General features: G+C 36.0%; 1 long non-coding RNA gene across 1 annotated transcript; it reads left to right on the forward strand.

The window, feature by feature from the left end:
* Positions 1-28,890: 28,890 nt before the first annotated feature.
* Positions 28,891-215,154, forward strand: LOC144581595 (uncharacterized). The gene is made up of 3 exons (XR_013532630.1): positions 28,891-29,018; positions 210,521-210,574; positions 214,482-215,154. It is a non-coding gene; the product is annotated as an uncharacterized LOC144581595 (long non-coding RNA).
* Positions 215,155-216,696: the final 1,542 nt, after the last annotated feature.

Consider the following 216,696-nt stretch of genomic DNA (forward strand, 5'->3'; position numbering starts at 1 on the left):
CCCTGCCCTATTCCCCCCAATAGACCCCAGTGTGTAGTGCTCCCTTCCCTGTGTCTGTGTGTTCTCATTGTTCATCACCCACCTATGAGTGAGAATATGTGGTATTTCATTTTCTGTTCTTGTTTCAGTTTGCTGAGAATGATGTTGTCCAGATTCATCCATGTCCCTACAAAGGACACAAACACATCATTTTTTATTGCTGCATAATATTCTATGGTGTATAGGGGCCACATTTTCCCAGTCCAGTCTATCATCTACTGATGTTTCATACCATGGTTAGTTATGTAATTGTTATTTTCTCATATCTTTGTTCAGAAGAAAGCCATTACCACAAGAACAACCTATTTTTCAAAATGCAAAAAGTAATTGTACCACATAATAAAGACTAGGTCTGGGGATGTTAATTTCTCGGTATGATATTTAGTTATTTATTCCATCTAACCTGGTCACATCTGCAATTTTGGCAGCCTTGTGATCTCAGGTGACCCTATTTTCTCTCCAAATACACTAAATCTCTCCCTGATGCTAAGAAGCGTATGTCCCTTTCATGTTCATAGTTGTGTCTAAATACATGAGATGGCAAACATGTAAAATTATGCTTAGTGCACAGGTAAATATCCAATGGATAGTTCCAAACAAAGTATTACTAATAGGTATGTAAAATATGAAGTGGCAGGATTGTTTTCTGGTTGCTTAATAAAAGCTATTATGCATGTTTTAGCTTTAAGAAAAATACAAATGAGCAATTAAAATGTATTATCTAGACTTACAAGGTACTTATGTATTATATGGTTAAACAAAAATAAGAATTTAAGGAGCCATGTAGAATTTTTACCAGGAACACAATTATAAAATGATATATGTGGATACATTAAGGAAGAGAATCATGATGTAAACATGTGATTGGAGTAGAAACTTTTTATGACTGCATGTTCCCCTTTTCTTTGTTACATGTAAGTACATATAAATGCATACATCCATATTTTAATCCAGTCTTCTAACATGTTTACATTGAAGGAGTGTGTTACTCAAATTTGATCTTTACTAATATTCTTTCTAGATATACTTCCATAAAACTGACATTTACACAACTAGGTATGCAATACAGAAATGGAAAGGGTAGAAGCCTATTCACTCCCTGCTGTGGTAGAAAGTGGGAGGCAGAATGTCTGCAGATGCAGGGAGAGTCCCTCAGGAGAGATGAACAGGTACGTTGGAGGTGGAGTTCCATAGATGGCTGTGATTCCCTGGGGCAGAACTGTCTATCTCTGGCACTTGTCACAGGACAGCAAGTATCTCCATTTATAACCCAAATACAGAGTTGTTTCACTTTCTCTGTGTCTATATCTAATCAGCACTCTGCATTTAACTTTTTTTAAAAAAATTGCAAGCATCCATTAAAATATACTCTGAACTACAAGTTCACTTCAACAAAATCAGCCTGGGCCTAGTAAACACCAGAGAGAAGATTTGAGACATTTATTGCACTCAGCAACAAATATCTTATGGGGGAAAACACTGAAGTTTCAGCAAACCTCATTCTGAATGTGTGGCTGTCTACAAGTCACAACATTTCTAGCCAACACCACCACAATCATTTGTTGATCATTTTTTACTAGAAAAAGTGCTAACCATTGACATGCTCATTTCATGCCAGCCACAACCCTATTAGGGTAGGTAATATTTCCACTTCCAGTTTTACATAAGACAAAAATAATCTCTTGAAAGGTTAAAAGCAATCTTCCCAGGACCACATAGTTATTAAGTAGCAATATTTGAATTCAAACCTGCTTAATGCCTGTCCGATAGGGAAGTCAGTGTCCTCAGCCACCATGCTGGCTGAGATACAATATTAAGCATACCAAAGTCAGCGGTCTGGGTTATTGATGCAAGTGGAAAGCCACATAAAGATGATTGGAAAATATTGATTGCTCAATGAATGGCCATTTGCTTATTATTTATTCTCTCTCATATTCCTGATATTCTTGGTAATGTTTTGCATCCCAATTATTTGGTGAAGGTTTGCATATACGCTCTTATCCTAATGACACAGTGGTCAGTAGAAAAACGTGGGGCCAATGAACTATAAGCAAGGTCAAAGCATTCTGCAGACTTGTCAGAATTTTTGGCAGACGACTCATTTTTGAAACCTCTCTGTAAAAACTGCCCCGAAGCTTGGACTAGTCTAATGACTGTTTTTCTGAAATCTACATATGAGGTCACATAACAGAGCAATTTAGACTCAAATTTAAATGAATTATTTCAGCCACAAATGTGACATTCAGTTTAAACATTGATCAGAAGCAGAACAAAACAAATTAAGAAGTGGGGGATAAACATTGTGAAATTATTATTTTTACTCTCAGGATTCAATCATCTTTATTTTTCTAATAGAAAATTTCCTACGTAGCCTTCAATGGTAAAATCAGTTTAAACACTATCTCTAAAATATACATTTTTGTTATAACACTGCAGTTACATGATAATGTAGTTTGAAGCACTTAAAGGCACCTTTAAAAAATACCCATGAAAGTCTGAAGAATCAATGCATATTTGTATTTGTAATCATTTTTGTATAAATCACAGAGCTTTGAGTGTTTTGTCCCTTGCTTGACATATATAGAAGTGTTTCTTATAGAAATACTTTTTCTTTTGTGTGAGAATTGAGAACTGATTTCAGTCTCTGTGACAGACACCACTCCACCCAAAAAATTGAAGCGTGCAGAATCAAAACACAAAGATTTAGGCATTGTGGATGGTGATTTGTACCTTGAAGCACTCTGTAGCTTTTAGTAGCAATACTGCAATGAAATGTACCTTTCTTTTATAATATATTTAAAGTGTATCTGTATTGCACTTCTGTAATATTCTTGAGAACAAATTACGTTTTATAAATTTTTGTATTGCCAATTTAAGGTTTACTGCTTTCAGTATCACTGTCCTTCGTATATGCTATTCTATGACATCTGTCTGCTTTCCCCACTTTCACAAAGGACTCAGGTTACTGGCTCTCAGTAATCAAGGGCAGTGACTGGCTTGCATCATGAGATTAACAGTAGAGTGTGACTTCTCGGTGGCTCACACCTGTAATCCCAGCACTTTGGGAGGCCGAGGTGGGTGGATCACGAAGTCAAGAGATCGAGACCATCCTGGTCAACATGGTGAAACCCCGTCTCTACTAAATTAGGGCTGGGCGCGGTGGCTCAAGCCTGTAATCCCAGCACTTTGGGAGGCCGAGGCGGGTCAAAAAATTAGCTGGGCATGGTGGCGCGTGCCTGTAATCCCAGCTACTCAGGAGGCTGAAGCAGGAGAACTGCCTGAACCCAGGAGGCGGAGGTTGCGGTGAGCCGAGATTGCGCCATTGCACTCCAGCCTGGGTAACAAGAGCAAAACTCCAGCTCAAAAAAAAAAAACAAAAAACAAAAAACAAAAAAGAGTGTGACTTCTGCAGTCTATCTTGGTTGTTTCCAGGCTTACTGCTGTGGGCTGGATTGCGTCCTACTCAGATTTATATGTTGAAGCTTATTGCCCTCAATGTGACTATATTTGGAGACAGGAATTTAGGAGATAATTAAGGTGAAATGAGGTAACAAGGGTGGGTCTGAAACCAAAAGGGTTGGTGACCTTATAAGAAGGGAAAGAAAGAAAGATACCTCTTTCCCTCCATGCACTCCGGAAAGACCGTGTGAGCACAGTAAGAAGGTGCCCATCTGTAAGCCAAGAAAAGAGCCCTCGCCAGAGTCTGACAGTGGTGGCACCCCAATCTCAGACTTGCAGTCTCCAGAACTGGGGGAAAATAACTTTTTGTTGTTTAAGTCACCCAGTCTATGGCATTTTGTTACAACAGCCTGAACAGACTCACCCACCATGTTATTCTTAGGAAAAATATTCAACATCTTTGTGCCATAGTTTTTCACTTAATAATAAGATAGTTCCTTCCACATAAGATAGTGTGAAGAGGAAATTGAGTAATACATGTTAAACACTTAGAGCAATTTTTGTTTCTCAGTCAACACGCAACTCATGTTACAGTGGTTTTTGGATCTGTATCTCTTCTCTGAGCTCTAATTTCTTATATTTAACCCCTCAAAGTTATCCTCCTCCAAAAAATTGTAAGTATGTTCACCTTAACTTTACCGAACCAATCTTTTTTTGTCTTAAGCTCTACAAAAAAATCCCTCATTCTTCCTTTACTTACCTTTCTCTTTTCAATTAATGGTATCAGCTGTCATCATAGCTGCTAATGGCAAACAGATTAGAGACAGTCTTCAACTCTTCATTTTTTCCACTTACTTGAAAAGACTGTTCGAGCTATACAGTCTTACACCCATACTTTCCTATCCTTTGGATATTGTTCTAGATCACGCCCTCACCATTTTCTCCTGTCCTGTTACAGAAAGCCTCTTAATTGCTTCTCCCTCTATAGCCCCATCACTCCTCTTTCATATTCCCACTTTTAGTTTTTTCCTGAAACTTTGATTTGGAATTTAAAATATCAAATAGCTAGTCATCAGTGATACCAGTGATTTTTCAGCTTCCCAAATCTAAGAATACATACGCAACAAAGTTACACCACCTTTAACACGCTGAAATTTAAGATTGCCAAAAAGCCTGCTCCCAGAATCCGAGGGAAATATTACTAAGTATAAGGTTAAATAAGCTGAAATAGCTTCCAGCCCCTGTGAAAAAATGATAGGAAGACACATTCTTCTTCCTCTGTCATCTGCCCCTAAATCAGAGTCCTTGGCTCTGTGCTAAACAGAAAACTATTCTTAGAATGGTACTCAGAAGCGCCAGTAACAAAGTTTCATCCTATCTTGGAGAGACTTCACCTAACATAGGAATTAAAAGATCAAATTGGATTGACCCCCATGGCTCTTATCTTCCAGTAAGTCCTGGATTCAGGTCAGTAACTTTGGCAAGAATTGAAAGAGTGCTTATCCATTCATTTCTTGTTCAATGGCCAAAGCACACTAATGTACACAGCTAAACTGTTCCATTTTATGTGCTACTTAGAACTTATTTTCCCAAGTGAGAGAAAAGATCTACTTTTCTGTTTCCTTGAAGAGATGTAATTTACACCTTATGTCCACGTTAAATTACCTAAACAGACATTATTCTTGGTGGGAATACTTTCATTTTCATTTGTGATATGCAAATGTTGGGGTTACAAATAGCTCAAGTAAAAAAATCCAAATTTGAGAGACATTCTTTTCAGATATATGTTCTACATGAGCAAAATGTGTGCAAAACAGGTTAAGTTTTGCTTTTCTTCCATTATCCAAAGAAATAACTATCCAGTGGGGGCTGAAATATGCAAAATTTTGGAAGAGACAGAATTGGTGACATAACACAAGTACTGGATTTATGTTTATTTTAGTTGCAAACATGCAATGAGGAAAGCAGAAAGAACTAGACTTCGAATTACAGGGACAGAGATTGAAAAAAGCTAGTGATGTGGACAAGTGTTTATTCATTAATTTATCCATGCATTCATGTATGCATTCATTTAATATTGTCTGCTAAGTGTTAGAAACAGAAATTAAAGGATGAAAGCCAGACCTCAGGAATTTAAAGGGTAATCAGATACATACATGAGGAAATCATCTAGGATGGAAAATTATGAATGCTCTACTAAAAACAGATCGTGTTTGTTAGGAATTCAGATGAAGAATAATTATGACTCTCTATCAGCACAAATCTAGTGATTTCAAGGTATCTTGATCATTTTAATTTAATAAAGTTTTCTGAAGGTCACATAAACATTTTATAATATTCTAGGAATAGAAATTAAACCTATATTAAGTCTCGTCAACTGGTCCCTTGAATATTATTTTCTCCTGCAATATGGGAATATCACATGTAGTGCTCTGTTACCAACATGGATGACTACTGTAATTGCAATGCTTCATAACCCCTGAAAGAGTGTGTTGGTCCAATGTTACACTGCTTATCTTATTTACATCCTCATTCAATTCATTCACTCCCTGTACCTTTAACATCCTCTATAGGAAAAGATTGCAAAGATTTAGATATTGATAGGCAGTCCATTAGTTTTATGGTTCTTAGGAGAGCTGTTGGTTTTAATGTTGTTCCTCTCCTGGCTTGAAAATTGCATTGTTACCAATACCCTCATTCACATCAAATAGGCCAATTAATTGAAGAGAAAGGGAGATTCTCTTCAGAATTAAGTGACACACACTGGGTGTTATTGTTATTTGTTGCATTGTCTTGTCTCAATTTTTAATGCCAGTTTTCTATTGTCTTATGTTCCAACAATGTACAAAACGGAGTTAAAACTCTTCCATATACATTGGCCTTCTTTTTTTTTTTTTTCAAGTAAAATTGAAAGATTGTGTAACATTGATCTTACTTGATTGTATATATCTTGTAATTTAAAATTTGTAAGCCAATGGCATTTTCTAGAATCCAGCAAGCCGAAGAGTAGCAGCTATAGTCCAGGACAAAGTATGTGTGAGAAGAAGAGAAAAGAACTACCTGTGGGTGGGGTGATAGAAAGAATCTGACAATACATCCAAAAGAAGCCAACTTTAATTGACCAAATAATTCCCAGTTAATGAATAAATGGTCAGTCTCTGATTTACTGGATCTCTCATGATTAAGCAGGACATATTCATGCATACCCAGAGAAACAAAACAAACACACAGAAAAGGTACTGAGGAAAATGTAGATGAAATGGCTTTACATATATAGACTCTTCATTTCAGAAGTCTAGTCTCAATTTTTGTTGCCTGATAATTCGTAATATACTACTCAACATAATACACTGAAATTCTCACCTCTATTGATGCCTTACTTTAATATACCCACAAACCTGATCTTAACCAAAATGTTAAAATTAAATTCTTACAGCAACACAAACAGTTGAAGAGAAAACAGGCAGGAATTCAAGTGCCTTGACAAAAATCATAGAAGATTAATATTGCATCTTTCTGATGCTAAAGCTTAAGCTTTTTATTAGGTCATGTTACCTGTTAGCATTTAAACAGTTAATTAACATTGCTTCAAAACAAACAATTCATTATACCAAATGATTCTAATTTAATAAGCTTATACTGGTACTCTATTAAGACTGTATTATAGATACAACCTATAAATTAAACAGTCACTGCACTTCAAGAACCCACAACTCAGTATGTGAACAAAAAAGAAAACTAAATTTTATTTAATCTGTCAAATAAATAAGATATATTGCTAGATGGGTAGAAGGATGGATAGATGGATAGATAATGTGATAAAGCAAGTTTAGTAAAACTTTTTATAGCTAGGTGGCAGGTATTGAGGAATTTTCTGTAAAAATCTTTCTGAATTACATAGTTTCTAAGATAGAAAGCCATTATTAATAAGACAAAGGAATAAGAGAATTTGCCTACTATTTGCATTCAGGGACTAGGATTGCATAAATAGAAATAAATCTTGATGGTGTGGTACTGGGTAAGCAGTAAATATGATGGTAAATGGGGAGAACTTAGTGACATGGTTTTTGTTTGTTTGTTTGTTTGTTTTTATTGTTGATATGGGATTTAATGCTCTAGAAAGGATACCTGGAGCCAGTTCTAACAGTTTTCTAAAATCACTTGTTAATGCTTGCACATCATAATTCATAGTAAATTAGGTGGAAATGTTAAAATTGATGTAGAATATTATTAAGGAAATGTCACAAGGCTCATGGAGAATAAATGTTAGAATAGATTGACTATGTAAGATCTGAGAAGCCACTACTTGACAGTGATTCTCAGAAAGTCTCAGAGGTTATTCTTTACGCCAAGAAAAAATAGTAGAAGGACAGATGTTGGCAAATTTAAGATTGGAGGTGGCTTTGTTTTGTAGGCAGAATTTGATAAGGAAGATGCTGCCATGGGATTGGATTTCCCACTATCAATGGCAATGGGAGTATCCTCTAATGGAGGAAATTAGGAATAAGAAATTAGGAGTAGCTAGGTAAACAAAACTAGCATGATAATCAAGGACTGGGATGGTCATCTGGCAACATTGCCTTGCAGGAATCAGGTGATGAATAATAAATCATGATGTTCCTAGAGGCACGAATGAAGAGCCACTTAGAATCTTGCTTGACTGGTATAACTTAAAAAAAAAATAACCAAGATCTCTCAGGCAAAAATTCATATTAGCCACAACAATGAATTGTCATGTTCCCTTACCCAGGTTCCATGTCAGAGTATGTTCACAGACCCAGAGCCCACTAAATGAAAGAGAAACCAGACTAGGGCCCCTTGAGGAAGGTCCTTGCCAATGCATCACTTTTATGTAGAGTATATATTCCCAGTTCTTTCCAAAATGAACCTGTATAACTGTGCTGGAGAAAGTGGCATAAGCAGACTTTTTAAGGAATAATAGATGAATTGAGTTGACTAGTACTGATATTAGCAGACCTGATATGTTATATCCCTATAATAAAATAAGAGATAGGTTCAGATTACATCTTAATGGAACATTTGATGCATCCATAGGAACTCCTTATCATTTTCATGTTCCCAGGTATATAACTGGGTAGATATATTTACTAGCTGGCAGAATGCTCCTGTTGGTTCCGGAGATATGGCAAAAGGACCTCTCTGACTTAGAAAACTGCCAATTTCGAGTGAGGCTTAGAGTAAGAGAAATCTATGGATCAAGCTTCCTAAAGTTTAAGACCTAAGATTTGGTAGTGCCAGAGAGGACAATGATATATGAAATTTCTAGCAGGCCCCAGTAATAGAATCACAGTTTAGACCAGTAAGGTCCTAGAAAAATTCATACCGTCTGCAGCAGAAAACTACCTTGCTTGGAAAAAAAAAAAAACCCTTTAGGTATGCTAGTGAATGTGTTAGAGACAGAGCACCTGACTGCAAGGACCAAGTGATAATGTTACCAGAGATGCCCATCTTCAATTAGATATTAGCAAATATGCTTTTATTTCAAGGTCTGTTTTCTAGAAATCTGAGCTAAAGGAAACAGGAGTGAACTGAAAGTGTCACAAAGACTAAAATTTTAAAGCACTGAATTACAGCCACTATACCAAAGCTACTTGCTAGTCTTTGAGGTGGCTTTGGTGCAGCTGCTTATACAAAAGTTACCATGGATGATATGGTTTGTCCCTGGGTCCCCTCCCAGATCACATGTTCATCTGTGGTCCCCAGTGCTGGAGGAGGAGTCGAGTGGGAGGTGATTGAATCATGGGGGAAGATGTCCCCCTTGCTATTCTCATGATGGTCAGTGAGTTCCCACAAGATCTGGTTGTTTAAAATTGTGTAGCTCTTCCCCCTTTTTTCCATCTTCCTCCTGCTCCAGATATATGGGATGTGCCTGCTTTCCCTTTGCCTTCTGTCATGATTGTAAATTTCCTAAGGCCTCCACAGCTGTGCTTCCTATACAGCCCATGGAACCATGAGACAATTAAAGCTCTTTTCTTTATAAATTACCCATTCTCAGGTAGTATTGTATAGCAATGTGAGAACAGACTAATATAATGGCCATTGCCTGGCCTCTTCAACCCAAACATCACACTCCTTGCCAGTGGTACTAAAAGTTGGCCTCCCCAGTCAGCAGCATCAATTTGGCTTGGGAACCTGCTAAAAATAAAAAATTTCAGGCCTCACTTCAGATCTACTAAATCAGGCATTTAAAAAGAGACAAAGAGATTTTTGACATCCCCAGCAGGTATTTCCAATGTGTACCACCAAGGTTTGAGAAATACTGTTTTAAGCTTTGGGTTAACTGCTCTTGCTCCTCAATGCAAGTGAGAGTGGTAGGAACAGGTCATAAATTTAGCTGCTTCCATGCTGCACATCTGCAATTGGCTCCCAGGCCCCAGATCCCATTAATTATGAGCACTCAGCTCCTGTTATCAGAAACTGCAACCTCCTGGAAGCAAACAGTGATTTTTATTTTCAAACACAAAAAGGGAATATTTTATCATAATAAGAGTCCCTTTAAATATTAGTTTTAATTTTTTAAAGTTTAATAAATGATATTGAATTTAGTCAAAGGCTTATTCTTTTATTAATATTATTCTAAATTTCTCCTTTAGAAATTTAATATGGTGAATCACAATAATTGATAGTCTAATGTGAAACGAACATATAAACTTTGCTTTCCTATAATAAGGCCAAATTGGCTACAATCAATGACAGTGACATTACAGAGACAGGGAGGATGGCATAAAAGGGAAGACTTCAAGAGACCATATTGAGATGTCGAGGTGAGATTTAAAACATGAAAGACCAAGAGAACTGAAAAGCCCAGAGGTTGTAGTCAGGAAGAAGCATTTTAAGGTGTTAGGTTTCAGTTGAGCTGTTCTGAGTGTTGACAAAATCTGGGTGTGGTCATACCACTGATGAATGGAAGACATTTGTGATGAGAAGATTGTGGAGGTAAAGGGGAAATCCCTTAGTCCAGTGTTAGTAGCTGATAAAGAACATAGCCAGTAACTCTAGATTGATTGGAGAAAAGGGAAGTGATATCGTACTTGGGGTGTTAGACAAGAAAGATATGAAGTTAGAAATTTAGTTGGGAGAGAAAATACAGCAGAAATGAGACAAAAGGTGGTAACCAGATTTGCTGTGGAGATTTATAGAGTGAAACACTTTAGAGGTTTCCCACTCCCTGTTCACAAAATCTCATTCTGCCTTTATTTTTGATGCTTAATTTATTCTCCGTTGCTTAATTTATTCCCCTATATGTTATACGGGAACAGTGAAGTAAATTGATTTAAAGCCTCAGATCTTCAGTTCTCTTTGCTCTGCATCTATTTTCATGTGACTTGGTGATCTGAGCATTCAGTTTAGCGTTTAAGTAGCTTTAGTGTTTTCTTGTCATATGAGTCACTGTCATCACAGAGACGGGTATACTCAGAATAGACCAGTGTTGCCAAAGGAAAGCAAGAGACACGTGGATCAGAGTGGCCACAGCTAAAAGTCACCAGCCACATTCAATCTAGAGCAGACCCCAGCCTGCCTGCAAATGCATGACTGAGCCAAGTTGAGATCAGCAGAGTTCAGTTTAGATTACAGATCCCCAGCCAGTGCATAGATATGTTAGTTATAATAACACATGGTTGTCATTTTAAGCTACAGAGTTTTAGGTTTCTCTGTGATGTAGCAATAACTAACTAATACAGATAGCATGTGAATAAGTCAATACATGGTGGAACATACATTCCCCAAAATAAACGATTTTGTCTAACTCAGGTTTTGATATGACCAGCAGTGGTGGTGGGAGCTGAGGCTGTACAGATATGTTATTATCCATTGATTGAATGCATTAATATGCATCTATGGACCTTATCATCAAAATGATTTTTGATCTAATTTCCAAGCTAGATCATGCAGAAGAAAACTCTGAGAGAAAGTATTTGCTGCTTAGACTGCCTTTATCTCCAATCACTTCTCTTAAATCTAGTTTCTGTAAGAGTTTATTTTTCTTCCAGATTTAGCAATTAATGTATGCCAGCATGCTCCTTCCATCCCATGGTGATTGTCACTAGTCAATGAGGCACTCATCTCTGCTGAGTCAAGAAGTCTTCCCAACAGAAGTCTCTTAATTGTCTCTCCTTGAAATCATCTTTCCCCTATCTCAGAGTTCCAAATTCTACCCATCAATGATCATCTCAGATGTTACCTCCTCTATTCAGCCTTCTGTGTTTGTTTTACAAGATATATTGTTTCTTTCTTTTAAGATATATTGTTTCTTTCTTTTAATCGGGTGTCCCGTTTCATTTATGTTTTTGAAATATCTCATGGCATTTACTTTACCTTTCTTATTTCCCATACTAACCGTAGGCCTCTTGAAGTTAAAGGTCCTGTCTTATATTTGTTTTTTGAAACTCCTGCAGCACCTAGATTAGTATTTTGAATATATTAGATAACCCATAAATGTCTGTTGAAAGCATGAATTACAAACTTGCAAATACCCCCACTGTTTCTTAACTCTTGCTTTTGGCAAGAAAAATTTAAGACACTTTCTGAATAGTATGCAAATATATGATTCTGCCTACATTTAAATGTTTTCTAACTGGTGACTAATTATTTTCTCTTCTAAAATATACCTGACAATAATATAAAAGGAAGAAAAAGCATGAGAAAATTTTCTGCTTACAGCAAGTGAAAGTGGATACTAAAATTTCTAGAGGGAAAGTTGTCTTCCACATTGGTCCAAGAAACTGAAAGAGATGATTTCCCCTCCAAATTTTGGGATCCATCCTCTTTTTATTTAGGGCTGTAGAGATGCATTAACCCTAGAATCCTGAATGTGACTCTTCTATGAATTATTCTTATTTTTCAGCTCATAATAAAGAAACTAGTAAACTCTCCTATTTCTCACTAACTCAGACTATTTTTGTGAGTTGTTACAAAAAAAGAAAATTCAACACTTATAATTCTAATACCCAGGAAATATTGCTCCAATAAATTAGATAGGAAGCCTAAACAACTGAGTAATAATTTTATTATTTGAACACCTTATATATGGAAAAAAAATGAATCTTACATTGAAGGAAGGAAGAAAGGAAGGAAGGAAGGGAGGAATGGAGGGAGGAAGAGAGGAAAGAAGAATGGAAGGAAGGAAAGAAGGAAAAAAGAGGGAGGGAGGGAGGGAGAGACAGAAGGAAGGTGGTAGGGAAGAAAGGAAGAAGGAAGACAGGGAGAGAGGGAGGGAATGGTTCCTGCTGGTGAGTGCTTTATGTATTTGAATGAGCTCTTGAAACCTTAAAACAATTGCATTTGATTTTGAAATTCTTTCAGATATTTCTAAAAATTCATTAAGTATCTGTGTTCCTTATAGCCAAGTCAACCCTAATAATAAATGTGGGTCTAAGTGAAAATGTCTGTGCTGAGAATAGTGTTCTACCTTCTAAATACCACAGGTCTTCACTGCCCATAAACATACACCCACTTGATATAGCTTTCTCCTGTGACTTTTCAGGAATGTAATTTATATTATGTAAGTTTATAATTTCTAATATATAATAAATTCATATTAATAAGGTATTTTATAGAGTAGGTTAGGGATGTTAACTGGATATTAAATTCATATGAACGGTTTCATTGTTGTTGTTATTTTTTGAGACAGTGTCTTAACTCTGTCACCCAGGCTCAAGTGCAGTGGAGCTACCAGACTCCCAGGCTCAAGTAATTCTTCCCAGGTTCAAGTAATTCTTCCACCTAAACCTCCTGAGTAGCTGTGACTTTAGGTGCACACCATCATGCCTGGATAATTTTTCTGTTTTTTTGTTTTGTTTTGTTGTTGTTGGTAGAACTAAATTCTCACTATGTTGCCCAGGCTGATCTTGAACTCCTGAACTCAAGCAATCCTCCTGGCTCAACTTCTCACAGTTCTGGGATTACAGTCATGAGCCACTGCACGCAGTCCTTGTTATTGTTGTTTTAACAATTTTTAAGTATATAAACAGAGCATTGAAATTTCCCTTGGAAATACCTCATAAGCTCTAAATGTACTTCATCACATATTTGAATTTCTCTTTGTATCACTGTTTTCCTAAACTGCCTAGATTACCACATTGTTAAGCAAAATATCAAAACATTAGCCAAATTTTCCTAGTATTTAAATTACACAATTCTCTAAGATGTCCCACAGAAATGAAGATTTGAAGACTGGCTTAGGCTGAAAATTCACCTTGGACATTTTCTCTTATTTAAATTTCAACATGACATCTTAGTTGTCTAGTGGATTTTCAATTTCAAATACTAAAAATTTTGTATAAAGAATGAGGTATAATTTATATATACTGAAGACTCTAATACTCCAAATTATTTCCATATGCAGGAGAACAGCTGGTACATCATAAAAAAAAACAGAAATATTTTTGAAGTAGTGCTGAAACAGTTGGAGAGTTCACATAAGAAAGTGAATACAGGCCGGGCACCGTGGCTCACGCCTGTAATCCCAGCACTTTGGGAGGCCGAGGCGGGTGGATCACAAGGTCAAGAGATCAAGACCATCCTGGTCAACAAGGTGAAACACCGTATCTACTAAAAATACAAAAATTAGCTGGGCATGGTGGCATGTGCCTGTGGTCCCAGCTGCTTGGGAGGCTGAGGCAGGAGAATTGCTTGAACCCAGGAGGCGGAGGTTGTGGTGAGCTGAGATCACGCCATTGCACTCCAGGCTGGGTAACAAGAGCGAAACTCCATCTCAAAAAAAAAAAAAAAAAAAAAAAAAAGGAAAGTGAATTCAAAGTGTAGCTTTTGAAATATCCACCTGAGAGTCCTGTCCTGGAAAGGAATGCTAGGGTAACTCTTACAAGCTGAACATTACCTACTAAGATCTTTGAATCCAAAGAAATCCTTATTTTTCATTCCCCCAAAAATCTTTGTAGTACTGTGTTTACATTTTGGGATATTAGTCAAAGCTCTTGCCCACCTCTCTAATAAAAAGAGCCAGGTTGTGAAAAAATGATTCAGTATATTGCGTATGGTAACAAGAATGCCTTTAGCACTGATATAACGAAGACCAGAGTTCTCAATGGTAACATGACATACTGCAAATAGTTTGACCAATGCTAACACAGTTTGCCTGAGGCCAGTGGGCCAGGATGTTTGCCTGAGGCTGCTGAAACATCTGGAGATGGAGGGCATGATCCTTTGCCAAAAGATACAAGCTCTTTAGACAGATATTCTTGAAGCAGTCTGTTTCTATCAGACTGAACCAGTGGAAGAAAGAGGGTTACCACCAACCTAAAGTCAGATGTTTTTCTTCACTCCCGTCTCCCTGTCTTCAGCAACTCCCTTTTCTGATTTGACTTTTTGTCTGTTGCTTCTCTCCATTGCCTCACTGCAGGATGATTTCTTTCATATTATTTCTGTTTATTTTCTAAGGTATTTCTTTCCTTAATTCCTTCCTGTTTTCTACCCATATTGATTCAAATTTCTGATGTTTTTCTAGCATGACTTTTAATATTTTCCTTTTTTTAGTGGTATCACTTATTGGTTTGTAACTTCTTTCTCTTGCAACATCACCTTTTTTCCTCCCAGTAAAACAAGTAAACTATCTACACATGCAATCTGTGGCTCTGGTGGTGATGAGGTGTGACTACAACTCGTATGCATGAAAAGTTTTGCAATTTACTTTTTTCAATAAAATGAAAGAACATCTGCAAGTGACACCAAACTCTGCATAGTGTATTAATTAGCAATATTATGGCAATATGAATGATTTTTTCCTAAGAATGCAAAAATTCTAAATTATGCTCAAAAAAACGAGGGTTCACTTTGTTATTATTTTTTACCATGTCTGTTATTTTTTTTTTTTACTTTTTAATTTAACTTTATTAAGGCAAAGATTACATACAATATAATTCACCAAACTTATTTGAACTCAGTCTTTTTAACAGCACAACTGAGGTATAATTCAGATACAATTAGCTGTACATATTTAGCATGTATATCTGAATAAGTATATACCTCTGAACCCATTACCACAATCAAGATAGTAAATATATAAATTACCACCAAAAGTTTGTTCATCTCTTTTGTAATCACAAGTCCAGCCCTTTACCACCACTTCCACCCTTTCCCATTTAACTACCAATATGATTTCTGTCACTATAGATAGGTTTGTATTTCTAGAATTTGAAATAGATGAAATTATATAATATTTAGTCTTATTTTATCTGGATTCATTCACAATGTAATTGCCTTGAGATTTATTCACATAGTATCATGGATCAATAGTTCATTTCTTTAATTGCCAGTAGTATCTCATTGTATAAATATGTCATAATCTGTTCATACATTCACCTGGATGTACTTGTGGGTTCTTTTAAGGTTTTGACTATTACAGATAAAGCTGGTATAACATTTTTAAAAATGGAAAATTTGTGGGTCTGAGGAAATGATTTTTGTTTATTTGTTTTCTTTTGAGATGGAGTTTCACCCAGTCTGGAGTGCAATGGCACCATCTTAGCTCACTGTAACGTTTGCCTCCCTGGTTCAAGCGATTCTCCTGCCTCAGCCACCCAAGTATCTGGGATTACAGGCATGTGCCACCACACCCAGTTCATTTTTGTATTTTTAGTAGAGGCAGGGTTTCACCATGTTGGCCAGGCTAGTCTCAAACTCCTGACCTCAGGTGATCCTCCCACCTTGGCCTCCCAAAGTGTTAGGATTACAGGCATGAGCCACTGTGCCTAGCCTGTTTTTGTTTTGAGGGTCCCTGTATAAAAGCAAGTGATTCATTGGAGGTCAAAACAAAGTGGCTGGTACAGTACCTTATGGAAAGGAGAATCAATCTTTGTTGGCTGTAGAAGAGGAAGATCAGAGAAGGAAATAAAATTTGAAAGCTAGCACTTGCCTCTTTAGAAAAAAAAAAAAAGAAATGCTTATTGTTGGCGGGAATGTAAATGAGTACAACCTTTATGGAAACCAAAATGCAGATTTCTCAAAAAACCAAAAACTACCTTTTAATCCATCAATCCCCCTAGTAGGTTTCTACTCAAAGGAAAAGAATGCCTATTGCAAAAATATACCTGCACTAGTGTGTTATCACAGCACTATTTGCAATAGCAAAGATAGGGAATCAACATATTTATATCACATTTTCTTTATCCAATTATTCATTGGTATATATACATACCATATTTTCATACATGTATAAAATATACACAAATACATATACACTTAAATACTATTCAGACATAATAAAGAATGAAATCATGTATTTTGCTGTAGCAAAGATAGGACTGGAAGCCATTATACAAAGTAAAATAACTCAGAAACAGAAAATAAAATACCACATGTTCTCACTCACAAGTGGGAGCTAAATAATGTGAACACATGAAAATAAAGTATGGAAAACTAGACATTGGAGACCTGGAAGAGTGGGAGGCTGGGAGGGGTGAGGGATAAGAAATTACTTAATGGGTACAGTGTATATTGTTTGGGTGATGGTTGCACTGGAACCCTAGACTTCACCACTATGTAATATATCTATATAACAAAACTGCACTTGTACCTCTTAAATTTATACAAAAGTTATCTTCATACCAATTGAACAACACCTCATTTTCTCTTTAATTTGTATAAAAATAACACCAAAATCAAGGTAATACACATATACATCACCTCCAAAAGTCCCCCCCTCCGTGTGTGTGTGTGTGTCTGTGTGTGTCTCTGTCTCTGTCTCTCTCTCTCTTTGGTGGTGGTAAGAACACCTAACATCTATCATCTTACATTTTTTAAGTGCACAATAAGATATTGTTATCTATAGGTACTGTATTTTAGAGCAGACTTCTAGAACATATTTATGTTGTATAACTAAAATGTAGGACTCTAGAGGTTTTCATAAAAAGAAATGGCATTAGATATTTTACAGAGTGTCCAGTGAGGTTTGAAGCAAACCTTACCTTGATCGTAGATAAAAGAAGAAACCCCAGGAAACATTTGGATTTATACCAAATGGTGCCCATCACATTGTTACCTCTTTTTATATGATAAAAGGTTCTTATTGAGCAATTTTGTATGAGGCATTTAAGTGAGGATCAGGGTCCACAAAGATAGCTCCTAGTGTCTGTAAGGTCCGGATACATAATAGGACTTTAACACAAATTTCTGAACAATGAATAGATCAATGGAAGCATCCTAAAAATTTACACCTTTTCAGTAATCGGATTTAAAAATCTCAAATACACATACATATATGTAAACTTTGGCTTATAAGGGTGGCTTAGGCCTCTTTTTGGCTTCTAATATTTCATGTTGGTGAAAATATGTTAGAAAATAATCATTTTGAGCAACCTCTGACAAAAAATGTAAGGCTTTGATTTTCCACTTCAGTAGGATCAGAAGTGAGTACATGAGATGAACGACCGTAGCCTCTCAGTAAGCAAAGATGCTTTGTAAGTCATTGCTCTTCACAGCAGAAGTGGAGGAGAAAGTCTTCATAAATTCACCATTTTTAGAAATGCTTTCTGAGGTGAAATTTGTCTTAGAATTATGGAAGGATTTGTAGAACTTTTAGGTAATATCCTTATATATGCTTTAATTTTTTTCACCGGGCAAAAGAATTTCAAGTAAGCAAGGTTTCACTAACTGTCATCATCATTTATTAACCCATGAAAATCAGTGGTTTTTATTTTCTGAGATTCTCAGCTTACATGTCTTCAGGCTGGTCCAGGAATAATTAAAATTTTGTTAAAGACATTTAACACCCTTCAGAAGTATCATTACTATTAATTAACACTAATAATGCTAGTACTAATCAAAAACTTATTTCATTATTATTAACCCTTCTACTATTCTTTTTCTTTATTTCTTTTTTTTTTTTTTTTTTTTTTGATTATACATTAAGTTCTGGGTACATGTGCAGATCCTGCAGGTTTGTTACATAGGCATTCACTTGCATTGGTGGTGCATTTTGCTACATCCATCGCCCTGTCATCTTCTTAGGTATTTCTCCTAATGCTATCCCTCCCCAATCCACCTACCTGCTGCTATCCCTCCTGTAACCCCCAGCCCCTAGGCCCTGGTATATGATGTTCCCCTCCCTGTGTCTATGTGTTCTCAGTGTTCAACACGCACTTATGAGTGAGAATATGCAGTGTTTGGTTTTCTGTTCTTGTGTTAGTTTGCTAAGAATGAAGGTTTCCACCTCCATCCATAACCCTGCAAAGGACATGAACTCATCCTTTTTATGGCTGCATAGTATTCCATGATGTATATGTGCCACATTTTCTTTATCCAGTCTATCTTTGATGGGCATTTGGGTTGGTTCCAAGTTTTTGCTATTGTAAACAGTGCTGCAGTAAACATACATGTGCATGTGTCTTTATAATGGAATGATTTATAATCCTTTGGCTATATTCCCAGTAATGAGATTGCTGGGTCAAATGGAATTTCTATTTCTAGATCCTTAAGGAATTGCCACACTGTCTTCTACAATGGATGAACTAATTTACACTCCCACCAACAGTGTAAAAGTGTTCCTATTTCTCCACATCATCTCCAGCATCTGTTGTCTCCAGATTAATGATTACCACTCTAACTGGTGTGAGATGGTATCTCAGTTTGGTTTTGATTTGCATTTCTCTAATGACCAGGGTTGATGAGCTTTTTTTCATATGTTTGTTATCTGCATAAATGACTTCTTTTGAAAAATGTCTGTTCATATCCTTTGCCCACTTTTTGATGGGGTTGTTTATTTTTTCTTGTAAATTTGTTTAAGTTCTCCATAGATTCTGGATAGTAACCCTTTGTCAGATGTGTAGATTGCAAAAATATTTTCCCATTCTCTTGATAATTAAATTTAATTTTAAGTTCTAAGATACATTTGCAGAACATGCAGGTTTGTTCCATAGGTTAATGTGTTACATGGTGGTTTGCTGTACTTATCAACCTATCACCTAGGTCTTAAGCCCCACATGCATTAGCTGTTTATCTTGATGCCCTCCCTTCCTCCACCCTGCCTTGGACAAGTTCCAGTGTGTGTTGTCCGCCTTCCTGTGGCCATGTGTTCTATTGTTAAGGTCCCATTTATAAATGGGAACATGTGGTGTTTGATTATCTGTTCCTGTGTTAGTTTGCTGAGGATAATGGCTTCTCAAACTTTTTAAAATCAACCTTTGCCTCTTCAGTATCTATTCATTCAGTCTGCAGATTAACTACCTCCTTTGCTGTCTTCTTTTTCTGCCCCAGTCCACCTTCCAGGATTTTTGTATTCCTAGTATTTGAAGGTTGAGGAAAGGAAATTCACACATCAAATAGCATTAATAAAACTGTGGTATAGGATTGCAACTATATATAAAAGTCATAACAATAAGTCAACTTTGTATAACTCTGCAGCAAAAAGAATTCAAAGCCCTAAGATAGAATATGCCATTGTATGCATATACAATTTACTTTTTAATTAGAAATGAAACAGTATTACCAAAGCTTTTTTTCAATATATTTGTAATAACATTTGTACCTCTTCTGGCTAAGTTTCTCAGGTTCATCTGCAGATTTATTTTATTAACAGTCTTTGGTTTGCATTGGTATAATCAATTAGGATACATGATTACATATGTTACAGCCAAACACATACAGAGAACCATACATGCTGTATCTTTTATTTAATTTCTAATATAGGTTTTGTTAGAGTGACACCTTTTAATGTGAAGAACCACCTTTTTTTGGTGATAGTTGTTCATTGATATAATTATCGAGGTATTTGGTGTTTTAATCAATACTGAGTTAAAGAATACGATAAAAATAAAACACACCACCCCTCACACACACATTGAAGTTTGAACCATATGAATTGTCAATATTCAACTGTTTTTGACCTAAAAATGGTCAAATCATATGAAAGACCATAATATCTACTAAATGAACCTGTTTAATTGGGTAGGCATAGCTTAAGAGGTGTACTCTGAAGAAAGCCAAGCATTTCTCAAATGGGAGTGTGTAATTAAAATCTTCCAAAAGTAATCTTAGAAAAGAGCCTTCTAATAATTTATTGAAATACCACAATTATACAATGTGCTTAACAAAAATAGAGGAAATTATAAGAATTTTTTTAAATGATATTGGAACAAAATATGCAGTTGACTTTAAAATCCATGTGAGTATTCCTAGAGGATTGCTTTTAAAATCCTGCTCCATGGAAGCAATTGCTTATTAGTTGGCTCCATCTTAGTTCAATGCTGAACTGAAAGGCACCATCTCATTACTGTGCTCACTGGTACCTTTTCAAAACTTCCTTCTGAAGCCTTTTCCAAAAAGCATCATTAAAAATTCAATACACAAGTAAGTCATCTCATTTGTCTCCAAGTGTGGTATGTGCATCTGCAGTTCTGAATAAAGTACAGTATGATAGTACTTCAAAGAGCAAATAGGATAAACATAGGTCCAATTGGCCAATCTAAAATATTCAGCTTCAGTTTAAAGAGATAAGTAAAAAAAACAAATAACTTTCTTTCCTTTAAGTAATTCACGTTTAGATTGTGGTAATATGTGCAGAGTAGTTGCAAATAGAGTGAGGCATTAAAACATCCATCATAAATTCTCTTTTTTCTTTCTTTTCAAAGGCAATCTCTCACCCTTTATCTGGCTTTTCAAGTAGGTTGATTATAGCAATTCCTATGTGTCCTTCTGGACTGCAGTGGTGAGCCTATGAATGTTTTCTCATAAAATTATGAAAAATATAGGGAACTGGAAAGTAAATATGAAATAGGGGGAAAAATAACCCACAGATACAGGGAAATGAGGATAAAGAGGAAAGGCTAAACACACACAAAAAAACCAGATCCCTCTCAGCTGGTGTGTTAAAAAACCATTCTTATAATTTGAAAATCAGTACAATATATGTTGATGAAAGAAAGAGCTTTGGTTTGTGCAAAATGACTACTGTGAATGTCAGAAAGAATTTTGCTTACCACATGAAATGAAACACTTTTGAGCTCTTCTGTGAATCATGTAGCCTAATATGTCTCAGAGACTTCTACAGGATAGTCCCGTTGAGTCTGAACTCTAGGGAAGGAGCATAGCAATATTAGGAAAAAAGTAGCCAGGAATTAAAAATAAAAACCAATGTTGGAGAGTAATAGGTTAATAATAAGCATCATAATGAATAAAAGAGAACAAATTTTTAAATTAAGTTTTATGGTTTTTCTAAATTTGAAAGTCTACTCTATAAACTTCTACCAGAAAGTAGAATTCAGTAAATATTTATGTGGTCATGTTCTGTGATAGGCATACGTTTAGTTGATAGTTTCTACCCTAAGGACCTTCATATCTAACAAGGAGAAAGAGAAGTAAGCCAATCATTTTAATATGCTCTAATAAATATAAAGATATAAATATGAAAGTACTGGAGAATATAAAATAGAGAAAATCAAAGCTGTTGAAAGAGCGAATCGAGGCAGGCTCTTGGAGGTTGTTACATTTGAAAAAATTCAAAATGAATTTGGAAATGCACCCTGGAATTAACTAGGAGCAAAACGTGATGAGAAAAGGCAAAAGAAAAAGTATGTTGAAAGCCATAATGTAGAAAAGCATGGAGTGTTTGGTAAATTACATGTGGTTTGTAAAGCTGGATTGTGGAGTATGGATGGGACAGTAAAATTGAACCTCTTCTAGCTAATAATCGCTGTACAATCATGCTGCATAGGCACCAAGCTAAAATGTCAATCTAGAACCATGTCTTTCCCTCCTCCAAGGAGGCCTAAAGAGATTCATTTCCTCACAAGCCCCCTATCGAGCTAAGGATACTTGCTAATGAGAAGACACATTGACTGCATTCAGAATGTGCCTCGCTGGCAAGTAGACTTTTATATTTTTTCCCTCATCTCAAGGTTCTTCCTGCCTTTCTAAGAGGAGGAACTGGAAATTTTTTTTCTATGATGGTCTCATTACAATGCTTTGTCCTGTTACATATGTGAATGCTTCTATAAGTAGAGAATATTTTCAGAAAGACATACCAGGGGATATCTGGCTAAGGGTTTTTAAGTGAAAACAGCTTCTCAGGCCACCAAGGGTTTCTCCAGGTAGGCATACTTTGGTAATGTCAGTGGCAGTCCATCTGGATCTAGTGAGCCCTCCCAGACTGGTAAAGCCATGGTTGCTTACTAAACCTCTTAATCGCAAAAGATCTCATCTTAAAATCTCAGAGAAACTGCTTTATATAGTCACTAAATTTGTCTTTTTCAAACTTGACTCCTGGCTTTAATATTTGTATTTCAAGTAACAATTTTGTTTTATGTTTCCAATATTATTTTTGCATTATGTACTTTACTTCATTGACTGTAAAATAGTATTTGTCGTAAAATATTTTATGTTAGCAGTAGTGCTAACATAGAAGAAATGTTGCCAACTAAATTAATATACTGCTCTTATTACTTAGAATCTTTATATTATACTGAAAGAAAAAACTTATTTAAAAGAAATCTAATCATATACTGCTCTTGTGAATACATAAAAAAGAAAATATAGTACTTTAAGATAATTTTAAAACTTTTTCACATTTCAAATTTGCAATCTTTATACTGTAAGAATAAAACTTACTTAAATGTAATCATATACTGCTCTCATGAATACATAAAAAGAAAACACAGTACTCTAAGATAATTTCAAAACTTTTTCACATTTCAAATTTGCAATCTTTGAGTACCTGTTCAGCTCAGTCAATGACATGTTTTTCCAGACAGAATCATCCTCTGTGCTACCAAGAACATTTAAAACAGCATTTTTAAAAAGGTGTTCCATTTGACTGCTGTCTGGTTGTTTAAAAGCAGCAAATTTTAGACACATTCTGTATTAATAGATATTAAAATGTGAGGTAAAATAATATTCTTTGAATTGATGAAATACTGCATATGCTATTGACTGAGCATAGCACATGGACAGTCTCATAACTTTGTAAAATGACCAGTTTATGGGAATGTCCAATCAGCCATCTATGAGGCTAGAAAAAAATGGAGCAGAACAGCAAGACCAGAGTCTACCTATAGCAAGCACATTGCATGGAACAGAGTAGGTCCTGAATAAATCCATTTTGAATGAATGAGTCCCAATTCTACAGCAGAATTTAGCATTGCCTCATACTAATTTATTTGTATCAGTAATTACTTCAACAACCCATGTATTAACTAGAGAAAACTTTGACTTGCCCTGAATATATATTCAATATTCTCTTCATTTTAAATAACCAATATCTTTGGTTATTCACAAATACTATAAATAAAGAGTTTGAATACACAAAAGCAATGGTGATGACCAAGTGAGCTTTTGCAATGTGTGAAAGTCATGCAATGATACAGCATTCATACATGTATATGCTTGGAATAAAATGTTACACTTAGATTCTCATGCTGTACCAGCTTAGCTAGCCTATGAATCAGTAGAAAACAAACTAACTAAATAACTAATAATCTGACCTAAGTGGGGTAAGGACTTGAATAGTCATTTCTCCAAGGAGACATATAAATAACATCAGGTATATAAAAAGATGCTCAACCTCACCAGTCAGGGAAATGCAAATTCAAACCACAATGAGATATCATTTCACACCTGTTAGGATGGCTGTTTTAAAAAAATATTTAAAATATAGTGTTGGTAAGTATGTGGAGAAATTGGAACCCTTGTACATTGTTGGTGATAATGCAAAACGATGTGGTATATATTCATAATGGAATATTATTCAACTTTAAAGATGGGACATTTTGCCATATGATACAACATGGGTGAACTTGAAGGGACACAATACTCAATGAAATAAGTCAGGCAAAGAGAGACAAATACTTTGTGAATCCACTTACATGAGGAATCTAAAACAGTCAAACTTAGACTAAAACAGTGGTTGCCGGGGGCTGGGAGAAGGAGGAGGAAATGGTGAGTTGGCAATCAGTAGGTAACAATGTGCAGTTATGCAAGATGAATTGGTTCTGGAGATCTGCTGTACAACATTTTATCTATAATTAATAATACTGTATTTCTACATCTGCTAAGAGGGTAGATCTCATGTTGTGTTCTCACCATAAAAAAATGTTGATTAAACAAAAAAGGAAATAAGAGCCTGCTTTAAGCTTATAACACTAAAATACTTGACATATGTCTGTATATGAAGAATTTACTTGATTACATATTTTTTTGAGATTGGCTTATCTGTTTCATCAAATACTATAACAATTCTTTCATAATTAAGAACAGAAACATCTTTGTGACTCTTTATCTTCCTTTGAGCTTTATTGATTGTTATAGCTTCTGAGATTTTATACTGGTGTGCAACAATAATTCTTGAGCTATATGCTAACATTTGTTATAGCAATGTGATTTGATTTCGAGTACAATCAGAGCCCATATGTTGATTGGCTAATGTAATGCAAGTTACCCTGGTATTGCTGTATTGGTTCATTTTCACACTGCTGATAAAGACATATCCAAGACTGGGTAATTTATAAAGAAAAATAGGTTTAATGGACTCACAGTTCCATAACACTGGGGAGGCCTCACAATCGTGGGGGAAGGTGAAAGGCACATATTACATGGCAGCAGGCAAGAGAGACTGAGAACCAAATGAAAGGAGTTTCCCATTCTAAAACCATCAGATCTTGTGAGACTTACTCACTATCATGATAACAGTATGGGGGAACCATCCCCATAATTTAATTATCTCCTACCAGGTCCATCCTACAACATGTGGGAATTATGAGAGCTACAATTCAAGATAAGATTTGGGTGGGGACACAGCCAAACCATATCAACTGCCAAGACTAGATGTCAGTCACAGTAGACCTGCCTTTTTTATTTAAACAGATGTATTTAGAGAAGAATTACTTGGAATACAGAGGATTAAAAATTATGTCACATGAAGAATATCAGGGACACAGTCCAGAGATGTTTAGTCTTTAAAAGAAAGACAGAGTGGAGAGGGAATACCAAGATCTCATAGTTTACAATGTACAGTGAAGCCTACATGTACTTTTGAATGGCTTCAATAAGCAGAATCAAGTATGGAGAAAGGTTTAGGTTTAGACTACGGGCACATGGCTACCCAAAGATGGAGTGAACTGCTTCATGCAGCTACTGTCCTAGGATGGACAATTGTTAAGAATGCTATGGAGGTGACTCAAGCATTACTAGGTGAATTAACTAAGAGACTTGTAAAATTCCTGAAAATCCAGAGCATTTATGACACTCAGAAGATGAGAATCATGGTGGTCTCTATATAATGAAGATAATAGACACATTCCTCATTTTACTGCACGTGACTTTATTGTGCTTCACAGATATTGCACTTTTGACGAACTGAATGTTAGTGGCTATCCTGCATAGGGCTAATCTACTTGTGCCGTTTTTCCAACATCATGGGCTCACTTTGTGTCTCTGTGTTACATTTTGCTAATTTTCTTATTGAAAACATTTTCATTATGTTTATGTTCATTAGGTAATCTGTGATTGGTAGTCTTCAATGTTACTGGTGTAATTGTTTTGGGGCACCATGAACTCTATCCACATAAGACAGGGAACTTAACCAATATGTTGTGTGTGTTCTGACTGCTCCACTGACTGGCCGTCTCTCCATTTCTCTTCCTCTCCTCGGGCCTCCCTATTCCCTAAAACATAATGATACTGAAATTAGGTCAATTAAAAACCTTATAGTCGCCTCTAAGTTTTCAGGTGAAAGGAATACTCATGCATATCTCACCTTAAATCAAACTATCAATGATTAAGATAGTGAGGAAGGCATGTCAAAAGCCCAGGCAGTTTGAAAGCTAGGCCTCTTGTGCCAAATATACAAGTTGTGAATGCAAAGAAAAAAAGCTCAAGAAGCAATCCCATTACTGGGTATATATACAAAAGACTATAAATCATTCTACTATAAGGACACATGCACACGAATGTTCATTGCAGCACTGTTTACAATAGCAAAGACCTGGAATCAACCGAAATGCCCATCGATGATAGCCTGGACAGGGAAAATGTGGCACATATACACCATGGAATATTATGCAGCAATCAAAAACGATGAGTTTGTGTCCCTTGTAGGGATATGGATGAACCTGAAAACCATCATTCTCAGCAAACTGACACAAGAACAGAAAATGAAATACTGCATGTTCTCACTTGTAGGCGGATGGTGAACAATGAGAACACATGGACACAGGGAAGGGAGCACTACACATTGGGGTCTGTTGGAGGGAATAGGGGAGGGACAGCAGAGGAGGGGGGGTTGGGGAGAGATAGCATGGGGAGAAATGCCAGATGTAGGTGAAGGGGAGGAAGGCAGCAAATCACACTGCCACGTGTGAACCTATGCAACTATCTTGCATGTTCTTTACATGTACCCCAAAACCTAAAATGCAATAAAAAAAAAAGAAAACCAAAAGGGCTATTCCAGTATCATAAATGTACCCGGTGAAATATCAAGTGCTGATGTAGAAGCAGCAGCAAATTTTTCAGAAGATCTAGTTAAGAGAATTAATGAAGGTGCTAAATAAACAACAGATTTTTCAGTGTAAACAAAACAGCCTTCTACTGGAAGAAGATGCCCGCTAGAATTTTCCCAGATAGAGAGAAAAAGTCAATGCCTGGCTTCAAATCTTCAAAAGGCAAAAGGCAGATTAAATCTCTTTGTAGGAGCAAATGTGGCTGAGGACTTTAAGTTTCATTTACCAGTACTCATTTACCATTCCAAAAATCTTTGAGCCCCTAAGAATCATGCTCAGTCTCTGCCTGTGCTCTAATAAATGGAATAACAAAGCTTGGTGATAGCACATATGCTTAGAACATGGTTTATTGAATATTTTAAACCTACTGACACCTACTTCTCAGAAAAATATTCTTTTTAAAATATTACTGCTCATTGACAAGGAGATTTATGTTGTTTTCATGATTGCTAACACAACATCCATTTTGTAGACCATTAATCAAGGAGTAAAATTTGACTTTCAAGTCTTATTATTTAAGAAAATACATTTATAAAGCTATTGCTGCCAAGACGATGATTCCTCTGATGACAATGGACAAAGTAAATTCTGAAAAGAATTCATCATTCTAGATGCCATTAAGAATATTCATGACTTATGGGAAGAGATCGAAATATCAACAACTCTCATAAATGACTTCGAGGGGTTTAAGGCTTCTGTAGAGGGAGTAAACTGCCGATGTGGTGAAAATAACAAGAGAACTATAACTGGAAATGAAACCTGAAGATGTGACTAATGAGGAGTTACTTCTTATGGATGAGCAAAGAAAGTGTTTTCTTGGGAAAGAATCTACTGGAGAAGATGTTGTTAACATTGTTGAAATCACCAAAAAGGGTTTGGAGTATTACCTAAACATAGTTGATCAAGCAGCAGTAGCGTTTGCAAGGACTGACTCCAATTTTGAAAGTTCTCTGGATAAATTGCTATCAAACAGCATTATATGCTACCAAAAAATCTTTTGTGAAAGGAAGATTCAACTGATGTACAAACTTAAGTGTTACTTAATTTTTAAAAATTGCCATAGCCACCCCAAACAGCAACCACTATCCTGATCAGACAGCGGCCATCAACACTGAGGCAAGACCCTACACCAGCAAACAGATTACAACTCTCTGAAGGCTGAGATGATCATTAGCATTTTTAGCAATAAAATATTTTAAAATCAAGGTATATTTTTTATACATAATGCTATTGCACACTTAACAGACCACAGTATAGTGTAAATCTAACTTTTATGTGCCCTGAGAAATGCAAAAGTTTGTGTGATTCATTTTATTGTGATATTTGCTTTATTGATGTGGTCTGGAACAGAATGTGCAATATCTCCAACGTTTGCATATACATCTAGGCTTATGGGCTAAAAATAAATAATGATATCTGCAATGTGCAAATGCCTTGTGATATATAACAATAAAGTTTCTAAAAACTATTGCTTTTAATTATACTCCCTCTCCCCTGACTTTTCATCCTCTGCATTCTTTCCCATATTTCTGCTTGAATATCTAATCACTTTTTACAGGCCAGTCTAAATAAGTGGCTCTTTCTTTAACAGTGTCTGTATTTAGACTGTCCTCAGTAGATTTAATTACTTCCTCATCTACATTCTTACAGTGTTCTGCATAATTTGAGTAGAACAGTTTTATGATTTTTATGTACATATGTTCTAATTTCCTCTGAAATGTGACTTCCTTAATAGAGTGTTCATTCACTGAAAGATTAATTTAATTTGTGATATGCCACATAACTCATGGACCATGATTGTTGTGGGAAATTTCCTCATCATTTTCTTGTACTCCTCCTATACAGTCCAGGCCTTTTGACTCAAAGAAGTTTTCAATAGCAAATAGCCTTAGAGTCTAGAGATAGTGTATTCTACTAAAGAGATGTACAATCATCTTCCTCCTCGTGGAGACGCTTCATAATTTCTTTTCTTTTCATTTTTTTTCTGAGACAAGATCTTGCTCTATTACCCTGGCTGGAATGCAGTGGTGCAACCATGGCTGACTGCAGTCTCGACCTCCCATGCTGAAGCAATCCTCCCACCTCAAGCACCTCCATCTTCAATAGTTGGGAGTACAGGTACGTGCCACCATGCCTGGCTAATTTTTGTAATTTTGTAGAGATATGGTTTCAGCATGTTGCCCAGTCTCCCTTCATAATTTCTGGCTTAACACTGTTTTGCATGTATGTACACATGAATATGTGCATGAATGTAAGGGAGCAAAAGGAGAAAGGAAGAGATGAATATTAAATAGATAATTATATTCCAAAATGTGCTAATTTCTGAAGTACAGGAAAGTGCTATAAGAATATAGAAGAGGAAAAGAAACCTCAAGGCTAATGAGTACCGAATATTTTAATGTGATTGTTAAAATACTGCTCAATCAGTTTTAAGATAAGGTGTGTGAAGAGTTCTCGGTAATTAAATCTGTTCAATCATCTAGGGAGTTTCTCTTTCCATAATGTGAAATCATAGACTTCCTCACTGCCCCTCACCCTCTTTGCAGTGAAAGATTTCTTCCTATGCTTAATTTCCAGGCATTATCTGATTCATTCAGCTTATATCCTTGTGAACAGAAAACACTCTCTTCTTGTTTTTCCCTATTTTTCTCATCACCTCCTGGATGACATGGGACCCTGAGACCTCCTCTATAATTTGTATAAGAAAATAATAGCATAATAATGTACTTTTCTGTAAGAACTATTTCCTTAAACAAAATATTGTCAAAATTAGGAAAACAAACAGAAAAAGCAAATAAACGCTGAATCAACCATACTCTTGATTGGAATTGCCTATCATCATTTTACCTGATCAGTGCCACAGGTACCAGCAGTTAGTGCTTTCAGGGCAGTGAGATGGAAAACTATTTTAGCCTCCCCTTAGCAGATCTGGCTATGAGATAAGTAGTGTGTTTTACATTTTCCTTTCCTCTGTCTTTTTTTAGGCCCTGAGCACATTAGTGAAAAATCAATTTCCCAAACCATGTATGAGACATACTTCTCCCCAGACCCACCCAGGGTCCCTAGAGCGAGCTCCCCTCCTGACTCCTTCCTATGGGAATAACGGGATGGAGCTGAGGTTGAGGTGGAGCAAAACTGATTTCCTTAGGAGACAAGCATGAAGCTGAAGATAGTTACTAAAGTCTGGGAGGCTCAGTCCTAGCAAAGCCAAGCCAGCCTGATGCCCACACTCTCTGCCATGGTCACCCTTGATCAACAGGCATTCCTCCTGTTCTGTAAAATGTTGCAGGAGGAATATAAGAGTGTGAAGAACACCCTGAGAGGCTGGCCTCTTCCTTCAGTGCATGGTCCCAGCAAGACTAACTAGTTTAGACTGAGAGACCAGGTAAGCCACACAGATCAGTTCTCACCTGAGTTTGGAGCTGAGATATAACAGATTAGTAACAACTCAACAGCAAGGAAAATCTCAGAAAGCCTGAACACCCTGGACACACTGACCAGTCTATTCACAGCCATGAATATCATTACTATAGGCCTGTGGTCAGGCATAACAGCTGATTATCTCAATACCCCATAACTGTTCTACTAGACACATAGATGGACTTGAATAGAACATCCCAAAGAGACAATAGATTGCTGACCACCAATTAGTTCCTGACCACAGATTGCTTCCTCATCTGCACCCTGGGAACCCCTGCAAACCCACCCCAGCTTCCTGTTGGGCTTTGAATACATAGGGAAGTAGAATTGAGGGGCAAGTTGTGATGACCCTCTGTGGCCTACCCTCTCTGTAGGCCTACCCTCTCCACTATGAAATATGTAATACATTTCCCAAAATACAACTAAGCTTGGTTTTCAAAGCTTACCCTCTATACTATGGCCTACCCCCTACACTATAAAATATGTGATACATTTTCCCAAAATACAACTAAGCTTTGTTTTCAAAATGGTTATTACAACCTATGAACACACAAGCACCTAGTGATAATTCTAATAATAGCTGTCATTGTTGAATACTTACTTTTAACAAATGCTGTTCTAAGTGCTTTCTCTCTCTTTCTCTCTATGTGTATGTATACTTCTTTTATATATATACTTATTTCATATTTAAAACAATCCCATGAGATAGGTCCTGTTGTTTCCTCTCTTTAATAGGTGAGAAAACAGAGGCATGAGATGTTAGCATCTTGCTGAGGGTTACAAAGCCAGTAACTTACAAAGCCAGAAAGTGACCCTGTGCAGTTGGACTCCAGAGATTACTTCTTAGCTACTATCTCCTATTCCATGTTTGATTTGTAAATGTTGACATTGACAGGTGGGGCGAGGAGTGATGTTCCCATAAAAATATTCTGTTTCTAAATTATCAATTACTCTTTTTAAAAAAGTAATATTGTAGCTTCTGTGTAACATTTAATATGTATTATATTGAACCAAAAATAATGCTTACAAGGGCATAATATTATGTACATCTCAGCCTGTTATAGAATAGGCTTTTGAAAGAATTTGATTTCTTTCTGAAATCTAGAAAATCCATACCACTTTTCTTTTTCCTAAAAACCAGAACACCTAGTTGATGATAAAAACTTCCCAAAGAATTAGTTGAAGCTGATATTTTCAAAGATGAAATCTCACAGACAGAGGGCTGAAATCGATGTGTTAATATGTAGGTATAATCTAGCAATAGTGGGGTTAAAGAATTAAGTGACAGCAGAAGAATCCCTTGACTGTTCTGGAGGCCTTTGTCATCATAACATTTCTTCCTTCTTAACTTATTTTGAAAATATCAAGAGTATCAAGAAGAGTAAAAAGCAGGAAGTTACCTCTATTTGTCACAAGTTTCTGACACAACTCCCTGAGTAAAGCTGACATGTGACATTAAAGAACTTCTGACTCAATCTTTGGCTTTCAAAGTACTGAGCTAAATCAAGCCTACTAAAGAAGGGAAATTCATAAGAAAAAAGATATTTAAAAAAACTGGAGGAATTATTGAGACAGGTAGAAGAACTTTCTAAAATGTCCTTGGTGTACAACACTGGGATCTGACAGTATCTTCTTTAGTCGGAATGTTTGCAGATGACTTTCCCTGTACTCCCTCTATTATCCGCATCACTTTAGAAAAAGTGGCTTTCAGTCTCGACTGCACATTAAGGTTGCTTGGGGAGCTTTAAAACATATACTTACCTGGGCCAGAGCTTCTGGTTTAATTGGTTTGGGATGTAGCCTGAGCATAGGGATTTGGAAAAGCTCCCAAGTGAATCTATACACAGCAAAAGTTTAAAACAAGTGCTAGAATTCTGTTATTCTAACTAACCTCTATTCCCAATACACACTCTCCCTCTTCCCCTCCCACTCCTATACACATGACTTTCTCTCTCTTGCCCCAGTCCAGAACTGTTGAGAGACATGCATGCTGGGAGGAGGTTGCTCTAACCTAAGAGATATTATATTAATTCACAGAACTTAATTGAATACTGTTTAACTTTTGTTATTGCTAGAAACATTGTATATACCATTGAAGCACATAGTTATTAACATCCATGAAGTACAGATTATGATTGTTTGATAAGCAAATTTGAATATTTTTTGGTAAAATTTGTGGAGAAAATTCAAGGAAGAATGAAAATTCCTTTAGGAAATAGGGGAGGGACAGTGGTGGGGTGGGTCGGGAGTTGGGAAGAGATAGCATGGGGAGAAATGCCAGATATAGGTGAAGGGGAGGAAGGCAGCAAATCACACTGCCACATGTGTACCTATGCAACAATCTTGCATGTTCTTCACATGTACCCCAAACCTAAAATGCAATAAAAAAAAAAAATAGCTCCCCATTCTTGCCTTCCCTCAGTCCCCAGCAGCACTGTTCTGTTTTCTCTCTCTATGATTTTGACTACTCTGAGTACCTCATATAGGTAGAATCATACAGTATAAAAAGAAAATTCCTTTTAGTGACATATCCTAGAGAGACAAATTTTTATTTTCTGGTGTGATAACAAATGTCTATGAAAATAGAATTTCCTGTTCATATAAATTTTGGCAAATAATTTGCAAAAATAAAGTTAGACAGTTTTTCCCTATAGAACTTGTTCAACACTTAATATTCTAACATGTATAATACTCTTCAAAAGTATCATGTTATTTTGTGTTCACAAACTTCAGCTCTTTTTATATTAATTAGGGAAATAATTTTAGAACACAATTCATTTTCATATTCTTCTTCTTTACCTTCTCTTCATTCTAATTAAAGCTAGTAAACTTTCAAAAATCAAAATATAAGAAATTCCTATATTGAGGAACTATAAGGATGATTGAGGACTAGATGTGCAAGTAGAAAAAGAGGATTTAAACGGTATGCCAAATATCATGAGGACAAATTTAGTGCCAGACACTAATTTAATACATTCAGTGTCTTGTACTTAGACAAACTGGATTATACACATGTGGATATAGCATACAAATGAATTGCTTTATGTATTTTTAGAGTTATTTGATAAAACTCTACAGATGTCCTTATTAGGTTTAGAACCTTCAGACAGCTGGAGAAGTTTTTTATAAAAACCACTAATATAGTTGGAAAACATTTTAAATATTTTTCTTCTTTATTTAAATCTGAGATTTTTAATGGCATCCTCAAGGTCTTCTTAATAACAATGTTGATAAATAAGGTACTTCTTTGACTTATTGCTGTAGAGCAAACTACTCTAACTTAATGGCCTTATGGGAATGAAAAATCATGTGCCTGCTATGGAAAAGTGTTTGGCAGTTCCCCAAGAAGTTAAACACAGGATTTCCATATGACTCAGCAGTTCCACTTCGGGGTATATACCCCAAAGAATGAATAACAGTGATTCAAACAGATATTTGTACATCATGATTCACTGCAACATTATTCACAGTTGCCAAAAGATGGAAACAGCTCAGGTATCCATCAACGGGTTGATGGATAAACAAAATGTTCTGTATATGCATATGATGGAATATTATTCAGCCACAAAAAAGAATAAAATTTTGATACATGCTACAACATGGAGGAAGCTTGAAAACATTATGCTAAATATACCAGACACACAAAAAAACAAATGTTCTATGATTTCACTTATAAGAAATATCTAGAATAGGCAAATTTATAGAGCTAGAAACTAATTTAAAGGTTACTGGTAGGCTGGGGAGAGATATAGAATTATTGCTTAATGGGTACAGAGTTCTTGTTTTGAATGATGAAAAATGTTTTGAAATGAATACTCTCAATGGTTGAACAACATTGCAAATATAATTAATGCCACTGAATTGTATATTTGAAAACAGTTACAATGGTGAACTTTGTTATATTATATATATATAAGCATGATAACATTTTTAAAATAAAATATACTAGTGGCTTAAAATAGTAATCATTTTATACCCTCATGATTCTAAGGCTTAGGAATTTAGCCTGCCCTTAGTTGAGTAGCTATGCCTTGTGCAGTATCAGCTAGTTTCTCAAGAGTCGGTGGTGGTTGTGACTACAAAATCCAAAATGGTTTTGCTTACATATCTGGAAAATGCCAGCAGGGGCTCACCTGGGGTCTCAGTTAGGAACTTCTTTTCTATACAGATCTCTTGACATGGATGCTTCAGGTTCCTCAACAAATGGATGAATTCCAAAAGGCAGGTTTCAAGATTTAAAGGCAGGGTTTGCCATTCCCTGAAGGCTCAGGTCAGAATTTAATAGTTTGGATTCTATTGGTTAAAAACAAGTCATAGAGCCAGCCTAAATTCATGGGGAGGGAAAATATTTCCCTCTCTTAATAGTTGAATGGAAAGATTACATTAATATGATCATGTAGGTTAGATGCTATTGTTACAACCATTTTTGGAAACATAACATGCCAAAGTGTTAAATACATTTTAAAGAATACTATCTGACCCTTGTTGACTTTTGCTCATGGAAAATGACCTCAGCGTCAGAACATGTGATAACAAATTTAAGCCTATTTTACTATCTGAGGGAGAAAAAGATACAAATGTAAAAGTGGTCCTTACATGAAAGAGAATCAGTGATGAGACTAGACATCTGTGCTTCTACTTCCTAGCATTGCCTTAGTGTTCATCTGTCTTCTGAAGGTTTCATCTAACCTCTGTATCCGAACCATGTTTCCACTGACCTATACAAACAAATGCCACTTTGGGTATTCTAGAGCAGTAACATATGAAATAAGATGTTTATCATAGTCTAAATGCGACAAGCATAATGCAGCAAGAAAAGAATTTAGAACCATAGACTCTTCATAAAACTATCCTACTCAACAAACACAAGTACACATCACGTAAGTCAGGAACACAGCTGTTTATATATTCCTCATAATTAAACATTTTAGATTCTAGATAGCCAGTTGTCTCAATTACTTGAGAAAACTTTAGAATGACTTTTTAACATCACAATTCCTTGTCAAAATATTTATACTCACATATACACATGCACACACAAAGCTCTGTGCTCCGCAGCTCTTCAGTATTTACAAGTTAGAGATTGCTCTTAACCCCTATTAATTTTTATTTAAGCTGATAACATTTCTTAGCCTAAGAATTATTGATCTCTAAAAGTTCCTGTCACCCCACACACCAAATTTTATCTCACAATCATCATGCTTGTGCTTGATCATGCTTTTATTCATTTGCATTATATGATAATTTCTTTGGGTGATAGATTATTTACTGCACAATTCTGTGTAATATTTGAGGTAAGAGACTTGCCATTTTCATGATTCTGCCCTAGTTCTTGGCTCTTTAGATTAAAAAAAAAAAAATTAGAAGTCCCTTCCTTTGTTTAGATACTTGAAAGTAATTTCAGCTCTGGCATCGGGCTTTCATTTGTAATAATAAAATATATATATATATATATATATATATATATATATATATATATATCCTTAATACAAAAAATTATAGTAAACTTTTATTGAACACTTCATAGATGCCAGGCCCTCAAACACCCAATAAGCATTTTGTTATGTAATCTTCAAAATAGCTCTATAAATTAGGCACAATTTTAATTCTAATTTTACAAATAAGGATGTAGAGGTTTGTTACCTATATGATGTCATCTAGATAGTAAGAGCCATGAATCCAAACTGGGTCTCATGGCTCTGGAGCCTAGGTTCTTCATTGCCACTCAAAGTCCTCACCATGAAAGTTTTCAGTGTGGGATCTGGCTTTATTCTCCTGCTCTTACTCTGTTAAGAAGGGTTACAGAGACTTCTATTTTAGAGCTAATGTTTATGAACATGTGCATCAGCTAATCATTTGTAGCTGAAAACAAAAACATCTCCATCAACTTTTTCTGACTAAATGGAGTTTGTTATATTAAGCAATAAGTACATAAAGGAGCAACAATAAAATATACATGGCAGGAGGCAAGTTAAGGCTCTCTTTCATTATTTTTTGGCTCTCTTCAAATCTTTCCCAAGTCTTATGAGAAGTAATCCTATAACAAGTCATGGCCGATCTTTTCGAACATACTCTGTGAAATTAGCTAAGTCTCCTATTATTGAGCCACAAATACAGGTCTTGAAATGGCTCTGACACCATTCTAATGATCCATTAAAATACAATAGTATGTCTAATCCATTCACCAACTCAAGTAGGTGTTAAGTGTATTCCTTCAGATATCAACATGAATTCATTGATTGTGTCTGCATACTTGGTCAACCTTAAAACTGGGCAAGACTGCACGTGGTTGCTCATGCCTGTAATCCCAGCACTTTGGGAGGCTGAGGTGGGTAGATCACGAGGTCAGAAGATCAAGACTATCCTGGCCAATGTGGTGAAACCCTGTCTCTACTAACAAGACAAAAATTAGCTGGGTGTGGTGGCACGTGCCTGTAATCCCAGCTACTTGGGAGGCTGAGGTAGGAGAATCACTTCAACCAGGGAGTTGGAGTTTGCAGTGAGCCAAGATCACACTACTGCACTCCAGCCTGGTGGCAGAGACTCCATCTCAAAAAAACAGAAAAGAGAATCTGGGCACACCTCATTTTTTTCCCCCTCAGGATTTAGAGAAAATATGTGAAGAAATTAGGACGTGTACAATGATTGCAGTGAAGCGATAAAAACAAGGAAACTAAATCTCAGAGGCTTAACCTAACAAGCCTAATTTTTCACTCACACTACATTTATTGTGAGTTTCTGAGAGGTACATTCTAGACCGTCCTCACTTCAGGACCTCAGCTTACAGAGCAGGCACTCTCTGGTACATTGCACATCATCATTGCTGTGGAAGAAAAAGAGAAAATAGTGAGCATGTACTGACTCTTAAAGCTTTTGTCTAGAGTAACACAAGTTCACTTCATTTTTGTTTCATTGGCAAAAGAAAATCAAATGGCCATAGCTGATTTCAGAGAGGTGGTTAATTATGTTAAAAAGGTAAACTAAGGTGCCATCAAATTTTAAATAATTTATATGAGCAAACAGCAATTCATGAATCCAGCAGCTCCAAGCCAGAAATGTTCTGAGGGCTCCATTGAGGAAGCATTATGGACAAGCTTTTAGAGTGAATGCAGACATAATAAAGAAGAAATTATTTGGTTGGTTACAGTTACAAAGTTGCCTTACTTGGTATATCCTATGGAAAGTTGCTAGTTATACAATGAAAAGTTTGTTGGGTGCTTGTGATTGGTTGAGCTTGAGTTCTGTTTTTAATATAGAGATTTATAAGAAATAGCTCAAGTTAAGTTTGGTTTGTGTTTGCAAATCCAGCAAGGTTAAGGTCACTGACAAAATCTAACTGGCTTTGTCTTCTCAAGAATTCCTTAGGTTTTAATCTCTATTTTAATTTAGTTGTACAATTATAATACTATCACCTGGCTGAAAGATGAGAGAGAACCAACTGTTTGTCAATTGTCTTAATGATCACCCAACATATTTAATGTGAAGTTTCTCTTTTACCTAACCTGACTTCACTCTTTGTAGTATACTATGCAAAACAGGTCTTATAATCTCAAAAATTAAAGAAAAAAGAAAGCCACTATGCAATGACATGTCATTATTACTTATCCAATCTACCACGATATTGTATGGTATCCAATCTACCATCATTTTGTACACTTCCGCTTTTCCTCCTAATTCAAGAGTAAGAAAAGAAGTGTCATTGTTATTCATTCCTGCTGAAAAGGTCCTTATAACAAATCATGCTGGGTGGCCTCCAATGGAAGCTTGAATGGACCAGATGCTTCCTCATCAGCACACAGAGCAATGTGCTGCAGGACTCAACTGAGATACTGTACGCAGCAAAGATGCTGAGAAGTAATTCTTTAGTGCTTTCAAGTAATCAAGGGCTGTCCATGAGAAAACAGTATAACAAATTATAAATAATCCTAACATTCCACTAAAGAAGAAAGTGATGTGTATTTAGCAGTGGGTATATGGAGAAGAGTAACGAGGATAAAAGCCCAATGAGAAGTCTGCAGAAGCATTTACTACTGTCTGCAATCAGGTACATCACCTGTATCCCACCAATTAGGAGATCCCTCTTATGTAGAGCAATCATCACTGCACAACCTTGGGATTTAAAAAGAAAGAAAAAAAGGTACATAACATTTTACATTTCCCTGACTTGCATATCAATGTTCCCCCTTACCAAAGCAAATGGAATAATTGGTATCCAAGTCAGGGAAATGTAAAATGTTAATAATTCATAACCATATGGGTTACATCTGGATTCAGCAGGGTAAAAACTCAATGAAAAATGGGAATATGGGAATGACATTTCAGAGAGAAAAGAGAAATTCCCAGCTTTCTAGGGTTAACTCTGAAATCAACACTGACAAAATAGAGCATGTTATATATTCTGCACAAGTATAGGTACAAAAATGGCTTGCAGAATATGCAGGTTCCTTCTCCTAAACATTCTTGAGCCAAGTCATGCTGTGAGCAAGGCTCTGGGTGTGTTTGTGTGGAAGAGTGTGGTTAGGAGTGAGTGGGGAAGTAAGACACAGCTAAATAATAAATTTTTGTTCAGGAGTTGAAGGCAGTGAATGGGCATTTATACTCAACTCCTTATGTAATTTACAGCAAATCAGTTCCAGTGCAGCCAATCTAGATTTGGTGCTGCTTTCCATTGTGATGTTTTGAATCCATATTTGTCTATTAACTCCAACCAGAATTCTTAGGGAGCATCATCAACACAATGGCCTCAACATGAGAAGACTCAGAGGGTGTCATTCAGAGGCTGCTGTTTTTTAATGAGTTTAAAATGTGTCCAATCAGTCATTATGTTGAAGCATATATAGTTTTTCTAAAGAACACTCCCCAGGAGCTAAAACTCAAAGCAGTGAATGAAGAAATAGGTTGGGTAATTCACAAATGCTTTAGGATGCCCCTTGGTTTTCATAAAACCAAACAAAGACAAAAACATCTTAACTCTTAAAACCCTTTAAACATCATAACCGGATTTTCAATATCAAACCACTTAGCCAAGTAGTTGTGACCTGACCTACAAGATAACTTTGGAAAAGCATGTTAAAAATGATAATTGAATTCAAATGTAAAGTTTTTCTTGTATTAATTAAGAGAGATTTCTATTGATCCTTACCACATGTCTGTGAGACAGTGGCTTTTGAAGTTGACCAGCTAAGGACTAAACAAGCCCATTGATTTGAGGTCAGAGAGCCAGGCCATCGTACCATCTTGTCGAGAACTCATGGCCCAACCTGGGGCCAAAAATTCTTTTCACTAAGTGAAACTTCCATTCTCTCTGAGACCTAATACCTGGTATTTAAGTTACTCCCTTTTGAATCCCCTCTTCATGCAGTTCATGCAGTGAGTAAAGTCAATCACATAGACCAAGGGGACACTTCTCACTGTGCTCTGACCTGGTCTATTTTATTGAACATAGTTCTTATTTAAAAGTCTTAATGGATTAATATATCATTGTCAAGCCAATACATGTCATGAGCACAAAACTCCGATTTCATCATCTCAAGATATGGAAACCTAAAAAGAAGAATGGTAAAAAGTACTTTGAGTTTGCTAATGATTTATTGATTTGACAAATAGTGACTACTCTCAGACACACTCTATTCTAGGGAACAGAGAAATAGAAATACAACTTCTGGACACAGACAAGACCAAGATTCCCTGGCATGCTAGTAACTTGTACTTGTTTATTCACTCTGCAAATATGCATTGAGTACCATGTGAAGGACAATCAGATAAACATGCTTTGGGATGCAATATACTGTGGTGTAAAGCAATAGATTAGAAGACACTGCCTCTGACCAGCCTTATCACCTAATTTAGTTCTCAGAAATACATAGCAAATTTTGTATGGGAATATCCAAGTTGTAGCATACTTTGGTTAAACAGCTTCATGAACATTATTTTGATGCAAAATGGTCACAAAAGACAACTCTATTCATATGAAGTTTAAGACCAGGAAAAACTATTCTACAAAGATAGAAGTCAGAAAAAAGAGTATCCCTTAAGCCCAGGAAATCATGAGGGATCTTTCTGGAGTGATGGAAAAGTTCTCTATTTTGGTCTGAACGATGGGTACATGGGTGTATATGAAAAAGAGATCAAGCTATTCAATTAAGATGTGTGCATTTTTCTGTATGAAAAATATATCTCAATAAAAAGCACAATGACAAAACCAAACCAAACCATGTCAAAACAAAATCAGGAAAAAGAGAGTCTTGATTCTCATAGTCAGTATTCCTTAAGGTTAGCTGTTCAACAATTGTTTAAAAAGATTTCTTATATTGAGACTTTCTTATGATTGTATAGATATTTTTTAAGAATCAAGAAATTTACCTTAATAAGTAAGAAGTGTAATTACCTTAACAATAGATCTATTTATCAAACTACAAAGTTATGACAACCCATTCTTTCTCTTTGAGCCTTTTCAGCCTACACACTTTTGAAAAGTAGAATCTCTTTCATTTTGGTGAAGACAAAATTATTTTTGTCTGTCAGAATCACTTACTTATTGAAGTTCAGGCCAAAAACAAACTCAGTGGGCAGAAACATGAATACTATGACATTTTCCATGCAAAAGAAATTATTAAAAATTCTACCTGACTTTAGGGTTAACTACTTTTCTGTGTGCTTAGTGTAATTTATAAGCTGGAATTAGTTGGCAAGATTTAAAATGGTACTCTTACAAATAAAATTTTAATACATGATTCCTCTTACAGAAATTTACATACCTTAAATTACATTGCTCTTTTGAAAATATTTTCATTTTATTTTTTTTCCTTAATTTTCACACTAACTGTAAACTACAAAGGTCCAAATAACTTTCTTTAGCGAGTGACATTCTGGCTGAATATTTTGAAGGAATTATCAACCTTGGCTATTTCTTTCCTTAGTGCAGTGATCTAAGCTGAAATTGTTAGTTAAAAAAAATGGGGTGAGACCTGTATAAACCTTTTATATTCTACATAATGATAAAAACCAATACTAGTGGTTTATGTAATTTCAAAATCCCAAAATCCAATAATCAGAAGTAAAATGTATTATAAATTTTATGCAGTTAAGTTAATGATAATTTCATTGAGAAATCCAGTTTCTCTCCACAACATCCAGTCATCTATGAATAATGCTTTGCAAGTCAAAACTCGACAAAATAAAACTTCACTCTCACATGGCTGAAGTTGTTTTGATCCTTCAAAGTTGTAAAAAGGATTTAAAAATTTGTAAAATAATGGAAGTTAAAAGTGAAATTTAAATGTTCTGGATAAAATGTCCTTGAATTTTCTGGGTATTTGCAGATCTCTGAGATTAACATGTAAGTTTTAAACAAGGTTTCAGAAAACTGAGGATCTGTGGTAGTGTGAAAACTTTAAGCATAGAAAATATGCTCAAATATCTGTTATCACACAAAAATAAAACCAGAAATTATTTTGTAAAGAAAAGAAAAATGCTGATGGGGGAGGAGGATTCAAGATGGCCTGGTAAAAACAAGTCAGGACTGCAGCTCTCAGTGAACGCTCAGAGGGTGAGTCAAAGCCGCATTTCCAGATGGATCTTTGTTGCCCACAGAACGGGGAAATTCCCAGGTGTAGGACAGACACGGGACATAAGCGCAGCCGTTTTGGCTGTTGCGGCCACTTCGGCCGGTGCCGCAGTGCAGCAGCACTCCGCAACAATCCGCACAAAACACACTGGCCCGGGTGCCCTGCTAAACTGGCAATCTGAGATTTGGGAGGGCAGATTAGCATATCCATCTGATTAAACGGGACTTGGACAGTGAGCCAGACCAGGAGATTCCTGGGAAGTGGCATTTGAGCCAGCGCAATGGCTTGCTGCATGGGAAATCACACAGATCCCAGTGCCCTAACAGTGGGTGACCGAAACACCTGGGAGAGAACCATCTGTTCAACTTAAAAAAAAAAAGAAAAGAAAGGCGCTCTGAGGCACGGAGCCAGGCGAGCAGGCTCGATGGGTTTCACCCCCACAGGGACAAACAAAATGGCAATTTGAAATGCTCCGGGTGGAGAGTTTCACTGTGGGCATAGCTGAACCCAGGACAGTGCAGCTCAGTGGGGGAGGGGCGTCCGCCATTAACGAGGCAATCCGCCCCTACTGAAGTACATTCCCATTGCTGATGCAGCCTGCCATTGCCGAGGCAACCTGCCATAACAGAGAGACTCTGCGGCAGGGTGGAGCCCATGGCAGAGCCCGCAGCAACAGGTTGGACCCCCACATCAGCAGGGTGGAGCCTTGGCAGGCAAATAGTGACTAGACTGCCTCCTAGCTGGGCAGAATAGTGCAACAGACACTCATAAAGAAAGCCCCAACTACCCGAGACAGAGCATCTAGGAAAAATAGGGGTTTTAAGAGTTCTGCGGCAGCACACATAAACGCAGCAGCCTAACAGCCCTGAATGAACAATGGAGCTCACAGCTCAGCACTTGAGCTCCTATAAAGTACAGACCGTCTCCTCAAGCAGCTCCCTGACCCCTGTATATCCAGAGTCACCTCAAAAAGGACTGATCAGACTGACATTAGGCAGGCACCATTCTGGGACAAAGATAGCAGAAGAAGAAACTGGTAGCATCCCTCATTGTTCTGCAGCTGCTACAGGTGTACCCCAGAAAAGCAGGGCCTGGAGTGGACCTCAGCAGTCATACAGCGGAGGGGCTAGACTGGTAGAAGGAAAACCAAGTAGCAGAAATACCTTAACATCAACAATCTGGGCATCCACTCAGAGACCCAATCGAAAAGTCAGCAACTACTCAGATGACAGGTGGATAAATCCACAAAGATGGGAAGAAACCAGCGCAAAAAGGAGGAAAACACCCAAAACCAGAACACCTCACCTCCTACAATGGACCAAAACTCCTCACCAGCAAGGGAACAAAGCTGGACGGAGAATGACTGTGATGAAATGACAGAATCAGACCTCAGAAGGTGGGTAATGAGAAACTTCTGTGAGCTAAAAGAACATGTTCTAAATCAATGCAAAGAAACTAAGAACCTTGAAAAAAGATTTGAAAAAAGATTCAAATGATAACAAGAATGGATAACTTAGAGAGGAATATGAATGAATTGAAGGAGCTGAAAAACACAACCTGAGAACTTCGCGAAGCATGCACAAGTTTCAACAGCCAAATTGACCAAGCAGAAGAAAGAATATCAGAAGTCGAAGATCAACTCAATGAAATAAAATGAGAAACCAAGATTAGAGAAAAAATGCAAAAAGGAATGAACAAAGTCTCCAAGAAATGTGGGACTATGTGAAGAGACCTAACCTATGTTAGGTGTGCCAGAAGGGGATGAAGAGAATGAATTCAAGCTGGAAAATACTCTTCAGGATATTATCCAGGAAAATTTCCCCAACCTAGCAAGGCAGGCCAATAGTCAAGTCCAGGAAATACAGAGAACACCTCAAAGATACTTGGCAAGAAGAGCAACCCCAAGGCACATAATCATCAGATTCACCAGTGTTGAAATGAAGGAGAATATACTAAGGGCAGCCAGAGAGAAAAGTCAGGTCACCCACAAAGGGAAGCCCATCAGACTTACAGCAGATCTCTCAGCAGAAACTCTACAAGCAAGAAGAGAGTGGGGGCCAATATTCAACATCCTTAAAGAAAAAAACTTTCAACCCAGAATTACATATCCAGCCAAACTGAGCTTCAAAAGTGAAGAAAAAATAAAATCCTTTGTGAACAAGCAAGTACTCAGAGATTTTGTCGCCACCAGGCCTGCTTTACAAGAGCTCCTGAAAGAGGCACTACACATAGAAAGGAACAACCAGTACCAGCCATTCCAAAAACACACTAAATGCTAAAGAGCATCAACAAAATGAAGAATCTACATCAACTAACGGTCAAAACAGCCAGCTAGCATCAAAATGGCAGTAACAAATTCACACATAACAATATTAACCCTAAATGTAAATGGACTAAATGCACCAATCAAAAGACACAGACTGGAAATTGGATAAAAATCCAAAACCCATCAGTGTGCTGTATCCAGGAAACCCATCTCACATGCAAGGATACACAAAGGCTCAAAATAAAGAGATGGAGGAAGATTTACCAAGCAAATGGAGAGCAAACAAAAGCAGGAGTTGCTATTCTCATCTCTGATAAAATAGACTTTAAAGCAACAAAGATCAAAAGAGACAAAGAAGGTCATTACATAATGGTAAAAGGATCGATACCACAAGAAGAGCTAACAATCCTAAATATATATGGACCCAATACAGGGGCACCCAGATATATAAGGCAAGTTCTTAATGACTTACAAAGAGACTTAGACTCCCACACAATAGTGGGAGACTTTAACACTCCACTGTCAATATTAGACAGATCAACCAGACAGAAAATTAACAAGGATATCCAGGACTTGAACTCAGACCTGGAACAAGCAAACCTGATAGACATTTACAGAACTCTCCACCCCAAATCCACAGAATATACATTCTTCTCAGCACCACATCACACCTACTCTAAAATTGACCACATAATTGGAAGTAAAGCACTCTTCAGCAAATGCAAAACAACAGAAATCATAACAAACAGTCTCTCAGACCATAGTGCAATCAAGTTAGAACTCAGAATTCAGAAACTAACCCAGAATCACACAGCTTCATGGAAACTGAACAACTGGCTCTTTAATGTTGACTGGATAAACAATGAAATGAAGGCAGAAATAAAGAAGTTCTTCACAACCAACGAGAACAAAGACACAACATGCCAGAATCTCTGGGACACATTTAAAGCAGTCTCTAGAGAAAAATATATAGCAATAAGTGCCCTTTTGAGAAGAGTGGAAAAATCCAAAATTGACACTACTATTTGACAATTCTATCGTCAAAATTGAAAGAGCTAGAGGAGCAAGATAAAAAAAAACTCAAAACCTAGCAGAAGACAAGAAATAACTAAGATCAGAGCAGAACTGAAGGAGATAGAGACATGAAAAACCCTTCAAAAAATCAATAAATCCAAGAGCTAGTTTTGTGAAAAGATCAACAAAACAGACCACTAGCCAGACTGATAAAAAAGAAAAGAGAGAACAACCAAATAGATGCAATAAAAAACAATGAAGGGGAAATCACCACAGATTCCACAGAAATTCAAACCATTATCAGAGAATATTAGAAAAACTCTATGCACATAAACTAGTAAACCTGGAAGAAATGGATAAATTCCTGGACACCTGTGTCCTCCCAAGCCTAAACCAGGAGGAAGCCGAAACTATGAATAGACAAATAACAAGATCTGAATCGAGGCAGCAATTAAGAGCCTACCACACAAAAAAGTCCAGGTCCAGATGGGTTCACAGCTGAATTCTACCAGACACACAAAGAGGAGCTGTTACCATTCCTTCTGAAACTATTCCAAATAATCCCAAAAGAGGGAATCCTTCCCAAATCATTTTATGAGACCAACATCATCCAAAACCCAGCAGAGACCCAGCAGAGTCCCAACAAGAAAAGAAATCTTCAGGCCAATATCCATGATGAACATAGATGCAAAAATCTTCAATAAATTATGTGCAAGCTGATTGCAACAGCACATCAAAAAACTTATCCATCATGATCAAGTAGGATTCATCCCAGGGATGCAAGGCTGGTTCAACATACACAAGTCTATAAACGTAATTCACCACATAACCAGAACCAAAAACAAAAACCACATGATTATCTCAATTGACACAGAGAAGGCATTTGACAAAATTCAACAGCCCTTTATGCTAGAAACCCTCAATAAACTTGGTATTGGTGGAACATATCTCAAAGTAATAAAAGCTATTTACGACAAACCAAGAGCCAATATCATACTGAATGGGCAAAAACTGGAAGCATTCCCTTTCAAATCTGGCACTAGACAATGATGCCCTCTGTCACTACTCCTATTCAATATAGTACTGGAAGCTCTAGCCAGAGCAATCAGGCAAGAAAAAGAAATAAAGTGTATTCTAATAGGAAAGGTGGAAGCCAAATTGTCTCTATTTGCAGACAACATGATAGTGTACCTAGAAGACCCCATCGCCTCAGCCCAAAAACTCCTGAAACTGATAAGCAACTTCAGCAAAGTCTCAGGATATAAAATCAATGTGCAAAAATCACAAGCATTCCTCTACACCAGTAACAGACTTAAAGAAAGCCATATCAAGAATGAACTGCCATTCACAATTGCTACAAAAACAATAAAATACCTAGGAATACAACTCACAAGGAACGTAAGGGACCTCTTCAAGGAGAACTACAAACTGCTGCTCAACGAAATCAGAGAGAACACAAACAGATGGAGAAACATTCCATGTTCATGGTTAGGAAGAATCAACAGAACCTGCTAGCATTTCGGTCATACACATTTGATTGATGACAAAACTTTAACACTGAGAAACATTTTACACGTTTTACATGTTGGCCATGGTTATTTTCTTAAAGACCAACAGCCTAATGTGCATTTTGATAGAGAGTGACTTGACAGTGAAAAACAAATCTTTTCAACGTTATCCATTCAAATGAAGATTTATTCATTTGATACAAGTAATGCAATGGATATTGCTTTTAGGGCAAATGTTTAGGAAAAGCAAACATCAGAGTTCACCTTAACGTCATTAGTAAGCACACATCATTTTTTAAATCTAGAAATATATGGAGACATTCACTGAAATTACTTCTACCATTCTCATTTTTTATTTTTTATTATGTTTTATTTTTCACAGCACTTACTATTTGAATATTTTTTGTTTTTTAATTATCAGTTTCTACCACAATATGATCTCCTAGAGAAGAGACTTTGAATTTTTATTGCTAAGTTTCCACTGCATAGATATTAACTGACTTATATTGAGTGATCAACAAATATTTGCAGAAATGATGGGTTAAATAAATGTAATGATGTAAAAAATGAGAATAAAACCTTGATTCTTTGTATAACTATGACAAATAAGTCAAAATTAATAATATTGTCAATATTTCTACAGAGTTCTAAATATTTTTACAAATATTAAACATATCCAAGATAACATTTTGAAATACTGGTGTTTTACAACATTAGTGGTTTAAGGTTCTATTGAATATTGAGCTCATGAGAGACAACAGGATTTTCCACATGCATTACTTCATTTCCAGAAAGGATACAGAACAGACAGCAAGTGACCATGTTTGTATATACCAGAGCAACCATTCTGATTACTCAGTCACTTGGGAGATGTGGTCACAAGAGATGAAGCTGAGTTTAGGGCACATCTCTCAGCTCAGATAAGTCTTCAACTCTAGGATTCCTTAACGTTTACACCTAGAATATCATATAGCCCTCTTAGGTGGACATGATGATCAGCTGGTTGCACAGCCCTTGAGATCTGTAACTAGCTCCTATCTCTGGTACTGGTATATCCCATCAATACCAGTTATTCGTTACTAAATAAATAAGCTCAACAGAGATAGATCCATTTTATAGTCCTTATTCAAATGCTCACTTATCTTAGTTCTGGCATAAATATTTTCATCACAAAACATTAAAGGTGAGGGAATTCAACAGTAGAATGAAAGAGGGGAATTCAGCTAAGATTCAAATCTGTAGCAACCCTTGGATTTGGATAAAAGTCATAGAACTAGCTGCCAATCCTGTCCTTTTATACTTTTATGTAGGTGAAAAATTAGAAAATTTTTTTAGGTATTTAAAAAACATTTACATTCAAAAAATTTTTAAGACTTCATATGGAAAACCGTATTTTCAAAATGAGCTTTTAAATCAAGAATATTATTTAATGTTTAAAAATTAAATATTTAGAAGAGCTATAAAATGGTTTCAAAATTGCTAAAGTACCAGTCTAGTGCCCAAGAGTTTTTATAAGCAAAAATTAGAAGGAAATGCAAATGTATATGAAAACAAACAGAAACATTTTTTACAAAAACTTTAAACAAATATCAATAGAAATGAAAATGAATAATAAAGAAACAAGATTAGAGTACATTGTTATTAGAAACAGAAAGTAGCAGGCCGGGCGCGGTGGCTCACGCCTGTAATCCCAGCACTTTGGGAGGCCGAGGTGGGTGGATCACGAGGTCAAGAGATTGAGACCATCCTGGTCAACATGGTGAAACCCTGTCTCTACTAAAAATAAATTAGCTGGGCACGGTGGCGTATGCCTGTAATCCCAGCTACTCGGGAGGCTGAGGCAGGAGAATTGCCTGAACCCAGGAGGCAGAGGTTGCGGTGAGCTGAGATGGAGCCATTGCACTCCAGCCTGGGTAACAAGAGCGAAACTCCATCTCAAAAAAAATAAAAAAAGAAAAAAGAAACAAAGTAGCAAAACATAAGACAAACCTAAAACAGTAGGAAGAATATTGTGTTCCAGACTACTAAAGAGCTGAAAGAAACTATACTTGATTGCTATGGCAAGATTATTAATCACAAGGGCATCATTATGTTCAGTTATGTCTAAAAGAGAAACTCATATATAATGATTACAATAAATTATGCTAGATAAACTGAATGTCAATTAATACACCTTTGATAACAAAAGGGAAATTGGAAGTGAAACAATCATTGTAAAGAAAAAGAATCTGTGACAGGCTTTATAAAATGAGGTAAACATTTTAATTGGAATTTTAAAACTCTATAGTTTTCAGAGGAAGAATAAAAATTCAAGGAACATAACTAGATTTAATCTACAACCTTTCTCTAATGTGCTATTTTCAACCATTTACATTAAGAGTTAGCAGGTTTTGAAATATGTGATATACTTAAATTGAAATTCATTTTTATTACTTTTTTGAAGTTCTGACTTCTCTGAAGGCTTTTATTTAATCACTGTTTATTAATATCACGAATATAATCTATAACCTCTAAAAAGCCCAACACTTTTCCTTGTTTCTTAAAGTCATATCCATATATTTTCTGTGTGGTCTATTGAGGTGAAGAAAATATTAAATACAAAAAGTCAGAATGACTGCTGTTCTCCATAGTACATGCAGGTGTTTCCCAAACCTGCCCTTTACTCTCCTGAATTTGTGATTAGAAACATTAACTTTCACAAGACTTGCTCCTGATTTGATCTGACCTTCATAGACAATAGATATGCAAAGAAGGAAAAATCTTTCAGTTATCTACAATCTCACCACAGGTCTCAGTCAAGTTTTGTTCACCATTAAAGATAACCCCACAGGACATAAAGAAAACCTTCAGTAATGTAAATAATCTTATAAATTTACCATGGTTTTGTCAACCATGTGGATGATTAAGCCTCCACAATTATTTGGAAAATATTTAAGCTGAAAAAATGATACCCCCTAGAAAGTAAATAGACACTTTTGTTGCTGAAGCAAAGAGAAGGCAAATGCCAGAAATAAAGAATTTCTAGGCATAATTTTTGCCTTAAAGAAAGCTAAGGGAACAGCTTATTAGACAACACTTAAGAAATGTTCACATGCATGATAAAGTTAAGTATAAGAATAGAATGGAATTAATTGAATCAAGGATGTATAGTGAATCTCAGCTTTGGGAAGAAAAGATGGTAATGTATATTGACTTCCATTCATTAAGGATAAAGTGATAATAATCACAAGAGCTATTATATTTTACTGAATAGATGCTCTTTGCCTCACACAAGGTTAGAAACTTTTTAGACTTCTGTTAATGAACTCTTATGAAATTTCTATGAGCTATGAATTAGTACCTAAATATTATAGATGAGAAAAGAAAAACATAGCTCAAGTAACATGCTCTGAATCAACTGATTAGAGAGTGATTCATGAAGAATTTGTTTGACTTCTGTCCAATTCAAAGACTACTTCACCGCTTTATTTCAGCCTCTTACTCCAAGAGAATAAATAAAACTATCTTTTCACAATTGATGCCCATAAGTTTGGCCTTAGCATTTCCATTTCTGTGTGTGTGTTTATAATGTCTAGTCTTAGTAAAAGCATAACAAACTATCCTTAGGAAAGTATTATTTAGAGATTTTTTTAGTGAAGACTACATATATCAATGTAATTTTCTTCTCTATTGAGACTGTTGAGGGAGAGACAAGCATTCCTCATTTTTTTTTAACTTATTTTGGTATGATTCAAGTTTCACAATCCTTTGGAAGATGATGTAAGCTGAATTTACCCTTCAACCTCAAAAATAATAAAATCCAAATGAATATTGCATCCATTTACTAACTGAAGAAAATTCCAGTCATACAGCAGAGAAGGGCCACCCACAGAGAACTCAGAGGTCTCCCTGAAATAATGGGGTTGAGAGTCATGCAGGGCAAGGCAGATCAAATTTACAGGGCGTGGTACCAGTGAAGAAAAAGTTTCAGAGAGAGAGAAATCCAGAGACCATAGATCTCAGAGGGTTCCTTGCAGGTGTTCTGCTGAGTTATGATCAACATATACATGTGAGGAAACTACCTAAACCTGTGGAAGAGCATCCAAAAGAATTGAAGAAAAAAAATTCCTTAAGCTTGAGAATAGTGTTATGTCCACCAGGAAGAACAGAAGCCCTAACAATACATAGAACATACAGTAAAATATATTGAGAAGGGTTTTGCCCCCTAAAATACAGCAAAATTAGCCTGAGGATAAATATTGCTCTCATTTTGCTTAAAATATTTTAAAAGCAAGACCTGAAAGATGAAACCATTTCAAGATAACTATATTTCAGACTGATGCTCAGAAATATTTATAGGAAGAGAAAATATTCAGTACTCATGCTAAAATTAATCATCTCTGTATCAAATGAAAAAATTAGCAGGAATGCAAAGTAGCAGAAAAAAACACCACCTGAAATATTTAAACAATTTATTCAAAACTGGTACAGAAATGATATCGATAATAAAATTTTTCAATAAGCCATTCAAAATAATTGAGTAAATTATGTAGACACATTTAAGATATAAAAAACCCAAATTGAACATCCAGAGATGAAAACTACAGTGTCTAGGTTGAGATTAACAGCAAATTAGACACTGCAGAAGAAAATATTGGCAGACTTTAAGATATAACAATAGAAACTATTCAAAATGAAATGTGGAGAGGAAAAAGAGACTTAAAATGTTAATAAAGTTTACATAAATCTTAAGAAAACATGTAATGGCCTAATAATCAATGTAATCAAAATGTCAAAGGGAGAAGAGCATAGAAAAAAAAGAAGTTCCATCAAATGACACAATTTCACTCTTTTTAATGGCTGAATTATATTTCATTGTGTACATGTACAACTTTTTCTTCATTCATTCATTAATGAACACTTAGCTTGATTCCACATTTTGGCTATTGTGCATAATGCTATAATAAACACCAGAGCTCAGATATCTCTCCGATATACTGATTTCTTTTCTTTTGCATATATACCCAGCAAAAAACTACAATTAGAACTACTGTATGATCCAATGGGACTGCTGGATCATATAGTAGTTCTATTTGTAGTTTTTTGAGGAACCTCCATATTGTTCTCCATAGTGGCTCTACTAATAAAGGCTCCCCTTTTCCCATACTCTTGCCAGCATTCTTTATTGCTTGCCTTTTGGATAAATGCAATTTTTACTGGGGTGAAATAATATCTCATTGTAATTTTAATTTGCATTTCCCTCACTAGTAGTGAAGCTATTTTTCATATACCATGTTGGCCATTTGTACGTCTTCTTTTGGGAAATGTCTATTCAGATCTTTTGCCTGCTTTTAAATCAGATTATTTGTTCTTCATCCTATTAGTTGCTTTAGCTCCATAAATACTCTGGTTATTAATTCCTTGTCAAATAAATAGTTTGCAAATATGTGCTTCCATGGATATAACTGGAAGACATTATGTTAAGTGAAATAAGCCAGGCACAGAAAGATAAATATTACATGTTCTCACCAATAGGTGGGAGCTAAAATAATTGAACTCATGGAGACAGAGGGTTGTTATCAGAAGCTGGGAAGGGTGATGGGAAGGCAAGGAATAAAGATGGGATGGTTAATGGGTACAAAAGTACGTTCAGATAGAATGAAGAGGATCTAGTGTTTGGTAGCACAGTAACATGGCTATAGTTAATAATTTATTGTATGTATCAAAATAACTACAGGAGTGGAATTGGAATGTTTGTAACACAAAGAAATAATAAGTGCTTGAGGTGATAGATACACCAAACTCTGATTTGGTTGTTACATATTGTATGCTTGTGTCAAAATATTACATGTACCCCATAAGGACGTAGAACTATCATGTATGTATAATTAAAATTTTTTTAACTAAAAAATTAAGAACTGATATAAAAATAGCCAAACATTTTCCACATTTGATGAAATGTATAAAGGCAGAGATCCAAAAAGTTCAATGAATCACAAACAAAATAAAAAAATACATCAGAACATTAGCAAATTGCCCAACTAGTGTCAAAGAGAAATGTAGAGCAACATCATTAAAGTACTGAAAAATAGAAAAAAAACTGTCATCCTAGAACACTTTATGAATATGTCTTTAACAAATAAAGGTAAAGTAGGTTTTCAGATACATAAGGAATTCAGGTATACAATACCTGAAATAATTTATCATAGACACATACTACAAAAAATTTTAAAGTTTTACAAGCAGAAGGGAAATGACACCAGATGAAAAGCTGTGTCTGGAGGCAGAATACAAAGCTCCACTGATAGTCCCCCCTGAGAGGACACCAAGTTAACAACAATCTATACAGAAAAACAAAAACACCTTCATAAGAACAACTCAGATGAGCACTCACAGTACCTGGTTTTAACTTTATATCCCTGAAAGAGGTACTGAAGACATAGCAAAACAGGGTCCTGAATTGCTGACACCACTCCTCCCCCACACCCAAGCAGCAGCTGCATCTTATAGGGAGCCTCTCTGAGTACTGGGGGAGGGAGAACACAGCAATTGGGAGGAATTGAACTCAGTGTTGCCCTTTAGAGCAGAAAGGAAAATGGGACCAAGTTCAGCTGAGGCTGCCCAATGATGATGAGCATTTAAACCAGCCCTAGACAGGGGGAAACTGAAGATCCCCGCGGTTCAGAATTTGAGTTCCTGCAGACCACGCCACAGAGGGCTACAGTGCTCTGTCTCCAAGTAAACTTGAAAGGCAGCCTAGGCCATAAGGACTGCAACTTTTAGGCAAGATCCTAGTGCTGAACTAGACCCAGTGACAATGGACTGTGGGGGATGTGACCTGCAAATGAAGCATGACTATAGGAACTAGAAAATAGCCTCAAAAAGCAAATCTAAAAGTGACTGGTCTTAAAAAGGAAGTAGCAAAAGAGACAGGACAGAGCTTGGAATATATACCATTACTGGGTATATAAGACACATGTGCGCATATGTTTATCACAGCACCATTCACAATTGAAAAGACATGGAATCAAACTAAATGTCCATCAGTGGTAGACTGGATAAAGAAAATGTGATACATATACAGCATGAAATACTATGCAGCCATAAAAAAGAATGAGATTATGTCTTTTGCAGCAACATGAATGAAGCTGGAGGCCATTATCCTAAGGAAACTAAACAAAAACAGAAAACGAAATACCACATGTTCTCACTTTTAAGTGGGAGGTAAACATTGAGTGCATATGGTCACAAAGAAAGGAACAAGAGACACTGGGACCTACTTGAGGGTGGAGGCTGGGATGAGGGTGAGGATTGAAAAACTATCTACTGGGTACTATGCTTATTATATAGGTGACAAAATAGTCTGTACACCAAAGCCCCACAACCAAAGCATGCAATTTACGTGTTTAGCAAACCTGAACATGAACCTCTGAACCTAAAATAAAAGTTAAAAAAAAAAATACCAATGGGAGCAGAAAAAATATAGCTACACATTCCACCTTCAATGAATGCCAGAACAGCAGAGATAGTGTGAAAAATTCAGGCTTAACTCTCCCTACAGTGACAAGGCAACGTCCTACTCTCCTGGAGTTTGTGGGTGGGGCTGCGATGTCAACCTCCTACTCCCACCTACAGTAAATCTCCCTCAGTAAAGCCTGTGAGCAAAACTCTGTCATCATTTCCTTCTCTGAATAATGAGGTGGCATCCCTCCACATCTCAAGACAGTACTGCAGAGACTGAAGGGAAGAATCTTGTCATCTGGGTAACACAGTGGGGCAGACAATAATAGCACTGTTGATGCTTTATAAACTAAATTGACATTTTACCCACATTTGACCCACAGCCACAAAGTTGAGCTAGAACATAGATTCTGAAATTAAACAAGCTGACAATCTGCTAAAATAGATTGAAGTAGGAACTATAATCTTATGATATAATTCTTGAAATGTCCAGCATGTTGTCTGAAATTAATCATACCAAGAACTAAAAACATTTTAACTCAAGTAGAAAAAATCAACAAGTGCCAACACGTAGATGACTCAGATCTGAGATTATTTAACAAGGATTTTAAATTAGCTATCATAAGATTGCTCTGAGAAATTAAAAATACTTTCAAAACAAATAACAATAAAATTCTCAGCAAAGAAAGATAACACATAAGGAAACAAATGGAAATTTTAGAACTAAAAAAAATAAAATGACCCTCCAAAAATTACTGGATGGGTCAATAGAAGAATGAAAATAAGAAAAAAGAATTAGTGAAATTGAGCATAGAGTAATACAAATTATCCAATCTGAATCATATAAAATAAATTGTTTTTAAAAAGAATGAATAAAAGAACTAAGCCTGAAGGACCTGTGAGACAATGACAAAAGATATAAATTATGGTGATTGAATTCCTAGAGAGGAAAAAAAAATTACAGTAAAAACGTATTTAAAGAAATAATGACTCAAATTTTCCAAACCTAATGAAAGACCAAAAAAATCTAAAATAATAATAATAAAGTGGCAGGTATAATTGATAGAGATCAATAATTATATTAGATGTAGAAGGTATAAAAATATTCATTAAAAGAAACTGGTGTACTAAAAAAAAAAGCATGACTCATTTCTTTCTACAAGAAATTCACTTTAATAATATAGATGTGTTAAAGGTGACCAGGTGGAAAAACCCTGACCATACAAATTGTATTAGTCCATTTTCATGCTGTTGATAAAGACATACCTAAGACTAGGTAATTTATAAAGAAAAGGAGGTTTAATGGACTCGCAGTTCAACAACCATGGCAAAAGGCACACCTTATGTGGAGGCAGGCAAGAGAGAATGAACTCCAAGTGAAAGGGGTTTCCCCATCAGCTCTTATAATACTACTTTGCTATCACGAAAACAGTGTGGAAGAAACCGCTCCCATGATTCAATTATCTCCCACTGGGTCCTTTCCACAGCATATGGGAATTATGGGAGCTACAATTCAAGATGAGATGTGGGTGGGGACACAGCCAAACCATATCACAAATATTAATCAAATCCAAAGTAAATTGTATATTTCAAAATAATTAATGGGTTGAAGAGGATGTCTCAAAGTAGATAGAAATTATATGTTACAATGAAAATGAAAAATTTCCAAGTCCATGGAACACAGAACAATATTTAGAGAAAAATTCATCATACTTAATACTTACATTGGAAAAGAGAAAAAAATCAATAATTTAAGCTCCCATCTCACAAAACTAGAAAAAGACCAAAATAAATGAAAAGTGAGAGAATAACTATAAGAGCTGAAATCAATTTCACTCAAAACAGAAAAAGATAGAAAATCAATCAAGCCAGTATTTGTCTTTTAAAAATATCTAAAATTGACCAACCTCCAGCAGTCTAACAAAGAAGAGACAGAGGGAGGGGAGGGGAGGGAGGGAGGGAGGGATGGAGGGATGAGGGGGAGGGAGAGAGAGAGAGAGAGAGAGAGAGAGAGAGAGAGAGAGAGAGAGAGAGAGAATGACTAATGACTAATATCAGACATCAGGAATGAAGGTATATCACTAGAAAGCCCACTGTTGTTAAATAGATAAATGAATATTACACAAACAACTCTATGCCCATAAACAAAAAACTTAGATAAAATAGATGATTTCTTGAAAGATACAAACTCCAAAACATACTTAAGAAGAATTGAGCAATTAGACTTATTCTCTATTTATTAAAGAAGTTGATTTCATATTTAAATTATTTCCACAAAGTGAACTCCAAACACAGATGTTTTTACTTGGGATTTGTGTTAGGGTTCTCTAGAGAGATGAACCAATAGTATATATGTATACATAAAAGGAAGCTTATTAGGGACAATTTATTCACATGATTACAAGATGAAGTCCCACAATAGACCATTTGTAAACTAAGGAAATAGAAAAGCTGGTAGCATGATTCAGGGCAAGTCCAAAAGCCTCAAAAAATAGGGAAGCTGAGAGAGCAACCTTCAGTCTGAGGATAAAGACCTGAGATCCGCCAGGAGGCCACCAGTGCAAGTCCTAGAGTCCAAAGACCAAAGAACTTGAGTCTGATATTCAAGGGCAGGAGGAGATGGAGCGAGCATCCAGCACAGAAAGAAAGAGAGAGAGCAAAAGGACTCAGAAAAGCACCTATCCCCATTCTTCTACCTGGCTAATTGGATGATGCCTACTCACGTTGAGGGTGGGTCTTCTTCTCCCAGTACACTGACTCAAATGTCAGTCACCTCTGGCAATACCCTCACAGATACACCCAGAAACAATACTTTACCAGTCATGTAGGTGTTCCTCAATTAGTCAACACTTAATATCAAGCATCATAGGATTTCTACCTAACTTCTAAGTAAGAAATAATACTTATCCTATAAAAACTCTTCTAGATTTTTTTTTTGAGAATACTTTCTTGTTCATTGTTGAGACAAGAATTACACTGATCCCAAGCCCAGGGAAAAGCATTGTAAGAAAACAAAACTGCAGTCCAATATTCTTTATGAACATAGGTCTAGAAATGGTTAACAAAATTTTGACATTTCAAATCCAAAAGTACATAAAAATAATACAATGACCAAATACGGTTTATAGTGTACTGTTTTTTCAATATTAAACAATTTGCTTTAATATAAACCCTATTTATAGAAAAGTAAACTCTCTTTGTAGTAAAGAAAATTGTTTAATATTGAAAAAACCAGTTACCACCATATTAACAGACTGAAAAGAGAAAACTATGTATCTATAAAACTGTACATAAACACAGCAAAAGTCATGACAAAATACACAACTATCCATTAAAAAACAAATCTCGTAATTCTCATCAACCAAGAAAGAAAGAAAGCTTGTTTAATACTATTAAAAAATATCTAGGAAAAACGTACAGCTGACATGCTGTTTAATGATAAAAAACTGAATATTTTTTTCTTAATACCAGGAATAGAGCATGTGTGTTGACTCTCACACACTCATTCATATTATAGTTATTACCAGTGCAATAAGACAATAAAAGGAAGTGGACAGCACCCATATTTAAGGGAAGAATTATAAGCAGCTTTATTCACGAATGAATAAAGATTACATAGAAAATCTAATTAAATCTATAAATAAGCTATTAAAACTAATAAATAAGTTTAGCAAGTTTGAAGGCTGTGAGGACTATATAGATGTGATAAAAATAATAAGTATAATGAAAAGACAATTTAGTTGCAAAGAATCTTTCTTACAACAGATGGTTTTAAAATGTTTTTATATAGAGCAGCAAAAAAATGAACCTTAATTTACACTTCATATAACAAACAAAAATTAAGTCAAAATTAATGTTGATTTAAATATAAAACCTAAGATTATAACTTCTTGTATAAAACACGAAGAAACGTTTTTGATCTGAGTTAGAAAAAAGGATTTATTAGATGTAATACCAAAAGCACAATCAGTAAAAGAAAAATAAGTGTCTAATTGGATTTTATGAGATTCTAGATCTTCTATTCTTCAAAAACAAAACAAAACAAAACAATACTATGAGAAGAATAAAAAGCCAAGCCACAATCTTGGAGAATATACTTTGCTATCAGCGATTTTCCTCAATATTATCCTCCAATACCTAGCCTGAGTTTTTAGTTTTTTTTCTGCCATATCTTTAGTCCCTAATACTTCTGTTTTGCTTCTTTGAATATACTTTAAAAAATGTAATATCATTTTCTTATTCCTTCATATATCATGTACCCATTAACATATTTATAATTATCATTTTATGTATTTGTCAGTATAAAGAAAATATGTGAAGTGACAAACCAAAATTATAATAATATTGAATTTTACTAGTGTTGTTTTTATTCATGTGGCTTTCAGTTACTTTCCAGTGTCCTTTTATTTCTGCCTGAAGGAAGGTAATACAGTAAGCATTTCTTGTGGAGCAGACCTACTAGCAAGGAATTATTTCAGCTTTTGTTTACCAGAAAATGTCTTAGTTTTACTTTCATATTTTAAAGACCCTTTTGCCAGATATAGAATTCTTGGTTGAAAGTACTTTTCTTCCAGCACTTTATATATGTTATCACTCTGCCTTCTGGTATTCATAGTTCGTGCTGAGAAATCAGCTGTTATTTTACTGAAGAATTATTGTATGTAGTAAATCACTCCTCTTTAGCTGCTTTCAAGATTTTTTTTCTTAGTTTCCAACTGCTGGATTAAAATGTGTTTTTTTGTAGATGATTTTGTCATTAGCTCTTTTTTCTTTATTTCTTTATGATTTTAAAAACTGGTTTCTAGGATTTAAACTTGAGGTATTTAAGAGAATTTCCAGAATAAGAGGTAGAAATAAGTATGATGAAGTACTCGGAGGAATTTATCCATATTTTAATGAATAGCATTGCTAAAAATCTTGAATATCATCAAGGAATTTTACTTGAAAATAATGTTTTAACTCATTAACACCTTAACCCTTTTATTGAAAGTATATTGCATGTAATTTATTTCAGAAGTAGAGTAGATCAGCCCCAAAGCAAAGGAAGAATTAAATACAGCACTTACAAATTTCTAAAGGGAAAGCATAATGCCAGACAACTCACCCAATGGAAATTGGTTCTTTTTCAACCACATTTTGTCACTTTATTTATTTATTTTTGTCCCTACGTTAAATTTATCATGAGTTGAATCTTTATTTTTCTCTTCTTCATGGTTTTACATAAATTCATCAGGTTAACTTGTTGGAAAAAATGCTTAAAAGCAATGGACTATTTGATTAATGAGTCAGATTTCAACAATATCCTTATATCATTGCATTCTTTAATTTATAGAACAAGGTGAACTCCTCTTCACCTCCATTATCAAAGTTACAAGGTTATTTCATTTCACTATTATTCTTATAGTAATTTTTGACAATCTTTTAAAGATGAGCATTCTTTTCATGTTTGTTTTCTGAGTAATCATTTTCTTTTTCTTGTTAAGGTTCAGTTTCTCAAAATAAATGTATAAGATCAATAAAATGGAAAATGTAGATGATTCATTCAAGCAAAAAGTAATTGAAAATTTGAGTTGCTACTGCTCAGAACAAATATAAAAACCAATACAATTTAAAATGTGGTATCCAAATGCACAAAAAGTAAACATCAAACACAAAAAGAGAGACTGAGATAAAAGAAATAAATAGGCTATGAAGGTGTAGTAAATCCTGAATATCACAATGCCAAGTAGCAATGATGCTTAACAACAAAACTGTAGAGCTGCACTGTAAGAAAAGAGAGAAGGGATGATTAAAAAGGTAATTATTTATGTCTTATAGGAAGCATAGTCACGTTTGAGACTTAGGTAAGACTTTTCAATGTCAGTTCGCAGGGTTTCTGAGAATTATTACCAATGATACCACCTCTGGGCTAAATTCAGGGTTTTTCTCTTTAAGTCTCCCATTTGTTCAAGATCTTCTCCAGTCTTAATGCCACAGTTTGTTTTCATTCTCTCCACGTCACCCTCTGGTATTTAATATTCAGCTTTGTTTTAAGTTTTAACTTTGCACTGTGGCAGAATGCCTCGACAGAATCTGCTTCTCACCCTAGTGTCTGGCAGGACTATAACTGGTTCTTCATCAGTCTTGTCAGGAAAGTACCAGTGTTCTGGGCTTCAATCCTAGAAAGATATAGCAAAGTCTTTAAGAATGGTATGTACTGATGGTCTAGGGGATCCCAAGATGGCAGAATAAGAGGCAACTTCAGAATGCAGCTCCCACTGAGAGAGATGCAGAAGCTGAGTGGTCACAATTCCAAACGAGGTACCAGGTTCATTTTGTGGGTCTGGTTGGACAGTGGGTATAAGCCAAATAGGGCAAGTTGAGGCAAGGTGGGGCACTGCCCCACCCAGGAGGTACATGCAGCTGACCCGAGGACTGGGAGATCTCCCCCTCTGGGATTTCAGTTTGGATATAGTGCTCCACCCAAGCCTCTACAACCCACAGAATAGGAGATCTTCGCTGGTATGAAAAGCCTCAGTGAGCTGCCTGAACAGGGCAGAACAGCAACTTTGGCTGATGCTGGGCTGTCAGCATAGATCTAGGCAGAAGCACTGGCTGATGCTGAGAAAGCCAGAAAGCTGGCTCTATGGAGCTACCCGCCCCTGAAAACAAAGAGTAACTGAAAGCAGGAAAACAGGCCATAAGGCAGGACAGGACTTCACTGCACAAAGCCCAGCAGTCTAAAAAACTCTCACTTCAGAGTTTCACACCTAGAACATCAGTTAGAGGGTGCCCAGGAATGATCCAGCTCAGTGGGGGTAAGGGCAGCCACCATTGCAGAAGCTGGCCTAATTTTCCTGAGCAAATAAAACGTGCAGGAGGAACACGCAACAGCTCCACTGAATCCGTGGCAGCTCAGCAACGCCTCTACAGGCAGACAAAGGAAAGGCCACCTCACCAAGCAGCTACCTGAGATCAAAGCTATATAAATCCAAAAGGTTAGGAAGAAAACAGAACAAGAAAAATGAAACCATCAAAAACCAGAATGCCTCTTTCCTACCACGAGATCACAGCTCCTCAAAAGCAAGAGAACAAAACTGGATGAAGAACAAATTTGACGAATTGACAGAAGCAGGCTTCAGAAGGTGGGTAATAACAAACATCTCTGAGTGAAAGAAACATGTTCTAACCCAGTGCAAAGAACCTTGAAAAAAGGTTAGATGAAATGCTAACTAGAATAACCAGCTTAGAGAAAAAGATAAATGACTTGATGGAGCTGAAAAACACAGCAAAAGAACTTCGTGAAGCATACACAAGTTTCAGTAGCCAAATAGATCAAGCAGAAGAGAGGATATCAGAGATTGAAGATTAACTCAATGAAATAAAATGAGGAAGCAAGAAAAGAGTACAAAGAGTGAAAAGAAATGAACAAAGCCTCCAAGAAATATGGGATTATGTGAAAAGACCTAATCTACCCTTGATCGGTGTACTGGAAGATGATGGGGAGAATGAATCCAAGCTGGAAAACACTTTTCAGGGTATTATTCAGGAGAATTTCCCCAACCTAGAAAGCCAGGACACCATTCAACTTCAGGAAATACAGAGAACACCACAATGATAGTACTCTAGAAGAGCACCCCAAGGCACATAAATGTCATATTCACCAGGGTTGAAATGAAGGAAAAAATGCTAAGGGCAGCCAGAGAAAAAGATTGGGTCACCCACAAAGGGAAGCCCATCCGACTCACAGTGGATTTCACAGCAGAAACCCTGCAAGCCAGAAGGTAGTGGGGGCCAATATTCAATATTCTTAAAGAAAAGAACTTTCAACCTAGAATTTGACATCCAGCCAAACTAACCTTCATAAGTGAAGGAGAAATAAAATCCTTTACAGACAAACAATTGATGAGAAATTTCATCACTACCAGACCTGCCCTACAAGAACTCCTGAAGGAGGCACTAAACATAGAAAGGAAAAACCAGTACCAGCCATGGCAAAAAAAAACAAATGGTAAAGACCAACGACACAATGAAGAAATTACAGCAACCAAAGGGCAAAACAACCAACCAGTAACAAAATGGCAGGATCAAATTCACACAAAACAATATTAATGTTAAATGTAAATGGACTAAATGCCCCAATCAAAAGAAACAGACTGTCTAATTGGATAAAAAGCCAAGAACCATCAGTGTGCTGTATTCAGGAGACCCATCTCAAGTGCAAAGACACACATAGATTCAAAATAAAGGGATGGAAGAATATTTACCAAGCAAATGGAAAGAAAAAAAAAAAAAGCAAGGGTGACAATCCTAGTCTCTGATAAAATGGACTTTAAACCCAAAAAATTAAAAGAGACAAAGAGGGGCATTATATAATGGTAAAAGGCTCAATACAACAAGAAGAACTAACTATTCTAAATATATATGCACCTAATACAGGAGGACCCAGATACATAAAGCAAGTCCTTAATGACCTGCAAAAAGACTTAGACTCCTGCACAATAATAGTGGGAGACTTTAACACTCTATTAATAGTCAATATTGGACATAGCAAAAAGACAGAAAATCAATAAGGAAATCTAGGACTTGAACACAGACCTGGACCAAGCAAACTTAATAGATATTTGTAGAACTCTCAACCCCAAATCCACAGAATATGCATTCTCAGCACCACGTTGCTCTTACTTTAAAATCTACCACATAATTGGAAGTAAATCACTCCTCAACAAATGCAAAAGAACAAAAATCATAACAAACAGTCTCTTAGACCACAGGGCAATTTAGTTAGAACTCATGTTTAAGAAACTCACTCAAAACCAGACAACTTCATGGAAACTGAACAACTGGCTCTTGAATGTTGACTGGATAAACAATGAAATGAAGACAGAAATAAAGATGTTCTTTGAAACCAATGAGAATGAAAACACACTTACCAGAATCTCTGGGACACATTTAAAGCAGTGTCCAGAGGGAAACTCATAGGAAGAATTGCCCACATGAGGAGCAAGGAAAGATCTAAAATCAATACCCTATCATCAAAATTGAAAACATTAGGGGAGCAAGATCAAGAAAACTCAAAAGCTAGCAGAAGACAAGAAATAACTAAGATCAGAGCAGAACTGAAGGAACTAGAGATACAAAAAAATAAAATAAAATAAACTTCAAAAAAATCAACAAATCCAGGAGCTGTTTTTTTGAAAAGATCAACAAAATGCATAGACTGCTATAAAAACAAAAAGTGAGAAGAATCAAATAGATGCAATAAAAAACAATGAAGGCGACATCACCACCTATTCCACAGAAATACAAACCACTGTCAGGGATTACTACAAAAAACTCTATGCACACAAACCAGTAAATCTGAAAGAAATGGATAAATTCCTAGACACTTGCATTCCAAGACTAAACCAGGAAGAAGTGGAAACCCTGAATAGACAAATAACAAGGGCTGAAGTTGAGGCAGAAATTAATAGCCTACAAACCAAATAAAAGTCCAGGTCCAGATGGGTTAACAGGAAAATTCTACCAGATGTACAAAGAGGAGCTGATACTATTCCTTCTGAAACTATCCAAACATTACAAAAAGAGGGAATCCTCCCGAACTCATTTTATGAGACCAACATCATCCTCATACCCAAACTGGGCAGAGACTCAACTAAAAAAGAAAACCTCAGGACAATATCCATGATGAACATTAACACAAAAGTCTTCAATAAAATACTGGCAAACTGAATGCAACAGCAAGTCAAAAAGCTTATTCATCACAATCAAGGAGACTTTATCCTGGGGATGCAAGGCTGGTTCAACATACAAAAGTCTGTAAATGTAATCCATCACATAAACAGATACAAAGACAAAAACCACATGATTATCTCAATAGATGCAGAGAAGGCTTTGACAAAATCCAACAGCACTTCATGATAAAAATCCTCAATAAACTAGGTATAGATGGAATGTATCACAAAATAATAAAAGCTATTTATGACAAATTCACAGCTAATATCATACTGAATGGGCAAAAACGGGAAGCATTCCCTCTGAAATCTGGCACTAGGCAAGGATGCCCTCTCTCGCCACTCCTATTTAATATAGTATTGGAAGTTTTAGCCAGAGCAATCAGACAAGAAAAATAAATAAAGGGTATTCAATTAGGAAAAGAGGAAGCCAAATTGTCTCTGTTTTCAAACAACATGACTGCATATTTAGAAGACCCCATATTCTCAGCCCAAAATCTACTGAAACTGATAAGCAACTTCAGCAAAGTCTCAGAATACAAAATCAATGTGCAGAAATCACAAGCATTCCTATACACCAATAACAGACAAACAAAGAGCCAAATCAAAAGTGAACTCCCATTTACAATTGCTACAAAGAGAATGAAATACCTAAGAATACAACTAACAAAGGATGTAAAGGACCTCTTCAAGGAGAACTACAAACCACTGCTCAATGAAATAAGAGGACAGAAACAGATGGAAAAACATTCCATGCTTATGGTTAGGAAGAATCAATATTGTGAAAATGGCCATACTGCCCAAAGTGATTTAGATTCAACACTATCCCCATCAAGCTACCAATGACCTTCTTCACAGAACTCTCAACCACCTTAAACTTCATATGGAACCAAAAGAGAGCCTGCATAGCCAAAACAACCCTAAGCAAAAAGAACAAAGCTGGAGGTATCACGCTGCCTGACTTCAAACTATCCTACAAGTCCACAGTAATCAAAACAGCATAGTACTGGTACCAAAACAGAGACATAGACCAACAGAACAGAACAGAGGTCTCAGAAGCAACATCACACATCTAAAATCATCTGATCTTTGACAAACCTGACAAAAACAAGCAATGGGGAAAGAATTCGCTGTTTAATAAATAACATTGAGAAACCTGGCTAGTAATGTGCAGAAAGCAGAAACTGGACCCCTTTCTGACACCTTACACTAAAATTAACTCCAGATGGATTAAAGACTTATACATAAGATCTAACACCATAAATACCCTAGAAGAAAACCTAGGCAAAACCATTGAGGACATAGGCATAGGCAAGGATTTCATGGCTAAAACATGAAGAGCAATGACAACAAAAGCCAAAATAGACAACTGGGATCTAATTAAACAAAAGAGCTTCTGTACAGCAAAGGAAATAATTAATCATTAAAGCTAACTGGCAACCAACAGAATGGGAAAAAATTTTTGCAAGCTACCCATCTGACAAAGGGCTGCTATCCTGAATCTACAAAGAACTAAAATGGATTTATGAGAAAAAATATGACAAACCCATTAAAAAGTGAGCAAAGGACACTTTACGAAAGAAGACATATATGAGGCCAACAAACAGATGAAAAAATGCTCATCATCACTGATGATCAGAGAAATGCAAATCAAAACCACATTGAGATGCATCTCAGGTCAGTTAGAATGGCAATCATTAAAAAATCAAAAGACAACAGATGCTGGAGAGGATGTGGAGAAATAGGAACACTTTTACACTGTTTATGGTAGTGTAAATTAGTGCAACCATTGTGGAAGATAGTGCAGCAATTCCTCAAGGACCTAGAAATAGAAATACCATTTGACCCAGCAATCCCATTACTGGGTATAAACCCACAGAATTATAAATTGTTATAAGGTCACATGCACATGTATGTTCATTGTGGCACTGTTTACAATAGCAAAGACTTGGAACTAACCCAAATGTCCATCAACAATAGACTAGATAAAGAAAATGTGGCACATATACACCATGGAATACTATGCAGCCATAAAAAAAGATGAGTTCATTGCCTTCATAGGGACATGGATAATCTGGAAACCATCATTCTCAGCAAACTGATACAAGACCAGAAAACCAAACACCGCATGTTCTCACTCATAGGTGGGTGTTGAACAATGAGAACACATGGACACAGGGAGGGGAGCATCACACACTGCAGTCAGTTGGAGGGGCTAGGGGAGGGACAGCAGGGGTGGGGAGGATAGTGAGGGATAACGTGGTGAGAAATACCAGATATAGGTGATAAGAGGATGAAGGCAGCAAACCACCTTACCATGTATGTATCTATGCCACAATCCTCCATGATCTGTACATGCACCACAGAACCTAAACTACAATAAAAAAAAAAAAGAATAGTGTGCATTTTAAGAGGTCAGGCATGAAAAGTAAGAGTCTGGGAGTGGAAATTTGATAAGGGAAGGTAGAATATCTGATGATGGATAATTTACAAATAAAATGAAATTATTTCTTGGAGGTATGAAACCTGGTAAGTCTAAGGTTGAGAGGAAGCATCTGGTGAGAACCTTCTTGCTGGTGGAAACTCAGAGTTGTGAGGCAGTGAAGGGCATCAAATGGTGAGTGCTTAGTACACTAGCTCAGGACTCTCTCCCTCTTCTTATAAAGCTACAGTTCCATTCACTTGATAATCCCTTAATCTAATAGCTTTTTAATCCATTAATCTACAAATGAATTAGTGGATTATTTATAAGGGTGGAGCCTTCATGACCCAATCACCTCTTAAAGATCCCACTTCCCATACTGCCTTGTTGGGGATTAAGTTTCAACACGAATTTTGAAGGGCACAAAATACAGCAGTGAATTTCTCTTCCCAAACTAATTCCTAGTCTGAATTGAAAAACTCATTTGAGGAGCTTGGGAACCATCCAGATCAGTATTAATATCCAATGTTGGGAGTGGGTAGATAGAGGTTTGGGTAGGAAGACACTAGCAGTGGTAAATTCTGAGTATTTTCAAAAATATCAGAATCAGGATTTATAAAAGGTCCATCTAGATTCATGTAAGAAACAGCCAGCAGCTGGGGAAATATAAGGGAAGGGTATCAGCTTCTAGACACTGTGCTGTCTTCCTTCTTCACTTTTTTCCTTGACTACTAATAGATAGCTTTTAGTTCCTGGTTGGCCCAGCCTCACCCGGTACCTCAGCCATGATCTATAGGCTCCGAAATATACTGAGATTCAAAAGTAGAGTGATGCCTCCGCCTGGTGTCTGGGATGCCTTGGAATGTTGGAGAGACCTGGGCCCTGGATCACTCCCATATGCATGAAGCTGCAGCTGCCTTTTTATCTCACACTGTGTATGACAAGCTTGTATTTGCATATGAAAGGTAAAATTATGTATGCAAAAGGAGAGAGATGGGTAAACTTTTGCATTATAGAAATAACACTACATGGGGGAATGCTATACCCTTTGTGCCACTGGCCAATTATATAGCTTCAAAGTCGCATTCCAACTTTGAGTTTGGAAAGGGTAAGTTGGGCTAGATAACCCAACTTAATATTTTAAAAAGGGAAAGTTAGGCTAGATAACCTCTGACATTCCTCTGGTTCCAGATGTATCGTGATTCCAAATATCAGTAAAATTAAAAATAAAAAAAAAATTGACCAGTACTGTCTCTCTGTAATTCCACTGTTGGTTACGTATTCCTCATGACCTTTTGATTGCATAGGGCAAATTTCAGAAAGCTTAAATAAGTGCCTGCCTTGCCAGCCCTCTAATGAATAGCATGACCACTTTTCTCCAAATGTATGATCTGAAAGCCTAGGTCTTATGAATCTGTGATAACGGAATACTTTCTTTACCTAAATTGTAATAGCATAATGACATGAATCTCTATTATTCTGAGTGCCAGAAAATAGCCCCTATTAAATTGTCTTTTAGTTATTTGTGGTAGTTTTAAAGTAAGTGTATTGCATGTGCCCCCAAAGCAGCCATAACATGCCAAGAATATAACTGATTCAGAAAGGAGCACCTAACAGCCTACAGTGGCAAAATGTGAGAATTAAAACGACAGGAGTGGTGTTAGCTCTTCTCTCTAAAACATTCTTTCACTACTAAACAACATAAACATGTTCTTTGTTATCTTTTAGAATGTGAATTATTATTCCATCATTATCAAAGAACAGCTTGTAAATTTTTAGGGATATTTCTGAAAAATGTGACTTATGGGACAAATTACTTCAGTTTTTTCTCTCAGCTGAGCAATTGGTGGCAGTACTATAAAATTATTTTAAGAGTAGAATTAGTGTCTATTTAATGTCAGGAATTTGATTGCTCTAAAGCACTTATGAAATCAGGCCATTATTTTCTAAATGGAATACACCATCAGAGGATTCTCAGAATTGAGTGTAGATATGGCTGCCAAACGAGTGTGGACACACAAAAATTGCTGCTTCTGATGCTTCTTCTTATCTATATATTATTGATTTCTACTACTTTTAGTTTTAAAACTGTGTCGATGGGAGGCCGAGACGGGTGGATCACGAGGTCGAGAGATCGACACCATTCTGGTCAACATGGTGAAACCCCATCTCTACTAAAAATACAAAAAATTAGCTGGGCACGGTGGTGCTTGCCTGTAATCCCAGCTGCTCAGGAGGCTGAGGCAGGAGAATTGCCTGAACCCAGGAGGCCGAGGTTGCGGTGAGCCGAGATTGCGCCATTGCACTCCAGCCTGGGTAACAAGAGCGAAACTCCGTCTCAAAAAACAAAAAACAAAAAACAAAAAACTGTATCCAATACAGATGTAACCTAAAACACAGTTAAAATTGCTCTTACTTATTACTTTCAAGACACCTATACTTGAGGAATGGCTTCATTCTGTATGTGACTTTGAACAGAGCTCTAAATGGACATGTATGTGCATGGGATACAGTTGCAGGCAGAGCGTAGGCTCTGGAGCCAGACATTTAGGTCTTTTTAGTTGTGTGGTCTTACCCAAGTTAATAATCTCCATATTTCAAATTTCTGATTTAACAAATGAGTCTAAATATATTACCTACTTTAAAAGTTGCAGTGAGGTGATAATGTATAAAATGACACCTTTTCGGTCACTATGTGTGAGCATTTATTCAATTTGACATACCCTTACACATCATTAAGCTCTCCTTGACATTAATAATACAGGAAAGTTCATAATATCATTTATCACATTAATGATTTTATTATGATTACTATTTTATCATCAAATGAGTAAAACATGGAACACCGCATTAAGAATTCACATTCACTGTATCCGTTCCAAACTTGTCATCTCAACATAAGTCTTTCGAAAATTTACTGAAAAGAAAAATTGTACCTGTAATTATTCATAAAAACGTGCTAAAATCCCTTTACCCATCCACATGTCAAAGTCCTTATGACTCCCCAGAAGTCTCGCTTCTCTCACTCCTTGTTCCAGAACATTTTACAAAATCCTCATCTATTTTTTGCTCTGTATACCTTTTTTTCCCTTCCAATAACTGCTTTAATGATACTTTGTTTAGGATTTTTCCATTTATGTTTATGAAAGCAATTGATCTGTGATTTTTCTTTCTTTAATGTCCTCAACAATTTTTAACATGAAGCTTATTCTGTCTCCTATAATGAGTTGTTGTTTCTACTTTATTCCCTAAAAGAGTTTGTTTGAAATGATTTCTTTCTTCAATATTTGAGTTTTCACTAGAAGCCTTCCAAACCAGTAATCCATTATGTGAAAAGTCTTTGATTACAAAGTCAGCATTTTAATTAAAATAATACATTTTATTAAACTTTTAATCATTTATTGTTAATTCTGTGTGTGTTTGCAGGGATTTATTCATTTCATCAAACTTCTGATTTTGTCATAAAATAGTTCATTATCTTTGATTGCTTAGTGGAATCTCTTTTTATTTCCTGTATGTGTAATTATTAAACTTCTTTTGTGTATCATGTAGTTGTTCTTTGTTTTGTTTTAATCCATATCAGATCTCAGTTTCTTAATAAGGTTGCTTAGTCCATTTATATTCAGTTATTAATACATAGAACATATTTTTTTTTTTTGACACAGAGTTTCGCTCTTGTTACCCAGGCTGGAGTGCAATGGCGCGATCTCGGCTCATCGCAACCTCCGCCTCCTAGGTTCAGGCAATAGCCTCAGCCTCCTGAGTAGCTGGGATTACAGGCACGCGCCACCACACCCAGCTAATTTTTTGTATTTTAGTAGAGACAGCGTTTCACCACGCTGGCCAGGATGGTCTCAATCTCTCGTGATCCACCCGCCTTGGCCTCCCAAAGTGCTGGGATTACAGGCTTGAGCCACCGCGGCCGGCCAGAACATATTTTAAAGAGATTAGAATGATGACATATTGGATTAGCAAATACTAAAAGAAAAGCATGCATTTTGCAAAAATATAATTCCTTTTGGAGAAAGTAAACTACTCAAATTAAAATTGCTTTAATATACTAGTGTAAAAAATGAGGCAATTTTTAAACTTAGAAAAATACATCAATGTGTTCTTAAATATTTCTTTCAGATTCTCTAGAACAAAGAAATATAAAATAGTTAAGCTCCAAGACTATTACGTATGACATGTGTCTTCATTTGGAAATTTTTTTTTTTTCAGAAGTTCATTGTAGTCTTCAAGATAGCTTTTGCCTTTGGAATCCTATTGGTCAAATTATTTTAAACTAAGATGCCTTCCATATAATAAATAGGACTATCTAATTTATGTTAATACTGTAGAGCTTTGATGCATGGTATTATTAACCAATGAATACCAAGACCCTTTCCCTAGTCAAAACATTGGCAATAAACTTTAGAAATTCTCTCAGTAAGAATCTTGTATTATCCTTTTTTACTTTTTCCCATCATTCCTCCTACCACAGACATACATACATACACACACAGACACATTATGGCTTTTTACCCCATTTTTGAATAAAAATATTCCTTCAAATTCTAAGGAAGAATCTGTGGCTATGATGACTACTTGCTGTTGCTTTGCCACATTAAAACCTTATGGTTGAACCTCTTTGTTCTTAGTGCTTTAGTGGTGTTATGAAAATTAACAATCTCATTCATAGAAAATGAATACCCTTTATTTGTTATTTTCTTTTAAATTCAAAATTATTATTTTGTGGTGTGTTTTTCATACTCTCAAAACATTTGCTGTTGAGCCCTGAGTAACTTTACTATTGGCTCAACACAATCTTCTAGAATGCATAGTAATTACATCTTATGTGATAGAATATCATTTATTCTATATCTATACATATTTTTATTACATCACATATGCTATTTTGGCCTTGATGATCTTCTTGTTAAAGAGTGAAACAAACTCCTGAATATGCTGTATGCATGAAAACTCTATTTTGTAAAAGCTTTTCTTTGTGTGTGTAATCAATGTGTTTCTTGTTCATGTTGGAACCAGAATGCTAGTGGCATTTTCATAGCCTTTCAGAGTTGTTCACCCTCAAAATGAACAACCTTTTACTCAGGTCAGATAATATTGACCTATTATCTGGGTCAACAGGTAGCATATTAGTGCCTTATAAAGCTATAGTCACAATAGTTATATCATAGATTATATACAAGCACAATTTATATCTCTATATATAGAGATCAGATAATATTGACCTATTATCTGAGTCAATAGGTAGCATTTTAGTGCCTTATAATAAGTGATAGTTATATCAAACTGCTGACTGGAAATTACACAGAAGTAGATTAAGCTTTGTGTGTCTCTTTTCCTCTATAAGGAGCAACTACATTTTAGTATCTGCTACTATCTGCCTAACATATATCACAAAGACTAAGCATTATCTAATGCTTCAAAAATTGCTTCAACACCATATACATTTTAATATTTGTTACATAGTATTTTAGATGGTGCACAAATTTAATTAAAATGATTGTGGGTTCTTATTTCAATGTAAAATTAGCTACAATGTGATTGAGCTTTATTAAAAGAAAACAGAAATAATAATCGATGGCATAACCTATTTTATATTTGAAAATTCCTACTTGGCTGGGCACAGTGCCTCACACCTGTAATCCCAGCACTTTGGGAGGCTGAGGCAGGTGGATCACAAGGTCAAGAGATCGAGACCATCCTGGTCAACATGGTGAAACCCTGTCTCTACTAAAAATACAAAAAATTAGCTGAACATGGTGGTGTGTGCCTGTAATCCCAGCTACTCAGGAGGCTGAGGCAGGAGAATTGCCTGAACCCAGGAGGCGGAGGTTGCGGTGAGCCGAGATCACGCCATTGCACTCCAACCTGGGCAACAAGAGTGAAACTCCGTCTCAATTAAAAAAAAAAAAAAAAAAAGAAAGAAAAAGAAGAAAATTCCTAAGTCTTAGGAAAAATGTAGTTAATTTTTATTTTACATCCAATAGAAACATATTTTTTTTTAGTTAACTGCATTCCTTTATAACCTGTTCGTATTTTACTGCTCTTGCCTATATGTCTTGTCAAGGCTTAGCTAGAGTCCTATGATTGTAAGTCTTGAATATGCATCAAAGAAGGTATGGAACTTTTTTTTTTTTTTGAGACAGAGTTTCACTCTTGTTACCCAGGCTGGAGTGCAATGGCATGATCTTGGCTCACCGCAACCTCTGCCTCATGGGTTCAGGCAATTCTCCTGCCTCAGCCTCCTGAGTAGCTGGGATTACAGGCATGCACCACCATGCTCAGCTAATTTTTGTATTTTTAGTAGAGACAGGGTTTCACCATGTTGACCAGGATGGTCTCAATCTCTTGACCTCGTGATCCACCCACCTCGGCCTCCCAAAGTGCTGGGATTACAGGTGTGAGCCACCGCGCCCGGCCGGAACTCTTAGAGGAGAAGATTTTGATGAAGAGGAAGTTGTGGAGTTGGAGTAGCAACTCCACCACCTTAAGTAACTGAACTTCTCGTGAGAGTCTTAGAATAGGGCTGAGGCCAGCATCATTAATCAGCTTTCTACTAGTCATTGCCCCAGTGTTTTCCTTTCTTACAGAGCTTTGATTTTTAGAGAAATGCAATGTGTTTAACCATAGAAGAAGAGTCATAATTTGGTCTATTGAATTTTCAAGATAATCTCATTTTAATTTCTACATTCTCTGGTCTCTTTTGCATTAAGTGACTTAAATGTCAGTTACTCACATGAATGCATTTGGTTTTTGTTTTGTTTTATTTTTTGTTTTTTTTCACTGCTGTGCTCCAGCCTGTGTTGTAGTGGTCGAAGCAGTCTTGGTTCTCTGATCCTGGCTTACTAATCACTGGGTCACACCTCAGGTGTATCTTCCTAAACTCAGAAGTTAAAGCGCCTTTCTCATATAGCCAGCCAGAATTTACTGATTATGGCCACATCATGCCTGGGGTGCATATAGTCAGCTAAGTACTTCTAGGAATCATTGAGGGTCTAGGTCGGAATTCACTGTACCAGTTGTTTCCATGACTTTGTAAGCATCTAATTCCTGTATTAAATATTTTCTACTTAAAGTAACTAGAGAGGCTTCTGTTTCTTACACTGAACTTGGACACAGCCACATACTTGTTTTTGAAGGTAGGGTTGGCTCTGTGACACAGGAGTTGCCAAGGTTGTTGGAAGTTTGTACAAATTATTTTCTGATTAAAAATATGAAAGTATGAAAAAAAGTAACTTAAACTGCCCTGCCGCTTCCTTCCTCCTCTTCTTTCCTCTTTTTGATCTTCATTAGAAATTTAGTGCAATGATCCACTGCAAACTGCAAGGCCTCAGTTTACAGTGGTCCCAGCAGTGTTGGTGTGCTGTTATGTTAGGGATAGAATAGGATGCTGAAAATCACCTGGATCATTGATGATATTAATATTAGCATGCTGCTAAAGAAGCACTGGATTGCCATGCTTAGTTAGGTTTCTTGTCACATGCTGGAAAAATAATTTCTAATTAATAAAATAGAATTGCCTACTCTTTGATGGTGACAGATAAAAAGCAAAGGCATCTGAACTTTTGTAATGCAGCAGATGCCGTCAGTGCCATGCCATATCTCTCAGACTCACATTCCAGTTTGCTCCACCAACCTCCTGTGGGCAGTTTTAGGATCTCTGCTGGAAGGCTTTTCTTGGAATTTTGCAAAGCTTCTGTCTCACTCTTAGAAGTGGCAAGAAACTGATACTCCCTGAGAGTACCTCCCTATCAGACACTGCTGTATAATTACATCAACTTTCTAGTTCCTTTGGCAGAATGTTTTGAGCATGTGTTTTACACAGTTCCTAGGCTTTCCCACTATATCAGCTGAGTTAATATCTGACCTTTTATAGGATGTCTCCTTTCTCTGCACCTCCTAAATTAATACTTGCACTTAATTGTTTGTCTTAGCATTTGCTTTTGAGCGGGGTCCAAGCTGAGATACCTAACTTGAAATCAAATGGTATATCAGGCCAACCGGTTATAAAAGACCAAATAAAAAGTCTCTTCTACTTCAGCCATGAGTCAGTGCACAGAATGCTGTGGAAGCCTCTGTGATTTAATCTGACTATTGCTTTTCAAAGACACAGGCCCTTTAATTTGTTAAATTATTCCAGCTGTGACAACATATTGACTATACTCATCATATAAGTTCTGTTGGCTACTGTATTAGTCAGTACTCTCCAAAGAAATAGAAAATGGATTTATACACACACACATGCATGCATACACACACAAACACACACACACACGTATAATTATAGATTATATGCAAGCATAATTTATATCTATATATAAATTTATAGATATAAATTACCTGTACCATTACATATTATCTATCAACCATATGACCTATTTTAAAAATTTGACAAAATCTCAGTTTACCAAATATGAAAAACCTTGAATGAAAGATTCACTTGAGGCAGATGTGACAGTATTCCATTTTATTCTCTTTTTATATAAACATTATATAAAGGGAAATTTATTTTTAAGGAATTGGCTCAAAAAATTGTGAAAGCTTGGCAAGTTTAAAATCTGATGAGGTAAGCCAGCAGGCTGGACACCTAACTGGAAGAGTGCAGTTACAATCCAAAAGCCGTCTGTTGGAACAATCCCTTCTTGCTCAGGGAAGGTCAGTCTTTTTTCTATTAAGACCTTCAACTGATTAGATGAGGTCCACCTGTATTAAGGAGGGAAACTGGCTTTACTCAGAGCCTACCAATTTATATGTTACTCTTATCCATAAAACAGCCAAATGGAAACATCTAGAAAAATGATAGAGTAAATATTTTGACTTAGTGGCCCAGTCATGTTGACACATAAAATTAACTATCACAGATACTTTTTTTCTAGTTTTATCTCTGGATGCCAACATTACAATCTGCTATTAGTCCACTGACCTGACTCTACTACTGCCTCTAAAGGCAACTTACTTTTAATTAGACTCTTTTCCCATGTGTTAAATGTCTTTAACCAAAGGTATCTTTAATTTCCCTGAGTTCAAACCACATGGCTTTTTACATCCATATGTGCAGACAGAATGAGCATATTTTGTTGTGGGATTTTTTTTAAATTAAACTTTGGAATTCATCTGCATTTTCTCTTCAAAGAACTCATAATCATGGGATAAGCATAAAACAGTTTGCTCTTACAAGAGTTGCTTTCCTTTTGACAGAAAGGCCCAAGGTGGAAAGTATATTAAAAAATAGAATTTAGAGAAGGAAAATGCATTAAACTCTGTGATTTTTTTATTTTTATTTTTTATTTTAAGATGGAGTTTCACTCTTGTTGCCCCAGGCTGGAGTGCAGTGGTGCAATCTCAGCTCACTGCAACCTCTGCCTTCCAGTTTCAAGCAATTCTCTTGCCTCAGCCTCCTGAATAGCTGGGATTACAGGCACCCACCATGACCCCTGGCTACTTTTTTGTACTTTTGGTAGAGACAGAGTTTCACCATATTGGCCAGGCTGGTCTCAAACCCCTGACACTGTAATCCATCCACTTTGGCTTCCCAAAGTGTTGGGATTACAGGCGAGCCACCCCGCTCAACCTCTATGATTTTTTTTTTATTGGTGAAAACTGTTTCAGATACAACTAAGCAGGTTTCAATGCATGAAGTCTTTTATCAAAACAAAGCCAATGGAACTAATTAGCTTATTGAAGTGCAGTTTTTCACAAATAGCAGTATTATGTCAATGAGTTTAACTTCATGACAGATGTGTGGTTTTCTACTAGTAAAATTTACAAGGAACTCCTCTTTGATTAGAGAAAAAAAGAAACTATATGTTTCGGGGAAATAATTTTCTTGGGGAAAGTTATCTTTTAAATAACTATTCAGTAAGTACTGCCAATAATATGTTCTATACAACTTAGATTGCAAGAAGAATTGTCCAGAAAAGGTAGTTGATATTTGATTATCCACAAAAAAAATCAAAAGCTTATTGAGAATAAAACTTCTGGAGAGAGATCCAAGATGGCTGATCACTAACAGCTCAGGATTGTAGCTCCCAGTGAAAGCTCAGAGAACGAGAGGACGCCACACTTTCAGATGAATTTTCGTCACTCATGGACCAGCATATTTCTAGTGGAGGAGCCCCACGGGTCGCCAGCGCTACTCTTGTGGCTGGCACAGCAGTTTTGCTGGCGCCTTGGCATGGCAGCTCTTCATGCAGAGTAAATGGGACTGGTTCCCTTACTGACCGGTGTTTGGAGCTCCGGGAAGGCAGAGCCATTTGTTGCGGACTCAAGAAGGAAGCCAGACCAGAGATTCCCAGACAGAAGAGCACCATCAGTCTTATCACTGCTATTTTGGCCGGCGCAGTGGGTTGCTTGAATCCCAGCACTGGGAATCAATAAATTAGACGTCGACTCAGAAACCTAATTAGAAAGGCGGTAATTGTAAAGACAACAGATGGATAAATTTATAATAAAGGGGAAAAAACAGCCTAAGAAGGCCGAGCATACCCAAAATCAGAACCCCTCTCCCTCTACAGGGGATTGCAGTTCCTCATCAGCAATGGAACAAGCCCTGATGGAAAAGGACTGTGTTCCATTATCTGAAGTAGGCTTCAGAAGGTGAATGATAAGAAACTTCTGGGAATTAAAAGAACTCGTTCTAACCTAATGTAAAGAAACTAAGAACTTTGAAAAAAGGTTTGACGAAATGCTGAAAAGAATAGACAATATAGAGAGGAATATAAATGAACTAACGGAGTTGAAAAACAACATGAGAACTTAGTGAAATATGCACAAGTTTAAATAGCAGAATGGATCAAGCAGAAGAAAGGATATCAGAGGCCGAAGACCAACTTAATAAAATAAAACGACAAGACAAGAATAGAGAAAAAAGGATGAAAAGGAAAGAACAAAGTCTCCAAGAAATATGGGACTATGTGAAAAGACCCAATCTACATTTGATTGGTGTACCTGAATGTGATGGAGAGAATGAATCCAAGCTGGAAAATACTTTTCAGGATATTATCCAGGAAAATTTTCCCAATCTAGCAAAGCAAATCTATTCAACCCCAGGTAATACAAAGAACACCACAAAGATATTCCTCAAGAAGAGCAACCCCAAGGCACATAATCGTTAGATTCACCAGGATCGAAACGAAGGGGAAAATACTATAGGCAGCCAGGGAGAAAGGCCAGGTTACCCATAAAGGGAAGCCTATTAGACTTACAGCAGATCTCTCAGTGGAAACCCTACAAGCCAGAAGAGAGTGGGGGCCAATATTCAACATACTTAGAGAACAGAACTTTCAGCCTAGAATCTCATATCCTGCCAAACTAAGCTTCACAATTGAAGGAAAAATAAAATATTTTATGAACAAGCAGTTACTCAGAGATTTTATTACCACCAGGCCTGCTTTACAAGAACTTCTAAAAGAAGCATTATACATAGAAAGGAACAACCAGTATGAGCCTTTCTAAAAATATACCAAAAAGTAAAGAGCATCAACATAAAGAAGAATTTACATCAACGAATGAATAAAATAGCCAGTTAACATCAAATGGCAGTAACCCTAAATTTAAATCGACTACATCCCCCAATCAAAAGATGCTGCCAAAACCTAATGGTATATTCAAAGATACACAAAGACTCAAATCAAAGTGTTGGAGAAAAATTTACCAACCAAATGGAGAGCAAAAATAAATAAATAAACAAAAAGCAGGAGTTGCAATTCTTACATTTGATAAAATAGATTTCAAAGCAACAAAGATACAGTGGTAAAAGGATCAATGCAACAATAGGAGATCTTAATACCCAGATACATAAGACCCATAACGAGATTTAGACTCAACGAGACAGAAAATTAATAAGGATATCCAGGACTTCAACTCAGATCCGGAACAAGTAAACTCAATAAATATAGAGTTCTCCATTTTAAATACACAAAATATTGATCGGCCATTATTAATACCCATTTTTAGAATGAAGCAATATTCCTGTTCTCTCTCCCTCTTTTTCTTCCTCTTTCTTCCTCTCCTTCTCTCCTTTTTTTACTTTTCAACATCCTAGTTCCTCACCTCTACTCAATACATTCCTCTGAACACCTGATTCCTTGTGATTCTCCCGTCCCACTGAAACCTCCAATCCATGAAAAAAAAAAAAAAAAGAAGTGCCTGGCATGTCCTTCCCTCTCTCTTCTCTCTCTTATCACGTGATGCCTGCCATTTTGACTTCCACCACGAGTGGTGCTCTCTGAATCTCTCACCAAAAGCAGATGCTGGTACCATGCTTGTACAGCCTGCAGGAACATGAGCCAAATAAACCTCTTTTCTTTATAAACTACTCAGCCTGAAGTACTCATATATAGCGATACAAATGGACTAAGGCATCTATTTGTGGAAAGATGAATTTGAAATAAAAAAGAATCTATACATAGGAACACATTTCAGAATATTGGATGAGATTGATAGCTATGTCTATGTCAGGTCTTCTCGCAGTCTTTTTCTTCTGTGAAGGCTCATTATAAATATCCTGATAGGGGACACTGTGGGCATGGTCTCCTAAGCTTTATTGACCAGGAACCCCCTTTCTGTTAGACATCTATTAAATATGGAAGAAGTAAAATTTTGATGAGAAGAGTTCGGACAATGCTGTCTTAGCAGCCACAAAATTTCCTCCTTAGGTGAGGAGGCTCACATGAGAAGAAAGATCTGGAAGGTGCTAATGGTGTCAGCAGGCAGGGTGCTTCTTCCTTTGCTGCTGTTAAGCCTCTGCAGCACTCAGCTCCAGCCTTTTACAACTATGTTTCTGCTGCCTCCCTTGTCTCCTTTGTCCCAGAAAGAAACTTCGTCTCCATGAATTTGCTCCAGACTCACTGGCTTTCTGTCTTGTGGCTCAGCTCAATACTATCTGAAGGTGGAGGCTCCATGCATTTGTGCATCTCTAGCTCACTTTCCTAGGATAGTCTTTCTTCCATTCATCTCTTATTTTCACTCTGATCCTTGGGAATCTTCTTGCCAGAGATATTTTTAATGACTTTTAAAAGGAGCATTTAAATCCTTTATCTGAATTCATAAAAACAGTTGTTATATTCTGTAGGATTTGTGTGTGTGGGTGCATGTGTGTGTGTTTGCAATAGCAGATTTTTTGAACATTTCTTTCTTTTGATGACAGTTTATGAAGTACAGAGCAGCAAATATTAGGTCACGCTTACTGTATTATAGATGCTCATGAATGTGCAGCAAGCTAAGAACAAGAATGGAATTCTTCTGATATTTTTCTCAAAATATGAGTATGAAAATGCAGTGTCTAGTTTGTCTATAAGATTCTGCCCCTAACTAGGTCTGCAACTTGGTGGAATGTAACCACTCTGTGCTTAGTTTCTTCATGTGAAAAGTAAGGATAATTGGAAAGATTAGATGAAAACGCATATACAAAACAGAGGAAGGTGCCTGGCAGGTCACAAAAAAAAACAAAAAAGAGTAAAACTTCTTCTTTAGTCATCAGAGGACTAAAAAACTTCTTATTTAGTCATCTCTTACCATAATAATACCTTGCAGTCATTAGGTTGTTAATAAATAAATATTTATTGAAAAAGATAAGTGCTCAATAAGTTTTGGTTTCTGTACTCACAGAATTTATAATACAGTTGAATTAGGGAGGCATACTGTTGTATAATAGCTGAAACCACTATGCCTATGCAAGACCAGAGGGTCCTTGTGGGCAGCTCTTGATAGCTGTCAACAGTTTAAAATAAGTAAACGTTAAAATAAAATTACAGCTCAGGACAAATTTGGCCACAGATACCGACATGTATTATCTATTAACCATATGACCTACTTTAAAAATTTGAGAAAATCCCTGTTTACCAAAAAAAAAAAGAAAAAAAAAACTTGAATGAAAGATTTCACTTGAGACAAATGTGACAATATTCTATTATTAGATCTGACTAAATCTACTAAGTCAAGTCATCAATTCTGAATCAATATTGCAAAAGAAATATATAAGAAACAACCCCAGGATGGCATGCTCAAAGGTATAAGTGAAAGATACAGTGTTTGCTATATTCTTATTACTGTTTGTGGAAAGACTGGAATTATCTTATTAGTCAATCTGTATATCTTGGAAACCACAAATGAAAGTCCATCACTAATGAATTCTTAACAGATGCTAATATTTCCAACAAAATCCTGTTTCTAACATATTATGCTGATGAGTGAACTACTCTGATAGTCTCCAGTAAAAGTGATAAGTGAAGAATCTATATATAACAGTTTTCTTGGGAATGCATCTAGCTCATCTTCTGCTGAATTCCTGATAAAGGCAACTGAATGCTCCAAGTGTGGCTTCCACCTACATATATGATAACACATTGTCTATATTGAAGTATTTCAAATAAATACAGGCATCAGATATATTTCATGGTGGAGATTAATATAATTAGCTAACACTTACTGAATGCTTCTTGTGTGCTGAGAGATGATTCTAAATAGTTCACTTGAGTTATCTCAAATAGCTCCAAAGCAACACTCGATTATTTTATTTTTAAAAAAGGAAATTGAGGCTCTAATATGTAATATTACTTACTAAGGTAAGGAAACTTCTGTGTGGAGTTAGAATATAGGGTGTTACTCCTACATCCTTATGCTCAGCCACTATATGATACTGACTCTCAAAGGACTAAATGCAGAATAGTAACATTAAGGGCTAAATTGTGGATGCTACTAGATCTAGATAAGAAGTACCATGCAGAAGGATTAGGTAGGAGTGCTTTCCTCTTGGTTTCAAGTTCTGTTCAATAAATATACACAGTCACTTACAAGTAAACTGAGATTACCTATACAGTAGGTCCTTTCACATTTACCTGTACTCTTACCTACACTATTTATTTAAACCTTTCAAAAGGAGAGCAATACTATTCATCACACAGTCAGGCTTGGCTTATAAACCCAGCCCCCCAGGGCCTATGAACTTTATAGAACATCTGGTCAAGTACCATGATCTAAGCAACTTGAACAACTAGATTAATATTACAAATGGCAAGAGGCACAAATGATTTTAAGGACGGTTGAATATGATTAGGTAGCGGAGAAAGCTCAGTAGATTGTATCAGAAAAACAGTAAGCCAAAGATAATTGCTTTCATGGAACAGCAAATTTAGCTTTGAATAGCTTTGGAATTGAGGCAAAAATAGAAATTCTGTAAGATTCTTAATAAGAATCATTCAAGCATATAGGGAAAATTACATTTTTCTCTCATACCAATCACTAAAAGAGATTTGTTAACTGAATTCTTCTAAAAGGGAATTCTTCTAAGCAGAATAATCAACAATAAATTCAAAATTATTTTACAAAAAATGGAAATAATCCCAGGTCTGGTTTTTTTTTTGCCATTTTCCTATCTTTTTATTTAATTAGAGAGCTTGAATTCCTGATTAAGACACAGACTGCTCCTAGATTGTAGCTTAAATTAACCATAATGTCTGTTTCCATGGCCTCTAGTATATTACTTACATAACACCACAGCAAAACCTGGTAATCACTTGTTTATTGTCTTAGTAAAACAAGCATATAAGCTTCCGAAGGCAGTACCTGGCTCTGCCTTGTTTATCTGTGTATCTTCAGCACCAGGAGTTCAACAAATTATGAAGAATTGGAAAAAAATATTTTTTTACATAAAAGTATAATTTAAAGCTCAATGATTCTGGTGTGTCTTATAGAATTTTAGGGACCAGAAGTAGTAGAAGTGAACTTTCCAAAATCTAGAACAAGACCTTCATGTACAGTTGTGAGAACTGTATTAGTCAGAGACCCCTAGCAGAACAGAACCAATAGTATATATGTACATATGAAAGGGAATTTATTAGGTAGAATTTGTTCACACAATTACAAGGCAAAGTCCCACAACAGGTCATCTGCAAGCTAGTGAAGAGAAAAGCCATTAGTGTCTTAGTCCACATCTGAAAACCTCAAAACAAAGGAAGCCAACAGTGTAGCCCTCAGATTAAGGCTGATGGCCTCAAGAGAACTCTGGTACAAGTCCCAGAGTTCAAAAGCCAAAGAGCCTAGAATCTATGTCCAAGGGCAAGAGAGGAAGCAAGCATCTGGCACAGGAAGAGAGAGCAAGCAAGAAGACTCAACAAGCAAAGGGCATATCCCCCTTCTTCCACCTGCTTTGTTCCAACCTCACTGGTGGCCAATTGGATGGTGCCCACCCACACTGAGGGTGGATCTTCCTCTCCCAGTCCACTGACTCAAATGTCAGTCTCCTCTGGCAACAACCTCACAAACACACCCAGAAACAATACTCTACCAGCCATCTAGACCTCCCTGAATCCAGTCAAGTTGACACTAATATTAACCATTGCAGGAACCAGTAGCTACAGAGGTCAACTGACTTGTGGAATGTGAATATTTCCAGAAGACACCAGAGCTCTTGAATGGTCTTGTAGTCTACCCTGATAAGAAATGAACTTGATAAAAATATTTAACTACTGAAGGGGGAAAATAAGATATTTAAATTTCTTTTTTTTTTTTTTTTTTTGAGACGGAGTTTCGCTCTTGTTACCCAGACTGGAGTGCAATGGCATGATCTCGGCTCACTGCAACCTCTGCCTCCTGGGTTCAGGCAATTCTCCTGCCTCAATCTCCTGAGTAGCTGGGATTACAGGCATGCACCACCATGCCCAGCTAATTTTTTGTATTTTTAGTAGAGATGGGGTTTCACCATGTTGACCAGGATGGTCTCGATCTCTCGACCTTGTGATCCACCCGTCTCGACCTCCCAAAGTGCTGGGATTACAGGCTTGACCCACCACGCCCAGCCAATATTTAAATTTCTTTGTTAAAATATATCATATTGGGACCTGATAGAAGTGGGGTGGGGGAAAGGAGAGCATTAAGAATAATAGTTAATGCATGCTGGGCTTAATACCTATGTGATGAATTGACAGGTGCAGTAAACTGCCATGACATGTTTATCTATGTAACAAACCTGCATATCCTGCATGTGTACCCCGAGACTTTAAAAATTTTAAACACACACACACACACATACACACGCATGCATACTTACATATGTATCATATTGGAAAGTTTTATGGTTTCAGTATTGGTATAAAAGTGAAGGGAATATACTTTTTGTTTTCTAACATTAAACATTAGACCTGTTTCCTCCTGATACTTTAAATTTGCCTCATCCTTATTGTCTTTGGAGTAAAACAGTTCATTACAGCAAAAGGCAGGTTACCATGATGCTATCAATCTTTTTAAAGCCTTCATTGATACCACTACTATTAGTGAGTAGTTAATTGAGGGGAGTAAGAAATTACTTCCCGGCCGGGCACGGGGGCTCAGGCCTGTAATCCCAGCACTTTGGGAGGCCGAGGCGGGTGGATCACGAGGTCAGGATATCGAGACCATCCTGGTCAACGTGGTGAAACCCCGTCTCTACTAAAGCTACAAAAAATTAGCAGGGCATGGTGGCGTGTGCCTGTAATCCCAGCTACTCAGGAGGCTGAGGCAGGAGAATTGCCTGAACCCAGGAGGCGGAGGTTGCGGTGAGCCGAGATCGCGCCATTGCACTCCAGCCTGGGTAACAAGAGCAAAACTCCGTCTCAAGACAAAAAAATAAAAAGAAAGAAATTACTTCCTTTTACTCTTTATCTCCTGGAATACAAATGCAAACAGATAATATTGCATGTATGACCAGCAGCTTTCCCACCTCTGGGGAACAAACTGGATTTAGATTAAGTATATTATACTATTAAAAACATATATTTTGTGTTCACTAAAAGCACATTTAGTTATCATCATATTTATGTCTCACTTTTCTTTATAGGGTATGTGTAGCCATAGCCAATGTGAGCATAGTGTCTTAGAGTTGCTGTGAAGAAATTTGTTTTAGTTTTATCAAAATTACGTTTTGCCTCTGCTTTGACTGACAAGATAATTTAATTTTAAGGTAATAGAATCTTAAGTAGGGGTGGAAAGAGATGATATTTACTAGATATATTGCAGGGAAATTATTAACACTCTTAATAAATGAACTATATTTATATGTGTATTAAAAATTAAGTATCCAATTAGATCAATAGCTGAAAGCATAAACTCATGATTCAAAAACCAGAAACACAAATTAAATTAATGACAAAACAAAATGTCAATCTTAGCCATCAAATTAATAATGACTTAAAAGTGATTTAAAATATAGTTTTTGCAACATAGGTGGAGGAGTTGGGCTGTTGGAGATAGGCATTACCAATTCACTCTTGATTACAGCAAACTGTATTTCAATGTTTAGAAACACCTACTTGCTGGAGAGACAAAAGGGAAATGGGAGGAGTTGTTCAGTGGGTATAAAATTTGTTTTGTCAGATGAATACGTTCTAGAGATCTGCTATGCAACATTGTGCCTATCTTTAACAATACTGTATTGTGTACTTAAAATTCAATTAAAAGGGTATGTCTCAAGTTGTGTTTTACCACAATTTTTTAAATTATGTATGCATATTCTTTGATCCACATGTTATTTATGAGAGCATATTCAAAGGAAAATACAAATTATGAGCAAAGATGTGTGTTTATTCATTCAGTAAATTGAATATTGAATTCTTGTAGTATAGCAAATATAATTTGCTTGAGATAAAAGCTTCTCTGATACTCTGAATTTTGAATAGTGGGAAGGAAAAAAAAACTAACAGCAAAATATAATATAACTAATTAAGCCATTAGTATCTTTAACCCAGACCTGAAAGGAAGATTTTTTTTAAGATAAAGCAATTAATGAAATAAAATGAAAAGGTTTAGATTATGTGCTGACCCTCAAACTTTGATAGTGCATTAGAATTAGCTAGAGAGTATTTTTGAAAAGTCATATCTACATTCTGTCTTATTCCATTTATATAAGATTCCTGAAATAATAAAATTATAGAGATGGATAACAGATTGACTGCCAGGTTTTAGGGATGGGGGAAGGAGTTGGTGTGGCTACAAGGAGTAGCATAATGAATCACTGTTATGAGGGAATACATCTGTATCTTGATTGTGGTGGTAGCTACATGAATATAAATAGTTCATAAAATTCCATGGAACTAAACACAGACAGGCACATACAAATGACTGCATGTAAAACAGATGAAATTTGAGTAAGCTTTGTGTATTGCCCCAATGTCAATTCCCTGGTTTTGATAAAACACTGTAGTGATATAAGATGTTACCACTGAGGAAAACTGCATGAAAAGTGCATAGGATCTTTGAATATGCCGTTAGGTTTTGGCTGTATCTTTTGATTGGGGGATTTAGTCGATTTAAATTTAGGGTTACTGCCATTTGATGTTAACTGGCTATTTTATTCATTCGTTGATGTAAATTCTTCTTTATGTTGATGCTCTTGGAAATGTGTGTATCCAAAGATACACAAAGACTCAAAACAAAGGGTTGGAGAAAAATTTACCAACCAAATGGAGAGCAAAAATAAATAAATAAACAAAAAGCAGGAGTTGCAATCCTTACATTTGATAAAATAGATTTCAAAGCAACAAAGATACAGTGGTAAAAGGATCAATGCAACAATAAGAGATCTTAATACCCAGATATATATGACCCATAACAAGATTTAGACTCAATGAGACAGAAAATTAATAAGGATATCCAGGACTTCAACTCAGATCCGGAACAAGTAAACTCAATAAATATTTATAGAGTTCTCCATTTTAAATACACAAAATATTGATCAGCCATTATTAATACCCATTTTTAGAATGAAGCAATATTCCTGTTTTCTCTCTTTTTCTTCCTCTTTCTTCCTCTTCTTCTCTCCTTTTTTTACTTTTCAATATCCTAGTTCCTCACCTCTACTCAATACACTCCTCTGAACACCTGATTCCTTGTGATTCTCCCATCCCACTGAAACCTCCAATCCATTAAAAAAAAAAAAAAGAAATTTTTGGTTGACTCTCTATACCTGTTAAACAAAAAGACTCCTCTTCCTGTTTTCTATTCTTTTTTCCACTTTTGTATTCTTTCCCCAAAAATAATTTGGCTTCTTTTCCACCACTAAATTGTTATTTTAGTGAACTTAAATACGATATTACAAAGGTGGCCAGTTTTCTAAGATTAGCACTTACCAATTCCACTTTACAGTGCTTAGTTAAAAAAAGAAAAGAAAAGAAAAGTGCATAGGACCTCCCTGTAATATTTTTTCTTACATCTTACTATGAATATATAATTTCAAAAGAAATAATTGCTCAAACCACAGCTTAAAATCTCCAGATAGTTTCAGACATATGTGATTTTTACCTTTATTTGTAAATTGAGAATTACTGACATACAATAATATTTACCCTTTAGACTGTATGATTCTGCAAACTGTGCCAAGCATATACAGACTTGTAGCTGCCACCACAATAAATAAATAAAACACTTCCATCACTTTAAGATATTCCATCTAACCCTATCTGCTCACCAACTCCAGTCCCTGAAAATCATTTATTCATTATTCATCACTTTTGTTCTGTCTTTTTGAGAATGTCACATGAATGTAATCATACAATGTATAAATGTAGGAGACTGGGCTTCTTTCCAGTCTTACTTGTGTCTTTTTATTGCTGAGCAGCACTACCTTGTTGTACAAAGGTATCATTGCAGGATATACGCAATGACCATGCAATTCAGCAATTGTATTCCTAGGCTTTTATCCTAAAGAGATGAAAGCATATGTGTGCATTAATGTTCATGGCAGTTTTATTTGCAATAAATGAAAACTAAAATCAGTTCAGATATCCCTTAACAAGTGAACAATGAACCAAACTGGTATATACATACTATGGAATACTATTTAGCAATGAAAATAAACAATTGATACACATAATAATTTGGATGAATACCTAGGGAATTATACTGAATAAAAAAAATTCCAAAATATTATATATTCTCTGATTCTGTTTGTGAATCTTGACTGTAGTGATGGTCACATGATATACACATATAAAACTGTATTGACAAACACAAAGAAGTCATGTAAATGGTGAGATCTGAGTGAGGTTGAAGGACTGTATCAACATTCATTTTATGGTTGTGATACAGTATTATGGTAATATAGAATGTTATTTGGCTGAGTGAAAAATATGATGGGTTCTCTATGTGTTTTTACAATTGCATGTGAATATAAAATTATATTAAAATAAAAAGTTAAAAGATATTAATTGAAAGAAAATGTACAGTGGATATGATTAATTAAAATGAAGACCAAAAAGAAAGGGAAAGGTGGCATAAATCAGAAGGTCTAAAAAAAATCAAATAGTAAGATAATAAGTGTAAATCATCATTATTAATAATTATATAAGATATAAATAAAATACTATCATTTTCCCTCTAGATTAATGACAGTAACAGTTTAGTAAGTGCTTTTTCCATGGAATATTCTTTAAATAGAAGGCTACCTAAAGGTTGAAAATAAAAGCAAGGAAAAAGATACTTCATACAAACCTTATTCAAAAGAATTCTGGTAAAACTACACTGATATGAGATAAAGTAGACTTTAGCAGGTAAAGCATTTATAGAGTTAATGATAGAAAATTCATAGTGATAAAAGGGCCAGTGCAAAACTATATCACCACTGATAGGGTTATGTTGCAGGTTTTGTTGTTCAGTGAGTGGGAGGGAATAGTGCCAGTAGCATTTTCTCTCCCATTGATTGGTGAGCAGGAGGAAGGGTAACAGTGTTTCAATATTCCTTTGGTATTGCTTCACCAATCTGAAATCTCTGTGGCCTCTGTGCCCTCTGCCCAGGGCCTCATCCAGGCTTTCTGAACTTGCTCTGCCCACTCGCCCAGCAGGTTGCACTTGGCTTGGGCTACTGGACAGAATCCTATGCCCACCATGGATTCGTTTTCAGCCTGCAGCTGAACCAGGCATGCTGAAAGTGGTTTCCACATTGGACATCAGCATTTAGATGAGGGGAACACAGTGGCACCCCAAAACTAAAAAATGTAAGCAACTATGAAGCCCCAAGGGATACTGAAGCTCTTCCTTGGGGATTCCTGAAATCTGAGCTCCCAATAAATGTGGCAACTCTTCAGTTCCATAGCTCAGTGAGCAGAGGCATGTTACAAGCCCTTTTATTCCCCCTACTTATAGCTCGGCAAGCAGAAGGGTGTGGTTCTCAGCGGCTTTTTTTACCCCCATCATTCAGTGAGCAGGAGTGTGCTACAGCTCTTTTATTCCCATCACCCACATCTCAGTGGGCAGAATGGAGAGTTACAACTCATTCATTCCCACCACCCCCAGCTCGGTGAGTTCTAGGTTCTTGTCCCATGATCAAGAGGAATGAGGTACAGAGACACCAAAGAGTGAGTAGGGCAAAGAACAATTCTGTTGAGTGACAGAAAGAAAGCTGTCAGTGGAGCAGGACCCAAGAGAGGATAGTCATTTCTATGTCTCAGTCTGGGGTTTTTATAGGCCCAGAATGGAGGAGTTTGTGCTAATTGGTCTATGTGTGGTCTTGGAAAAAGCACCACTGGCTTGGTTAAAGGCATCAAGGAAGTTCTCACTCTGATCATGGACTCTTTCCAGAACCAGCAGCTCAGTTTTCAGGCTTCAGGCTGTCTTTGGCTTAAAGGTTGGGTTTCATCAGGCACCTGTTCTTGTATGCCTAGAAATATTTCTGACTCACATCGCTATCTATCCCCCCTCTGAAGAGGTACATCTAACTGCTGTTTGGATAGGGGCTGTGACTGTTTTTACTGCTTCATGCTGACAGGGGCATTGTTTTGGGAAAATGGCAGTCAGATCTCTCTCAGAGGCCTATCTATGGGTCCCCAGTAAAAGGGAGCCATTGTCCTAGATTCCATTTGCATGAATGTTTGGAACTTGATGGCCTCTAGGTGAGAAGAAACAAGTTTCACAAGGTGGTTAAATATGCATGGACCAAATATAAGTATTATATAAAAAGGAGCTAAAAGGGAAAAATCTAATGCCAGAGATAACAAAAATAATAAGTAAAATAGACTAATCATTCTGAAAATAATATTGTGGCCAGAGCTGTTTCACCTGGTGGAAGGAATTAAGTCTTTATGGGAGAGGGCAGTTAAACTGTAGAAAATAGATAGTTGTTTAGGGGAATAAATAACCCCACGGGCATTCAGGATTAAGGGGTCCTTGGCAAAGACACCTTATAGTGAGGAACAGAATGAAGGTAAGAAGAGCAAGCATAGGTGAGAATATAAAGAGGATTTCCATAGAAGGCTAATTATTTATACTTATCTTTTGTGATTTTTAGTTTATGGTCTCCGATTTCTTCACATGGTGCTTTGGTTACTCTTCTGCATCAACAGAGGTCATTTTGTCAGTTTCCCAGGCCTTTACTTCAGTATAATGAATCCAATAATCTATTCCAGTGCTCTTTACTGGAGTACAAAGAAGTACAGTGTAACGTTACTCCCAATCCAGGCCTAGAGTGGGAGAAAGGGAAGGAAGTAGATCAACAGAGGTAATCCTGTTAGTTTCCAGGTCTTTACTCGAATTTAATGAACCCAGTAATCTAATCCAGTGATCTTCACTGAAGTACAAAGAAGTACAGTTTAAGGTCCCTCCCAATCCAGGCCTAGAGTGGGAGAAAAGGAAGGAAGTGCCTTTACCAGTACTAAGTCCCCTGGGTTGAATGGAGGTTACCCTAGTTCACTGGGTGGGACCTCCCACCGTTGTTTCAGTTCTTGTTGGAAATGGGCCAAAGAAGTTATAAATTTAATCAAATCAGAGGTTTCTTGGTCTAGCAAGAAATAATTGGGGAGAAAAAGCTATCTATACTTCATTTCAAAGGGTCTTAAACCCAGCTTAGGAGGGGTGTTTTTAACATGTTGTAGGGCTATGGGAAGAAGAGTAATCCAGGGGAGATGAGTCTCTTGAGACAGTTTTCTGAGATGGCTTTTGATATGTCATTTGTCTTTTCTATCCTTCCTGAGGATCATGGTCTCTAAGCACAATGAAGATAGTATTGAATGCCTAGTGTCTTTGAGAACCCCTTGGTGACAGCCACCCTGAACGCAGAACCATTATCTCTCTAGAGGTACTTAGGGAGTCCAGAGCAAGAAATTATCTCATTAATTAGTACTTTTAACCCCTGAGAAGCTTTCTCTGTTTGACATGGAAATGCTTCTACCCAGTTAGTGAAGATATCTACCCATAATCAGAGGTACTGGATGCCCCTTAACTTTGACATAATGGGTGAAATCCAGTCTGAATGTTAGAATTCCCCAGATAGCCTCCCATTCTTTGGGTTCCAGGGGGAGAGCCATCTATTGAGGGGGTTATTTTTAAGGTAAGTCTCACAAGCATTAATGACCTGTGACTATTTTTAGCAGATTTTTACCTGAGAATAACCTTTGGGCCAATTGATAGGTTTTATCCTTACCTAGGTAGAAGGCTTGGTGAAGGATTTCAAGAACTTTCCATTTGTTGAAAGCTGATAGATGAAGTTTTCTGTTCTCCAATTGTAGCCATCCTGTGGACTGAAAGGTGTATCTCTGAGAGGTGACCCATTCTATTTCTGCAGGAGAATAGTGAGGTTTTATTTCTCATATGCAGCCATCCCAGATCAGAGGGGCCTCAAAGGGATCAGAAATCTGGGGCCCTCTCACTTCTGATTTAGCTGCTTGGTCTGCTAACATACTTCCCTCAACTATTTTATTTGTCTCCTTTTGGTGGCCTTTACAATGTATTACTGCCACTTCCTGTGGAAGTCTGTCTTTTTCCAGATAATGACATGGGCATGGAGGACTAGGACAGCATACTTAGAATCAATGTAAGTGTTAACTGCTTTCCCTTGGCTTAATTCAAGCACCCTTGTGAGGGCAGTTAGCTCAGCTAGTTGAGCATTTGTACCAGAGGAGAAAGGCATGCTCTGAATAGTGCCATTCAGAATGAATATTACATACACTATTTTATGGATCTCTTGTTCTACAAAAGAACTTTCATTTGTAAACAGAGTACAATCTGGGTTGTGTAAGAAGGTTTCTTTGACGTCCACTCTGGCCTCATAGGTTTGCTCTACTATCTATTTTCAGTCATTTTCAACCTCCATAGCTTCCTCTGGGAAGAAGGTGGCTGGGCTTAGGGAGGGACAGATTCTTAACTGGACTGAAGATCCCTCTAATAGCAGAGGTTGATATTTGAGGAGGTGGCTTTCCATTAGCCAGAGATTCCCCTTAGGAGACAGCAGTCCTGCCACATTATGTTGGGTATAAACAGTTACTCCCCATGGTTAGCTTAGTAGCCTCTGGAACCAGCAAGACTACTGCAACTTCGCAGAGGCAGTGTGGTCATCCTTTAGCTACCAAGTCCAGTTCCTTGCTTAGGTACCCTACAGGTTGCTAGGTAGAACCCAGGTCCTGGTTTAGAACTCCCAGGGGCATTCTCTTCCTTTCTGATACATAAAGACTGAACATCTTCTCTATGTGAAGGGCCAGTGCCTCAAGCAAGGCTTGTTTCAATTGGTCAAAGGCCTCTGGTTCCCAAATTAGGGAGTGAGTCTTAATTGCCTGAATCTCCTTCATTAGGTGATACAAGGGATGAATTATCTCATAGTACCCAGGTATCCATAATCTACAGAATTCTGTAATGCCCAAGAATCCCCTCAGTTGCTTGAGTGTTTTGGGGAGGGGAAAGGACGAGATGGGCTTAATCCTTTATTTCCCCAGTGCCCTGGTCCCTTCTGATAAGAACAGACCTAGGTACTTCACTGAAGCCTGATGGAGCTGAGTCTTAGATTTTGATACCTTATATCCTCTGTTAGCCAGAAGATTGAAAAGAGCCTTGCTGCCCTCCTGAGAGATTTCCTCATTTGGGGCACAAAGGTGAATGTCATCTACATATTATAAAACTACATGAGGATGAAGCAACTCAGAGAGATACTTTGAGAATGCTTGCCCAAACAGGTGAGGGCTGTCTTGGAATTGCTGAGGTAACACCATCCAGGTCGGCTGGGTGGTCTGGTTGGACGGATCCTTGAATGCAAACAAATATGGGGAGTCAAGGAGTAATGGTATGCAGAAAAAGGTATCGTTTAGGTTCAGGACTGTGAGACATTTAGATCCCTCAGGTGTTTGACTTAGCAGCATACAGGGATTGGGAACCACTAGATGAATTGGAACCACAGCCTCCCTAATGAGGCAGAAGTCCTGGACCAGTCTCAATTCCCCAGTGGGTTTCTGTACCCCCAGTATTAGGGTATTATAAGGGCTGAGGGTTTGAGGAGGCCCTGCATCCTCAACTTATCAATGGTGAGCTTCTAGCCCTTTTCTAACTTCTGGTTTTAGGTGATATTGTTTCTGTTAGGGAAGGAAGTGGGATCCTTAAGATGGATCCAGACCAGTATGACATTTGTGGCTTGGTCAGTTTTTCTTGCAGTTACTCAAACTTCTGGATTCATGTTGGTCTTCATCAGGGGGAGACAGAGTGTGTCCTGGAGCCATAAACATGGTGGTTCCTATATGAGCTAAGATATCCCTGCCCAGCAGAGGAGTTGGGCTTTCAGGCATGATTAAAAAGGCATGGATAAATTAGAGGACTCCCTAACTACAGGTGAGGAGTTGGGAAAAATGTCGGGTTAGAGGCTTTCCTGAGACTCCCCTCACAGTCATGATAAGGGAGGAGGGGTGGCCCAGATTGGAGAGGAGAACAGAAGTGGCCACTCTGGTATTTAAGCATGTGTCCACTTTCTTCCCATCAACCTCCAGAATCAGCTGGGCTCCTGGATGTTAATGGCATTTTGAACCATTGGAGCCAGGGAGAGAAGCTGCAGGACCCATCCATCCTGCTGGACATTTGGGAGACTGGCTCTGGACCTGGTGACCTGCATCTCTGGGGACTGTCTACCCTCTGGTGATCCCCACCACAGACTGGACAGGGTGAAGATGGCTTCCTCAGGCTGCCCGGCCAGCCCTTCCTAAAGTACACTGGCTTGCCACATTTATAGTAGTTAGTAAGTGCATCTCAGGGATTCTGGAGTTCATGAGTGTACAAGGCAGCCATTAGAGCTTCTGCCTTTTTCTTGTGTCTCCTCTATCTAAGGCTTCCTCCCATCCCTATTGTAAAAGACCAAGGTGGTCACTTTCAGATTATCTAAAGTACTATCTGGTTCCATGGCCAGTTTTTGTAGCTTCCTCCTCATGAGTGGCCACCTGGGCAATGAATTTACTCTTTAGGATTAGTTGTCCCTCAACTGAATCAGCAGCTAGAGAGGTGTGCTTTGTCGAGGCCTCTCTTAGCCTTTCCAGGAGGGCATTGGGATTCTCATCTGATCCCTGCTCTATCATGGATAGAATGGAGTAATTGTGAGGCTTAGTTCTAGTCCTTTGTAAGCCCTTCAACATGCACACCTGAAAGTGTTTATTCTTCCATTCTCCCATTTCATCATCAGGGTCCTGCTTTCAGTCCTCCAATGGTACTTCTGTTCTTCCAGTTGGATAAGACTCATCCCATTCCTTGGCACTATATGAGACAAAGCTCATCCTCAAAATTCTCTGTCACTTTAGGAATGCTTGCTTCTCAGTGGTAGTCAGGGTTTGGTTCCATATGACAAAATATCCTTCCAGGAAACCGCAAATACATGAGTTGAATTCTGGAAAACCTCTATATGCTTGTCAGGGTCATCTGAAAACTTGCCAAGGCTCCTCTTAATTTTCCTAAGTCCTGTAGAGAAAATGGGACCTGAACCTTAATGGGGCAGTATTCAAAAGGCATCTCTTGTAGGGGAAGAAGTGAGACTAGGACCTGCCTAAAATGAAGATTTCTAGGATGGTTCAAGCTTGAGAAATAACCTGGATAGGGAGGATGGGATGGACCAGGAGGAACAGGACTAGAAGGAGCCAATTCCCACACTGGAGACACATCTGGGATTTGCTTCCCTTGTCTCTTGGGATTGTCCTTTGCAGCCTCTCCTGAGATGGCCACTGGGAGGGCTGAAGCCATCCTACATTGTTAGCAAAGGTCCAGTTTATCCTTCAAGGAAAAGAAAGCCTGCACATATGAAACCTGGGATCATTTGCCCTAGTGTTTACAGTAAAGGTCCAGCTGTAAGATAGTATTAAAATTAATGCTTCCTTCTGGTGGCCAAGCAAATCCTTCCTGTAATCCGTAATTCATCCAAACCCTTGTGCAAAGGAATATGAGATGGTTATTTTTCCAGTCTGAGGTTCAAAGGAGTCCCAGTGATTCAGGATGCACTCAAGAGGAGTACAGGCTGAAGATAGTTTGTTATTCATCTGAAAGAGAGGGGAAAATGTATCCCTTTGTTCCTTTCTGTCTTCCAGCCAAACCCTGGGGTATGTGAAGGAAAGAAAAAAAGGCTCTTTTCCCTTCCTGTGTCCTGGTGACTACTATAGGTGCCACCCATGGATGTGAGTGTAACCACCCATAAAATGGCAAGGCTTTGTCTGTAGGGTTAGTCGGACTTACCTATGCTGTGCCCTGGCCTTCCACTGTCTATAACCTCCAGGTTCCCTAGGCTTCATCTATGCCATGGATGAAAGCGAATTCTTCACCCACTAAGCAGGAAGGCCAAGGTGGCAGGCATAGTCCTGTTTATATGTGCTGTACCCTAGCCTTCTGCTGTTACTGCCTCTGGCTCACTCAGATCTAGTTTTTGTGTGTGTGTGGGGTGGGGAGGGTTCTAAACCAAAGGTTGGAAAACACATTGGAGTAATGCTAAGGTGAAGCTGTGGAACCAGATTCTCCTCAAACAAGGAAAAGAAAGGGAGACCTAGAAACTGGAGACCCTTCCTAATCAGATGCCTCCTAAGAGGAAAAAAATAATCCCTTGCATAGAAAAGCTCCTTGTATTCACAGGACTATGTTGACTCTTGACAAGGTAGAAAAACAAAACAACAAACTTAAAAGCAGGGATGGGGAAGGTGCCCAGGGAAAGTAGCCTCTTGCTCTATGCTAATGGTTTTCTTCAACAGGAGAAAGAAAACTCTCAATAGTTACATCCTCCTTGGTTCTAAGACAGAAACTATATTATTCTAAATTGCACTCTTGATGACTGAGCCAAGAGTCGTTCTAACCAGTTATAACATCTCTGTGGTTTGAAACAACACCCTTGATAGTGTATATAAAGAATAGATAGGAGCCATGATAGCTGCCAAGGAAATAAGAAAATGTGTTAGGAAAGGCTGGAGGTCCTATTGCTAACACCCTAACAGGCTGTCAGACTGGAGCGAGGCTTTTAGGTAACACCAAAGTACAGCCTCAATAAGACACCTTCAATTGCCACAAAAACTCCTACCAGCCTCACACAATGGCTAGACCTCTGTGAAGGGAAACTACTTTAGAACAAAGCCAACATTCCCAACATCTGAGGGTGATGGGGGATTGACAAAGTCCTCCCCAGCAAGCTTGTCCTGTAAATCTTGTAAAACTGGCAGCTGCACTATTCACTTTTAACTGGCTGACAGAGGCCTAGTACTTCATCTGTCTTCAGAAAAGAATCTGAGGACAAGAAACCTCAGAAATAAAAATGAAATCAGTACACTCTTTCTCACCATTTTGACAATCTCAATGAGTTCCCAGGAATGTTTTAGCTTTTGTAGTTCAGCAGGGAGGAAGAAATAGCACCCAGTGGCTTTTTCTCCTCTGTTGCTTGGCAGTTGGGAGGGAGGGTTACAGTGTTACAGGATTCTTTTGGTGTCAGTATATCAGCTGGAAATTTCTGTGGCTGCCATGGCCTCTGCCTGGGGCCTTGATAGGGCCTGCCAGCCTCTCTCTGCCCTCTCAGCCAAGCAGGCTGTGCTTGGCTTGCACTACTGTTCTGAATCCCACATTTGTTATGGCTCTGTGTCCAGCCTGTGGCTGGACTGGGCATGCCACAAGTGGCTTCGCATTGGGTGCCACTGTCTAGACAAAGAAAACATGGTGGAATCCCAAAACTCAGAGATACAAGCAACCCCAGAGTCCCAACAGATGTTGCAGCTCTAACTCCAGGAGTCTTGAGGTCTGAATGCCCAAGAAATGTTGTAGCTCTTCACTCCTGTAGCTTAGTGAGTTGGAGCATGTTGCAAGCCCTTTTATTCCCACTGTTTGGAGCTCAGTGAATAGAATGATGTGGCACTCAGTGGCCTTTTCTCCCCGACAGTTCAGTGAGCGCGAGCATGCTACAGCTCTTTTATTCCCATCACTTGCACCTTGGCAGGGAGAAAGCAGAGTTATAGCTCATTTACTCCCACTACCCTCATCTCAGCAAATGGAAGGGTTACATCTTGTTTGTTCCTGCTGCCCACAGCTTGGAAAGTTCCCAGTTCTTGTCCCAGTATCAAGAAGAAGAAGGTATATGGATACTGGAGAGTGATAGGACAGATAGTAATTTTATTTAGCAACAGAAGGAAAGCTCTCAGCGAAGAGGGGACCAAAGAGTATCTAGCCACCTATGTGGCTGAGTCCAGGGTTTTTATGGGCTCAGAATAGGGGAGTGTATGCTGATTGGTATATGCATGGTCTTGGAAAAAGCACCATTCAATTGGTTACAATACATTGAAGAAGTTCTCACTCCAATAGCGGACACTATCAAAACTGGCAGCTTGGTTTTCAGGCTTCAGGCTGTCTTTGGCTTAAGTTTGGGTTTCACTGGGCACCTGTCCCTATCTGCCTAGGAGTCTCCTGGTCACTATCAGTTAGGCTTTGTGTCGCCACTCAAATCTCATCTTGAATTGTAATCTGCTTTATCCCCTTGTGTCAAGGGAGAGACTAGGTGGAGGTAATGGAATCATGGGAGCAGTTTTTCCCATGATATTCTCGTGATAGTGATTTAGTTCTCATGAGATTTAATGATTTTATAAGGGGCTCTTTCCCCTTTACTAACTCCTTACCTTTCTGCCACATTTTGAAGAAGGTGCCTTTCTTCCCCTTTGCCTTCTGACATGATTGTAAGTTTTCTGAGACCTCTCCAGTCATGCTGCACTGTGAGTCAATTAAACCTCTTTTCTTTTGAAATTACCGGTTCTTTATAGCAGTATGAAACAGGACTAATACAACCACATTAATGTATCTGGGATGAGCTCAATATATAGCTTAACAGTGTACAAGGTCAGAGAGAGAGAGGAGGAGAGAGATACTGATTTAAAAAAAGGAGAAATAATGTTCCCCAGGTGATTTCACAATGCAGCCAAAACTGAGGAACATTGGTCTAGGTTTAGTCTGGAAAGGCCTGACAAGTGAGAAGGAATGTAAGTAAAGATGGAGGCATAGTATCTTCTGGTGGAATGGAACATAATATTTAAAAATGTGGGCAGAAGAAAAGCTGCTAGAAATTTACAAGGAGATGTATGCTAAGACAGTGACAGTGTTCTATGGTGAGTAAATGGTTTTTCAGAAATTTTCCCAAATTGAGGTAAGGATAATGGCTTTACAACCATGATTCATTAATCATTGGCTAACCAAGGGAAGTCCTCTGAAGTTAGATGCAGGTCATTGGAAATGTAAGCACACCAAAGTTGAAGGAGGTATGCATAGAAATGGGAAAAATAAGATTTAAGGAAATCTGGACAAGTCCTGTCTATATCAGTTACAGCATGATATGTATTTGTTTAAGACTAGACCACTATAGTAGTGAGAATGGGGAAAGTGTAGAAAAGAGTTCAATCTGTAACTGTGAACAATTGAGATAACACACTACTATGATTATCTTATAACAAAAGATAAATAATTGTAGGTGTCCACAGACCTAATTACTGTAAGGAAATAAAGTTCCAATTTGGCATACAGGTAATTCTATCAAGTGTTGCTACTAAACTATGCCAAATACTACTAAACTGTGCTTCTCATTTTTATTGCTTAGAAGTTATTGATGATACAGATTCACAATAAAACTGACACATCTAAAATAAAATGAATTCATTTTAAAACCTTCTGTTTAATAGTAAGTAGAAATGTTTACAATGACTTCATGTAAGGCAGAGGTAATACCTATCAATATAATATCTTCTCTTCAGAAAAAAATAAAATGGATAAATATGTTTTCCAAAAGTGCAGTATTAAATGAGCCACATATAAAAACAGAGAAACATAAACATAGTTGACTTTAGAAAAAATAAGGCTTCTATTTTGCAAGCTCTGATTTTCCTATGTTTCTTTGAGGACTCCACAGGGAGGTTGTTTATGTACATTACACCTAAACTAAGTATCTACTCTCCATGAAGTGTAGTTTGCATGGAAGAACAAACAAGCCTCTGTATCACTGTATCATTCCTGTTTCCTAATTTACAGATTTAAAGACCCTTAAGAGCCTCTATTTTCAGCACAATGTCATATAACTGTGCCCTCTACATTAGCATTTATGAGAACAGCCCAGTTAACTCTTCACTTAGCACAGCGACTTGTGGCTCTATTCTGAGAAATGGCTCTACAACTAATATAGACTTAACTTCAAGTTGTAGAGCTGAGAGTGGGTAGCCCATCCAGAATCACCAAGCCTAAATAATTTTTCTGAAGAATTCTACTATATATTTAAAAATTGCTGTGATACAGCTTTCTTATGTCTTCAAAACTGCCTGATAAGAGAATAAAAAATGAATGGCAAACAACCTCTTTAGTCTAATTTAAGTCATGCTAGATAGAATATTGAGAAATAAATTGAAAATAAACTTCCTTATGCCTGATGCGTGTCCAAGGCTTGGAGTTCAAAGAATGTCCAGTGTATATGGAAATCCTCATCTGATGGGATAAATCTTCTAATGAATTTGTCTTTATATCCAGGAAAAAGACTTGGCTAACATGTCAAATGAGCAGGAAAGTTTCAAGTGTACTTTTCAGTCGATGGGGAGTGTTTATACACAACTGTTGAGTTTACATGTGTGTATTTAAATTAATATATATATATGTTATCTAAAAAGATCATTATTATGGAAATGGAACTGATTTTAAAAGACCTGAATCCCTAAGTTCTTTTTCTATGACACAGCATGACAGAATGCTTCCACTTATGGGAGGGAGGCAGAGCAGGATCTCATATAATCAATATCTTGGTAGATGTTAGTATAATAATAGATATGATAATGTAAGGAATTGCCCAAGGGAGAAGTGTTTCCCTGCTGATGGGCAAGACCACAAACTATTTTAGAATTTTAGATGTGATGGTACTCAGACTTACAAAAATTAGCGTAGTCTCTCTTGCTTGATGGTGATGGTGATTTTTATTCCCCAGTTTATTGTCAGTTTGCCTCAAAGCCAGTAATTTCAAGGCTATAATTAAGTCAAATTTCCTCCTATTAAATAAGAAAATATTTCTTGTCCCATCCTTTGTCTTTTCTCTTCTTCATTTTGCTTGTGCTTCTTAAGAAACATCTGAAGGAACACTGAATGGAAGGGAAACTTTTGAGTCCTTTCATGACTGAAATACATTTTGTCTTCACATTTGAATACTGCTTTTGCTTGGTATAAAGTTCCAGGTTCAAAAATTTGAGGATACTTTCAATTGTCTTCTAATATCCAGTTTCTTGTCGACACATATGATGCTTTTCTGGTTGTCATTCTTTTAGGGTATGCTGTTTTAGTTTACTGGAAACTTAGAATCTTCTCTTAATTCTTGAGTTTGTAAAATATAAAAATATGTTTGAGAAAGATTTTTAAAAATTATCTCATTTTTAACTTACTAGGTCATTTTAATCTGAAAACTCATGTTTTTGCCTTACACAGGAAAGTATTAAACTGTTTCTATGAAACAGTTTTTCCTTGACCTTCTGGCCACATTATGCAGAGTTCTAGTGAATACTCATTGCCCACTCATTTACCTACTGCTGTAAATATCAAGCACTGACAGATAAATATGATTAAAATATGTGGTAAATAAGTAACAGAATTAAATGCTAACATATCAGTAGTTACCCTGAATATAGCGGGTCTAAATATGACCTAAAAAAAGAGATTTCTAGAGATGAATTTGAAAAAATGACTCAACTGTATTTTGCTTAAAAAGAAACTCACTTCAGATGTAAACATATAGGTATGTTGAAAGTAAACTTATGGAAAAAGATTAACTAAATTATTAATTAAAAAGGTATTTTATGTAGGTAGACTTAAAAATAAATTAATAAACAAGAATTTAATAAGAGATCAACCTACCAGAAGACTTAATAATTCTAAATATTATACCTACCATGTATCAAAGACTACAAATACATGAAGCAAAATTGACAAATTGTTCAATGTAACAGAGTAGAGAATTTTTAAAAATTTATTTATGATACTTTAAGTTCTGGGGTACATGTGCAGATCATGCAAGTTTGTCACATAGGCATACACATGCCATGGTGATGGTTTGCTGCATCCATCACCCCGTCATCTACATTAGATATTTCTCCTAATGTTAACCCTCCCCAATCTCCCTATACCCTGCTATTCTCCCTCTAGTCCCCCACCTCCCAGGTCCCAGTATGTGATGTTCCCCTCCCTGTGTCCATGTGTTCTCCTTGTTCAATACCCACTTATAAGTGAGAACATGCGGAGTTTGGTATTCTGTTCTTGTGTCAGTTTGCTTATAATGATGGTTTCCAGTTTCACCCATTCATATCCCTGCAAAGACATGAACTCACCCTTTTGTATGGCTGCATAGTATTCCATGATGTATATGTGCCACATTTTCTTTATCCAGTCCGTCATTGATGGGCATTTGAGTTGGTTCCAAGTCTTTGCTATTGTGAACAGTGCTGCAAATTTTTTGAGAAAGAACTTGCTTGTTATCCAGGCTGGAGTACAGTGGCACAATCATAGCTCACTGCAGCCTGGAACTCCTGGGCTCAAGTGATCCTCCCACCTCAGCCTCCCAAGTAGGTGGGAGTACAGGTGCACACCAGCGTTCCTGGCTATTTTTATTTTGTAGAGATGGGGGGTCTGCTTTGTTGCACAAGCTTGTCTCAAACTGCTGACCTCAAGCCAGCAGCAATCTTCTTGCCTCAGCCTCCCAGAGTGCTGGGATTATAGCCATGAATCACCACTCTCAGCAGAGGAGGATTTTATTAAAGCTTTTTAGAAGCATATTTCCCAATGACTCCTAAAGCTATGGAGTCTTAGTGGTGAAAGAGCTGGAACAATTACATTACTTGCAGTAACTTAAAGCAGTATCTTTGTTTTTAGGGATCCATTTTTTTTTTAATTTTTTATTGGATTTTAGGTTTTGGGGTACATGAGCAGAGCATGTAAGACAGTTGCGTAGGAACACACATGGCAGTGTGCTTTTCTTTCCTTCTCCCCTTCACCCATATTTGGCATTTCTCCCCAGGCTATCCCTCCCCACCTCCCCCTCCCACTGGCCCTCCCCTTTTCCCCGCAATAGACCCCAGTGTTTAGTACTCCCCTTCCTGTGTCCATGTGTTCTCATTTTTCATTACCCACCTATGAGTGAGAATATGCGGTGTTTCATTTTCTGTTCTTGTGTCAGTTTGCTGAGGATGACGTTCTCCAGATTCATCCATGTCCCTACAAACGACACAAACTCATCATTTCTGATTGCTGCATAATATTCCATGGTGTATATGTGCCACATTTTTCCAATCCAGTCTATTATCAATGGGCATTTTGGTTGTTCCAGGTCTTTGCTATTGTAAACAGTGCTGCAATGAACATTCGTGTACATGTGTCCTTATAGTAGAACGATTTATGGTCTTTTGGATATATATCCAGTAATGGGATTGCTGGGTCAAATGGAATTTCTATTTCTAAGGCCTTGAGGAATCGCCACACTGTCTTCCATTTTTAATAACAATTTTGCCTCAGTTATTTGCTTGAAAATTAGAAGCTAATACTAAACTACTATGTAGAGGACTATTTCTTGCTCATGTTTTTCCTTTCCAACTTACTCACTTTAAACTTTTAATTAGCCATGTCTTCAGTTAAGTAAATATTTCTCCCACTTTTAAATTTTATTACACTTTTAAAAACAAGAATCATGTAGCACACAGAGATATATAAATATTATTAATGAAAAAATATGAATGTCTGCACATTATATACAAATTACTAATAAAAGTAGATTATATTTTTTAAGATATGAACTGATTTGATTATATATACTGGAGTCCAATTTAAGTGATACAGAATACTGCTATCTTTAGGATTTTGATAGCTGCCTCTTCCACCAATCCAAGTGAATATGCAAATGAAAAAAGTCATTTTTTTTTGTGTGACATCCTTTATCATTGAAAATAGTAGGTCAGCTCATTATACCATTTTCATTTATACAAATGCAAGAGGATCTTCCCAAATCAAACATGATTAAGGATAACACATGGTCTCTGCAGTATACAAAACAAAAACAAACTTCATTGTAAATTCAGAGGAAAGGAAGGGTAAGAAGAATCAAAAGCAAGACTTCTAGGTTCCATTAAATATTTTCTTTTCATATTCCTCCTTTTGGAAAATCATGTTATTTCATTTTCTTTTTTTCACTGAAATGGCAATTTCCAGAGACTATGAACTTATTTCTTTACTTGAAACATCAACAGGGCCGGGCGTGGTGGCTCAGGCCTGTAATCCCAGCACTTTGGGAGGCCGAGGCGGGTGGATCACGAGGTTAACAGATCGAGACCATCCTGGTCAACATAGTGAAACCCCGTCTTTACTAAAAATTCAAAAAATTAGCTGGGCATGGTGGTGCGTGCCTGTAATTCCAGCTACTCAGGAGGCTGAGGCAGGAGAATTGCCTGAACCCAGGAGGCGGAGGTTGCTGTGAGCCAAGATTACACCATTGCACTCCAGCCTCAAAAAAACTCCATCTCAAAAACAAGAGCGAAACTCCATCTCAAAAAAAAAAAAAAAAAAAAAAAAAAAAAAATCTTCGTAGAGTGAAAACACAGATGGTAGTTTAAATTTATGGCTGCTTTATCCACTTTGTCAAGTCCTTTAACATTTAGTACATTCTAAGGCTCGGATCTATATGTCTATATGCTCTGCTCTTATTCTTAATGCTAGCTCATTTGCTCACATTTGCAACAACCGACTATATCAACAGTGGCAGCTCTGATATTATTCTCCCCTCCACCTACAATTCAAATCCCTCATGCTTTTTGATACTTCATGTACTCTTAGATCTGCAACCCAGGAAAATTAATATTTTAAAATCAAATCTCATCAAATGTTCCTCCTGACTGCTGCCTTTCTTTAATTTCCTTGTGACTGTGCTATATTATTAACATCACCCAATTTCCCTATGACTGCAAGTATTTTTGTGTGTTCTCCACTTAGGCCAGAATTATTATTTTTTTGGAAGGGCAGCCTTTAGGCAGCATATTCTGCCCTCTTACTGACTTTGGAAAAGTTATTCTACCGTATAGCTAGCTACCAGATAGGGGAACAGTTAGTGACAGTCAAGATAGGGGAAGAGTTAGTGACAGTCAATCTATGTGGGTCTGCAGTAATCTCAATTCTTGCCTCTTCAATGAGGGGCATATGGCGGAAGAAGAGACAGCGGCAAGTTTTACAGCAGAAGTGAGAGTTTATTAAAAAGCTTTTGAGCAGAAATGAAAGAAAATAAACTTGGAAGAGGGCCAAGCAGGCGACTTGGGAGATCAAGTACATGGTTTGACCTCTGACTGAAGTTTTATGCATTGGCATACCTCCGGGGTTTTGCATCCCTCCTCACCTGATTATCCCCTTGGGGTGGGCTGTCTGAGTACACAGTGGCCTGCTAACACTTAGGAGGGGCCGCATGCGCAGTGTGTTTACTGGAGTTGTACTCATCTCATTTTAGGTGTTCTCTTACTGGTCTAGTATTTCTAGAGAAAGCTCATATATCAGTTAAACTCCACCATTTTGCCTCTTAGTGAGCATGCTTGAACCCACCCACCCAAGTGAGAAGCTGTGGATCACCAATTTCAGATTTTTTCTATTTGGAGACTGCCTTTCCCTAGTGCCAGCTGTGACCAATGATTATTTTAGTGACACAGTTAACAACCATCTGGCCATCACCTGAGGGGTGTGTGTGTGGGTATGTGTGTGCATGCGCACACGCATGTGCCCTCTCCTGCTCTGCTCATATGAAACTACCTACTGTAACAGAACTACTGACATGCATTCCATTAACACTTCTTTGATACCTTAGGTATGCTAAGCATTTGGTTAGTTTCATTCATAGTAAAATAAATTTGATAAATCTAGGCACTGCTTCTCTTAAAATAAATAACCTAGGAGATAGATAAATATATACATACATAATTAGAAACTTTTTATCATGTTATGAAGAAAATGGTAGGATGTTAGAACATATACCATGGGAGTATAAGCTAGAGTTATATGTTAGTAAATAATCTTGTCTCCAATTTCTGTGACTCTAGAAAGAGGAGAACAATATATAAAAATCACATACAATATGTAATATTTAATAATTCTGTAACAAATATTAATATGTAATTATTTTATATAATATTTAATTAATAATTATATATTGTATATATACTTCCAATTTGCTTTTCAATTTCCTGAGACTGCTATTTTTCCAGTATGCCAAAAAAATCTTGACTTTCTATAATTGAAACGAACAAAGACCAGTTGAATGTTTCCTTAGTAAAGAGCTTACTTCTGCAGGGAGCAATTTGACTACAGGGCTTTGTGAACATGATTGTACCTTAGGAGGTGAGTATGTACTGAAGGAAGGTCGGTACATACACTACTGTTTGACTCATTATATTCATCCTAAAATTATTTCCACCTATCACTATTGAAGCCATTTCTCCAGGCCACTAAATAAAAGTTATAGCACCTTGTTTCCTTACTGGTAATAGATTTCCTTCTAGCTGCCTAAGGCTGGACTGAGAAGAGCATCTGGAATTTTATGAGATATGAATGTTGTGGGAAGTTCTAAATCACTTATGTGATACAGTGAGGACATTTTAGAACTCAGGAAAAGATTGACTTGGGTTTTATTAATATACTAAGGATTCTAATAAAACAAGTAGACAACATGCAAGAACAGATGGGAAATATGGGCAGAGATAAAAATTCTAACAAAGAATAAAAAAGAAGTCCTAGGTATTAATGGTACTGTAATAGAATTGCAGAATGCCTTTAATGTGTTCATTAGTAGATCAGTCACCTTCAAGCAAATAATTGGCTAAAAAGTAATTCACTATCAAGTCATGAAAGAATATGGAGGAATTTTAAATGTACTTTGATAAGTGAAAGAAACAAATCTGAAAATGATATATGCTTTCCGATTCCAACACCATGATGTTCTGGGAAAGGCAAAACTATGGAGACAGTAAAAAGATCAGTGGTTTCCAAGAGTCAGGGAAAGGTGAGGGATGAGTAGGTCCTGAGTCAAAGAGAACTTTTAAGATAGCGAAACTATTGTGTATAAACTATAATAGTAAATACTTGTCATTACATATTTGTGCAAAGTCAGAGTGTGCAACAAAAAGAGTGAACCCTAATATAAACTATGGACTTTAGTAATGATGATGCATCAATGTCATTGATTTTAACAAATGAATCATGCTTGGGGAGGTGTGGTAATGGGAGAGGCTAAGCGTGTATGGAGGCAGGGAATACATGGGAATTCTCTCTATTTCTGCTCAATTTTGCTGCAAACCTAAAACTGCTCTAAAAAATGAAGTCTATTAATTAAAAAAAACTGGAGCCACCATGATATATTTTGATGAAAAACTGATTTTTTTCTCCCTGATATGAGAATAGAACAAAGATATCTGCTTTTACCACATTAATAAAACATTGTGCTGTAGATCCTTGAAACGGCAATAAGGGAAAAAAAATAAAATGAAAATCAAAATACAGAAGTAAGACTGACTATTTGAAGGTGATATGATTATGCAGAAAACAACACAGAATCTGTAAATCTACTACTAGAATTAAGACAAGATTTTAGCAAGGCTGAAGAACACACAGAACATGCAATTTATAGATACAAATTATATGTAAACATGCATAAGAAACAAACAATTGGAAAATAAAAGTTAACTGTTCCATTTACAATACCACCAACAAATTTAAACTACTTACAAATAAACCAAACAATATCATCCAAAACCTCCACACTGAAAATTAAAAAACATTGCTAAGAAAAATTGAAGCCATGCTAAATAAATATAAGCAGGTACTACATTTATGGAATGGAATACTCAATATTGTTAAATGACCTCATTTGTTTTTTAGAATTAACTCAATCCCAATACATTCTCTAGAAGGATTTATGTTGTAATTTTCAAGGTGATTTTAAAATTTGCATGGAAATTAGAAGGATCTAGAATAGTCAAAGCAATCTTTAAAATGAGGTTGTAGAAATAAAGCTGGAGGGCTTAACCTACCATATTTCAAACTTATTGAAAAACTATAGACATTAAGACCATGTGGTATTGGCAAAATATAGGCATGAAGATGAAAATGAATATAATTATAAAAGAATATATAGGTGAAGATGGTTTTCTTAGATGAAAGCGGATGGCTTTCTGTTAGAAACTGCATTATTTTAAACAGAGCAAAATTATTTATTTTGGCACATTTGAAAGTGTACTTCAGGGCTGTCATATATTAATGAAGTAAATAATAGACTTTTATCAATTTATATAATTATCAGAAATATTTCTCATTAAAGATAAGAACTATCAATCCTCAAATTTCAAGTTATAAAGTAGCCTCTTGTTTGAATTAGTTTAAGAGCTAACAGATCAGCAAAGGTATGTTATCACCAAAAAATAACATACAGGAATAATTTGAGACTAAAAATGTATTGTATGAATGTGAGCCTGAGTATTTTGTTATATTCCTAATAGTGATATTGTCACAGGGAAAATTCTTTGTACTATAGACACTTGTATCCTTAGAATTTAGGATAGTTTCTATTTAAAAGAATACTCATAGTATCATGTAAGAATATGCATAGTATCATGCATGTGAGTGTGTGTGAGAGAGAAGGTAGGATAGAAAGCTGAAGTTCTAAAGTTTCATTTCTTATTTCTCTAGATCAGGCAGATGTTCACATATATAGCACACGAATTTAGCATGTCTGTGACAAGTTAAACTGAAAACCTCAAGCAGAACTTATTTTTCCTACTTCAAATCCCATTACAAAAGAGAGTCATCTAAACTGTCACTGTGCAGCTTCCTTTTCTTTGGATGACTTTTGGACCCACTAACCTTTAAGCTTTAAGATACAGTGTACATGTTTTATATAGTATGACCCAACTCTTGAATAAGATATATTCTTATTCTAAATTTATTTTACATATTTTCTAAATAAACTGGAATGAATCATGAACATGTGAGGTTACATAAAAGAGAGACAGACCAAGGTGCATAAACTCTTTTTATCTACACTTAACTGTTTCTCTCCTTAATACCTGTATCAATTATCATGGGGTTGAATTTTGATTTTTCTTCCTATGACTCTCACATTCAGTTGATCCTCTTCTTAACTAACTTAAACACATATGGGAACACATGCATCACACGCACGCATACATCCATAACAGATTTTAGAAGCCATAAAAATAGGTTGCTTTTGTTCCTTTGTCTGAGTCTTCCTTTTTGCTTTGCATGTGATTTAATTAATACTAACAAGTCTTTTAATTTGGCTTTCCAAGGGGGACTTGATGAACCTCTTTCTATATTTTCTTTAATGTCCCTTGTTCCCTTAAGGAAGATTTTATACAGACTTTCTAGATCTGTTCACTGTGGCTTTTCTCTGCTAACAACGACTTTCAAGTGGCTACTTTTTAATATGTAGTTTTCACATTAACAAGCTCTGTCATGGAGATTAAAAAGCAGAAAACATCAATTTGTTTTGTCAACAGATTATTGTAATACACTGGTAATTGCTAGTTGATAAGATATTGAACTGGAAGCTATCTTTCTATAGCATCTTCCAGTTTTATTCTAGACTACACTATGAATATTTTGGAAACAGGTAGAATTAAGGACCATTGGTTCACTTACAAAGCTTAACTCATGTTCAGCCAATTTGCCCTTTGCTTTAATTTAATTTTAGAGTCCTTTTAAAAGTTAATTTTGTTTTCAAATTCTATTAAGGGGAGAATGAGAAGGAACTTGGTAAAGTCATTTACCTTTTCTCAAACTTGAAAATGATAAACTTTTTGTTTGTCAATCTTTTGTCTGTCAATTTACTAAAGTGGTGTCTATCAGAGCTTAGAAACCTTGAGGATAGCAAGCTTCCTGTTTACCAACATACAAACAAGCTGAAATTCCTACACAGGTCGATAAAGTTTTCCCAAGAGCTATATAGAAATCATTTGGCAACTCTATTTCAGTTTCAGAATGTAGTGAAAATGTGTTGCTTATTTAATAAGACTTCCAGGCAATAACTAATTAATAAAACAATATTAGGAAGGCATTAGAAAAGGCAGCACAGTGGACTTTATATTGAAGTATTGCTCTGTACTGTTAAATCATTCAAGGAAAGCATTTTTTAAATTGGATATAAGATGATACAAAATAATTATGGGTTTCTTCCAACAATTGTATTCAAGAAACAATGTGGTAAATGATTACATGCAGAAGATGAGATATTGTCTAGTGAAGGTATGTTGGCCTGTAAGTCTAACCTGTATCCGTGTGGACTATTCTCAAAGTCTCCTAATAACTAATTTTCTCAACTTCTTGGAATTACCCAATTAAGTATCTCACAGTCCTTCTAGGCATTTAGTTTTTCTTATATTACCATTATGAATGGTAACAAAAAAAGCTAAGTTGCATTTTAGAGCAATTAAATTTAAAAAATGTGTTCACACAAGCATCTAATTTAATTCTTATGAAAAATCTCATGAGAAACTTAATTTAGGTATTAAATACTATTATCACTAGTCCTTGCCAATTTTTATGGGCTTAAGTTCTTTAAACTTCTCATAGATATGTGCGAGAATATCTATAAATCTATAATCTTCATTCAACAATTATTAATATGGAGCCAATGTTTCATTGGAGAAAAGTTTCCAAGGAGAGACATTAAGGAGCTGTGAATTCCTTGAAACTGTACACAGAGTGCTGTCTGTAAATACTGGGAGAAATCATGATTTTCATAAAGTGTTCAGATCTAACTTTGCTCATGATCTGTTAATTTAACTGTTTTTGTTTTCTTTTCTTACGTGGTTTGGAAAATATCCTGATAATAGACTCCCATAAATCATTAGTTTGTATTTTATATTAACTCATTTTGGGAATATACACAAATATAAGAGCAATTGTATTTGATGTATTGTTATTCATTATCAAGGTGTGAATGTCGCTGGGATTTGATTAACTCATTATTCTAGCCAAACAACCTGGTTTATTGTGAGGCACTAATCTCTAGTCATACTGACAGGCTTAGAGCATTTAAATTGAAAAGAAAATCAGTCACTAAATCCTGTTGATTTTCCTCTTATATATCATTCTTGGCTACTAATCTTTCACTTCTTGTTATCACTGTTCTAGCTCAGATTCTGCCATCTCTCACCTAGATTATAACAGTTTCCTAAGTAATATTTTTATCTTACTTCCTTCATTTTTTACACTTCAACCAATGTGATCTTTTCAAATGTGTAGTGTCAAGTTACTGCTTTAAACCTTCAATGTCTTCTCATTGACCTTAGTATAAATTCTAGATTTTAAAACTCTGCTCATAATAGCTTGCAAGTCTTGACCCTCTCTTGATTCTGCAACATTATGTTATTATTTACTTACATTTTGACATCTCCATTCAAATAACCCCAAGTCTCTTTTCCTGAAAGAAGCCATGAACCCTTATAGCTTTCAGGTGTTTTTGTTTGTTTGTTTATTTGTTTGTTTTTCTCCTAGGCTGGTCTTCACTCTAGAACTGTGATTCTCAAAGTGTGGTCTCCAAACCAGCAGCATTCACATATTCTGAGAACTTGTTAGAAATGCAAAATCTAGTTTATATCCAAGATGTACTGAATTTTTGATCTGTTTTTCTGCTTTTTTTAACAAGCTCTTTATGTGTTTCTTATGTGTACTCGAGTTAAAGAACCTCTGTTAATATAGCATTTTTCTCCCATCTTTGTCTTGTACCCTGCTAAATCCTACTTAGCATACATCTTCTTTGAGAAATTTATATTAATTTCCCATTTCCCAGAGAATCCCCTAATTCCCATGGAGTTATTGTCCATATATACTACATATAACTGTAGATTTCTAGACCCATGAAAAATTCTGAGTTATTTAGATGGAAATGTGAACTTTAAAATGCCCACATATGATTCAAATTTATAACCACTTATGTAAATGGTTTTGTTCAGAAGACTAACTATGAAGAGGATCAGAGAAAAGAGGCCTCAGTGGTACCACGAGGATGGAAGGTTTCTGTTATTGCTTTGTTTGTTTGTTTTACAATGAGAGAGAGCTGAGTATGATTATATTCTGAGGTGTAAGAACTATCAGAAGTGGAGAGGTTTAAGTGAAAGAAGAGAGTTTGATAGATTCAGAAATATCTGTGATGAAATAGTAAGGGCTAGAGAACACTGATGAAGTATAAAGCAGTACAGATATATACCACTTTTTAGGGCTAGGAGAGTAACAGGTTGAATGGAAGATATAATGTTTTACTGACAGAATTAAGTCCAGAGATTCTTAGCTGATTTACTATCTGGATTACAGCCTTTGCAGCATTAATATAGTATTCCTACCTTTCTTGGAGTGAAAAAAATATTTAAAGATATAAATATTTTTCAAAACAGCTTCTAGTACTTTCACAAATAGATTCCCAGAAGAAAGAAAAAAGAAAGGAAGAAAGTGAACGAAAAAATATGACAAAGTTGTAAAGAGTTGACTCAATTTTTCTAAAAAATTGTAAGTTATATGAATGACATACTCTCGAAGGAAGAGTGAACATGATATTTAGCCAAAGAAAAGATCAATAGATTAGGATGGAGAAAGATTTTCAAAAATTATACGTAAAAAATATCTGATTTAATTTAAAAATAGAAGAAAAATTTTCTACATAAGTGGCAGATATGGAGTTATTATTCTAAATATACAGTGTGCTTTTTAAAAAAATCAATAATAAACAGATCAACATTGTTTATGGATGTTGGAGTCCATCTAACAGATGTGGAATAGCATATTTAATACACGTATGAAACAATCCCAGGGTTCTTGTGCCTTTTATCTACGTCAATATTTTTTATTTAATTCTTCTGCTTTGCCAATCTATTCCCGTGTCAGTACAACTGAGTATTGCTTATATTTGCAATTTAATATTTGATAGGGAATTACCTCCTTAATTTCCTCCCTTTTCAAAACTGTTTAGGGGATTTTTTTCTTTTTTTATATATTAACTTAGGAAAACTTTTGTGGATTAAATTCTATTGGAATATTAATTGATAAAATTTAAATGAAATAAAGATGAAAATCAACTTAATGTTTGTAAATAATTGACATATTTGCATTATTTAGCCACTTTACTCAGGAGCATACACTATCTTACACAACATTGTATTCATAAATAAGGTTTTATGCCTTTCTTCATTCAGGTATTGTATTTAGTTTCCTAGGTATTTAAATTTCTTTTCCTATTTATCACTTTTTCAAATTACAGGGATCAAACTATAACAACTATACCAATTCCAATATAAAGTCCTGTTATCAACAGCATATCTCAAATGATTTTAATAGTTCACATAGTAATAGTTCTTGTAGTGATGTATTAGTTCTCAGTTATTGTGTTGATCTTAAGTTCTGCACTTATATATAATACTAATTTATTTTCATTTTTTAAAATTATACTTTAAGTTCTGGGGTACACGTGCAGAACCTGCAGGATTATTACATAGCTATACACATGCCTTGGTGGTTTGCTGCATTCATCCCCCTGGTGTCTACATTGAGTATTGCTCTTAATGTTATCCCTCCCCAATCGCCCACCCCCTGCTATCCTCCCCTAGCACCCCACCCCCGACAGTCCCCTTTGTGTGATGTTCCTCTCCCTGTGTGCATGTGTTCTCATTGTTCAACACCCACTTATGAGTGAGAACATGCTGTGTTTGGTTTTCTGTTCTTGTGTCAGTTTGGTGAAAATGTTGATTTCCAGCTTCATCCATGTCCCTGCAAAGGACATGAACTCATCCTTTTTTATGGCTGCATAGTATTCCATGGTATATATGTGCCATATTTACCTTATCCAGGCTATCTTTGATGGGTATTTGGGTTGGTTCCAAGTCTTTACTATTGTAAACAGTGCCACAATGAACATACATGTACATGTGTCTATATAATTGAATGTTTTATAATCCGTTGGGTATTTACCCAGTAATGGGATTGCTAGGCCCAAAGGTATTTCTAGTTCTAGATCATTGAGGAATCACCACACTGCATACCACAATGGTTGAACTGATTTACACTCCCGCCAACAGTGTAAAAGCATTCCGATTTCTCCATATCCTCTCCAGCATCTGTCTCCTGATTTTTTAATGATCGCCATTCTAACTGGTGTGAGATGGTATCTCAATGTGGTTTTGATTTGTATTTCTCTAACAATCAGTGATGATGAACTTTTTTTCATATGTTTGTTGGCTGCATAAACTTCTTCTTTTGAAAAGTTCTTTCATATCCCTCGCCCACTTTCTGAAGGTTTTTTTTTTTTTTTTTCTTGTAAATTTAACTTCTTTGTAGATTCTGGTTATTAGCACTTTGTCAGATAGGTACATTGCAAACATTTTTTTCACATTCTTTTGGTTGCCAGTTCACTCTAACAATAGTTTGTTTTGCTGTACAGAAGCTGTTAAATTTAATTAGTTCCCATTTGTCTGTTTTGCCTTTTGTTAACATTGCTTTTGGTGTTTTAGTCATGAAGTCTTTGCCTATACCTATATCCTGAATGGTTTTGCCTAGGTTTTCTTCTAGGGTTTTTATGGTGTTAGGTCTTAAATTTTTAATCCATCTGGAGTTAATTTTTGTATAAGATGTAAGGAAGGGATCCAGTTTCAGCTTTCTGCATATGGCTAGCCAGTTTTCCCAACATCATTTATTAAACAGGGAATCCTTTCCCCATTGCTTTTGTCATGTTTGTCAAAGATCAGATGGTTGTAGGTGTGTGATGTTAATTCTGAAGCCTCTGTTATGTTCCATTTGTCTATATCTCTGTTTTGGTACCAGTACCATGCTGTTTTGATTACTGTAGCCTTGTAGTATAGTTTGAAGTCAGGTAGCATGATGCCTCCAGCTTTGTTTTTCTTGCTTATGACTGTCTTGGCTATGCCAGCTCTCTTTTGATTCCATATGAAGTTTAAAGTGGTTTTTCTCCAATTCTGTGAAGAAAGCCAATGGTAGCTTGATGGGGATAGCATTGAATCTATAAATTACTTTTAGCAGTATGGCCATTTTCACAATATTGATTCTTCCTAACCATGAGCATGAAATGTTTTTGCACCTGTTTGTGTTCTCTCTTATTTCCTTGAGTAGTGTTTTGCAGTTCTCTTTGAAGAGATCCTTCACATCCCTTGTTAGTTGCAATCTAAGAATTTTATTCTATTTGTAGCAACTATGAATGGGAGTTCACTCATGATTTGGCTGTTTGTCTGTTATTGGTGTATAGGAATGCCTGCAATTGTTGTACACTGATTTTGTATCCTGAGACTTTGCTAAAATTGCTTATCAGCTTATGGAGATTTTGGGCTGAGAAGATGGGGACTTTTAAATATACAATCATGTTGTCTGAAAATAGAGACAATTTGACTTGCTCTTTTCCTAATTGAATACCCTTTATTTCTGTTTCTTGCCTAGTTGCCCTGGTCAGAACTTCCAATACTATGTTGAATAGGAGTGGTGAGAGAGGGCATCCTTGTCTTGTGCCAGTTGTCAAGGGGAATGCTTCCAGTTTTTGCCCATTCAGTATGATATTGGCTGTGAGTTTGCATAAATAGCTTTTATTATTTTGAGATACTTTCCATTGATATCTAGTTTATTGAGAGTTTTTAGCATAAAGAGCTGCTGGATTTTGTTGAAGGCCTTCTCTGCATCTATTGAGATAATTATGTGGTTTTTGTCTTTTGTTCTGTTTATGTGATGGATTACATTTATAGATTTGCATGTGTTGAAACAGCCTTGCATCACAGGGATGAAGCCAACGTGATCATGATGGATAAGCTTTTTGATGTGCCTTTAAGTTCATTTTGCCAGTATTTTACTGAGGATTTTTGCATCTATGTTCATCATGGAAATTGGCCTGCAATTTTCTTTTTTAGTTGCATCTCAGCCAGGTTTTGTTATCAGTATGATATTGGTTTCCTAAAATAAGTTAGGGAGGGTTCCCTCTTTTTGTATCATTTGTAATAGTTTCAAGAGGAATGGGACTAGCTCCTTTTTGTAGCTCTGATAGAATTTGACTGGGAACCCATCTGGTCCTGACCTTTTTTTCGTTGGTAGACTATTAATTGCTGCCTCAACTTCAGACCTTGTTATTGGTCTATTCAGGGATTCAACTTCTTCCTGGTTTGGTCTTGGGAGGGTGTAAGTGTCCACAAACTTATCCATTTCTTCTGGATTTACTGGTTTATATGCATAGAGGTGTTTTTAGTAATCTCTGATGGTAATTTGTGTATCTGTGCAATCGGTGGTGATATCCCCTTTAACATTTTTTATTGCCTCTATTTGAATCCTCTCTCTTTTCTTCTTTATTAGTCTGGCTAGCAATCTATCTATTTTGTTGATCTTTTCAAAAAACCAGCTCCTGGATTTATTGATTTTTTTGTGTCACTATCTCCTTCAGTTCTGCTCTGATCTTAGTTATTTCTTGTCTTCTGCTAGTTTTTGAGTTTGTTCCATCTTGCTCCTCTAGTTCTTTTAATCGTGACCTTAGAACGTCAATTTTAGATATTTCCTTGCTTCTCATATGGGCATTTAGTGCTATAAATGTCCCTCTAGAAACTATTTTAGATGTGTCCCAGAGATTCTGATACATTGCATCTTCATTCTTATTGGTTTCAAAGAACATCTTTATTTCTGCCTTCATTTCATTATTTGTCCAGTAGTCATTCTGGAGCAGGTTGTTCAATTTCCATGTAGTTGTGTGGTTTTGAATGCGTTTCTTAATCTTGAGTTCTAATTTGGTTGCACTATGGTCAGAGAGACTGTTTGTTATAATTTCCATTCTTTTGCATTTGCTGAGGAGTGATTTACTTCCAATTATGTGGTTGAATTTAGAAAAAGTGCAATGTGGTGTTAAGAAGAATGTATATTCTATGGTTTTGGGGTGGAGAGTTCTGTAGATGTCTATTAGGTCCACTTGGTCCAGATCTGAGTTCATGACATGGATATCCTTGTTAATTTTCTGTCTCATTGATTTGTCTAATGTTGAAAGTGGAGTGTTTAAGTCTCCCACTATTAATGTGTGGGAATCTAAGTCTCTTTGTAGGTCATTATGAACTTGTTTTATTTATCTGGGTGCTCCTGCATTGGGTTCATATATACTTAGGATAGTTACCTCTTCTTGTTGCATTGATCCCTTTACCATTATGTAATGCCCTTCTTTGTCTCTTTTGAGTTTTAAAGTCTGTTTTATCAGAAACTAGGATTACAACCGCTGATTTTTTTTTCTCTCCATTTGCTCAGTAAATTTTCCTCCATCCCTTTATTTTGATCCTATGTGTGTCTTTGCATATGTGATGGGTCTCCTGAATACAGAACACCAAGGGTCTTGACTATCCAATTCGCCAGTCTGTGTCTTTAGATTGGGGCATTTAGTTCATTTACATTTAAGGTTAATATTGTTATGTGTGAGTTTGATCCTGACATTTTGATGCTAGCTTGTGGTTTTGCCTGTTAGTTGATGCAGTTTCTTTATAGTGTTGGCAGTCTTTACCATTTGGTATGTTTTTGCAGTGGCTGTTACTGGTTGTTCCTTTCTATGGCTAGTCCTTCCTTCAGGAGCTCTTTTAAGGCAGGCCTGGTGGTGATGAAATCTCTCAGCAGTTGCTTGTTTGTGAAGAATTTTATTTCTCCTTCACTTATAAAGCTTAGTTTGACTGGATATGAAATTTGGGGTTGAAAGTTCTTTTCTTTAAGGATGTTGAATATTGGCTCCCACTTAATTCTGGCTTGTAGGGTTTCTGCCGAGAGATCCGCTGTGAATCTGATGGGCCTTTGTGGGTAATCTGACCTGTCTCTCTGGCTTCCCTTAGCATTTTTTCCTTCATTTCAACCCTGGTGAATCTGATGATTACGTGCCTTGGATTTGCTCTTCTCCAGGAATATCTTCACGATGTTCTCTATATTTTCTGAATTTGAATGTTGACCTACCTTGCTAGTTTGGGGAAATTCTCCTGGATGATATCCTGAAGAGGATTTTCCAACTTGGTTTCATTTTCCCCATCACATTCAGGTACACTGATCAAACGTAGATTTGGTCTTTTCATATAATCCCATATTTCTTGGAGGCTTTGTTCATTTCTTTTCACTCTTTTTTTACTAATATTGCCTTCTCATTTTATTTCATTGAGCTGATCTTCAATCTGATATCCTTTCTTCCACTTGATTGATTTGGCTACTGAAACTGGCGTATGTTTCACGAAATTCTTGTGCTGTGTTTTTCAGCTCCATCAAGTAGTTTATGTTCTTCTCTAAGCTGGTTATTCTAGTTAGTATTTCATCTAACCTTTTTTCAAGATTCTTAGTTTCCTTGCATTGGGTTAGAACGTGCTCCTTTAGCTCAGAGAAGTTTGTTATTACCCACCTTCTGAAGCCTGCTTCTGTCCATTCATCAAACTCATTCTTCATCCAGTTTTGTTCTCTTACTGGTGAGGTGTTGTGATCCCTTGGAGGAGAAGAGGCTTACTAGTTTTTGGTGGTTTCAGCATTTTTGCACTGGTTTCCTCCCATCTTCATGGATTTATCTACCTTTGTTCTTTTGGATGAGATCTCTGAATGGGCATCCTTTCTGTTGATGCTGATGAAGCTATTTATTTCTGTTTTTTAGTTTTCCTTCTAACAATCAGGGCCCTCTGCTGTAGGTCTTCTAAAGGTCCACTCTAGACCCTGCTTGCCTGGGAATCACCCACAGGGGCTGCAGAACAGCAAAGATTGCTGCCTGTTGCCTTCTTCTGGTAGCTTTGTCCCAGAATGGTATCTGCCAGTTGTCAGCCAGAGCTCTCCTATATGAGGTGTCTCTTAGGATAAACGGGAGTCAGTGAGCTACTTGAGAAGGCCGTCTGTCACTTATTAGAGTTCAAGAGCTGTGCTGTGAGATCCATTGCTCCCTTTAGAGCTGCTGGACAGGGACATTTAAGACTGCTGAAGCAGAGCCCATAAACCACCCCTTTCCCCAGGTGCTCTGTCCCAGGATGGTGGAACCTTTATTTATAAGTCCTGACCAGCTGCTGCCTTTTTTCAGAGATGTCCTGCCCAGCAAGAAAGTAGTCTAGACACAGTCTGCCTGCAGAGGCCTTGGTGAGCTGCCGTGGGCTCCATGCTATTGCTGTGTAAACTTCCCAGTGACTTTGTTTACAGAAACAAATTTAGAGCTGCCTACCCAAGCTCAGTAATAGTGGATGCCCCTCACCCAACCGAGTCACTTCCCAGGTCGAGCTCAGACTGCTGTGCTGGTTTCAAGAATTTCAAGCCAACAGATCTTAACTTGCTGGTCTTCCTGGGGGTGGGACCTGCTTAGCTAGATCACTTGGCTCCATGGCTTCAGCCCCCTTTTTCACAGGGTAGTGAGTGGTTCTGTCTCACTTGCATTCCAGATGCCACTGGGGTATGAGAAAAGAAACTGCTGCAGCTAATATGGTTGCCCAGTTTTATGCTGGAGATCAGGGCACTGGTGTTGTAGGTACTGGAGGGGATCTCCTGGTCTGCGGGTTGTGAAGACTGTGGGAAAAGCATGGTATCTGAGCCAGAGTGCCACAGTGTCTGGAAAAGCCCCTAATGGCTTCTTTTGGCTAGGAGAGGGAGTTCTCCAGCCTCTTGCACTTCCCCGGTGAGGTGATGCCCCACCCTGGTGTGGTTTGCCCTGCTTGGGCTATACCCACTGTCTAACCAGTCCCAGTGAGATGAACCTGGTTCCTCAGTTGGAAATGTGGAGATCACTCACCTTCTGCATCACTCTCAGTGGGAGCTGCAGACAGGAGCTGTCCCTATTCAGCCATCTTGGTGGAAGTCTTTATTTTATTTTTTGATGTGTGGATCCTATAACTAAAAGAAAAAGGGCAAAATTGACAAGGAGACAATTAGCAATATCTAGAGCACATCTCTAAGTGTTTCATCATTAAATATGATTCTTCTTGGTTTCACGTAAGTTATATTTTCTAATACTATTAAAAGGACATATTTATATTCTTAGATCTTTAATAATCTGGAATATTCAGTTTTATGTATTCAATTTCAAAAACTCTTACCAATAAAGTACTGAAAAAATTTTATAGAGTTTCTACAAATTGTCATAGCACTGACTAAATACATCAGTATCATCTAGTCATAATGCATTACCTTTAATATGCAACTGCATATATGATTCTAACATTTTATTTGGGATTGTTATGTGGTATGGAGATTTTTAAGGAACTTAATATCTAGTGTTATTGTGTTTTGTTTTCATTTTACAAAACTAAAAATTGCCCTAATTTAAACTCCACCTGCACTGCATAAGAATTTTCAGGTTCGATGCTCTGTTTTATAAAATGTTAAAGCTTTATTAAAAATTAAATAAATCTGTAATCCCAGTACTTTGGGAGGCTGAGGTGGGTGGATTGCGAGGTCAAGAGATCGAGACCATCCTGGTCAACATGGTGAAACCCCGTATCTACTAAAAATACAAAAAATTAGCTGGGCATGGTGGCGCATGCCTCTAATCCCAGCTACTCAGGAGGCTGAGGCAGAAGAATTGCCTAATCCCAGGAGGCAGAGGTTGCGGTGAGCCAAGATCGTGCCATTGCACTCCAGCCTGGGTAACAAGAGCGAAACTCCATCTCAAAAAAACAAAAAGTTAAATAAATCTCATTAATTTTATTAAAAATTAATAACATTTTAAAAGATATTAGTAAAATATTTAATAGGCTTATAGCTTTTAATTCGCATTTTTAAATTTCTGGTAAGGTGAACCTTTTTTCTCACGTTTCTTAAAAGTTTACATTTCCTGGGAGGATCCAAGATGGCCAAATAGGAACAGCTCCAGAGTGCAGTTCCCAGCAAGAACAATGCAGAGGGTGAGTGCCCACTGCATTTCCAAGCAAATTTTCACTGCCCGCAACAAAAAGCACCATGAGTTTTTAGCATGGCGGTTTCAGCCAGTGCCGGGTTGGCACACAGAAACTCACACAAATCTAGGTGGCCATTTCAATGGGCACCTGGAACTTCTGGGAGACAGAGCCACCCATTCAACTGAAAGGGAGTGAGCAGAGACAGGGAGCCAGGTGATCTGGCTTGGCAGGTACCACCCCCACAAAACAAGCAATCTGAAATGCTCTGGATTGAGAGTTTTGCAACAAGTGCAGCTGGACCCAGGACAGTCCAGCTCATTGGGGCAAAGGGTGACCACCACTTCTGAGGTAGTTCACACAGCAGCTGGGCACAGCCTGTGGCAGCTCAGCAATACCTCTGCTGCCAGACTGTGACTAGACTACTCTGTGTGGGGCAGGGCATCTATGAAAAAAGGCAGCAGCATGACAGGGACTTATAAATAAAGCCATCCTTCCAAGGACAGAGAACCTGGGAAAAGAGGCAGTTATGAGTTCCGCTGCAGCAGACTTAAAAGTACCTGCCCCGCAGCTCTGCACAGAACAATGGAGCTCCCAGCACAGCACTTGAACTCCTATAAGGGACAGACTGTCTCCTCAAGCAGCTCCCTGACCCCTGTAGACCCAAAGAGATACCTCATAAAGGAGAACTGAGGCCAACATCTGGCAGGTACCCCTCTGGGATGAAGATAACAGAAGAAGAAACCAGCAGCAACCCTAACTGTTCTGCAGCCCCCATGGGTGATCCCCAGGCAAGCAGGGTCTGGAGTGGACCTCCAGCAGTCCTGCAGCAGAGTGGCCTGACTGTCAGAAGGAAAACTAAGAAAAAGAATGAAAAAATCTCATCATCAAAAAAAGGATGTCCACTCAGAGACCCCATCCAAAAGTCGCCAACTATAAAGACCACAGGTAGATAAAGCCACTAAGATGGGAAGAAACCAGCACAAAAAGGATGAAAACACCAAAAAACGGACCACCTCTCCTCCTCCAAAGGATCATAACTCCTCATCAGCTAGGGATCAAAGATGGATGGAGAATAAATCTGATGAATTGACACAAACAGGCTTCAGAAAGTCGGTAATAATGAACTTCTCAGAGCTAAAAGAACATGTGCTAACCCATTGCAAAGAAACTAAGAACCTAGAAAAAAGGTTAGATGAGATGGATGCTAACTAGAATAAACAGCTTAGAGAAGAATATAAACAACTTGATGGAGCTGAAAAACACAGAACGAGAACTTCATGAAGCATACACAAGTTTCAGTAGCCAAATCCACCAAGCAGAAGAAAGGATATCAGAGATTGAAGATCAACTCAATGAAATGAAACAAGAAGGCAAGATTAGAGAAAAAACTGAAAAGAAATTCACAAAGCCTCCAAGATATATGAGATTATGTGAAAAGACCTAATCTACATTTGATATGTGTACTTGAATGTGATGGAGAGAATGAATCCAAGCTGGAAAAGACTCTTCAGGATATTATCCAGGAGAACTTCCCCAACATAGCAAGCCAGGCCAACATTCAAGTCCAGGAAATACAAAGAACACTACAAAGATATTCCTCAAGAAAAGCAACCCCAAGGCACATAATCATCAGATTCACCAGGTTTGAAATGAAGGAAAAAATGCTAAGGGCAGCCAGAGAGAAAGGTTGGGTTACGCACAAAGGGAAGCCCATCAGACTCACAGCAGATCTCTCTGCAGAAACCCTACAAGTCAGAAGAGAGTGGGGGGCAATATTCAACATTCTTAAAGAAAATAATTTTCAACCTAGAATTTCATATCCAGCCAAACTAAGCTTCATAAGTGAAAGAGAAAGAAAATCGTTTATGGACAAGCAATTGCTGAGAGACAGGCCTGCCTTACAAGAGCTACTGAAAGAAGCACTAAACAAGAAAAGGAACAACCAGTACCAGCCACTCCAAAATGTACCAAATGGTAAAGACCATTAACACAATGAAAAAAATGCACCAACTAACAGGTAAAACATCCAGCTAGCATCAAAATGGCAGGATCAAATTCACACATAACAATATTAACCTTAAATGTAAATGGGTTAAATGCCCCAATCCAAAGAAACAAACTGGCAAATTTGATAAGTCAACACCCATAGATGTGCTTTATTCAGGTAACTCATCTTATGTGCAAGGACACACACAGGCTCAAAATAAAGGGATGGAGGAAGATTTATCAAGCAAATGGAGAGCAAAAGAAAAGCAAGAGTTGCAATCCTAATCTCTGATAATAGACACAAAACCAACAAAGTTCAAAAGAGACAAAGAAGAGCATTACATAATGGTAAAGGATCAATGCAGCAAGAAGAACTAATGATCCTAAATATATACGTACCCAATACAGGAGCACCCAGGTACATAAAGCAAGTTCTTAATGACCTACAAAGAGACTTAGACTCCCACACAGTAATAGTGGGAGACTTTAACAGTCCACTGTCAGTATTAGATCAACGATACAGGAAATTAACAAGGATATCCAGGACCTGAACTCAGATCTGGACCAAGCTGACTTAATAGACATCTACAGAAATCTCCAGAGAATATACATTCTTCTCAGCACCACATTGCACCTACTCTAAAATGACCACATAATTAGAAGTAGATCACTCCTCAGCAAATGCAAAAGAATGGAAATCATAACAAACAGGCTCTCAGACCACAGAGAAATCAAATTAGAGCTCAGAATTTAGAAACTAACTCAGAACCGCATAGTTTTATGGAAACTGAACAATTGGCTCCTGAATGTTGACTGGATAAACAATGAAAGAAAGGCATAAATAAAGATCTTCTTTGAAACCAATGAGAACGAAGACACAGCATACCAGAATCTCTGGGACACATTTAAAGCAGCGTCTAGTGGGAAATTTATAGCAACAAATGCCCACATGAGAAACAAGGAAAGATCTAAAATTGACACTCTATCGTCAAAATTGAAAGAGCTAGAGGAGCTACATCAAAAATACTCAAAAGCTAGAAGAAGATAAGAAATAATTAAGATCAGAGCAGAACTGAATGAGATAGAGACACAAAAAACCCTTCAAAAAATCAATAAATCCAGAACTGGTTTTTTGAAAAGATCAACAAAATAGCCAGATTAATAAAAAAGAAAAGAGAGAATAACCAAATAGATGCAATAAAAAATGATACAGGGGATATCATCACAGATTCCACAGAAATACAAACTACCATCAGAGATTGCTACAAACAACTCTATGTACATAAACCAGTAAACCTGGAAGAAATAGATAAATTCCTGTACACTTACACCCTCCCAAGCCTAAACCAGGAAGAAGTGGAAACCTTGAATAGATCAATAACAAGGGCTGAAGTTGAGGTAGCAATTAAAAGCCTGCCAACCAAAAAAAAGTCCAGGTCCAGATGGCTCAGAGCCGAATTGTACCGGATGTGCAAAGAGGAGCTGGTACCATTCCTTCTGAAACTATTCCAAACAATACAAAAAGAACTGGGGAATCCTTTTTAAATCGTTTTATGAGACCAATATCATCCTGACACCAAAACCCAGCAGAGACTCAACAAAAAAGGCCACTATCCATGATGAACATAGATGCAAAAATCTTCAATAAAATATTGGCAAACCAATTGCTATAGCACATAAAAAGTTTATCCATCATGATCAAGTAGGCTTCATCCTGGGGATGCAAGGCTGGTTCAACATACACAAGTCTATAAATGTAATCCACCACATAAACAGTACCAAAGACAAAAATAACATGATTATTTGAATAGATGCAGAGAAGGCCTTGACAAAATTCAACAGCCCTTTATGCTAAAACCTCTTAATAAACTAGGTATCTAAGGAACATATTTCAAAACAATAAAACTATTTATAATAAACCTACAGCCAATGTCATACTCAATGGACAAAAACTGCAAGCATTTCCTTTGAAATCTGTCACTAGACGAGATGCCCTCTCTCACCACTCCTATTCAATCTGGTATTAGAAGTTCTAGCCAGAGCAATTAGGCAAGAAGTAAAAATAAAGTATATTAAATTAGGAAAAGAGGAAGTCAAATTTTCTCTATTTGCAGATGACATAGTTATATATTTAGAAGACCCTATCATCTCAGCTCAAAATCTCCTTAAACTGATAAACAACTTCAGCAAAGTCTCAGGATGCAAAATCACAAACATTTCTATACACCAATGACAGACTAACAGAGAGCCAAATCATGAGCAAACTCCCATTCACAATTGGTACAAAGCGAATAAAATACCTAGGAATATAATTGACAAAGGATGTAAAGGACCTCTTAAAAGAGAACAAACCACTGCTCAAGGAAATAAGAGAGGACACAAACAGCTGGGGAAACATTCCATGCTCATGGATAGGAAGAATCAGCGTCAAGAAAATAGCCATACTGCCCAAAGAAATTTATAGATTCAATGCTATCCCCATCAAGCTATCACTGACCTTATTCACAGAACTAGAAAAAACCACCTTAAACTTCATATGGAACCAAAAGAGAGCCCACATAGCCAAGACAATCTTAAGCACAAAGAACAAAGCCAGAGGCATCAAGCTACTTGATTTCAAACTATACCACAAGGCTACAGTAATCAAAACAGCATGGTAATGATAGGAAAACAGAGATATAGACCAGTGGAACAGAACAGAGGCCCTGTAGGCAACAACACACATCTACAACCATCTGATCTTTGACAAACCTGACAAAAAGAAGCAATGGGGAAAGGATTCCTGTTTAATAAATTGGTGTTGGGAAAACTGGCTAGCCATGTACAGAAAGGAGAAACTGGAACCCTTCCTGACACCTTACACTAAAATTAACTCCAGATGGATTAAAGACTTAAACATAAGACCTAACACCATAAAAACCCTAGAAGAAAACCTAGACAAAACCATGCAGGGCATAGGCATAGGCAAGGACGTCATTACTAAAACACGAAAAGCATTGGCAACAAAAGCCAAAATAGACAAATGGGATCTAATTAAACTCTAGAGCTTCTGCACAGCAAAAGAAACAATCATTAGAGTGAACTAGCAACCAACACAGTGGGAAAAAATTTTACAATCTACCCATCTGACAAAAGGCTAATATCCAGAATCTACAAAGAACGTATACAGATTTACAAGAATAAAAACAAACCCATTAAAAAGTGGGCAAAGGATATGAACAGAAACTTTTCAAAAGAAGACATATATGAGGGCAACAAACATATGAAAAATGCTCATCATCACTGGTCATCAGAGAATTGCAAATCAAAACCACATTGAGATACCACCTCATGCCAGTTAGAATGGCGATCATTAAAAAAATCTGGAGACAGGCCTGGCATGGTGGCCCACGCCTGTAATCCAAGCACTCTGGAGGCCAAGGTGGGTGGATCACCTGAGGTCAGGAGTTCAAGACCAGCCTGACCAACATGGTGAAACCCCATCTTTAAAAAAAAAATCTGGAGACAACAGATGCTGGAAAGGATGTGGAGAAATAGGAACACTTTTACACTGTTGGTGGAAGTGTAAACTAGTTCAACCATTGTGGAAGACAGTGTAGTGATTCCTTAAGGACCTAGAAATAGAAATTCCATTTGACCCAGCAATCCCATTACTGGATGTATACCCAAAGGATTAAAAATCATTCTGTTATAAAGACACATACACATGTATGTTAATAGTGGCACTCTTTACAATAGCAAACACCTGGAACCAACACAAATGCCCATTGATAATAGACTGGACAGCCAATGGCATACATCAGGAAAATGTGGCACATATACACCATGGAGTACTATGCAGCTGTAAAAAAGGATGAGTTTGTGTCCTTTGTAGGGACATGGATGAATCTGGAAACCATAATTCTCAGCAAACTGACACAAGAACAGAAAATCAAACACCACATGTTCTCACTCATAGGTGGGTGTTGAACAATGAGAACACATGGACTCAGGGAGGGGAGCATCACACACTGGGGTCTGTTGGGGGGAAAGGGAGGGACAGCGGAGGGAACAACAGGGGCTTGGGGAGGTCAGGGAGGGATAACATGGGGAGGAATGCCAGATATAGGTGACTGGGGGATGGAGGCAGCAAAGCACATTGCCATGTGTGTGCCTATGCAACAATCCTGCATGATCTGCATGTGTACCCCAGAACCTGAAGTACAATAAATGAAAAGTTTACATTTCAATTCAAATCCATTTTAAAAATTATTTTGCTTGAATATTAAATGCATCATTCTCTACATGGTTCAAGTGACTGAGTGCTGGCTTGTCCATTTTACTCAGTGGCAGTAGTACCATTGTCACCAATAGACAATTATTGAACTGGTAATTTCAGTATTAGCAAGGCATTAGTATATTTTAACCAGGGTTTACTCATTTATCTCTTTATAATGAGAAATATAATTTTATTATTTCTCAGAATATATTTGAAATATATTATACACAGAGATATGTAAATATTTCATCAGTACACAGCTTGATAAATTTTCATAAACTGAACATGGGCATGGAACCAGGAATCAGATTAAGAGCCTGAACATAACCAGCTCCACAGAATCCTCCTTGTGCTTCCAGCGAATAATCATTATTCCACCTTCTAACAGCTTAGTTTTGCCCATTTTTGTACTTATATTAAATCAAGCACTATTTTACTTTGTTGACATAAAAAGCAAAAACAACATAAAACAATAAACTCTGAGTAGCTCAAGAAGACATTATGTTAAATTATAATCATGCGGTTCTATCTTCAGTCAGGCATTTTAACTAAATATTTGGAAGCACATCACTTTGCCACTGTGCCAGGTGAAGTCACAGCTATCAGAGCAAATGCTTAAACAGGGTTTTCTACCATGTCCGAGCTCCGGAACTCAGTGTTCTCATTACTGACTTACAGGTGTAATTAGCTGCATACCTGCTCTGCTGCTGTAAGTGGCCTCTTTGTGCATGCAGTTAAAGTCACTGGCAAATGGAGACAATCAAGGTTTATGAGGCTTGAATATTTGTCCCACCAAATTACAATTTGAGAAGATTATTAAGCATGTGGAATCACTGAGTTTGGACCAAATATATCTGGAAGAGTGTTAGTGCTTATTGCTTAATCGATTCTTATACCCTGAAATGTGACATTTTGATATGTAGTGGAAACTGTTTCTCTCTATAGTTTCTTACAATTCTCCCTAGTTGAAGGAGTTGTGTATTGGTAGTTTTCAGGAATATCTGGAGATAAACCTCTTATTTCTACATTCTTCACAGAAGCACCACTTCTCCCTCTACATATATATCCTGAAAGTGAGGTGAAGTCTCTTCCCTTTATGGCAGGTCCCATATACTTATGGCAAAAGTGGCAGACTGGAAAGAAAATGGCATAAAAATAATTTGATCATTTTCAAAATGGATGAATGCCTTGCAAATACTTCCAAACATTGAAAATAACTTTTGGGCAAACTGTTGAAGAATTAGAAAGAGAAAAAAACGTTTTCTAAATGTCTTACAAAGTCAATATATATATATATATATATATATATATATAATCTATATACTTAATATATATGCATGTATATATATTTTTTCTTTCTTATACATATCTCATATATATATATTTCTCACACATATATATATCTTAGCTTGCTGGTCTTCGTGGCAGTGGGACCTACCGAGCTAGATCTCTTGGCTCCCTGGCTTCAGCCCCCTTTTTTACAGGGGGATAAGTGGTTCTCTCTCACTGGCATTCTCACACATATATATCTTATATGTGTGAGAAAGAAAAAATAGGGATCATCTCTTATGAATATAGAGAACACATATTAGAAATTGCATCTAATGTGCTGCCCTAGCAAGGCAAGGTTATGGAGTGGTTAAGTACAGAGACTCTGGAGCTGGAGGGCCTGAGTTAAAGTTCCACAGGTGCTCTATATATCTAAATTTCTCTATCTTTAAAAATCATAATAAAGTGACACTTTGCTCACAAAGCTTTCATTACGTTTAAATAATTCAGAAGTATAAATTTCTTAGAACAGTTCCCAGCAAGTCGTAAACATAATACAGATGCTTGCTATTGGTATTTTTTGTTCAAATGCTTTGTTAACCACTCTGGACAAGTCAGCGAAACAGTGCCAGGGACTCTGTCCCTGCCTCAATCAGGAGCACGATTTTTCTGCAGACTGTAAGTAGTTCTGAGAGAATGTCTGTTTCAGGGTGATCATGTATGCTCTCGTAGGTTGCACATTGCACAGCTCCACATGCATAAACTGCTATGCGAGTGGCAAATGTTGAGCCAGGCAATGCTGAAGCCCTTCTCTACTCTAAATCCTGACCACTCTATCCCAATACTTCATCTTACTTCCTGGAATCTGTACTCCACCCACCTGCTTTGGAAAACTGCTTCCCCTGCCTGACTTGACCTTTTGGTCAGCTCTGTCCTATTGCAAGGTTACCCACCATTCCACTGAATGAAAATAAAAACTTTCAGCAAAGACTATTTCTTTAGGCTTTGTCATATACAGAAACCTTCATAAGTCAGGAGATCCCATGTCTGTTCCATGAGAGTCAAGGCTCTATTCCCTAAGTGAGGGAAAATAACCTTGATGTTGATGTGTTGTCGAAAAGTAGAATACAGAAAGTCAAAAACCAGAGACTGGGTTTGAATCCCAGTTTGGCTAACTTATTTTCTAATTTTGGCCTAGTCATTTAACTCATCTCTGAATAGAGATAGTGATAGCTACTTCTTGAGTTGTTACTATAAAAAAACAAAATCAAATTTTTAAATTCTACGTGAAAAGCATCCTTTTAAATTGTAAGAATAAATTATCTACTATGTGGATTTTATAAATAAAGATAGTAATAATATAGAATTTAAATCTTTGATACAATATCTGGCTTAGAGAAAATTCTCTCTCAATTACTAATACCAAAGTTTTATTATGGTAGGGCAGAATATGTGCCGAAATCATAGTAAGTAGTTCAAAAGTTTTGGAGGGTTCGTGTTTTCTGAATGTAGTTGTATTTATAGTTTTTGTAAGTATATCCATAATTGGATGGAGTTATTTATATCAAACTGAATTTAAATTCATAGCTTTATATTTAAATTAGGTAAAAACTGAAATATTAAAGCTCTGGGGGGAAATAGTAGATTTCTGATTCCTATTTATATTCTTTCTTCCTATCCGATAATAATTTTGATAACCTATATTTATTAGAGCCTAATATTTCTAACAGATATTCTTCTAAGTGCATATGTGTAAATATGTGTGTTTGAATGTGTATTCAGTTTATTTTCACAATAATCCTTAGAGTATTCATTACCTTTTTTTTTTTTTTTTTTGAGATAGAGTCTCACATTGTCACCTAGGCTGGAGTGCAGTGGCGCGATCTCCACTCATTGCAACCTCCGCCTCCTGGATTCAAGCAATTCTCCTGCCTCAGCCCCCTGAGTAGCTGGGATTACAGGTGCCCACCACCATGCCCAGCTAATTTTTTTGTATTTTTAGTAGAGATGCGGTTTCACTATTTTGGCTGGGCTGATCTTGAACTCCTGACCTCATGATCCACCCACCTCAGCCTCCCAAAGTGCTGGGATTACAGGCGTGAGCCACTACACCTGGCCATTTATTACCATTTTGCCAATGAAAAAATTGAGGCACAGAGAGACTAATCTGCCCAAGGTCACACAGTTTGAAGTTGTAAATTCCAAGTCCATGTGATTCACCATTTTAGTTATCTAAAGCATTGCTTTCAACCTCATCTATAAACTTCCAGCCATAGTTAATGCTCTACCTACTTCAGTACCCAGGAAAAGCTCACCTAATTGATTCACAATCAGTGTTTTGCATTGAGGATAAAACAGTGACTGCCTGTGAGGAGGATTTTGGCATTTTGATGAAAGATGCCAATGCCAATCATAACAAGGATTATTGAACTTGGGAAGCTTCTAACAAAATTTTAAAAATAAATTAATCCCTGCTGCACTTTAGAAAACTGGAATAAGTTTGGCCTCCTTAGATGAAAGGTTGTAAAAGAGGAAAGAACATTGTAGGGCCACACACCACTCCCACAAATTTTCCACAGTGAGGCTGAGTAAGGAAAATGCTCATTAAGCATCATGCAGTGGTTATCATATATAGTAGTAAGTATAAACAGAACTTGTTTTCAACGTTTTTGTAATGGAAAAATTATAGTCTAGATAGCTGAAACATTTATTCCAAGTTAGTAGCAGGACTAAGTTCAATGTTCAGTACAGTGCTGCGTCTTTGCCAGACTCCCCCCTAGCTCACTCTATGATCTACATCTTGAGTTTTACATAGATGCTCCTGAGCCAGTTCACATGGCTCCACACACACACATACACACATACCACACACACTGCTTTCTTTCCTTCATCAAGTTGAGAATTGTTCATATAAGACAGTGAATATTCTCAGACAGTAGATTTCACAATATTTTGGCTGATGTAAATACATTTCACCCTGAGAGCATAACATGATAGAAATGTGTATTTCTTTGTGTGTGTGTGTGTGTGTGTGTGTCTTGTTCTCTTTTATTGTTCTTCTTTATTTAAAAAAAAAGGGCTGGTTGAGACTTACCATTTGTTTTATAGATTTCATAATCCGCTAACAAATTGTATCCTATAGTTTGGAAAACATACATTTAGAATGTGTATTCTGTGTGTGTGTGTGTGTGTGTGTGTCTTATTCTCTTTTATTGTTCTTCTTCTTTATTTAAAAAAAGGGATGGTTGAGACTTACCATTTGTTTTATAGATTTCATAATCCACTAACAAATCGTATCTTATAGTTTAGGAAATGGTATTCAAGTATTTAAGTGAACATTTTGCTAAAAATGCTGTTTTGTGTTATGTTCTGTAAAGCTACTTAGATTCCAACCCTAGAAAAATAATATGGTTAGTTTGACAAAACTCTGTAAGTAGGAAATTCAACTATATATAAGCAATAAAGTTTCTGCTTGGTGAAAGTAGGTCAGTTCTGCCCTATATGCATTACAGTGGACGTTATTCCTGTATTTTCCAATAAATGACTAATATTCTCAAAGTTTTATTTTTAACTCAAAATAGGTTGCTCAAGTGACAGATGCAATATTAAAGAACATGCCTTGAAGTGTTTATGACTGCCAGCAACAGCATAAAGATAATTTGCAGATTTTCTCTTAATGCGAAAGCTTTCAGGCATCCTGGGCTCTCTTGAATGGAAAAATTGTTAGATTTTTTAAGAACTTTAAAACAGAACTGTAGTAAAGGAACTCTGTTTAGACACAGATTACTTTTCTTTCAGCCTTCATTTACTGTACCTCCATGTTCTCCAAATAAAGACTTAATTTCATGACTTTCTACCTTTCCGGTGAATTTTAGTAGATGAGATCATAACCCTAAGTTCCGTGAGGAGTCTTCAATTTTGTGAGCTCTTTAAAAGTGCACTATTTTATTTGTATCTGATTCAGAGCTGATATTATACAAATCTTTTGCTGCTTAAATAAAGGTCAAATTTTCTTCTTTTTTTTTTTCAACTTCTCACAGTAATCTTTAATTTCACCTGGTATATATCTTTGTATGTTGAATATGGGACAGTTTTAGTTGGCACCTCACCAATAAAAGCTGAAAAATTTTTCCAGCATAATACTATGTATTGAATCAATTAATCTTTCCTAAAAGACTTATAACATCTCCTTTATTACATATTAAGATTTTATATATACTGTGATCTCTTATAAGGCTATCCTTTCCATCAATCTTTATTTTTGCACTAATACCAAATCATATTAATTATTAAAATATGTTTAAACATTTGGTAGGGCAGACAGCTTTCTTGTTCTTCATTTTTTGCTGGTTATATTTATAGGAAGAAAAAGAAACTTGCAAACAACTAGTTTTTCCTAATTAAACACCTTACTCAATACGCATTGCTCTTGCCCACAACTTTAGACTCCAGTTATTCTGTTGATAAAAATTTTATCTAAATTATAGGTAATAGAACCAGACAATGCATTCAATATAATTATGATGTTTAGTAACAAGCACGTGAATTCCAGATTCACTCCTACATATGCAATTGGAAAAAAATTAAGTACATGAACATGCTGAAATCAGGATATCAGTTGGTCAAGGTTCAGAGAGAGAAAACAGAGAGGATTATCTAGCCTAAAGTGGGAAAGCTTCGACTGAGCAAAAGCCAGGCTTTTGCACTCCTGGGATAATTTTGGATCCAGAATAGACAGGAAAATACTTTTGTCAGCAAGAGATGGTCTCAGAACAGACACACAATCGCAAAGAAATAAAACCTAAAGGGAAATAAAAAGCTTTAGCTTAAACACCAATTGTATAGTGCAGGCAGGGACAAATAACATTCTTGCTGAATGGTGGTGTCTTACTAGACCAGAGAATTAACTTACAGTTAAGATTCACAGGGCAAGGCCCTGGAGTAGAAGAGAAAGAAGAGAATAAAGGCAGAGAGAAGAAAAGAAAAAAAAAAAAACAGCAGAGATGTGTTGTCACAGTGGCTTCTTTGAATATAGAGTTCTTCAATAGTGGAACAGATGATAGTGGATGACAAAGAACAGAAACTGAACATTTCTGATTTCAGGGTAATTTGAAGTCAATGTTAATTTCTAAGAGTCTAAATTGAAACCACACAGTAAAACCAGGTACATCCCTCAGCTCCAATATATCATTTGGGACTACAAAAATATCACCTTTAAAAAAATTTCTATCAGTGTGTTAACACTTTCTATGTGAAGTTCCTGTACATATTTTGTTACATTTATACCTAATTACTTCATTTTGTTGGATGCCATGGTAAATGATACATATGTGTTTTTTCCCAAATGTTCATTGCTGCCATATAGAAGAGCAATTGACTTTTTAAATATTGATATGTGACCTTGTTAAACTTAGTTCTTAATTCCAATAGACTCTTCTAGATTCTTTTGGATTATATACATATATAATAATGTTTTATTCTAATAGAGTCAGTTTTATTTTAACTCTTCTAATCTCTATGCCTCTTCCTCTGTTTCTTTTTCTTGCTTTATTTTAACAACAATGGCAGCCAGTACAAGAATAAGTAGGTGTGTTAAGAACTGATATCCTTGCCTTATTCCTGATGTTAGAAGGAAAAAAATTACCCTTTCAATATCTTTCCACAATGTTTACATATATGAAAAATCACATTTCCCTATAGAATTATTATTTTCAATTAAAAAATTTAAAACTTTATTGTTAGCAATAGCTTTTTGTAGATGCATTTATCCTGTAAAGGAAGTTCTTTCAAGTCTTAGTTTGCTGAGGTTTTACCAGTAATAATGTTAAATTTTGATAAAGGCTTTTTCTGCATCTATTATGATGATCATATGAAATTTCTTATTTTCTCCACTGATACAGTAAATTACATTGCCTGTCAAATGTTGAATGAGCTTTGCATTCCTGAGACAAACCCCACTTGATTATGATGTATTAGTCTTTTTGTGTATTTCTTGATTTTGACTGCTAACATTTTTGAGAATTTTGCTAAGTTCATGCATCATATTGGTCCGTGGTTTTCTTACAATATCTTTGCCTGTTTTTGGTATTAGAGTAATTCTGACCTAATAAGATGAGTTGTATAGTGCTTCCTTTTTTTAAATATTCAGGAAGAGGATAAGCAGAGTTTGCATGATTTAATTAATAGTTTGGTATAATATGCCAAGTTTATATCTATGTAACAAACCTGCATGTTTTGCACATTTACCCTAGAACTTAGGGTATATATATATATATATATATATATATATATATATATGTTTATATATATATAATTTTATATATATATATATGTTTATATATATATAATTTTATATATATTTAAATTTATACCACAGGTTAACCATGACTCCAGTAATTTCAAATAATTATTTGAATTTCAAATAATTATTTGAAATAGATTTTAGGCAATGTATTTGAAAAGTGTTCTGTGTCTCAAATATTAGTTTCTTTCTTTTCTAGACCAGGAAATGTGATTAGAAGATATTTAGAAGTCATAATATTTCAAAAATATAATATCTCTTTGTATATTTCTTTCTCTCTGATCAAAATATTTCCTGATTTCCAGGCCATAATGGAAGCTTTATTGTTAAGTTAAATATAATTTTGCTGGCTGAAATTTTTTTCTTCCTATAAAATATAGAGTTTCTTTGAAACTCTTAAGGGGGAATTAATCCTGGTAATCATAAGATTTTCTTTCTATTTAAAAAAAATCATTGGTTTTATTCTGTTCACCTCATCTTTGATTCATTGGGAAGAAAATGTGTCATTACATCATCATTACTCTTTTCCTTTTAAGACAGTAAAAATATTATTTGCTGTTATACCTTAAAATTTCATGTTTTAATTTAAAATTTTCTTAGTTTCAGGGAAAGCTGGTATGATAAAGGTTGTCACTTTTTTATCCTAAAAATACTTTTACCTTACTTTTTCAAACACTTTGGTAATAAAATAGCTGTCTACTGATGTTTAAAGTTGTGGTGATTTGTCATCTTAATAACATTTTCACCTTGATATTTCATTCCTGGAATTTGTATAGTCCAATGTACTTTCTTATTGCCACTTTCCATATACAGTCACACACTTCACTAAATATTAGAATTAAAGACTGAACGATGAAAGAAAACAAGAGTTTGGAAAATTTTCACCTGTCCTATGTAATGATTACTGCTGAATCACACCTGGAATTATAAGTAGCAATTTATTTCATTGATCATTATGAAATAAAATTATAGAAAAGGAGATGATAGTAGGTTAGCAATGGCTATATATGAAAAAAATTAGAAACTGGGGAATAACTTAGAGATAGCTTTGACTGGATATGAGAAATGAGATATAAATAACCTAAAATAAAGATAGTAATTTTGGTTTAGTTTATTTAGTTTTATCTCCCTCTATTCTTTCACTTATTTTTTTGCCACATTTTAACGGTCAGGACAATGAGTATAATCATGAGTAGGAGTGTTTAGAACTAATACCCTAGGCTGAGTGCAGTGGCTACATCTGTAATCCCAGCACTTTGGGAGGCTGAGGCAGGTGGATCACATGGTCAGGAGTTCAAGACCAGTCTGATCAACATAGTGAAACCCTGTCTCTACTAAAAATACAAAAATTAGCCATAGTGTGGTGGCACACACCTGTAATCACAGCTACTCAGGAGGCTGAGGCAGGAGAATTGCTTGAATCTGGGTGGTGGAAATTGCGGTGAGCCAGTATCTTGACACTGCACTTGAGCATGGATGACAGAGCAAGACTCCATCTCAAAAAAAACTAAAAACTAACACCCTTGCCTTGTTCCTAGTTTTAGGAAGAAAGCACTCAGCTTTTCAATAATAAGTTTGATGCTAGCAACAGGTTTTTTGTAGAAGCACTTTATTCAGTAAAGGAAATTCCTTTCAATTCCTAGTTTGGTGAGGTTTTATCAACATTAATGGTAAATCTTAATAATTGTTTTTAATGTATCTATTATTATGATCATATGTTCCTTTCCTTATTTTGTTGATTAATCTAGTAAATTACATTGGTTAATTTTCAAATGTTGAATGAACCTGATATGCCTAGTACAGACCTTGCTTGATCATATTGTATTGTTCTTTTCATAGTATAATAGGTGCTATGGGAGTAGTATAGGATAATAGGTGTAGGAGTTATATAGGCCTTTAGGGTGAGGATTTATGCTAATTTGGCTAGAAGCTGGGATCTACTGAATATTTGTTGTAGGTGTAAGGCCCACAGGCTGTAGGTTCCTCTAGTGAGCTTGCTTTATGCTCCAATCTTGGCTTTTAGAGCTACCTTGAGTTCTTGTTTTTGTTTTCCCTGTTTTCTCTGAGTTTCTCTAGAGGACTATTCTCCAACAAGGTCTGAGATATGCAGTTCTTCCATTGTATTCTTTCGTTATTATACAAGAACTCTATTGATGTGATGGTGTATTAGTCCATTTTCACGCTGCTATGAAGATACTGAGACTAGGTAATTTATAAAGGAAATAAGTGTGTTTAATTGATTCACAGAACTACATAGCTTGGGAGGCCTCAGGAAACTTACAATCATCGCAGAAGGGGAAGCAGAAATGTCTTACATCGTGGCAGGCAAGAGAGCACGTGGAGAAACTGTCAATCACATAAAACCATTAGATCTCCTGAGAACTCACTGACTAGCATGAGAACAGCATAAGGAAAACTGCCCCCATAATCCAATCATTCCCTTCCCTTGACACATGGGGATTACAATTTGAAATGAGATTTGGGTGGGGACACAGAGCCAAACCATATCAGATGGTAATATGAGAGATGGGGAGGAGGGCTAGCATTCTAACATCCTACAATTAGGTATCAGTCTTTTAGTGATCCAGTGACCCTGGGCTGTGTCTTTCACAAGTCTTTCTGAGTCAACTCACGAGTCTTTCTCAGTCAACTCTCTGAAATAGATGATGAACAGAAAAGCTAGATAAGGCTTTTCTACAGGGAAAGCTAGAGGAGGCTGGAGTTGGGCATTTTCCTTCCCCAGCTGGGTTTTGATATGGTAAAACTCAAGTCAGTTAGACTCTCATAAAATAGTTTCTTTTAAAGGGAGTCCTTGTTAAGAACAAATTTTTCTTAGAGTTTATCGGATTGCTACTTTCCCCCAATTCCTGCCAAAATCATAACACTATTTCATTCTAACCCTTGCTGTGAGATTCTGATGTGGCTCCTAGAGGTAAAACAAAAGTGTGGCACCCAGACTGGCCATCCCTGGCATTCTTAAAACTCAAGCTTGCTCACACTGAGCCTCTAGCACTTTATCAATTATAGTTTAAGTTTCCCTAACCTGGTACTTACTGCCACAGGGCTTTCTGCTCCTGTGCTTCTGCCACCATAACTCTGTTATTCTCTATATATTCTTCTATATCTTTCCATTCTGTGGACTAGTAGTGTTCCCTGCCACCTCACCTCTCTGGCAAATATTAGAAGAATTGTTAATTTTCAATTTGTTCAGCCTTTTTATTGTTGTGAAAACTGGAGTGACAACTTCGAAGATCTTTACATGCTTAAACAGAAAATGAAGTTCTATTTATTGCAATTTTGATGTTTCACTACTTTCTCAGCATTAAGAATTTTAATTCAGGTTTAAAAAGGAAGTTATAGGTTTGATCAACTTTGGTCATTGTATTGAAATTTCTACTTCCCTTTTGCTTACCACAGAAAGATTCTTATCCAGAATGTATGATGATGTCTCTTGTTTGTAGACATTCCCATGTCTTTTTTGTCTTTTGCCAAAGGGACTATTCAAGTTCACAAAAAAGAGATTTAATTTCTGAATCCAATGCTTTGAGTCTTCAATATAAATCTTATAAACATCAAATAGTCTGCTTGATGGTATTTGGTTGAAGTATCAGATGATTGCTGGCATTCTATTTTACCAAGTTTAAGAGGCAAAGAAAAGTAACTCCTTCAAGTCATTAGTGATTTATACATATTTCATCATATAATGTGAAAGAGATTCTGAAGAGCCAGTTTCACTAGACACCATTTGGTAGGGTACCTTTGGGGCTTGAAAATAATATCAAGAAAAAAATCTCTGACTATATGAATAAATGAGAGTATTATGGGGTTACATAATTTATCATACAGGACAGTTGTGAAAGAATAGTCATGTTGAGGCAAAAATAATAACAAGAACAACAACAAAAATTAAAGGGAAAGAGAGAAAAATGGTGGAATATGTTTATGTTCACTAGATATTCAGAATAAGTTGTCAGTTTTCCAGTTTTTTCCCCTATGGAGACTGTTTTGATCAATCTAACTGATTAATCTAAAGTAAATGGTCCAACAAAAGAAAATATTTGCAAATATTTTTAGAGTTGATATCAACTATATCAACGTAAGTGCTGTTTCACCTTCACCACTACTTTAAATCCCATTATAAAAATTCAGGTTTTAGCACTAGTTTCTGCCTTGCTATGCCTACCATGATTTGGAGTGGTAGTGGCTATGCAATGAGAATTTAGGGTCTCAACCTACTTTGATTATCAGCATCCAAGTTCATAAATTCCTCAGACATCTTACATCACATTTAAAAGTGTTAGGATCTTGAAAAAGATATTTTATTGTTCTGTTCTTATATTACTATAAAGAACTACCTGAAACCGGGTAATTTATAAAGAAAAGAGGTTCTGCAGGCTGTACAGGAAGCATGGCTAAGGAGGCCTCAGGAAACTTACAAACATGGCAGACAGAGAAACCAGCACACCCTACTTGGCAGGAGCAGGTGAAAGAGAGTGAAGATGGAGGTGCTACATAGTTTTAAACATACAGATCTTGTGAGAACTCTGTCAGGAGATAGCAGTAGAGGGATGATGCTAAACCATTAGAAGCCACCCCATGATCCAATTACCTCCCACTAGGCCCCACTCTGGATTACAATTCAACATGAGATTTGGGAGTGGACACAGAGCCAAACCATATCAGATATATTTAGCTTTACTGAAAAAATAAGCATCAGAAACAATGCTGTGTGCTCAGCAAGCCATTTTCATTTTTGTTCTAAAACACAGGAAGACTGTATTTATCAGTCTACCTTCCAGGTAGATTAGATCCATAGACTGCTCTGGCAAAGGGAAGTGGTACAGAATGAATGAGTATACCACTTCTAGGCCTATGAAATCCATGGATTACCCTCTCTTTCCTATTCTTGTGATTCAAATCAAAGGTCCCCAGTATGGCACCCTTTTTGAAGTGCCACTAACCAATATTGGACTGTGATGTGAGTGAAAAATAAACTTAGATTGTACTAAGTCACTAGAACTTGTTTGTAGAATAGCTGGTGAGCATGACTCCAACTAAAACAGAATTCTCAACTATTTGCCTTACAGAGAGCTGGGGATTTTAGGCTGTTTTATTCCCAAAGCAATAGTCCATCAATTTAAAGCCATGCAGAACTGGGAAGCAATTGTGTACATTATATTCCATGTTTACTAGCAAATTGCCCTGACCTTGGTGAAGTGAATATTTGTGGTACTATTTTAACACCAGAAAAAACAGGCTCCAGCAGCTCTTAGTTACTTTGCAAGTCAGGAGGTAGATTAACCATGACAATGATTAATTTTGAATGTTTTCTCTGCCTTATCTTTGGTTTCTGCTGAATATTTCTTTACTTTGTGTCCTTAGAGTACATCCTCTGCTTTCAGAATGACCCAGCTTCTGTTGTTTCATATGGGTGCAGCACTTAGTCCTCACTCAGGCATCTAAAACTCAGTCAAATAGTGCTATTGCCAAATACACCTGAAAGTAAGACAATGATTTTGAGGCTCTGAAATGTTTTTGGTCCTGTTTTGTTTTTCCTGAGAATACAACACTAATTTGAATAGTTCGCTTAAAACAGTTAGCTTTAAATACCTCTGTTTATCTATTTTAAAATTCTAAAGCTTACTTTTAGATGCCACTCTGAAGTAACTAGAAAGCTATTATTTAGTATTATTTAGTGATATGTGATTATGCAGTAACAATAATTGTGGTAATAATGTATTCTATTAGCATTATTTGAACCACAGCAGTTACACTTTAATCAGCATATTTTTTTGGCATACTGCTCAGCTTCAGTGTTTATAATTCATCCATTTTACCTCTTGGCTGACTTGCAAAAACCAGAAAATAATTCCTTGAGAAGCCCATATTTTTCTTTTTCTTCTTAAATAAGTCTTATGCTTATTTGCTTTTAAAATCCTGTGTCTGAAACATTATAGTTTAAATGATAGTAATGTGAAATGAAATCACAAAGATTCTATTACTTTTCAATAACTTTTGCCTCTAATTCTTCTCATGGTTATATTAGACAATGCAATTCTTTTTTTTTTTTTTTTTTTTTTTTTTTGAGACGGAGTTTCACTCTTGTTACCCAGGCTGGAGTGCAATTCACTGCAACCTCTGCCTCCTGGGTTCAGGCAATTCTCCTGCCTCACCTTCCCGAGTAGCTGGGATTACAGGCACGCACCACCATGCCCAGCTAATTTTTTGTATTTTTAGTAGAGACAGGGTTTCACCATGTTGACCAGGATGGTCTCGATCTCTTGACCTCGTGATCCACCTGCCTCGGCCTCCCAAAGTGCTGGTATTACAGGCTTGAGCCACCACGCCTGGCCTAGACAATGCATTTCACACAACCACCTAACTATTGCTCTATCATTGAAAATGTCTTTGGAAATAAGTGAACAGATTTGGATAGAAAAAATAACCAAATATTACAGTGTGAGGTTTGCTTTAACTAAGCTGTAAAAAGAAGCAATAATTCGCATTTTCTTCTAATTCAAGCTGTATCCCAACAAACCATTTTGTTCTATATGACCATTTCTGAAAAAAACGTGAGTTGTTAGATACATTATTTTGATGAATCTTGGTTCAAATGAGATTCTCACATGAATCAAACAATAAAAACATTTTATTTTGCATCTTTCACTTAGAGCTAGAAAAGAATATGTGGAAAAACAGGAGAAGTCAGTGATATTTTTTAAAAACACATTTAGGGGAAGGGAAGGATGTAGGAATCATCTTCAAGCCTGAGAATCATAAACCCCACATAATTAATTTAGATTACAGCCTATTGTGTCAATGCTTTTGACTTCAAATATCTTTGAACACACATTATATTATATTAAATACCTGTCATTTAAGACTTTGCTTGCTGTTTCTCTTAAGCTTTCCTATTGCATAGTCGTAAACTTCATAACTTCTATTCGACCTTTGAAAAAAGTTACCTTTAGGTCTTTTTTTTTTTTTTTTTGAAATAAAGATAGAGAAAGAGAAAAGGGGAGAGAGAACAGGAGTCTTGCTCTATTGCCCAGGCTGGAATGCAATCTAAGAATAGGTATTAAAAACCTCTTTTATGCCAATGATTGTGCTTAACAGCAGAGACAGGAAGGAATAAGGGAAGAAAATAACAAACAGCCAACCAATATTTCATTTAAGTCTGTGAAATGCTATACAAATACTGAAGAGTGATTTACTTCCAGTTATGTGGTCACTTTCAAAATAGGTGTAATGTGATACTCAGAAAAATGTATGTTCTGTGGACCTGGGGTGAAGAATTCTATAAATATTCACTGAGTTTACTTGTTCCAAGTCTGAGTTCTAATCATAGATGTCCCTGTTAATTTTCTATCTCATTGATCCATCGAATATTAACAATGTGGTGTCAAAGTCTCCCGCTATTATTGTGCGGGAGTCCAAGTCTCTTTATAAGTCATTAAGAACTTGTCTTACGTACCTGGGTGTTTCTGTGTTGGGTGCATATATATTTATGATCGTTGACTCCTGTTGTTGCATTGATCCTTTTACCATTATGTAATGTCTTTGTTACTATTAAAGTCTATTTTGTCAGAGACAAAAGTTACAACTCCATTGTTTTTTGTTTTTTGTTTTTTTTTTTTTGCTCTCCATTTGATTGGTAAGTTCCACCATCCCTTTGTTTTGAGTCTTTGTATGTCCTTGCTTATGAGATGGAACTAGATACAGTGAACTGATGGGTTTTGATTTTTTATTCAATTTGCCTGTCTGTGTCTTTGATTGGGGCATTTAATCCATTTAAATTTAGGATTAATATTGATATTTTGAGTTTAATATTGACATTTAATGCTAGATGGCTATTTTGCCCATTAATTGATATAGATTCTTTATTATGAAGATAGTGTTTATCTTTTGCTAAGTTTTTGGGATGACTGATACTGGTTGTTCCTTTCTGTGTATAATGCTTCTTTCAGAAGCTCTTGTAAAGCAGGCCTGGTGATGAAATCTCTGAGTGCTTGCTTGTTTGCAAAAAAATTTATTTTTCCTTCATTTATGAAGCTTAATTTGGCTGGATATGAGATTCTGGTTTGAAAATTCTTTTCTTTGAGGATATTGAATATTGACCCCCACTCTCTTTTAGTTTGTAGGGTTTCAGCTGAGAGATCTGATGTGAGTCTGATAGGCTTCCCTTTATGGGTAACCTGATCTTTCTCTCTAGCTGCCCTTAGAATTTTCTCCTTTATTTCAACACTGGTGAATCTAACGATTATGTGTCTTGGGGTTGCTCTACTTGAGGAATATCTTTGTGGTGTTCTCTGTATTACCTGAAGTTGAATATCGTCCTGCCTTACTAGGTTAGGAAAGTTTTCCTAAATAATATCCTGAAGAATATTTTCCAGCTTGGATTCATTCTCTTCATGACATTCGGGTACACCTATCAAATGTAAATTAGGTCTTTTCACATAGTCCCATATTTCTTGGAGACTTTGCCCATTGCTTTTTACTCTTTCTTCTCTAATCTTGTCTTCTCATTTCATTTCATTAAGTTGGTCTTTGACCTCTGATATCCCTTCTTCTGCTTGATCAATTCCACTGTTAAAACCTGTGCATAGTTCGCAGAGTTCTCGTATTGTATTCTTTAGTTCCATTAATTCACTTATATTCCTCTCTAGATTGTCTATTCTCATTAGGACTTCATCAAACCTTTTTTCAAGGTTCTTAGTTTCTTTACATTGGGCTAGAACATGTTCTTTTGACTGAGAGAGGTTTCTTATTATCCACCTTCTGAAGCCTAATTCTGTTATTGGAGCATACTTATTCTCCATCAGGCCTTGTTCACTTGTTGATGAGGAACTGTGATCCCCTGTAGAGGGAGAGGCATTCTGATTTTGGGTATTCTCATCCTTTTTAGGCTGGTTTCTTCCCATGATTATAAATGTATCCACCTGTTGTCTTTGTAATTACCGACTTTCAAATTAGGTCTCTGAGTGGATGTCCAACTTGTTGATTCCCAGCACCAGAATCTGAGCAACCCACTGTGCCAGCTAAAACAGTGGCGTTAAGATTTGTGGTGCTTTTCTGCCCAGGAATCTCCAGTCTGGCTTTCTTCTTGAGTCCCTTTTTCAGTCAGCTGAATAGGTGACTCTGCCTTCCCGGAGCTCCAAACATTGACCAAAAGGGGACCCAGTCCCGTTTACTTAGAACCAAGAACTGCCACACCGGGTGCCAGCAAAACTGCCACACTGGCCACAAGAGTCATGCTGGTGACCCGTGGGGCTCCTTCGCTGGGAATCTCCTGGTCTGTGAGCAACAAAAATTTGTCTGAAAGTGTGGCGTCCTCTCGTTTTCTGTGCTTTCACTGGGAGCTACAATCCTGAGCTGCTAGTAATCAGCCATCTTGGATCTCTCTCACCTTTAGGTCTTTAGCTCCCTTTTTCTTCCTTCTGGTTTGTTTGTTTGTTCATTTGCTTTTTTTTATTCAGTTAAGAATCAAGCTCTTTGTCATGATTTAACAAGATTGATGTTTTAATGTAACTGCATTTTTGTTTGCTGAATCATTACCATTGTAGAAAATCCTGTTAACCCTCTAAATGTGGACATTCACCCAAGAAAGAACGAAACCACTATATAGTTGGTGAAATGCATTGACCTAGTGTATGCACTGAGGTTAATCCTCTTTCTGTTTTGAACCTCACCTCTCTTTGCTACTATCAAGTTGATTGTCTTCCTTTTTAAATTAGAAAATCCTTTCCAGAAACAACATTATATTGATAGTAGAGATGGCATTTCCTAAACTCTTGTCCTTGATTTTTAACAACTTGCTTGACCTGGATGCCTAGGGTAAGGTTTCAAGACAATATGTTTAAAATTAATTTAGTCCAGTCATTTAGTGTATGTGTTTCTTGGTCTTTGCTTAAAAACTTCCAGTGGTATGGAACTCTGAACTTCTCAGACAATCCATTTAGAATGTATTTAAAATGACAGTATAGTCTACATATAATAATATGCACATTTCTTCAGTGTTCTGTGTTTCAGTTTGGACAGTCATGTACATCCATGTGATTATCACTGAAAGAAGATTCAAAATATTTCCATCATCCCAGAAAATGTTCTCATACCATACTGCTTTCCATGCAATCCCCAACACCTGGAGCAGCCCTTTGATGTCTTTCATCATCTTGGGCCATTTTTACCTGCTTTGAAACTTCATTTAAATGCAATAAAAGCTGGGTACTCTTTTATCCAGCTTCTGTTACTCAGTTCAATAAGATTCAGGCATGTTGTTGGGTATACAAGTTATTCATTCATTCATTTTTCTTATTGGGTAGCATTACATTGTATGAATATGCCAAAATTTCTTTGTTTGTTCACCTGTTGATGGACATTTGATCTGTTTCCATTCTTTTATTATTATGAATAAAACTGCTAGAACGTTTTCATAAAATTTTTTTGTAGGTGTATATTTTCATTTATTTTGGAAAATTATTTAGGTATGGAATTGCTGGGTGATGTGATATATTTCTGCTGAACTTCATAAGTAACTACAAACAGTTTTCCAGAGTGATTGTACCATTTTATACACTCACCAATGATTTATGACAGTTTCCACTGCTCCTTTCCAACATTAGGTGTTATCATTTTTTTTGTTTTAATCAATCTAATGGATAAGAAATGGTATCTCACTTATGTTTTCATGTGAATTGCCAGTATTCTAAAAAATGTTAGTAACTTTTCACATACTTATATCTGAGTGTGTGTGTGCCTCTGTGTGTGTGTGTGTGTGTGTGTGAAATGTTTATTCATGCATTTTGTCCATTTTTAAAATTTTACTGTAAGTTCTGGTATACATATGCAGAATGTACATGTTTGTTACATAGGTATACATCTGCCATGGTGATTCACTGCACCTATGAACCCATCATCTAGGTTTTAAGCCCCACATGCATTAGGCATTTGTCCTAATGTGCTCCCTCTCCTTGCCTCCACCCTGTGATGCTCCCAGGGAGTGATGCTCCACTCCCTGTGTTCATGTGTACTCATTGTTCAAATCCCACTTATGAGTGAGAACATGTGGTGTTTGGTTTTCTATTCCTGCATTAGTTTGCTGAGAATGATGGCTGCCAGTTTCATCCATCTCCATGCAAAAGACATGATCTTATTCTTTTATGGCTGCATTGTATTCCATGGTGTATATGTGCCACATTTTCTTTAGCCAGTCTATCGCTGATAGACATTTGGCCTGTTTCCAAGTCTTTGTTATTGTAAATAGTGCTGAAATAAACATATGCGTGCATTGGTCTTTAGAGTAGAGTGATTTATAAGCCTTTGGGTATATACACAGTGATGGGATTGCTGGGTTAAATAGTATTTCTGGTTCTCGATCCTTGAGGAATTGCCACATTGTCTTCCACAATGGTTGAGCTAATTTACACTCCCACCAATAGTGTAACAGTGTTCCTGTTTCTCCACAGTCTCACCAGCATCTGTTGTTTCCTGTTTTTTTGTTTTTTTCTTTTTTAATAATAGCCATTCTGACTGGCTTAAGATGGTATCTCATTGTGGTTTTGATTTGCATTTTTCTAATGATCAGTGATGATGAGCTCTTTGTCATGTTTGTTGGCTGCATAAATGTCTTCTTTTGATAAGTGTCTGTTCATATTCTTTACCCACTTTTAGATTGGGTTGTTTGTTTTTTCTTGTCAATTTGTTTAATTTCCTTGTAGATTCTGAATATTAGACCTTTGTCAGATAAGTAATTGCAAAAATGTTCTCCCATTCTGTGGGTTGTCTGTTCACTCTGATGGTAGTTTATTTTGCTGTGCTTTAGTTTAATTAGATTCCATTTATCTATTTTGGCTTTTGTTGCTATTGCTTTTGCTGTTTTAGTCATGAAGTCTTTGCCTATGCTATGTTCAGAATGGTATTGACTAGATTTACTTCTAGGGTTTTTATGGTTTTGAGTTTTACATTTAAGTCTTTGATTCATCTTGAGTTAACTTTTGTGTAAGATGTAAGGACAGGGTCCAGTTTTAATTTTCTGCATATGGCTTGCCAGTTTTCCCATCAACATAAATTAAACAAGGAATCCTTTCCTCATTGCTTTTTTTGTCAGGTTTGTTGGAGATCAGTTGTTGTAGATGTACAGTGTTATTTTTGAGGTCTCTGCTCCATTTGTCTGCATCTCTGTTTTGGTACTAGTACCATGCTGTTTTGGTTACTGCAGCCTTGTAGTATAGTTTGAAGTCAGGTAGCAGGATGCCTCCAGCTTTGTTCTTTTTGCTTAGAATTGTCTTACCTATATGGGATTTTTTTTAGTTCCATATGGAAATTTAAAGTAGTTTTTTTCTAATTCTGAGAAGAAAGTCAATGGTAGCTTAATGAGAATAGCATTGAGTCTATAAATTACTTTGGGCAGTATGGCCATTTTCAGGATATTGTGATGTTTCTGTACTTGTTTGTGTCCTCTGCAAACAGCAACAGTTTGACTTCCCATCTTCCTATTTGAATACACTTTATTTCTTTCTCTTGCCTGATTGTCCTGACCAGAAATTCTAGTACTATGTTGAGTAGGAGTGGTGAGAGAGGGCATCCTTGTCTTGTGTTGGTTTTCAAAGGGAATGCTTCCAGCTTTTGCCCACTCAGTATGATACTGGCTATGGGTTTGTCATAAATAGCTCCTATTATTTTGATATAGGTTCCATCTATTTTTAGTTTATTGAGAATTTTTAACATAAAGGGATGTTAATTTTATCAAAGGCCTTTTCTGCATCTATTGAGATAATCATGTGATTTTTCTTGTTGGTTCTATTTATGTGGTAGATTACATTTATTGATTTCCATATGTTGAACCAGTCTTGTATCCCAAGGATGAAGCCAACTTGATTATGGAAGATAAGCTTTTTGATGTGCTGTTGGCTTTGGTTTGCCAGTATTTTATTGAGGATTTTTGCATCAATGTTGATCAGGAATATTGGCCTGAAGTTTTCTTTTTCCGTTGTGTGTCTGCCAAGTGTTTGTATCAGGATGATGGTGGCCTCATCAAATTAGGTAGGGAGGACTCCCTCTTTTTCTGTGGTTTGGAATAGTTTCAGAAGGAATGGTACCAGCTCCTCTTTGTGTCTCTGGTAGAATTTGGCTGTGAATCTATTTTTCCCATTTCTAAGTAGATATTGATATCTGTTTTGAGAGACATGGATGTAACACATTTGTAATATATGGCACTTTTATATTTTATAAAATTGATGATTTTTTTGTTTTATTTATTCTTCATCTTATGTAATAAAAATATACACTTAATATTAAATTCATGGATAAAGAAATTGAAGCAAAACATCCTATAAATATTTTTCAAGGCACGAGGGGAAAAACAATGTAATTAAATCAAAACTAGATGCATTAAAATTTGTTTGAAGGCCTCTTATAATTTTCTGCCTTCAAAGAATATGTTCCCATCCATATGCAAAGAATAACAATGTTATAAAATTCTATTTGGCAATATTTGCATAGTATTGACTGAATTTGACAAATTTGGTTAGCCTCTTTGCAAAATAGCCTTGGAAGATTTAAACCAAGTCACCTTCATTGTTTCAAATTGCAAGAAGAGCAGTTCTGGAGAGGCTCCATTTTTAAGTGGTGGGGGTCGGGGGTGGGTTCTGAGTGACCCTGTTCATTGAGTGGATCTCTTCTGTACTGACTTCTCAGTTCCTTTCTTGTAACTTCCTTAACACATAGTGGGGAATCCTGCTTTTTAGCAATCCTGATTAATATAAAACTTGGCAGTCTTTGTTGTGTGAAATAAATCCAATTGGCTGGTTTTGGGCATTGCTCCAAAATTATCATGATTTTCATCTTCTGAATGTGGAATTTCCAGGGCAACTGTTCCTAGTGTACATTCAACTATTAATTTGAGCTTGCTTAAAGGCACCACAATGTACTAAACACTGGCCTCTAACGTTTAATTTACTGTTCTTAATTGATTTTTAACAAAGATTTTTCAATATGCATTTACTGAAGATCTATTTTGTACACAGTACTTTAGGAAGCATTAATTTCCCAGTGGCCATCCTGGTATAACATCTAGCACAATGCATATTAACTGGCCAATTAACAGACATTGTGGACATGTTTAAACTGGGACTCATTGACTTCCAGTTGTGAAAATATGGCAGCCTATGTACCCTGGAAATTCTTTAGTACAACTTCATAGAAATATTGGCTAAAGAAAATAAGTCTTTTAAACTATTTTCAGTGCACTACTGGCCTCATTAGAAAAAAGGAGAATCACCAGATGGTAGAAACTAGAAGAAAGTAGTGACCATAGCAGCCAATTCAAAAGTGACACTGAATCTTCTGCCACAAAGGTGGCAATAGCTCTGGTTGGTCTTGGTGATCAGAGTCGTAGCAAATGGGAATATTAACCCAGGAATGGAAAAGGAGGCAGGCATCCATAGATTTTAAGGAGTAATAACTGAGACCCGACATGAAGCCTAGGTCCTTAAAGGATGGCTCACTTGGAGAAGCATGGACTAGGCATATTTCATTCCACTAATGTAGGAATCATTAAGAAGCTTGATTCTCCCTCAAAGTAGGCATAGGAGTTCTAAAACAAAACAAAACAAAAAAGACTCACTAAATGCAACGAAGTGCTAGGTATTAAAAGCATGAAGCCAAAATCAACTAGATACAGCATATTATAGTATTTAGGAACATTGTTAAGCATTAAGAGTATTGCCCAGTATGTTGACTCATATAACATCATGGCAAAAAAGATATAGGGCCAGAGGTAGTTTGGGGTGCAAAGATGTTCTGTGGTCAACATGGTCAACAAGACCCATGGCCTTAAGGACAGCTGGGTTTGCAGCAGGGAAGAGTAAAGACAAACTGAAACCTGTCCACATTCTATCTGTGTCTTTCAGTAACTCTAAAGAGTGACAACTTCAGTGTGGTGGCTGATGCTTCATTTCTGCCTCCCAAATTTTGTCCAGCCTCACTTGTGGCCATATGTAACCCAGAACCATGCAGAGAAAGAGATTATAAGAAATTTAGTTTTCAATGTAACCAAGTTTACAATAAAACAGCTAAAAAACGTAGATGTTCTAGAATTTTTTATTACAACAACATGTATATATTTATAAAAAGGAAGTATCCTAGTATACACCAAAGATGGAAACTGAGAGAAGGAAAATTGACTGAAAAACCATATATCCAAAATTCTTTTATTATAGCATGAGAGAAAGAGAAACAAAAATTCTCATGGTAGAAACACTGAAGATAAGGAAGAGTTACAATTGCTAAGTACATGTAGATAATAAAATGACAGTAGGAGAAATAAATAAGATTTTTTAAAATGTGAACATTCCCAACCAGGACCAACAAAAATGGCCCTGATTTGATGGACCATTGATGGAATGAAAAATAAATGATAGAAAATAAATAAGAAAGAAATACACCATTTGTACAGATGAAAGAGCTTTGTTCTAATGAGTTATTTGAAATGTTCATAATGGCTTGTTATGAGGAGCAATAATTTTATTGTTAATAAGTACTCAATAAGAGGCAGTTTGTGTGTATGTGTGTGTTATTGTTGTTGTTCGTTTGTTTGTTTTGAGACAGAATCACATTGTCGCCCGAGCTGGAGTGTAGCTGCGTGATCTCGGCTCACTGCAACCTCCACCTCCCGGGTTCAAGCAATTCTCCTACCTCAGTCTTCCAAGTAGCTGGAATTACAGGTGCCCACCACCACCTCCAGCTAATTTTTTGTATTTTTAGTAGAGACAGGATTTCACCATGTTGGTCAGGCTGGTGTCGAACTCCTGACTTTGTGATTTGCCCAACTTGGCCTACCAAAGTTCTGGGATTACAGGCATGAGCCACCATGCCTGGCCAAGAGGGACGTTTTTTTAAATAATATGAAACTGAATAATAGGGCCCTTAAAGAGGACATAGAGATTAAAAATGGGTTAATAAATATTATTTATTGAAAATATATTTAGAACTAGATATTACACAAGAAAATGTTAAATATCCTAGGGCCTCATATCTGGTATATGAAAGAAAGTGATACAGATTTCCTTAAATTCTATAACAATCTTAGCATCAAATGATATCCCAGTTATATATTGGAAAGCTGAAATAAATTATTCTATATCCTGATAATTTTTAAAAAGCATAACTCTCCCAGAAAAAATATTACTATAATATTACTCTAATTTTTTTCTATAATATTTCTAACATTGTTGGATGTAGTTGATTAAGAAGTTAACAGCCAAAGGAATAGAATAAAAGCATTGTAGATGTGTGTTTGGCAGCTAGGTAGTAAAATATATTTTTATTTTTGTATCTTGTGATAAATAATTTTCTATAATTTCTTTCCTCACGCCTAGAAAATATTACTTTTCATAGCTAATTTTGAATCTGTAATTGTTTTAATCCAATTTTCTTAAATAAATACCTCTAGAACCATAAACTAAAGCATGAAGGAAAGCAAAAATAAACACGTTTGAAATAATTACATTCGTACTATCTGAGAAAAAGGATTTGATAGGTCTTCAGTTTCTCTTTTCTTTTATGTACATAATTCTACTTCTCAATAGTGTTTGCCTATGGAAGTAATGTCTATCCCAACCCACAAGGTTTCATAGTATTTGGACCCAGTTACTCTTTCTTTCAAAGATATATGCAAGAGATATGGAGATCCGTTTTGCTCAGGTCTGAGCTGTGTTCATTATAACACTGTGTATTTAGAGATGCAGGTTGTGTTCTGCTAGCTCTGAATGCCAAATATGTGTCAATAGATTCTTTCATGAGCCCCTAAGGGTACAGGTCAAGTCTTCTTTATTTAGGTGTGTATTAGTTTTCTAGGGCTGCTGTAACAAAATCCGACAAACTAGGTGGCTGAAACAATGTAAATGTAGTGTCTCACAATTCTCGAAAATGGAAATCCAAATCAAGTTATCAGTAGGTTTGGTTCCTTTTGAAGATTGTGAGGCTAAAGTCTGGTTTATTTCTCTGTCCTGTGTGTGATTTGCTGGCAATCCTTGAAGCTCCTGGGCTTATAGAACCATGACCTTGCCCTTGCCTCCATTGGTATATTGTGTTCTCTCTGCGTACTTGCCCGTGTTTAAATTGTCTCTTTTTATAAGGACACCAGCCATATTGGATTAAGGAGCCATCCCACTCTAGTATGACCTCATCTTAACTGATTGTATGTCCAACAAACCTGTAATATGGTCATATTCTGAGATTCTGGGTATGGCAAGGGGCACAAGTCAACCCATTGCAGAGTATCTAAGGGCAACACTATGTAGTAGCAGTAATCAGAGAGGAAAAAACCACAATTTCACACAAATAACTTTCCTGCATGAAAGTTGAGCATGGGGAATCTTCTTTATGGCCTTCCTATATTCAATTCTTGCACGACTCAATGCAGGAGAAAAACCACAAGAAACTAACACCCGACTCAGTCAATCTTGGCAGGACAATATTGGAAATACCAATTTAGTTAGATTTAGGAAATTTTAAATTTGAGACTTGAATTTTAAGTATCATGAAATTAAACATATAAGAAATAGTAGCTTTGCATTTGAATATAAAGAGGAAATGAAAATTTATATAGTGTTTCAGTTAGAGTTTAACCAGAGAAACAAAATAACATGGCAGTGGGTAAACCATTCTATAAATTCATCCATGGTAGTTTTGGCAGAAGCATTCCAGGCATGGAAACAAAATCTATATCTGGAGTAAATGTTTATTTCAGTTATGAACAAAGTGCTTTTGTAAGATGATCAGTGTAATCAATTTACTACTAGGTAGCCAGGCTGATCACCTTGAGAAATGGTGCCTTATAAGAGGTTCAATGATGATCTCTGCTGCTGGAAGGTTTGGCACTCAGCAGTGGCCATGGTCAGGCTGACCTTGATGAGAGCAATTCCTTTTTTAGGAGCCCACGGATAACTTTTACCCCTTCTGCATGACTGCTTTGAGCATAAGAAATGATGTATGCATGCTCCAAAATATCATCTGCCTCTCTCATCTTCCATAGAGAATATAGACTATTCTCTACACCCCACTCTAAATGGAAGCATAGTAAAACAAAGGAAACTCTAAGACTGTCATTTAACCTAACCAACTTGGCACATCAAAAGCCATCACATATAATAGTGTTATATTATTCTTGGGAAAAAAGATTATAATTTTTTGTGCTTAGCTATGTTGCCCAGTTTTGAAATATGTATACCAATATAAATGTCAAAAGTTGGAAACTACTCTTAAAACCAGTGATAATATTTTGTGGGGATCGCTCCTGCAAGGGATCCTTGACAGGACTCTTGCCATCTTGAGCTTGAGCCCATACACGTTTCTCCTCTCTTGGAGGCTGTTGAGTTAAGGGAAAAGAGGAAGTCTGGTTGCACTGATTTTATAAACATCTTTCTTTGCCTCTGACATTTGCAACAGGATGGCTGAGCTCAGGCTTTGTGGTCTAACGAGACATTGTGTGATTAGACATTTTGTGCCTCCTAGTTCCTTCTCTGCACAATAACTGTATGACTTTATTTACCTCTGCTAACTCAATCATATTGTTTGCATTTGATCCTATATGAATAGGCAAGGTTAGAATGACATTTGGAAAGGTCCAGCTGTACCTTGTTAACAATCTTACCTGCTTGCTTGACTGATTTTAGATAAACATATGTTTAGATTTATGACCCTCTTTTGCAAACTTTATTGTCCCTTTGCTGTACACCCTATGATTAAGAGACATACTTTCTGTACCCCTTTTTTTGTGATTTATGTTCTTGATTTTATTTCAAGATACAATGGAATGTACATCACTCCTTAAACACTGAAAAGTATATAACCTATGGTGTGCACAAATATTCTTGCTGCTCTGGCATTGCCTGGCAGTCCTCCAGACCCCACTGTCTATCTATCTTTTCTTCCGCACACTCCCTTTTCCAGGTTGAGAACATTTGAGTGGGGCTGAGGCTCTCTGCTGGTCGGAAGCCCCCTGGCAGACGTACCGGACCCCCACAATATTTAATGAGAAATTTCACAAACACAAGATATACATAAATCACTAAAAGACAATAAAAATCATTATGCAATCTTATTAATCACAGAATTACAAAAATATAGATGAAACTATAAATTAAGTGCTATTTTTATTTTTCAGCAAAGTAAAGTTTAACATCCATTGTTGGAATTAGTGAGAAAATAATCACTTGTTCCTTTTATTATAGATTCCTTAAAAGAGTATAAACTGTACAATATTTCTCAAAACTTGTATGTGCATGTGTGTGTGTGTGTAAATCAACACTGAGAAATAATCAATGTTGTTACTCTAATAAATGAAGTAAAAATATTTTCCCTGTTACCTGAATAGAAACAATGGACACATCCATTAAATGGTAGATTTCAAAAACATTAGGTTATTATCTGTATTTAAATTGCCAAAAATGATTTCATTAGAGTTGAGTTCTCTTGGAGTGTGCACTACATTTTCCAGAGGCAACATCTAGGAAATAGTTCTACCATTAGTATAGGCTCAAAAAGAATTCACAAAATAGAAATAGTTGCAAAGAACATTATAATTTTTTAAATAGTAATATAAATGACAGCCAAACAGTTTTCAAAAGAAGACATGTATGAGGCCAACAAACAAATGAAAAAATGCTCATCATCACTGGTCATTAGAGAAATGTAAATCAAAACTACATTGAGATACCATCTCACAACAGTTAGAATGGTGATCATTAAAAAGTCTGGAGACAACAGATGCTAGACAGGATGAGGAGAAATAGGAACACTTTTACACTGTTGGTGGGAGTGTAAATTAGTTCAACCATTGTGGAGGACAGTGTGGGGATTCCTCAAGGACCTAGACATAGAAATTCCATTTGACCCAGTAATCCCATTGCTGGGTATATATCCAAAGTATTATAAATCATTCCATTATAAAGACAAATGCACATGTATGTTCATTGCAGCATTGTTTACAATAGCAACGACCTGGAACCATCCCAAATGCCCATCAATGATAGACTGGACAGGGAAAATGTGGCACATAAACACCATGGAATACAATGCAGCCATAAAAAATGATGAGTTCATGTCCTTTGTAGGGACATGGATGAATCTGGAAACCATCATTATCAGCAAACTGACACAAGAACAGGAAAATCAAACACCACATATTCTCACTCCTATTCAGGTGTTGAACAATGAAAACACATGGACACAGGGAGGGGAGCATTACATACTGGGGTCTGTTGGGGGGGACTAGAGGAGGGACAGTGGTGGGTAGGGAGGTTGGGGAGGGATAACATGGGGAGAAAAGCCAGATATAGGTGATGGGGGGATGGAGGCAGCAAGCCACATTGCCAAGTATATACCTATGCAACAATCCTGCATGTTCTGCATATGTACCCAGAACCAAAGTGCACTAATATATATATATACATATTAAAAATAATAATAAATAAAGTAAAAAAAGAAAAGAAATATGAATGGCCAATACATATATGCAACGATGCTCAGTCTCACACAAAAAATATTCTTCACATTTGTTATTTAAAATGCTATGATGTGAAATAAAATAATAAATAGTATCTGAGAGATGAGTCTGTATTAGAATGATCACAAAAAATTAATGCCTTCCAGAATGTAGGAATGACAACTAGAATATTCAAAATAAATTATTTAGGTGCTATTAAGATAAAGGCAGCCAGTGCTGTGGATCACGCCTGTAATCTCAGCACTTTGAGAGGCTGAGGTGGGCAGATCACCTGAGATCAGGAGTTCAAGACTAGCCTGACCAACATGGTGAAACCCCATCTCTACTAAAAATACAAAAATTAGCCAGGCGTGGTGGCACATATGTTTAATCCCAGCTACCCGGGAGGCTGGGCCATGACAATCACTGGAATCCAGAAGGTGGAGGTGCTGCATTGATTACAACACCACTCCAGCCTGGGTGACAGAGCAAGATTCCGTCTGGAAAACAAACAAAAAAAAAGTCAGCATTACCATAGGGCAAATTGGATATAACAAATAGATAAAATAAGAAAACAATGTATGATCAGTTCTCTAACCATAGGTTTTGGTTACTGCTCGACTATTGCTACATAACAAACTACCCCAAAATTTAATACACAAAACAATACTTTATTATTTCTCATAGTTCTTTATGTTGATTAGGGTCAGCTGAATAATTCTTGTTTGGAGTTTGTCATGTAGTTGTAATAAGATATTGTTATGGCCACAGTCATGTGATGGTTTCCAAAGGTTTGATGTCCATAATGGTACATTTGCAAGGCAGGCAAATGATGCTGTCGGGAGTTAAGCTACAGCTGTCCACTGACTTACCTAACAAGTTTATGTGGCTCCCTCAAGATGGTTGAGATCTGATTTAGTGTCATAAGGAAAGATGTCTTAAAAATCCAAAACACTACTTGCACTTCAATCTATTGTTCATCCAAGTCAGCAGGTAGCCCAAGCTGAAGGGGAGGAAATTAGATTTTATATCCTGATTGGAGGTTGGTAAGGTCATGATTCAGAAGGACTTGCATTTGCAGTGGTGAGCGCCTGTAGTCCCAGCTGGTTGGGAGGCTAAGGCAGGAGGATCACTTGACCCCAGAAATTTGAGTGTAGCCTGGCAATATAGTGAGACTCTATCTCCAAAAAGATGAAGAAACCAGGGCTTGGGTGATAGGAGGTGTTGTTTTGACCATCTTTGTAACATACAATCTGCAGGATAACCCATTTATTTGAAATCAGGTAATCTGAAGAGACTGTGTGTGACATGTTTTATATATGTTATTTAATCTTTTAAATTCACTTGATACTAATTTAGAGCCACATAATGTGTACCCATAAAATCAATAGCAGACATTTGGGATCCAAATTCATTAGGAGCTAAGTCTAGGGTGGTATTTCTAGTTCAGACTGACTATTTGAATTTTGTTCTTCATTTTCTTTTCATGTCATTTCACTTTCTAGTTGATTACAGTGTTACGTTTCACTTTCTAGTTGATTACAACAAATAATTAGCCTGGAATAATTCATTTGCTTACTATGTTAGCTCATATTTCACTGACCTTTTGATTAAGAGAATTATTGAAACATCTCCCAGGGTCTCAATATAGTGATAAACGTCTACTTCAGATGTTTATTGTCACTGGAATTCTACAAATCTTAGCAGTTGAGAGCCTCCTTTTGTAAAATGCCTACTTAACAAATATCTCCAATAACTATGCTGCCATGCCCCATGATATGTCATTGTACTTAATTACCCTGTGCTGAGGGACATTCAGAATGCCAGAGGATAAGCAGAGGTAGAGTTGCAAAGGGGAACAACTCCAATTTCCTAGAAATCTTAGTGAGAAGACAAAGAATACTAAGTGATAATCAGTGATTTTTTTAATTTGTATCAGAAATATAAAGTGAAATGTAATTGTATGAGTAAAATGGATGTATTTGCATTACTATTCTTGGGACTATCATGTTACATAATTCTATCATGCATAGAATGAAATAATTCGTGTTTGTTAACAAGTAGCTGATCTATGAAAATACAGGGAAGTAGTTATTCAAGAATTCTGGCTGTGAACATATCCTAAATTTGTCAAAAATATATTTCATCAAAGCCTCAGAAAAGTAAAGCAATTAAGTAGAGTACTGATGGGTTCTTTCACATCTTTAATGCTAAAATATGTCACTTTAGAGTCTTGAACCCCTTGACTTTAGATAATTAGCTCAGAAGACATTTAACAACCACTGAAGTTCAATCTTTCTGCACAAGTGCGTTAACCACTGAAGATTTTATTGCCCTTTTATGTTTTTGTGTTTATGTTAAGGAGATGGCTTGTCATACTAGTGGTTTCAAATATGAAAAATTACCAAGTATATGGAAAGCAAAGTAGAACAGAGATGGAAAAACAGTTGGATATAGTTGTAATCAGCTCAGAAAAGTAATGAAGTAGAATGGCTTTTCACTCATTTTTAGATTTGCTGTTTTTTGTTTGTTTACTTTTTGCTCATCAAATCTTATTTCTTCATTTAGTTTTCTTCCGTTTCTGGTGATAGATGTGCTCTTTAGCACCTGCATAGACATTCTGAGTACCTACAAATTGTTGAAAAATCCTTCTAGAGCATTCCAGTGGGTTTCATAGGGGTTTTGGTTTACTGTTTTACTTTGTTTTATTTAGCATGGAAGGGGTGAAGGAAGAGAACATCAGTATTTAGAATGAAGCTCTGAATCTCACAAATGTGCCTCATAAAAGAAAAAGTCAGCTTTGAACATCTCCCAGACCAAGGAAGTATCAGTGCCATATAACAATTGTATTAGTTAAATAAAATGTTTTAGTTTTATTCCTTCAAACTCCCAAAATATTATTTTTTATGTTGCCTCATTTCAAAGTATTATTTTATATCATTTCAATTTTAGGTTTTGGGGCTTTAAGTAAAACGGAGAAAGAGTGCCAATTTAACATCCTGTTATATAGGTATTACTGTATAATGATGATTAATCAACATTGAGGTGACTTTGTTAAGGTCTCATAGCTATGCAAGGGAGGAATTGGGATTCAAAACCATGTTTGATTGATACTAAAACATGTATTTTAAAAATTAACAAGATAGTGATCTGAGAAAAGGGGATCGAGCTTTAAAAGAGGCTTTCTTCTCATTTCCTCATGTGCTATGTATTCTCCATTTTGTGTTTCTAAATCTGCTCTTTGCCAGAATCTATCCTGATTTGTGCTTAAGTAGGCTGACCACACGAGAAAGCATCAGTCACCTCCCTTACTTCTAGCTTCTGGTTCACCTTGGCCAATGAGAAGCATCAGCAGGAGATGGGGAGGGCAAGAGGACAATGAGTTAGGGCATTCATTCCTTTGGCTCCCTCTCTGCCAGGTCTATGGCTTGGCATTGGTCACACTCCTCTTTTAAAAGCCACCCTGTCTTATGGCCCCTTGCCTATGCTTAAGCACTTTTTGTCATTTCAAGAACTGTGTCTTCTCCTTGCATAGTCAGATTTAGTGATGGTAATGGCTAGACGCTGCGTAATTTAGCATCCCTTGTTTTCTCTAAATACTTTCAACAGCTTTGTAAATAGTACTTTCATTAAACTCTTCTGAAATATCTATTTGAGGGCGCCATCTGTTTCCTTTTGGGACCTTGACAAATACATCTGCGAATTGGGGATTCCAAATCTAGTCTATACATGTTCTATTTGTGCAAAAAAAAACTGTACTTTTCCAATTCTTCATCTAATTGTTAGAACTGGGAAGGTGGGATGATGTTGGAGGTGGAGAGTTGTGCAAATAAATAAAATTGCATGTGAATGAAATATAAAAATTGTGGCATTAAATCCTGGCTCCCTTAAAGTATTATTATATAGGAGGCTGAAAAGCACTAAGATACAGAAAAAAATATACTTCTTAGAGTTTAAAAATTCTCACATCCTTCTAACGTACAACTGAACTTACTAATTGAAAATATTTCAGGCTTTTCCAGATAAAATGGTCTCTGTTAAGCTTAAACATTCACTTAATTTAACTTTCTCAAGGTTCATTTATGTAATCTCATTTGGATCATGCAGTCTATTAGCTAAATCGTCTAGTTGTCTGATTTTTATATCCCTACCCTCTTGACCTGTGGTTGTCTAGCAGGGCTCACTGTGTCCTCAGGCGAGCCAGGAAGTAAAAAGTCCTAGAGTCTATAAAAATGCAAGCATAACAACTTGAGCAATTCCTTCAAGCTGAGGAGCAATTGTAGAGAAAAAAAAATCAGTAATGTTATAGTAAAGTCCTCTTCTGGAGGAAACAGATAAAGGCATGTTGCCAATACATTCATTCACATCTATCATAACTGTATAACTATTTGGATAAATGTCTTTACTCATCTGAACTCTATAACTGTGATGACATGCAGGTAAAAATAAATCATTTGTCCTTCAATAAAACTACAAACATTAAACAATGACTATGTAGCTATTATTTTACAGCAAATTGCATTTATTTTTATATCAGGTTCTTTCCTTGACAAATTACATTTCTGAATTCCTCAGGAAAATATTTTACATGAACTCAAGTTTGCTAATACTGTCCCATTATTAATGACTTTTTCATTCTTTATTAACTTGAAGAGAAATTTGGTAGGAAAAACAGAAGATTGTTCTGAGCTTTTATTGATTTTCTTTTCCCTTATCCTTTGTGGAATGGAACACATTATGAATTAAGCCGCTTGAGTTCAATATAAAGTCCCAGTAAATAATGCTTGGATCTTGAATCTTAACACTAATCTAAAAGTCCAAGTTCCACAAAAAGTGCCTACTTACCAACCAGATAATTCAAAGTAATGAAATACAGGTTGGTGTTCTTGCCTTCCCTACATCCAATTTCCTTTTATTCTTTTACTTTAATGAACTTAAAATAATTTCAAGTGATCTATATGCTTGTTTCTATTCTTTAAGTACCAGAAAATCATGTTTCCTTCATTTAAAAAAAGGTGATAGTTTATTCTCAGAGACCGGAAATTGCCTCAATTGTTTTTAAGAGCTATTTATTATCATAAAGCTCTAAGTAACAATGTTTCTAGAAGTCATTACTTTTGATAATAGACCTTTAAGTTTTAATTGGTTGTTAGCTGAGTAAATAGCAGCTGCATAACTCTGAATCTGTCTGCATACCCTCCAAATATCATGCCTCAAGTATAAACAGAAGAGAGAAACAAAATAAACGTCAAATTACCTCTCTATAGAAAAGTAAACATCAATTTCCAGAAGAGCTATTTCAGAGGTCCTTCCCCAAGACATTACGAAGGATTAGGTGGGTCCACAAAATGTGTATGAAATAAAAAAAGAGCTAAAATCACCCCAAAAAAGAGAAAACCTGCTCAAAGTGCAAAAATACTGAAAAAGAATCATTGTAGATCATATAATATTTATAGGGAAGGGACCTGTAAGTAAATGGGACTCAGAGTATTAATCTTAGAAAGATAGTGCTTCTGAGAGTGGTAAGAGTAAAAGGAAAGGGAGTGGTGGTGTCCTTTAGAGAGTGGGTGGTAAAAGAAGAAAGCAAGAGAGGAAAGTTCAGATCCTGAAAGACATGCACACAAAGGTAGATACATAGATACATATTTTAAAAGGTCAATCTTATTTAATAAAATGATGACGAGAAAAAGGAAGCAAGATAGGAAAATTTAGGATCCTGAAAAACACAAAATATAACATATAGGATGCAAGAATATATTAACATTTACACTCTGATAACAGAAAATATACATTTTCTTAAGAAGCACATGGAAGATTCACAAAACTTGATCAAATGTCAGATTATGTTGAAATTACAAATAAGCTTTAGAAAGTAGAAATATTGGTAACAATCCAAGTGCCCACAGATAAGAGTGATTGAATAAATGCTCCTACATACACACAATGAATACTGTGCAGCTATAAAAATGAATGATGTTAATCTCTATAAATTAATGTATCGTGATTTTTAAGTGACAAGAAAAAGTGAAAAGTGAAATATCATACATAAAATGGTACTTTTGTGAAAAAAGGGGATAGAAATAAGAAAGTATATCTAGGTATGCTTATTTTTGCAAAAAGAAACATGGAAGGATGAACTAAGAAATAATGAAAGTCATTCCCTTTTGAAGGAGGGCAGGAATGAGGCGGAAGTCTTCCAGTGTGGTATTTCTTCTTCTCTGACTCTAGTTTTTTGTATACAATTTTGATTTCTTGACTCATGTTAACTTTTGCATATTTAATAAAATAAAACAGAATGGGAGAAATTCTAAAATAAAAAAGAGAAACAAAATGATTTTCAAATTAATAAACTAGTTACATTAAAGGAGAAATATCAGTCTAAGAAACTTTCGTTCAGAGTATTTTTATTTTATAACTTCATGCTAAAGACAACACAAAATATAAACAAAATATTTATGTCAAGTTTCTAGGTTTTTTTTTTGCAGTTTTCACAGCTTTGAAAGTACTTCCGTGTAATATGGAATTAAGCACATAGATAAACATGTTAAAGATCATCGGAACCAGGTTTTGCACTGTTGGGGAATGAAATCCCAAATATGAAAAGGGAAAATATTTGAATTAACACTGGTATTGGATTGGAATAGAAGGCATCTATTTTATCTCATACTTTTTGCTATATTAATATCATAGTCAGATAGGAGATAGTTTGACAGACATACTCCAACAGAGACACATAGACGCAACGCACACAGTTGCCTGGGTGCGCGCGTGCGCGCGCGCGCGCGCGCACACACACACACACACACACACACACACACATTTCTGACCTGTGTTCATAGAGGAAGGGTAGAGTAAATAACATTCTAGTAACAATGACCACACCTAGCATCCTGATCTTGATTACTCAATACCATTGTCAAGTAAAACACACCAAAGAATGTTGAAGAATTGGTTGATGTAAATATGGAGCATAGACAGTTTAAAATGACACTAAAGGATTTCATTGTGCCAGAAAATTTTTTTTAAATTCCCCAGGAACCATGAGGAAAGGTTAATTAGACATAAAAGTCAGCTTAAAGAAGCTCCTGAGGGACAGTGGTGGGTGGGGAGGAAAAATGCTGGATATAGTATACACCTAAAGTAAAATAACATTTAAAAAATAAGAAAATCATTTGAACAGACAAAAAAGAAGCTCCCTCTGGCAAATTTGGGAAAATTTGAGCAATAAATAAACATAATATCAGATTATAATGTATTGAATAAAATAAAAATCCATGAATACATGTTTACAAAAATAAATAAGAAGAAAAAGTCCCTTTTCTTTATAGTTTCCTATACACCTACAAATTTAGAGGGAATGATCCAATTAGAAAATAACCTGTTGGTATAAGATCTTGTCATCAATAAATAGAGATCAATTGACTACCCTTTTCCAATTTGGATGTCTTTTATTTCTTTCTCTTGCCTGATACCTCTGGCTAGGACTTCCAGTACTATGTTAAATAGGAGTGGTGGAGTGGGCATAATTTTCTTGTTCCTTTTCATAGTGGGAATGCTTTCAACTTTTCCCCATTCACTATGATGTTGGCTGTCTGTTTGTCCTAGAAGGCTCTTACTATTTTGAGGTATGTTCCTTCAACGTGTACTTCATTGGGGATTTTTATTATGAAGGAATGTTAGATTTTATTCCGTGTTGTTCCTACACCTGTTGTGAGGATCATATGACTTATGTTTTTAACTCTGTTTATGTGGTGAATCACATTTATTGATTTGTGTATGTTGAATGATTCTTGAACTTCTGGAATAAAACCCACCTGATTGTACTGTATTATCTTTTTGACATGCCATTGGATTCACAACATGATCATAAACCTAGAAAACCCTAAAGATTCCTCCAAAAGAGTACCAGACTTGACAAATGACATCAGTAAAGTTTCAGGATACAAAAATCAATGTACAAAAATGTACTGCAGCCCCTTTCCCACTGGTACCCCACCAGCCAACACATGTGCACCTCACCACATTGCTGTGGCTGCTGGCACATGTGAACAAACACAGATACCACTGTTACTTTCCCAATGAAGCACTTTGGCTGGCATCACCCATTTAAGTGTCACCTCAAGGGGCCAGAGAACAAAACCAAGGGCCTAGAACCAGCACTCCAGAGTTAGAGCACACAGCCCAGGAGTGCTGAGCAGAAATTTCGCTCCTGAAAATCTTCCAGAAGTGAAGACAGTCAACTGAACCCATCTTATACCACAAACAAACCTCCAAGGACATCAAAGCAGATAACGGCAAAAAAAAAAAAAAAAAAAAAAAACTGACCCAAAAGAGCAATTTCAAAAATTAAAGGAACATCAACCCATACATATTTAATAGGACCAGTGCAAGAACTCTGGCAACTCAAAAAGTCAGAGTGTTTTCTCCCCTCTACACAATTGCACTTGTTCCCCAGAAACAATTTTTAACCAGGCTGAAATGGCTGAAATGACAGAAATAGAATTCAGGATATGAATTTGAATGGAGATCATTCAGATTCAGAAAGTTGAATTCCAGTCCCAGGAATCTAAGAAATACAGTACAACATACAGGAAACAAAAGACACAAATGGCTATTTTAAGAACAAACCAAACTGATATGACAAACTTCAAAAATCTTATAATACAATTACAAGTTTTAACAGAAGAATAGACCAAGCTAAGGAAAGAATTTCAGAACTTCAAGACTGGTTCTCCAAAATTGTTGAGTCAGAAAAAAATATGAAGAAAAAAAGAATAAAGAAGAATGAACAAAGCCCCCAAGAAATGTGGTATGTGTAAAGAGACCAAATCTACAACTCATTGGCATCTCTCTGAAAGACAGAAAGAGAAAGCAAGCAAGTTGGAAAATATATTAGAGGATATCATCCATAAAATTTACCAACCTTGCTATTGAGGCCAACATTCAAATTCAGAAATGCAGAGAATCCCTTCAAGACACTATATAAGATGATCATAGCCAAGACACAAAGCCATCAGATTCTCCAAGTTCAAAATGGAAGAAAAGGTGTTCAAAGCAGCTAGAGAGAAAGGGCAAGTCACTTATAAAGGGAACCCCATCAGGGCAACAGTGGACCTTTCTAGAGAAACCCTACAAGCCAGATGAGATTGAAGGCCTATATTCAGCATTGTTAAAGAGAAGAAATTTCAACCAACTATTTCATATCTAGACAAATTAAGCTTCGTAGATGAAGGAGAAATCATATTCCTTTCAGACAAGCAACTGCTAAGGGAATTCATTATTAAAAAGACCTGATTTACAAGAAGCCCTTAAGGGCATGCTAAATATGGAAAGGAAAGTCTGTTCCTTTCCATATATAGCACCATAAAAGCACACTTAAGTTCATAGACCACTGGCCCTGTAAAGCAATAATACAATCAAGTCTACATAATTACCAGCTACCAATACAATGATGAGATTTAAATCTGCACATATCAATATTACTGTTAAATGTAAGTAAACAGGGTAAATGCTCCAAATAAAAGGCACACAGTGGCAAGTTGGATAAAGAAGAAAAACTCAACTATGTGTTATCTTCAAGAGACCCAACTTATATGCAATGACACTCACAGACTCAAAGTACAGCAATGAAGAAAAATCCACCAAACAAATGGAAAACATAAAAATGCAGGGGTTGCTTTTCTAATTATAAACAAACCAGACTTTAAACAAACAAAGATCAAAAAAGACAAAGAATGGTGTTACATAATGTTAAAGGGTTCAATTCAACAAGAAGACTTAACTATTGTAAATATATCTGCACCCAGTACAGTAGCACCCAGATTCATAAAACAAGTTCTTAGAACCTATGACGAGACTTAGAAAACCACACAATAATAGTGGGAGACTTCAACATCTCTCTGACAGTATTAAACATATACAGGAAGAAAACTAACAAAGATATTCAGGACCTTAACTTGACACTTGACCAAAGAAACCTAACAGACATCTTCAGAACCCTGAATATTTCAGGGTTCTGAATATGAAAAACAACAGAATACAGAAAAAACAACAGAAAATAGATTCTTCTCATCAGAACATACTCTAGAATTGAACATACAATTGGCCAATTGGCCATAAAACAATCATTAGCAAATTCAAAAAACCCAAAATCATACCAACCACACTCTTGAGATACAGTGCAATAAAAATAGAAGTCAATACTAAGAAAATCACTCAAAACCATACAATTACATGAAAATTAAAGAACCTGCTCCTGAGTGATTTGGAGGCAAATAATGAAATTTAGGCGGAAATCAAGAAATTTTTTGAAACTAATAAGAACAAATATACAACATATCATAATTTCTGGGACACAGATAAAGCAGTATTTAAAGGAAAGTTTATAGTGCTAAATGCCCATCAAAAAGTTAGAAACATCTCAAATTAACAACTTCACATCACATATAAATTTGAGAAACAAGTGCAAACCAACCCTAAAGATAGTAAAAGACAGGAAATAATCAAAATCAGAGCTGAAGGAAGTTGAGGTGTGAAAAACTATGCAAAATATTAACAAGTCCAGGAGATGGTTCTTTAAAAGAATAAGTAAGATTGATAAATACTAGTTAGACTAATAATGAATAAAAGAGAGAAGATCCAAGTACACATAATCAGAAATGACAAAGGTGACATTATCAGTGAACTCACAGAAACATAAAAACCTTCAGAGAATACTGTGAACACCTTTATGCACAATTGAGAAAATCTAGAAGAAACAGAAAAATTCCTGGAAACATTCCACCTCCCAAGACTGAACCAGGACACAACTGAATCCCTGAAAAAAACAATAGCAAGTTCTGAAATTGAATTAGTAGTAAAATATCTACCAAGCATAAAAGCCCAGGACCAGAGAGATTTACAACAAAATTCTATCAAATGTATACAGAAAAGCTGGTACGATTCCTACTAAAACTTTGCTAAGAAGTTGAGAAGGAAGGACTTCTCCCTATCTCATTCTATGAAGGCAGCATCATCCTGATATCAAAACCTGGCAGAAACACGAAAAGAAAAGAAAAGAAAAGTAAAGAAAGAGAGAAAGAAAGGAAACAAAGAGAAAGAAAGAAGAAAGAAAAAGAGAGAAGAAACAAAGAAAGAAAGAGGAAAAAAGAAAGAAAGAAAGAAAAGATAATTTTAGGCCAATATCTTTGATGAACATAGATGCAAAAATCTTCAACAAAATGCTAGCAAATTAAATTCAGCAACACATCAAAAAGGACATCCACCATTATCAAATAGGCTTTATTTCTGGGATGCAAGATTGGTTCAGCATATAGAAATCAATAAATGTGATGTATTACATAACAGAACTAAAAACAAAAATCTCATGATTGTCTTAATAGATACAGAAAATAATATCAATAATATTCAAATTTTTTTAGGATTAAAAACTTGCAACAAACTAGCTATGAAGGAACATATGTCAAAATAGTAAAAGTCATCTATGGCAAATCGACAGTCAACATCACACTAAATGAGCAAAAGCTAGAATTCTTCTTGAGAACAGGACAAAGACAAGGATGTCCACTCTTACCACTCCTATTCCATAGAGTTCTAGAAATACTAACATGAGCAATCAGGCAAAAGAAACAATGAAAAGCATCCAGATTTAGAGGAAATCAAATTATCTATCTCTCTTTGAATGCAATATAATTCTATAGCTAGAAAACACCATAGTCTCTGCCCAAAAGCTCCTAGATGTGACATACAACTTCAGCAAAAGACACAAAGTCAATGTACAAAATTCAATAGCTTTCCTATACACCAATAACATCCAAGCTGAGAGCCGAATAAAGAATACAATCCCATTCACAATAGCCACAGCAGAATAAAATACATAGGAATAAGGCCAACTAGGGTGGTGAAAGATCTCTACATTGAGAATTACAAAACACTTCTTAAAGAAATTAGAGATGATGAAAAAAGATGGAAAAGCATTTAGTGCTCATGAATAGGAAAAATCTATACTGTTAAAGTTGCTATACTTCCCAAAGCGATTTGTAGATTTAATGCTATTTCTATTACATTATCAGTGACATTTTTCACAGAATTAGAAAAAATACTATTCTGTAATTCAATAGGCAATCCTAAGCAAAAGAATAAAGCTGGAGGCATTGTATTACCCAACTTCAAACTATGCTACAAGGCTCCGGTAACCAAAACAGCATGACACTGATACAAAAACAGACACATTGACCAATGGAACAGATAAGAAAGCCCAGAAATAAGGCTGAATACCTTCAACTATCTGACCTTTGGTGGGTGAAGATAAAAAACTACCTATGTACTATGCTTGTTACCTGGATGACAAAATAATATATACACTAAATGCCCATGACACACAATTTATCTATATAACAAACTTGCACTCATACCTCTGAACTTAAAAGTTAAAAAAAAAAAATTAGTAGCAGTTCAGTACATCAAGCTGAGAATAAAATCAAGAACACAATCTTCTTTACAATAGGCAACAAAAATTAACTACCAAGGAATGCATTAAACAAGGAGGTAAACGAACTCAAGAAAAACTAAAAAAGATCTCCTCGTCGTTTCACCTTGTGAAACTTTCCTTGCGCTTTGAAGGAAAATTCCTTGTAGTTTTATCTTGTTGGTGTAAGATTTCTACAAGGAGAACTACGGAACACTAATGAAAGACATTGTAGATGACATAAACAAATGGAAAAACATCCTATGCTCATGGATTGGAAGTATCGATATCATTAAAATATCTGACTTCCCAAAGCAATCTACAGTTTCAACCCCATTCCTAACAAATTACCAGTGTCATTTTCACAGACTTAGAAAAAACTGTTCTAAAAGTCATACGACCCAAAATAAAAGAAAGAGTCCAAATGGCTAAAGCAATCAAGCAAAAAGAATAAGCTAGAGGCATCGTCATATCACCTGACTTCAAATTGCACTACAGGGCTATCTATAGTAATCAAAACAACATGGTCCTGGCATAAAAATAGACATGTAAATCAATGTAACAGAATAGAGACCCTGGCCGGGCGCGGTGGCTGAAGCCTGTAATCCCAGCACTTTGGGGGGCCAAGGCGGGTGGATCACAAGGTCAAGAGATGGAGACCATCCTGGTCAACATGGTGAAACCCCGTCTCTACTAAAAAAATATACAAAAAATTAGCTGGGCATGGTGGCGCGTGCCTGTAATCCCAGCTACTCAGGAGGCTGAGGCAGGAGAATTGCCTGAATCCAGGAGGCGGAGGTTGCCGTGAGCCGAGATCGCGCCATTGCACTCCAGTCTGGGTAACAAGCGCGAAACTCCGTCTCATTAAAAAAAAAAAAAAAAAGAAGAAGAAGAAGAATAGAGACCCTATAAATAAAGTCATATACTTACAACCAACTTATCTTTGACCAAGTCCACAAAAGTAAACAATGGGAAAAGAAACTTCTATTCAATAAATGGTGCTGGGAAAATTGGATAGCCATAAGTAGAAGAATGAAACTGAACCCCTATCTCACAGAACATACACAAATTAACTCAAGATGGATTAAAGACTTAAAGGTAAGATCAAACTTATAAAAATCCTGGAGGAAAACTTAGGAAAAACTTTTTAGACCTTGGTCTAGACAACAAATTTATGACTAAGACATCAAAAGCAAACGCAACAAAATGAAAAATGAATAAATTGGACTTAAACTAAAAATCTTTGTGTGTGTGTGTGTGTGTGTGTGTGTGTGTGTGTGTGAGACAAGGTCTCCCTCTGTCACCCAGGCTGGAATACCGTGGCACAATCTAGGCTCACTGCAACCTCTGCCTCTCGAGTTCAAGCAATTCTCCTGCCTCAGCCTCCTGAGTATCTGGGGTTATAGGTACACACCACCAAACCTGACTAATTTTTGGTACTTTTAGTAGAGACAGGTTTTCACCATGTTGCCCAGGCTGGTCTCAAACTCCTGGCCACAAGTGATACACTCACCTAGGCCTCCCAGTGCTGGGATTGCAGGCAGGAGCCACTGCACCCAGCCTAAAAAATCTTCTAAACAACATAAGAAATAATCAATACAGTAAACAGACAACCTATATAAGGAAAAAAAAAATTGCAAACAATGTCTCCAACACAAGACGAATATCCAGAAACTGACAATTTAGACGTGGACAGTACATGATATAATTCCATGTGTCAGTGTTAAAATTTCTTATTTTGATAATTTCACTGTTATGAAAATGTTCTTGTTATTAGTAAATATCCCTGATGAACTTAGGGGCAAATATGAACAATGTTAGTAATTTGTATTCAAATAATTCAGAAAACTACTTCCTTCTGTCTCTTTTTCCTTCTCTTGTATGTTTGTATATTTTAGAGAAAGCAATAATAATAAAGCCACGTCAATGGGGTAACATAAATATTCTAAATCTGGTTAAGTGGTATTCAGTTGTTCTTTATTCTTGCAAAATTTCTGTAAACTTGGAAATATACTAAAATTTAAAATTAATAAAAAATTAATTTTTGTATTCCTCAAATTAAATAACTCATTCTACTAAAATAGTAAATAGTTCATTTTCAATTAGTTTATTCTGATGAGAATGATTTAGGATATACAGTTCTTCAAAATATGACATTTTTATTTCTATGTAACAGTATAGCTATGCTTCTTCAGGGCTACTTCTATTTTACTCCATTAATTGAAGCATCTGTTGTGTTTGATTGGTGTCCTGGATGTTTTATAAATGTGTTAAATGCTATGTTTCTATTTCTATGACCACAGTTATAAGAGTAACTCTTGCACTAAAACTTTCCAGCCAAAATTATTTAGGACACATTTCATGTAATAAAACTAATGGTTTTATTTGTCTCTGTCTAGTTGATTATATTTTAAACACAAACCCTTACTTTATTTAATTTTCTGGTGCTGTTTCTAACAAGAACATTTTCTCTTGTCATTAAAAGTTTTATGAGTATTATGAGAAGCAAATGGGCATATTTTATAATGTAGATAAGCTATACTTTTAAAACCATTCCCCAATTATTTGACGATTAGATGGTTGATGTGAATTTCTTCTTGATTTTCTAAACCTCGGATTTGTGAATTTTTATGCTACTATTGTTTGGTTCACTCTGTCACCCAGGCTGGAGTACCCTGGTGCAATCTTGACTCACTGCAACCTCCACCTCTCAGGTTTAAGCAATTCTCTGCCTCAGCCTCTTGAGTAGCTGGGATTACAGGTTATGCCACCCCTCGGGTTAATCTTTGTATTTTTAGCATAGATGGGGTTTCACCATCTTGGTAAGGCTGCTCATGAATTCCTGACCTCATGATCCACCCAACTTGGCCCCTCAAAGTGCTGGGATTTCACATGTTTATAGTTTAAGCCATCCTAAGTCACTTTGTTTTGGGTATGTTTTTTGTAAATATCATATAATTGGGTTCTAATTATTTATTATTTTTAATTATTTAAAATTAACAATTATTTAAAACTAATTATTTTTAATCCATTTGAAAATCATCCTGCACTCTATTGACATTAGTTTCTTAATGCTTCCTTATTGTTCACTTTTCTGTCATTTGCTATATAATTTTTATTTTTCTTTCCTTTTTAATATTTCTGATTTTTTAAAAACAGGCAGTCTATTCCTCATTCTTCTAGTGGATACCTCATAAAATAACTAAATGAATATGTCTTGCTTTAACTGTCTTAGATGTGAAATAAATCTATTAATTTGCTGATATAAAATATGAAGAAAACTGTGTTTTTCTAAAACTTCCTTCTTTAATGACATCCTCCAGAAGTGTTCATCCTCCAAAAGAAGACTTCTAATCGTTGTCAGTAAGCTCAGGAAGGTTTTCTTATAATAATATAGTTTTCTTTCAGTATATATAACATTCACATCTCCTAATTTAAACTTCTCATCCTTGTTTAGTCTTAAATATATATTTAAATAGATTAATTACTTGCCATTAACATGTATAAAACAGGCTTTCCATTTTTTTAGTCTGTTATCTTGATTATTTTCTAGTTGGCCTGTTTTAAGCAAGATTAAAAGAAAATTTTTGAATTATATTTTATGGTAGTTTACATAGGTACTAAATTACCAGAGTTCTTGCATGCTTGTGAATTTGCCACCCTTGCACATGAATGACAATTTGGCGGCATTAACTTTGTTTGGCCACACTTTATTTTCTTCAAAACTTTTAGGCATTCCATTTCCTTCTGATAATGAGCATTGCCATGAAGATGTTTTAGCCGGGTGCAGTGGCTCACACCTGTAATCCCAGCACTTTGGGAGGCTGAGGCGGGTGGATCACGAGGTCAAGAGATCGAGACCATCCTGGTCAACATGGTGAAACCCCGTCTCTACTAAAAATACAAAAAATTAGCTGGGCATGGTGGTGCGTGCCTGTAATCCCAGCTACTCAGGAGGCTGAGGCAGGAGAATTGCCTGAACCCAGGAGGCGGAGGTTGCGGTGAGCCAAGATCGTGCCATTGCACTCCAGCCTGGGTAACAAGAGTGAAAGAGCGAAACTCCATCTCCAAAAAAAAAAGAAGATGTTTTAGATAATCCTTAGGTTATTTGTGTGTGTTTCTGCTTGTGTGTATGTGTGTGAATGTGTGGGTAAGCATCTAAAGCTTCTTGTTTTATACCTTCTTGTACATATTTCTTGGTTGGTCATGGTATATTACATCCAATATTTTATGCATTGTAATAAAGTGACTTTATTGTAGAATGCAAGGATAGTTCAGAATTTTAAAGAATCAGTGTAATGTATCACATTAACATATTAAAAAATAACAAAGAATTACAGACACAAAAGCTGAAAATAAATTTCTAAAACATTCACTTAAGATTTTTAAATCTCAGAAAATTTTTAGTAAATATAAATCAAAAGCCCATAGTAATGTTATAATTAATGCTAAGACTTTTGAAGATCTCCATTAACTTTTTTAAAAAGCATGGTTTTCTATCAACCCTTTTCAACAATAAATATTATTCTGGAAAGCCTAAAATATAATAAAACAAATTAAAGAAAAAAATACATACTACCGAGAAAAAGCCCAAGCTGTTTTGTGAAGATTTATACATAGCACAATTATGTAGTAAATATCTATAGGTAAAATTATTTAACTCTCTAATAATGATGCTCCAATAGATAAATGGTGATGCCATTGTCTGAGTTAAGGAAATAGGAGAGAAGTTATGGAATTAGGAGTGGGAGGTGAATTTGCTCTATTTTGCTATAGTGACTTTGAAATGCCTGTTCAAATCTCAAGTAAATTTGTTGAGATTTGTTGAGTGAGCAGTTGTGTTTATATACATGAAACCCAAAGGATAACTCTAGCTAGAGTTTAAATTTATCAACTGCAGTCATGGGATTCCTTTGAATTTAAACATGGAAGAATACTTCTCAAAAGTTTGGTACCCAGACTATACATTAGAAAACTATGTAAAACTTGTTAAAAATTTATATTCCAAAGCTCCTTCTTAACACATTGCACAATATAGAATGCTGATAATTTGGGGGTATAAACTATTGAAAGATTAATAATACGTAAATAATACTTTTTCTGATTACTATTTGACTTTCATTGCTTTTTGCTGGTTTCTAATACCACAGTTTTCTCCTTCTTGAGTTGTTCATTTCTGATATATTTTGTATTATCTTTTGATGTATGCATTTCTTAGCTGAAGTATTCTCTAAATCATGTATTGAGGAATGTGACACTGGTGATTTTACTAAATATTCATATATCTAAGAAAACTGGTTTTCTATCTTACATACCTCATTTGTATTTTTTTTAAACTACAAAACTCTACAATCATTGCTCTTGTGATTGTAGAGTTAAACGTAAGGTAACAGAATCTAAAGCCAGCCATGCTTTTTTTCATATGTAGAAAGTCTGCTTTTTTTTTCTTCATTGAGGGTAGGATGTTTCCTCATGTTAAAATATAACTTGGAAACCTGGATGTGTTTTCTTATTAAATTTTTTATTATTGTAAACAAGCTCTTTATGGATATATTCAATCACAAGATACAAAAGAAAATATCCAGAATTAGAAAAAAAAGATTATTTTATTGATTATGTCTTACACTATCTGTGTTTGTTTGTTAGTTTTGTCTTTTGTGGGAGTCTATTACTGTACTTTACAACTCCTAAATTTGTTTTCAAAATACCCCATAATGTTCTTCTCTTTGTTCTTTCTTAAATTTATTTTCTTGCTAAGGAAGTGTATGTATTTCCTCTATTGCAGGCTATATTTCAGCATTTTCAATTTTGCTTTTGTCTGTTATGGAAAATTTCTTCTCTCAAGATTTTCCTATGTGTCATGAATTTTTTATCTATTTAAAAATTAAAACACTTATTCAGTTTTATTGGGTTAAAATCAAATAAAGTTTACTATTTTTTTCCATTTCTTGCTGTAAATGTATTCAGTGAGAAGTGCTTATTTTGATTCTTCAAGGCTGACTTTACTTTTTATCTGATTTTTATAGCAGTTTAGGTCTGTACATCTTTACAGATGACAAACAAGAATAACAAATGGCAAAATATTAAAATATCTCATCTTAGTAGCAAATACATATAAAGAATTGCAGCAAATAATTTTGCACATCAAATTAACATATATTAAAAAATAAAATTATGTGTTAGTGAAAATGTAAATTGATAAAACCGTAAAGAAAAATTTATCAGACTTCTTGGTTCTGCTCTAAAGGATAAAGAATTTAGAGGTCAAGATTATAATTCTTACAAAAGTAAAGAAGCTGAACAAGCAAAAAATCAACCAGAGAACTGAGGTCACAACTGGAATGAATACAGAGGATCAGAGTTTAACAAGCAGCAAGGGCCCACCACTCAAATTAGCAACTGGTAGAAACACTTAAATGGTAATTGACTAATGGCTAGGGCCTAAGCCATGAACTAGCTTGGGAGTTGAAAAGTCTGGAGGAATGCACTTTAGGGTGACCCTACCTTCTGTGAGATTTACCTCCAGGTGCTGTATCAGGTTCTCAAGTCAAGACTGAAGAAAAATCACCTTATGCTTTCAGTAGTGAAAAAGAAAGAGTAATCATTTTGAAATCTACCCATAGACTCTTGTTCTCCCTGGAAAGGGCCAGCCTTGGGGAAAGCTACTTTGCTTGATTTTTTTCTGACTGAAGGAAGGGCAAGTGGAACAACTGAAGTCTCTTCCACTCTTTCAGTCTCACATAGAGTGAGCACAAAAGATAGGAAACCACTCAGAAGATCATAACTCAGGGAATGAGGCCCACTTAAAAAAAATGGAGATATAAGCCTGAGATAATAGAATACTTCTCTACAAAACCTTACCATCTTATCATCGGGGATCTGATATAGTATTCGTGTATCACAACTGAGAGAGCTGCAAGACATAGATTATATTTAAGAAGGAATTTCTAAAAAAAAAAAAAAAAAAAAAAAAAAAACAACAGCTAAGAACAACAGAGAAGACAAAAACAAACACATAGAAAATTTTAGCCTTTAATGCCTACAGCTAAGTCTAACAGTAAATGCAGCCACACTTCAAACCAGATAAATATAAAAACTCATAGTAAAGTCCTATTTATCTGTCTCTTTTATCCAATAAATCATCTCCATCTTTCAACAAAAATTACAAAGCATAATAAAAGAAAGAAAGAAAATACAGTTTGAAAAGATAAAGAAAGCATCAGAATTAGGCTTAGATAACACAGAAATTTTGGAATTATCAGACTGAAAATTTAAAATAACTACAGTTAATATGCTAAAATCTCAAATAGACAAAGTAGATTGCCTGTAAGAACAGATAGATAATGTCATTGGAGACTAGACATTCTGAGAAAGAATCAAAAGGAAATGCTAAGTATTAAAAATGCTGTAATATAAATAAAGAATATCTTTAGTAGGCTTATCAAAAGACTGGACATCACTGTGGAAAAAAATGGTGATCTTGAAGATATGTCAGTAGAAACTACCAAAGCTAGAATGCTAAAAGAAAAATAATTTAAGGGAAAAAAGAATATACAAAAATTGTGGGTCAATTTCAAAAAGTATAGTGTACATGTAATAAGAATAAAAGAAGAAAATGTCAGAAGCGAAAATGTATCTGAGGTAATAATGGCAAGAAGTTTCAAAAATTAATGGCAGACATCAAACTACTGATTCAGGAAGCTCAGAGACAACAAAGCAGTATACATATAAAAAGATCTCAGGCAGGGCACGGTGGCTCACGCCTGTAATCCCAGCACTTTGGGAGGCCGAGGCGGGTGGATCACAAGGTCAAGAGATCAAGACCATCCTGGTCAACATGGTGAAACCCCGTCTCTACTAAAAATACAAAAAAATTAGCTGGGCACGGTGGTGCGTGCCTGTAATCCCAGCTACTCAGGAGGCTGAGGCAGGAGAATTGCCTAATCCCAGGAGGCGGAGGTTGCGGTGAGCCGAGATCGCGCCATTGCACTCCAGCCTGGATAACAAGAGTGAAACTCTGTCTCAAAAAAAAAAAAAAAAAAAATCTCACATACCATATTCAAACTGCAGCAAATCAAAGACAAGGAGTAAATATTGAAAGAATTAAAAAATAAAACTTACCTATAGAAGAATAAGGATAAGGAATACATTGGACTTCCATTCAGAAACCATTTAAGCAAGAAGAAATTGGGATTTGTGTGGAAATAAGAAAACTTCAATTTAGAGTTCTGTATACAGAGATATATATCATTCTTTAAAAGTAAAAGAGTAAAAGATTTTCTCAAACAGAAGCTGAGAGAATTTGCTACCAGTAGACCTGTCTTGCAATAAATGTTAAAATAGGAAAATGTTATAAGTTGGGAACTTGAAACTATATAAAGAAAGAATATGCATAAGGGAAAGAATAAATCAAGATAAAATATTTTTCTTATTTTTATTTTATCTAATATAATAATATTTAATAGCAACAACATATTGAGTACAATTACAGTTATGGATAAGTAAAATTAATGATAGCAATATTACAAAGAACAAGAGGAAAGAATTAGGAATACATAAGGTGCCTGCACTACCCATTAAGTGCATAGTGTTATTTGAAAGCACACTTAATTTCAAAATAAATGCATATTAATACTTGAGGGACAACCACTAAAACAATTTTTAAAATTTATTTATTATACTCTAAGTTCTGGGGTGCATGTGGAGATTGTGCAAGTTTGTTACATAGGTATACTCATGCCATGGTGGTGGTTTGCTGCATCCATTACCCCATCATCTACCTTAAGTATTTCTCCTAATGCTATCCCTCCCCTATCCCCCCACCCCTGCTATTCCTCCCCTAGCCCCCCACCTCCCAGCCCCCAGTGTGTGATGTTTTCCTCCCTGTGTCCGTGTGTGCTCACTGTTCAACACCCACTTATGAGTGAGAACATGTGGTGTTTGGTTTTCTGTTATTGTGTCACTTTGCTGAGAATGATGGTTTTTTCATATGTTGTTGGCTGCATAAATCTCTTCTTTTGAAAAGTGTCTGTTCAAATCCTTTGCCCACTTTTTGATTTTTTTTTAATTTTTCTTGTAATTTTGTCTAAGTTCTCTGATTCTCTGTAGAATCAGTTGTGTTGATTGCAAAATTTTTTCTCATTCTGTTGGTTGCTGTTTCACTCTATTGATTGCTTTTGCTCTGCAGAAGCTCTAAGTTTAATTAGATTCCATTTGTCTATTTTGGCTTTTGTTGCCATTGCTTTTGATGTTTTAATTATGAACTATGAATTCCTTGCCCATGCCTATGTCCTGAATGGTATTGCCTAGGTTTTCTTCTAGAGTTTTTATGGTGTCAGGTCTCATGTTTAAATCTTTAATCCATCTAGAGTTAATTTTTGTATAAGGTGTAAGGAAGGGATCCAGTTTCAGCTTTCTGCATGTGGCTAGCCAGTTTTCCCAACACCATATATTAAATAGGGAATCCTTTCCCCATTGCTTATTTTTGTCATGTTTTTCAAAGATTAGGTGGTTGTAGTTGTGTGGGATTTTTTCTGAGGCCTCTGTTCTGTTCCAATGGTCTATATCTCTGTTTTGGTGCCAGTACCATGCTGTTTTGATTATAGTAGGCTGTCAATATAGTCTGAAGTCAGGTAGTATGATATCTCCAGCTTTTTTTTTTTCCTTAGGATCGTCTTGGTTATGCTGGCTCTTTTTTGGTTCCATATGAAGTTTAAGGGGTTTTTTTCCAATTATGTGAAGAAAGTCATTGGTAGCTTGATGGTGATAGCATTGAATCTATAAATTACTTTGGACAGTATGGCCATTTTCACAATATTAATTCTTCCTAACCATGAGCATGGATTATTTTTCCATCTGTGTCTTCTCTTATTTCCTTGAGCAGTGGTTTGTATTTCCCCTTAAAGAAGTGTTTCACATACCTTGTCAGTTGCATTTTTAGGTATTTAATTCTCTTTATAGCAATTGTGAATGAAAGTTGAATCATGATTTGGCTCTCTGTTTGTCTATTATTGTTGTATAGGAAGGCTTTTGATTTTTGCACATTGATTTTTTTTATCCTGAGACTTTGCTGAAGTTGCTTATCAGCTTAAGGAGATTTGGGGCTGAGATGATGGGGTTTTCTAAATATGAATACTTATGTGGCATGATAGTGAAAACTAGAGATAATATATGAATTATTTAATCCAGTGTCTGACATGTAATAGGGATACTGCAAGTACACTTGATTAAGTAAATAATAAACTGTGAATAAAACAAGTTAAGATCACAGCTTGAACATAAATATTATGTACATTTTATTTTGTCATATATAACAATATTTAGAATTTAATTACCCCTTTTTGTGATTTTTAGAAAAAAAATGATTAATGAAATGTTATTTTTGTGTAACTTTGTAAAAGACAAAAGTGTTTACATCATAAGAAATTATTCCATTCACTATTCTGTTTGTCAAGGCTTCTTTTTAGTTCTCTAACATCATTTTTGTAAGATGAGTGGAGTCTTGCAATTTTTCTACAAAACTTATTTTCATTTTTTAAAAGATATTTTTCTTGTATTTTCTAGTGCGAGACAAAATGTTTCACACTCTGTTGTAGGATTGATCTTATGCAAAGAAGATATATGTAGGAGGATACCAATTTGATAAGTGGCTGTTTTATTCATGGGTATTTTTATATTATAATTTTATTTCTTTTATAAGTCTAGGGTTCAGATAAAAGGAGCTCACCATATTATCAACAAAACTGAATATGCTCTCTTGGGCAAAGTCTGGTGAAGGTATTTGTTTCAAATGTATTATTAGGAAGCAAGTAAGTAAACCCTTGCCATCACAATAATGTCACTTTGTTAAAAGTTCCCCAATCATATCCGTTACAGATTATACTGAAGAACGAGCAATAGTAATCTAAATATAGTAATTTAACCAAATATGAAGTTATTTTCCTTATTAGGAAATCTAGAAGGCTGTCAGGACTAATGCAGCAGTTGTCATGAAATAGTTGTCATACTATTTTTCCATTCTGCCACTCTTAGATGTGGCTGATATCATATTTGTTTTTAGTCATAAGTTATATACTACCTTCCAGCCTCCAGCCTATGTTCCAGGCAGGAGAACAAATGGAATGACAAGGAGGAAAATGTGACACACGATAAAACTTCCATAATGTTACATTGACTATCACTGTCTACCCTATCCACAGGGTAGGCTGGGAAATATAATTTTTAGCTGGGTAATTTTTTTCTATCAAGTAAAATTTGGACTCTTTTAAGGGAATGGATTTTGAGCTGACAACTAGCAGTGTCTGCTTTATCAGAAAATTCAGGCTTGGTTATTTCCACCACCATACACTGCCTGCTCTGATAATCTATATAATAATTGATGGTGAAGTTCTCAGAGAGGCCCTATTAATTCACTAAAGACCACCTGGCTTTGAAAACATTTAAGTATTACTTTCATCTTAGAGTTATATGAATATTTTGACCGGTGTATAAATCACTACTGTTCTACTGGTCTACTGCTCTATCAGCTATTCTATTAGTCTACTAACTGATCTTGTCTACAAATTACCACTGTCAACATCTCACTGCAGTAACAGTCTATAACCAATTCTATTATAGCTACTGTTTACTGCATTATGTAAGTCATCAAAAAAGCCTAAGTAATTTAAATTATCTTATGTTTTTGCTGCTAAAGAAAGATGTAATTGTACAATATTTCTAAATAAAGTGGAAACCTATTTATTATTTGAACTTGGATTGGTTATGCCAAACTTAATGTGCATGAGTATTAGCTGTAGATTTTGGTAAAAATGGTGAGTCCAAACATTCACTTCCAGAAATAAAGATTCAGTGGCTCTAAAACAGAGCTCTGAAATAATATAAATAAGTTTTATAAGTGCTACAGGAGAATTCTAATACTGAAAGCCCACACATTTTGTTTTGCAAAACATTACATTAGGTGACATGACCATAAAGTTCAAGTTCTTAAAAATATGTATTATCATCTCCTCCAGTAAGGGTATTAGGAATATGCCCTTACTGGAAATACTTACTGATTAAAAATTAATTATTTATAAGGCAATTGCCTTTTCTAATTAAGAGAAAAAATAAATGTCTAATTCATTTTTCTAAATTTTATTATGATAAAATAATTAAAGTACATGGATATTTATCCTTTATTTTGGATTCTGCTCTACAGCTCTATCCCTGATACCATGACCCAGAGCTCAGGCCCTCATTAACTTTTAGCTAGATTTTTTGCAGGGGCTAATTAAATGCCTCTCTCACTGCATTATTATTAGTAAATGTAGGTGTCACAGATTCAACTAGTTAGAATAGACCTTAAAAGGCATAAATGTAAGTCATCTCCCTTTATAAAAATTAAAACTACAGAAACAGCAAATGCAGAACTTTCCCAAAGTGAGAACGTTAGTAAATAATAAAACTAGAATTTGTAACATTAAAATAAAATCTTATTGATTGCACTCAATTTTAAATATTTATTCTTGTGAATTTTATCAAATTTACAGTATATTTTTAGTAAGGGCAAAAGATTTACATTATCTAGAGAGAAACCAGAGCATAGCATAAAACGGGTGAAAAGTATGTGGTGTCTGGAAAAGAAGAAAAGAGGGGTAAAGTGGAGGTTTAGTCAGAGAGACATAGTAGAAAGATTTTTTTTTTTAATGGAGATGGAGTCTCACTCTGTTTCCCAGGCTAGAGTGCAGTGGTGAGAGCTTGGCTCACTGCAACCTCTGTCTTCTGGGTTCAATCAATTCTCCTGTCTCAGCCTCCAGAGTAGCTGGGATTACAGGCATGCACCACTATGTCCAGCTAATTTTTGTATTTTCAGTAGAGATGGGGTTTCACCATGTTGACAGGGCTGGTCTTGAACTCCTGACCTCAGATGATCCACGTGAGCCACCATGCCCTGCCAGTAGAAAGATTATATTAATAAAATACCAGGGCTTCCATCTAGGTCCTGCTGCTTACTGCACAGAAAGCCAGTCACTGACACAATGAACATTGTCAGGGAAGAAGACTTCAATCAGTTTCTCCAGCCAAGGAGAAAAGAGATTACTCTCAAACTTATCTACCTGACAAACTGAAATTAGGGGGTTACATAGCAGGAAAGAAATGTAGCAGTGTGTGGTAAACATAAATTACGGAGGGTGAGAAAGAGACATGCTTCAACAGGAAGCAGGCCATTGGTTAGGCAACCATGATGGGTGAGGGATCTGGCATTTCATTGTCCAGGTGCAGTGATCCAGTAGGTTTCAGTTCCTCATAGTTTCTGGGAGACCTGATGGTTGGTTTTGTGAGGCAGGAACTCAGATAAGACAAATGTAACTTTCTTAAGTTTTAAGACTGGGAGGGTCAATTTCTATGTGTTATGTTATGAACCATAAACATCCGTTCTATGGGACAATTAAATTTATCATTAAAGCCTTTAGGATAAAACTCAAACTAGTCAAGCCTGTTTTGATTGCAAGTGAAAAAATCCTAATCAAAATACCTTAAGCACAAATGAGATAATTTATAGGAATAGTGTAAAGATATCTCAGAAATCCAAGGACAGGAAACATAGCTTATTTCACAAATGCCTTGGTTCCAGGAACTAGAAAGATGTCTACAGCAAAAATCCAGTTTGGCTTACAAGGATTCATAGAGAAAGGTAGAAGTTCAGGAGAAGGAGAAGAGGCTATGCTACTGGCTTTGAACATGAAGTCAGGAAATAAAGCCAATGAATACAGGCGGCCTCAGGAACCCTGAAAAGGCAAAGAAGCAGATTATTCCCCAGATCTCCCAGCAGGAACATAGGCCTGCCAACACGTTGATTTTAGAGTTCTGACCTCCAGAAATGTAAGAAAATAAATTTATGTTGTTTTAAGCCATTAAGTTTGTAGTAATTTGTTGCAGCAGCAATAAAAATCTAATGCAGTTTTATAAATTGTCAGTTGATGTACATTAGAGTTTACACTTTTAGCTATTATGCATAATGCTTCTGTAAACATTCATCTGTAAGTTTTTATGTGGAAATGTATTTTTAATTATTCTAGGTATATACCTAGAAGTAAAATTGCTAGGTCATATGGTAGCTCTATGTTAGCATTTAGAAATTGCCAAAATGTTTTCCAGAGTGGTTTTCCTTCTTTGCTATTTCATCAGCTATGCATAAGGGCTTCAAATTCTCCACATTGCTGTCAATACTTGTTATGTCTTTTATTTTAGCCAGCCTAAGGGGTATAACATAGTATCACATTGTGATTTTGAATTGCATTTATGTGATAATGATGATGAGCATCTCTTTCTGTGTTTATTGACCATTTTTGTATATCTGCTTTGGCGAAATGTCCACTAAATACCTTATACATCATTTAATTATGTTATTTATATTTTTATTGTGGGGTTCAGAGAATTGTTTATATTTTGGGTACAAGAATTATCATATAGATGAGTTGTCAATATTCCCTCTTATTCTGTAGCTTCACTTCACTTTCTTGATGACATCCTCTGAAGAAGAAACTTTTTTTGTTTCATTTTTTTATAAATTCCAATATATCTATTTTTCTGCTGTGTCTCTCTTGCTTTTGGTGCCATACATTTGAAAATATTGCCTAATCTAAACCACAAAGACTTAATCCAATATGTTCTTCTCTGTGAGTTTTCTATTTAGCTATTGCATATAAGTCTATGGAACACTTTGAGGTTTTTGTTTTTGTCATTTTTATAACATTGTGAGGTAAAAGTCCAAATTCATTCTTTTGCATGTGTCTAAGCAGTTGCCCCAGTATCATTCATTAAAAAGACTCCTTCTTCTTCCACTTAATTGTCTTGACACCTTTGCTGAAAAGCAGCTGACCATAAATATAAGGGTTTATTATTTTTATACTTTAAGTTCTGGGGTACATGTACAGAATATGCAGGTTTGTTACATAGGTATGCAAATGCCATGGTGGTTGGCTACATCCATCACCCTGTCATCTACATTAGGTATTTCTCCTAATGATATCCCTCCCCTATCCTCCCACCACCTGATATTCGTCCCCTAGCTGGCAAACCCTGACAGGCCCTGGTGTGTGATGTTCCCCTTCCTGTGTCCATGTATTCTCATTGTTCAACACCCACTTATGAATGAGAACATGTGGTGTTTGGTTTTCTGTTCTTGTGTCAGTTTGCTGAGAATGATGGTTTCTTCCTTCATCCGTGTTCCTACAAAGGGCATGAACTCATCCTTTTTTATGGCTGCATAGTATTCCATGGTGTATATGTGCCACATTTTCTTTACCCCATCTATCATTGATGAGCATTTGGGTTGGTTCCAAGTCTTTGCTATTGTGAACAGTGCCACAGTAAACATATGTGTGCATGTATCTTTATAATAGAATGATTTATAATCCTTTGGGTCTGTACCCAGTAATGTATTGCTGGGTTAAATGGTATTTCTATTTCTAGATCCTTGAGGAATTGCCACACTGTCTTCCACAATGGTTGAACTAATTTACACTCCCACCAACAGTGTAAAACCGTTCCTATTTCTCCACATCCTCTTCAGCATCTGTTATCTCCTGATTTTTTAACGACTGCCATTCTAACTGGTATGAGGTGGTATCTCAATGTGGTTTTGATTTGCATTTTTCTAATGACCAGTGATGATGAGTTTTCTTTCATGTTTGTTGGCTGCATAAATGTCTTGTCTTCTTTTGAGAAGTGTCTGTTTATATTCTTTGCCCACTTTTTGATGGGGTTGTTTTTTTCTTGTAAATTTGTTTAAGTTCTTTGTAGATTCTGGATATTAGCCCTTTGTCAGATGGATAGCTTGCAAAAATTTTTTTCCATTCTGTTGGTTGCCAGTGCACTCTATTGATAGTTTCTTTTGCTGTGCAGAAGCTCTTTAGTTTGGTTAGATCCCAGTTGTCTATTTTGGCTTTTGTTGCCATTGCTTTTGGTGTTTTGGTAATGAAGTCCTTGCCCATTCCTATGTTCTGAATGGCATTGCCTAGGTTTTCTTCTAGGGTTTTTATGATTTTAGGTCTTACATTTAAGTCTTTAATCCATTGCGAGTTAGTTTTTGTAAGATATGAGGAAGTGCTCCAGTTTCAGTTTTCTGTATATGGCTAGCCAGTTTTCCCAACGCCATTTATTAAATAGGGAATCCTGTATTAGAGTCATAATTCCCTTTTTGTCCTGTCTTGTAAATTTTAATTGAATACTTTCCATTTTTTAAATATGGAGTAGCAACTCTGGGAATCAGATTACTCTCCACCACTCCACCTCCTGTGGTATGTTTCTGTTTCTCTTTGTTTAGTGATTTTCATGGAAAATTTTTATAAAAGTTTGTATTCTTCATAGCGTATGGATGATGCTAAAATCTCAGCTCTATAGCTTAGTGAACAGCCAATATTTGGTCAGAGATTTCCTTAAATACCTTAACCTTGTAATCCTTTCAGTTTACAATCTGTGTGCTTTGGGATCATTGCTTCAGTGTTCTGTGGGTTTAAAACTATTACCTAATTTTTACTTTCTATTCACACAAAGCCTCAAGGTCAGCCAGTACTGAAAAATGAGAAACTTCTTGGATCTTTTCTAGGATGTACACAGCTGTGGGGGGGGGGGTGTGCACACGTGTGTAATTTTAAAGTTTCAAGAATATATCAAAACTCGTAAAGCCTCCCAGGAACATCTTAATTCTTAGATATTCCTTTTAAACATATTTTGGTCATTCTCTTGTTTGGGCCAATTGGCATCACCACCTTAGGTAAGTATGATGTTAAACAATTGCTTCTAATTCCTTTTGACAAATGCACTGAACATACTCTTCTTTATGTTATGAACTTTAAGTCAAGTCAAATAAAGACAAGCTTTCTGATGGGTTTTCAATGGAGTTTTCAGAATGACAGTTCTCAGAAATGTGACATTTTGGGAGCCTCAAACTTATTCGACAATTCAGTGATTTCTAGGCTGCTGATTTTAACAGTTCTGACAGTCCTCATTTGCAAAGCTGCCATGGAGCTAGAGAGAAGGAACAGGAACAGGGCATTTTAACATGCCATAAAACTCAATGTTTTATCAAAAGCCAGACATTTTCCCCTTATATTAATGCTTCTTAGAAATCTTTTGATAATTTCTAAAGTTCTGAAAAAGTTAATTTTAAGAATTTTGCCAGCATTCTTATTGCTTCTATGAAAGAATACATTTTTAGAGGCCAATAACCCATCACTCTGAAAATACTTCCCATGGCATGTGTTTTTAAGATGGATATTAGCTTTTCTTTAAAAAGCTTATGCTTTGCTGTGTCTTCTTCCTTGATCTTGTTCAAGTGCTTTTCTTTCATAACCCTCTTCTTTCTTGCATAAGGGCATAGAGGAGTTCTACATTTTTAAAGAATAATGGAATTGTTCATGATTTCATTTCTGTTTTCCAACTATCCAAATATATTTATTACTGGGATGTTTACTTCTTAACTAAGTTGAATGCAGGGCCATTTTTTTCCCCCTGGTGATACACTGGATGATGAAGTCTTTATAATAGCTAACGTCTATGATGAGATTAAATTAAAACACATTATGAAACTCTACCCTCTGTCAGTTGGATTATTGTTTATATATGCACATACATACTTTTGTCATTTTAGACCAGTTCCTACATTATCATAAGTATTTTATTGCTATAGTGAGACCAAGTCAAACTGAAAATGGCATGGAAAGGAAACTCCACATTTAACTGAGGCAATAACAATTCTAGAAGACACAGTGTTTGTACAAGTCATTTCTAGTAGTTTTCAATCCTTTTTAGTAGAAGAATCTGATTTTCATATTAATACAAATCCAGAAATACTTGACATAATTATTTTACTCTACTAATGACTGTGGTAGTTATACACACTTGAAATACAGAGGAGCACTTATGCATGAGGGATTATTTATCCTGCTTATAAAATATAAACGTGGTGGGCATATGGGTTAATAAAAACCTTACTGTAAATCTGCTTTATGCCAAATGTTTTTTCTCACAGATTGGAAACTGATATAATTAATTTGACAAGTCATGAAAGAATACTACAGTCAGAGGATTTGACCCAGGCATTTTTAGATTTGGAGAAGGACATTAGAAACCATTGACTCAAGTGCTTCTTAGTTTGGGATGGTTGGTGTACGTAATGTCAGAGAGAAACTTTTCCTAGCATTAGGCACTGACATGGTGTACCCAAAAACATAATTTATAATAAAATAAGATTTACTTATTAAAAACATGAAAAGAAGCCTAAATGTGTTTCTCCATGTTGACTACGTGAAAGATATTTGAAATTTTTTTACCATAATGACTATTTAAAAATAAAATACCAAGAAATGAGTCCTATCTTCCTATGACTATTTGACAGGTTTTTCTATAATAATGTCTTAAATTCAATAAAAATATTTTTGAGCCTCTGAAATGTCTAAGCCACCTGTTGTCATTTTCAGCATTGTATACAATTACTGTTTCTAACATCAACTGTTATGATGCTTTCTTTTAAACTGTATGTAAATAAAACTGAGTATACTTTTTAAAATTCAAGTCTACTTTAAAAATTAATACTGAAAATTATAGTACCAGAATTAAGGAAAATCTTAAATAGTATTTTATTTTATATAGATCAGGGGTTTGGCAAACTTTCTTATAAAAAGGTCCAGAGAGTAAATATTTTAGGTTTCGCAAACTCTACAATATCCATGGCGACTAGTCTACTCTACATTGCCATGAGAAAGCAGCCATGAGCAGTTTGTTAATGGGTGTTGTTTTTATTCCAATAAAACTTTATTTTTGGAATTTTGGTCCAAAATTCAGGCTACATTTTGTTCTTTAGTTTACTGCTCCCTGTTATAAATGGAGAATGGACGATCAGAAGGTACATTACTTAAGGTGAAACAACTAGTTAGTGGCAGAACTGGCCTCATATTCCCCAAAAGCATTTTATTTTATGATATATTGCACCAGAAAACATCTCCTAGGATTTCTTAAGTTTAAGAAGATTTACCAAAGGAGTAATCACTATCCTTTTCTCTCTCTCTCTCTTTTTTTGTTGTGAGAGGCGGATTGGAGGGTTAGATTTTTGGCTTGCATGTTATTATTCATATCATACTTTTTGTATACACACACATCTATATCTTACATATTCTTAACATTTTTATATATGTTATTCATTCTAAGTTTGCTAACAATCATCTCATCACACATTAATATTAAATATCGACATGAAAACTGAAATTACTTGAATCAGGCATTTAACAAAGATTATATAGATAGGTAATTTACATAGATTAATGTAATAAAATGTAACCAAAAACATAAGGCACTTAAAATATTTGTGTTTCTGGAAATGCTACACTAGGAAACTAAATTTCTAATATCCTACCCATGGAAGAGTAATTAGCTTTTTTTGCATAAATTGTTGTTAGTCATTTGTTAAGGCCACAGGAAATAGATTAACAACATATTAAGTTTGGTTTGCAATTTCTATTCAAATCCCCCAATGACTTGATTTCAAATTGAAGGTTGAAAATGTTATTTTTCATCTATCAGTTGCTGAAGTTGGTATCATTTATAGGAAGCAAACAACCTCAATTTAATTACTACTTTTCTCAACCAAAATTTTTCTACATATTTCGTAGTGGGCTAATAACAAAACCTTTTATTTCTACCTCTGAGGAATACTTACTTACTGACTTATTTAAAAGCAAATATATTATATATTTTTTAATTTTTTAAATCAATTCTTAGACTTTGGCTAAGAATAAGTACAGTATTGTCTTTCTTCTTAAGAAAAAGTCCCAGTCATCCACAGAGTGTGAATTGAAGAGTTCTCAGCTCTCTTTATTAACATTAAGGCAATTTGCTTAACATATTTAAGAAGAAAAAGCTTACATTGTATGAATAGTTACTTGGTCTTTGAGCTCTATGGTACCACAGCCATACATAGTGTACATTTAGTGTACACTTGGTTTGAGGAGAGTGTGTAAATCACTTGTAAAATTATGAATTAAATTAATACACTCACTCTGTGATTTGTCTATAAATGGATATTGATCAAAATGACTCATTGCTCTTGCAGTGAAATTTTAGTAGCTTCTTTGGAATAATGATGTGTACATTTAGATTTTCTCTGTATTCCAGTCTAAGAAAATTCCTGAAATTTTTGCATATCACTGGGAATTTTATCAAATACATCACAGATAATGAAGGCAGTTTCAAACTTATGATAATTTGTTTTTTCAATATTTATTTCTAATTCTATCATTTGTAATGCATATTCCCATAGAAAAGTGTTATGATACATTTACAATAAAAATGTACAAGGCTAGTCCAAAAGTTAATTGTGGAATCAGTAACATTGCTTACTCATAATATAATAGCACTATAAAAACTAACCCCTATATTCAATGTATTTCCCTTTAAGAAGTTCTACCAAAGGAATAATTTAGTAAAATCACTGGGGAAGGGCTGGGCACAGTAGCTCAAGCCTGTAATCCCAGCACTTAGGGAGGCCGAGGCAGGTGGATCACGAGGTCCAGAGATGGAGACCATCCTGGTCAACATGGTGAAACCCCGTCTTACTAAAAATACAAAAAATTAGCTGGGCATGGTGGCGCATGCCTGTAATCCCAGCTACTCAGGAGGCTGAGGAAGGAGAATTGCCTGAACCCAGGAGGCGGAGGTTGCGGTGAGCCAAGATCATGCCATTGCACTCCAGCCTGGGTAACAAGAGGGAAACTCCGTCTCAAAAAAAAAAAAAAAAAAATCACTGGGGAAAAACTGTGCTCCAGTTTTTGTGTATGCATTCTGTGAAGTCATATGCCTAAAAGCACAGTCTCAGCCATATACAATGAAGAATAGTCAAAGTCCCATCACCTCCCTGTAGCCACAGCAGGACCTGCCCCTCCTCAGAGGGAGGCAGAATAACACACTCTCTAAGAAGATGTATTTCACAGTCTAATACCTTACAGTTTCATGCGAACTCTTCTATTTGCTAATTATATTACTTTGGCTATTATTTCTTTATCTCTCCAAACATTTCCTAGTTTGTGAAGTGGAAATAATATCTAACTTACGGTATTATTGAAAAGAGGAGTTAAGCTGTTTAAAGCATGAGACAACTGCTCATTATAAGACAGATTCTTTAATTATTATAAATAGATGGGAGGGCTTAGGGAGTTCAATAGTATAGATGCGGTAAGAATTACAGTCAAGTCTGTGTCATTTTGGGTTGTGAATGGAGGTGTTATGAATAATTACAGTGGAAAATAAGCACAAACAGAGAGACTGCCCTGAGCATATAATCACATATGATCACCATGCTTATTATTGGTTCCCTGCTGGAGAAGAGGTGATCGCTGTGGTTTAGAGGAGATAGCACCATTTCTGCCACAATTAGGGTTTCCAGAGGACATAGAAAGGGAGCAATATCAAAGATATAAAATCCTCCAAGAAATCAGCTACTCAAATTCCCTGGTAATAGGGAAATAGTGCTTTGTTGAGAGAAGCAGTATAATATAAATATATATATGTGTGCTACATATATATAATGTGCTACATATTCATTATATATATTACATATAATATACTTATATATATTACATATATAATATGCTACATATTCATCATATATATATTATATGTAATATATATTTTATATGTAATATATATATGATGAATATGTGGTCAATATATGCAAAAGGAACTTTTGTAACTGTTCATGAGTAAAGTATATTTTGTCTTGCTAAACTTCAGGAAGTTTTCTACATATGAACATTTAATATACTAATATCAAAAATGTGCTCTCAAATTGTTACAAGTATAAATTATAATATATTGCCATTGTAGATATTTAACACTTTGACTCATCAGTTTTTTAACTAAATATCTCTGGAAAACAAAGTTCAAGCAGGGTTACTTTTATCTGGAAATTCCTTACCATTTTCTTCCCTGCTATCTCCCATTCCTGTTTCTATTTTTTTCTTCCTTCTTATGCAAGAAATGCGTGTGTGTGTGTGTGTGTGTGTGTGTTTGTGTGTGTGTGTGTGTTTATTGTATAATCTGGCAAAATTAGTATCTACCCTTTTATGACATGTACTTTACAACCATATAGTATATAGGTACTGAAGCTTCTGAAAAAAAAAGGTCAACATTATTAAAGTCATATAAACATTGAACATGATAATCTTTGCCTTAAGCTTTATTTCTGAGCAACCCAACTTAGGAAATAATTGAATTAACATTACAAACACCAAGAATATTCCCACTTCATATGTGTATATGTGTGTACATATATATGTGTGTATGTGTGTATGTGTATATATATATATATATATATACACACACACTTCCAAATAGATATTTCCATGTGTTTAGATTCAAATTGCTGTTGTTTTCAAACTGTGGGTTATGACCCATTAGTGGGTCACAAAAGCAATCAAAAGCAATGTAGTAGACTTCCACCATTTTCAAAAAATGAAATGAATAATAGGTAAGATAAAAATATATCAGAATGTATCACAAAATAAGAATATGAGAAAGTTTTGTTTAAATTATATGCATAAAGAAATATGTTTATATGTGTGATAAAAATGTAAAACATTTTTTTCTTTGGATTAAAAAAAGTGAGAAACACTAAAGTAGTCAAGATGATGATTGGATTTTTCACTTTCTTTCCAGATGCATTTTGCTATTGAATAGACATGAACAATGTGCATGCAAAATCTTTTCAAGACGCTGAATAAATAGTAATAAATGGATTCAGGTCTTAGTAGATGTTTACCAAAGTATGGCATAGGCTGTTAGATAGACTGAAATATACAGGTGGTGCCAATTTATTCATTTAGTTGGAAACTATTTTAAGAAATGCAATTTGGGAATCCGAATTGTCCATATTGAAAATATTTTTTGAAGAAACCCACTGAAGAATTCTTGAGTAGGTGGGAAACTTTGGGATGGATTGAGATACCTCTGAGATGCTTGTGAAGGTGATGAATTTTGCTAGAGCTTTTGTAGGTCTCTTTTAACCTCGATGTGTCATATGAGTACATTCATTCATTCAACAAACATTAATTTTGTTCCTACCATGTGTTAATGCTACCCTTGGTTCAGGAGATGGCATACTGAGCAAGACAAAGGAAGTTCTGATCTTCATAGAACTTATTTTGCAATGGACATAAACAGATAACAAATACAAACAGATAAAAAGCATAAAAAAGTTTTAGGGAGAAATTTTGTGTGTGTGTGTGTGTGTGTTAAACAGCAACTTTTATTGAAGCAGCAGTGTATACTCAAAAATTTGGAAAAAAAAATTTGGTAACAGTGTAGATATTTCTTTCCCCATTATACTCTTCCAAGATCTTTAGGGAGAAATTTAAAAGAATATAGTGATGGCGAGTTCCAGGGAAGCGGGCTCATAGCTATTTTAGACACCTCTGTTAAGAATGAGATATTTGTGGACACAATATTGACTTGAGCTCTGAATAATTAAGGAACACTATTTCAAAGATCTGGGGCAGGAGAAGCAAGTGTAAGAGCCGTGAAGGGGAATGAGTTGGGCAGGTTCCAAGATGAAGGGCAAGTCACCCAGAGCCAATTGTGCGAAGAAGAGAATAATAAAAGATGAGAACATCAGGTTCCAGATCAATCAGTCAGGGTACTGTAGTGAGTTTAAATCTTATTTTTTTTCATTGGGAAGCTATTGAAGCATTACAGTAAGGGAAATAATATAAGCACTTTTTCATTTTGAAAAGGTTACTGTGTCTAATGTGTGGAAATTGGAATGTTAAGAAATAGAGGAAGAATCCAGGGGAACATTTAGATGGTGTTACAATACTTTTTGTCATAATGGTGAATAAATTGTGGCACCATTATGTCAATGTGAGATGATAATAATAAATATTATTATAAAAATATTTATGAAACACTTATTCTATACCTGATGATATACTAGATATTTTTATATAATATCTCAATCAATCCTTAGAATGACTCTGCGAGCAAGACACTAAAATTAATTCCAAATTACAAATAAGCAAACTACTCTAAAGAATGTAAGTAGTTGCTCAAAGTCCTTACGGACATATAAGGTAGGATAGTGGAAGAAAGGTCACCTTAACATTTATTCCTTCAGACATGAAAAAACCAAGAGTATATGCCACAAAGATGAAGATAAAGATATGTCTGGCTTTCAAGACAAGAACATGAATGACATGAGTTAACCAATATAGATAATTTAAAATTAATCCCAGATCATCTTAATGATTTATGCATTTATTTATATAAGATAGGGTGTCACTCTGTCACCCAGGCTGTGGAGCAGTCACAGCTCACTATACCCTCAAACTCCTGGACTCAAGTAATCCTCCCACACAATCCTTCCAAGTAGTTGGGACTACAAGCATGCACTACAGTGCCCAGATTATTTTTTGTTTGTTTGTAAAGACAGGATCTTACTATATTACCCAGGCTGGTCTCCAACTCCTGGCCTCAAGCAATCCTCTTACCTTGGCCTCCAACGTGCTGGGATTACTGGCATGGGCCATCATGCCAGGCCTCCCAGACTACTTTATATTTAGGAGAGAAAGTTAACTTTCAAAGCGTTAACAAAAAACAAAAACAAAAACATGTAGCTTTTCTGCTCATAACCTTCAGTGGCTTTCCAATCTTACAGAATAAAATCTTATAAAGAGTTGCCTAGGGTCAGGCATGGTGGCTGATGCCTGTAATCCCAGCATTTTAGGAGGCTGAGGCAGGCACATTACGAGATCACAAGATCAAGACCACCCTGGCCAACATGGTGAAATCCCATCTCTACTAAAAATACAAAAGGCTGGGCGTGGTGGCACAGGGCTGTAGTTCCAGCTGCTTGGGAGGCTGAGGCAGAAGAATCACTTGAACTGGGAGGAGTAGCCGAGATGGAGCCACTGCACTCTAGCCTGGCAACAGAGCAAAACTCTGTCTCAAAAAAAGATTCACCCAAACTACTTTTTCACTTCCTTTCAGATTTTTCTTCCTAACACTTTATCCTGTGTCTGTGTCATTCTAGCTACACAGGTTTCCTTGCCCTTGTCAGTCCTGCAGACAATTCTCATGCAGGGCTTTTGCATGTACTGTTCTCTTTCTGGAAAGTTCTTTCCCTAGATATCTGTCTGACCCCTCACTATACTCTGTTCTGTACTGCTTAGAAAGACCGTATCTGACATCTCTCCTCCCCAGCGAGCTTAAGAATTCCCCTTTTAAATCTCTCTGTCTTCACTTACCCTGCTTTGTTCCTTCAGTGTGGTACATACATTTATGTCTTTATGGACTGTAGCTTACCACAAGATTGTAAGCTGGATGAAAACAGAGACCTTCTGTTTTGGTCATTGTTGTATCCTCATTGCCTAGACCAGTAACAGGCACATAGTAGACAGTCCATAAATGTCTTTGAATAAATGAATGAATGAAAGAACAGATAGATGCTGCAAAATGAATCATTTGATGGACAAACAGTCTTTCTGGAACAGGGAAGAATGACTGAATGGTGGCTTCCCAAGTTGACCCCTTGGAGAGGTGGGAAGCCCAATCTAGTTGTAAGATGTTCTTATACACCCCACTCTCATCTTCTCCCTATGGCTGGAAATCTAGAGATCACCGCCTCATTCTCCCCAGACAATTGTCTTGACCTTAGTTTCTCACCTTGGTATTAACACTCCTATTTTATTTTCTTATCCTTCCTTGATGCAAATTAAACAGATTTCTCTATTTTTCAAACTGCCAAATGCTAAATTTTGAAATTATGGCACATTAAAGGCAGTCAGTTGTTATCTGAGATTTCATAATGGCACTTAAACTTAATAACTGAGTCTCTAAATCTGTTCTTAGGTTTCCCCCATATGCCCAGTAAAAGTCTCTTCTGAAACCAATTCCTCATCACCATAAGAATAATGGAATTATAGTGTATTGAACTGTAATATATTTTTATTTTTCCTAGAAGTTAATCCTGATGACCTTTGTTTATTTTTGTAATAAATACATAGGAAAATAAACAAAAATAAACTACCTAAAGACAGGTAGGGAAAGAGATTGGAACATCTGCCCTAGGTACAGAAAACTCTGTACAGAACAGAGATGACCCTAGGCAAAAGATGTTTTCAAAGGATGCTTGTGTTTAATGACCTCAAAGATTTTATAATAAAAATCATATATAAGAAGACTTCATTTCTATATTCTGGGGAGAAGCCTATAGAAATATTTTGAAAGCTCTCATTACAGGTTTATAAATGGTGAACACTTTTTAAGTTGAATAAATTATAGGTAATAATATGTCACAGAAATAAAATGTCCACTAATAGTGAAAGGTTTGTACTTTGCCCAGATGGCCTCATAATATTTTTCATTTATTCCACATATATCTAGTGACTATATATTAAGAATATACATATTTTCTATTGACTTAACTGTATTCCATTATATTTTTCTTCAGATAGAATAAAAACAAAAATGATATTGCTCACTGTGTTAGACTGCTCAGGCTGCCATAACAAAATGTCAAGACTGATACTGAAACTGGGTGGATTAAACAACAGATATTTATTTTCTCACAGTTCTGGAGGCTTGAAGTTTGAGATCTGCGTGTCAGCATGGTCAGTTTTTCCAAGGTCCTTCTCTCTAGCTTGTAGGCAGGTGCCAACTCACTGGGTACTCACATGACATCCTTTGTGTGTCTGCTTAATCAGAATAGGAAGGCAACTTGCATGCTAAAGCAGAGTTAGCATTTTCCATAAAGCTTGTAGTATTTTAGTAGCTCAATTAATCCATCCTAGGGACAAACATCATTTTCTCCTTCAAACTGAATCCTCTAGGGAAGTAGGATATTTATTCATCAGTTTTCAAAAAGAAGTGGTATGATTGATAATGAGAAATTAAATCCATTAACCATGAATGTGTTCAGAGCTTCAGGCCCACACCTGTCTCATTCTCTCATCTAACAAATATGTATGTATAAAATCTCTATCAAGCAAACCAGATGTTCTTTGACAGAAACTTCAAAATAATTATGAGGAGCTATGAACACCTGTCCTCAATACTTTGATGTCATAGTTTCAAGGCCTTAAATTGTGTTGAATCCAATTCAAGCACCAAGGCTTTTTAAGCAAAATTTGGTGAAAGATGCCTTCATCATTTGCTTTAAGATTGGCAAATGGCAAACAAAGGAGGCATTAAAAGAATCCAAACTCAAAGATGATTTTTCAACTCAGCTATCTTTAATAAACTCCTTCTTCTTTAAACCAATCACAACATTTGATTTGCTTTGCCCATTTCTCAAAGATCTGCCTCTTTAAAGTTTCTATAAATTCTGAGAAATAAGTAAATAAGAAAAAAACATTACCACCCACTTATGCAATAATGAAACAGAAGAGTTATAGAGCATAGATTTTCAATGTTAAATAGAACACTTTTCTGAAGACCAACTGGCTTGAAAATGAGGCAACTTTTAAAGAGAAGAGATTTTCTATTTCCTGTCCCTCATTTAGTACAGTGAAACCAGAATGAAGCAGGGTTTTGAGTCAAGAAAATCCTGGGTGTAAAGAGATGGTAAGTAAAAGGAAATCTACTTCTTTGTGCTCTGGAAAGTTGGATTTTAAAAACAGTATTTTATAATAAAATCAGCTCATGCAAGATCTTAATAATTCCTTTATATTAAGACTTCTTACTGTGAATTAAATGCTACCCTAGAGGATTAAAATAGTTGAGGGCTTTCCCCTGCACTAAGTTAAGCCACACTACTTAGAACCAAGTTATATAGTAACATTAATATTCAAAGGAATGAAAAAGACCTTGACTTTTAGTGTAATAATATTTTAATTTTAAGGGAAGATATTCTTCAATATGATACTCATTTTATTATTACTGATAGTTGGGTTACTAAAAGATGATTAATTTTTATAACTTTTAACTTAGGTTCAGGGTACCTGTGAAGGTTTGCTACCTAGGTAAACTTATGTCAAGGGGGTTGTGGTACAGATTATTTCACCACCTAGAAATTAATCCCAGTACCCAGTTCTCTTTTCTGCTCCTCTCTCTCCTCCCAGTCTACACCCTCAAGTAACCCAAATGGTCTGTTGTTTCCTTCTTTGTGTTTCTAAGTTCTTGTCATTTAGCTCAGACTTAAAGTGAGAATGTGAGATATTTGGTTTTCTGCTCCTGTGTTACTTTGCTAAGGATAATCGCCTCCAGCTCTATCCTTGTCTGCAAGAGACATGATTGTGTTACTTTTTATGACTGCATAGTATACCATGGTGTATATGTACTACATTTTCTTTATATAATCTGTCATTAATTTCATGCCTTTGCTATTGTAAGTAGTGCTGCAGCAAACATTCGTGTGCATGTGTCTTTATGGCAGAATGATTTGTATTCCTCTGGATATATACCCAGTAATAGTATTGCGGAATCAAATGATAGTTCTGCTTTTAGCTCTTTGAGAAATAGCCATATAGCTTTCCACAATGGTTGAACTAATGTACACTTCCACTGACAGTGTATAAGTGTTACCTTTTCTCTACAATCTTGCCAGTATCTGTTGTTTTTTGACTTTTTCATCATAGCTATTAAAAAGAGATGGTGTGAGATGTGTTTGGCAGTTCCTTGAAATATTAAGCATAGAATTATATGATCCAATAACAACCTTGAAGCATATATGCCCAAAAGAACTGAGAACAGGGACTCAAACACACTTGTGTTTTTGATTTGCATTTTTCTAATGATCAGTGATATTGAGCTATTTTTCATATGCTTTTTGGCTTCATGTATGTCTTCTTTTGAAAAGTGTCAGTTCATATCTGTTGTCCACTTTTTAATGAGGTTCTTTGTTTTTCCCTAGTAAATTTGTTTAAATTCCTTATAGATTCTAGATATTAAACATTTGTCTAACATACAATTTGGAAATATCTTCTTTCATTCTTTGGGTTATTTGTTTACTCTGTTGGTGGTTTTTTTTGCAGCACAGCTCTTAAGTTTTTGGACCCCACCTGTCAATTTTTGCTTTTGTTGTTATTGCTTTTCATGTCTTTGTCATAAAATCTTTGCCTGTTCCTATGTCCAGGATGATTGATTAGATTGTCTTCCAGGGTTTTTGTAGTTTTGGGTTTTACATTTAAGTCTTTAAGCCATCTTGAGTTGATTTTTATGTATGGTGTAAGGAAGGGGCCCAGATTTATTCTTCTGCATATGGTTAGCCAGTTATCCCAGCGTCATTTATTGAATCTGGAGTTTTTCCCATTGCTTGTTTTTGTCACCATTATTGAAAATCACGTGGGTGTAGGTATGTAGCCTTATTTCTGGGCTCTCTATTCGGTTCCATTGTTCTATGTGTCTGTTTTTGTACAAATACCATCTTATGTTGGTTACTGTAGCCCTGTAGTATAGTTTGAAGTCAGGTAATGTGATACCTCCAGCTTCATTATTTTTTGCTTAGTCTTGCCTCTGCTATTTGGGCTCTTTTGGGGTTCCATATTAATTTTAAAATAGTTTTTTTTTTTCTAGTTCTGTGAAGAATGTCATTGGTAGTTTGATAGGAATAGCATTGAATATGTACATTGCTTTTGGCAGTATGGTGATTTTAATGATATGGATTCTTTCTAACAATGAGCATGGAGTGATTTTCCATGTGTTTGTGTATTTTCTAATTTCTTTCAGCAGTGTTTTGTAATCCTCACTGTAGAGTCTTATACCTCCCTGGTTAGCTGTATTCCTAGGTATTTTATTCTTTTTGTGGCAATTGGGAATGAAATTGCCTTTCTAATTTGGCTCTCAGTTTGTCTGTTGTTGGTGTATAGGAATGCTGGTGACTTTTGTACATTGATTTTTTATTCTGAAACTTCGCTGAAATTGTTTATCGGCTGAAGGAACTTTTAGGCTGAAACTATGGGGTTTTCTAGATATAGAATCATATCATCACAAACAGAGATGGTTTGACTTCCTCTCTTCCTATTTGGATGCATTATATCTCTCTCTTGCCTGATTGCTCTGGTTAGGACTTCAAATGCTGTGTTAAACAGGAGTGGTGAGAAAGCACATCCTTGTCTTGTGCCAGTTTACAGGGGAATGCTTCCAGCTTTTGCCCATTTTATATAATGTTGGCTGTGGATTTGTCATAGATGACTCATTATTTCACAGTATATTACGTTCAATACCTTGTTTATTGAGAGTTTTTAGGATGAAGCAGTGTAAACTTTTATCAAAATACTTTTCTGCATCTATTGAGATAATCATGTGAATTTTGTCTTTAGTTCTGTTTATGTGATGAATTAATTTTATTGATTTGGTTATGTTGAACTAACTTTGCATCCCAGGGATGAAGCCTACTTGATTGTCGTGGATTAGCTTATATATAAATATATATATATATAGTACATATATATATATATTTCATTGTTTTTTAGGTTTTGGGGTACATGTGAAGAACATGCGGGATTGTTGCATAGGTACATACATGGCAGTGTGGCTTGCTGCCTTCCTCTCCATCACCTAGAACTGGCATTTTTCCCTATGTTGTCCCTCCCCAACTCCCTACCCCTGGCTTTCCCTCCCCAAGTTCCCCCCAACAGACCTCAGTGTGTGATGCTCTCCTCCCTGTGTCCATGTATTCTCATTGTTCAATACCCGCCTATGAGTGAGAATATGCAGTGTTTGATTTTCTGTTCTTGTGTCAGTTTGCTGAGAATGATGGTTTCCAGGTTCATCCATGTCCCTACAAAGGGCACAAACTCATCATATTTTATGGCTGCATAGTATTCCATGGTTTATATGTGTCACATTTTCCCTGTCCAGTCTATATTGATGGGCATTTGGGTTGGTTCCAAGTCTTTGCTATTGTAAACAGTGCTGCAATGAACATTTGTGGCATATATCCTTATAACAGAACGATTTATAATCCTTTGGATATATACCCAGTAATGGGATTGCTGGGTCAAATGGAATTTCTATTTCTTGGTCCTTGAGGAATCACCACACTGTCTTCCATTATGGTTGAACTAATTTACACTCCCACCAACAATGGAAAAATGTTTGTTGGCCTCATATATGTCTTCTTTTGTAAAGTATCTGTTCATATTCTTTGCCCACTTTTGAATGGGCTTGTTTGTTTTTTTCTTGTAAATCTGTTTTAGTTCTTTTAGAGTCTGGATCTAACCCTTTGTCAGATGGGTAGATTGCCAAAATTTTTTCCCATTATGTTAGTTACCGGTTCACTCTAATGATTGTTTCTTTTGCTGTGCAGAAGCTCTGGAGTTTAATTAGGTCTCATTTATCTATTTTGGCTTTTGTTGCCAATGCTTTTGGTGTTTTATTCATGAAGTCCTTGCCTGTGTCTATGACCTGAATGGTTTTGCCTGGATTTTCCTCTAGAGTTTTTATGGTGTTAGGTCTTATGTTTAAGTCTTTAATCCATCCGGAGTTAATTTTAGTGTAAGGTGTGAGGAAGGGGTCCGGTTTCTGCTTTCTGCATATGGCTAGCCAGTTATCCCAACACCATTTATTAAACAGGGAATCCTTTCCCCATTGCTTGTTTTTGTCCTGTTTGTCAAAGATCAGATGGTTGTAGATGTGTGGCATTGCCTCTTAGGCCTCTGTTTTGTTCCATTTGTCTATATCTCTGTTTTGGTACCAGTACCATGGTGTTTTGATTAGGGTAGCCTTGTAGTATAGTTTGAAGTCAGGTAGTGTGATGCCTCCAGTTTGTTCTGTTTGCTTAGAATTGACTTCGCTATGTGGGCTCTCTTTTGTTTCCATATGAAGTTCAAGGTGGTTGTTTCCAGTTCTGTGAAGGTCAGTGGTAGTTTGATAGGGATAGTGTTGAATCCATAAATTACTTTGGGCAGTATGTCCATTTTCATGATATTGATTCTTCCTAACCATGAGCATGGAATATTTCTCTATCTGTTTGTGTCCCCTCTTATTTCCTTGAGCAGTGGTTTGTAGTTCTTCTTGAAGAGGTCCTTTACATTCTTTGTTAGTTGCATTCCTAGGTATTTTATTCTCTTTGTAGAAATTGTGAATGGCAGTTCGTTCTTGATTTGGCTCTCTTTAAGTCTGTTATTGGTGTATAGGAATGCTTGTAATTTTTGCCCATTGATTTTGTATCCCGAGACTTTGCTGAAGTTGCTTATCAGTTTCAGGAGATTTTGGGCTGAGACAATAGGGTCTTCTAAATATATAATCATGTCATCTGCAAATAGAGACAATTTTACTTCCTCCTTACCTAATTGAATACCCTTTATTTATTTTTTTGCTGATTGCCCATGACAGAACTTCCATTACTACACTGAATAGGACTGGTGAGAGAGCATCCTTGTCTTGTGGCAGTTTTCAAAGGGAATGCTTCCAGTATTTGCCTATTCAGTATGATATTTGCTGTGGGTTTTTTATAAACAGCTGTCATTATTTTGAGATATGTTCCACTGATACCTAGTTTATTGAGAATTTTTAGCATAAAGGGCTGTTGAATTTTGTCAAAGGCCTTCTCTGCGTCTATTGAGATAATCATGTGGTTTTTGTCCTTGATTCTGTTTATGTGATGGATTACGTTTATAGATTTCCATATGTTGAACCAGCCTTGCATCTCCAGGATGAAGCCAACTTGATTGTGATGGATAAGCTTGATGTGCTGTTGCATTTGGTTTGCCAGTATTTTATTGAGGATTTTCACATCAATGTTCATCATGGATATTGGTCTGAAGTTTTCTTTTTTAGTTGTGTCTCTTCCAGGTTTTGTCTTGACTTCTATTTTTATTACACTTTGGTCCAAGAGTGTGTTTAGTATGATTTTGGTTTTTTGCATTTGCTGAGGTTTGTTTTATATCCAATTATGTGGTCAGTTTCAGAGTATGTGTCATGTGGTAATGAGAATAATGTATATTGTATTGTTTGGTAGTGAGGAATTCTGTAGAGGTCTGTTCAATCTATTTGGTCCAATGTTGAGTTCAGGTCCTGAACTTTGTTAACTTTCTGCCTTGATGATCTATCTTATCTGTCAGTGGAGTGTTAAAGTCTCCTTGTATTGTTATGTGTAGTTCTCTTCATAAGTCTCTAAGGACTTGCTATAAAGTTGGCTACTTCTATGTTGGGTACATATCTGTTTAGGATAGTTAGGTTTCCCGTTATATTAAACCCTTTATCATTATGCAATGTGCTTTTTTTTTTTCATCTTTCTTGGTTTGAGATCTGTTTCATTCAAAAAGAGGATTGCAACCCCTACTTGTTTCTGTTTTCCATTTGCTTGGTAGATTTTCTTCCATCCCTCTATTTTGATCCTATTGATGATTACATGTAAGATAGGTCTGTTAAAGACAGCATACCATTGGATCTTGCTTGTTTATCTAGCTTGCCACTTTTCATTTTAAGTGGGACATTTAGCCCATTTACATTAAAGGTTAATATTGGTATGTGGGAACTTGATCCTGTCATTGTGTTGTTAGCTGGTTACCATGTTGGCTTGTTTGTGTAGTTGCTTTATATTACAGTAACACTGGTTTATGTGTTTAAGTGTGCTTTTGTATTGACTGGTTGCAGCGTTTCCTGTCTCATTCTGTTGCCCAAACCAGAGTGCAGTGATATGATCTCAGCTCACTGCAACCTCTGCCTCCCAGGTTTATGAGACTCTCATGCCACAGCCTCCTAAGTAGCTGGGACTACAGGTGCAACCACTATACTCAGCTAATTTTTATATTTATAATAGAGACAGGGTTTTGCCATGTTTGCCAGGCTGGTCTCAAACTCCTGAACTCAAGTGATCCACCCACCTCAACTTTCCAAAATTTTGAGATTACAGGCATGAGTCATGGCACCCAGCCTAGTGCTCCTTTCTAGATCTCTCATAAGGCAGGTCTGATGATAACAAACTCCCTCAACATGTGCTTATCTGAAAAGGATCTTATTTCTCCTTTGCTTAGGAAACTTAGTGTGGTTGAATATGAAATTCTTTGTTAAGATTTTTTTCTTAAGAATGTTGAATATAGACCCCCAATCTCCTCTGATTTGTATGGTTTCAGCTGAGAGGTCAGCTGTCACCCTGATGTTGTTCCCTTTTTAGGTGATCCACCTTTTCTCTCCAGCTGCCTTTCACATTCTTTCTTTCATTTTGACCTTGGAAAATCTGATGGTTGTGCATCTTGGGATGATTTTCTTCTGTACAATCTTGTAGGCATTCTCTTATTTCCTGAATTTGGCTGTTGGTCTTGAGCAAAGTTAGGGATGTTTTCGTGGATGAGATCCTGAAATACATTTTCCAAGTTGTTTGCTTTCTCTTCCTCCCTTTTGGGGATGCCAGTGATTGGCCTCTTTATATAATCCCATAATTCTTAGAGGTATTGTTTATTTAAATTCTTTTTTTTTTTTATTTTTGTCTGTCTTATTTCATATAACCAGCCTTCAAGTTTGAGTTCTAAGATTCTTTCCTTAGCTTGATTTATTCTGCTATTAATACTTGTGGTTGTATTGTGAAATTCTTATATTTTGTTACTTAGCTGTACCAGACCCATTAGATTCTTTCTTATACCAGCTATTTCATACTCCAGTTACTGTATCACTTTATTGTGACTCTTTTTTTTTTTTTTTTTTTTGCTTGGATTGCGTTTTGCCATCCTTCTGAATCTCGATCATCTTCACTTTAATTCGTATTCTTAATTGTATTTCTGTCATTCCAGCCAGTTCAGCCTGGAGAGAGTTAAGAACTCTTATTGGAGAACTGGTGCACTTATTTGGAAGACATGATACTCTGGCCTTTTGGATTACTGGAGTTTTCTCATTGCTTCTTTCTCATCTCTGTGTGTGGGTGTTCCTTTAATTGCAGTATAGATTGAGTACACTCAACACTTTTCTGGATGTTTTCACTGGGATGAGGCTTTGTGTGGGGTCTTTATTTGCAGCTGACTCCTTGTCTCTGGTTTTAGAGAGGGGTATGTTAATGGGGTATTTTTGGTGTTGAAGCTTTGGTGTTGGCACTTAGGCTTATTGGGCAGTGGGTAGACTCTTGCTCAGTTGTATGGCTCCCCTGTGCTTCCTTACAGTTGTGGCTATGTTCCCTCTCAATGCTCTGTAAGTGTGGGTTCCTCTTCCCATTGAATGCTGGCTGTAGAGCACAGCTTGGCACTCCTGGGCTGCCCACTGTAGTTCTGTAGCAATCTCAGTGTTTTATGTTCCTTCCCCAACTTGGAGGCAGCAAAGAATAGGACCTAGTAGTCACTGTGGCCTTGGGATTTTCACTTATCTCCTGAGTGCTCCACCCCAGAGAGATTTAGGTCAGCAATCACTCAGTGAAATTAGCCCAGGATGGAGGGTCTGTGCTGTGAGCCCAAGCTAGGGATTTCTTGTGTGGTGACAAGCAGTGGGATGAGGGGGTGGGACCTGTGGGAGATGGACTGGCCCCCTCTCCTTGGGTCGATTGCAGCTTGTTAGAGTATGAATATAGCACTTAGAGTCTTTGTTCCTTCATTATTCTGAGGTTAGCAAGGGCAGTTCCATTGTAGAAGCAGTGACAAAGATGCTTTCAGTTTCCCCCAGAGGCTACATCTAGGCGGTTGCCAAGTTGCTATTGACTGGATAGCTCTGGCAAGAGGTGGCTGGAGGCCCAGGTATGAAGGACCTGCCCAGTGAGGAGTTATGGGAACAGGCACGCATGTAATAGTCTGGCCACTTTTCCAAAGGGCTGCTGCAATATGTTGTGGGCTTGCTCCAGTCCCTAGTCACCTTAAATTTTCTAGTGTACCTGGAGGCATCACTAGTGAAGCCTGCAAAACAGCAAAGATGACAGCCTGGCCCTCCCCTGGGAGCTCCACCCCAGGGAGGTATGGACCTACTGCTGTCCCTAATGCATCTGTAAGGCATGGCTGGAAATCACAGTGGGGAGGTTCTGCCCAGTGAGGAGGAATGGGATCGGGGACCCAGTTAAAAAAAGTAGTCTGGCCACATTTTTATAGAGCAACTGTGCTGTGCTGGGGGTCTGCTTCAGCACTTGGTCACTTCAGACACTCCAAAGCCCGATGGCACCAGCATAATTAAGTCACTCAAATAGCAAAGATGGCAGCCAGACCCTCTCCTTGGAGCTCTGTACCAAGGAAGTTTCCAATCTCTGTGGCTGGAGTGCACTGGCGGGGGTGGAGGTTCTGCCTTGTGAGGAGGAATGAGATTGGTGATTCACTTCACAAAGCAGTATGGCTACATCTTTCCAGGGCAGCTGTGTTGTGCTCAGGGACTGCCTCCACCCCCAGTCAGCTCAGATTCTTCAAAGCCCAAACACTGAAAAGACAAAGTTGCCCAAACAGCAAAGATGGTGGCCTGCCAATCACTCCAGGAGCTCCATCCAGGGAGATGCAACATTATTACCATTGGCTGGCTGAAATTCCACACTAGTGGGTCTTATCCTGTGAGGTGTTGTGGAAGTGGAGCCTGCAGGTTATCGCTGCTCAGCTCCCTAGATTCAGCCTCTTTCCGGGGGTATGTACAAGAGTCTAACATCCTACTTTGCCAGAGTTGCAGCTATGCTTGCTGGGAATCTCAGAGAGCTTCAGTATCTTCAGTATCTAAGGCTGCTGAGTTTCTGTGCATGTCTCAGTGGCTGCTCTGACAAGACTGTAATGTAAGTAGCCTTGTGTGTCAGACTGGCGGAGTGGTTTCATGAGGTGGTCTCCTTACTCAAGGATTGCAAAGATCCATGGGAGAGACATGGGTTCCTGGGGTCAAACATTCATTCCCCACTTGCCCGGCTGGGAGAAGTTCCCTTGGCAACATGTCATTCCCAGGTGAGTCATGATCCTGCCTTGCTTTTCTCCATTCTCCATGGGTTGTTTCCTTTATTAGTCCCACTGCGAGTAGCTGGATGTTTCAGTTGAAGGTGCTGTGTTACTCACCCCTTCCATTCCTCTTAATGAGATCCACGCACACTAGCTGCTTCTACTCCTGATAAATTTTTAAAAGGTTCAAGACTGGTGGATACTCTTACAGTATTGTATAGAGCTTACTTTCATATCTTTGCTTAGCTCATAGCATTAGATATATTCTAGGTGTTTGAAAAAGATTTCCTAAGTTCAATCATTACTGGAGCCTAAACTGGACATTTAGAGGAACTGCCTAGCAAAATTAAGTAATTTGGTGAAAGTACAGCCAGTTAAGGATAAATGTGTTTCTCCAAAGCATCACCCTATTTGAAGATGATAATTTACAGCAATCCAAAGGCTAATGATGATAGGTATGTTACATTTAATGTCTTAAATTCTTACCACAATCCTAACAAGTCTGATATCACTGCCATATACAAACGTAAAGGAAAAATGCTTAGTCATAAAAAAAAAAAAAACAGTAGAAACTGGGCAAATTGGAAAGTGGGATTTTAGCCCAAACTTGCCTGTCTCCAGATTCTGTATTCTTTTACTCTGTGTTTTTATAGTCTTATTAATTGGGAGACTAAATAAATCTGAAGAAACTTAAACCTAGTATACATTGGATATATTTGTTATTTGCAGTTAGTTGTATATTTTATTTCTATGAAAAACAGACAATAGCAACACAGGGTAGATAGTTATTTAATTACTTGATCTAAAAGGATCTTCCATATTATAATTCATTTCCTCATTTGGTAAGAATACCAAGGTGAATTTATAGAAGTGAATTAAAATTCTTTTGCTTAATAAATGATAGAGCTAATGTTTTAGTCCAGTCTTCTGGCTCCAAGTTCAATATTTTTCCTAGATGCTAGATGATTTGGAAATAGAATATTTAAAAATTATCCTCATATGAATGAAATTAATTTTTGTCACTTTGGGTCTTCACATTGAAGTACCCTCTGTTTGCATGTTCAGTAATTGTTATACATAAATTGACTTCTGATGACTTAAAGGATTTTATCTTAAACAGGGGTACATTTTTCTTTTGCTTGAATTTGCAATTTTATCTATGAAATATAGCAAATATACAGAAACATATAGAAAAATTATAAGCAATTTTTGTGTACTTACCACAGAGAATAAATAAATCCTAATATATCTGTGTTGATTCTTTCTGGTAAGACTGAGTAAATTTAATTAAAACCACACCTTAGCAGTTTAACTTTGTTTCCTACCCAACTGGGATCACTATCCTAAAACTTATATACAATTCAAATTCATACCATGTCATGCAATTTATAGTGACGTTTAGGTCAATGACAGACTGCAGGTATGATGGTGGTCCCATAAGATTATAATGTAGCTGAAAAACTCCTATCACCTAGTGATGTTTTAGCCGTAGTCATTATAATGTCTCAGCACAATTCATTACTCATATCTTTGTGGTGATGCTATTGTAAACAAACCTGTGCTGCCAGTTGTATGAAAGTATAACACATAGTATTATACTTAATACTTAATATAATACATAATATTTGATAATGATAACATGACTATGTTACTGGTTTATATATTTACTATACTGTTCTTTCTATCATTATTTTAAAGCGTGCTCCTAATTATTTAAAAAATGGTAACTGTAAAATAGCCTCAGGCAGTTCCTATAGGAGGTATTCCAGAAGAAGGCATTGTTATCAGAGAGGATGACAGCTCCATGAATGTTATTTCCCCTGAAGACCTTTCAGTAATACAAGAAGTGGGATGGAAGACAGTGATATTGATAATCTTGCTCCTGTGTAGTTTTGGGCTAATTTGTGTACTTGTGTCTTAGTTTTCAACAAAAAAATGTTCAAAAAGTGTTAAAAATAGAGAAAACTTGGCCAGATTCATGTGACTCATGCCTGCAATCCTAATGTTTTGAGAGGCTGAATCTAGAGGATTATTTGAGGCCAAGAGTTCAAGACTAGCCTAGACAACATAGGAAACCACCATCTCTACAAAACAAATATTTGAAAAATTTGCCATGCATAGTGGCATGCACCTATAGTCCTATTTACTCAGGAGGATGAGACAGCAGGGTCTTGCAGTGTCATCCACTGCATTCTATCCTGGCAATAGAGCAAGTCCCTGTCTTAAAAAAAAAAACACACAAAAAAAAGGAAATATTTTTGTACAGCTGGACAATGTGTTTGTATTTTAACATAAGTGTTATTACAAGACTCAAAAATTAAAAAGTAGAAAATTGATAAAGTCAAAAGTTACAGTAAACTAAGGTTAATTTATCATTAAAGAAAGAAAATTTGTTTTTACAAATTCAGTGTAGCCTAAGTGTGCATTGATTATAAAGTCTACAGCACATTTGCTAATACAGTATACTCAAAAATATTCTTGCTACTCCATGTGATTTACTTCAATCAACTACAAATTACAAAACTCACTTATTTTCTAGAAGTGCATCTTTCTTTATAGGTGATTTTGTGTATGTTGAGCACCTTAGACTTCTGTGAGATCCTGTCCACCGTCTTTCTAATTACCTACGGTTTCAGTTGAATGATCATTTGAGTGCCATCATCATCCTGAGAGGTCTTTTAAAAATGCATGACAGTCACACCCTTGATTTGATCTTCACACTGAGACTTTTTTTTTTTTAATTTGATGATACCCTGGATTTAACCTATTTCCTAAGGTTGTATTTTAATGGCCACATTTTTTATTGAAAAAAATAAAATAATTTTTTTCTAAAATTTTTTGGCTTTCTACAGACTTTCTAAATTACAACCTAAGCTTATTTCTGAACTTATTTCTTTTTTGAGAAGGGATGGGCAGGGGGCTAACCTGTCAAATGAAGCTAGTAATTACAAGTCTATACTTCCAATATTTTTTTTGAAATCTTCTTCCATAATTCTAGGAGTTCACTAGGTAAAATGATTTGCCTTCTAGACTACCAAAAATTATTTACACCAAATATGTAGTCACTCCACAGCATGAGCCTTATTTTTCTAGCCTCCTTAAAAAAAATGTACTCATCCCCACCACCTAATCCCATATTTTCAACATATTTTAGGTTTTGGTTAGGGCAGCACTACATTTGTATACTAGTTGTATTGGTTAGCCAGTGTCACAGTAATGCTACATAAAATGGTCTCAAAACTCAGTGGCTTAAAATGATTATTTATTCTTACTCACATATCTGAGATCAACTAGGAGCTGGCCGATCTAGGTTGATTTAGGTTGAGTACCAGGCTGCTCCTCACTGATATCTCTTATTTTTATTGGACTAGTGGGCCAGCTATAGCGGGTTCCTGTTGTGGTGATGGGAGAAGCATAAAAGACATGTCAACTCTCTACTTGTATCACATCTGTTAGCATTCATTGGACACAGCAAGTCACAGAGCTAAGCCCAAAGTCAAAATTACACTCCATCACTAGTGACAGGCTCTGCAGATTCCATAGGACTTGAATGGATCTGAGGGATAAGAGTGGATGGAAGAACAAAATATTGGAGCCAGTAATTCAAAATTCACAGCAACCTAATGCAGCAGAAAGCAAAATCAGGTCACACATTAAAAACAGGCCAGCAAAATTATTCTAATGTTTTCAGAGCCCAAGTTCGTGATTAGGGTACAGCCATGTAAAGAAGTGTCTACGTGAACACGAGTCATAGCAGAACTTATGACAACTGAATTGCTCTCTTTCAATCCAAATCTTATGTGCAAAAAATCAGATGACATATAGAGTCATCAGGAAAGGGATGCTAACTACCTCATTTGGGCCAGGTTTACTTCTGAATCTCAATACAATGACAAATGAGGAGAGGAGCATCTATGTTAGAATCAGGCATTGATGCTGTCCCATTATCACTTTCAATGTTTCTGGCCTAAACAATTTGCTTTGTAAAGGAGTTTCACATTGTCTATTAAAGGTTTTTTAGGAAAATTATAATTTTATTTCTACTACAGATTTAAGGTATATATTTTAAACTCTGCAAAACCAACACTTTTTTCAATGAGGCACAGATAAAAAGCAAATAGTGAAGATAAGATAGAATAATAATATTCAACTAATTTCAAAAAAGAATAAGAAAAATATCAAAGAAGAAATTGAATAAATAGAAAACAGCTGGCAAGGTGGCACATTTTAAATAGAGCATCAATAATTACACCAAGAAAAATGTCTAAATATACTTATTAAAAGATAGTTTTTCATATTGGATTTAAAAAACAAGGCCCTAATTATGTACTTCATGAGAAATTTACTTTAAATATCAAAATATGTATGTGATAAAAGTAGAAGGATTTTAAAAAGCTATAAAATATATAAAAACACTAACCCAACACATATGAAAACAGCTGTAATTATCAAAGTAGACTTCAAACCAATATTATCTGAGACCAAGAAATACTACATAAAAAGAGAGGAAATTTATCAAGAAGTCCTGACATTTTTAAATGTGCATGGACTTTACAACACAGCATCAAAACATATGAAGCAAAAACTAATAAAACTTAGACAAAACATTTATAATTTTAGATAACATTTGTCTGGTTATTGATAAATGGACAGAAAATCAGTGAGCATATGGAGGACTTAAATGCTATCAAGGAACATAGCCTACTTAATATTTATATACCATTCACCAATCAAGGGAATATACAGTCTTTCCAGGAAGAATGAAATAGTCACCAAACTAAACCATATCTGGCCCATACAACAAAATTTAACAAATCGAAAAGAATTTAATGATGCAAAGTGTGTTCTCAGCCAATGAAGATGTTAAATCAAAAGCTAATACCAAAATAATATTTGGAAAACCCTCACATAGTCAAAAATCAAACAGTAATTTTAAAATAATTTATAGGAAGAAATGGAAAGCACAAGAAAATAGAATTGATATATATATATATATATATATATAACATATGTTACACATATATATCTATATTTTTAGATAGAGTATATATATATATACACACACACACACACACACACATATATTATATAAATAAATAAATATTTATTTATTTATTTACATAGAGTCTCACTCTATCGCCCAGACTGGAATGCAGTGGGGCATACTGCAGCCTCCATCTCCCAGGCTCAAGCAATCCTGCCACCTCAGCTTCCCAGGACTACTGGCATGCCCCACCACACACAGATAATTTTTATGTTTTTCTTAGGGGTTGGGTTATCCCATGTTGGCCAGGCTTCTCTTGAACTCATGAGCTCAGGCAATCTGCTTGCCTTGGCCTCCCAAAGTGCTGGGATTATAGGTGGGAGCCACCATGCCTGGCACAAAAATAGATTTTTTTAATTTAATAAAACTAAATTACAAATTAGAATTTATGGGGTGCAGCTAAAGTAGTGTTGACAAACACATAGAACTCACACATATTGCAAATGGGAATGCAAATAGTATGGTCATTTTGGTAAACAGTTGGGTGGTTTCCTATAAAGTTAAACATAAACTTACTATGAGACCCAGCAGTCACGTTCCCAGTCATTTACCCAAGAGAAACAAAAATGCTGACATATAATAATGTACCTAAGTTTGTCTGAAAAACTGTTAATGAGATTCTTTAATGTCTAATTGCTACCATGGGTTTTTAGTGAGAGCTGTTTAAATAATTAAAGTATGTTTAGGAATTAGAATTTGGGACTCGGATTATTCATATCTCTGTATTTGGAGCATATCTGAAATTATTTGCTAAAAATAATACTGTTCTGACCACAAAACCTTTCTCCCAACAGAGATATGATGGCTTTCTATTAAATCATCACTTAGTTTTGTAGATGTCAATTTTATCCACATTTTGACCAATCCTTTAAGTATATAGAACTTTGCCTATTAATATTAGCAGTGTGCCACATTATTTCAAGGAGAATATACAATTTTCTGTGGCTCAAGAGAGAAAAATAATGTTAATAAAAACAGTTCTTAAAAGTATACCATTCAAAACTTTGTCATTTGAGACAACTATTAGAAAAGAGTTCCACAGAAATTAGATTTACCATTCATTTTTAACGTGGTGTGATTTAAACTTTATGAGACTTGTTTTTATCAAGTGTCAGCTCTAAATATGGGGAAGTATACTTAAATATATGTATAAATTCTAATATGTCCTAAATACCACCTTTCTACATACATGTGGTAGACAAACCATCAAGTTTGATAATAAATGGTTTTGGACTAGGTTGTATTTTCTTCACTCATTGTCTAGAATGAGGTCTACTTTTGAACATCCCTCTCTTTTGTCACCTCTATATTAACATTAGGATTAACTTTTAAAAAATAAAACTTTAGTTTTATAATGGAAAGCTCTCCTTTTAGATAACAAATATTTGTTCAGTGACTCCTATTCATATACTAAAGAAAACTTAGGTGAGCCAAATTCAACTGCCAAAAATAGTCTGTATTTTCAGATTCTTAGAAAGTGCTATGACATAATTTCTTATATTGATGTTTTGAATCAATAAATCTTGACTTCCTTCTAAAATTGGTATTGAATTATTATAAAATATGTGAAATGAGAATCTACTGAATACTTAGTCCTTGGTGTTTCTCACTAGCAATAAAGTTGTTGAACACTATGTAATCAAAACCAGAATTCCTTCTTTATTTATAGTTATACATGTAATCCATTAAGAAAAAAAATATTATCTTCTTTTATAATTTATAAACAAAGATCAGAGAAATAAGCCATTTGTGAAATAAGCCATTTACAAAAACATATGCATTGATGTAATCTTGCCCTACAACTGTTTACAAGTGGTTTATTCAGGCTGAAATTAATTATGTTTGCTGATATCATACATAATTTCTCCATGATTGCACAAGGACCCTGATAAGTGCAAATGCAGTAAAATGTTAAATAAATAATGTTCCCTCCTTCAAAATATACTGATTTTGGAATGCAGTTCACTGATATCTACAAATATAGTCTATGTACTAGTTACCAAAAGTGATGGCATAATGATGACATTTTTTAAATGACACTGCAGATACGAATCATTACATGTATCATAAATAACAACATAATATAGATACTTCTGGCAGCTCTATTTTCTGGGTTCCAGTTGAACTCAGGGAAGGAAATGTAAAGTTTATGATATTTAGTCATAAGTTAATCATAAGATAATCCATAGAAATGTATTTGCCAAGCAATAAACCATTACTATAATGACTAAATATTGAATGTTTAAATGTTTAATGAGATGAATCTTGCTGATGTCATTTTAATTTATATAAAGTGTCATATCCAATGCATGGTGAAAATAATATTTTCTTTCTTATGAAGCATATACTCTGATAGCACTTAGGGACTGAGCAAAGTTTTGAAATTTTTAAATGAATGCCTCACCAAACAGAACTTCTTTTTCCTAAAAAGCCTTGGTAGAAAACAATGATAACCTCACCATTTGATAACTCCACTTATGCCTAGCATATAGTATGCCTCTACGTGAAGGGACATACGGTTACTAGACACATTGGCAAATACTCCCATGTCTCTGGTCTCAATTCTAGGTATATGCTGGAGAGCAGGAGCAGAAGATGGCAACCAGAACACCAGAAACTGATGTAAGTAACCACTGCATATAGAAGTAAGAAATGTCCTTTGAATGTTCATCCAAAGCAGGATATTCAGACTTTTCACGTTCACTTTGGATATCAAAGCAGGACAGGGAACAAGGGGTGAAGAAAGGTTATACACTGAGGATTTCGGCATATAGAAATGAGAAAAGTAAGCTCTAGCCAATAGAATTGCATCAAACCTAAGGATGCCAACATTTTTCATAAAATTACACTCACAAATTCACTGTCTGATTAGCAGGAAAAAAATGTATATGTACCAGTTATTTCTGAGGATAACATTTACATTTTAGAAAGTGGAATGTGAATTAAAACTAAAAATCTACCAAAACAATTTTGAAAACTCTTTAGAATGTACACTTTTTTGTGCACTTGACAATTCCTTAAGAGTTGTCTTGGATTACTAATCAGATGTAGAAGAAAGTCATTGGTTTTTATATTGAAATTATAGTAAAAACTAGAATATGAAATATGAAAGAACAAAAATACATATTTTGCATTTCACAAGCATATATTTTTATTCTGAATGGATTTAAGTGACTTGAAAAATAGCAAATACGTAAATATTTAAGTAATGATTCTTCAGAGAATTTCACCACCACCTTCATATAGATTCACAATTGGGACAAGTCAGCAGGTGATATTTCAAGGTTTAGCTGTGTCTCAAAATCATTACCTGCTCTGCATACTATCTAGGTAAAATTATTCCTCTCATTTTCCATTGCTTTTTTAAAGTAGCAGGAAAAGCTGAATAGAAATTTAATTTGTCTTTTGTGCTTAATTGACTTTCATGAGATCTCCAGATTTCCTCATGTTGGAGCTGTATAATAATGGACATTTTTATTTTAAAATTATCAAAATACATAAAAATAATTCTAATTTTGAGTGAGTTTATTTGGAGTATTTAAATTCACTGTAAAACACCTTTTGTTAGATAGACTTTATCTAACCAATTGCTATGTTTTTTTCTACTGAGAAACAATATTTTCATATTTGGCTCTTACCCTTTTGTCCTTTAAAAAATATAAGGGCCACTAGATGAGCATTTTTTAATGCTTCCCCATGGATAGCTGTGTTCATGTTCCCACTAAGAACGTAATTCAGATGTCCTTTATCCACAACTTAACACATTTCACCTTTTCTAGAAAAGGAGTTTAGTACCTTTGTACTTCTGGGAAATTTTCCTAATTCAAGAAGAAATCCACATGGCTTTTGTGAGGGTAAAATAACAATGGCTACATGTTTAAGTTTCTTGGCCAGAGATTACACAAATAATAAATTTTTTAATTGGATAATAAAAGCATGGGGAGCTGGATAAAAACTGCACACATACATGGAGACATGCACAAGAATAGTTAATACTAGAGTTTCCTTTAGGGGTGGCTCTTTGATTAGGGAAACACTTAGTAATTTGGGGGGTCTGGAAGGTTTAGTTCTTAGGAATGGAGTGCTTAGAGACAAGGCAAAAGATACAACCAAATTTCTTTTTACTTGAAATTAAAAGAATTTTGGAGATAGAAGAAAAGCAGGAATGACTGAACTGAACTGGTAAGTGATAAGAAGCTAGCGTTATAGCATAGACCTTAGGCCCATTAATAAACCACACTAACGTTTGGCCAGGGAAAACTTTTTAGGAACTTGGTAGTCAAAGCAATTCAATATTAGAAACTTTAACTTGTAAATCAATTACTGGTATACTTATATGTCTTTTTCCTATTCAAAATTTAAGCAAAGAGTGATACATTACTAATAATAATTACTTTTTTTGAGCATAGACTATGAACCAGTGCTGGACTAGGCACTTTATTGTCTTGTTTGTTAATACAAAGCCTCATTAATCAGTTTACTTATTATTCCTTTTTTAGACAAAGAGATTAAGTAAAGGCTTGGTGGTGGTCCTGCAGAGAAGAAAGGGACAGAAAATAAAATAATATGAATTACTCCAAAGTCACCCCTCTCTAATATTAATAGTCATTAATACCTCTCTCCTTAATAGTCATTAATGTAGAGGTATCAGCACAATGTAGAGGTGGGAGGCAGATCGTGATGCACAAATCCAGGATTGTTATCAGGCATTAGAAACATAGATGAAGTGTGGTACTGACTCGAGAATGATCATCAAATATCCTTATTTTCCCACCAAAAACCTAGAAAGAGATGATCCTTAAAAGGTGAAAGTGAAAATGGATAATATCTGAGATAAACTGTAATACTGTTTTAAATGTAAAATAGTAAGTTCTAACAGGAATTCATAGGAATTAAGTTCATTGTTTTAAAAATATATCACATTTTCTTCTGATTTCTAAAGTGATGATTTGGACCGTGCATTAAAAATTGTGTGGAAGTGACCAAGGTAACTCTGTGCCCTTTGAGGATAATTAGGATATTTATCAGTGATAGAAACTGAAGCTGAAAATGACATGTACCAAGAATGACATTGTTTTGTTGCCTTTGTTGTTTATTGCTGTTGCTATTGCTAAACTTTTTGCTGTGTGTTTCTATTAATAAATAAACAGGGGTTCAAATTACACTACTGAGATTTCAGTTGGCTAACTTTGGGCAAGATTTTTCATAAGGTTGTACTTAAAGCATGTCATTTTTAAAGTATGGTTCGGGACTCCGACGAGAATTGAAAAAATAGAATGTATGTAAGTAGAGTGCTGAGGGCATTGTAGGCATTCAAGAAATATCAACTCTTTTCGAGCTCCCAGTTTCCATGTTTTCTCATCTGTTATGAAGATTAAATGTGCAAAAGAACCTTTTGTAAAGCACTTCAGTTTAATAAATAATGCTGTGCTTAAGAAATGTCAGTTCACTTTCTCTTTCTCTGTAGCATTAGTAATCTAAACGACCATTCGAGTGACTGAAGCACAAAAGGATGATCCAGATTGATAGTCAGTGAGGAGGAGAATAGCACTAACCTGGAAGAAAAAGCTTAAATTAAAGGACTGGTGAATAGTTAGTTTGTTTCATGGCATTTTTTTTCAAAAGAACAAAAGAATATAGGAATATAGCTAAAGGCAATTATCCTATTATCACTATGCCTAAGCCTTACTAATAACCTTCCCAAGGGCAAAAATTGTCATTTCTTATGTACATAATTTTATATTCATTTTTAAGAGTTGATAGCACAATATATATTTATTCTATAACTTGATTTTTTTCAATTAATATGTATTAGAAATAATGATATATTTTTAATTATTAATACTGTCTAGTACTACATTGTATGCATGTGTTAATCATCTGTTAACCATGTGCTAGAATCTGTTAATTATTCACCTGATAATAAAATTTCTAAACTGTTTCTCTTACAGAAATTTCTGGTATGCACAAATTTTTGCAACAATGAAATCACATTGGTATAAAATATATTTGCTGGTAAAAAAGCAAATAAACATTAATAGTCTCAATAGATGTTGAAAATTGTATTCATAGAAATTCTACCATTTTGTTTTTCAACAGCAATTTTGAGAGGAAAGTTCTTCCAATCCTTGCCAAAGCATATCAGAGTCCTTTTACCTTTGCCAATCTTTTAAAATTTGTGGTTCTATTATGAGCAAAGGGGATTGGGCTTTTTTCTCATAGGTTTGAGACTCATTGTTAGTACTTCCTTTCCTGTGAACTTTCTGTTTATTTCACTTACATATTGAGTTGTTGGCCATTTTATCATTGACATGTTGAGATTGTTGATATTAAGAAAAATGACCTGTTGGTCTATATTATGATTGATAAATAATTTTCTTGGATTGTTATTTGTAATTTTGACATAGTCTTTTCTCCTATATTGTCAGTATTTTCCTCCTATGAATTTTTTTTGTATTATGTTAGGAAGGCAGCCACACTCTACAATTGTAAAAATAAAATTCTTATGTGTTTTCTTCTGGTCAAACAGGCACACCTTGCTGGGAGGCTAGAAAGTGCAGTCTTCATTCTGGGTGACCTCAAATTTGGCAGTTTTTTTATTGAAGGAAGAAGAAAATGGCCAGCAAGTATCAAATGAGTGTGTGTGTGTGTGTGTGTGTGTGTGTGTGTAGCATAAATGTATATAGCATAGAAATATATAAGCATATATATGGATGAGTTATTAATCTTCACAAATACAACATGTTATCTCTATTGAAAAAAAGAGCTTCAGATAACATCATTCAGGATTCTAGAATCTTTTATTATTAGTGGTCAGGCAAGATTGGGGTGGGTTTTCTTGCAATAGGAGAGGGAGTAAAGGGATGTGTAAATGACTTAATTTCTCCACCTCCTTATGGGTTTGGAATTTCCTTCCACAAAGAGGTTAAGTGTTTCTCTCAAAGATTGATGCCTATGAGAAACACCACTGAATGGGATCATCTGATTCCCAAACTTTAAACCATAAGGAGTAATTATGACTGGGGCAATGCATAGTGGAAAACACAGTATAAAAGTATGAGCTGAGGGAGTACTTATTTGGAAAGAACTTCCAGGCAAGTACTGATGATGTGAGGCAAAGCAATAATTTAAATCTTGTAATTTGGGAAATAGCATGTCTAACTCCACTATTTTGAATGGGATATTAAAATTTAAGACCCAAACCAGACTAGCTCCTTTCCTCCGGCCCAGAACTTACTGTGGTTTGTGTTTCTGTCACTTGAAAGAAAATAATTTCTCCCTAGATTTGCAAAACTCTTTTTTTATAATCATTTTAGTGAAATAAAGTAGAGGCTTGCTGACATGCTTTTACTCCTTGTGATCTCCCAAGGAAGTTGGAGACTGAGGAGAAAGGAAAGGAAAGATACAAAACTAAACTACTGTGTGAATGGTTGGTAGTAAAGTCCCATTAATACTTTCTCTCTGACATTCTTCTAACTCTAATGGCCTTAGAATATACCTGATGTTAAAAAGATGAAGAAAAATCTCTAACAGCATCAGTAACCTGAAAGTGCCTAAGGTCATTCTTTTACAGTTTGTGTCAGGAATTTATTGGCTGAAATAACATGTTGCTGCATTGGGAAGATGCAGCTAATGTTAAAAAAACCTGGGATATTAGCCATAGCTCCAAACCATTTAATTCTACCGTGTGCATGTGTGTTTTATGTTCAAAATATCCTGAAGGATGGCATGACTCTAGGAGAGAGATGCTCTACATCATTGTTACAGAAAGAGATAGCCTGACCCTGTGTCCATTCCCTGTCCTACTGGGTCACTTTCTTAGTGTGGCAGTCCTCTTTTGCTTTTACTGTTTTCAGAGTTCTCATGATCAGGATTCTAGGTTGCCTTCACATCAGTTTCCAGGACCATGTTCTCTTTACATCTGCCCCCATGTTCCCCTGCCAATTTGTAATGCTTACGTAATAAAATTCTAGTTTTCAAAAGTGTTTTACAAAGAACACTTGGGATAGATTGGTTGGCTCCCTGGTATGGGTGATTTCTTTCAGGTTGTTTAATGGAGTGGTATGAAGTTAGGAAGAAGACAAATATTGACTCCCATGTACACAACAACAGCCTGAATATTTGTGACTAAAGCCAGAATGTCCATTTGCAAACCCCCATAAATGGGTTATGGCACTGAATAGAAGAAAAAGAGGTAGCGTGGAACCGTGAGCCCAGAATCCTTTCCAGAGACTGTTGGCATGTCTACTGTGCTCAACAGGATGTGAAATTAAAACTCCACAATGCACCCTAGGGAGAAAGTCATCTACATTCATTTTTTTTTTTTTGAGATGGAGTCTTGCTTTGTTGCTCAGGCAGGAGTGCAGTGACCTGATCTCAGCTCACTGCAACCTCCACTTCCTGGGTTCAAGCAATTCTCTTTCCTCAGCCTCTGCAGTAGCTAGGATTACAGGCCTGTGCCCTCAGACTCAGCTAATTTTCATATTTTTGGTAGAGATGGGGTTTGGCTATGTGGGCTGGTTGGTCTTGAACTCCTGACCTCAGTTGATCCTCCCGCCTCAGCCTCCCAATGTGCTGGGAATACAGACATAAGCCACTGTGTCCAAACTATGTATTTTTTTTTTATAATCTTTTTCTAACCAATCCCCTACAATCTAGCTTTTATTCCCACTGCACAACTGAAAATGCTCTCTCAAGCTAAAATATAACCAGTGACTTCTTTCTCTCCTATTCCATATCTTTCC

This window comes from Callithrix jacchus, chromosome 2 (genome assembly GCF_049354715.1).
Source record: "Callithrix jacchus isolate 240 chromosome 2, calJac240_pri, whole genome shotgun sequence".
Classification (NCBI taxonomy): Eukaryota; Metazoa; Chordata; class Mammalia; order Primates; family Cebidae; genus Callithrix; species Callithrix jacchus.